This window comes from Bos mutus, chromosome 23 (genome assembly GCF_027580195.1).
Source record: "Bos mutus isolate GX-2022 chromosome 23, NWIPB_WYAK_1.1, whole genome shotgun sequence".
NCBI lineage: Eukaryota > Metazoa > Chordata > Mammalia > Artiodactyla > Bovidae > Bos > Bos mutus.
The window spans coordinates 12672374-12960731 of record NC_091639.1 but is presented as its reverse complement, the minus strand read 5'-3'; the positions used below and the strand labels follow the sequence as shown (position 1 = coordinate 12960731).

The 288358-nt window shown below is 42.5% G+C and overlaps 1 protein-coding gene and 3 non-coding genes across 4 annotated transcripts; 2 read left to right on the top strand and 2 right to left on the bottom strand.

Annotated features, from left to right (window-relative positions):
* Nucleotides 1-4148: 4148 nt before the first annotated feature.
* On the bottom strand, nucleotides 4149-4255 carry LOC138985139 (U6 spliceosomal RNA). Its single transcript, XR_011462398.1, has one exon. It is a non-coding gene; the product is annotated as a U6 spliceosomal RNA (small nuclear RNA).
* Nucleotides 4256-58419: 54164 nt separating this feature from the next.
* On the top strand, nucleotides 58420-262170 carry KIF13A (kinesin family member 13A). The gene is given in 41 exon segments (XM_070361021.1): nucleotides 58420-59201; nucleotides 59495-59585; nucleotides 143769-143781; nucleotides 159924-159984; nucleotides 176392-176484; nucleotides 177507-177687; nucleotides 180275-180362; nucleotides 182289-182423; nucleotides 183310-183422; nucleotides 196822-196933; nucleotides 197316-197528; nucleotides 199983-200093; nucleotides 202483-202617; nucleotides 204252-204382; nucleotides 208356-208442; nucleotides 208542-208708; nucleotides 214999-215212; nucleotides 217736-217898; nucleotides 219106-219246; nucleotides 220301-220450; nucleotides 223146-223159; nucleotides 223161-223305; nucleotides 224221-224394; nucleotides 227649-227800; nucleotides 229273-229405; nucleotides 229589-229735; nucleotides 233775-233813; nucleotides 235398-235497; nucleotides 237064-237190; nucleotides 238507-238562; nucleotides 240152-240276; nucleotides 240539-240715; nucleotides 242656-242748; nucleotides 242894-243046; nucleotides 244358-244435; nucleotides 246638-246685; nucleotides 247688-247793; nucleotides 249190-249341; nucleotides 249854-249958; nucleotides 256464-257255; nucleotides 259969-262170. Coding segments are annotated over 41 exon segments (5391 nt in total). The 5' UTR covers nucleotides 58420-59146; the 3' UTR covers nucleotides 259990-262170.
* Nucleotides 78531-78637, top strand: LOC138985132 (U6 spliceosomal RNA). Its single transcript, XR_011462391.1, has one exon. It is a non-coding gene; the product is annotated as a U6 spliceosomal RNA (small nuclear RNA).
* TRNAW-CCA (transfer RNA tryptophan (anticodon CCA)) lies at nucleotides 253660-253731 on the bottom strand. The gene has a single exon. It is a non-coding gene; the product is annotated as a tRNA-Trp (tRNA).
* Nucleotides 262171-288358: the final 26188 nt, after the last annotated feature.

Below are 288358 nucleotides of genomic sequence, written 5' to 3'. Positions count from 1 at the left end.
AGAAGGCAATGGCACCCCACTCCAGTACTCTTGCCTGGAAAATCCCATGGACTGAGGAGCCTGGTGGGCTGCAGTCCATGGGGTTGCTAAGAGTCGGACATGACCGAGCGACTTCACTTTTCAGTTTCATGCATTGGAGAAGGAAATGGCAACCCACTCCAGTGTTCTTGCCTGGGGAATCCCAGGGACAGGGAGGGCTGCCATCTATGGGGTGGCACAGAGTCGGACACAACTGAAACGACTTAGCAGGAGCAGCAGCAGCCCACCAATAGGAAGAGCAACCTGTCTATCAGTGTCCCGCCAAATATATTCAATTAGATCAGGAAGCTAGCCTGTGACTTGGCCTCAGATGAACAGCTTTTCTCAAAAGGGACAAGGAGATCCAGTTAGATTCTTTTAGATCCAGTTAGAGGTGGCAGGATTGCCTTTTTTTTTTAATTGAAGTGTAGTTAGTTTTATGGGCTTCCCTCTTGGCTCAGTCGGTAAAGAATCTACCTGCAATGCAGGAGACCAGGGTTCAATTCCTGGGTCAGGAAGATCCCCTGGAGAAGGAAATGGCAACCCAATCCAGTATTCTTGCATGGAGAATCCTGTGGACACAGGAGCCTGCCGGGCTACAGTCCATGGGGTCACAAGAATCAGACACAACTTAGTGACTAAACCACCACCAGAGTTGGTTTACACTATTGTTTTTGTTTCAGATATACACCAAAGTGATTCAGTTATACACACATCTTTTTTAGATTCTTTTCCCTTATAGGTTATTATCAAATATTGAGTGTGGTTCCCTGTGCTGTGTAATCTATTTCCATTTTCAAGCCGCTGATGGATAAATCTGGATGGACTAAAAGTGATGATACAGGAAGGCCAATTCCATTACATTTTGGAGTTAATTTCCACAAAATTATACCAGTCCCCTCTGGTGGACACTAAAATGTAAATCTCAAACTTAGTAACTTTTCTTCTCTGACCAGTCAGTACGAAATACATTATATGAATTTGTTAAATTTGCTAGCAGCACTATCTGTACAAGTTGAACACAGGATATTCAAATGCATTATGATTATAGACAAAATCTATTAATTCATAAGGGTTTTGGGGAAGAGGGGAGAGTTATGTCTTTGTCAGGTTTTACTGTTAGGGTGGTGCTGGCCTCATAAAATGAGTTGGGAAATGTTCCTTCCAGCTTTATTTCCTGAAAGAACTTGTATGACAGTGTTGCCATTTCTTCTTAAATGTTTGATAGAGTTCACCAGTGAAACCTAGTGGCCCAAGAAATTTCTTGATGTGTGTACATTCAGAGTTTATGGTTGTTTTCTGTAGAAAGATGGGCCAGTTGGAGCTTACTCAATCATACTGGAACAGGAATTTTAAAAACCTTTTAAATTTCTTTGAAAAAATTTTTTTTTTTGGCAAGCATTTTATCACTATTTCTTGTGTGCTCATTTTGTGTTGAGCAAGGTGCAAAGCTGTGAGGATGTGAAGGTTCCCAGGCGCGGATGGTTGGGGGTCAGGTGTGGAGATGGACAAGCTAATCAGAAGAATACGGCATAGGATGGTGAGTGCTCTGGAAAGCACATGCTGGGGGGATGGGGCAGGGTGGGGAGAAGGGCCCAGTAGCCAGAACCGAACAGATATTGGAAGAGATGACATCACCCTAGAATTCCAGACTGATTGATGTCATCAATGCTGGACACTTCATCCAAAACAAACTAAAAAACTAAAAGTAAACATTTGTCTTTAAGTATTGATTCTTTGTGGTCCCGACGTTAGGATCTATTTTTCTGTCGCTGTAGCCTGTCAGCAGGATGACAGCTGATGGTCAGTGATGCTCAGCTGAGTTTTTGAGCATCTCGGGGTATTTTTTGATATTTTTACATTTAGCTAAACACCACAGTAGTAAGTGTATTCTAAAAAGGTCAAAAGTGCCCTCTTTGGACAAAGCTCATTTGTTGTTACAATGAAATCCTCCCCACAGTGAAACATTTTATAATCCTCTCCCACATTTAGTCCTTTCCCATCATTGCGGCGGTGACAGATTTTATGGGAGGAGGAGTCACGTGGACATAACACGTACTTCCCTGATACAGAGACGCTTGCTGCTAGAAGACTCTTCCTGTTTCCTGTGGTCTTGACACCTCTCGATGCTTGGCACCTGCTTTGTTGCTAAATCAGGATCTTGCTGGGCTCTTGGCACTGATTACTCAAGTCCTCCCCTCCCCCAGCTTCAGCCACTCAGGGGACATCCCTCCTGTGCAGTAACGGTCAGAGGCAAAATATTCAAGAGAAAGACACTGCAGCTTTTCACCTGCAGCTATTTTTCATGAATTGTAAACTGTACGTCAAAAGAGGCCAGAAACAGGGACTGCTTTCAAAGAACCATGATGGAGGAACGTGAAACATTAGAAGAGTTTTGGCTCCAGGCACCCAGCACTTGGTCAGAATATGAGAAAAGCTTCTCCAGTTATTGAGGGTTGATTTGATGGGATATTTCACAACTGAGTTCGAAAGTATTTTAGGGGGCCAGCGGTGCCTGGCACCCCATTCCAGTACTCTTGGCTGGAAAATCCCATGGACGGAGGAGCCTGGAAGGCTGCAGTCCATGGGGTGGCTGAGGGTCAGACACGACTGAGCAACTTCACTTTCCCTTTTCCCTTTTATGCATTGGAGAAGGAAATGGCAAGCCACTCCAGAGTTCTTGCCTGGAGAATCCCAGGGATGGGGGAGCCTCATGGGCTGCCATCTATGGGGTCGCACAGAGTCGGACACGACTGAAGCGACTTAGCAGCAGCAGCAGGGGGTGCCAGAGCGTGTGTCTATAAGATCTTGTCTTTGTTATGAAACATGCCAAATAATTTATGAATACTGCCTAGCACCATGTCTTCATGTGCACACCATCAATGAAAGGCTTCCCGTCAGGATCTGACCTTTGCTTGGGTTCCATGCTCTCTCTCCCAGCCAAGTCAACTCATTACCGTCTCCCTTGTGGGGAGAAGGGCTCCTGCCTGCAGCTCTCCTGTGGACACACTCTGAAGTTGGCCCCTGGCCCCCCAGGAGCAGTATGAGAGGCTTCCAGTTAAAGGTTTTCCTGTCTGGTGCCTGGGGTCTGCCATCCAGGGCATAGGCCTCACTACTGGCTCCCATCTAGGCTCCAAGGGCAGCCTGGACTTGGCTCTTACCCTCAGCACCGTGGTACCAACCCAGGTACGACATCTGGGCCCCAGCTTTGCTCTCACTCAGCTGCTGTAGGCATCCTTGCCTCCATCCTTAGCTGTGACCCACGGTGACACTTTCTGTCTTACCTAATGCTGTTAGAGACCAGGGAGTGTATGAGGTTGAGTATTTTTGGACCATTACTGGGACAGAGGCAGAGGATAAGAGAGTAGCAAGTGGAAATGGTACCAAGAATGAATGGCTTCTCATTGGATGAAGAGACTTTACACTGGGTACCAGCCTTCAGTTCTTACACAGACTCATCTTGTCCTCATCATAGCCTAGGAAATATTGGGTTGGCCAAAAGGCTGATTCGGGTTTTTCTGTGAGATGTTATGTATGTCCGTAAGATGCTTCATCTTACGATCTAAAGGAGCCTCAAGAGTGTCCAAGGTCAGACTCCTAGAAGACATCATGTATTCATATTATAAGGACTTTGCTTTACACCTTATGTCAAGGCAGCACAAAGCTGGCTTTCAGTCTATACTCAGAGATCCACAATAGAAGAAAATGATTGGCTCCTTTGAGTTTTGAGTGAGATGTCAAACTACTAATATGTTGTTGGACTCTCTTGTTTGTTTGGCCACACCACGTGGCATGTGGGATCCTAGTTCCCCAACCACTTCATTTTGAAGTGCAGACTCTTAGCCCCTGGACCACCAGGGAAGTCCTTACGCTGTCTAATTTTTTTTTGAGGAGTGGGAGGAGAATCACCTGCTACCCATTGAAAGGATTTTTTTTGGATTATCAGAGCTCCTGTGATACAAAAGGTTTTCAAGTTTGGTAGGATCATAGAAAGGGCTTCCCAGGTGATGCCATTGTAAAGAATCCACCTACCAGTGCAGAAGATGCAAAAGATACAGGTTTAATCCCTGGGTCGGAAAGATCACCTGGAGTAGGCAGTGGCCACCCACTCCAGTATTATTATTTTAAAAAAAGATATGGAATGCTTCAGGAATTTGCATGTCATCCTTGGTCAGGGGCCATGCTAATCTTCTCTGTATTGTTCCAGTTTTAGTGTATGTGCTGCCAGAGCGAGCACCCGCCCCAGTATTCTTGCCTGGGAAACCCCATGGACAGAGGAGCTTGGCAGGCTACAGTCCTTGGGGTTGCAAAGAGTCAGACACCACTGAGCTGGCGCACTCACACACACCCACACACACACCCCCCCACACAGCCACACACACAGGATAACAGAAATCTTGACGTGTAAGTCCCTCACTTTCTAAATAAGTAAATTGAAGCCTGAAGAGGTTAAGTAACTTGGACAAGTGATTAATCTTCTTAGGAGAAAAACCAGAATTCTAAACCTTGCTGCCGTTGGAATTCTCTCTGATTTTGGATTTTCAGCAACATAAACTGCACACGGTGTATTTTCTACGTAGATATGCAGAATCGGAGAGTCAGCAGCTGATGTCAGCTCTGCTGACTCCTAACCAAGTTTGGTTTTCCCATTGTTATCCTGCTTTTTCCTATAAGTAGACACTTTTCTTATAACCACGGTATTTACTTATCTTACTGTAATGTGTATAAGCATGTGATAAACATATAATGTATAATTCTAACCCTACAGGATGTTACTAGGTGGTATTGTGGAAAAAGAGGTTCTGTATTTAATTAAATTTATGAGTTAAATGGGTTTCTTTATTGCAATTGATCTCAAAGCCATCAATAAGCTATTTTGCATTATAAATTGCAAAATAAATGGAATGGTTAGATACAGAGTACCGTGTTTTCCAAACTTACCCGACCCCAGGTCTGCTGCTAGAAATACTGTTTTGGCAGCCTGAATTTTCACATTTTTTCCTTTCTCCCCATGCTTCCATTCTGCCCTTTTCTTTGGTATTTTTGTTTCTGGGTCTTCATTTTTTAATTCTTACCTTCAATTCTCATCCTCCCCGTCTTCTGTCACTCCAAGTTCCTACATTTGGGTGCTTTTCTGGTGATAGTTCTCCTTCTCTCAGTCTTTGTGTGTGGCTTATTTTTTTTTTTTTTTTTTGTGGGGAGGGAGGGTGAAGGAGGGTAACGAGCTCCAATGAGCCAGTGTCTCTTGCAGGTTTAGGGAAGAATGACCAATCTGGGCTCACTCAGATCAGCTTTGACTTAATTGTATCTCAATATATCTGCGCCCTGAGGTGGGCTTGTGGGAAAGAGCAGCTCGTACCGATGCCTTCCAGTGCTTGCCCAGAAGTGCCATGAAAGCCGCTGGCCCCCTTTGTTGAAGTCTCCTCACCTTTCCAGGAACAGCCCAGCAGTGAAACTTCTCTGCACGTTATCCAGTCATTGAAGGCTCCCTCTAGACATCAGGTGTCTCACCCGCAAGCCAGTTCCAGCCCCACATTCAACCTTTTGTCTCCAGACAAGGTGGCTCTCTGTCCAGGGTGGCGTTTACACTTCCCCTTGTACTCTGCTTTGCTCCTGCTGTTGCTTGGGCACTGCTTGCGGGATCTTAGTGCCCTGACCAGGGATTGAACCCACGCCCCCTGCAGTGGAAGCCTGGAGTCCCTACCACTGGACCACCAGGGAAGTCTCAACATTTACACTTTGACTGGGAGAATCAGCCTCCCTGATCACGAGCGCCGGCAGTTATCTCTGAGTGTTGCTGTCTTTCACCTTTCTCAAGTGTTCTGTTTCCTACATTTGCCTTATTGTATCCACAAAATTCCTGCAGTGATTCTGAACTGATTTTATACACGGGTATGATTTCTCTTCATTTAGAGTTGTAAGATTTAAAATTCCCTAATTTTCAAGGTTCTTTACAGACTTCATGGTACAGTTTTGAGTAGTACCATGCTTCTTCCATAGGATAAATGGTATCAGGACCTACATTCATGCTGATCCAATTGGATGAACACCTCATGGACTTTTCTACTTCTCACAATTTGTCCCTCGGAATTGTTCCCATTCATTCTGAAACTGAGATGCATCCTACACAAATCACTTTTTTTGAGGAGTTTCAGGCCTGTGTCCTCATTGTGGAGACCACAAAGCCGAACAAGCCATTTCCAAGGCCAGGTGTGAATCATTGACAGGTAGCTCTTTGGATGGGCTTCCAAGGTGGTGCTTGTGATAAGGAATCCTCTGCCAATACAAGAGATGTGGGTTCAATTCCTGGGTTGGGAAGATCCCCTGGAGTAGGAAATGGCAACCCACTCTAGTTTTCTTGCCTGGGAGATCCCAAGGACAGAAGATCCTGGCGGGCAACAATCCATGGGGGTCCCAAAGAATCAGACATGACTGAGCACACACAGCAGTGTGGATAAACTTTGTACTCATCCATGTTCATTTCAAAGTTTGATACTATCTGTAAGAGTAAATCAGAAAGCAAATTCTGAAATGTTGATGGTAAGTAGATTTTTTGTGTTTTCTATTTTAATGGCTTTCCTAGAGACATACATACTCTTCTTACTATTTTATATTGAATCAGACCTTCCTATGGCTGGTTCTTGTCACACAGGGCTGTCAACTAGCAGCTGACCCTGTGTCATCTTTAAGCATTTTGGTATGCATTGGGATTTGTCCATAAGGAGCATAGACTAATTGGAAATAGGTAGAGAACTACAACCAGCCACAGACTATCCTGTGTACCCCTCATCCAGCCATCCAGCCATGCCTCTGGGACTCACTAAGTGGTGATAGCCAGTGCATACCCGGAAGGCCCTCTCCAGGTACAACTGAAGGAACCGTAGCAGAAATGATGCCTGATCTGATAACACCCAGATCCAGGAAAGAAGAAGCTAAAGAAGGTTACTTCTGCTATATACCTGAGCCTCAGGTAATCTGATCGGTACTACCTGGCTGGCCATTAGTTTAACTAAGTTACTCGTTTGGGCTCAGGTATCACATCAAGGTGTTAAATTTAATCTCTAAAGACTTACGTGGTTTGGACTCAGAATGGTCTGTGAACTCAACTTCTTTCCTTTCTAGTGTTGCATCTATACTCTGTAACTGACCCAGATTTCAGGACTTGGCTGGGAACCACAGGGAAGGTCTGAGGCAGATGCAGGATTAAGTTCAGGAGGCTTTCAGTTCTGGTCTGGCTCTTTATTTATTTACTTTCTGGTTGCACCAGATCTTCATTGCTGCCTTCTCTAGTTGTGGCACGCGATGGCGGCTTCTCTTGTGGAACACAGCTCAAGGGCTTCAGTAGTTGCGGCACATGCGCGCACTCGTTGTGGCTCACAGGCTGAGTTGCTCCATGGCATGCGGGATCTTCCCGGACCAGGGATCGAACGGATGTCCCCTGCATTGCAAGGTGGACTCTTAACCACTGGGTCACCAGGGAAGCATTGGTCTAGCTCTTGATACCCCAGCTTGTCCAAGGTTTCCAGTTTTCTGTTTCTCCTGTGATCTGAATGAAACTTAAAACCCTTGGACAGTAGAGTAGCAGACTTTCATCATGAGAGTCCAGGGTTCAAGTCTGTTCAAAACCATGGCTCCGCTCCTTTCTTCTATCATCATAGATAAACATGGCCACAGTGGCAAATTCAGATGGCCAGTTATTAGCTCACACTCTTCTTATGGTATTATTAATCACTTTGTAAGCATTCAAGTAACTTTTTGTTTGTTTTCTTTTCCTTCCTTGGACTGGAGTGTTCTCTTTCATGCATAGAATAATTCAAGCAATTTCTACCTCTTTTCTACATAGAAATTTTGGCCTTGGACACACCACTAACAATCATAAATCCAGAGGTTTCCAGGGCAGCATTCAGGTAACACCGTGGGTTAGCCAGGATAGAGAACCACTGACTTAGATGAATCAGGACTTATCCCCGAACCTCATCAGGGAGAAGTGAAATCAGAGGTCAGCCAGAGGACAAGGGGAAATAGCCGTTAGATAGGCAACTTGCAGATGACAAAGAAACGTTTGTTGAATTTCTCCAAAGAAGATGCACAAATGACCAGCAAGCACATGAAAAGAAGCTCATCAGCATTGCTAACCATTAGGAAAATGCCAGTGAAAATCACAATGTACCCATTAGGATGGCTACTATTAAAAAATCAGAAAAAAGCAAGTGTTGTTGGAGTGGGGAGAAATTGGAACCCTTGTGCACCACTGGTTAGAGTGTACAATGGTGCAGCCACTGTGGAAGACAATATTGTAGTTTCTAACAAAATTAAACATAGAGTTACTGTGAAATGTGAAAAAAGTTGAAGTGTAAGTCGTTCAGTTGTGTCTGACTCTTTGCAACCCCCTAGACTATAGCCAGTCAGTCTCCTCTGTCCCTGGGATTTCCCAGGCAAGAATACTGGAGTGGGTAGCCATTCCCTTCTCCAGGGGATCTTCCTGACCCAGGGATTGAACGTGTGTCACCTGTATTGCAGGCAGATTCTTTACCATCTGAGCCACCAGCAATTCCACTTCTGGCAAGGGCCCCGAAAGAATTGCAAGCAGGATCTGAAGAGAGATTTGTCCACCATGTTCATAGCAGCATTATTCACAATAGCCCAAAGGTGGAAGCAACTTAAGTGTCCACTGACAGATGAATGGATCAACAAAACATGGTCTCTACATACAATGAAATATGATTCTGCCTTAACAAGGAAGGAAATTCTGACACATGTGGCAGCGTGAGCAAACCTGGAGAATATTATGCCGAGTGAAATGAGCCAGTCACAGAAGAACAAATACTGTATGTCTCAGTCAGATCCCTAGAGACAGAATATAGAAAGTGAGTACTCAGGGACTGGGAGAAGAGGGGAACAGGGAGTTGTTTAATGGGTGTAAAGTCTCAGTTTCGTAAGATGCAAAGAGTTCTGGAGATGGACTGCACAACAATGAATATACTTGCCACTTCTGAACTGTACACTTAAAGATGCTTCAGATAGTAAATTTGGTATCATGAGTATTTTGCCACAACTGAAAAATAAAATGTTGACTGAATAGACGCAGAGCTGAGAGAACCACCTGGCTTCTGTAGTGGAGACTTGTTGGAGAACACAGGTGAAGAAGCTGCATGGGATGGGAGAACCCTGAAAGCAGCATACTGCACTTCCCCAAAGAGCAGTGAACTTCAGATGCCCATGGTGTTCAGAAAGAGGAGGGAGGGTGAGAAATAAGAATCGAGAGAGAAATTCCAGCAAGAGGCGGCACCTAAATAGTGATCAGCCTATAGGGGAACCCCTGCCAGGTGTTCTTTGCAAAATGGCCTGAGGACCTGGCGAGATGAGGCAGCCCAAGACCCCATGGATTTTCTAAGTCTCAGAGGGGATTTTGCAAGGGCCAGGCTGAGCAGATGTCTACTCACCCCTCCTTTTCCCATTCTAATGAAGCCACAGGGACTGGGCAACCCTAAACCTCTGGTGATAGCAAAGCCTCTTCTATTTGGCTTAGGGCTGTGTATGAGTACTGATGTTTACATCTGAATGGATGTGCTGGAGAGGGAATTTTATAGCTCGTAAAGGAAGAAAATGAAGTCGTACTTTTAAGCTCCAGGTGGCGATGCAGGAGACATAAGAGACATGGGTTCGATCCCAGGGTCTGGAAGATCCCCTGGAGAAGGGTATGGCAACCCACTTAAGTATTCTTGCCTGAAAAATTCCATGGACAGAGGAGCCTGGCAGGCTACAGTCCATGGAGGTCACAAAGAGTCAGACACAACTGAAGCGACTTAGCACACAGGCTAAGTCTTGGTGATGTAAGCTGGAAGCTCTCCCATCAGTCTCACCTCTTGTGTCTCCAGGTCCAGCAGAAGCCATCTGCTAAATCCAAGGAGTGTGGACAGCATTCTGTAAGCCAAAGAAAACCACCAGCTTTCCCCACCCTCTTCCACCACTTCCACACCTCCTCAGCTTACTGTCTTTTTTTTTTTTTTTTTAACCTCAGCACTTCCTCAACAGGGCGGAGCATCTAATTAAATACTTTGGTATAAAGGGACTTTTCTTCAGGCTGTTGCCGATGAAAAGGGAAGTCGTCTTATTGCTAAGACAAAGAAAGACTGAAGTTTTCAAACTGTGCTTCCTGAAGTGTGGACAGCTAGCCACCTGACTCGGAATCACCTGAGAGAGCTGTTTAAAATGTCACTTCGGCCCACTGTTCCATGGTCTTTGGAGGTGGAGCCCGGGAACTGCCTTTTAGCAAGGTGATTCTTAAGCCTCTGATAATTGAGACAAGTCTTCAAAGGGCAGTTACCATAGAGAGGCTGCTGAGTGAGTGACCTTGAGGCAAACAGGTGCAGAGACAAAGGAAGAAACATTGATTGATTATCTCCTTTCAAGTATTTTGTATAGAAATTATGCCATTTAAAGTTATCAATGGAAGATTGCAAACAAGGGTCCGTCTAGTCAAAGCTGCGGTTTTTCCAGTGGTCATGTACGGATGTGAGAGTTGGACTATAAAGAAATCCAAGCGCCAAAGAATTGATACTTTTGAACTGTGGTGTTAGAGAAGACTCTTGAGAGTCCCTTGGACTGCAAGGAGATCCAACCAGTCCATCCTAAAGGAAATCAGTCCTGAATATTCATTGGAAGGACTGATGCTGAAGCTGAAACTCCAATACTTTGGCCACCTGATATGAAGAACTGACTCATTGGAAAAGACCCTGATGCTGGAAAAGATTGAAGGCAGGAGAAGGGGACGACAGAGGATGAGATGGTTGGGTGGCATCACTGACTCGATGGACATGAGTTTGAGTGAACTCTGGGAGTTGGTGATGGACAGGGAGGCCTGGTGTGCTGCAGTCCATGGGGTTGCAAAGAATCAGACACAACTGAGTGACTGAACTGGACTGAACTGAAGTGACTTGCCTAAAAGCTGAGAAAACCAGAACTGAATCTAGTTTGTTGTTTGTTTGTTTTAGACTGAAACACATGACTTAGCAGGATCTGAGTTTCCAACCAGGGACTGAGCCTGGGCCCCCGGCAGTGAAAGCACAGAGCCCTAACCCCCGGACCAGGGAATTCCTTGAATCCGTTCTAACGGAAAGCCCGTGGCTCTGCCAGCTCCCAGAATCTGTCCACTTTTGCATTTGTCAGGAAAGCCTAGAGAGTGATGAACTGAGTGGCTGTGTCCTATTTACCTTCAGACCCTGTATTCATTTACGCCCACTGTACCCAGAGACCATTGTATCTGTAATGCAAGCCCTGCACCCAATAGGAGGCTCAGGGACCTTCCAGGCACCTACTTTGTTAAAATTAGAATTATAAACAAAACATTAAAAATAGAAACAAACAGCTCCTCCTCATGGGGTGAGTGTGACATCTGACAAAAGGAAGCGACACACCCTCAAATAAGGAAGAACTAGCCAAGTCCACGGGTGTGGTCTGATAGCAGATGTTCCCCTTCAGATCACATTTGAGCTTTGACCAGCTGCCGTTTTCATTCACCAGGAAGAGTTCACTTTTTAAGGTCTTGTGTAGTCAGTGCCTCTTCCTTTACATCCTTGTCCTTGGGAAGGCTCTGGTGGTCATGGTGGTCACAGTTCTTGGGAAGGAGATCAGGCAGTGAAGCCAATCACATGGTCATCCCACCAAGGTTTAGTAAGAAGCTGCAGCTGTGTGCAAAAGTTAAAGATAAATAAGGCATCATGCCTGCTCCCAAAGAGCTTACAGTGCAGTGGGGGGAGTCACAGTAGACAGCCTGTTTGAGCAAAGATCCACGCACAGTGAGTTTGGGGAGCACCGTGGAGCAGTGCTGAATCACTGTGGCCCAACCCAGGACCGGGCAGCAGGAGAGGGCAGGGAAGGCTTCCGGGAGGAAATTACATCAAGAGAAAGGCTTAGAGGGATGAGGGGGAGTGACTAGCTGAAGGGGGCTGGTAGAAGAGCCACCATGAGCAAAGCCAAGAAGGAAAGAAAACAAGGTTGAGGCTAAGGGTAAATCTGCGTCTACTGCAGATTCCCATCAACCATTTCCATGTGGCTATGTCAGCATGTCGTTTTCTAGCAGATTTTCCCAAAGCCTTTACTTCCCCAAAGGCCTTTTGGCTGTTGCCCTGTGTAGTTTCCCTGACCAGTTTATTAGCTCTGAAATTAGCAGAAGTTCATCTGGTCTACCTTTCCCTCCATGCACAAATCTGTTTTTTCCATTTGAAGTTTAGAACATTGGTATTCTGCTTTCCACCTACACTCAATAATTCTTTAATGTTTAGACCTTCTGTTGGGAGACTGTTTTTAGTTGAAAAGGCTGAAACTATCTTATTTGATTATTGTGGGATGAGAGGGAAGAGTAAGGTATGTATCTGATGATGTTAAATCTGGAAAGTAGAAAGCTTTCTTGAAGAGGTGTGATGACTCTGAGGGAGAGGATTGCCCAGCCATTTGAAACACAGCCCGCTTGAAGTGTGAAGTGCTTTGGTCTGGCCAACCAACAAATGAGAAGAGTTCCCTCTTTTGGCCGAAGTCTTGAATTTTAATCAATGTATTTCATCATTCAGAGCAGGTCCAGCTCCACATAAACAGTCTCCCATGTTTCTTTTAATTACTTCCCCATGAGAACAGATTTTTACGGATTGAAAGTCTATATTAATACAAATAGGATGAGAAACAGAGGAATCTGAGCCACTGACTATTCCCATGGGAAATGCCACCACACATTCAGAAATTGATTGGAAGGGCCCAAAGACGTGGAAATCTTTGGAAATTTTTCTGCAGGAAAATAAAAGTTTGTGTAATTGCAATAATGAGCACCAGGCCAATGGAGCATCAGTGACGAAACATTACAAATATAATAAGCTTTCTTTTGACCTTAAAGGAATAATCCCAACCCAAGCTATGTGATCACCAATGAAAGTCTTACAGCACAAAATGTGACTCCTGACAGAAGAGTGAAACTCAGTTGTTCTCTTAAGTTCTCAATCACGCCTTTGTAATAGAATGATGAATCATAATTTCAGAGCCCAGGAATAACACAGTTATTAAGGACCCCAATCCTAAATAGAATGCTAGACCACTGTCTTAAGCTGCGTTCAAGACTGACTATGTAATTTGCAGGACCCAGTGTGAAATAAAAACTTGGGGCTCCTTGTTTATGAATTATTAATAATTTCAAGATGGCAACAGTGGAGTTAAATCAGTTAGACACAAGGTCTTTCAGAGGTCACACACACATGAAGCTAGCCCTACTTGAGTTCTTTCTTTGCAGACCCCGAGACTCTAGTTTATTTGGGAGGTAAGTCCATGAAGCATCAGTAGGAGGAGTGGGGAAGCGCCAAGGAACTGAAAACGTACCTTGTCCCTGGAGAAAAAGAAGAAAAAAATTAAAAGGTTTTAATATCTTTGTTATTGATTTTTTTAAAATTTTTATTGTTTATTTGGTTGTACTGGGTCTTAGGTGCGGCACTCAAGACCTTTGATTTTCACTGTGGCATGCAGGATCTTCACTGTAGCATGCAGCATGTGGGATCTAGTTCCCCCACCAGGGACCAAACCCAGGCCCCATGGATGGGGCACACGGAGTCTTAACCACTGAACTGTGAGGGAAATCCCTACCCTGCCTATTCTTGCTCGATGTCTATTTTTTCCATTAGACCCCTTAGCATATTAATCATAGTTATTTAAAATTCCTGGCCTGATAATTTTAACATCTCTGTGATATCTCAGCCTAATCTCATGCTTGCTCCATCTCTTCTGTGTTTTTTGCCTTTTAGTCTGCCTTGTAATCTTTCATTCAATGCTGGATGTGGTGTGCTGAGTTTTAAAAAAGAAACAACTCCTATAAACAGTTCTTCAGTGATGTGGTGATAAGGGGTGACAGAAAGGGGAGCATTAGTTTATTTTTATCATCCTATGATTAGGAATCAGTCTTTTTTCTTTTCTTTTAAAAAAATTTTTTGGCCGTACCATACGTGTGGGATCTTAGTTCCCTGACCAGGGGTCGAACCCACACCCAGTGCAGTGGAAACACAGAGTCTTAACCATTGGACTGCCAGGGAAGTCCTGGGACTTGGTCTTTTAGTGCACCTATGCCTCTGGACTGTGAACGTCACACATAATTCTCAGTTTCCCGCCTACTCTTCAAGTAGGGCAGGATGACTGGCGTGGGCTCTGGAATTGGGTATTTCTCTTCTCTCACATGGAAGGCTCGAGCCAGCTAGGTAAGTATTTTCCTCTCCCAAGATCAGTTAGTCTTTGATAGGACCCTAGAAGATTAGCTCTGGTTAAATAGTTTCTCCCAAGAACAGAGCTTGTTAAGAGCAGAATGTATTTCAGGTGTATTTCAAAATGACTCCTTTTCCTCTTCTGCTGGAATCACAGGGGGATTTTTGTCTGAAACTCACTGTGAGGACCTGCTAGAGATTCTGAAGGCAAAGCTCACAGAAATGTGGAGTGGCTCCCAATTACTGGGTCCCTCTGGAGTTTTTATCTCTTAGTCTTATCCACATGAAGCCTCCAGCAATTTGTCAACTACAGCTCAAGTTCCTTACTCCAGCCCTGGTTCCCGAAAGGTTTCTGCTCCAGTAAGTTGTGATTCTTCGTATTTGCCTGTCAGTCTGTCTAATTCTGGGGGCAGCGGTTTGTCCTGTGACCTCCCTTCTCTTACAGATTTAAAAAGAGTTGATTCTCAAGTTTGTTCAGTTTTTCACTTGTTGTTAGGACAGAGAGGTGACTTTTAGCCTCTTATATGCTGGACCAGAAACCAGAAGTCTTATCAGAGTCTATCTTTGTTTTTATTGTTAAATAACAGATTACCACAAATTTAGCTACTTAAAATAATACTGATTTATTATATCACAGTTCTGCCAGTGTGAAAACCAGGCACAACTTGGCCAAGTTCTCAGCTCAGGTTCTCACAAGGCTGAAATTATGGTGTCAGCTGGGCTTGATTTGGAGACTTGGCTGATGAAGAATCTGCTCTGAGGCTCGCTCAGGTTGTTGACATAATTCAATTCCTTGTGGTTGTAGAATTGAGGTCTCTTGTCTTCTTGGTAGATGTTAATCCCAAGTCACTCTCGATTTTTCAGAAGCCATTCCCCTGTGTCCCCCTCCATCTTCAAAACCAGCAGCAGAGAACCTTCCTGGTATTGAGTCCCTTTCCTGCTTTCAATCTTTTCTTCAGGGTGAGCGTACATGATTCAGTCAAACTCAGCAGGTAACCTCCCTTTCTTAGCTCTGCCATACAACATGACGCGATCAAAGGAGTGATTCTCACACCATAGTCACTATGATATGTGACTAATCCTCACTCAAGTCTTGAGGATTATGCTGGGTGTGTGCACCAGGGCAGGAATGTTAGAGGCCACCATAGAATTTTGCCCACTACAGACTAAGTCCTTGAGGGCAGAGATTGTATAGAAAATGCTTCAGAACTTAGCGCAGAGCCTGCCCATAGAGTTGTTGTTGAGTCGCTAAGTCGGGTCCGACTCTCTTCGACCTCATGGACTGCAACACACCAGGCTTCTGTGTCCTTCCCTATCTCCCCGAGTTTGCTCAAACTCGTGTCCATTGATTCCGTGAGAACTGAACAACTATTGATGAGCTAAAGAAGTACATCACTGACCATTGTGTTTAAAATGGCCCGCCCTCAGTAACCTTTTACGTACTTTATCTTGGCACTTGTTACCACCTGGCATTATATGTGTATTTGTTTATTTATATATTATTTGTTTGTTTTCTGCCCTCCCATCACTCCAGTGAAAGCCCCTCTGAGGCATGGACTTTTTCTAGCTTATTCACTCACCATTGAGTCCTCAGTGTTTAAAATGACAGTGCCTGGCTCCTTGTGGCACCTGTTAATAAAAATTTGGTAAACGAATGAATGGCTGAACAATTGCAAACCATCCACACGTTAATGAAGGTGCTACTTTCGGACTATAGAGTTATATGAGTAAATGTTCCAAATTTCAATCAAGGATAACTTGCGTGTATTTGGAAGACACCAAAACATGGACATTTATGGAATGCACACTGTGTGCCCAGGAGGATGCCAAGTATCTTAACCAGTGCAGTCAATAGAGCAACCAGGAACGAAAAACTCAAGACCTAAATCAGACCACGTCCCTCTTCTGCTCAAAAGCTTCCGATGGCTCCCATCCCACTCTGGGAAAAAGCGAAAGTCATCCTAATGGCCTGCAAGGCCCCTTTCCCATTGTCCTCTGCCTCATCTCCCAGTTTCCCTCTCTGTCTCCCCTCCGGTCCTCCTGGCTCCTGGATGTTGCTTATACCAGGCTCGCTCCCAGATCAAGGCCTTCGCGCCTTCTGCCGGCGCTGCTTGTTCCCCAGATGCTTGCATGAGTGGTTCCCTCAGCTCTTTCAGTCTTCACTCAATTTCCACGTTCTAAGTGGAGCCTTCCATGGCCACTGTATTTACAATCATAGGTATTGATGATCCCTCCGCACCTAGAACTCTCTCTCTCCCCTGTTCTAGTTTTCTCCTTAGTACCATGTACCACATATATTTCCTTCATTTGTTTTGTTTATCGTGTTGTCTTCTCCCACCGGAATGAAAGAAAAGCAGGGATTTTTGCCCATGTTGTTCATTGCTGTATCCCCAGCACCTAGTACAGTGCCTGGCACATAGTAGGTCCTTGATAAATATTTGTCATATCCTTGAGAGCTGACAAGGATACAACAGCAGCTCCAGTGAATTCTGATTCAATATTTACCTGGTTAATTTCAAACTCCCAGGTTCTCAGGCCCTCATCCCAAGGGAAAATACAGCCCCATCTCCCACCCTTTAAACAATTCATAAACCCCTCAGGAGGAGAGATTTTAATGTCTTCTAAGAAACCTGGTCGTCTTATTCTTTTCAATAGCAAAGTGCTTCTTAGCAACTCCTAGTAACATCTGAGTCTCCTGTTGCCTTTGTAGTTGGCAGGAAGAAGTAGGTTAAAGTAACTGAGCCTTTTATCTGAGCTAATGAAAGCACTTTGAGTCATTGTTTGCAATGGCTCGACCCTCCTTAGGAGAACTGTTGAACAAAAACATAAATGTGAGGTCTTGGGAATTCAAAGGGAAGATCAACAAAGGCTCAGGGGAAGGGGAGTGTAGAAAACCCTGTAGTTATTACGATGCCCGGGCATCGTCCAGAGGATTTAGGCTTGGACGGTGGAGCTGTGTTTGAATCCAGTATTGGCAGTCCGTGATTGGCTCTCCTCCTCTGCCAGCCCCTGTTTTCATTTCATTCACTTTTTAATGATGCCACCTCACATTTCACACAATTGCAGCTCTTGAACCTCACTCCCAGCATGACTTTATTCTAGTAAGCTAACCACACACAGCAGTTTCTAATGGATTCTAAATGGTGCCTGGACAACGCCTGTAATTTGGGGTTTTGAAGGAAGTGAAAGAACCGTAACGGTCCTCTCTCCTTCTGAGTCTCTCTCTGCGGTAGATTTGTCCAATAGAAACTCAGTGCATGCTTGCAAGCCTTAGATATCTGGAAGAACAGACACATCCCTTGGTGTTTTCTCAAGAACTAACCCCCGCAGAGCCTGCTCTGGTTAGCCTGACTATTGATATCTTCCTCAGACATAAGCGGGACTTCCCTAATAGCTCAGTTGGTAAAGAATCTGCCTGCAATGTAGGAGACCCAGGAATCCCTGGGTTGGGAAGGTCCCCTGGAGAAGGGAATGGCAACCACTCCAGTATTCTTGCCTAGAGAATTCCATGGACAGAGGACCTGGTGGGCTACAGTCCATGGGGTCACAAAGAGTCAGACACAACTGTGTGACTAACTTTCCTTTCTTTTCCTTTCAGACAGAAGGATGAACCAAGATCTCATTTAACTAGTTGATACCATAAGAGATGAGGTCATTTGGACTGGTCAGGACGTGTGTTGTTTTTGAGTCCTAAGATGGATGTTGCGTTGTCTATATCAATAATTGTTTTTTATATAAATATAAGCACCTGCTTATATGTGCAGAACAGAAAAAAATGTGGAGAAAGAGAACAGTTCAGAGGTTGCCTGGAATAAAGAGGTGAGAGCAAGGATTGACTGCAGTACACACAGGGAACTTTTTGGGGGTGATGGAAGTATTCTAAAACTAGATCTTGATGAGTCTTGCACAATAGTATAAGTTTACTAAAACTCATCAAACAGTACATTCAAAAATTCCAAATTTTTAAAATTCAATTTACACTAGCATCAAAAAGAATAAAATGCTTAGTAATAAATTTAATCCAGAAGATGTAAGACTTGTGCTCTGAAAACTACAAAACATTGCTCAAAGAAGGGAAAGAACACCTAAATAAATGGAGAGACATGCTGTGTTCATAGACTGGAGGACTTATATTGTTAAGATGTCAATACTTCCCAAATCGACAGAGTCCGTGCAACCCCGATCAAAATGTCAATGGCCTTTTTTGCAAATGTCCTCAAATTCGCATGGAAGTTAGAAGGATCTCAAATAGCCAAAACAGTATTGAAAAAGAAGATATGTAAGTGACTAATGAGCACGTGAAAATATGTTCAACTTCACCAGGTGTTAAGGAAATGCAAATCAAAACCACAATGAGATATTGTTTCACACTCACTAGGATGGAAATGGTACCACCACCCCAATAACAACAGAAAATAACAAGGATTGGCAAGGATGTGGAGAAACTGGGACCCTTGTACCTTGCTGATGAGAATATAAAATGGAATAACTTCTATGGAAAACAGTTTGGTGGTTTCTCAAAAGCAAAACATAAAATTACCTTCAGTTCAGTTCAGTTCAGTTCAGTAGCTCAGTTGTGTCCGACTCTTTGCGACCCCATGAATCGCAGCACGCCAGGCCTCCCTGTCCATCACCAACTCCTGGAGTTCACTCAGACTCACGTCCATCGAGTCAGTGATGCCATCCAGCCATCTCATCCTCTGTCGTCTCCTTCTCCTCCTGCCCCCAATCCCTCCCAGCATCAGAGTCTTTTCCAATGAGTCAACTCTTCACATGAGGTGGCCAAAGTACTGGAGTTTCAGCTTTAACATCATTCCTTCTAAAGAACACCCAGGGCTGATCTCCTTTAGAATGGACTGGTTGGATATCCTTGCAGTCCAAGGGACTTGCAAGAGTCTTCTCCAACACCACAGTTCAAAAGCATCAATTCTTCAGTACTCAGCTTTCTTCACAGTCCAACTCTCACATCCATACATGACCACTGGAAAAACCATAGCCTTGACTAGAAGGACCTTTGTTGGCAAAGTAATGTCTCTGCTTTTCAATATGCTATCTAGGTTGGTCATAATTTTTCTTCCAAGGAGTAAGTGTCTTTTAATTTCATGGCTGCAGTCACCATCTGCAGTGATTTTGGAGCCCAAAAAGATAAAGTCTGACACTGTTTCCACTGTTTCCCCATCTATTTCCCATAAGACCAAACAATTCCACTCCTAGGAATATACCCAAAAGAACTGAAAGAAGAGAGTCAGGTGGACACTTGTATGGCAGTGTTCACCGCAGCATCATTCAAAATAGTCAAAAGATGTAAGCAAACCAAATACCTATCAACACACGAATGAAGAAACAAAATATGGCATATACATACAATAGAATATTATTCAGCCTTATGCTGAAGTCCTGACCCACGATCCAGCATGTACTATAAATGTGTGAACCTTGAAAACATGTTCCCAAGTGAAATAAGCCAGACACAAAAGGACAAATATTGTAGGATTCCATTTATATGTTTAGATGAGGCAGATTCACAGAAGCAGAAAATAGAATGGTGGCTGCCTGGAAAATGGGAGAGTATTGTTTAATGATTACAGAGTTTCTGCTTGGGGTGATGAAAAGTTTTTGGAATAGATGGCAGTGATAATTACACAACACTGTCAGTGTACTTAATGCTTCTGTACACTTAAAATGGTTAAAATGGCAAGTTTTATGTTGTATGTATGTTACCACAATAAAAAATAAATAGAAGTAACTAGGTCACTCTGGAGAAGTTAATTTAAAAATTCTGATTTCAAAAAATAATAATAATGTGTACTGTGCGCAACGACTCCATCTGTTTCTTATCACCCCTGAGTAAACCCATCCTGTGTCATATAGAATTTGAGATACAGGAGCACTCATTCACTGGTAACTAACCCTTTAAAATGGGATGATAGAAAAATCAGTTATGAGGAGGATAGCTCTAATCTATAAAATTGGATTAAGATATACTGGGTAACATTCATGGAGAGCAATCTTCCAAGCAATAAAACATTTTCCTGAGTAAGAGAAGAAACTGCTCTCTGTTGAAACAGTTGCTAGTCTGGTATGCTGCCGATGACGGAGTGTGGAAGACGCTAGAATTTTCCATGTACATGAATGACAAAAATGATAAATAAAGGGCACCAATTAAAACATCTTCCCTACTTGTTAAAGCAAAATACGCCCTAAAACACTGCCAACGATTTTCAGATGTCAGCCAGCAAATGACACCATCATCAAAACTTTGCTAGAATTTATTTTTCACTCACGTTCTTGCCAACCCAAGCTTTGTAAACTTTGCCTCTGTCATATAGGCTGATGAGGACTGTTCCCATGCTGGCGATGGAATTTAGTGCAAGGCTTAGAGGGATGCTGGCTTCCACAGTGGCTCAGATGGTAAGGAATCCGCTTGCAATGCAGGAGACCCAGGTTCAATCCCTGGGTCAGGAAGATCCCCTGCAGAAGGAAATGGCAACCCACTCTAGTATTCTTGCCTGGAGAATCCCATGGACAGAGGAGCCTAGTGGGCTACAGTCCATTGAGTTGGACTTGGCTACACAACTAACACTTTAAGTTTTCTTTAAGGGGGTTGGTCTGAAGCTTCCTTGTATCAGCCACATGTGAAGTACTACTGACCCACGGGATCATCCACACTGGTTAGAGGGGCCACTGATGGGAAAAATCTTATTTTTTTTCTTGTCACATACTGCTTTCCATGTTACCATATCCCTCTTATTTTTTTTTAATTGAAGTATAGTTGATTACAATGTTGTGTTAGTTTCTGCTCTACAGCAAAGTGACTCAGTTATATACATATATGAGGCTTCCCTGGTAGCTCAGCTGGTAAAGAATCTGCCTGCAATGCAAGAGACCTGGGTTCAATCCCTGGGTTGTGAAGATCCCCTGGAGGAGGGTATGGCAATCCACTCCAGTATTCTTGGCTGGAGAATCCCCACGGACAGAGGAGCCTGGGGGGCTATAGTCCATGGAATTGAAAAGAGTTGGACACGACTGAGTGGATAAGCACAGCATGTACATATATACGTTCTTTTCTATGTCCTTTTCTATTATTGTTTATCCCAGGACATTAGATATAGGACCTTGTTGTTATCTACTCTATCTATGATGGTTTGTATCTGCTAGTCCATTCTAAAGGAGATCGGTCCTGGGTGTTCTTTGGAAGGAATGATGCTAAAGCTGAAACTTCAGTACTTTGGCCACCTGATGCGAAGAGTTGACTCATTGGAAAAGACGCTGATGCTGGGAGGGATTGGGGGCAGGAGGAGAAGGGGACGACAGAGGATGAGATGGCTGGATGGCATCACCGACTCGATGGACGTGAGTCTGAGTGAACTCCGGGAGTTGGTGATGGACAGGGAGGCCTGGTGTGCTGCGGTTCATGGGGTTGCAAAGAGTCAGACACAACTGAGCGACTGAACTGAACTGAACTGAACCCTAAACTCCCAGTCCATCCCTCCGCCTGAACTGAACTGAACTGAACCCTAAACTCCCAGTCCATCCCTCCGCCTTGGCAACCACGTATCTGTTCTCAGTCTGTTTTTGCTTCATAGGTAGGTCCATTTACGTCATGTTTTAGATTTCACATATAAATGACATCATGTGGTACTTGTATTTCTCTTTGTTACTTCACTTAGTATGATAACCTCTAGATCCCTCCGTGTTGCTGCAAATGTTATGATTTCTTTATTACAGCTGAGTAGAGTATTTCATTGTATATATGCACCTTATCTTCTTTATCCATTCATCTGTTGATGGACATTTAGGTTCTTTCCATGTCTTGACTATTGTGAATAGCGCTGCTATGAACACAGGGGTGCGTGTATCTTTTTGAATTATAGTTTTGTCTGGGTACATGCACAGGAGTAGGATTACTTCTTCATTGCTTGCACTGCAGCCGGATTCTTTACCACTGCAGGGGATCTGGGTTCAAAACCTGGTCAGGGAAGTAGATCCCACGTGCCGCAACTAAGATTTCATAGGCTGCAACTAACAATCCTGCTTGCTGCAACTGAGAGCTGGTGCAGCCAAATGAATACATATGATACATAAGTAAATATTTTAAGAAAAGGTGGTGAAGCAGACATCAGAGTTCTCCCTAAAGAGCACCCTGGGCCACACTGAGGACCAGGTTGGCTCCTATAACTTTAACAGTGGCACCTCCTCTCCTTCAGTCAGGCTGGGGTTGGCCTTGCCCCCTGTGACCTCTTTGTCAAGGTCATTTCTTGGTATGGCGATGACTTTGCCTACAACAACAGTGTGGTTGGGCTTAGAGCCCATGTGCCTCTCAGGAGTAAGAGCCCCTTGGCCCACCAGCCTCAGAGCCTCTGAGAGGATGAGAGAGGCCCTTGGCTGCTGGGGAGACCTTGGCCCACCCCGGTTCCCCAACATACTGAGCATCTCCCGTCCTCAACACGGTTTCCATCCCAGACCCCTGAAGATGAGGAGGGACTAAGGAGCTCTACCTTGTCATGTGCCATCCATGGAGTATCCTGTACCCCGCCCCCAAATTAGAGAGGCAATGTTAAGTATTAAAGCAAATATGCTGAAATGGTAATAGTAGCATCGAGAGGGCAGGTATATGGAGGTTAACTGCACAGTCTTTCCATTTGCCCATACTTTTGAAACTTTTCCACAATTACATGTTGGGAGGGGGCTTACTACAAGGTTGAGACTCATAATAGAATACAGGTAACAAGTTATCAGGAATCGTGTTACCATGGTGTTGAAGCAACCTGACGATAGCATGAGAATTAATTACACATACAGACTAATAAGTCTGTTCACACAGCACCATCATCTAAAGACTTAATTGAGTGCTTATCCAACATGACCTTTGCTTTTAATCTCGATGGGAAATGATTAAAGGGTGTGCCAGCAGAAAAACAGCAATCAGTTGCTACCGTGTACAGGTTAAGTCCTGTGTAATGAAGACAAAGAAGAGCTTGTATTGCAATTCCCTGTCCCCCTCCCCAAGCCCAGGATAGTGGTTGCAGGAAAAAGATTTGGGTTATAAACAATTAAAAAGTATTTAGTAACCTTGTACTTCAAATGCTTTCTGTGGTCACTCGGTCATTCTTATTTTATTTAGTTTTGGTTGTACTGGGTCTTTTGTTGTGCTCAGGCTTTTTCTAGTTGGGGCAAGGAGGGCTGTTCTCTAGCTGTGGCATGCCGGTTTCTCATTGCAGTAGCTTCTCTTGTGGAGCACGGGCTCCAGGCTGCATGGGCTCAGTAGTTGCAGTGTGCAGGCTTAACTGCTCGGAGGCATATGGGATCTTCCCAGACCAGAAATCCAACCCATGTTCCCTGCATTGGCAGGCAGATTCCTATCCACGGTACCACCAGGGAAATCCCATCCAATCATTTAATTCATTGGACAACTATTTATTGGAAGCTCATGATATGTTGGCACTGTTCAAGGTGCTGAGGATTTTTTAGAAAGCAGTAACTAAAAGAGTTAAATAATACTAGCCCTTATGGTGCTGACATTGCAGTGAAGAGAAAAAGACCAAAGAAATAAATGCAGTAGATGTCACCTGGTAGTAAGTGTGATGGGAGAGAGGAACGTAAATAAAAATAAAGATGGGAGGGAGTTAGGGGGTGCTGGGTTGGAGATGGACTGGGTTGCAGTTCCCAGGATGGATGGAAAGGGCATTTCCAGAAGGGAGCTTGTGATCAAAGACCCGAAGTCGGTAAGGTGGTGAGCCAGGTGGGAACCTCGGAGAGGAACATTCCAGGAAGAGAATAAAGACCTTTGTAAAGGCACTAAAGGGAGAACGTGCCCAGTGGGTCAGGGAACAAGAAGGAAACCACTCTGGGCTGGAGTAACTGAGGGGGTTTGTGAAGGGAGGTGAGGGCAGAGAAGTGGGGTGCAGGCTGGGAAAACGATGCCAGTCCTTTGAAGCCCTCATAAAAGTGACTGTGGCCACTGGAGGATTCTCGACAGAAGAGTGACATGATTTGCCCGACATTAAACATTTGTTGACTACCGGTGCTGTTCTAAAGAGTTTGGACCTTCCAGGCATGGAAAACTATAAGCGTACGGCTTGGTTATTAGTTAAGGTTAATCTGGACAGTGAGGTTTCATTTAGATTTTTCCTTTCTTTGGAAATAAATTTTTTAATTATGTTAAAAACACATTAACATAAATTTTTACCATCATCACCATTTTTAAGTATGCAGCTCAGTAGAGTTAAGCCTGTTCAGACTGTTGATCAAAATATCTCCACAACATTTTCATTTTGCAAAACTAAAACTCAGTGCCCATTAAACAACACCTTTCCATTACTTCCTCCTCCCAGTTGTGCCAACCACCATTCTGCTTTCTCTGTCTGTGAATATGACGGCTCTAGGTACTGCATGTAAGTGGAATCATACAGTATTTGTCTTTTTGTGACTGGCATATTTCATTTAACACACTATTTCTCAAGGTTCATCCATGTTGTGACATGTGACAGGATTCCCTTCCTTCTCAAGGCTGAATTATATTCCATTGTATAGCTCTAGCATATATTTTTGGAGAAGGCAATGGCACCCCACTCCAGTACTCTTGCCTGGAAAATCCCATGGGCGGAGGAGCCTGGTGGGCTGCAGTCCATGGGGTTGCAAAGAGTCGGACATGACTGAACAACTTCACTTTCACTTTTCACTTTCCTGCATTGGAGAAGGAAATGGCAGCCCACTCCAGTGTTCTTGCCTGGAGAATCCCAGGGGCAGGGGAGCCTGGTGGGCTGCCTCCTATGGGGTCGCACAGAGTCAGACACGACTGAAGCGACTTAGCAGCAGCAGCATATATTTTGTTTATTTATTCATCCATCGATGGATACCTGGACATTGCTTCTATCTCTTGGCTATTATCAATAATGCCACTATGAACATAGGTGTGCAATCATTACTTTGAGTTCCTGTTTTCAATTCTTTGGATATAGGCCCAGAAGTGGAATTGCTGGATCATATGATAATTCTGTTTTAAAATACTTGAGGAATCACCATACTGTTTCCAAAGGGCTGGCATCATTTTACATTCCTGCCAGCAGCACACAGTGGTCCTAGTCTCTCCACATCCTCGCCAACACTCGCTATTTTTCTAGTTTTTTGATAGTAGCCATTCTAATAGATCTGAGATTTCTCTCTTTCTTTTTTTTGTAAATACCACAAATACATGGATTCTTTATTTTTTTAAAGATACATATTTTTTAACGTGGACTTTTTTTTAAGTCTTTATTGAATTTGTTACAATATTGCCTCTATTTTATGTCTTGGTTTTTTTGGCCACAAGGCACGTGGAATCTTGGCTGCCTGGCCAGGGTTCCAACCCACAGCCCTGCTTTGGAAGGCAAAGTCTTAACCACTGGACCACCAGGGAAGTCCCCTTTTCTTTGTTTTTAATTGAAGCAGTCACTGTTCTCCAGTTCTCATTTTCTCTCTTAAACCAAGCAAATTTCCACTAACCCCTCTATTTCTATTTTTCTGGAACAGGTTGTCTGGATATGGAGGCCAGGCTGGAAAAATCTGGACTGGCTGCAGTCCTTCCTTCCCCCGCCCTCCCCATTTCGTATCAGAGGAGCTGTGCATAAACTTTGCTAGGTTCTGGGGACAAAAGGTCATGTTTAGCACTGTGTGTTAGGCAGATTTCACCACAAAACACTTCAGAAATCTAGGAGAGAGGAGTTTGATTTGTATTAATAGTTCTCTTAAAGCGAAAGTGGCGTCCTCTGGGCACGATGATAGCCACCCGACTGGAATGTGTTTTGGCCGCTGTCATGATCCATACTCAGACCGCATCCCATGTTTATCGTCTGACCGTTAAGACGTGTGTCTCCAGCTGATTAGATAAGGAATTCTGAGCACGGGTGGAGGAGGAAGATGATAACATTAAAGACTTTTCTCTGGCAGTCCTGCTCAGTGAAGCCGGTCTTCACGCTCTGAATTTCCCTCAAGGAGAGCCACTTAGTAACCATGTCCTTGGCAAGTGTTGACACTTGTTTGAAAGTTTTCTGCTTTGAATACAAAGTCTTTGATTTTTTTTCCCCCTTCTGCCCTTAAAATAAAAAATGCTGTAGTTAAGTGCCCTGGGCCAAATTCTGCTCTTAGTTACTATTTCTATGGTATTTGTATTGTACACACAAGCAAACCCTGAAGTTGATTCCATTGCAGAGTTTTAATAACAGTTTACATCGTTGTATCATTTTATGTTGTAGAAAAGGATTACATGTACATTGGCTCATCTGATACACACACACACAACTATGCAATAGGTAAGGTAGAAATATTTAGTTCTATTTGATAGGCAAAGTAACCGAGACTCAGAGAGGTTAAGTGGCTGGTCTGAGGTCACACAGGCAGAGATGGGGCTCAAACCCAGACATTTCAACTCTTAAATCTGTGCTATGGAGGGTTTTGTTTTTGATGATTATGGAATTATCAGTTTACATAGATAATTATATTATTCCCACATCATGTATGGTGCGTCCAAAAGATGTAAAAAGTGAGGAAGAGAACATAATTGAATGAAAGTAACCACATTTTTCACCACGCAGCTGGCTCGGGGGTTAAGAATCTGCCGGGCCATGCTAAGAGACACAAAGGACATAGGTTTGATCCCTGGGTCAGGAAGATCCCCTGGAGGAGGAAATGGCAACCCGCCCCAGTATTCTTGTCTGGGAAATCCCACGGACAGAAGAGCCTGACAGGCTACAGTCCATGGGGTTGCTAAGAATCAGACACAACTGAGCATACTTGCATGCAACCAAATTTGTGAAATGCAGGATACAAGTAAGAACTTTGTGGGAACCGTTTGAAAAGATTCTGATAGACTGCAAGCTACTAAAGGACAATGACTGAGGCTTATTTATTTTTGCATTTTGTATAATCCCCAGCACAGCATATCTTGCACCTAGTGAGCACTGAATGTAGGAAAGAATGAATGAGAACAATTACCTTAAGTCCTAGAGGAAGCTCGCCAAGGATTCAAAGTGGTTGGCAGAACTTCATGGAAGTTTAATGAAAAAAAAAAAATTTAATAAAGAGTTTAATGAAAATTTCATGAAGCCCTTCAGGAAATAAGGCCCAACTAGCTAACCGGAGATTCTGCTTCCGTGCACCCAGAGAACAGGAAGAGGGGAGGAAATAGATGAAGAGCTGGCATTGATTTACTGTGACTTTTATTCCGTCTACCTAAGGATCGTATCGGAAAAGGCAATGGCACCCCACTCCAGTACTCTTGCCTGGAAAATCCCATGGACTGAGGAGCCTGGTGGGCTGCAGTCCATGGAGTTGCTGCGAGTTGGACACGACTGAGTGACTTCACTTTCACTTTTCACTTTCATGCATTGGAGAAGGAAATGGCAACCCACTCCAGTGTTCTTGCCTGGAGAATCCCAGGGATGGCGGAGCCTGGTGGGCTGCTGTCTATGGGGTCGCACAGAGTCGGACACAACTGAAGAGACTAAGCAGCAGCAGTAGCAGCAAGGATCATATGGGTGATAACAGATGCAAAACTGAGCGAACAACTTGTGCTGAGAATTTCCATTTTTTTCTAGCCTGTCATTATTGCTTTGACCTATATAGTAATGTTAATGATCCACCAGCTGACCTGAGGGTCTGGGGTCAATTGGGGCAGCACCTGACCCACAGCAGGTGCTCAGTAAATGTTACTGAAAGAACAAATGAAGGTCAAGCATTAACCAGACAAAAGCAGCCTGCAGGGATGCCCTGGTGAAGGATGAGCCTCAACACTCTCTCCCCTAATAGCCACTAAAGAGTGGACTCCCCAGATTGGAAGAACAGCACCCCCTCTGTCACTCTCTCCTTCAGACTTAGGAAGGGAAAAGCCCATAATCACCAGGTAAGCCCTTTGGCAAGAGCTCCTTAAGAGGTTGTATGTATGCTGGTCACATCGCCAGTGACATCCACTGATGCTCTGAGGTCCACTTTTCATATCTAGAGGGGATGATGATGGTTTATTTTAAAAGATACAGGAAGTTTCTAAATGGATTCGTAATTTAAAGGTTTGGGTGTGCTCGGCTGCTCAGTCGTGTCCGACTCTTGGCAGCCCCATGGACTGTAACCCACCAGGCTCCTCTGTATATGGGATTTTCCAGACAAGAATGCTGGAGTGGATTGCCATTTCCTACCCCAAAGGATCTTCCCAACCCAGGGATAGAACCCTGTCCCTTGTGTCTCCTGCACTGGCAGGTGGATTCTTTACCACTGAGCCATCTGGGAATCTTTAAATGTTTAAAGGGAAAATTTAAATGTTTAAAGGGAAGCTATCAAAATTATTAGGTGCAATAAAGAATAGACACACTTCAGCAAATTGAAGAATTCTTTTGTATATTATTGCACCTAAAGTTACTGTTTTCCTAAGTGTGTTTTTCATATTTCCAATTTTGTTTAAAGTCAGGTAGCCTATGTTTTGTAAATGTCAATTAGGTCCAGTTGATTGACAGTACAGTTCAGCTCAGCGATGTCCTTTCTGATTTTCTGCCTGCCAGGTCTGTTAATTACTGATGGAAGAGTGTTGATGCCTCCAGCTATACTAGTGGCTTCATCTCTTTCTCCTGGCAGTTTTTGCCTCCTGTATTTTGATTCTCTGTTGTCAGACACATATACATTAAGGACTGTTATGCTTTCTTAAAGAAGTGACCCCTTTATCATTATGTAATACTTCTTTTTATCCATGATAATTTTCCTTATTCTACAGTGTGAAATTCACATGCTACCCTAGCTTTCTTTTAATGAGTGTTGGCATGGATTTATCTTTCTCCAGCTCTTTACTTTTCACCTGTCTCTGTTTTTATACTTAAAGTGTGTTTCTTGGATCTTGTTTTTAAATTCTGACAGTCTATATCTTTTAATTGGTGTTATTTAGACTATTCACATGTAAGGTGATTACTGATATATTTGGATCAATATCTACCATGTTTATCACCATTTTTTTGTTTGTTGCACTTGTTATTTTTTGAAAATTTTATCCTGTTTTTTTGCCTTTTAATTGAGCATTTTAAGTGAATCCATTTCCTCTCCTTTCAGAGTATCAATTATACATCTTTCAAAAAAATTTTTCTTGGTGTATGCTCTAGAATTTGCAGTACATATTTGCAATTAACTTAAGTCTGTTGCTGCTGCTGCTGCTAAGTCGCTTCAGTTGTGTCCGACTCTGTGCGACCCCATAGACAGCAGCCCACCAGGCTCCCCTGTCCCTGAGATTCTCCAGGCAAGAACACTGGAGTGGGTTGCCATTTCCTTCCCCAATGCATGAAAGTGAAAAGTGAAAGTCAAGTCGATCAGTCGTGTCCGAAGTCTAGTTTAAAATAATGCTGTACAAATTCATGGAAAATGCAGACAGCTTTTCATAGAGTGTTTCTGATTTCTTCCTCCCATCCCTTATAACATTGCTGTCATGGATTTCACTGACCTATATGCTATAATCATCTAATACATTGTTATTACTATTACTTTGCTCAGCTGTCTAGTAGATAAATTAAGAATAAGAAAAATAGGGACTTCCCTGGAGGTCTAGGGGTTAAGACTCCAAGCTCCCACTACAGGGGACACGGGTTCAACCCCGGTCAGGAAACAAAGATCGTACATGCCATGTGGAACAGCCAAAAATAATAAATAAAATAAAAATAAAAACAACCCTGTAAAAAAGAATAGGAAAATAAAAGATCTTATTCTATTTTCATTTATTCCTCTCCAACATTCTTCATTTCTTCATGTAGATCTGAGTTTCTGACCTATATCATTTTCATTCTCTCTGAAGAACTACTTTTAATGTCTTTCATAGGCAAGTCTACTGTGATGAATTTTTTGTTTGAATAAGTTGTTTGTCTCTGTCACTTTTGAAGGATAATTCCACTGGCTATGGAACTGTATGTAGGTTGGTGGGGTTTTTTCCTTTAAATGCTTTACATATTTTGCTCCACTCTTTCCTTGCTTGCATGGTTTCTAATGAAGTCAGATAAAATTCCTATCTTTGCTCCTTTATAAGTAAGACTATTTTTTTTCCATGCTGGCTTCATTGTTTTCTTATTGTAAGAACAGGAGGGATGACTTCCAAGCATTTTACATGTTGTCACTGAAACTGGACCTCTAGACTTAGAAAGATGCCTACTCTCTATTCACCCTTCCTTCTGGTAGACAGCTGAGAACACTAAAGCAGAAAGTTAGCAAGGAAGGGAGGCAAAATGATGATATTCAAGCCACATCATTCTTAGTTCCTGACCCTTGATGCTATAAATTGTGTGCTTATCAGATACACTCCTCCTTCCTCTTGACTGGGTTATGATAGAAGAAAATACTACCAGGAGAAGAGATTTGAACAAGCTTTTCTACTCTGCCAAGGGTTTCATTTAAGCATGCACAAATAGGTCACATAAATCAAGGGCTTCAAAGTCTAGAGGAGGGAGTTGTAGTTGCCTTGTTGAAAGAAAGCCATTCATGGAATATATGTGAGTGAAGACAAGGGAGGGGGAGTCACTTGGCTAGATCTCAAGATCTGACTAAATCCACTTCAGATGACGAGGTTCCATTGTTTTCAGGCAGAAAAAGTGAAACTCAACAATTGCCATGATGACCAAGTTAGCTTTGAGCCCAAGACATGGGGTTTGAAGGGAAAAAAAATGGTAGAAGGATCTGGAGGGTTTATGTTTGGAATCCTCACACTTTTCTGACCTAGGCTGCCTTTCTCTAGTTCTTATGGCACAATCCTCTCTTTTGTCTTTCTGAAAATATCCAGTACCCAATTTTTGAAAGTCTGATTCTCAGGTAGTCATCAGCTACAGTAATGATCTTCTTGCTTGCATGACCACATCCTAGAACATGCAAAGTTATGACCTTCCCAAAGAGCAGTAAATCTTGACAAGGGTCCCTTAGCAAGAAGAAACTCCTCAGATAGTCACCAAGGATATATAGACTATGCTTCTCAGGCAGAGGATCCTACCTGACCTCTGACCCCATATCCTCTCAATGGTTATAGATCCTCTCTTTTCATAGAAATGATTTACCCTTGCTGCTGCTGCTGCTAAGTCGCTTCAGTCATGTCCGACTCTGTGCAACCCCATAGACGGCAGCCCACCAGGCTCCCACATCCCTGGGATTCTCCAGGCAAGAACACTGGAGTGGGTTGCCATTTCCTTCTCCAATGCATGAAAGTGAAAAGTGAAAGTGAAGCTGCTCAGTCGTGTCCGACTCCCAGTGACCCCATGGACTGCAGCCCACCAGGCTCCTCCATCCATGGGATTTTCCAGGCAAGAGTACTGGAGTGGGGTGCCATTGCCTTCTCCAATCCCTTTCATTAGTGGGCAGAGGAAAAGTTTAATATTAATCTCTTTAGAAGAAAAAAGTAATTTTAGAACCACAGGAAAAGTGCCAAAGGAAGAGACACTGGAATGCAGCCCATGGGTACCCTACTTCTCCTTGAAAGGATAGCCAAATGCTATTATTCAGAGCATACAATTTTCATTTTGAAACTGGTGGAGAAGTTTTTCAGAGAAACGAGAAACTTGTGAAAGAGCTATTTAAAATCCAGTGTAGAGTAACTTCCTGGTTTTCACCTTTTTCTTTTGCCCCTGCTTCATTTTTTCAAAGCAAATATCTCCTACATTTTGGGGAAAGATGTTAGAATCCAGATTACTTTTCTCTATCATGACTTTATTCTTGTCCACCTCCAGTATGACTTTGAAGTGGAACTTAAGAATGTCAGTCCTGGACAAAAGCTCATATTGTAAAAGAAGAAAGAAATCTTTATTTTTAACTAGAGAAAAAAATTCCAAGAATTTTTCATCACTGAGTGGGGAAGAGCACCCATACATCTACAAGCCCAAACCTGTAATAATGCATTTAATCTTAGGCAGTTCTTTTCTAGAAAGATAGATGGAAAACAAAGAGTAATTCAAAGAGGGGTAATATCTAACAGTATTTTAGTGATTGAGTTAAAGGGAAATAAAAAGACATTTTGGATACCATGTACTTATTTTTAGTTATTTAGTTGCTATTTAAGTTAGTTGCTATAATGGCATTGCAGTGAAATTTTAAAATACCCACAAATTCTGAGATATATTCTAAAGTATATAGGGGTGAAAAAACATGATATTTGGAATTTGCTTTAAAGCATTTCAGAAGAGAGAGAGTGTTAAAGAAAGGAAAAAGAATAGGTAAAGCAAACATGGCAAAATTGTGGTTTTGAATCTGCATGATGGGAATATGGGGTGGACTTGTTTCCTGAGGCTGTCATAAAAAAGTCACTCTAACCTTGGGGGCTTGAAACAGTAGAAACTTATTCTATTGCAACTCTGGAGACCTGAAGTTTGAAACCTAGGTGTCAGCAGGCCCGTATTCCCTTTGTATGCTCAAGGGAAATGTCCTTCCTCACCTCTTCCAGCTTCCACTGGAGGCATTCCTTGGCTTGTGGCTGCCTCACCCTGATCTCTGTTTCCATGGTTACATGGTATCCTTCCTGTATCTGTGTCTTCTCTTCTGTCTCTTATGAGAATACTTGTCATTTGATATAAGACCTGCTGGATAATCCAGGATGATCTCATCTCAAGATCCTTAATTATATCTGCAAAGATCTATTTTCTGAACAAGATCACATTCATAGATATCTGGGGTTACAGCATAGCCTTTGGTGGGGGCTTCCCAGGTGGCACTGGTGGTAAAGAACCTGCCTGCCTATGCAGAAGACGTAAGAGCTGCATGTTCAATTCCTGGGTCAGGAAGAGGCCCTGTGGGAGGGCATGGCAACCCACTCCAGTATTCTTGCCTGGAGAATCCCCATGGACAGAGGAGCCTGGCGGGCTAAAGTCCATGGGATTGCACTGAGTCGGACATGACTGAAGCGACTTAGCACGCATGCACACATACTTTTGGGGAGGTGGGGGCACCCCAAATGGAACCAGGCAGCCATATTTTCCACTGGCCTCCCCTGAACATGGCTGGTTGGACCAGGAAGAAGTGCCTGAGCCAAACGGGGGTGGGCTATTCCCGAGCTGCCTATGACTTGCAGCCTGAACATGGCCAGGCAGCTACTCTCTGTCCCCGATTTGAACGGAAAAGCAGCCAGAAGAGGAGTTGGCAGCTGGAAGGACAGAAGCCAAAAAGATGCAGAGAGTGATGCCCAAGGTACTTGCTTTGTGGCCATGAGGCCAAGCCAAACTCAAGGAGTAGAAATGACGATGAAGCAGAAGAAACTCCCAGAGGGGAGAAGAGAAGTGACAGAGAGAGAAACAGGGGGACCCCATGTCCCCTGAGAGACGACAAGGAGGCTCAGGTCCCTGGAGCGGCCCCATTCCTGGCTCCTTTCCAGGTTGAGGGCCAGTGCCTATGAATTGTTATCATAAATCCCACTTTTCTCAAGATAATTTTTTTCTCTTTTTAAAAAATTTTTCTTTTTTCTCTCAAGATAATTTTATTGGACCTTTCTTACATCCAAAGTATCCAAGTCACATCACTTCCCAACTCTGTTCTGTTACTTGGAATCAGTCGTGATGGTGAGAGTGTTTACACCATGCATACAGGCAAATGGTGCCAATCAGGACTTTCTCCCACCCAGCCTCCTTTGGAATGAGAGGGAAGGGGTTGGAGAGAGAGGAGTCAAAGCGGACTCCCAGGGATGTGTATAATTTTGGTTTATCCCAGTTACTCTTACTCCTGTTAACATCCCTAACTCATAGAAACATAAATGTTAAGAATGGATTGGCTGTAATTTTCTTGCCCGGAAAATCCCATGGACAGAGGAGCCTGGTGGGCTGTAGTCCATGGGGTCATAAAGAGTTGAACATGACTGAGCAACTGAGCACAAGCAAGCACCTTTATAGTTATTAGGCTGTTGGTAGCCAGCACTGAATACAATTACTTAAATGTTAAAAACAATCTAGAGATGTACTCCTATTTGAAGAAAGAGTATATTTTCACTTGTTTTAGAAACTGCTTCCTTATTCCTTTAAAAATATTATGTTACAAGCACGGTGTTCTTTATTTTGTTTGACTTGCGAGTCTACAGAACATTCTGATTCTAACACTGGCCCCGTAGGCAGGCTATGGCCAGAGTTTCCTTTAGTTAAAAGTTTGGGAGAGGCTATAAGGAATGTTGAGGGGATTGAGAATAAATAGAATTGTAGAGAACAACTAGGCTTCAAATGACCCCAGAACTCAGGGCCCCAGATTCCTAAACCCTCTCCAGTTGCTAATGAAACAGCTGTCCTCCCATATGAGTTTTTCAAGAGACATATGTGCATAGGCTCAGGAACACTAGATGAAAATGACTTTGGATCCCAAACCTCAGTATTGTTCTCTAGTGAGCTAGGCTGGGTCTTATTGGTTGCATCACCTTAACTTGCTCCTTGGGCTAAGGCTTACATTATAAGTCCTTTGTGCTTCTTCCCTAGGTCAGAACAACCAATATCTCACACATACACGGCCACTCCCACATCTGCAGCTGTAGTGGATACTATCGTATGCTACGCAGACCTCCCTTCAGGACCCACACATGCATTCCCCCAAGTGCTAGGAATGTTGGCCACTGATGGCTTACAGTTGCATCCTTCTCCAAGGTTACAGCCTTCCAGGGTCAGTGTTGGGGAGAGTTGGGGAAAGGGGTTACTGTTCAGGCCTGGCACTTTGGCTGGTTTGGGACAACCCAGTTCCAGATTCCCCCATGAAATTGGCTAAGGCCTTCATTGCCACTACAATGTCTCCTATTACTTTCCTCGTTTCCTTACAAGTGTTGTTCTTAGGGATACTTCCTGCAATCAAGTCTCTAAACCTCAGAGTCAGTTTTTGTGGAATCCACGTAAAACAATAGCCATTTTGGAATATATTGCTAATTAATCATGTTGCTTGCTTTCTCTTGCTGAGCAAGATTAAATCTTAAGGGTCCTCAAAATAGCCTTCTATATAATTAAAAAAAAAAACAAAAAACTGCAGTGATAAACAAGTTCAAACCCATTTATCATCCCTGCTCCAAGCCCTCACTTTAATATCACTTCTTCTTTTTTTTTAAATATCAGTTCTCCACATCTTAGTGTTCTAGTGGCAGGAAGAGACAAGGAGAGATAAGCCTAAGGAACGTGCATCAAGGAAAGAAGGGGGCTGCTTGAATTTAGCTTGAGTAAAGCCAATCTAAAACATTTTCCTCCAATTATCCATGGGTCCCCTACGTGGGAAACAGCCCTGAGCCAGTCAGCTATTTAGGGGAAGCCAATCCAAGTGGATCAGTCCAACAAGAGGAACTGTCCCTTATTTTCAACAGCTCTACTGGCTGTCACATCAAATTTCCACCACTCCCTCACACCAGAGCCATACAATATCCGTGGCCTTGACCATTCATGCAAAGATCCAAGAATTATCCCTTGAGGTCAACATGGACTAAAAATCCGGTGACCTGTGGTCTGTTCCCAACGCTTCCAAGAAAATCTGCTTATATTAGAGTCAGACACTGGGCGCTAGCTTGCTCAGTTATGAAATATCTTGGTCAAACAATAAGAACCTAAATACTGGCTTCATTACGAGACCTTAATAAAAATCCTTTGGTGTCTCTGAACATTGTTTCTGAATCTATCAAATGGACTGTATTTGTCAGAGATTTTGGTTGTGATGTCAGAAACACAACAGAAAATATCTTATACAGTCACTCCAAGCTCACATCTTTCTAGTTCAACAACTCCAGAGGAAAACAAGCTTCTGTCTTCAGGAGCGACTCTGAGTAGTAAAGCTGGGGTCACAAGTCACAAATCATCCCTGAGATGATCGCTGTGGCTGGCTGGAGTCCATATACCCTTAGAGTCAGGGAAGAGGGGACACCTCCATTGGCATCCCCACATAGAAGAGTAAGATGGCTTTCTTCAAGGAAAGATACTGGTAAGAAACTTGCTTTCTAAAACAATGAAGATGATGAGAGTGATGATAATAATAAGGCCTACACCAAGGCACTTAATTATAAGTTTTCTGAAAACTGGGGATAAAGGAAGGATTTAGTTAATGTTGGATGCTTACATGCTGTCGCTTCAATTGTGTCTGACTCTTTATGATTCTATGGACCATAGCCCACCAGGCTCCTCTGTCCATGGGGTTCCCCAGGCAAGAATACTGGAATGGGTTGCCACGCCCTCCTCCAGGGGATCTTCTGGATTGAGGGATGGAGCCCAATGTCTTCTGCATTGGGAAGCGGGTTCTTTACCACTAGCACCACCTGGGAAGCCCAGTTTTGGATCATTATCATCAAAAATACTCCTTGCTGAGGACTGAGATGATTGTGTGCATGTTTCCTGCAAATGCTGTTTTCTGCAAATGTTCTCTTCTTTTATTGAAAGCCACTATTATTTTCCTTCCTTCTGCCCTTTGAATTCTGCCCACCATAAAATAATAAGCCAAATCTCTTTTCTTTTGCCAGCAGAAAATTGTCAAATATTCAGGGGACTCATTCACAGAGTAGAATTCTCAAAGGAAAGGTCTGGAGTCCTGTTGCATATTAGGGTTGGCTAAATCAGGTAACGAACCTCAGCCAAGTGATGCTTTTAAATTCATAACTCAATTGGAACATAAAGGTGTCCTTCTCTTGAAAGGCTGTTTTTCAAACCCTCTAATGAAAAAGCTAGGGAATATTGCTATCAATTCTTCCTTTCCTGCCCAAGCAAATAGCATTCCTCTACCTTGAACAGATGGGGCTCTGTGTGATAAATGGCCCAGTGTTCCAGTCCAGCAGCGGATGGCACTGACATCTTGTCCCCAGTGTTTATAAGCTGGGCTGTCCCTCTGCCTTCATTTCCTTAAGAACTCATAAGCAGCAGGGGTTCGTTCCAGCCCCCTTACATTCCAGCCATTCTTTAGGATAATAATGAGCAGGGTGAGTGCCTTCTAGGAAGGATTCTGGAGGGAATGGAGGTGCGGAGGAGGAAAGAGCACAGCCTCTCACGCCTGCACTGCTTTAGTGCTCGCTATATTAATAGCTTGGGCACTGACTGCTGCCCTGAATTGCTATTCCCAGAGGGTTCAGCTGGGTTTCCATTTACAGAGGCAGTTCTAACAAAGAGGGTACACACACACACACACACACAGACACACAGACACACAGACACACAGACACACACACACACAATACACACATGCCACTATTCCTGTTCTTCCAACTGTCTCCTGATGGTCTTCACTGGAGGCCCCCAGACTCACCATCATTACTAAAAAGAATGTCAATCTCCACCGAGTGAGAAAATCCCCCATCTCTTAAGGAACATCAGACAGAGTGTTCACTGTTCTAATGATTTCACCTGCATTGGATGGGCTTAGAATATGATTAACGTGGCATCAAACTCCCCACTGTCATGCTCTTGCAAATAAGGGCAGACTGCAGCAGCTACCTTCCAAAGGAGAAGGGATAGGCTATGTGACAGTCAGCGATGGAAAGAGCCAATTGGTTCTGGAGCAAAAGGATCAGTGTACATTTCCAAGCCTGTGATTTGTTCCCTGTGATGTTGAATATTCTTCATAAATATTGTGGGTTGGTTCAAAACCAATGACATTTGCATAGTTCTGCATATAAATACCTTTGGATACAGTTTTCCTTTCTGCCTCTGTTTGACACTCATTAAACAAACAAAAAACATGTAATGAGGACCAGTTGCCAAGAGCATAATGTACATGATCTCTAAACAGTGAACCTCAACAAATCTTTCTTGATAGGCTCTGAATGCTAGGTGCAGGGGATTCTAGCCCTCATGGAACTTCCAGTTGGATCGTTTAACATGTCTCATGAGTGTGGAATCCAGGTTGCCTGGGGTCAGAAGTGGGAGGAGCAGCTCTTTAAGAAAGACAGTACTGGGGAATTCTCTGGTGGCCCAGGGGTTAGGACTGGGTGCTTTCACGGCTGTGGCCTGGGTTCAATGCCTGATCCGGGAAACTAAGATTCCAAAAGCTGGACAAACTATCCCAACTAGTGTGGCCAAGAAAGAAAGAAAATATAAATTTACTATGCCCACTATTTATTTGAATGAATATAGAAATTAACAAAATTTGCAAAAGAGGCCCATCTGAGTGAAAGACCCATCTAATAAGCCTTAAGGCGCAAATGTTTCATGGTAAATCCTCTGGTGGGAAGTTAGGTATATCTTATCTCGGTTTGGGGCTTCCCTGGTGGCTCAGTGGTAAGGAATCCACTTGCAACTCAGGAGATGCAGTTTCGAGCCCTGGGTAGGGAAGATACTTGGAGAAGGACCTGAACCCACTCCAGTATTCTTGCCTGGGAAATCCCATGGACAGAGGAGCCTGGTAGGCTACAGTTCATGGAATCGCCAAGAGTCAGACACAACGGAGCACTAAGCAACAACAATATCTCAGGTTTACAGATGTGAAAAACTAACACTCTGTGAATCGATGTCTGATTTGCGTTCAGTAAGACAAAGCATTCCACTACTTGTCAATCGGGGAAGTATAATCAAGGACCAGAGGGTATCCAAGTGGAAACTGCTCTTCCTTAGCCAAGGCACAGCTCAGATCCTGCTGGCAGGGAAAACAAGAGGCTACCTAGACATCTCTGCTTCCATCCAAACCAGGGGACAGTTTGCCCCTCAAAACATTTATCACAGTCTTCGGTCTTATTTTCCATGCGGTTCTGGTCCTTGCAATTTGGATACTTCTGACTTTCATTGTGGTTGAATGTGCTCAGTTGCTTCAGTCATGTCCAACTCTTTGCAACCCCATGGCCTGTAGGCTGGGGCTCCTCTGTCCATGGGTTTCTCTGGACCAGAATACTGGAGTGGCTTGCCATGCCCTCCTCCAGGGAATCTTCCTGACCCAGGGACTGAACATTCATCTCCTGAGTCTCCTGCATTGCAGGCAGATTCTTTACCACTGGTGACTCAGATGATAAAGAATCCACCTGCAATGCAGGAGACTCAGGTTCTATCCCTGGGTTGGGAAGATCCCCTGGAGAAGGGAATGGCAACCCACTCCAGTCTTCTTGCCTGAAGAATCCCATGGACAGAGGAGCCTGGCAGGCTACAGGCCATTAGTTCCCAGAGAGTCGGACACGACTGAGCAACACTTCTTTACCACTAAGCCACTGGGGAAGCCCCTCACTCTATTTGGGCCTAGTTTAAAATTCCATATCTGGCCTTCTGTGACTGGTGTGTAGAATAAAGAAGATGGACTAGGTTACCATTTCCCAAACTTTTCCTCAGAGCATTAGACCTGCAGGATGTGTACAAACACACGTAGCCTTTTGTGTGCTTTACGACCTTATAGCCGAAAGTGGTGACAATCTCTGGGTTGCTCCATCGTCTGCCACTAATAAGGTTGGACTGCTCTTGATGATGATGGTGACAGTTATCATATGTTTCTCTTCACATGCACCGTCTGTCATCCTTACAAAGGCTCTCTGTGAGCCTGAGAAAAGATTTGTATCTTGCCCAAGGCCATACAATTCAAAAAATGGATCTGGGATTTCAACCCATGCCTATCTGGATCTAAAATCCATCCCTGTTACATTTCACTGCTCTAATTCCCCTGGTAGGAGTCTCTTTGCTACTGCTACCATCGTCTTCTCCTAATTCCAATGGAACTCCGAACTTTTTCAAAAAGAAACTGCCAGGGAGCTTCACACGTGACATTCTTACCCTCAGAGCCTCCTCAGTCAACGCAGGGCAGCCCCTCGAAGCCTTTTCCTGTTCTTTGTGTAGCTCCTTCTTCAGTCTTGCTAATCTGAACTGCTCGTTGGCACTTGATAATATTCGTCTTTATATCTGATAGCAACACATACTGATTTATCTTTTAAAATATGTGTCATATGCTATTTACACCAGTAGACTGGTAAACCTATTGTATTTTTTGGAGGACTGCTTGGCTACCTTTCAAGAGTCACTAAGATATTCATATTCTTTGACTCACTAGTACTATTCCTGGGACTTGATCACAAGGAAAATACATTTTGAAAAAGTGACAGGTCATGATGTTATAGTGGCATTTATAGGATAGTTTAAAAATCAAAGACCCCCTCAAACCCTAGGTGTTTAACAGTTCGGAATGATGATGTAAATTACATATGAATGCTGAGATATATAGCTACTGAAAAGGATAAATGTGATAGCTGTCCTAACATTGAAACCAGTGAAAGAAGCTATGATCTAACTATGTGAAAGCAACATGCATATATCAATACAGGTTGGAATGAGTTTCATAATTAGAAAGTAGATGTATAGTTAAAGTGGTGTGAGAACGGGTGGAGATTTTTTCTTTTTTATTAGAATTTCTTCTTTGTAACGTTTTAAAATTGATGGAATGGTGGATTGTTAAAATTCTAGGACAGTTTGAGGAAGTGGGGGGGGGGTCTCTTCATTAATACTCAAGTTCATCTATAGGTGGCAATGGCTCTTCATGCCAGTGAGCGGTGCCAGTCCCAGGCATGAGAGCTTCTGGCTCTCAACAGGTCTCATATCAAGAGTAACCTGCTAGAGAATTTAATTTGGGAGGAATGCATCCCATTGACATTGGAGTGTGAAGGGCCAGGAAACAAGAAAATGGGGTTGATTTGCACATCATTTTTAGCTAGAATACCAAACCAGGCTGGTCTGTAAACAGATAGGAACCTCTGAGGCAAGCTCAGTAAAAATGAATAAGGTAACCTAGTAAAAATTCAGGCTTTCCCCCAAATCAGAGATTGTTTAATTTTCTCCTCCCTAAATTCTTTCTTAGATGAACCCCACCTCCTATGTTGCTCAAACACATTCTTCTTTGCACAGTAAAAAAAGCGGAATTTTTAATGGTGATAAATTAAATGTCTATCACGGACCCACTAGGATCCAGATAGTAAAATGTTAATCAGAGAAGTTAAGTAAACCATTTAAAAAATCCTCTGTCATACCAGTACTTCATCAGCAATGAAACAGACATGACTGATCTAGCCCCAGAGACAGAGGGCAGACTCACCTGCAGAAGTCATCTCAGAGACATTCCACAATGATGGTGCATCGTACAGGCCACGACGTGAAAGGGTTTGGTCGGGTTGGGACTCAGCAGCTCTCCTGGGAAGCACCTCATGCTTAAAAACTAATAACATTATCCCAGAACTTGGAGAAATAATGAACAGTTGAGCTTCAACCTTCAGATCACACTTGGTTTCCCCAGAATATCCGAATCCTTGAGGCTGGAAAAATAGAAAGGTTGTTTGCAATCACATCATAAGCTCTGGAAACACTGAACTTTCTTCAAAAAGGCAGGATGGGTGGATGTTGAACTAAATTCAAGGGTGTGTCTGTTCATCATGGGGTGGATCAGGATGATGCATTAATGCTGCTTCACCTACAGACAACAGGGTGATCTCAGCCCTGAGGAACAGCTCTGTTTTCCAGGTCCAGCCCCCATGAAGCCCAGGTTGAAATAGCTTCTTTGTATTATTAGTCAGGCACCAGTTGTTTTTAAGATGAATACTCCATTCATCCTTGCTGTGTGACCACTGAAATCTGAAGGCCCTGACTCACGGCCCTACAGATTGAACGTTCTCTGACTGTATCTCTATAGTTCAGAGGCAAGATGCTGTGCTCAGCTGAGAAAAGGAGTGAGTCCTATTGCATGACCAGAGACGAGCCAAGGATCCAATACACAACTCGAGTTATGATGGGTATGGAGGGAAAGTACCAATACATGCATTTAATGGCTACAAGAACAAGAAGCTCGTGTTAGCGCAGGTCCTCCAAGGGGCTTCTCTGGTGGCTCAGAGGATAAAGCGTCTGCCTGCAATGCAGGAGACCCGAGTTTGATCCCTGGGTTGGGAAAATCCCCTGGAGAAGGAAATGGCAACCCACTCCAGTATTCTTACCTGGAGAATCCCATGGACAGAGGAGCCTGGTGGGCTACAGTCCACGGGGTCGCAAAGAATCAGACATGACTGAGCAATCAGTCAGTCAGTCAGTCTAAGAGTCAGATGTCAAATTGTGATTAAAGTGAGATAAATTTAGCAGGAAAACCCCCTGTGTGAGAGAAAATGAAGAGAAAGCCATCTGAGGCTAGGAGGACTATCAGACCATCATGCCAATCTGGTTCTAAGTGAAGGTGAAAAGGAAGGAAGATTGGGTAGAAGTGTCCTCAACTGCCATGCAGTCAAAGAAGGCTCAGCAAACCATTGTGTAGCCCCCAAACCACAGTTGTCAGCTGGAGAGGCATCCCCTGTCTTGCTGAATGGCCCACCTTAGCATCTTTGCTTCCCGTAATCCCCAGCAGCCCGTGGAGGGGATCGCCTTAACCCTACACACTTTAATGGGTTTCAGAGCACAGGACTGGGGTCCTTGGTCAGTTACACTCTCCAGAATTGAAGGTCTGTAAAGCATAGTCTCAGGGCTGTCTTCAAGTTGCCTACAAACCAAAATCCCACTAGTATTGGCAAAAAGAGTGGTTTGGGTTAGGATATAGATCATTTTTTTCCCTTTAAAAAAAATTAATTTATGTATTTGGCTGTGCCAGATCTTAGCTGTGGCACATGGGATCTTTAGTTGTGGCATCTGGGATCTAGTTCCCTGTTGTTCAATTGCTAAGTTCTGTCTGACTCTTTGAGATCCCATGAACTGCAGCACACCAGGCTTCCCTGTCATTTACTATCTCCTGGAATTTGCTCAGATTCATGACTCAGTGATGCAATATAATCATCTCATCCTCTACTGCTGCCTTATCTCACCCTCAATCTTTCCCAGCATCAGGGTCTTTTCTAATGAGTTGGCTCTTCACATCAGGTGGCCAAATTACTGGAGCTTCAGCTTCAGCATCAGTCCTTCCCATGAATATTCATGGTCGATTTCCTTTAGGATTGACTGGTTTAACCTCCTTGCAGTCTGAGTCCCCTGTGTTGGGAGCACAGAGTCTTAGCCACTGGACCACCAGGAAAGTCCCTAGATTAAGTTAATATAGGCAACTGATGGAAAACAAAACAGGAAAACCAAGAACCAAGCTTTGGGAGAAAGTAAGAAAGTGAAAGGAAGAAGGAAGAAGGTGAAGGAGAAAGTAAGAAGCTACTGGGGCTTCCCTAGTAGCTCAGTTGGTAAAGAATCTGCTTGCAATGCAGGAGACCCGGGTTTGATTGCTGGGTCAGGAAGATCCCCTGGAGAAGGGAATGGCAACCCACTCTAGTACTCTTACCTGGAGAATTCCATGGACAGAGGACCTGCCAGGCTACAGTCCATGGGATTGCAAACAGTCAGACACAACTGTGTGGCTAACTTTCCTTTTCCTTTCCAAGAAGGTGAACAGAGAAACGGCAGGATCAGTTTCTTAACTTTGAGTATAGCCACTAACCTGCAAAATTAATCCACAAAAACAAACGAACGGACACTAGCCAGCTATTTTGCTGTAGAAAAGTCCCCATTCAGTGACTACTGATTGTTGTGGTTTGAACTTCAGTCTCAAAAGATGAAGAAGATTGGATTTAAGCAAATGGAAGATTTTAGTATATTTTCCCTGAAGAACAACTGACCTGTTGGATATATTGCTCTGGATGGAGTTGGAATAAATTTCTACCAGAATCTTGGCTATCTGCCTGTTTATTTTGAATAATACCAGACCAATAACATACAGGCCAAAGCATCACTCTGAGACAGATCAGTCGAATCAAATGAAACATATGGAAAAAGACCCACGTGCAAATGAAAATGTAAATGAAAATATGATAAAGTTGGCATTTCTAATTAATAGGCAAAAGGTAATATGATTGTACTGTGTTGAAACAATTGGTAGCCAATCTGAAAAAAATTTTTGGATACTTAACTAATATGTTATACCAGAATAAATTAAAGAAGGATTAAAGATTTAAATATTAAAAATAAAATAAAAGTACGGATGGTAGAATTTTAAAATCCTCTCTCTCTTGTTTCAAAATGTGAAACAAGACCCAGATGCCATGAAAAAAATAGAAATATTAATTTGATAACAAGTAGTTTTTATATGGGGAAAAATCCTTAAAAACAGAAGATATAAGCTATAAAAATATTTTTTGCAGTTTGTATTTCAAAGGCCCAAATTCCCTAAAATATAGAGATCTCATAAGTCAGTAAGAAAGACCATCAACCCAATAAAAAAGATGGGCAAAGGAGATGAAGAGCTATCTTATGAAAAATATATATATATAAATGGTTCTTCAATATAAACATGCAGCTTCACTCATAAGAAAAATACAAGTTAAAATTATGCTAAAAAGTGGAAAAGCAGAATTTTTTGAGATGCTAGATTTTTACCTATCATACTGGCAGAGATGACCAACATGCTGTTGTAACTCTGGTGTCCTGAGAAGCAGGGATCAAGATGGGATTAGATATGCAAGAGCTGGATTAGAGGAACTCCAGTGTTCTTGCCTGGAGAATCCAAGGGACGGTGGAGCCTGGTGGGCTGCCGTCTATGGGGTCGCACAGAGTCGGAGACGACTGAAGCGACTTAGCAGCAGCAGCAGCAGCAGTGAAGGTAGAAAAGAGCCTTTTAGCCTATGAGGCTAACCTGACCCTTGGGAAGGCAAGACGGAAAGAGGAAGGAAGATGGAATGGGGGAGTCTCAGGCTTTAGCACTTCTAAGAGAGTTTGGCCAGAGGATGGAGAGTCCTTGAGCTGAAGTCACCTGCAGAACAATCCCACATCTTTCGAGACTGAGCCTTCCTTAGGGTCCTGGCTGCACTGAGCCCCTGACTGGGAGGAGCCTCTAGGAAGCCTGGCCTCCGTGCGTGGGCACTGGTGGATTCTGACCCTTCGGAGATTACATTTTCTGCAGCACAAAGTCTGAGTGGTGCATTTTCAAGGCCATATCACGCATGCTTTGGTAGCAAAGGTAGAGGAAAACAGGCATTCTGCACTGTTGAAGGGACTGTAATTTGGTATCAGTTCTCTAGATGGCAATGAGCAACACCTCTTAAAATTTTAAATGTACAATTTGAACCAGCAATCCCACTTCTATGAATTTTTCCTAGATAACTTTGTATGTTTGAGAACATTCACAATAGCAAAAGACTGGTAAGAACCTAAATTGAGCCCTAATGCACAGGTATAGGCTCTGATGATGGAGAAGGCAATGGCACCCTACTCCAGTACTCTTGCCTGGAAAATCCCATGGACGGAGGAGCCCGGTAGGCTGCAGTCCATGGGGTCACGAAAAGTCAGACACGACTGAGCAGCTTCACTTTCACTTTTCACTTTCATGCATTGGAGAAGGAAATGGCAAGCCACTCCAGTGTTCTTGCCTGGAGAATCCCAGGGACGGGGGAGCCTGGTGGCCTGCCATCTATGGGGTCGCACAGAGTTGGACACGACTGAAGTGACTTAGCAAAAAAAAGGCTCTGATGAACATATACCCTTGGCCCTGCAGACTTCTTGCCCCATGAGAAGGGGTCTGGCTGGAGCAGGGCAGTCCTCTAAAGCAGAGCGCCCAGGTCAGGGTTCTCAGGTGCCCAGGAATAAGAAAACAGCCCAGGGTAAAAGGACAGAAGGTGCCTGGAGAAAGGCAGGTATTTAAGACAGATGGTCAGGGAGATTGTGAGACATTTTCTATTACTTTAACCTTCCGATTTCTTTATCACGGTCATGCTCCTGTGTTCAATATTGTCATTGTGTCTGATCATGAGTTATTGATGAAGTTCATGGAAAAACCTAATTTGCTTTGCACTAGGTTTGCAAATGACCTATTTTTGGTTCATCATTATCTCTATTTGCAAAATGCATCTACTTGTTTTGTGAGTAATAATCTGTTTCTAGTATTAGAGTCTTTCTTTAGAAATTTTTAATTTGTATTTTTATTTTAAGAACACTTTATTATGAAATCTTCTTAAACATTATAAATCAAGAGAATATTATAATAAACCTCAGCATAAAGTCACCTATATTAACTGGCATTAAGTCACATTTGCATCATCTGTGATACATATTTGATAAAGAATTTAAAGCAAATCCCAGACTTATTTGCCTTTAACTATTTCAGTATATATCTTTTTAAAAAATGACATAATTTACATAATCAAAATATTATTATTACTTCACAAAAGTAACAATTTTAAAAACATTTTACTTAATTATCTTGTAATATCCAATCCATATTGAGATTTGTCTGATTGGCTCCAGAATACCTGTTCATAGCCAATTTGTTTGAACTGGGACCAAATGCTCCATACTCTGGATTTGGTTAAGTTTTGTATGAAAGACTTTTATAGGGAAATTTATTGTCACTCCTTTCTCCCTTTGTCAAATATATGAAGATATTTGACCTTTTGTGACAATGAGTTCATAGACTATGGAGTCGATACATACAAATGCAGCTAGAGCCTTTTCAAGGTCAATAGATGCTTGAACTTCGAGGAGCTCTGTGGAGAAAGCATTCAGATAAACAGCCAGGGTCTCAACAGCCTCACAAGTGTTGCCTTACAATCTATTTTTGGAAACACATCTGTCCGAGGCCACCACAGTGCATTACTCCCTCCTCAAAAATGCGGGGTTTTTTAATTCAAAAGGGAACAGTCATTTTTAGAGCTGTATTTCTTTCATTTGTCTCAGAATTTTGTCAAAGTCTTTAGGAAATGCTTTCTGAAATTACAAATCTGTACCAGCAGCGCTACCTGGAAAGCAGAGCAAGTGAGAAGGGAAATTAACCATCCCTGAGCAAATGCTTCATATGGAAACCTGAACTCCTCAAAGATCTTACAGGTTATTCTTTTCCTTCCATCTTAAACACCTTCTGGAGACAACCACAGTCCCTACCAGCAAAGATGTGTAGAAGTGTTTAAGGAGGCCCTCGGAGGTTAGGAATCCTACTTCAAGGAACCGGCACACATCCTGAATCTTTGTGAAGGAAAAAGGGATTTTTCACTCCCATGGGGAGGGAAATATTATTTCATTTTGGTGTTCAGTTGCTAAGTCGTGTCTGACTTTTTGCGACCCCGTGGACTACAGCATGCCAGGCTTCCCTGTCCTTCACCATCTCCCAGAATTTGCTCAAACCTATGTCCATTGAGTCGGTGATGCCATCCAACCGTCTCATTTAGAGCTGCCTTTCATTGACTCCAAACATGGTAAGTATGTGACTTTCCCATGAAATTTTCACTAGTCTGTCTTAAAGTTTTTTTATTTTTATTTGTTTTAAGATTTTTTTCCGATGTGGACCATTTTTAAAAAGTCTTTATTGAGTTTGTTACAGTACTGCTTCTGTTTTATGTTTTGTTTTTTTTGGCCCTGAGGCATGTGGGATCATAGCTCCCTGACCAGGGATCAAACCTGAACCCCCTGCGTTGAAAGGTGAAGTCTTAGCCAGTGGACCACCAGGGAAATCCCTGTCTTTTTTTCTTTTAATATGAAAAACTTTTAGTAATTTACTCAAGTATCAAATTGTCAAAGTTCTAGTAACAATTACTTTATTGATCTATAAAACCCCTTATTATACATATTATATTTTAGTTTGTATTTTACTCTTTATTGCATTTCTGTTCTGATCTGTTTTTCGTATTCTACTCGTTTCAAAGTACATTATTTATTGAATTTATAATACATATTTTAAGTAATTACTACTATAGTAAATCTTTTTTTATTATTTTAAATCACTATCCATACTTTATGTTTTAATATTTACTATGTGTTTCACTTTTCACCTTCATGCATTGGAGAAGCAAATGGCAACCCACTCCAGTGTTCTTGCCTGGAGAATCCCAGGGACAGGGGAGCCTGGTGGGCTGCCGTCCATGGGGTCACACAGAGTCGGACACGACTGAAGTGACTTAGCAGCAGCAGCAGCAGGCACAATGCTAAGTGCTTTAAATGGATTATAACATTTAATACTCAGACTGCTACAAAGGGCATATTATATCTATCTTAATCAACTGAAGTAACAATGGTTCAGAGAATGTAACTAAATTATCCACAGTTACATAGCTAACAACTAGTTATCTGTCTTGTTAGTAACATGACTAAAAGAAAGCTGTTCTTTTTAAACAAATGTGTCAGTGCTTGTTCATTACCAAGAGCATGGTCTTTACTGAACATCCCAAGTAGGCAGGGGTGTGTGGGAGCTGGGGGCAGGGGCAAGGTAAATTTGTATCTTTAGTTGTATCAGATCTCAGAATCTGACAGATTAGTAATTACAGGGAAAGCCAACAGGAACCTTTCTTCACTGGGTTATGCAAGAGAATTAAGCTCCAATGCTCCAAAGTATCCATTGTGGGTACTGAGTTAACTTTTCTCCCAGGCATCTAGAATGGGGCTGCTGCTGCTGCTGCTGCTAAGTCGCTTCAGTTGTGTCCGACTGTGCAACCCCATAGATGGCAGCCCACCAGGCTCCCCCATCCCTGGGATTCTCCAGGCAAGAACACTGGAGTGGGTTGCCATTTCCTTCTCCAATGCATGAAAGTGAAAAAGGAAAGTGAAGTCGCTCAATCGTGACTGACTCCTAGCGACCCCATGGACTGCAGCCCACCAGGCTCCTCCATCCATGGGATTTTCCAGGCAAGAGTACTGGAGTGGGGTGCCATTGCCTTTTAGGTGTTAACCTTGGGAGAAATGGTTGAAGTGTCACTGGAATCATTTTCTTAGTCTTGTAGCTCAGAGGAGGAACTTGGGTTGATGCAAGTCTACAAAACATCAAGTTAGAAGGTAAAGTAAGATGCTGAGGCTCTCCAGGCCTGCAACTTCACAGAAAAGGAGTTTTAGATGAAAAACCTGTGACCTGGCCAAGGGTTAACATCCTGAAAGATGTTAGGCATTGTGGGGGGGCTGGTGTGGACAGCCCTCTTCAAAGCCAGTTCACAAGTTCCACTGATGACATCTTAGCACTTTGGGGACTCCTCTTCTGGAATTGCCATAACTCTTATGAGAGCAAGACAGACTATTTTCACTTTTCACAGTTTATTTTCACTTATATCTTGGTTTTGAACCAACCAATATTACCTAGAGGATTCACCCATTTTATCTCCAGACATAACTACAAATAACTTTAGGCTGTTTATGAGAAAAGTGAGAAACAGTCCATGGAATGCGGGAAAAAATTTGCAAATCATATTTGGTAAGAGGTTAAATATCTAAAACATAAAGAACTCATATAACTCAATAGCAAAAAGCCAAATAACACAATTTAAAAATGGGCCAAGAACCTAAAGAAATATTTCTCCAAAGAAGATATAAGAAAGGCCAACAGGTACATGAAAAGCTGCTCAATGTCACTAGTCATTAAAGAAATGCAAATTTAAACCACAATGGATATCACTTCACATCTGTTGGAATGGCTATCACCGAAACCAGGCAAGAGATAACAAATTCTAGTGTGGATGTGGAAAAAAAGAGAACCCTTGTGCACTGTTGTTAGGATTGTAAATTGATGCAACCATCATGGGAAACAGTATGGAGAATCCTCAAAAAATGGAAAATTGGGCTACTGTGTGATCCAGCTGGGAATATAACCAAAGGAAACTAAAACACGCACTCAAAAAGATACCTGCACCCCTATGTTCATAGCAGCATTATTTATACTAGCCAAGCAAGCCATGGAAACCGCACCTAAGTTATCTCCATTCATCAAGGGATGAATGGAGAAATTGTATGTGTATGTGTGTGTGTGTGTGTGTGTATGATGGAATATTATTTAGTCATAAAAATGAGGAAATCCTTCCATTTGTGATAACATGCATGGACCTTGAAAGCACTATGCTACGTGAAATAACTCAGAGAAAAACAAATACTATATGATCCCACTTATATGTGGCATTTAAAAACCTAAACCAAAAAACAAAACAACAACAAACTCATAGTAAAAGAGATCAGACTTGTGGTTACCAGAGGCAGGGGGTGAGGTGGAGGGGGGCGGAAATGGAGGAAGGTGGTTGGAACGTCCAGATTTTCACTTATAAGCTAAATCAGTACCAGGAATGCAAAATGATATACTATAGTGAACACTGCCAGATGATACACAGGAGAAGATGGATGTTTGCTGAACCTATTTTGGTAATCATTTCACAATATTTGTAAATCAAACCATCATGCTGTGCGTCTTAAACTTACAGTGATGTAGGTCAATTATTTCTCTACAGAACTGGAAAAAATTCACACCCATCTTGCTGGCCTTGTTCTGACTGGCTGTTTAACTTCAGTCTCACCACCCAATGTCTCAGGGGCCACTTTTTCTGAGGCAGTGACTGGATTAAATGATCTCTAAGATTCCTTCCCACTGGAAAATCCCAGGACCAGGTAACCAGTGAAGATCTGACAATGCTGAGAATGTTCAAAAGAAGGTATCACAGACTCTGAAGGGAAAAGAATTTGAAAACATCACAATAACCTGTGCGTTTACTTCCATTTTGCAAAAGACTTGCAAATAACAACTTTGCTATTTTGCAAAAGACAGAGACCCTACTACTCCATTCATTATGGACTGGCCACATTCAGACGAGCAGGGCAAGTTTCTCCCATACTCAACAACAGTAAGGATAAAAATACCTGTCTTTGCTGGGGTCCTTCAAAGTGCCTGTCACTTTGTAGATTCTAATTCTTTAAGGAGTTCACAGTCTAAGAGGCAGACAATCAAACCAATGGATTACAGCTGCCTTTAACTAACTCCAAAGTTTACTAATTTCCCGTGGAATTCTCAATGCCTTGAGTCTGTCTTGATACTAATTTGACTAAAAGAAAACTGTTGCTTAAAAAAAAAAAGTATCAGTCCTTGTTCACTGACAGAAGCATCATCCAGACTGAACATCATTACTAATGATGTTGCTAATAATGCCCCGTCATCACCCATTTTTCTCATCTGTCTCCCACAGTGTTTTATGACCCTTTTATTGGAGCTACATACTGCATTAAACTGTAAATCATAATAGTAACAGACTCTTATTTATATTGCCTATTTCATTTTTTTTTGGTGCCAGAAAAATATAGGTGAGTCAGGGGAACTCTATTATCCTTCTTATGAAAATCACTCACATGCATGTTTCAATTTGTATGTGCATGGAAATCCCAAGGCTGCCACTTCCCTTCCTTGAACAGCTTACCTAAATTTTCTCTTTTATTTGTTAACCTATCATACAATGAAGGATAATAATAGTGTGTGTCTCAGAGGGTACTGTGAGAATAAATAATGAACCTGTGCTTGGGAGGTAGTCAATGTTGAATAAATATTTGCTACCGTGAACCATTGTGAGATATAAATATTATTGTGGTAGATGGTTTAGAGCCCTTCTCTAAAGGAAAAAACCTACTTTGTTGTCCATCTACTTACTGAATACGTCTGTACTCCAAACAGGTAGGGTTTTCTCCCGTACTAAGCAGTTCTCCAGTTTTCAGGAGATTCCAACTGGTGCCCTACAGAAGTGTTAGTCACTCAGTCATGCCTGTCTCTTTGTGACCCCATAGTCTGTAGCCCACCAGGCTCTTCTGTCCATGGAATTCTCCAGGCAAGAATACTGGGTTGCCATTCCCTTCTCCAGGGGATCTTCCCAACCCAGGGATTGAACCTGGGTCTCCTGCATTGCCGTCAGATTCTTTACTGTCTGAGCCACCAAGGAAGCCCAATTTAATTCATTTCTGACAGCATCCGCCTGGACATAGCATCAGATCCCACAGGTTAAGGGCTCCGTCCCTCAAGACTGTTCTCCCTTCCCACTTCAGACATCAATAGCAAGTCCAGGTCATCCTATACATTCCCACGATCCTCTCCTCTGTTCAGTAATTTGCTAGAGCAGCTCGCAGAACTCACGAAAAAAGCTTATTTACTAGATCACTGGTTGATCGTAAAAGGATACAACTCTGAAACAGCCAGATGAAAGAGACACAAGGGCAAGGCGTGTGGGAAGTGGCATGGACCTTCCGTGTTCTCCACAGCGAGCAACCCTCCCAGCACCTCCACATGCTCACAAGCCTAGAAGATTCCCAACCACCATCATTTTTTTTTTTTTAAATGGAGGCTTCCTTGTATATGACTCATTTGAAAAGACTCTGATGCTGGGAAAGATTGAAGGTGGGAGGAGAAGGGGATGACAGAAGATGAGATGGTTGGATGGCATCACCGACTCAATGGACAGGAGTTTGAGTAAACTCTGGGAGTTGGTGATGGACAGAGAGGCCTGGGCATGCTGCAGTCCATGGGGTTGCAAAGAGTCGGACATGACTGAGCAACTGAACTGAACTGAACTCTTTGTATATAGATGGTTGATTCAATCACTGACCATTGGTGTTTGATTCAACCTCCCTGCCTCTGAGATAGAGGTAGAGAGTGTAGGTGAGCTTTTAATTTCCAGCCTTGTAATCACATGGTCGGTTTCCCTTGCAACCAGCCCTCATCCTGTGGTTATCTTTCCAAAAATCACCTCATTTCCCATTTAGTGCTCTGGAGCTATTTCAGGAATGAAGGATTAAAACCAAATATTATAATGAAAGATGCGCCTATGCTCTAATCACCTAGTTAATTACAAGAGTTATAGGAGTCGTGAGCCAGGACCCATGATGAACCCCCAAATATATATTTCTTTAAAAAACATTTTGCATCTTTGATAGAAAATGACAACACAAAAGATGCACTAGAATGGCCACACTTTTATTTTGATGGCAGTAATTTTTCCTATCCATTTCTCTTGGGAAGCAATTTGTCACCAGGTGTAAATACATTCCTATCTGGTTCTCAGCATTCTGGGAATTGTTCCTGGCTTTAATAATCCAAAATGCAGAAGGTGCATGAATTGAGATGCTTCTTGGTCCAGTGGAAATTGAGAAATGATATGCATAATTTCTGAGCAAAATCTTGAGCCATTGTGTGGTCTGCCATCTTTTTCTTTCCTTCTGCCACAAAACTGACATTGTCCCAGGTGGAGGCTGTTTCATTGGCCTGGGACTTGAAAATGACAGGAGCAGAGCCACAACCAAGCTTTGGGGGACAAGTCACCTGAGTTGGGCATAAAGCCTCGTTTACATAAGCCACTGAGATTCAAAGGTTGTGGGGTTACCATGGCATGACTTAGCCTAGGCTGATGGACACCGTTGTTAAAGTAGATTTATGGAAAGCCTCTTATTTAAGTATTTGCCTATGCCATCATTACTCTTTGATCCTCTGTAGACTTAAGCCATTAGCAGTTTTGACATCAGCCTGGCAGCCCCGTTCTGGCTGAAATAGCTTGAAATCGGATGATTCCGGAGTCCTTGGGATGTTTGTGATCAGGCGTCTGTCAGGTTCTTCAGATCCCAGGGCATTTCTGGTTTCTAAAGTAAAGCTCTACTAACAAGCTCTTCCTAACAAAGAGCATATGTGTAAACTACATAGACTGGGTAGATGGGGGTGTGTCTAGAGGATGCAGTAACTGTATTCATTGGTTATGCTGGACTTTGGGGATTGTAGAGATGCTTGAAAAGAAAGTCTGGGCCAGGCTATGCTATCAGCAAAGCCCCCTCAAAGCCTGTGCATAGCTCAGACCCACAACCAGGATCTTCTCAGTCTAGACTAGCTCTCTGATGAACCTTTAATTCTGTACGCCAGTCTCGTGACTGCAGAAATCCCAGAGGTTACCCATCTAAGAAGGATGCTGTCTTGCTGTTCCCTGAGCTGCTTTTTCCTTAGACCAGCTCCAGAGTGTGACAGTCTGTCTGGTCCCAGAACTCCCCTTGCTGCCACTAGAGAAAAGCACACCCATTCTTTTATCAGCTTTTTTTTTTTTTTTGCTGCTTACTTCAATTAAACAAAGATAAGAATAAACAACAGCAAAATCAACAAAGCCTTATGCAACAGAAGAGTCCAGATTTTTTTTTTAATAAGCCCATCCAGTTAAAATCCCTGGTCTACAGCCTCTGACACCTTCTTAGATGGATAACCACTGGGATTTCCGCTTGCCAAATGTCTGAGGTTGGGGTTCCCATAAGCGCCCCTCACACCCTTTGGGAACTTCTAAGAGCCCTGGGAATGGCCCCCACCTCATCCCCTCATAGCAAACTGGCCTGAAGAGCCAATTGTGGCAGGACAACAGGCTCCTTTGTGGCCTTGAGTGGGCAGTGTGCACGTTTGAGGTGTTGCCACTTGTACATGTCAGAGCTGGAATCAGAACCCCAGCTGCATGACCCCAGGGAGAATGCCTTCACTGCCTTCCCCATGCTGCCTTTCATTCTTCATCAAGTTTATCATCTGTGTCTTTCCTCCACATACTCCCCTTCTCTGGACGCAGGTCAATGCCAACAATATTTTGCATCACTTATCAACATTCTCCAAGGGGACAAAATACCATTGCTACTGCTCATGAGCATCTTCTGTCTTCTCAGGCCCGTTGCACTTTTCCCCAGGTTAATTCTATTCTCGGTGTAGATTTTAGGAGTGGGAATAGAGCTCAGCTTAACAGAGCCTAGAAGAAGAACCTAGAAGGGTTTTAGAAACCTGGAAACCCAAACAGTTCTCACTTCCCTAAATGTCCTGCACAACAGCTTCTTTTGCGGTTGGGCCTCCCTGTGATCATGAAGAACAGTCTCTCCACAGCCCTCAGGTTGACTACAGGGAGGTGCCAACTTCCACTTACAATGCTGGGGTGAGGTTGACACAGATATGAACTCCTTTTATCCTCATAACAACCCTATGTAGTAGGGACTTTTTCCATCATCAATTACCATCATCCAAATTTTTTCTCCATGAATGCATCTAATTTTTATAAGTAAACACTGGGTTTTATGGGCTTCCCTGGTGGCACTGTGGGAAAGAATCCACCTGCAATGCAGGAGATGTGGAGACACGGGTCAGGAAGATCCCCTGGAGAAGGAAATGGCAACCCATTCTAGAAACCTTGCCCAGAAAATGCCATGGAAAGAGGAGCTTGGCAGGCTATAGTCCATGGGATCGCAAAAGAGTTGGACACAACTAAGAGACTAAACAACCACAACATCATCCAAATAAGGGAACTGAGGCCCAGATTTTCTTGCTCAGAAAAGGAAGTTTCAGGATTCAAACCGGACAATTTGATTCCAAGAGTCGTACTCTCAGTCACAACTCTCTGAATCCCAAGCCTAGATTTCCAGGGGGGAAGAAACTGATAGATTGTGGCAGGAATGGCCCTTGGGGTCCACTGAATTTTACCAGGAATGTGGGGTTATACAGTACAAACACGGTAGCTGAGGTCCAGAAGTCAAGGGGTGATGGAGGGAGGGGGAACAGCTGTTCTCAGAAAAAGTGAACATTGTATGCCGGGCGTTTACTCAAAAAGGTGTTTAGTACATCTTGTGGGAGAGGAGTTCATAGTTCTTACTTACTCATGAACCAGTTGAAAATTCCTTGTGGGGAGTTCAAAATTTGTTCCAGGCTACATGTGAGACAAGATTCAAATACAGTTTGTCTCATTCCTCTAAGCCTTATCTTTCTTTTTTTTCTTTTTTTTTTTTTTGCCGCATGGAGTGGCATGTGGGATCAAACCCATGCCCCCTGCTTTGGGACTGAGAAGTCTTAACCATTAGACCACCAGGGAAGTCCCCTCACTTTGTTATAATCTAGTTCCAGAGAAGGATGCCCACCACTGTTGAGAGAATGCAATATGTGGCAAACTGCATTTTCCAAAAAGGGCTACAACAAATGTCTCCCACATCACACGATCTTGAAAGATTAACTCTGACATTTCCCCCACTGAGAGAAGGGGACTGTAGTTCTCTCCTGGGACTGGGGAGGGCTTGTGAGACTACAGGAGTGGCTCTACAGAACTTCTAAGGTAAGGTCATAAAAGCTGGAAGAGCTTACACTGTGACTCTTAAAATGCTCACACTTAGATCCTAGCCACCATGCTGTGAGGAAGCGCAAGCCGCCCATGCAGAAAGACCATATGGAGAAAGCTTGAAAGTACCTAGAGAAAGCGGAATGCCTGTCCTGCTCCAGCTGCTCCAACTCCCACATTCCAGCCCCAGCTACCACCTGACTGCCATCTCTGCAATCTCATGATTGAACCAGATGAGCCCTTCTCAAATGGTTTTAAGCTGCTAATCTGCCAGGAGGATGTGTTATATAACCACAGTAACTAGAACAGCATATTCTTTTTTTAAAAAATTTGTTTTTATTTATTTATTTGGCTGTGCCAGCTCTTGGTTGTGGCATGTAGGATCTTCTATCTTTATTGCAACATGTGGGATCTTTAGTCGTGACCTGCAAACTCTTAGTTTTGGCATGTGGACTCTAGTTCCCTGACCTAGGATGGAACCCGGCCTTCTGCGTTGGGAGCATGGAGTCTTAGCCGTCGGACCACCAGGGAAGTCCCTAGTATAGCATATTCTGAAGAACAGAGGTCTTCAGAAGAGCATGAGAGCCATTTTCAAGTGTCTGAAGGGCTGTTGGTGTAGAAGAGGAGTTTAATTTGCAGTGGGGGAAGCTCCAGGAGGCAGCGCTGAAATCAACAGTTGCAATTTACAAGGAGGCAAATTTGATTCTTCATGGTGGTTTAGTTGCTCAGTCGAGTTCGACTCGTGCAACCCTGTGCACTGTAGCCTGCCAGGCTCCTCTGTCCATGGGATTCTCCAGGCAAGAATACTGGAGTGGATTGCCATTTCCTTCTCCAGAGGACCTTCCTGACCCAGGAATCGAACTCTGGTCCCCTGCATTGCAGGCAGATTCTTTACCAACTGAACTAGGAGGGAAGCCCTTCGCTATCAGTAGAATGTTAAGAGTCACCCATGAGAGAGCACTCCGCCAGCAAACAAACTCAAGCAGCAGGATGACCATTTGGGAGGAGAGTTGTAGGGACAGCTAAGTCATGGCCAACTTTTGTGACCCCATGCACTACAGTGCACTAGGCTCCACTGTCCATGGGATTTTCCAGGCAAGAATACTGGAGTGGGTTGCCATTCCCTTCTCCGGGGGATCTTTCCAACCCAAGGATCGAAACTGCATTGCAGGTGGACTCCTTGTGGATGGAGCCACCAGGGAAGCCCAATCTCACATGAGTTAGGGTTAAAACTGTTTTGAAGAAGAAACATTTGGTAAACTCTTCTCAGAGGAGGTGAGGGACTTTCAAGCTGGAGAGAGTTGGGAAAGATGGAAAAACAGAAGGACTACCTGGCAAAAACAAACAAACAAAACCCCAACCAATCAACCAACTGAAAAAACAAGAGGAAACTATTTAACCAGCAATAGCAAATTAACCATGCCCCTCTCACCTTAAGACCGCTTATCTATTTATGGTGTGTTATGGGCCAGCATGGGCTTCCCTGGTGGCTCAGAGGATAAAGAATCTGCCACCAATGCAAGAGACCCAAGTTCAATTGCTGGGTGGGCAAGATCCCCTGGAAGAAGGCATGGCAACCCACTCCAGTATTCTTGCCTGGAGAATCCCATGGATAGTGGAGCCTGGTGGGCGGGCTACAGTCCATAGGTACACAGAGACATGATCGAACGACACACACACTCACACGTGCACCAGCATCCTCCCAGACCCTCAATTCTCACATCCCAGTGCTGCTGAGTTATTTCACTCTTATCTCCACAGTAAGTCCTGCTTCCTGCATCTTTACCACCGCTGGCTTTGCTCTAGCCATCATCACCTCTTATCTTCATGAAATAGTCTTATTGGTCCCCGGCTCCAAACCCAAAGTCTCCATTCAGTTTCCCCTTGCCTTTAGAATAAAGTTGAAATTTCTTAGGTATTCCAGGCTTTCATGATATGACAGAGGATAGGGGGTCGGGTGGGGAGAGAGTCAAGCCCCTACTTGGCACCTGTTGGAGACAGAACTGAACATCTCAGGGCATCTGCCAACAGACTAGCGTCACACCTGACTCGGTGCTGTTTTTCCCGCCAGAGTGTGCGTCTGCAGTACCGGATGCATGACTTTATTCACGTTTTTGTGTGTCTTTCACAGTACTTGGCACACAGTTGGCCCCCAAGACAACTTCGAATGACCTTATGAAAGACTGAATTTCTACATTTAAGCGAGCTGGAAAGATTTCCCCTGATCTCAGCTCGGGATTATAGACTCTGTGTTCGCTTCAACAGGCCTACGCGGCACCTAGAAGTGCACGCCCAAGAAGCACTTGTTGAACCGCACAGAATAAATCAGATCCCCCCCTAGTTCCGCCCTGGCAGCGAGGTCGGTCTTTGGCAAGCGCCACCAAAATCCATGGCTCTTAAATTCTTATGTAACAGTTAATGACCCTCCCAGCCCACACTGGACATCTCTCCCGTCGGAGAAGCGCAAGGGCCGGGAAGGAAGCGAGAGCAATCTTTGCAAGCACGCTCATTTGGTGGCGGAGGCACGGATTGACTTCCAGCCTCGGTTCACTATCGGAAAACGCCGCTGCGCGCTGGGCGCGTTGCAGTGAGGGGCGGGCGGAGGGGGCGGCCGGCCGGCCGGTGGAGGCGCATTTCAGCCGGTGGGTAAGGCCTGCCCACCCGGCACGCCCAGGGGCTCCCGGGGGCTGCTGTGACAGCGGCCCCAGAAGGTGACTCGAGTTCAAGGCGGTGCCCGTGGGGCCCCCGCCGGCGCCGGGCCCCGGGGGAAAAGCGAGCGCCCCGCTCCGGATCGCAGCGCCCCTCTCCCCCGCCCAGCCCCGCGCGCCGCCCGCCGGCCCCCGCTCCCTCCTCGGGTGCCGGCCGGGCCTCCGGGCGCCGCGAGCCGGGGAAGATGGCGGCGCTGCCCGGCCCGGGGCGGCCGCGAGGGGCGGCGGCGCTGTGCGCTCGGCTGGGCCGGCGCGGCTAGAGCGGCGCCTGGGCCCGGCGGCGCGGCCTCCTCCCCGCCCGCCGCCGCCGCGGCCGCCGCGCCCCGCCCGCGCGCCCGCCCGCCCGCCCGCGCCCCGCCCCCCGGGCCCGGCCGTGCCCGCGTCGCGCTCCCCCGGGATGGCCCGCGCGCCTCGGCGCTGCCTCGCGGAGCTCACGGCGGAGCGGCGGCGGCCGCGCTCGGGGGGCGCGCGTGAAGGGGCCGCCTGGGGGCCGAGCGGGCGCCGCCAACATGTCGGATACCAAGGTAAAAGTTGCCGTCCGGGTCCGGCCCCTGAACCGACGAGGTGAGCAAGCTTTCCTCTCCTTTGCGCTTTGCGATCGGGGCTGAAGGCGGGGGGTGGGGGGCAACTTTGGAAAACTGCGGGGCCGCGGGGCTGGGGGCGGCGGGAGCGGGGAGGCGAGCCGGGGCCGGGGTCTCTCCGGGGAGGAGGCGGCGCCCGCCGCGGCCGCGGGACCCGGTGCGCCGGCTCCCGGCTCGGGCCGCCTCCCGGGGGAGAGCCCCGCGCGGGCGCGCAGAGGCGGGCTGCGGGCGCGGATGCTCGGCTCTGCAACGCTGTTCCTCCCCTTTTGCTTTCAGAACTGGAACTCAACACCAAGTGCGTGGTGGAGATGGAAGGGAATCAAACGGTCCTGCACCCTCCTCCTTCTAACACCAAACAGGGAGAAAGGTAAAAGCGGGTGCCGAGGGCGGGCGGGTGCAGCCCCGTCGCCTCCTGCAAGTTTGAGCCAGGAAAATGGGAGTGCTCTTTCCTATTGTTAGGAGGACGGCTTCAAGTTTGTCGCACGCTCCTGTCTAAAGCTGTTGCAAGTCCAAGTTCCTCTCTCTCCTCCCTCTGCCCCCCTCCTCCTTGTCCCCTCCCATCTAGAGGCAGGACACCCCGGGCCAGAGCCGGGACCAGTCCTGTGTCCCCGGCCTGCGGCGAGACACCCCGAGAGGGCCGGCTGAGACCCTCGAGATGATGGTCCCATGGCCACATTTTACAGATGAGAAAACTGAGGCCTGAGGCGAGGAATGACCACCCAAGGCCGGCACCGTGGAACCCGGTGCCCCTGGTTCTTTCCACCGCTGCACTGTTGGCTTTATTTGGCAGACTTGTTAAGGAACTTTGTGTAAAAGAGGGAGTGGGAGGGACCCCCCCCCCCCCCCCCAACCCCTGCAGTAAAGCAAAACAGTTTTGTACGATGCAGGCTTAGGCCTGGACCATTTAAGATCTATTATTTTGTTGGTGCTAGGTTGAGATAATGCCTGAATGTAATGCGCGAATTTTGATTTTCAGGAAAACAAAAGTAGTGCCCCGGAGCTGTGTAGACACTGGGGGGATGTTTAAGAGGGGCTGCATTTACTAGATGGCAACATATTTGCATTTGAAAAGTGGTAACTGTTGGATCCTTATTAATTCTGCTCTATTCCACGGAACAGTATGGGAAAATGCCCTAAAATAATTTGAATATTTGGCATTTTTCTGGTAAGCCCCTGAGAAGAAAACGGTTGGAATTCATTCAGTATAGCAGTGCAGTAGCTTGGAAAAATAGGAAAGAGAAACCAGGGAGATTTGAAAAATTAACTCCTCCGGAGTGAGTTTTTGTTTCTAAAAGTCACCTGTTACCTGTTGATTGATGTGATACAATTTAGTGACATTTTTACTCTTTGGAGATTTTTTTTTAACTGAACAGCAGCTCTGAAGTAGGGTTTGTTACTTTATTGCTAAAGGAAGCAACTGTCTTCATTCTATAATCATGCAGTATCCAGGCATAGTTTACTGAATTTGGGGGAAGAAATTATCAGGAGGTAAATTTGAGAATTTTTTGCTTTTTGTGCTGAGGCTAGAAATTTTTATCCAGTGTGCAAACATTCTGCTTCCTATAGCAGATTGTTATGGTGATAGTAAATAGCTAAGTTATATTTAAAATGTGTTAAATGCTTTTTAACAGTAATGGTTGTATCCTTGGATAATATTTTTAGATACATTTTAAATATTTATAGTATTTTAGATCCATTTATAGCAATATAGTTGTATTTTTCATGTTAATAGCAAGTAAACTTATTGAGTAAATGAAGATATTTACAGATTACATTGGCTGCCTAGATCACCAATACATTTCCCCATCCCTCCCCCACCCCCCACGCCCAAACTGAATATTTTCTCATGTTTCAGAAATAAATTCTGCTGGGTCAGATTCTTCAAAGCAATCTAGGAAACAGGTAGAATTGTCAACTCCTATGTTTTCTGTGGCTTCTATTTTCCTTGCTTGTTTGGCACCTGCTTCTTGCCACTCTTAACCATAAGGATTGTTACTATTAGCTACTATTTAATGTTATGAAGCTTTGGCCATTGTGGACAGACAGGGATTTAATTTTGTGGAATGTGGATAGACTTTACAACTGCAGACACTTGGCTGGAAAGGCTAAATAATCAGTTGATCATTTTTAGGGCCACCACCGTCGTTACTAATCAGGATCTTTTAAGTAATGATTTGAAGGGTGATTTGGGGATTTCTCCATATGCTTGCTTCTTGGAATAGCCCGTTATCCGGAGCTATAAGAATAGTGCTGAAACATGTTCTGACCTCCTGACAGGATTCTTTGAATGGTGGATGGGCTCTTTGTGTGGGTTTTGCCTAGGTACCTGTCATTCAGTTTATAGACAGACTGGGAGGGTTCAGCCCAGCAGTACTGCTTGCGCGTTAGGATTACTGTCTTTGCAAGGATGGAGACATCAAATGCATTTTGATTTTCATTATGCAGCTTGGTTTCATCTTTCTCCAGTGGGTTTTCCCTTAAAGCAACAGTGCATTTAAAAATAGAAGCAGTTTCTCCCTTGGGTTCTAGGTTGATTAATTGCAACAGTGCTTCATGTTCTGTTTGCAATTCATTTCTTTCATTTGTTTTGGAATCAGAGCAAGGTGAGACTAGTGTTTTTCTTACCTAGAAGTCCAAGGCTTGAAGTGTAAGAAGTTTTGAAATGAATCTTGGTAAACCTTATCGTTGAAATAGCTGTTTTTCCAAATATTGCAGGAAATTACTAATGTATTAATGGTGATTGGGATTTTAAGTTACTAGGTCCAAGTTTTCAGTCCTACTAGTAAAAACAAGCAAGAGTACATTGGTTTCCAGGAAAAGAAACAGGCTTAGCTTTCATAATTTCCCCCTTTATGGAATCAAAGCCAAGCCTACATGTTAAGGTCTAAAAGATCACAGGGCTTCTGAGGTTAAAGATGTTTGTTTTGGTCCTAAAATTCTAAGATTATAATGTACCACAGACGTCTAGATTAATAGTTGATAGTTAATAAACCATTCTGAAACATTAAGAGCTATATATATGGGTTTCTTAACATACCATTGCATTACAATCCAAGGACCACTGTGGACCCAGAGCCTATGACAGAGGCTTACACCTTTGAGAGATGAGAGAAGTACAAATAGTTAAAATATAGTACGGTAGATTATTTAAATTATACTTTTGCCATTGTCTATACCATATCACTTGAAAATTGCCTGTTTCCCCTTCTGTCTCCCCTCCTTTCGGTTGTGAGCTCTGGGAAGGCAGGAACCTGGTCCTACTGACTTTTGTCTTCCATACCTCCAAAGAGCACCTGGCACATAGCAGACCCTCAGCAAATGTCTGCATGGTGATGGTTTGCACTGTGATGGGAACGCTGAGGAGGGGCTGTGGATGTGACCCGGGGTCTTGGCATCCTGTAAAGACGGGTGGCATTTGTGCTGGTCATGGGGGATGCTAAGAGTGCAGGTTCACTTTTTCAAGATCGGCAGAAAGTCCTTTGTCAAAGAAACTGAACGCATACCTGCCACAGATTACTTCTGGCTGAGTGTGTGTGTGTGCGTGCAGAATGTGAAGCCGGGTGCAGAAGCCAGGCAATCCAGGAAGGAGGACAGAATGAGAACCCCTAACTTGCCAAAATACATAATAGTTTAAAAATCAAAGTATAACCAGGTGTCCATTGCAAAGTCTTCCTCTCATTCTTGCTGTCATCCTTACGCTTAATATCCTCTCACCTCTCCCCAAACAAAAAAGGTGACCTCAGTTATTGATTTCCCATACATATTCTCAAATACACACACAAATGTATATATATATTTTCCACAAGTATCTTTTCTATCCTTTAATAACAGTATGTTGACTCCTTAAAAAAAATCCAGTATGGGTGGTAGTTGCAGTTTTAAAAATATACATGTTCATCTGTGCTCAGTCATGTCCAACTCTTTGCAACCCTATGAACTGTAGCCCATCAGGCGCCTCTGCCCCCCATTTTCCTGGCAAGAAATACTGGAGTGGGTTGCCATGCCCTCCTCCAGGGGATCTTCCCAACCCAGGGATCTAAAGCATCTCCTGCCTTGCAGGTGGATTCTTTACTGCTGAGCCACTGTGGAAGCCCATTAAAAAATATATATACCCATGTATATATCAATCTGATCTTTGTAGCTTTTAGGAAGTGAAGCTTTATCATCAGAATGTAATGGAACTGGCTTTGTACAGAAATTTTTGTTCTTGATTGTTTTAAACCATTTTAAAGTAAGTAAATTGTAGGGTAAGCAACTGAAGCAATGTGCAGATATAACCTAGCTAAGTTAAAAGAAAAACCGGATAAATTTAGGCTCTTAGTAAAAGAGCATCAAAGTTTTAACCTCTTGCCCAGTTTTTCCATACTGTAAGGTGGGCGGTGTAGCTTACAAGGTACACAAAGGTCGGTCAGTGGAAGAAAGCTACAGCTTGGTCGATTCGACTGCATCTATATTTTCTAGTTTATGAATTATATGTTGCAAGTTTTTGATTGTTTATTCCCCCAGACTGGTTTCCCCTGCTATTACAGTGGTTTCTAGGATGGTTTCTTCTCCTCAAGTAAAACTGTAGAGTGAAACTTGAAAAATTAGTTGAAATCATATCAAGTGAAAAAGATCCATTACCAAAGAAGCAGTAATATTCTACATTATCTAGGTGACTTTGAGTTTTATTGTGTTTTCTGTGTTGTTACTCTTCTCTCTGGCTCAGTATTACAAAGTTGATTGTAAGAAAGCAGAGTATTTAGATTTCACTAATATAGGAGTGAGCATTCTTCATGCATGATATCAGTGGTATTTTGATGAATGTTATAATGGAATATTTTCATTAGATGTCCACGTTTTCCATTTTTGTTTTAAAATAGCTTGTCATCTCTCACTTTAAAAGACAAGCCTAAAAGTAATTATAATGTACTAAAGATTAGTGACTTAAAATTATTTTGTTCACAGTTAAAAATGTATTTACATTATGCACTGTTGTGTGTACCTATATAAAGGTTCATGAAGAAATTTACTATGTGCAATATCTCTGTTATTTTTCTACCCCTTTCTGTTCTCATTCATTTTAGAAACGTTGGTTGTGACTTACCAAATTAACTTCAAAACCTGCTAAAGGGTCACAAGTTTAAATTTGAAAAATACAAGTTTAGTGGGTAAGAAGTTGGGTTCTGCATACATACATATGTATAAATATTTTAAATCAGTGTAAATACTTTGAAGTGTGGAGTAGTTTTATAATTTATAAAGGCTATGCCTGATGTAGCTGTCATCCTGGGGGTTCCTGCCACATCATTCTGAGAATTCCTTTTACAGACTCTTTTCTGTGTGGACTCTCTTGTTTTTCTGGTTCTCTTTTCTTTCTTTCTTTGCTGCCTCAATTTTGTAGAGCATATCCTGTGGTTGCTTCCCCAGAAAGAATTTTGGGAGGTGAAGTTTTTCATTTAAAAAATGAAAATATCTTCATTCCACCCACTTACCTTGTTAATAGTTTGGATGGGTAACAAATTCTATTTTAAAGATGTTGGTTGCTTTAATGTCCTCTTGCTTCCAGTGTTTCTGTTGAGAAGTCTGAAGCTATTTGGATTTCCAGCCCTTAAGACATGACCTAGATTTTCTTTTCTGGAATCCTATAGAATATTCTTTCTTCTCCTTTTTTGTGAAATCACAGTGGTGGGCCTTTTGGACTTGGAAACTTGTATCCTTCAGTTCTGAAAAAATTGATTGAATTAATTCATTAGCAAATGCTCTCTTTTTATTTATTCTTTTCTGGAGCACTTATTTAGACATGGGGTTTCCTGAACTGGTCATCTGATTATTTTATTTTTCCTTTCTGCTTTTCATCTATTGTTTTTGTTCTGCCTTCTGGGAGATTTCATCCACTTTATCTTCCAAACTTTATGTTTAATTTTTTCCCCCTGATATCATATTTTTAATTTCCAAGAACTCTTCTAGACTTAAAAAAAAAACATAGCATCCTGTGCTTATTTTCTAGTTGTGGCATTTGCTGTCTTTCTGAGGACACTAATGATATTTTTCTCTGTATAGTAGGCCTTTTCTTTCTTCTTCTTTTTCAAGTGCATAGTTTTGTTAGTGTTGGTGTCTGTCTTTTATGTTAAAGGCTTTTCTCAAATACATAGATTTCGGGCTTTCTCTAGGACAAGGACTATATATGATTTATCTTTGTATTCTCAGGGCCTAGATTCAACAGTGCCCAGTGGACAGAAAGAATTTTTGTAAATTCTTTGTTGTTTTTTAAAAAATTATTAAATGTTCTGTCAAATCCCTTTTCAACTTTCAACAACTGAAATAAAATTGTTTTTTTCTTAAGAGCAAGTATAAATGCTATAATTAAAGGTGGTAGTTGCCTTATGCAACTCTTACTTACTAACATTCATGAAGATAATTAGTTGTAATCAGTACAAAAGTTGAAAAAAATTAGAAAATCCTAATTTTGTATTACTATTGCAAAAATGTTAGTTGAATTTTTTTCTTTTTTTGGTTATTGTTAAGTTTAAAATATATATGCTTGTTGGACTGGGGAGATTTTTCAAAATGATACCAAACTAGCCAGTTTATCATTCTACCACTTGGATTCTTCTGGCAAAATCTAATCAGAGACAAGTGGATACCTTGAATTGTTTCCAGTTTTCAATAAAATTGAAACATATGCTATGCACTCATATTTTAAAAACATTTATAAGAAAACATCTTCCCCAAATAGTAGGCTTTCTGAAGACATCAAGGTTTCTCAGTTTTCAATAAAATTGAAACATATGCTATGCACTCATATTTTAAAAACATTTATAAGAAAACATCTTCCCCAAATAGTAGGCTTTCTGAAGACATCAAGGTTTCTCAGTTATTCAGCCACAGTTACCCTTTCTCAAATCTTCCCTGGAGCTACAACGGAGAAGGTGTTTGTGCATTTAGAATTTAAAGGACTTTGGAGAACATTACTGGCAGAGGAAACAGAATGGCAGAGAAACCAACAAGATATATAGAAACACTCAAAGAGAATTTTGTACCTTAACAACAAAAATGAAATTTACTAACAACAGAGCTATCGGTAAAGGAAGTATACTAAAATTCACATGAAAACAAGAGTTGATTTATATGGAATTCAAGAGCTATCTTTTCAAGATCACTCTATAAAATATTATATCTCTGGGAATTTAGCTTTGCAAATATAAGAAGAAAATATCAGAAATTCTTCCTTGGAAATTAGTTTATTTGGTGTTTTATCCAACAATGATATGGAAACTAAGCATGGAAAAATGTCAGGTTTTCATATCTCTAAAATTTTATTGTAAAAATGAGTAATTTGTTTATTTGATTGTAAGATCTAAGGTTAAAAAAAAATGGAAAGTTTTTTTTTTTTTTTTTTATAGGCCCTCATAGACCCTCAGAATTAGGAGGATAAACAGTCCAAGCCTCATCATTTGTTGAATGCAGTCTTGATTTACTGTTTTACCAGCTGAGCCACCGGGGAAGCCCCCCGATTTTACTTTTTGCACTGCAGTGGAATTGCTTTACAGTGTTGTGTTAGTTTCTGCTGTTGATTTCATTTTACTATGAGATGAACAGTTCGGTGAGTCACTAATAAAGTACTAGAACTATTTTACCAAATTGTTCTTGAAATGAACTTTTCACATCAAAGCACAATTGTATCTTTTTAAAAGATTGCTTCCTTAGATAGTCTAAAATGTTTTATAAGAAGCATGGCAGAAATTTAAAAGCGGGGGCAGGGGGAAAGTGTCGTTATTCAAACAAACCCCTAACAAATCCATTATTCTTATTTTTCCCCTTCCTTCATTTTGTCCTTGTCCATAAATACAAATATTTGTAGTTAAAATTTTGTGTTTTGCTTTTGTCCCATTTATATTTTGTCATGCAACATGGTTTTCATAATTATAATTTTAATAGTTGAGTACTATAGTCTGTTGAGTTTCATAACTTTAAAACCATATTTCTATATTTCTGGACCTGAAAGTTGCTTCTCTGAACAATTATAAATAACTGAGAGCATAAAAATAACTGGAACTTTTAAAGACTCCTTTGCCAATTGCAAGGCATTTCTTCCCAAGTGAACTTACTCAACACAAAAATGCATCTCTGAAATTGTATGACAACATGAACCTTTCCCTTACATTACTATGGAGTTCAAGTTGATAGCTTTCATATGTAGGTGTGAGTTAGGCCATGGAAAAAATGATTTTGTGTGGACAGTAACAGCCCAGGGGTTCTCACACTTGAGAGTGCATTAGGCTCATTTGGAGAGCCTCACTCCAAAAAGTCCTGAGCCGTACCTCGGCCTGAGATCTTGCACTTGTAACAAGTCCCCAGGGGATGCTGATGCTCTTAGCTCAGGACCAAGCTTTGAGAATCACTGCTGTAGACCACGGAGAAGGCAATGGCACCTCACTCCAGTACTTTTGCTTGGAAAATCCCATGGATGGAGGAGCCTGGTAGGCTGTAGTCCATGGGGTCGCTAGAGTCGGACACGACTGAGCGACTTCACTTTCACGCATTGGAGAAGGAAATGACAACCCACTCCAGTGTTCTTGCCTGGAGAATCCCAGGGACGGGGGAGCCTGGTGGGCTGCCGTCTATGGGGTCCCACAGAGTTGGACATGACTGAAGTGACGCAGCAGCAGCAGCTCTAGACCGGGGCTGGTCCATTAGAATTTTCTGTGATGGTGGGGATATTCTACACATCTGCTGTCCACTGTGGTAATTGCTAACCATGTATGATTACTGAGCTCTTGAAATGCGGCTAGTGCAACCAAAGAACTGACTTTTAAATTTTATTTGATTTTCATTACATTTATTTTAGTTTTAGAATTTTGTTTATTTATTTATGGCTGCACTGGGTCTTCACTGCACTGGCTTTCTCTAGTTGCGGCAAGCAGGGGCCAGTCTCCAGTTGCAGTGCATGGGTTTCTCATTGGGGTGAGAAGCCCTCTTTTTGCAGAGCATGGGCTCTAGGGCTTGCAGGCTTCGGTAGTTGCAGCCCATGGGCTCAGTGCTTGTGGCTCCCGGGCTCCAGAGTGCAGGCTCAGTAGTTGTGGCGCAGGGGCCCAGTTGCTCCGGGGCACGTGGGATCTTCCTGGATCAGTGATCGAATCCGTCTCCTGCATTGGCAGGCGGATTCTTCACTACTGAGCCATCAGGGAAGCCCATTAGTTTAAACAGCAGGTGGCTACTGTTTTGGACAGTACACGCCTGGACATGGTTCTAAACCTTGCTTGCACGTCAGAATCATCTGGCATGCTTTAAAAATGGTTGCCTCACTCCTACCCCTAGCATTTCTGGCTTCATCGGACTGAAGTGCCTCTTTGGCATTGGGGTTTTTAAACACTTGCCAGGTGTCCCAGTTACTATTATTGTTTACAAATCAGCCCCAAAGTTAGTGGTCTGAAAACATTATTTTTTAATGCCCCTGAATTCTGTGAGTCAGGAAATCGGACAAAGTAGACATGACTTGTCTCTGCTCCATGGCGTAGGAGTCTCATCCTGAAGACTAGAAATCTGCAGGTGTAGTCATCAGAGGGCTTGAGCTGGTGGAATATCTGAGGTGGTTAACTCACACGGTTGGCAGTTGAGTCTCATGTGTAGCCAAGGTTGATAAACGCTGCTCTAGTTTAATAAATTAGGTTTTAAAGCCTGGTTTCACAAGTTGTCCTTTGGTTTATTTTCCTATTTTTGATTGTGATCATGTATGTACATTCTCAGAACCATTAATGTTCTCAAAACTAAAATCTGAAAGCCTCAGACAGTAAGCCTTATTTTACCTTATTTACCTAAGTGTTTTCCCTATTAAGGCAACTTACGGAAATTTACTAGAGTCTTCCTGTGCCAAGGGTATATTGTGAAAGTGAAGCCTCACAAAGTTAAATTCTGTCCCATTTTTTTAAAAAAGCCTCCTATTCTCAAGCCAGGTATATTTCATCAAAATGCCTCTTTTTATTTGTTTTTACTTGGAATTATGGCAGAGAGCGGAGAAGGCAATGGCATCCCACTCCAGTACTCTTGCCTGGAAAATCCCATGGATTTTACCAGGAGGAGCCTGGTAGGCTGCAGTCCATGGGGTTGTGAAGAGTCGGACACGACTGAGCAACTTCCCTTTCACTTTTCACTTTCACGCATTGGAGAAGGAAATGGCAACCCACTCCAGTGTTCTTGCCTGGAGAGTCCCAGGGACGGGGGAGCCTGGTAGGCTGCCGTCTCTGGGGTCGCACAGAGTCGGACACGACTGAAGTGACTTAGCATGGCAGAGAAGGAAGGAATTACCTCAGTTATCTAGATGCAGGGTACTTGCTTATTCTTCAATCAACCGCTTCACCTGTGCTTGGGAGGCACAGGTTTTTCATCTTTCTAAGAGCCTCTTAGTGAAAGTGAAAGAGGAGAGTGAAAAAGTTGCCTTAAAGCTCAACATTCAGAAAACTAAGATCATGGCATCCAGTCCCATCACTTCATGGCAAATAGATGGGGAAACAATGGAAACAGTGGCTGACTATTTTTGGAGCTCCAAAATCTCTGCAGATGGTGATTGCAGCCATGAAATTAAAAGACGCTTACTTCTTGGAAGAAAAGTTACGACCAACCTAGACAGCATATTAAAAAGCAGAGACATTACTTTGTCAACAAAGGTCCGTCTAGTCAAGGCTATGGTTTTTCCAGTGGTCATGTATGGATATGAGAAAGCTGAGCACCGAAGAATTGATGCTTTTTGTTGGAGAAGACTCTTGAGAGTTCCTTGGACTGCAAGGAGATCCAACCAGTCCATCCTAAAGGAGATCAGTCCTGGTTGTTCATTGGAAGGACTGATGCTGAAGCTGAAACTCCAATACTTTGGCCACCTGATGCGAAGAGCTGACTCATTTGAAAAGACCCTGAAGCTGGGAAAGATTGAGGGCAGGAGGAGAAGGGGATGACAAAGGATGAGATGGTTGGATGGCATCCCCAACTCAATGGACACTAGTTTGGGTGAACTCCGGGAGTTGGTGATGGACAGGGAGACCTGGTGTGCTGCAGTTCATGGGATTGCAAAGAGTCAGACATGACTGAGCAACTGAACTGAACTGAATGGCCTGTGGACCACGGTTCCCTGCTTCAGGCCCTGGAACTGTATGGCATTCCTAGCCTTAGCTCCTGTATCACTGCAGGATCCCAGGCACCCCTTCTATGTGGAGGATCAGGATGGCGTCAGAGCTGGATGGGAAGTCTGGATACTGCCTGGTCCTGCCGCTAACATGGTCTGTATCCATTGGGCTAGTAATTAATCCTTTCCATTTGAGTCTTCATCTGTCAAACTGCAGGCTAAACTAGGTGATCTGTAAGGGGTTTTTTTTTTTGGTTGGGCTGGGTCTTCGTTGCTACACGTGGGCTTTCTCGTAGCGGAGAGCGGGGGGCTACTCTTTAGTTGTGGTGTGTGGGCTTCTCATCACAGTAGCTCTTCTTGTTGCCTAGCATAGGCTTTAGACACACGGGATTCTGTCGTTACAGCACATGGGCTCAGTATTTGCAGCTTGCTGGTTCTAGGGTGTTCGGGCTCAGTGGTTGTGGCACCTGGGCTTAGTTGCTCCGTAAGCATGTGAGATCTTCCGGGACTAGGGTCCCCTGCAATGGCAGGCGGATTCTTATCCCCTGTACCACCAGGGAAGTCCTGTAAGGTTTTTTTAGCTTTAAAATTCAGATTTATCTCAACTGTACTCAAATGTAGGTGGTGGTGGTGGTGGTTTAGTCGCTAAGTCGCATCTGACTCTTGCAATCCATGGGCTGTATCCTGCCAGGCTCCTCTGTCCATGGGATTCTCCAGGTAAGAATACTGGAGTGGGTTGCCATTTCCTTCTCTAGGGGATCTTCCCAATCCCAAGTCTCCTGCATTGCAGGCAGATGATTTACCAACTTACATGTAGACTTGAGTCAAATAGAGTCATAGGTAACATTTACAGCAGCTGAAATGGTTGGGTTGTAATTTACTTCTTATCAGAGTGTTAGGAAAACCAGGGAGAAAAGGTCACTGTTCTTGGGAGGCTGAGTTAGCCTGCAGTAGCTGATGGGAGAGAGGAAGGTGTCAAGTGAAAGAAGGCAGCCACAAGCTCCAGATAGTGGAAGCCGGTATTAGCCAGCCAGGGAGCGTGGGCTCCTTGCACACATTCTACGAGTCTCTTGTCTCAGCTCAGACAGCAGCTTTTTCGTGTGCCTACAGGGCGTTATAAATCTTCTGACTTGGACCTTTCAGTTTTCTTCTGGTACACTTGTGTTCTGTTGGGAGAAACCAGTGATTTTAAAGCTATTCTTGCAGGCATACAGCTGTTTTATGTGATAAGTATGTATATGGGGGTGGAGAAATGACATTTCCAAAGCTTGTTAGCCTACCACTTCCTTGGGCAGCTTGTTTTGTTTCTTAGGGTTCTGTTGTCACCCTACTAAAAGTATGGTTGCTGCTGCTGCTACTGTTGCTAAGTCACTTCAGTCGTGTCCGACTCTGTGCGACCCCATAGACAGCAGCCCACCAGGCTTCCCCACCCCGGGGATTCTCCAGGCAAGAACACTGGAGTGGGTTGCCATTTACCTTCCTTTGTGAGATGAATTCCGATCAACAGGCGAGAGAGAGAGAGAGAGATGGGGTGAGAGAGAGAGAGGAAGGGAGAGTGGGTGTGTGTTTCCCTTCTGGTCTGTGTCCTCTCAGCCATTCTTCTGAAAGCAGAGTGGAGTTATTGATTCTGTCTGGCCCTTTAGAGTCGGATCTGTAGGTGTGATGAGCTCTGCTGCTGTTAGAAGAGGCCGAGGAAAGCAGCTGGGCAGGTCCCTTGAGGGAAGAAGTTCTTTTTTTTAAAAAAAAACAGACAAGGATCAGGAAGGAAGGCTTTGAGGAAAGGGAAGCTTTGCTGTGGGCTCTTTGTGCTGTCTTGAAGAAAAAAAAAAAACACTCCCTAGGTTGTCTACCCACCAGGAATGACCACAACCATTCGTGTGGGGAAAATCAGAAAGGGCAAACCATGCTGAGCTGCTCAGGCATTCCGCTACAAGTCCTGAGTCGATTCAGCCCCAGTTTTGGAAGGGCCATGCTGTAAACCCTCATGTGGTTCGTTGAGCAGATTAACAAGCCTTTAGTACTTAACGTTTTGTAGTTTAATGAAACAGGTCCTCAGAATCAATGCTTTGTGTGCCCACCAGTCTCTAATCCCAGCTCGGTAGAGAATGTGTCATGGAGCTAAACTTGTAACTGCCCTTTTTTTAAATTGGATAACAAACTGTTAAGGGTTTTTGTTTTGTTTTGTCTTTTGTTCTCTATCCTTAACGACTTCTATTTATATAGTTAATTAAAGTTTAGTAGTCACTATCCAAATTGTAGTGGGGATGGTTACTTTATTGCCTCGAGAAAGATCCTTAAAATTACTTGTTTCAAGAGCAATGTTTTGAGTAAGGAGGGAGGAGAGTGGTGGGGAAAGCTTATCAAGAGAATGGTGTTAAATTTGAGCAGCCTTATCCAGTTTTAAGCATCTGCTTTTTTTGATCTAGAGTTACTGTAACAAATAGGTAACATTAGCATGGTAAGGTAACTAAGTTTTTTTTTTCTTTTTTTAAGCCTTTAAGTATTACTGGCTTTGAGAGAATAGTATTTCCTTCTCTACAGTGACAGCTTAGTATGCATTTTTGTGTGTGTGACGAATTAGACAGTGGAAATAATTTCCCCCATTTTCCTTTTAAATATTGAACAAAGACTCTTTCCTATTTGTGTTAAACTTTTTGAATGGCAGGGTACATCTTTGCTTTTGTAGTTTGATACCTTGAACTAACCTCACCTAGCTATTTAAAAATTAGCCTAAAGTTGAATCATTCATAAGCATGTGAATTACTTTGTGTTTGAGCCAGAGGTTTTACTCAGTGAGAGGAAATCTTGTGTTTGCCTTTTGTGTGTTTCTGTGGCCGTCCACTGGGTGTAAATAACTAGTTTTGTAAAACACTGTCAAGTACTGTGACAGAGTGATGTGGTGGTCAAGAGCCACTCAGAGGACTTGGGGGGACACACTGCTTATATTTGAAACTGACTGTGCAACTTACTAGCTGCGAAATGTTTGGCAAGTGCTTTAACCCTATACGCTTGAGTTTCCTCACCAGTAAAATGGGAATAATAAAATTACAGACCCATAGGGATTCTGAAAATTAGTTACCCAAAAGACTGGGTTCACCTGTTGGTGGGTGTTAAACCAAAAGACACAATCAAGAGAGAGCAGGAGAAGGAGGATTTATTACTTGTTAGCCAGTTAAGGAGAACATCAGGGATCTTTCCCAAAACTGTGGCTCCCCCATAGCAGAATTGGGGAATTTTTAAGCCCAGGGTGAGGGGGCTTGGGTAGTGTATGCATATTCATAAAGGGGCTTGAGCCAGGAGAATTCAGCATAGAATTGGGGCAAAGGTCAACATCATTTCCATCCTCCACCTGGGTGGGTGGACTCAAAAATATGTCTGCAAGCTCCAATACTTTGGCCACTTGATGCTAAGAGCCAGCTCATTGGAAAAGACCTTGATGCTGGGAAGGATTGACGGCAAAAGGAGAAGGGAGTGGCAGAGGATGAAACAGATAGCATCACCGACTCAATGGACGTGAATTGGTGCAAACTCCAGGAGAGGGTGGAGGACAGAAGAGCCTGGCGTGCTACAGTCCATGGGTCGCAGTCGAACACTTGATTTAAATGTGGACACTCCATGCAGTGTATGTTTGAAAGACCACCTTTGTGGTATCAAATCAGCCATTTGCCATGTCTCAGCTGACAGACCTGCTCTGTGGGGATGGGTGTGTTGAATTTTCTTGAAAGGGAAATTCCCTCTATAACAGGTGTTCACCAGTCTGGTCATTTGGCAGTCATTCATTTGGGTAAAGAGTATTATGTCCAGAAATCATATGTGAATACATTGAGAAGTAAAATGTTCTGGACACAAGTGTGTGTGTGTGTGTGTGTGCGCGCGTGCGTGTGTGCGTGTGTACGCTCAGTTGTGTCCGACTCTTTGCGACTCCATTTACTGTAGCCCACCAGGCTCCTCTGTCCACGGAATTTTCCAGGCAAGAGTACTGGAATGGGTTTCCATTTCCTTCTCCAGGGGATCTTCTGCACCCAGGGATCAAATGTGTCTCTTGTGTTTCCTGCACTGGAAGGTGGATTCTTTACCATTGAACCACCTGTGAAGCCTGACAGTTTTGACACTTTTGTAAAAGTGTGTTTGGGAAGAATGAAGGGCTGGTGATGGGAGGGCCCCCGGAGCCCTGGAATGAGATCTGAAGGGGAAACCTCATGGCAAAGAGCCTGCCCTGGAATTTGACCCATCACCAAACTATCTGAGTAAAAGGAGAGCCTGTTTGGAGACCTGCCCTGGGCCCTAGGGATGGGACTGTGGCTCTAATCCTGCAGCTTCAGCTCTGTGTTCTAGGTATTTCATTGTTCCCTTAGACATAATGCGTTCTCAGTAAATATCTGTTGTATTTAATCATACCTATTAATTGGATATTTGTTACCAGGCTGTGCTTAGTATAGGAGATTTGTAGATGGTTAGTACTACCTAGTAATAAATTGACTTCTGAGGAAATGAACATCTGAAACTAACAAAACGTTGTGTTCAATAATTTTGGGTTTCTATACTTTTTAATTTTTTTTTCCTGAGGAAACTGACTTTATTGTCCCAGTCCGTAGGCTGCTGACTCTCATTCCAGTGTTTACCATACGGAGACATAGACTCACGGCCTCTCTATTAAAAATTCAAAGTGGAGAAATAGTTTTACTTGTATATCTGGTTCTCTGGCATGCCTTAAGTGAGTATATTTTATCGTGAACTCTCTTATTTATCTGTTTGTTGTGATCTTTTGATTTTTAATAGCCTTTTAGTGGCACTCTAAAATTCAGAAAATTAAAAAAAATAAATAAAATTCAGAAAATATATTTAGGGATATTTCATAGAAACATTCGAGTTTCCTATGAACTTGCTAGTCATTGTCTTCAACGTTTTTCCAAAAAGATGTACAAATATGGAAATCTGAATACATGCAGATGTTTGGTGTTTCTCTTCTTTTTTTTTTTTAATAAGGGAGAGATGTAAGCAGTCTCAGAAATTTTGATCCAATTATCTTAATTTCCTGTGTGCAGAAATACAGAAAACTAAAGAGGAAGATGAAGAAAAGTTTTGATGTCGTAAATACTTTGTGCATTTACATGAATGAGCATCAAGTGTGTGCTTTGCTCTTCTCCTTTCTCCCTGTTGTGTAAAACATCTCAGCCGACATCCCTGGCCCGTCTCTTTGTTAAGTGGGGAAAACATAGGCGTGTAGCTCCCATGTGCCTCGCCCTGCTCTCAGCTGTGCTGTCTGATGTCTTCCAGGCTCTCCTAACTTCAGGGCTGCTGCCCTTGTTCCACCCCTGGAAGCAGAGAGTGTGATGGGGGCGGTGGGGAGGAATTAAAGAATTTGATTGGCCTGGCCCCAAGCCTTGCAGGCCCTTCCCAAAGCCTTCTTGGTGATCTGGGGTCAGCATTAGGCCAAGATTAGGGGGGACAGGCTCAGACTTTGTGTGTTCCATTCCACAGCCGGAATGATTTTTAAATTATCAGAGGTATGTATTAGATATCTTGAGTTTTCAGTTGGGAAGATAAAGCCCTTTACTTGATTAGCCCTTCGTGATTAAATGGCTGTTGATCCGCATGAGTCAGAGCCAGGTATTCCAGATATTCCCTCTGGATGTAGAGGAACATTTTAGTTTTCAGGATTCTGAAACAGGAGATCTAATGAAAACACGGAAAGTGAATAGATTTCAGATCAGTTCCATGCTTACAGCAGTTGGCCTGCTTCAGTTGCCAGTGTGGTTTGATTTTGATCAGTTTCAACGCAGCCTTTGAAAGATCTGGATCCTGGGTAGACCTGGCTCTGAGTGTTAGTGAGGAAACTCCTCCTTAAGCCTCTTATTTAGTGAATTCTTTCTAGGGATGTCATTGATCGGCCCTTGTAGGAGTGCTGAGCGGAAATAGAGTACAGTCCTTTAAAAGCCTTGAATCACTCTGCCCTTCCTCCATCCATGTGGTCAAAACCCGTGGCCCTGAGTGAAGACAGAAATAAGCATTTCAGAAGGCCAGCTTGTTCACAGTGCTCGGCTCTGTGGGCTGCTGTGAACATGCAAGCAGATTGGTCCTTGATGTGTTTCAAGGTTTGGTTAAGTAGGAGTCAGGTAGCATTCGTGAGGGGACTGAAAACTCCTGTTAGTATTTGGACATGTACAAACTTAACCAGACCAAAGCTACCTCTTTCTGGCATCTCCTCCTCTATTTGACCCGGCCCCTGGGTAGAATGAGGTGAGGTTATCCTACGTGTAATGTGTGCACTGCAGGTGCTTACTGGCGGGAGCCCCTCATCCCCACGCTTGGAGCCTCCCTCAGCCCTGCTCGTCGCACAGGTGTCCCACGTCATTAGGACATCGAAGGCTGTCCTTTCTCTGAGTAGCGTGGAGTTGAGAGAAGCTGTAGTTCAGGAATTGATGTACATTTTGAGGCCTGTACATTGCGGGGAAAAATGCCATTCATGTTTCTGTGTGTTTGTGCTCGGTTCAGTTCAGTCGTATCCGACTCTGCGACCTCGTGGACTACAGCACGCCAGGCCTCCCTGTCCATCACCAACTCCCAGAGTTTACTCTGATTCATGTCCATTGAGTTGGTGATGCCATCCAACCATCTCATCCTCTGTCTTCCCATTCTCCTCCTGCCTTTAATCTTTCCCAGCATCAGGGTCTTTTCAGATGAGTTAGTTCTTCTCATCAGGTGGCCAAAGTATTGGTGTTTCAGCTTCAGCATCAGGCCTTCCAATGAACATTCAGGACTGATTTCCTTTAGGATGGACTGGTTGGATCTCCTTGCTGTCCAAGGGACTCTCAGGAGTCTTCTCCAACACCACAGTTCAAAAGCATCAATTCTTCGGTGGTCAGCTTTCTTTATAGTCCAACTCTCACATCCATACATGACTACTGGAAAAACCATAGCTTTGACTAGATGGACCTTTGTTGGCAAAGTAATGTCTCTGCTTTTTAATATGTTGTCTACGTTGGTCATATCTTTTCTTCCAAGGAGTAAGCATCTTTTAATTTCATGGCTGCAATCACCATCTGCAGTGATTTTGGAGCCCCCAAAAATAAAGTCTGTCACTGTTTCCACTGTTCCCCCATCTGTTTACCATGAAATGATAGGACTGGATGCCATGATCTTTACTTTTCTGAATGTTGAGCTTTAAGCCAACTTTTTCACTCTCCTCTTTCACTTTCATCAAGAGGCTCTTTAGTTTTTCTTCACTTTCTGCTATAAGTGTGGTGTCATCTGCATATCTGAGGTTATTGATATTTCTCCGGGCAATCTTGATTCCAGCTTGTGATTCATCCAGCCCAGCATTTCTCATGATGTACTCTACATATAAGTTAAATAAGCAGGGTGACAATATACAGCCTTGATGTACTCCTTTCCCAATTTTGAATGAGTCTGTTGTTCCATGTCCAGTTCTAACTGTTGCTTCCTGACCTGCATACAGATTTCTCAAGAGGCAGGTCAGATGGTCTGGTATTCCCATCTCTTTCAGAATTTTCCACAGTTTATTGTGATCCACACAGTCAAAGGCTTTATCATAGTCAATAAAGCAGAAGTAGATGTTTTTCTGGAACTCTCTTGCTTTTTTGATGATCCAATGGATGTTGGCAATTTCATCTCTGGTTCCTCTGCCTTTTCTAAATCCAGCTTGAACATCTGGAAGTTCACAGTTCATGTACTGTTGAAGCCTGGCTTGGAGAATATTGAGCATTACTTTGCTAGTGTGTGAGATGCGTGCAATTGTGCGGTAGTTTGAACATTCTTTGGCTTTGCCTTTCTTAGGGATTGGAATGAAAACTGACCTTTTCCAGTCCTGTACATTTTGAGACCTGTACATGGGGGAAAAAAAGGTGCCGTTTATGTTTCTCTGTGTGTGTGCACGCGCGCGCAAGCTCAGTTGTGTCCAACTCATTGGGACCCCATGGACTGTAGGCCACCAGGCTCCTCTGTCCATGGGATCTCCCTGGCAAGAATACTAGAGTGGGGTGCCATTTCCTCCTCCTGGGGATCTTCCTGACCCAGGGGTCAAGCCCAAGTCTCTTGTGTCACCAGCATCGGCAGGCAGATTCTTTACCACTGACCACCTGGGAAGCTCTTATTCATGTTTCTAGTTTTCTGAAAAGCTGTCTTTCGTGAGAGGTCTTCAGTTGCGTGTGGCTTCTCACTTGCAGAATGTAGCCCTTTAAAGAAGACTTCTGGGTGCTCGCTTTGGCAGCACATATACTAAAATTGGAACTATACAGAGAAGATTAGCATGGCCCCTGCGCAAGGATGACACACAAATTCATGAAGCGTTGCATATTTTTAGAGCACTTTCTAACACCATACACAAAAATAAACTCAAAATGGATTAAAGATCTAAACGTAAGACCAGAAACTATAAAACTCCTAGAGGAGAACATAGGCAAAACACTGTGACATACATCACAGCAGGATCCTCTATGACCCACCTCCCAGAATATTGGAAATAAAAGCAAAAATAAACAAATGGGACCTAATTAACCTTAAAAGCTTCTGCACAACAAAGGAAACTATAAGCAAGGTGAAAAGACAGCCTTCAGAATGGGAGAAAATAATAGCAAATGAAGCAACAAACAACTAATCTCAAAAATATACAAGCAACTCCTACAGATCAATTCCAGAAAAATAAATGACCCAATCAAAAAATGGGCCAAAGAACTAAATAGACACTTCTCCAAAGAAGACATATAGATGGCTAACAAACACATGAAAAGATGTTCAACATCACTCATAATCAGAGAAATACAAATCAAAACCACTATGAGGACCATATCACGCCAGTCAGAATGGCTCGATCCAAAAGTCTACAAGCAATAAATGCTGGAGAGGGTGTGGAGAAAAGGGAACCCTCTTACATTGTTGGTGGGAATGCAAACTAGTACAGCCACTATGGAGAACAGTGTGGAGATTCCTTAAAAAACTGGAAATAGAACTGCCTTATGATCCAGCAATCCCACTGCTGGGCATACACACTGAGGAAACCAGAAGGGAAAGAGACATGTGTACCCCAATGTTCATCGCAGCACTGTTTATAATAGCCAGGACATGGAAGCAACCTAGATGTCCATCAGCAGATGAATGGATAAGAAAGCTGTGGTACATATACACAATGGAGTATTACTCAGCCATTAAAAAGAATACATTTGACTCAGTTCTAATGAGGTGGATGAAACTGGAGCCTATTATACAGAGTGAAGTAAGCCAGAAAGAAAAACACCAATACAGTATACTAACGCATATATATGGAATTTAGAAAGATGGTAACAATAACCCTGTATATAAGACAGCAAAAGAGACACTGATGTATGGAACAGTTTTTTGGACTCTGTGGGAGAGGGAGAGGGTGGGATGATTTGGGAGAATGGCATTGAAATATGTATAATATATGAAACGAGTCGCCAGTCCAGGTTCCATGCACGATCCTGGATGCTTGGGGCTGGTGCACTGGGACGACCCAGAGGGATGGTATGGGGAGGGAGGAGGGTTCAGGATGGGGAACACATGTATACCTGTGACAGATTCATTTTGATATATGGCAAAACCAATACAATATTGTAAAGTTAAATAAAACTAAAAAAAAAAAAAAAACACAAACAAAGAAGACTTCTGGGACTTCCCTGCTGGTCTAGTGGTTAAGAATCTGCCAGCCAATGCTGGGGACATGGGTTCTATCCCTAGTCTGGGGAGATTCCAGACTAAGCCCCTGGACCACAGCTACTGAGCCCACGTTTTAGAGCCCAAGAGCTGCAACTCTTGAGCCCTCGTGCCTGGAGCCTGGGCTCTAGAGAAGCCACTGCAATGAGAAGCCCTCGCGTGTCAACTAGAGAGCAGTCCCTGCTCGTCACAACTAGAGAAAGCCCGCACGCAGCACGGAAGATGCAGCGTAGCCAACAGGAAATAAATACATAGAAAATTAATTTTTGAAAAAAGACTTGTGCACTGAAAGCAGGTTGTTCCATCAGTACACAGAGCCACGTGGCACTGGCGTCCTGACTGTGAATGTCCCTGCGTGAAAACTGTCAGTGGGGCCAGAAGCCCCGGCCAGGGTCTGGTGCTACCTGCTCTGGGGGCTGTAGCATGGAGGCCAGTCAGGTGGAAGCTGCCTAGAATCTTCTATACTCCCTCTGACGGGGGTGGCAGATAGATGCTAATGGGGTACCTTGCTGTCTTGCATGGCTTAGTGAATGATCTTTGGGGTGTGGAATCTTCTGAACTTGAGGCACCTGTTTCTCATCTTGGCAGGCTGCATCCCCTTGACATTGGGCTGGACTTCTGGGAGGGAGCATGGCATTTTTACATTGAATAGACCATCCAGTCTTCTTTGCTGGCAGTTAGGAAGCTCTGTGGGTGGTAGAGAAGAGACAGAGCACATCTAGGAATCACGTGGGTACCCTGGTCAAAGTACACTGACCACTTGCCACCTCCTTCCCTTGGGAGGGTGGGTGCATCTGGACAGACTTGATCTGAAGAGGGCACCCAGGGGGTTCGGGTTACATGGCTCAGGAACCGTAGGTCTGTGAAGAGTTATTCCAGGCTTCCGGGCCTTCCCCACTAGTTTCTAGAGTGTTCTACAGATTTGAGACCTGGCTTACTGTGAACATCCTGTTAGCTCACGCGTGCATGCGTCTGTACTTGCTGATTATTTGTTTGTTTAGCTTATTTACAAGCCGAATGATACTTGTCTAGCGCCTGGTGTTCACTTGCCGGCAGTTCACTGTAGCTCTGTGAGCTCTGTCATGGAGTCCTGAGTCAATATTTTGAAATACTTGAGTGTAAGAGACTAATAACCAATTCCATGGCCCTGGAGAATTTGTGCAAACAGTTCACTGCCCCTGCTAGATGTAAGCGTGGGGAAGAACGCCTGGTCTTAATTATCATCGATGTTTCCTATGTACCTTCCCCTTAGCAGCCAGCACATGCCGTGTGCATGGTAGGTGCTCTCTAGATGTTTATGACTGGACATGTGAAAGGTATGGCTGTGCATTTACAGGAAGAGCTGGGCCTGGTGCGTGAGTCTATGGCTGGAGTGATTGTATTTGATCCTCAGGCTGTGTCTGTCATGTCACTAGCGGTTCTGCTGCTTCTAGTCGGGCCCTACGAGATCTTTAATTTTTGCCTTCTATTGTTACATAATAATAGGCTCTGCACTGTTTTGTGATTTGTTTGTTTGTTTCTGATAATAGTAGTACAAATACGTCTCCTGAGTCTTACAACTTTGACTAACACTGCCTGGGGCTGACAGGCAGAGACATAGCTGCTTAAGTAAGTAAGTAAGTGTTAGTCGCTCAGTCGTGCCTGACTCTTTGTGACCCCATGGACTGCAGCCCACCAGGCTCCTCTCTGTCCATGACATTTTCCAGGCAAGGATCCTGGAGTGGGTTGCTATTTCCTTCTGCAGGGGATCTTCCCAACCCAGGGATCTTCCCAACCCAGGGTCTCCTGCACTGCAGGCAGATTCTTTACCGACTGAGCTGCAAGGGAAGCCCATAGCTGCTTAGTGTCACTTAAGTAAAGATTGATCCAGCCAAGGTGTCACCCAGACTTTGACAGAGTTTGCATATTTTATGTCAGCAGCACAACATACGTGGCAGCCTCAGCAGCGAGCTTTGTACCGGTAACTAGCAGAAGAGAACCCTGTTCTGGGCAAAGTCATGAGGCTAGGTACGTTTCACTTCCTGTAGCGCTAGAGCTGTTATCTGCCCCAGAGGCAGTATGTGGTCCCAGACTTGGGTGGGTCCCACAGCAGGCTGACTTGGCACTGATGTGAGTCAATATGGGAAGAGAGGAAGTGTCATGGGGAGAGAGGGGTGGGGAGACAGAACGAGAGGAAGGAAAGATACTGGGGTGGGGGCGTTGCCCGTGCATCTGCTTCCAGCTTTACCTGGAGTCCAGTGCCGGGTAACCTGGGTCAGCTCCCTGGGTGGCAGGGGCTGCTGGCCCACGTCCTCTACTTTCTCCTGGTGGATTAGGGGCACCCCTCATCCTCTGGTTCCTAGGCAGTTGGCTTGATACCACATCTTCTGCTTGTCCTCAAGGCAGTGTTTCTGTTGTTAACTCTGAAGCACACACACCAAAGGACGCTCCTAAGATTATCACTGCCCCAGGGGTTCTTTGAGGGTGGTAGTCAATTTGTACCAATTTGTCCAAGAATGCACACGGGAGTGGAAGTCATGTGAGAATGGCCCTCTGTAGGAATAGCCAGTCTGTTTTTTTTTTTTGTATTTTAAGTAAGCTCTTACAGACTTTATTGCCTCTCTGAAGTCTATACAGACTTTATTACATAAGCACTTTATTAACAAGTTACTTTTGATACATCTCACAGTGATTACCAAACAGTCACTAGTAATAGTCCCATGGATGAGCCTTGTTGCTTCAGAAATCAGAGCAGGAAGGCAGAAGGCTCAGAGGCGAGCTAGCTGAGAGCAGCAGAGAACCCTGGCTGCAGGTCTTACCAGTGAGAAAGGCAGGGCAGTTACTGGGCGTTGTTGCCAATAGCAGTCTGTATGGTCAGGTATTTCTTGACTCTGGAGAGAACCAGGCATCCAGGCCCTCAGAACATACAGGCTTCTGGAAAGCTTTGGAATTCAGATAATTTTCTCTGCTTTAGGCAAGTTTTTCCAATCCTTGAGCAATCAAGTGTAAGATGGGCTTCTGCTGTCTTTCCTTCTTCACAGCACTTTTGAAATGACAGAGTAACAAATAAATCTGTTCTACTTTTATTATTAGTTTTTTTAACCCAAGGGGATGTGTGGCTGACCTCTTGGGAGCTCACAGCTGACTTTTGCATGGCTTAGGGCTTCCAAATGCAGGGAAGTAGAAGGCGTATATCCTTCCTTCTCCTTTTGGAATCTCCAGTAACTTTTTTAATACCACTTTTCTTCTAATTATAAAAGTGATGCACATTCACTGTTAAAAAACTTAGAAAAGATAACCTATTAGAGAGATGTAAATAAAATTTGCTCATCATCCTGTTAATATTTTGATGCAATTCCCTTTTCCCGTAGGTGGTATTTTACACCGCTGAATGAAGAACTTACTTCGTGGGGTTATGAAAACATAGTGGTTGCACACTGCCTCTAGGCTGTGACGCTGTCTAAAATTTCAGAACACTAACTTCAGCTCAGAATTAGTCTAAATGAGTTCTCACTGACATTTTACCTGTGTGTTGCTTCAATATCTCCCTTCACCAAAGCCTTCAACTCCTCAGACTACTTTTTCCTCGAGAAAATGCCCAGCACCACAGGGAATAGAACCTCTACTGAGTCAGCCAAGCATGATCTGTGGAATATTTGGAATGTTCCCTCCCTCATAGATGAAACAGCATTAGTGCTCTTCTGGAACCCGGGCTCCCTGGGTGTCAATCTCAGCACCTGCTTAACCTCACCGAGCTTCAATTCCCAACTTTGTTTAAAATAGATAAAGCACTTAAAACAATTTCTAGCACCTGGAAAATACAGTGTTAGCTATTTTTATTGGTGCATTGTCCCTAATGCAGTATAGTAAGAACTGTGAGAGGATGGTGCTGATGTATGATGAGTAATGATGAGAAGAACAAAAGTACTGTGAGATAATTTCTCAGTTATTTGATGGGAGGATGCAGTTGTCTGTGCCTGATCTATGTTGAAACAAACAAACAGTGTACTGTATTTGGATTAGATCTGATTTTATTCATACTCTCCTTTTTGTAAATGCTCAGATGGTCACCAGTAAGGATCTTCTGAATTGTGTTCTTTCAGCTATGCTTCAGAACTTTTGAAAGTGTACTTTGCTTACTGGCAAAAGTATGTTCCAGAATCTTGAATACTAACTGTGTCAAGCTATAAACTCATTTAGTGAAAAGAATATTAGAGACAAATTCCAGTGATGTACCACGTTATTTCTTGTATCAAACTTGCTATGTTAAGTCACTTTAGAGATAGAATTAAAAATCTACACGTGTAGATTGTTTAACTTTTTTGAGTTGACATTGATAATTTTAATTTTAACCTTTCCATGATCATCTTTGCGTGAAAGAACTCTGGACAGAAGTTCGCTTGCTCCTTGGATGAAAAGCTATGACCAACCTAGACAACATATTAAAAAGCAGAGACATTACTTTGCCAACAAAGGTCCATCTAGTCAAAACTATGGTTTTTCCAGTAGTCATGTATGGATGTGAGAGTTGGACTATAAAGAAAGCTGAGCACTGAAGAATTGTTGCTTTTGAACTGTGGTGTTGGAGAACACTCTTGAGAGTCCCTTGGACAGCTAGGAGATCCAACTAGTCCATCCTAAAGAGAATCAGTTCTGAATATTCATTGGAAGGACTGATACTAAAGCTGAAACTCCAATACTTTGGCCACCTGATGAGAACTGACTCATTGGAAAAGACCCTGATGCTGGGAAGATTGAAGGTTGGAGGAGAAGGGGACGACAGGAGATGGTTGGATGGCATAGCTGACCTGATGGACGTGAGTTTGAGTAAACTCCAGGAGTCGGTGATGGACAGGAAGCCCTGGCATGCTGTAGTCCATGGGGTCACAAAGAGTTGGGGACAACTGAGTGACTGAACTGAACTGATCTATGGATGTGAAAGTTTGACTATAAAGAAAGCTGAGAGCCCAAGAATTGATGCTTTTGAACTGTGGTGTTGGAGAAGACTCTTGAGAGTCCCTTGGACTGCAAGGAGATCCAACCAGTCAATCCTAAAGGAAATCAGTCCTGAATATTCATTGGAAGAACTGATGCCGAAGCTGAAACTCTAGTACTTTGGCCACCTGATGAGAATAACTGACTCAGTGGAAAAGACCCTGATGCTGGGAAGATTGAAGGTTGGAGGAGAAGGGGATGACAGGAGATGGTTGGATGGCACAGCTGACTTGCTGGACGTGAGTTTGAGTAAGCTCCAGGAGTTGGTGATGGACAGGGAAGCCTGGCGTGCTGCAGTCCATGGGGTCGCAAAGAGTCGGACACGACTGAGCGACTGAACTGACCTGAAGCACCACGATCACACTACTTCCCTATCTGCAGGGTTTTAGCCCCACTGCTGTATTTCTTTTTTATTTGATGAGCTTGTGATTATTCCTTAATCTAAAACTGTGACAAAGGCTAACGTGTGCTTTATCCTCACAAAGGTAAATTTAAAATAAAGCAGTAAGGTCAACATCAACCCTGATAATAAAACTACTGAATAAGTTATAAGATTTAGCATCACAGATGTCTTCGATGGTTGTGCTTGGAAAACATTTCCCTAATGAAGCAAAGTTAAATTACTTTGTTTTGAGTCACTTGTAATAATTTCTTTCCCTTCCTGCTTCTAAAAAAAGAATGGAACTTTTGACTTAGTAAAAGCTATGTGAAATTTTGTAAGGGCCAGGGAAAGAGTTTTTCTGTCTGAACAGAGTTTCTCTCAATAATTGTTGAAATACTGGCCAATAAAATGGCCTTTAGGAGATTCGAATCAAATAGAACAAAAGCCTTATTCTTCCCCACCTATGATTTTTAATATATGAATATTGTTCTCAGATAGTCAAGTTTTAATATGTTTAGCATTATTGGAAGCATTTCTTTATGACCAAATTAAATATGTGGACAGACCGTATCTAGAGATTGACCAAAACTAAGAACTAGCAGAGGATACTAATCCAGCATTTTCAGTTAGGGTGCTTTAGTTTCCTTTGATTTTTTTTTTTTTTTTTAATATACCTTTCAAAATTCTAAAAACATTTATCTGGAGCAAAATCAAGTAAGCTTTGAAGATCTTCAGATGGTAATCACCTTAGCCTGTGAAAAATTTGTCAGATTAGTATCATTTTTATCCAATTAATACCAGAAACAAAAATAGAAAACAAACAAAAACCCAAACCAAAAAATAAATGAACAAACAAACTTTAAACTTCTGTGTTTCTTTTCGTGAAAGTCGCATCAATGTACACTCAGTTTGACAGCGTTCTACTTTTATTTTCTTTCTCTGTGTTAATTCAGTAACTATTTTGATGAATTTTATTTACTTCCACTTTATTAGTGATGGGGTTCAATACTTATTATCTTTGCTTTTTCTACAGTTGAGGGCAATAGGGAATAAGGTACAGTTTCCTGATGTTAATTTATGAGAACCACAGACAGACTTATTAAAACATCCTTTTAGGCCAATGAATGATCATAGCTTCTGAGAAGTAGGTGAATGGACTTACTTGAATATTATTTGCATTTTGCCTATTTTTCAAATGTGTTTGATTTGATTTGATGTATTGATTTGATACATTTGCATATTGCAAAATGATCACCACCTTAACTTAGCTCACAGCTCCATCGTGACACATAATTCTGTTTTGTGTTGAGAGCATTTAAGATGTGGTCTCTTAGCAACTTTCAAGTATGTGATAGAGTATTATTAGCTATCATTGCCATGCGGTAGATCCCAAACTTTAAATATAGTCTCTTTGGACTGTTTTTGTCTGTTTCATGTGTAATAGTCGATAATAAGTGCCGTTTGCCTCTCTTGGTTTGGCCTAATTAAAGGATAATATAAAGGGCTTAAAATACGTTTGGTGCTTTTTGGGCCAATTTTGTGGTGATTTTGAGTCTCTGACTTGCTTGCTGGGATTTGGTTTAGCTTATATCTTAATAACTTGTTTGGTTATCTCCACACCAGTTGCTGCTTCCCAGCTTGGTCATCTCAACTCCTTGCTGGGCTTCCAACTCTCTCCTCCAGCCAAGACTCTCCCCTTACCATGCCCACATCTGATGAAGTTACACATTCAAGCTCTTCCGTTCTTATTCTCTCCAGTCTGAAATGCCCTTTTAGCCTCCTGTCCATTCATGTTCATTAATTCCTTCTAGATCGTCGTCTAGATCATTGATTCAAAATTCATCTCATTCAAAATCCAGCCTCTTTTCTATGACCCTTGTTTTAACTTCAAATCCTCTTAATGGTGTTTAGTTTTAGCCATGTTATCATGAATTCGTTCACTTACCTTTTTATAATTAAAAAGCCCCCCAAATTATAAGCTTGTTGAAAGAAAGCTTATCAGCTGCCTTTACTTTGATGCATCAAAGGTGTCTAGTGTGACAGAGGGCCCTCAACAGCATAGTGGGGGAGCTGGTGATTTGCGGTGCTTGGAACTTTCTTTTTAGTGGTGGAGTCAGTAGGGCCTTCTTTCCAGCTCCCTTCACTTTTGCTTTGCTGTTTCTCATGCACAGCTCTATGATGGACAGTACATCATGAGTCTACTTACCTGAATTCGCCAGGGAATTCTTACCCGTATTTTCTGTGGATAACATTTTTCTCCTGAGCAATGACATAAAAAAGTATTTCTCAAACATTTAAAACCAAGGCCCTTTTTGGATCAACCTGAGAACCTCACATCCCCCCGAGAGACAATATTCTCATGTATCCTCTGAGAAAAGGAAGGGAGAATCCTTTTATTTTCTCCCAATTATAATTGATAACGACTCTCCTCTTACTTACTGATGTTGAAGGTTATTACTCTAAAATAATGGCGCTTTTTAGGCCAACCTGATTACATTCATAAATGTATATTTAGGGTATGGAAGGAAAAATTGTATTTGTGGAGAAAGTCTCGCTAAACAAAGAGGTCTTGGTTTTGAAGTTCATCATGGTTATTTTTAGTTATATTCATTTGTTAAGTTCACAGCAAACTGGGAAATTCTTAAAGAGATAAGAATACTAGGTCACCTTACCTGTCTCCTGAGAAACCTGTGTGCATATCAAGAAGGAACAGATAGAACTGGACATGGAACAACCGACTGGTTCAAAACTGGGAAAGGAGTACAACAAGGCTGTATATTGTCACCCTGCTTATTTAACTTATATGTACATTGTGTGAGATGCTGGGCTGGATGAATCAAAAGCTAGAATCAAGATTACCGGGAGAAACATCAATAACCTCAGATATGCAGATGATACCACTCTTAATGGCAGAAAGTGAAGAGGCACTAAAGAGCCTCTTGATGAAGGTGAAAGAGAAGAGTGAAAAAGCTTGCTTAAAACTCAACGTTCAGAAAACTCAGATCATGGCACCCGGTCCCATCACTTAATGGCAAATAAACGGGGACAAAATGGAAAGAGTGACAGACCTTATTTTCTTGGGCTCCAAAATCACTGCAGATTGTAACTGCAGCCGTGAAATTAAAAGACGCTGACTCCTTGGAAGAAAAGCTATGACAAACATAGATCGCGTTTTAAAAAGTAGAAACGTCACTTCGCCGACGAGGTCCATATAGTCAAAGCTATGGTTTTCGTTAGTCATGTATGGATGTGAGAGTTGGACCATAGAAAGACTGAGCGCTGAAGAATTGATGCTTTTGAACTGTGGTGCTGGAGAAGACGTGAGAGTCCCTTGGACTGCAAGGAGATCAAACCAGTTAATCCTAAAGGAAATCAACCCTGATTATTCATTGGAAGGACTGATGCTGAAGCTCCAATACTTTGGCCACCTAATGTGAAGAGCTGACTCATTGGAAAAGACTCTGATGCTAGGAAAGTATTTCCAGTCAAAGTAAAATCCAAAATTATTTCTCATGACCCTCTGTCCCCAAAAAGTTTTCAAACTGAAATATATTTGTCATATAACATTGTGTGAGTTTAAAGTGTACGACATATTGATTTGATAGCTTTATGTATTACAACATGACTGACACTGTAGTGTTAGCCACTGTCTCTATCATACCACATAATTATCATTGTTTTTTTTGTGGAGGAAAAATTAAGATCTAGTCTCAGCAAGTTTGATGTTTATTACTTAGTGTTATCTATAATTGCTGCACTGTGCATTAGATCACCAGGATTTATTTATCTACTAGTTGCAAGTTTGTATCCTGAAACAACATCCTTCCCCACCCCTGATAACTACCATTTTATTCTTTTTGAATTTGGCTTTTCTTAGATTCCGCATGTATGATAGCATACACTATTTGTCTGTCTGCGTATTGCATTTAACATAATGTCTTCAAGGCCACCCACATTGTTGCAGATGGGAGCATTTCCTTCTTTCTCATGGCTGACTAATATTACACACACACACACACACACACAGTATTGTCTTGATCCATTCATCCATTGACTGGCACTTAGGTTGCTTCCATTTCCGTATCTTTGCTGCTGTGAACAGTGTTACAGTAATCATGGGAGTGCGTATGTCTCTTTGCTATCTTGTTTTTATTTCCTTTGGGTGTATACTCCGAAGTGGAATTGCCTGATCACATGGTCGTTATGTTTTTAAGTTTTTTGCGAAACCTGCGTGTTGTTTTCCTTAGTGGCTGAAGCAGTTTACATTCCCACCAACAGCGTACAAGGGTTCCTCTTTCTCCACATTCTTGGCAATGCTTGTTATCTCTTTTCTTCTTGATGATAGCCATTCTAACAGATGTGAGATGATAGTTCATTGTAGTTTTGACTTGCATTTCCCTAATGGTTAGTGATGTTGGTACCTATTTGTGTACCTGTTGGCCACTGGGACAATGTCTCTTTCGTTCCTTAGCTAGCTTTTAAATCAGATGTTTGGTTTTTATTATTGAGTTATATGAGTTCTTTATGTATTTTGGGTATTAACTCCTTATCCCATATATGGTTTGCAGATATTTTCTCCCACTCTATTTTCATCCTTTTCATTTTGTTGAATGTTTCCTTTGCTCTGAAGAATTTTTTTATTTTTGATTTCCATTGACTCATACTCTTTTCTTATGATTCTACCGTTGGCAACTTTTAACTCCTAACATTTCTCTGCTGGTTGTGGAATCACAAATGCCATCCAAAATGAATGCACAATGCAACTTTTCCCAGACTGTGCCCATAAGTGCCCTTGAAAGGGTCATGCTGATTGGTGGAAACGGAGAACTTTTAATTGCATGAAGAAACCTACCATTCAGTGTCTCCAACATTCATTTTCATTTTGGGGGTGAATGCAGTGGTTTAATAAGCGTACATTGAAAATACCTATCTTGCCTACAGAGGAGTACTCTTTACTTCAGGCAGAATGGTGTCTCAGCAGTAAAGAATCTGCCTGCAATGCAGGAGATGTGGGTTTGATCTCTGTGTTGGGAAGATCCCCTGGAAGAAGAAATGGCAACACACCCCAGTGTTCTGGCCGGGAAAACCCCATGGACAGAGGAGCCTGGCAGCCTACCGTCCATGGGGTCACAAAGAGTCAGACACAAGTGAAGAGACTGAGCAGGCACACACAGGATGTATCTCTACTTGTTGGGGAGAAAACTCCTAATACAAAGGGGTTGGGATCATCTTATTTGGGGATTGTTTAGTGACTGGCTGTTTCCAGCTGGTTTATTTTTCTAAGAATACATTCTTTCCTCTCCTGCTTTCCAGCTCTTGACTTGTATGTGTCCATACAGAGAAACATCTGGTATTCTGAGAATTTTATTTTTGGTGGCAACTGAATATTTTTATAACACTCTTGTTTGTATTCTAGCTCCCAAACATAATGGAGCACGATTAATAAAGAGCAATTTGCAAATGTACGTAACATACATGATTTTGTATGAGTATGATTGAATGTTCCATGAGGCTCTGTGAGCATAGACGAGACTTTCTGTCTGGAAGCACTCATGAGCTTCTGGCATCATGTCACCTTCACTTGTCATTGTGTACTTAGCACAAAGACTTACAGTAAACCTTGAATGAATGGTAAGATGTGTATAGTTCCTAAACATGACTTACCAACCTATTCATTTTTTACTTAGAAATAAATACATGAAATGTTCGCATTGCCAAAGTAAGTTCATAGTTGGATTTTTATACATTCAAGAAAATAAATAGGGGATGAAAATCAGTTTAGTGTTGGGGTGATTGAAACTATGACGATGGGTTAGATGGAGTAAATGAAATGAAAATACAAGAATAAGTCATACATCAAGAATTAATTTGAAGTATCATGTTATACATTCAAGGTGATGATGAAGCAATAGAATAGAAGTTTGAAATATGAAATGCTATGAGGATAGTAGATTGGAAAAAGTAAGTTGTTGTTAGAATATCCAATTGTTGTGGTCTTTGCCTCTCAAAATTCAAACAACAGCTGTACTACATTTATAGAGAATAGTCTTCACTATTTATAGCTTGAGAACCAATGTTATAAGCAAGAAACTATGTATTAAGATATTTATAGTGATTTTACTTGACAATTTTAGTGCTTGGAAGTCTGATATATCTAGTTTTAGAGTTAGACGTGTGCTGTGCAGAACCCTGTATGCAAAAAAAATTTTCTAAAAGAACAGTTGGAAGAAATTTTTCTGCTAAGAGGGGCCAGAGGTCACATTTTCCAGGGAAGAGTTTTTGCAAGCCACTTTGGTGGGTTTTGAGGAGTTTAGGTTGACGTGAGGGGTCATCTAGACATAGTAGATGAAATCAGTTTCACGAAGACAAATTACAGTTGATTAGAACGGATGGTGACTGTGCTTTGGTTAAACCCCTCATTGTGCAATAAGGTATAATTGTAACTAGATGAAAATGCAGCGGCTTGTAGAGGCGGGTGTCTGTTATATAAAGAGTTTTCTATTTCTGTGTCAGGTTTCGGACAGAAGGCTGCTTCAATAGCAGGGCTTGGGGATAGTTTTTAGAGACTTTTCATGGTTGAAATGTCTCTCTGTGATTGTTTCCTATAATAAGACCGGTGCCAAGACTTTAGAGTGCTCCTTTAAAGCTTTTTGAAAAGCCGTGGGAGCCATTGTGGTAGCCAGTTTCATGACAGTTGTGAATGGGAAGGAACAAACCTCTATCAGGCTGTTAGGTGCTCCATACATATCATGTCTTCAAATGTGAGAACCCCAGCACCGCTTTCACTAATTGTTTCATTTAGGCATAACTTGTCTCCTTAAATTAGATGACTAATTTCATGTATATTGAGATCCTGTCTTGGATTCCATGTTTCTATGTTGGTTGTTCTTACAGTGCTAGGCAAGAAGTAGGTGATCAATAAGACTGTGCTAATTCATTTGGAAAGGTTGGACCATAAGCAGGTGGCACTCATAGCTGCATGATTGATAGTCTTTAAAAGAGTGTGTACACAACTGGATTTCTATGGACCTTCTTCACAGTGGACCCATAGAGCAGTGGTTATAAGCACAGACTCTGGAGCCAGGCTATCTGAGTTCAAATCCCAGCTCTTTTCAAATATTGCTGTGTGACCCTGGACAAGTTCCCCGACCTCTGCATGCAACGTTTCCTCATGTCAGTGAGGATGACACGACCTACTTGGGGTGGACGTGAGGATTACAAGAGTCAACACTTGAAGAGTGTTTAGAATGGTGCCTGTTGGGACTTCCCTGCTGGTGCAGTGGATAAGAATCTGCCTGCCAATGCGGGGACATGGGTTTGATCCCTAGTCTGGGAAGATTCCACGTGCCACAGAACAACTAAGCCCGTGCAGCACAACTACTGAGCCAGCGAGCTGCAGCCACTGAAGCCCGCCTACCTAGAGCCTGTGCGCCGCAGCAAGAGAAGCCATTGCCGTGAGGAGCAAAGAGGAGCCCCTGATTTCTGCAACGAGAGAAAGCCGGCACAAAGCAGTGAAGACCCAGAGCAGTTAGAAGAAAAAAAAAAACAGCACCTGGCACTGAATCTGTATATCAGCTTGCTCTGCTTTCTGTTCACCCTCAACTTGTTAGCCAATAAGATTTAAAGTAATATTTACTTTTAAAAATTGTATTTATATCTGAAACAGATGGAGGTCATTTCAGAGAAACCTGTGCACAGGGATAACAGTCAGTATCAATGGCATCATCTTAAATATAAAAGACAATGGTTGACTGGTGTGATGAATAAATTTGCATGTATTTAAGCAATTATATGGATGTGTGAACACCAAGTTGGCATAAATTAACTCACAGGTTAATGCATGGAAATAAACCATATTGATTTGGTGCAACCTCTTCCTGGGACTTGACAAGGAGTCGCAGTAAATGGGGGATTGCTCCCTTAAACATAGCCCACACCTTCTTTGGTGTAATAAACCATGCCGTTCCTTTTAGCTGTTATCACATCCAAATGGCCAAATCATTAAACGTTAGTTCCGTTGGTGTATTGAAGTAAGATAAATTTTGACCCAGAAATGGATACTTCTTGTATTTCAAACACTGAGTAAATGCATATTGTTGTGTTTGTTTAAGAAAGGCACTTGTTCAAGAATATTCTGAAATTACAAGGGAGATTTTACTTAGTGTCTATGTGATTTGTTAGCCAGATACCCAGATTGGTGTGCAGGGAGAGAAATTCACATGAAACTTTGTCTAATCAGTTTTTTACCTGAGTGGTTCAGAGATGAAAGAAAGCAGAATGGCCATTCAATGAATTGGTAGAATAGATTTATTATTGTTGTTTTGTTATGTTTAAATAAAAACAGATGGAAACCCAGGTTCTAGTTCTGGCTCGGCTGCTGACTGCCTGATCCTAGACAAGTAAAAATAGTCCCAGTTTGTGAATTGAGGAGGTTGTACCAGATTGAGGTGGTTAGACCTAAGGCCTCATCTGACTGTCATGTTCAGCGATTCTGAATTTAAAGAATTGTTTGAAAGTCCTTGTAAAGGGGCATGTACTATAACCAGTTGAACTCGGGTTATAGAATCAGTAAAATTCTATTGTGAAAATGTCTTCAATGTAAGATCAGATCAGATCAGATCAGTCTCTCAGTCGTGTCCAACTCTTTGCGACCCCATGAATTGCAGCACGCCAGGCCTCCCTGTCCATCACCAACTCCCGGAGTTCAATGAGACTCACGTCCATCGAGTCAATGATGCCATCCAGCCATCTCATCCTCTGTCATCCCCTTCTCCTCCTGCCCCCAATCCCTCCCAGCATCAGAGTCTTTTCCAGTGAGTCAACTCTTCGCATGAGCTGGCCAAAGTACTGGAGTTTCAGCTTTAGCATCATTCCTTCCAAAGAAATCCCAGGGCTGATCTCCTTCAGAATGGACTGGTTGGATCTCCTTGCAGTCCAACAGACTCTCAAGAGTCTTCTCCAACACCACAGTTCAAAAGCATCAATTCTTCAGCGCTCAGCCTTCTTCACAGTCCAACTCTCACATCCATACATGACCACTGGAAAAACCATAGCCTTGAGACGGACCTTTGTTGGCAAAGTAATGTCTCTGCTTTTGAATATGCTATCTAGGTTGGTCATAACTTTTCTTCCAAGGAGTAAGCGTCTTTTAATTTCATGGCTGCAGTCACCATCTGTAGTGATTTTGGAGCCCAGAAAAATAAAGTCTGACACTGTTTCCACTGTTTCCCCATCTATTTCCTATGAAGTGGTGGGACCGGATGCCATGATCTTCGTTTTCTGAATGTTGAGCTTTAAGCCAACTTTTTCACTCTCCACTTTCACTTTCATCAAGAGGCTTTTTAGTTCCTCTTCACTTTCTGCCATAAGGGTGGTGTCATCTGCATATCTGAGGTTATTGATATTTCTCCCGGCAATCTTGATTCCAGTTTGTGTTTCTTCCAGTCTAGCGTTTCTCATGATGTACTCTGCATATAAGTTAAACAAACAGGGTGACAATATACAGCCTTGACGAACTCCTTTTCCTATTTGCAACCAGTCTGTTGTTCCATGTCCAGTTCTAACTGTTGCTTCCTGACCTGCATACAGATTTCTCAAGAGGCAGATCAGGTGGTCTGGTACTCCCATGTCTTTCAGAATTTTCCACAGTTTATTGTGATCAAGGAAGATACAATGTTGAAAACCAGGCAAAATCAGGTAATTGCAATGAAAACTAAGAAAAGGTTTTCTGAACAAACCTAATACTGTGTTTTTCTTTCTTTGCTTTTGGCTGTCCTGGGTCTCTGGTGCTGCGAGGGCTCTCTCTTGCTGTGGAGCAGGGGTGTAGTTGCTCTATGGCATGTGGAACCTTCCCCAAGCAGGGATCAAACCTGTGTTTCCTGCATTAGCAGGAGGATACTGTACCACTGGAACCCCAGGAAAGCCCTTAATACTGTATTTTGGTGGTGGTGGTGGTTTGGTCGCTCAGTTGTGTCTGACCCTTGCGACCCCGTGGACTGTAGCCCTCCAGGCTCCTCTGTCCACGGGGATTCTCCAGGCAAGGATACTGGAGTGGGTTGCCATTCCCTTCTCCCATTCTGTGTTTTAAATTATGCTGTATGTTATACTTTAAAATGTAACACTGGGGGCATGTTTAGTAAGCTGCATTTATTGAGCAGCTGTTCCAAACCCAAGGAAGGATGAAGTTTGTGAAGACCTTAGTGCTCCTCCCCTCAAAAAGCAGGGCAAGATGTTGTCTTTGAACCATAGGAGTTTATTATCTGTTCAGAGTTGCTGATATAATTATCTAGTTTCCAAAGAATTTTTGCAATTTCAGTTAAGTGATACCTCGCACAAAGGCTTAAACTTTTTTTTTTTTTCCCTTGCCTTTCCTTCTGGTTATTAAGAGAATAAATGATAAACAAGAAACCTCCGCTCTCCCTTTTATTCCCTAAAGGCAATCGTTTTTAAAAGTTTGTATCCTTTGAGAAAGAGAGGGACTATGGATGTGTATTCAGGCACGTGTGTTTACATGTATTTGTGTGTGTGCTCAGTCACTGAGACGTGTCCGACTCTTTGCAGCCATCCAGACTCCTCTGTCCATGGGATTTTCCAGGCAAAAATACTGGAGTGGGTTGCCATTCCCTTCTCCAGGGCATCTTCCCAACCCAGGGATCGAACCTGCATCTCTTGCACCTCCTCCATTGGCAAGTGGATTCTTTACTGTGCCACCTGGGAAGCCCTTTTGCCTAAATAAGATCATCTGTATGAATTGTTCTCTAAGTTGCTTTTTAACTTAACAGAATAATGCCTTCCTTTCTCTGTGAATGCATATGCAGCTACCTCAATCTGTTTAGCTGTTTCATTTTATGGAAGAATTATCATTTATTTATTCATTCTCCTATTGATGGAAACACATGGATAACTTTCACTATAAACAGTACTTTAATGAGCATCATTTTTCCTTTAGAAGCCAAAGAATGAGTTTATTTGGGGTGTGTTAGGACTGCAGCCCAGGAGACACAAACCCAAGAAGCACTTGAGTTGTGTTCCACCAAAGTACAAAACGGGGCAAGTTTATTCCAATGAACATCATCGTATATTTATCTTTACCTTCTTAATTATTTCCTTAGAACAAGTTTTTTGATGTAGAAACCTGAGTAAAAGGTTATGAGCATTTACAACTTAAATACAAGCCATCAAACTGCTTGCAGAAAAGTTGTATATAAAATATTTTTTAAAGTTTAAAGTTTGTTCAAAAAGTTCATTTTTAATTTTTAAATTAAAGTATATGTAAATAAGTTCAGAAAATTTTAAGCACAGGGAATATAGCCAGTATTTTAAAATAACTGAATGAAGTAGGGTCTATAAAAATTTTGAATCACTGTGCTTTATACTGGAAACTAATATATTATAAATCAACTATATTTCTCTATATATGTGTGTACATATATATATATATGTATATATACATATATATGTAACTGAATCTCTTTGCTGTACACCTGAACTAACACATTATAAATCAACTGTTTCAATAAAAATTTTTTTTAAATTTTTCAACAGAAAAAGATTTGATGAATATGAGGCCCTGAATGTCTTACAGCTGATGACTAGATAAATAAAACATGATCTGTCCCTACAATGGAATATTACTTGGCAATGAAAAGGAATGAAGAACTGATGTGTGCTACAACACTCACGAGCCTTTAAAACATTATGCTAGTGAAAAAAGCCAGTCGTAGAGGACCACATAGCATATGATTCCATTTATATGAAGTGTCCAGACAGGCAAATTCATAGAGACAAAGTGTGCTTGGTGATTGTCTAAGCCTGGTGGAGGGAGGGAGTTCAGAGGGAATGAGACTGCAAACAGGAGTAGAATTTTCTTTGAGGGTGTTGAGAATGTTCTACAGTTAATTGAGGTGATGACTATGCAACTCTGTGACTATACCAAAACCCAGGGCTTTTCTGGGGGCTCAGACGGTAAAGAATCTGCCAGCCATGCGGGAGAACTGGGTTTGATCCCTGGGTCGGGAAGATGCCTAGGAAAAGGGAATGGCCACACGCTCCAGGTTTCTTGCCTGGAGAATTCCATGGGTGGGGGACCTGGTGGGCTACAGTCAACCGGATAGCAAAGAGTCAGACACGACTGAGTGACTAACACTTTTCAAAGAATTGTATACTTTAAATTGGTGAATTGTATGGTATATGGATTATATCTCAATAAAGCTGTTATTTAAAAAATGAAGTGTATGGAGAATTGCATCAGAACAGATATGGAAAGTGGATGTTGGCAGCATGGAGCTCCTTAGGCATGAGTTAATAGAAGGCAATGGCACCCCACTACAGCAGTCTTGCCTGGGAAATCCCATGGAGAGAGGAGCCTGGTAGGCTACAGTCCATGGGGTCACTAAGAGTCAGACACGACTGAGTGACTTCACTTTCACTTTTCACTTTCATGCATTGGAGAAGGAAATGGCAACCCACTCCAGTGTTCTTGCCTGGAGAATCCCAGGGACGGGGGAGCCTGGTGAGCTGCCGTCTATGGGATCGCACAGAGTCGGACACGACTGATGTGACTTAGCAGCAGCAGCAGCAGCAGCAGCAGCAGTAATAGCCCACATATTTACTCATTCACAGCCAATAGTATTCTTTTAAGATATTTAAAATCAAGGAAAAAAAAAAAGTCCTTTAGAGGCTTTTCTAGGTGGATGGTTAAGGGATATTTCTAATCTTTATAAGTATTTTTAAAAATGTTTTATTTGGATTTGGTTAGGTATGGTTAAAGTATACTTGAGGATTATTAGAGGAATAAGGGTAAATTCCTAAGGTTGAGAGATAGTTATTGCTTTGTGGTTTTGCAGATGCTCAACTGTTGAATAAATAATGCTTTTGTTAAAATTCCATGGGGCACTCATCCGGAAAATAGGGTATAAGAAAGGAATGTGTGTTTGTGTGCATGTCTTGTACTATCTGTTGGTCCTAAAGAATGTAAGAAAGTAAGTTTGACCAGTGAAACTCACAATTACAGTGCTTTATTTGGTAGTCCATTAATGAATTATTTTGTTACATCACATGTATTTGAATAATTATATTTTAAATTTTCTGTTTCTCTAATCAGAAATAAAGTTTGCAGTCAGATTTGTTCAAATCCCTTCTGGTTTGTTAGAATTGAATCGGTTTGCTCATAGCTCCTCTCTTCCTTATACTTTAGGAAGCAGAGATTTGTAATTTTGTATTTACAGAGATCAACAGAAAAGATCATTTGCCCCACACTCTGAGACTCTGCCAGATGTAATTTACATTTGAACAAGGATTTACAAAAGGACAAGGATTAAGTTAAACAATTAGAGCAGTATGCTACAGACTATATCCTAGGAAAACTATTTGGGTCAATAGTTTTTGTTTTCAACAGGCTCTTGCATTGTGAGTGCCCAGTAAATTGGTTGTAATTAATAATGGTCTTAGTACTATTCTTTGTTTAGGAAGAAGGGAGCTAACTAAAAGAAGTTTGTGACTGCATTTTGTATCATCCTGGTTAATCAGAGAATTTTATTAATCTGACAACCATAATTATGCTTACTTTTAAAGTCCACCAGTAGTGTATTTGTCATCTCTTAACTGTGCTTAGGGCTTCCCTGGTGGCTCCATGGTAAAGAACCCAAATGCTATAATAATACAAGAGATGCAGGTTCGATCTCTGGGTCAGGAAGATCCCCTGGAGAAGGAAATGGCCCACTCCAGTATTCTTGCCTAGGAAATTCCCATGGACTGAGGAGCCTGGTGGGCTACAGTCGTGGCGCGCGTACACACACACACACACACACACAGATGTGTCTGTGGATGCATGTGTAATTTCTAAGGGTGAAAGTCCATATCTTTCATCAAAATATCAACGATCTCCACAACTCCAGAAAATTAAGAACACTGGTGTCAGGTGTATTTTATGATTGTGCTTAGAAGCATGTTTTTCTTTTCCTGTCCTAACTGGTTTCTTATTCCAGCTTCACTAACAACAGAATACATTTAGAGAGCCAAGGTCTCTAGACTTTAGTTACATTGTTGTTTTTACCAAAGTGCTGAAATATAACAGCAGCTGCCTGTTATTTCTCTAATCACTCAGTAGCCAGAATTAAAATGTTGTGGCTGGCTTTCATTCATTGCAGAAAGGCCTTTGTGGTCACTATAATAAATATTAATCAGAACTTCCCCAAAAGCCATTGGTCACGTGCTTTGTCTCACTAGTAATTAACCTATCAGTGAGCTATGGCACACTCTGGTGACGTTTCCCTAAAAGATTTATATATAAGGCAAACCAGGGCATGATAAATTTTTCTATGCAAAATGCCTTTTTGACCCAGAGGAGGCTAATGTAAATTTCTAATGAGCTATGATGTATCACGGTAGGTGAGTTTCAGCACTTCCTTTGAGATGGTATACACCCCCATCTCATCTGGTCCTGTTTTTCCTTAGGCCGTGTTGTATAGTGTACATTTGACTTGTGTATTCATAGTGAATGTAATATTCTAAAGCAAGAAGCTATTTGTCATTAGCTTTTGCTTTCACAGAGCTGGTAATCTCCTGCATAGCCCTTCTGTGCTGTGAAAGTGGACCTGTGATCCACTTTGTGTCAAGTTGGGGAACAAAAACATTTCCCTTCAGTGTTTAGGCAGTATAACTTATTTTGCTCTAAAAAACCCACAGTGCTGGAGAGAGTGAATTGATTCCTTCACTGTTTTCAGAAGTTGACAGGCATCTTTTTGTATTTCTTAGTCTGCAAAGAAAGCAGTGCTCTTTGTAAACAGGCGTTTGTGAATCCACAGTGTCCTTATCCAAAGCACCAGCACTTGTAATGTCATAAGAAAGAGCTTCACTGTTGGATGACAGTTTTAGGCCAGGACCCCTTAATAGCATCCTGTCGGGTGCTTTAGTCTGGTCATTCCAGAGTCTCTTCATCCGAGACCAGGGAGGAGCAGGTAACGCAGTTCTGCAATTCTTTACAATCCAGCATGATCAGAATAGGATCGAGGCATAAAAAAAGCATCCTCAGTCTCCAGTGACATTTCCTATGCTGAGTTTTTAGTCTCTCCTTTTTTTTTCCCCTACTCAGTCATGTCCAACTCTTTGTGACCCCATGGACTGTCTATGGAATTCTCCAGGCCAAAATACTGGAGTGGGTAGCCTTTCCCTGCTTCAGGGGATTTTCCCAACCCAGGGATCGAACCCAGGTCTCCTGCATTGCAGACGGATGTTTTACTAGCTGAGCCACAAGGGAAACCCAGTCTCTCCTTGGGCATCAATTTAAAAATTTTTTTGCAGCTTCCACCTTTTAAGCCTTTGTTGCTTTTGCTTCTGTGTATATGAGATATATATATATATCAAACATATATATAATTTATTTTTTAAACTGTTTGAGAATAGGTTACATACATCTTAGCCCTTTAGCCCTGAATATTTCAGGGTGTATTTTCTAAGAATATAACCAAAATTAGAAAATTTAACAATCAAATTTTGACATTAAGGGGGAATGTGGAAATAAAATAGGGATCAAGCCCAGGTCTCGCGCATTGCAGGCAGATTCTTTAATAGCTGAGTTACCAGAGAAGCCTGGAAACAAAGTAGCTAGCCTTAATTATTTGTTATCACATTTTGCTAAGATAAATTTATTCTTTTACAGTCGAGCTCTCTAAAACAGAACTATGTAAATTACCTTTATTAAAAAGTTTTTAAAGCATTGCCTGTGTAGTAAAGGAGTACATCATTTATATATGTTGGGTTTTAACAGCAAAGAAAAATGTTGAAGTACCCAGTATCACTACCGAGTTTGTACTTGTGAAGTCCCTTGTAATGACTTTTCCTCACTCCATTCCTCTCCATGGCCCCAAAAGGAAACTACTCTCTGACTTTCATGTACTTCTTTCTCTTTATTTTCTTTATGATGTAACTAGACTTAATTTTCTGTTTGCCTGATAATCATGTAATTAAATATTTTTCTAAATGGACTGATATTCTTTGTACTTTCCTCCCCACTTCATTTGCTTAACTTTTGTGGGGGAGAGCTTTATTAAGGCATAATTTGCACGTGGTAAGACTTACCCACATAATGTACAGTTTTTGGTGAGTGTTGGTAAATGTATACCATTGTGCAGCCATCTCCACAGTCAGCTTTGTTTTGATTCATTTGTTTATGTTGACGCAAGTAGGTGTGGTTTCTTCACTTCTGCTGTTGTGTGGTATTCCATTGTACGAATATACTACAGTTTATCCTTTTGTTGTTGATGGACATTTGGGTCGTTGCCAGGTTTGGGCTTTTATTAACAATGCTGCTATGCACATTATTGCTGGATTGTGGGATATGTGCATGCTTGTGTGTGTGTGTGTGTGTGTAACATTTTTTCCAAAGTGGTTATATCACCATCAGTAGTATAGGATAATGATACTACTTGTGCCAAGGATAGTACTTGATATTATGCAACTTTAAAATTTTTATCAATTTGGAGCATGTGAAATACTGTCTCAGTTGTGGTTTTAATTTGCATGTCCTTTATGACTAATGGCTTCCCTGGTGGCTCAGACGGTTAAGAATCTGCCTGCAATGCAGGAGACCCGGGTTCCTCCCCTGGCTTGAGAAGATCCCCTGGGGAAGGAAATGGCAACCCACTCCAGTATTCTTGCCTGGAAAAGCCCATGGAAAAAGCCTGGCAGGCTACAGTCCATGGGGTCGCAGAGAGTCAGACACAGTCCGTGGGGTCACAAAGAGTCAGACTGAGCAACTAACACTTTCGCTTTCGCTTTCTTTCATGACTGATGAACATCTTTTCAAGTATTTATTGGCTATTAATTTGCTTTTTTTTAAAGTGCTTGCTCACTGTTTTGCCCACTTTCCTTATTTTTTGCCTTTTTTCTAATCAAGTCCTAGAAGTTATTTCAGACTGTTCATATTACTCTTCTGTCATATACAAATATCTTTTCCCCAGCTTGTGGTTTCTCTTTTCACTTGGTTTTAATTGCTTTTGATCATCAGAAGCTCTAGTTTTAAAAATACTCAAATCTACTCTTTATCTTTATTTAAGATTAATATCTTGTGTGTCTTGTTTTAAAAGGTTCTTTACTGCCTGAGGGCTATAAAATATCCTTGAATTTTCTTCCATAAATTTTGAAATTTCACATTTAAATCCTTGAAATTGATTTTTAAAAATATGGTTTGAGGTAAGGATTAATTATCCCTCTATATAGATAACCTGTTGCCCAGCACTGTTTATTGAATAGCCCAGCTTTCCCCACTTATCTGTTCTACTAATTCTGTCATATCAAGTTTCCAGATAACCAAGGATCATTTTCTGAGTTCTTGATTCTGTTTCAGAGCCCTCTGTATCTTTCCCTGGATACTCCATCCTCTGCAATTACTGATAGCCATAGGGCCAGCTTCCCCTCTTTGTTCTGCTTCATGGGTAGATTGGTCCTTATAGATTTCCATTAAGAAATTATGTTGTAGGTCTGTCTCCCAAGGCAATAGAAATAAAAGCAAAAATTAACAAATGGGACCTAACCACACTTACAAGCTTTTGTACAACAAAGGAAACCATAAAGAAAACAAAAAGGCAGCCTAGGGACCGGGAGAAGATATTTGCAGATGGTGAGACCAAGGTCTTAATTCCCAAAATACACAAAAAGAAATTATGTCGTGATGGCTTTGGGTGTATAGCTCAAGGTGGAAAGAACTGACATCTTTATAGTATGGGATTTTCTAACCCGAGAATTTGATGTCTTTCTCAATTTCTTCTTTAACAATAGATTTTAAATTACAAAAGTCTTCATAAAGTTCCTACACAGATTTTCTTAGATTTGCACATGGGTCCTTAAATTTGTTATTTTGCTATTATTAAATGGTATCTTTTAAAAACTTTTATTGCAGTATGTAATATGATGTGCAGTTTTTTTTCTGTATGTATAAATGCACAGTTTGCTGAGTCAAATCACCAGCACCCTGATCAAGAACCAGCAGTTTCTGCAGCAGCTCTGCTCATATTCCTTTAACTGCCAGCCCCCCAAGGGCTGCCCACTGTCCTGACTTCCGAGAGCATGGGTCAGTTTGGCCTGTTTGTAGACTTGAGATGTAGATGAATTAGAGGGTTTGTGTTCTTCTCTAACTGGCTTCTTTTGCTCAGAGTTTTATTTGTGTTCATCTAGTTATAAATGTACAATAGATTCTCAGTGTGTAGTATTCAGCTGTGTGCCTATACCACAAGTGGTCATTTTAAGTTGCATTTTCTGAGTCTTTTTGTTATGCTAATGACTATAGCATATACTGATTTTTATAGGCTGTAAGCTTGCTAAATTCTCGTCAGTTCTCCTATCTCTTGGTAGACGGTTTGAGGCTTTCTTTACAGCTGCTCATATAGTTTGTTAATAATGACTGATTTGCTATTTTGGGTTTCCCCCCCCTTAGTCCTTATAGCTTTCATTTCTTTTGATTAAGGTAAGAAACCAGCATAAGAGAAGCCAGAAGTGAAAATCATGGGATATGTACTTTCTGAATAAATTAGACAGGTTTTCCTTAGACCTTGGAACAGAAAGTGGGCTGGAATTTCTAGTTTTGTTTTTTTTTTTTTTCCGGCCCTGAGTTCTGCTCCCTTCCAGTGCCTGTTCAGTTTGGACAGGGGAGTCTTGAAGTCGGTGAGACCAAGGGCAGTAGCTCCTTTGCCTCTAGCCTCTGGTTCACATGTGTGTGACCGGAAATGAGTCTTTTTCCTGGGGATCTTGCCAGGCTGTCATAATTGGTTACTCTGTTCTTGGTTTACCAGTACAGTTGGAGAGCCAAAGGATGTGGAGGTCATCTGTGTTCTAGCATATGTTTGTTGTTTAATTGAATGAAAATAGATTTGGGATGCACTGAACTCAGAAAGGCACAAGGAAGTTCCAGTCTCCTGGATCTGCATCTGAGGCACTCCAGTTAATATGAATTAGTCAAAACTCCTAGAAAACAAGGTGAAGTTTTAAAAGAAACTTAAAGTCACACAAAGTCTTGAATCACAAGTTACCATGTGATTTCTCAGGTGATGACAATGATAAAGACAGTAAGGCTCACCTGTGAAGTCTCAACAGGGAATTTTTTTACCTACAAATGAAAGCTGAATCGATCACCTGTATAGTAATGTAATTATGCCTCGAGATGCTGAGTAGTGAAAAAAGTCTCAAATAAGCATGTGATGATTAGAAAAGCACATTTCTAAGTCATGATTCTTTCCCCCTATGTGTTGAGAGTGGATGTGGGAGAGCGTTAGGCATCATCTTAGTACAATTGAAGCTTTCTTAACTGATCTCCATTTGCCCAATTTGCAGCATTGACTGGTGTTTCCTGCTCTCTCTGTACCACAAATCAACTGATGTCCATGGTAGGTATAATGTTAATGGACATTCCACTTGGACCCCCAAGCATTTCCACCCCTCCCAGTGGAAGCTACCAAGCATTTGTCCTCAAGTTGTGGAATTTAAGAAAATATTACGTAGGTCAATAAAATATGAATGCAGAAAGATTCCCATTCTGTGAATGATGGAAATCTCAAATTGGCAGCGTCAGCATCTTCTGGGAATTGTTAAAAATGTAGATTCTTGGGCCTCATCACAGACCTAATGAATCAGAAACTCTGAGAGAAGGGCCCAGAAATCTCTGTTTTACCAAACCCTCCAGCTGATTGTGAAGCATGCTGTTTGAGAACCACTGTGCTGAGAAATACTGCAGTTGGGGGATTCCCTGGGGGGTCCAGTGGTTAAGACTCTGGGCTTTCACTGTCAAGGGCAGAGGTTCAGTCCCTGATTGGGGAACTGAGATCCTGCAGACTGCATGGCATGGCCAAATATATTGCCGTTGAACTAAGTACAGGAAGGAAGAGGGATTATAAAAATATAGGAAGCTTCTGCACTCAGATTGTGTTTCAAAGGTCTTTTAGTTCTTGAGTGTCTTTAAAGAAACACAAGCCAAAAGTTGATTATGAATCATGGTGTAGTTTACATAGAAAAAACAACCAGAACTTCATTCAGCAGACCATTTTCAAAGAAATGGCCTTCGCCTCACAACTTAAGGTTGAGGAATGAATGAGCATATGACATCAATTGACATAAACGTGTTTAGAAGTGCTAGTATGAGTTTTTATGATTCTCCGCTTTAATCTCTTTTTTCCACTGACTGTCCGGCTGCTGAAGTGAGTCTGTAAGTGAGGAAAGCTTTGACTCTGTTTGATAAATCTAATAACCAGGGCTGATAGACATCTAATACATATTGGAAGAGTTGATCAGCCAACGTCTGTTCTGAAATCTGTTGTGTCGTTTAATCCATATCATACCTTTATGAAGTAGGTACCCGTTTTAGAGGTGGATGGGGCTCAAATTTGAAGACTGTACAGCTAATCAAATGGCAGCACCAAAATTTAAATCTAGGTGAGCTGCAGGTTGTTCTGCTGGTGGCTTTGTGTAAATGTCGGTGAACAGACGTATATACTGATATAGAATACCTAGCATCATTAGGTAGAAAGAGAGCAAATAATTTGGTATCTGTGACAAGGCCTTCTAACTCTCACTAGGGGCTCCCTGTGCCCCAGGGTTATGTTCACATGCTGTGCAAAATCGCTTCATCCGTGTCTGACTCTGTGTGATCCTATGGACTGTAAATTGCCAGATCCCTCGGTCCATGGGATTCTCCAGGTAAGAGTATTGGAGTGGGTTGCCATTCCTTCTCCAGGGCCTCTTCCTGACCCAGGGATCGAACCTGTGTCTCTTATGTCTCCTTCATTGGCAGGCAGATTCCTTACCACTAGCGCCACTTGGAAAGCCCTAAATCTTAACATGGTTAACTTAAAAGATTTCATAATAAGAAAGTGAATAGTATTCTCTGAATCATACATGTAGGAGTATAGTGAGTTTCTGCTGTGTTTCACTCTGATTTGAGAATGAAAGCAAAAAGCAAATGTATTAGTTTGCCAGGGCTACTGTAATGAAGTGCCATAGACTGGGTGGCTTAAATAACAGAACTTTATTTTCTTGTAGTCCTGGAGGCTAGAACTCTAAAATTAAGGTGTGGGTAAAGTCGGTTTCCTCTGAAACGGCTCTCCTTGGCTTATATCTGGCTGCAGTCCGCTCCCTGTCTTCACGTGGTCGTCCCTCTGTGTGCGCCTGTATCCTCATCTCCTTTTCTTATGAGGACAGCAGCCATATTGGATTAGGGCCCAACGATTTCCTTTAACTTAAAGACCTCCCCACCTCCAAATCTAGTCATGTTCTGAGGTACTGGAGATTAGAACTTCAACTTAAGAATTTTGCGGAGACCCAGTTAAGCCATAACAACAACTAAGATGCTTTTGGTACATTAGAATTTTTCCAGAAGGTCAAGATCCTTTATTTGAGGTTTGAATGTCCTTACCCCTTTTTTTCCAACACAATTAGAACAGAGTTCATGGAACCAGGCTAATTCGAAATCCAGGTAAGAGCAAACCAGCTTCTTAATGGCTTTTAGGAGAGTCATATATTTGGGTAGCAGAATGGATTCCATCCTTCAAAAACCAATTAAAGACTCTGATGATTTAGAAACACATGCATTAATCCTAACCAATTAAAATTTCATTATAAAAACTGCCAACTACAAGAATTCGTATTATAGAGGGAACAAACTTGTAGGATTTGAAATGTAAATAATCCTGTTTTATGTCAGGTTAATTATTCAGTCATTACTCCAAGTCATGCCTTCAGCTGTATTTTACATATGTCCCTCCTATGAGAGCAGCTTCTGAAAACACTCTGCTGGTGATTCTTGAAAGAGGGGAAACAGTCATTGGCAGGACAAAGTATACGCTGTGTATGATTGACTTTTGACTACTAGTTAGGTTGAATCTTAGGTTCACTCACAATGTTTTCTTCCCATGTGTAAAATCCATTAACAGTAAAGCTTTCTTCTTGGCAAATAACTCCTGTGCCCTCGTCTCTCATTACTCACTGTGACACGTGTGAGAAGTGTAGAATCTCAGCCCCCAGTCCCAGGTTTCATGAGCCGAAACCTGTGTTTTTACACGATTCACAGGTAATCTGTTGCATAGTCTTGTGTAAGAAGCCCCGCTTTGAGTGATGATAGCAGCAGGACTTTATGGAATTTTTGAAAAATAAAAAAAGTCCTGCGGTGTGCTTCATCTCTGCTTTCTGTTCCCGTGTTATATCCAGTGCGTCTCAGCAGAATTCTGGGGGACTCTGTGGCTTGTAAGTTGTAGCTTGTTGGTAAGGATTCACTTAGCAACTATATAACTTTGTTTTCCTTTCCATTTTTCCCTCACTTAGAAGATAAGATCTTAGGAAAGATTACAGGAGTAAATGTACCTAGGGTTCTTAGAACAGGCAGGGCACAGTGAGTTCAGTCATGTTGACTTTGTTGTCATTATTATCCTCGTTAATTATTCCTACCAGTCACCACTACTGCTACCATAACCAAATCAAACAGCAACTACTTAGTCTAGTAAAATGCCTACTACAGAAGTGAGTGATAAATGTCACGATTACTTTATGAAGAGCAATCCCTACCATGAGTACAGATGTCATACCAACCTATCAGATAATTCACCCAGGATTGTAAACCCCTCTTTGAAAGAAACACCAAATTATAACAAAATATTTAAAAGCTTAGTGGAGAAAAAGTGTGCATGAAACCATCCATTTTTCCCTTGCCTGTCTCCCATGAAGAAACTCAAGCTCTGTGTTTGGTTGGGATTTCTTTAACAGAAACTGTTGTGTCCTTAACCAGAGAAGTTCTGGCTGCAACAGTACGATGCACATGTATTTGGTACAGCTGGCAGTCCAGAAACCTGGGCTCTGCTACTGTGTATCATTGACCAGCCATGCTGACCTGAGCGAATTTACACACACGTGAAATGAGCTTGGACGCCATCATCGCTATGGTTCTGATTCTGGGTGTCAGTAGCATTCTAGCCAGTACAACCTCCGTGAGCCTCATTTCCATTTCAGATGGTTAGACTCTCAGACATTGACAGCAGAAGAGTTGAATGATAAGCTTCTGTTCTAGGAGTAAATATAAGTCAAAACACATCAAATATAACTTCTATTTCTTTGTTATGTCACAGTGAGGTTTATCATCCCTGATTTGGATGATACTGGATTTCGGATGTACTAAAACATCTGTTACTAGGATATGCACCAGAATGCCTTATGTCTTCCTCACAGGAAATGTTGTTTATAGACATCTTCTGTTGTTTTAGTATTGTTAATATGTAGCAGATGCCTGGGGCAGCGAGGGGACGGGTAGGGGAGAAGGGGGACGCAGCCTTGAGCACCTTAGAATTGTTCCAAGATTTAAATTTGTTTCTCTTTGAATTTTTATTCTATAAGAACAAATAATGAGGTCTTAAAGAAGAAGAGATTTGTGCCAACTTGTTTGCATATCAGTTGTATATATATTAGGGTGAAATGACGCTTGTCTTTATCATCATAGGGTTTTTGACATGTAAAGACTATAAAATTGAGTGTGATTGGTTAACTAAATTGAACTGATTTTACAGAATGAGTAAATAAAAATTAACTGAGTACATCCTACATATTAAAACAGTGCTTTTACTGGTTAAAGACGTAGCTGCTTCGGGAGTTAGATTCTAAAGACTTTCAGTTCCCAGAGAACATTTTAAGGAAAACCTACATATGGCAAGGAGATAGAGGAAAGAGATTTTTCTTTAAGTACCATATTGAATCCATTATAGTTCAGAAAACTAAGGTACTAGTTTCTGACATTTCGGTGAGACTTAGTTGCCAGGTTTCGAGGGAAAGATATTTCAATTAGTGCTTCTTTATTCTTTGAATGAAATTAATTTTAGATCAAGTCATAAGTGTGTGTTTCAAGGCTGCCAGAATAGAATAAGCCCTATTCTTCATTAGGTGAAACAGTAGACTGACAAATTCCCTCATCTTCCAGGGCCAAGGTGTATAGTCCATCTTCCTAAAGACATTCCTGATTTCTTCTGCTGTCATCTATGCCTCCATCCCCCAAACCTCAGGAACATGTCATACCTTTCTTATCCCATTGTTCACATTTTATGTTATTCTACCTTTTTTTTTGGTATGTTTGTTTTATCTCCGTCTGTCCCTCAGCCCTTCCTTCTTCCTTCCACAGGTCTCTGTTGAGCACCTACTGTGTGTCAGGCATCCTGCTTCCTAATTGGACTGTCACCTGTTTAAAAGCAAGATAGGTTCTTGACCATTCTTACCTCACACAACTAATAATTAAGGAACACTGATGGGTCTATCTCTAGAATTCTTTAATTTCACTTGTCAAAGGCCTCAATAAATCACCCTAGTTCTGCACTTAGAAGTCACCTTTGTTTACTTCCCATAACTACATGAAGAGACCTTCTGCCACTTTTCCAAACGATGCAGTTAGACACACTATCTTCAGGGCTATGGAATAAGCTCTCGCGAGCTATGCTCAGGAGTTGCAAGAAACATCCACAAGGGCAACAGAGTAAAGCAGACACTGCTGCTGCCAAGTTGCTTCAGTCATGTCTGACTCTGTGTGACCCCAGAGACGGCAGCCCACCAGGCTCCCCCGTCCCTGGGATTCTCCAGGCAAGAACACTGGAGTGGGTTGCCATTTCCTTCTCCAGTGCATGAAAGTGAAAGTGAAGTCGCTCAGTCGTGTCCGACTCTCAGCGACCCCATGGACTGCAGCCCACCAGGCTCCTCTGTCCATGGGATTTTCCAGGCAAGAGTACTGGAGTGGGTTGCCATTGCCTTCTCTGAAAGCAGACACAGATCACTGCTATTAGTACGTCAGAATGTAATCCGCACTGAGGGTGTGCTTTCACTAGAGTGTAGGACCAGCCAGCAGCAACAACTCTTGGAATTACCAGAGACATCAAATTGCTCTTCTTGGCTTTGGGTTGTTGGTGGCCTCTCTGAAATCCTGACTCCCTTTTCTTTTCCCCTAACAAACTTTCCAGCTGTTGCTCTTCCTTTTGTTGTTGTTCTCCTTTTACCCCTAAGGAAATGAAAACACATTTAAATGTAATACATAAATCTGCTTCATAGAAGCCCTACTATGCATTTAAAGATGAGTGTTTTTAAAAATAGTATGTTAGTGTTATTGTTGTTCAGTTGCTATGTCATGTTGACTCTTTGTGACCCAATGGACAGCAGCGCACCAGGCTCCTCTGTCCTTCACTCTCTCCTGGAGTTTGCTCAACTCTTTGTGACCCCATGGACTGCAGCGCACCAGGCTCCTCTGTCCTTCACTCTCTCCTGGAGTTTGCTCAAACTCATGTCCATTGAGTCAGTGATGCTATCCAACCATCTCATCTTCTGCTATCCCCTTCTCCTTTTGCCTTCAGTCTTTCCCAGTATAAAGGTCTTTTCCAATGAGTGGGCTCTTTGCATCAGGTGGCCAAAGTATTAGAGCTTCAGCATCAATCCTTCCAATGAATATTCAGGGTTGATTTCCTTTAGGGTTGACTGGTTTGATCTCCTTGCTCTCCAAGGGACTCTCAAAAGTCTTCTCCAACACCACAATTGGAAAGCATCAGTTTTTTGACACTGCCTTCTTTATGGTCCAACTCTCACATCCGTCCATGACTACTGGAGAAACCATAGCTTTGACTACATGGACCTTTGTCAGCAAGTGATGTCTCTGCTTTTTAATATGCTAGTTAGTGTTGCTCATTAATTTTACTTGTGAATATAGTTGAGACTGTTGCCTTGCTGATTTTCAGGAGGTTTGTCAATTTTCATGAACCTCCTCTGTGAACTGGGGTAATAGTAGTGACATCATGGTATTATGGTGCTCAAATGAGACGATACTTGGCACCAGGCCTGGCACGTGGTATTGGGTTGGCCAAAAAATTTGTTCAGGGTTTTCTGTACCATCTTCAATTTTTTAAATCCCCTTTCTCTTCTTACAACATTGCTCATGACTGTGAAGCCTAGGACAGTGCTTACATTTAAGCCTCTCAAACTTGTGAGGCTTGTGTTTGGGGAGTGGGTGAGGTACAGAGACATCTTACTGGCTTACTGAAAAGGTAGGGCAATGTGAAATAAGAACTGTGTAAATAGCCTTTGCCTATGTTCCTGATACAGAGCTCCTTAAATCCACTGGAGCTTTCTGGGTGATGAGGACATGTTTTGTTCTAATGAAGGAACTCTTGGTGGGCTCCTGGTTGAGGACTGTTCACAAGAAAGACCAAACCATAGAATAGAAACTTGATCCTTCAGCACCTTTCCCCACTTCTGAAAGGTGATTGGAAATGTAGTTAATAATCTATCATGCCTAGGCAATGGAGCCTCCATTAAAAACCCAAAAGTTTGGGATTCAGAGGGCTCCTAGGTTGGTGAACAAACATCCATGTGCCAGGAGAGTGGCCCGTCCCCACTCTACAGGGAATAGAAGCTCCCATACTTGGGACCTTTGTGGATCTCTGTCTATGTACCTCTTCATCTGCTTGTCATCCATATCTTTTCAGTTCAGTTCAGTTGCTCATTTGTGTCCAACTCTTCGCGACCCGTGGACTGCAGCACGCCAGGCCTCCCTGTCCATCACCAACTCCCGAAGTTCACTCAAACTCATGTCTATTGAGTTGGTGATGCCATCCAACCATCTCATCCGCTGTCGTCCCCTTCTCCTCCCGCCCTCAATCTTTCCCAGCATCAGGGCTTTTCAAATGAGTCAGCTCTTCTCATCAGGTGGCCAAAGTATTGGAGTTTCAGCTTAAAAATCAGTCCTACCAATGAACACCCAGGACTGATCTCCTTTAGGATGGACTGGTTGGATCTCCTTGCAGTCCAAGGAACTCTCAAGAGTCTTCTCCAATACCACAGTTCAAAAGTATCAATTCTTTGGTGCTCAGCTTTCTTTATAGTCCAGCTCTAACATCCATCTATGACAACTGTAAAAACCATAGCTTTGACTAGATGGACCTTTGTTGGCAAAGTAATGTCTCTGCTTTTTAATATGCAGTCTAGGTTGGTCTTAACTTTTCTTCCAAGGAGCAAGCGTCTTTTAATTTCATGGCTGCAGTCACCATCTGCAGTGGTTTTTTATAATACCTTTTATTACCCAATGAACCAGTGTGTGTGTATTTCCCTGAGCTCTGTGAGCTGTTCTGGCAAATGACTGAGCCTGAGGAGGAGGGTTGGAAACCCCTGGTTTAGAGCTGGTTGTTCAGAAGAACAGGCGATAACCTGGACTTGCATCTGGAGGCTGAAGCAGTGGCGGGGGGGGGGCAGTCATGGGGACCTGAGCCCTTAACCTCAGGGTTCTGATGCTCACTCCAGGCAGACTGTGTCAGAATGGTGTGGTAGGGAAACCCACAGACCTAGTGTCGGAAGTGCTGCGAGTGTGAGAGTAAAGGGTGAACAGTGGTGTTTTTCTAGACAGGACATGAACAGGCGGCCCAGCTCTCTCCTGTGATGTCTGATCAACTGTTCTAATAGTGTCGATTTATTGTTGACTTTTACATAAGTGATAAGGAGTCACGATTAGTTGTTCGTCTTCGTTTGTGTTGGTCGTGTAGGGGCTTCTGTGTTATTCTCATTGGAGGAAATTTCTGTTTTCATTTAAGAACGACCTCCACACAGTCAGTGCACTAAGATGAAAGGAGATGAGGTTTAAAAAGTAGAGGTCATGTGGTCTTAAGATCTCTTTAAAGCCAAGCAAACCACCAGATTCTGTCTTAACTCAGAAATTGGGTTGGAAACCAATAATTTCTCTTTTTAAAAGCCTCATTTATACTAACTGGTATAGTAGAAGTTAACTTCTGAATTTCTAAATGAGCCAGTATTTGTTATACCTGTATAAATTGAAGAAGATAACAAAATTTTATTTACAAGATAATCTTATAAAACTGTCAAGGGTAGTCTTCCTCCGTCCTCCCTTCTCTTCTTCTGTAGATTAGGGCAAGAGTCCTGGATTTTGAAAGAACTGCAATTTCTTCTCCCTTGGGGACTTGGTGCTTGGAGCTTCATGGACCTACTAAAGGTATTAATTCTCCATACCTGGCTACATGTTAAAATCACTTGGGTGCTTTTAAAAACATATTCTGCATAGCCCATCCTCACAGCTTCTGAGCTTCTGATCACTTCATGAGGACAGAAAGATAACAAGATGAATTGCTTTTGTCGGGTGGTTTGGGAGGATTGTATGCCCAGGTATTCCCCACCCTCTTCCTCAGGCAAAGCTGCAACTGAGCCAGAGTTCAGGGGCACTGAATTTCCTCCCTGAGCCCCTGGGGACTCAGGGATTTTCTGCTTCCTCCTGCCTTGGGTCTCAAACTGGCTATGCTAATGCTAAGTCACTTCAGTCGTGTCCGACTCTGTGTGACCCCATAGACGGCAGCCCACCAGGCTCCCCCGTCCCTGGAATTCTCCAGGCAAGAACACTGGAGTGGGTTGCCATTTCCTTCTCCAATGCATGAAAATGAAAAGTGAAAGTGAAGTCGCTCAGTCGTGTCCGACTCTCAGCGACCCCATGGACTGCATGCAGCCTACCAGGCTCCTCTGCCATGGGATTTTCCAGGCAAGAGTGCTGGAGTGGGGTGCCATTGCCTTCTCTCCAAACTGGCTATACTTAGCAGGAATTATCTGCTAAGGACAGGAGGTGGTTAAGCAGGAATTTTTTTTCCTGAAGAGTATAAATGTTTCTTTAGCATCTGCTTGTGAAATTTAATCAGGAGAGTACCTGTCTTAAAAGAATACTAAGGCATTAAAATGCTCATTGTAGAGAATTTAAGAACTGTGGAAAAGCAGAGACAAGAAAAGGAAAAAGTATCTGCAGTCCCTCCTCCATGAAGGAGAACCACCATTAGCATTTTGGCCTTTTAATGGCCCTTCATCTTGCCCAGGTAAATGAGGAAAATGACACAAACAGGCAAAACTCACCTCTCATTTATTGAGTACTCATTTGGGGCCAACAAGTGAAGGGGCTGTTACCCTTAGAGTGGTGAAAAGCCTCAAGTTCAAGGTGTAAAGGAACTTGCCCCAGGTGTTGCAGCTGAGAAGCCAACACAGGATCTACCTGGTTGCAAGGTGAGGGGTTCTGATCCCTGGGAGATGGATATATTTATATTTATGTATTGCTTAAAAAAAAACAAACTGGGTCACATTCTACATTGGACATTGGCCATAGTTATGACGTGCAACAGTTAGCACAGGAGTATTGTTTTTAGATGTTGTCTTTCTATTATGACATTATAGGGGAGTCTGTGTTTATAATATTAGAATATTGCCAGAATATCTCATTTGACATTCTAGCTGTGGAAGCATGTATCATGGGGAGAGTTCAGAGTTCCTAAATTAGGAATGGGGTGGTATTCAGCCTGGTTGTCTTTAGTAAGCAGCTGGCTGAGGTTTCTCACATGACCACCTGCCAGAGAGTAGGAACTGCAGTCTAGACTATGCTCTGACCCCACTGGGGTCACTTAAGGATTTGAAGAAGGGCAGCACCCTCTGGCTATGAGGCAGTAGTGACCAAGATATTGCCTCCTTTGTACTTAACAATGAAAATCTGCCCTAGATTTTATTTAAAATTTTTTCCTTAAAAAATTTTTTTTTTCCATCTAAATGTTTATTGCCTCCATCTTTTAAAAAAATGAAATTGACCCTAAATGACACAATATACATGGAACTCAGTGATAAAAAAGCAGCTCTTTTTGTTTGTAAGAGAAAATACAACTCTTAAGTCCTGTGTTTCCATAGTTACACTGTATTGTAATAAGATAAAAGTCAGGCTGAAAGATTGGAAAGGCACTCCACGAGCTGACGGAGATCAATGTGGTTAGAAAGCAGCAGTGCCAGGATTTTCGTCAGGCATTCGGCGGGCAGGCTGAACTGGTTGAAATTTCGCATTGGAAGAAAGGCGTTTCTGATGCTTTGTGTTTAAGGTAAAAATGGATCAAGAAAACTTGGACCATTACTTCTGTGTTGGGAATTTGTATTTTACCAATACTTAGAAACACAATTTGCTAATGTTGTTCATTTTGGAAATGTACCCAGTGTTCTTCCCCCGTGCGGGAAATAAATAAAATGAAAATCTTAAGTGCCAGCTTGATCATTCTAATTTCTACCCCTTTTCAGCTCCCATCCATTTCATTATTTTCTTTATTCCGTGAGTCCTGAGACTTTAGGCTAAGTGTATCTTTTGTATGCACGCGTGTGCTCAGTCACTCAGTCGTGTCCGACTCTTTTCGACCCCATGGACTATTGCCCACCAGGCTCCTCTGTCCACGGAATAGTCCAGGCAAGAATATTGGCGTGGGTTGCCATCTCCTACTTTACTGGACCCAAATTTTTTGTTTGTTTTATTCTGCTTATTCAAATAGCATTACCAACAAGGACCTACTCTATAGAACAGGGAACTATACTCAATATCTTGTAATAACCTATAATGGAAAAGAATCTAAAAAAAGAATATAATGTATGTACATACATATATATATATAAGTAAACACTGTGCCATACACCTGAAACTAATACAATATTGTAAATAAACACTATTTCAATAAAGATTAAAAAATAAATGGCATTAATTTTAAAAAGTTATTTGATGTGCTTTTGTGATTAGATTTCTTGATGAGACCTGGAGTGGGAGAGTGAGGAGGAAATGGCATGTGATCAAAAAATTCAACAATAATATTTTCTATTTGAAGCATTTATTATTGTTTTTCATAGTAAAACTAGTGTGAAGTCATCCAAGTTGTTTGATTTTTGTTTCATTTTCTAAGCTTAATAGGAACTCAAAAAGGATAGATTCGAGATTTGGTATAAAGATTTCAATAGTGATTAATAGTCTCCACTATAGAGTTGTAATAAAAGTGTTCATCACTCAGTTGTGTCTGACTGTTTGTGACCCCATGGACTGTAGCCTGCCAGGCTTCTCTGTTCATGGGGTTTTCCAGGCAAGAATTCTGGAGTGGGTTGCCATTGCCTTCTCCAGGGGATCTTCCTGACCCACGGATTGAACCTGGGTCTTCTGCATTGCAGGCAGATTCTTTACCATCTGAGCCACCAGGGAAGCCCTCATAAATTACCTCTAACTCAGTCTTTTTTTTTAATAGTTTAATTTTGGTTGTGCTGGGTCTCTGTTGCTGTGAGGGTTACTCTCCAGTTGTGGTGCTCGGGCTTCTCATTGCCGTGGCTTCTCTTGCTGCAGAGCATGGGCTCTAGGGTGCAAGGGCTTCAGTAATTGCAGCCTGTGGGCCCAGCAGTTGGGTTCCCGGACTCGAGAGCACAGGCTCAATAGATGTGGTGCATCGGCTTAGTTGCTCCGTGGCATGAGGGATCGTCTGCACTGGAAGGCGGATTCCTTACCATTGAGCCACCAGGGAAGCGCCTACCTACCTTTAACCCCTCCCGTACTGGACCAGGGCAAATACGCTGCTCTGAGGGTTGGTAATGGTGCTTGTTTGCACAGCTGTCCATAGTTTATAGATTAATTTATGCTGTTTTCGGAGATTCATAGCTGCTCTTTCTGTTTGACATATCACAAGTCAGCCTGATGTATTTTGTGTATGAGAATATAAACAACTAACTCTGAAGATGTTTTTGGAACTTGAAGCAGGAACTTTAAACAGGCCATGAGTGGGATTTTATCCTTTACGAAGTTACTAATCTCATGGATGATCATTCCTTAAAAATCTGCTTTGTAGGATAATAGTTATTCTAATTTACAAGAAAATGGAAGGTATTCCCTATTTTTTTTAAAGCATCCCTCTCCCCTAAGCAGGGGAAGTATACCATTTATTATCCATGGCATCAAGTTAAAAGGACATTTTAATAGCATAAAATGTCTGAGGGTAAAAAATGAGGTTGGAAAACCTGATTGAATTACTCTCTTAAGAAGAAAAGTATAAAATTCCTTCCATTTCCCCCCCTCTGCTTTTTTTTCCTGTGATTAATTTCAGGAAGTAGCTGCTCAGAACTTTTCCTATTTTTCACATAAAATGTTTTATAAGCATGGGTTTATTTCCAGGGCAAGAGCCTAATTATTTTTATGGTTCCAATTTATTTAGTATTGGTTTCAGTTATTTATTGCGGTTCCTTCTTTTAACTTTCTGTCCCTCTTTCCAAGCGATTCTCCCTGTGGCCAACATCACTCATTTCCTACCCTTATATTGTGCTTGTATTACCAGGGGTTGCTGCTGGAAGTCGTTTTCAGGAGCCTTCATCTAATAAACTGTGTATGACATTTGCCTACTGCCTGAAAAATAGCCATTAATAAAATGATTTTATTGCAGAATCAAATAAGATGGCTTTCCATGAATGAAATTCTTCATCATGTCATATCACTGCCTGATAAGAAGAGCCAACCACATTATGGATGGGGCAGACATTCATGGGGGAAGTTGTGTTTTGTCTTTTGTTTCTTAGTTACTTGATATGGAGAGTGGTGGCTCCAATCATTTTGGCCCTGGCCTATAGATTGTGATACTACTGGACGGGCCAAAATGTTGGTTCAGGTTTTCCATAACATCCTTTGGCCAACCCAATACAAATTGCCATTATTATTAATACAGGTGACATGGTTAATTTTTAAAGACACAAAGTGTGCAATGAAAGCAAAATAAAACGTTTAAAACAGAAGAAGCATAGCTATTTTTGTAACCCAAAGACAAAAAAAATATTTCGGTGCTCAGTTTTGGTTTTCAAGAAGGGTGACCTCTGAGCGAATCCGTGGATTCTGTGGTTTGACCTGGGTCTGGTCAGTACCGCTGCGCTCCCTTTGGGTCATCTCTGCCTAATCACCTTCCTGGTACAGGCCATAACTCTCAGTTTAAGCAACTTGTTGGAAGCCACACAGCTCAGAACTGGAGGTGCCGGGTTTTGAACTCAGTTTCTCTTCTGACCTGCAGCCTTGAGTCTTTTCAGTGAGCTACTTTGTCTTTGTTTTTTAACTTTTTGTTTTGTATTGGAGAATGGCTGATTAGCAATGTTGTGATAGTTTCAGGCAGACAACAAGAGGACTAAGCCATACATACACATGCATCCATTCTCCCCCAGACCTCGGAGCCATCTCTAGATGCGGGTGGGCAAGTTGCCCTTTGAAAACCAGTGCTGTCGTAAACGGAGTAGGCAGTCTCCGGTAGGATTTAAGACTAACTGACCTAATCCATCATCCTTGTTGGTGGTCCCAGGTCATCTGAGTACATATTATATGGTTTCTGGCACAAGCTTCATTTTAGTGGTGCTTGCAGGGCATAGCTGCTTCGTAGTTTCTACCTCTTAAAACATAGTAGTATTACTAACAATATTGTTGATCATTCTTATAGCTAAGACATATAGATAAGAAGTCATCTTATGTACTTTTCACAATCCCTTAATCCTCACAAAACTCTGTCAATCCCATTTTCTAAGGGAGAGAACCAAGGTTCAGTGATGGGTGACTTGGGCAGTTCACCCAGTTGGTAAGGGGTAAATCCCGCTCTCCCGTCTGGGCATTCTGGCTCCAGTCTGCATGTTAGCTGCTCTCCACCATGCCTTTCATCCTATGCCTGCAATACCTTGTTGAGCTCTACTTGTGAAGTTTCTCACAAAGAAGAATGTACTCGGAATGGATTCTTTTCTTTGTTGTTGAAGGAGAGAGCGCGAGCCAGTAAGTCTTTTACAGATGGCTGCAAGTCTCGCTCTACTCGTAGCCCTGTCTTGGGTTTCCTTTGTGGCCATCACTTGTCAGCTCTTCAGGTCACCTCCTCCAATCATATGACTCTTACAGAAGAGGAAACTGAGGCCCAGAGAGATTTAACAACGTGCCCAAGGTCACCGAGCTTATGTGTTTCATAAAGTAATAAGGACAGAGTGACTTCCCTGGTGGCTCGGACAGTAAAGCGGGAGACCTGGGTTCGATCCCTGGGTAGGGGAGATCCTCTGGAGAAGGAAATGGCAACCCACTCCAGTACTCTTGCCTGGAAAATCCCATGGATGGAAGAGCCTGGTAGGCTACAGTCCATGGGGTCGCAAAGAGTTGGACACGACTGAGCGACTTCACCTAATCTCATCTCAAGGACAGAGTACAGATATTCTTATCTTACCATGCAATCTTTTTTTTTTTTTCCCAGTTAGGCTTTTTGGATAACCTTGAGCAAATAAAAAGCTTGCCTTTTTCCTCTGCTTTCCTCTATTGTGGTTTCCCGGGGGCTGGCAGAGATTTTCAAAAGTTATGTGTTCCGGGACTTGAGAAATAACTTGGCGAAATTGAGCAAAATCCTCATTGGATATTGGTGCCGCTCGCTCTGGTTTTCTTTTCTTCCTGTTCTCACAGACTTCCTTCTTGCTTTGACCCTTGCCTGGTTATCTCACTCAAGGACCCTGGCCTGAACACAGGCTTCCAGAGCTTGTGGTGCTTTTCTGGAATTTGTGCTGCAGTGGTCTGCTCTGGTGGGCGGAGGCGACACCAGCAATATTTGGGTGACAGTTCCGGTGTGTGCAGACTGGCGGGTCACGGAGCTGCTTCTCACCCTGGAATGTTGGAAAACATAAGTAAGTTTCTAAGTAACCCCAAAATAGAGTCATGGACAGGATAGAGAAGCTGTTACAGATGTTACTTATTTCGTTTAAAAAAGAAAAGATCTAAAAACCTTATGAAACTGTTTAGGGATTTTTTAAAAAGTGGAGTTTGTTAGGTCCCCACGTTGCTAACTGACTTGTTTATCATTCAGCCATCAGTGTGTTAGGCTGGCTGACTCTGATGTTTAATTGCATTTGTTACATGAACCATTTTGTGATATTTTTCACTGAGGCAGAAGACATTCAGGCATAGAGAGTGTGCAGTATTTAGGTAGCTTACGAAGTAGAAGTTTAATATGGGTTTAAAATTTTAAATAATGTGTATATCATAACCCCATTTTGGGGAGAGAAAGGTGTCTGTGTGGTGTGTGTGTCTGTGTCCTATGTTAGAGATTCTCAAACCTTGGCACACATCAGAATTATCTATTCATAGGATTTCTTATTCTGTAGGTCTGGGTTGGGAGAATTTGCTTTTCTAATAGGTTTTCACATACTGACGCTCTTAGTTGGGGACCACGTTTTGAGAACTATTGTGGGAAAGAGAAGCATAGAAAAAAGTCTTCAAGGATGCCGTACCATAATGTTGACAGTAGTTAACCTCATTTCTGGGTAATGGGATTACAAGGGCTTTTTATTTTTATCATTATGCTTTTCTGTATTTACCACCCCACCCCCCATGACTATTACTGTTATCATCAGAAGAAACAGCATTTACAGTTTTCTTTAAAGTTCTAGTATTTCTATGCTGATGAGCACACATGGAGTCTATTCTCCATTATACCTCTGCCATTAAAAGTTTCGAGAAGTCAGTGTTTCGTGTCCCTTGTCTTTATTTTGTGTTCCCAAGATGTGATTGTTTAGCGGGGCATTTTTGTCACATGGAGTTTTTCTTCCCAGTCGTGGTGCCAAACATGACCTGCTCAGTAGGTCCTCAGTGGCTCAGTTAGCTAGAATATCAGATTCTTTTATGCCACATCAATTCTCCCGAGACCCCATGGGATCCTATTTCGTGAATCCAAATTGTATTTGACATGCCTTTGGAAGAGGAAAGTCTCCTCAGTATCTGAAAAGAGAGTAAGAAATTTGTCTAAGACAACCAAAATAAGTCGAGACCGAAATGATCATGTTAACTCTCTTGACCTCAGAATAAATCAACCAGCCACCAACCAAAAAAACCCCGGAACTGAACTATCACTTCATTATGTAAAAGGCTCTCCCTAGTTCACCCCTTAACAGTTTTAAAAATAATATGTGCATAACAGTAGACATGAAAAGCAAAGCCTCAAGAATGCAGTGCTTTGCCACACAAGAATAGCAAGGGTATGATGCATATATATGAGTTCCATTGATGTTTCAGAAAGGACCTCTCTTAATTGAAAATGTTTAGATGTTGACTCACTGAGAAAGCACAGTACTTAGAATCTAGAGAACAAGTTTCTGTGTCCAACTCTATCAAACTGTAGGCACATTAGTGAGCCCCTTGGATTAAACCCTAGTGGGTCAGTGGGTATATCGGCCCTGTGAACACCCTGGCCAGTTACCATGATCAGGTGAGTCAGCTGTCGGGAAAGCTGGTTGAAAATGTTTGACAAGCTAAGGCAGTGGTGTGGTCTGAGCAGAGAGACCAGCACTGCCCTTTCTCTTCCCCAGCCCGGGGGTCTCTTGTGGGAGTTGACGTAGCTCGTGGTCTTTGTGCCCAGGAGAAGGTTGTGGCTCAGCTTGGCAGATCCAGGTACTTGTCCACCTTCCATCCTGCCCAGCCCTTCTGGCAGTAACACTGATTGACCTCTGGATGACCTCTGAAGTCAGACAGCTTTAGAACAAGCAAGATCTTTTCTGAAGGGTGTTTTTCCTGATAACACTGTTAAGTTCCTTTCCAATTATGATGTCTCCAGGAAGTTAAAGTAGTTACAGTCTCTATGGAAATCCATAAATCTGTTATATAAAAAAAAATGATCTCTCACCTGAGGAATTTGTCACTTCATTGTTCACTCCCTGTCTTAGGAAGCTAGGGAACTAGGCCTCTGTGAACCCTCCCTTATAAGTTCGTACTGTTCGTCAGTGTTCCGGCTGGGCTGACACTTCATCCGTCCACTTCCTAAGTATTAATAAATGTTCCAGAATGATTTGATGTGCGTTGATGAAAATGTCAAAATGGTGAATTGTTAAGAAGGGGGTGGTTTTGCTCTGCTTTCTGGTTCCCATAGTTCCTGGCCAAGGTTGGTGGTACCTCTTAATTCATTCTGCCCAATTCATTCTATCCTTCAGAGTAGAAGGGTAATGCACTTCAAGAGTGGTGCCATCTTTTTAAGCATTGCCAGCAGACTGAGCACCGTGTGCAGCTCCTTTTCTTTGTCTTAAGGGCTAGAGAGTCTTGTGTAACTGTCTTCCTGCTCATCGGCTGTCCTTCAGTTGTAGTCTGTTCACTGCTGTGGTCTGTAGTCCTGGGGTTGTTGCTGTCAGGAGGGTTGGTTAAGACATGCACGTGCCAGTACTTCATTCCTGCTGGAAAAGGAGGACAAACAGGTAAAACCAGGCGACTGGAGTATGCTTTTTAGTCTAAAACGTACATTATTCTGAACTCTACAAAGCAGTTGATGATTTAGAACGTTAATTATGGGAGTCTTACACCTTTTTCTTGAAGAGCTCCTCTACTTTTTGGAGAAATTCCTGTTGGCGTTGTTGCTTACGACATGAGCTTGTTCTGGAATGCTCCCGCAGTGTTTGTCATCTTGTTTAGCTTTTGTGTTATTTATAGAGTCAGTGATCTTACCTTAAATTCTTCCTCAGCATTTCCATTGCATACTGGTCTTTCTATTAATAAGTTCACCTTTAAAATATTAGCGTGACTCAAATTGTTCTGAAGTTGAAGTTTAGGATTTGATGTGACCTCTATTAGGTGTTTTTGCTAATGTCTTTTAAAATATTATCACTTTTTTGGTTATTTTATGATGATATTTAACACTGTAGGAAAGGAAAGATCATTTTCCCTCTATCCTTTTGTGTTCATGGTTGAAACCCCCTGTAATGAAAGATTAACAAGAGAAAAACACACAAGTTTATGAACATGTATATGGAGAAGGCAATAGCAACCCATTTCAGTACTCTTGCCTGGAAAATCCCATGGATGGAGGAGCCTGGTGGGCTGCAGTGCATGGGGTCGCTAAGAGTTGGACTCGACTAAGTGACTTCACTTTCACTTTTCACTTTCATGCACTGGAGAAGGAAATGGCAACCCACTCCGGTGTTCTTGCCTGGAGAATCCCAGGGAGGGGGAGCCTGGTGGGCTGCTGGCTATGGGGTCGCACAGACGGACATGACTAAAGTGACTTAGCAGCAGCAGCATACGTGAGAAGGGGCTTCCCCAGGTGGCTTGGTGGGAATCCACCTGCAATGCAGAAGCACAGGAGGCGTGGGTTTGATCCCTGGGTTAGAAAGATCCCCTGGCGGAGAGTATGGCAACCCACTCCAGTATTCTTGACTGGGAAATCCCATGAACGGAGGAGTCTGGTGGGCTATAGTCAATGGGGTCACAAAGAGTCAGACACGACTGAAGTGACTTAGCACACACGCACGCATACATGAGAAGACCCAAGGGAAAAATGAGTAACTCCCTGAGTTACATACCTTAAATATCATCTTCCGCTAAAGACAAAAGAAAAGGGTGTGTGTGTATGTGTGTGTGTGTGTGTGTGGTGGGGCGGTTACGTGAAGTTACCAGGAAAAGAACAGTATAAACAAGAAAGAGGAAGGTTTGTTAGGCTGAAGACCATGCCATCTCCATTGAGTTTCTTGTGATTTAAAGTCGTCCTCCTCTTCCTGGTACAGTGAAAGAGGTAATCTTAAACAATGGTTATTTCCTTTATAAACGTAGATATCCCTGAAAAAAGAGGAACGTCTCTGTTTTCTGAGCTTTCCCTACATCTGCTATTTCTCAAAATAATCCTTATGCCAAAGAAACATGTTTTGGGGTGGTACGATCTGCCGCCCTTCAGCATGCATGGCCTTACTTGGAGCAGGGAAGCAGTTCTTGCTTCATACTGTTGTAATAGTAAGATGTCTTGGACTGCATGATACAGAGCAGCAAAGAGAAGGTATTTATAGTGAGGCTCTTGTTGCTTTGCCATCTACTTGAAGCATGCAGATGTGGAGGCCCAAATGTACTTGGCCATTTTATATAAGGGATGGACTTGAGCACCTGCAGATTTTGGTATTTGGAGGGTGTCCTGGAACCAATCCCCTGCAGAAACCAAGGGATGACTGTCTATAGCGGAATAAAATGAACTCTGGACTCTCTCTTCCTTTGCTCCCTGAGTAGCACTCTGGTCAGTGAAGTAGAACTCATTGTAGCTTGTTTCCCAAAGTGTCCTTTGGTGGTGGCCTCTGATGTAGCAAGCAAACTGGTTTTGCCAGCTAATAATTTGTTTCACCCAATCCCCAGCTTTTTAGCTCCCTGGCCCTACTGCCACCACCATCCCAGGCTTCCTGAGACCATCCTGATTCTTGTTATCTGTGCTAACTGGTGTGAAAAGATTCCTTTGAGCTCCATCCAAGACTGGTTTGGAGCACTTCAAACATTTTGAAGAATAAGAGACGTGAAGACAGCAAGGGCAGTATAGGGTAGGGGATTAAGAGTACAAACTGTTGTGTATAAAATAACCTACACGGATGTATTGTACCACACAGGGAATACAGCCAGTATTTCGTAATAACTGTAAATGTACTATGGGCTTCCCAGGTGGCTCAGTGGTGAAGAATCTGCCTGCCAGTGCAGGAAATGCGGGTTTGATCCCTGGGTTGGGAAGAGCCCCTGGAGTAGGGAATGGCAACCCACTCCAGTATTCTTGCCTAGAAAATTCCACAGACAGAGGAGCCTAGCAGGCTGCAGTCCAGGGGGTCGCAAAGAGTCGGACATGACTTAGTGACCGAGGACACAATAGCACATATTGTATACCTGTAACTTACATTAATATTTTACATCAACTCTACTTCATTTCAAATAAAAATGAAGCTCCAAGAATACGTTTACACAAAATACCCAAGCTGTAGGGAAGCATATACATACACAAGTGTTGTTCATTTTGGTTCATCAAACCGTATTTGGCAAAATCTGAAGGTGAGATGTGTTGGTTCAGCTTACTATCAACAGCTCCCTGACTCTGACTTATTTTCATGCTTAAACCAGCCTGGGAAGTAGAAGCCTCAAATTCTGCGGAAGATTTATCGCTTTCATGTATGGTGTTTTCTTACAGCTTGCACTTGTACCCAGTGTACCTAATAGGACGATTCGGAGTGGCTTTTCTCTTCTAAGTCTGTCCTCACTTATCACCTGGCTGCTGATGGTGAACAGTTCAAATGTTGTCACTGCTCGCCAGCATCTGTCCCCGGGGTGTTTGGAGGTTGGGGCGCCAGTGCTTCAGGGGTGCACGTGACTTGTTTATACCAGGAGTCTTCTTGCCTGGGCCAGATTCCTCTGGATCGACACCTTCCTGTTCCTTCTAGGAGAAATCTTGCTCTCTTATCTGTCTCTGAACTCAGTGACTATGAAAGTAAGGAATTATCTATTACTCTGGTTAGATTGCTTATTGTGGTGAAATATTCACGACATGTGGTTTGTCATTTGAACTGTTTCAGTGTGGAATTTGGTGCTTTTCAGTTCATTCACACTGCTGTGCAGCCATCACCATTTTCAGAACGTTTTCATCATCTCAAACAGAAGCTTTCAGTTCAGTTCAGTCGCTCAGTCGTGTCCGACTCTTTGCGACCCCATGAACTGCAGCATGCCAGGCCTCCCTGTCCATCACCAACTCCCGGGGTTCACCCAAACCCATGTTAGTCCCCGTTAAACAATAACTTCCCATTCCTCCTCTCCTAGGCTCTAGTAACCACTAGTCTGCTTTCTGTCCATGTGAACCTGAGTATTGCAAGTATTGCAAGTATTGAAGTGGAGTCATTTCAGTATTTGTCTGTTTCTGGTTTATTTCGCTTAGCATAAGGCCTTCAATGGTTCATCCATGTTGTGGCATGTATCAGAATTTCCTTTTTTTGGCTGAATAATCTTTCCTTATGTGTAGACATCTCATTTGGTTTATCCATTCTTTTGCTGATGGTCATTTGGGTTGCTTCCATGTTTTGGCTGTTGCCAATAACACTTCTATGCACACGGGCATGAAAATATCTCTTTGGGTCCTTACTTTCAGTTCTTTGGGGTTCGTACCCAGAAGTGGGATTGTTGGATTCTGAATACATTTTAAGACACCATTTTCAGATCTGACCACAAGGTAGTCTTCATCTGAATATTCCCTAGTTTACTTAAGCATTCTCTAGTTATTATGCATTTAAATTATAGGTAATTTTTACATCACAGAAACTATCAGCTTCCTTCTTATTAGTCCTCCGCTTTCTCAGTGAGTGTGGAATTAGGAATATGGTCTAGTCAAGAAGCAGCTAGCTAAACTTTCTTTTGAATACCGGAAAAAATGTCTAACTGTGTTCTCAGAAATGCACCAGGAGATAGATAAGTTTTAGGAGCTCACGGAACTATTTAAGAACTGAATTTCTTGGCAGGCTTATAGTTTAACAAAAGATAACGTCTTTCTTTTCTTTAACAGAAACTTGGACATAATGACCACTTCCATTCCACGTTTGCCTGACGTCTTCATTCTAAGATGAGTGGGTTACTCAAGGATGAAGTAAACAGGCCTGCGTCTTCTGGTGTGATGGGCACAGCAGATTCTCATAAGAGTTGGATTAGGGGCAGGTAGAAGTAACTGACAACTTTAGTAAATGTCACTGTTTGTACTAGCAAACAGGTTTCCTTCTGATTTGCCTCTCTCCTAGCCAAATAGTCACTTTAAGTAAGTCATTTCCAGAGCAAACTGACATCTAAGTATCTCTTTAATAAGTGTCCCCTGCCCTTCTAAGACGTAGCATTGTTTGCTTTTGTCTTTCTATGTCTACCCTCCATGAATGACTGCAGTCAGTTGAACCTGTTTCCTAATGGCGCTGAGATGATGAACTCTGCTTGAATGCCATGGGCACATATGCACACACTATCTGAGACTTGCCCCTGCCGCCAGGGATGTGTTGTTTAGGTGTTCTTCTAAGTTCAGTGTCTGGGACGTTCTTCTGTTTTCTGATGTGAAACACCCGCTAGACTGTCTCTCTGTAGTGATGGAGAAACCATCTACACAAGATAGAATATAATGTCATCCAAGTACGAAGCTTGGAGGATCGTCTTTATTCTGACCTCTTGTATATCTAGACTGCCCACCTGCCTTCTCCACTTAGATGTCTAACTGGCATTTCAGACTCCTGCTTTTCTTCTCACAGTCTTCCCATTTTAGTAAAAGATGACCCTGGGCTTCCTCTTGCCCAGGTCTAACGCGTGGAGGCACAAGTCTCATCAGTTCCTCTCTTCCCAGACATTGCACGTTGGTTCATCAGCACATCCCTCTGCTCTAACTTCAGAACATGTCCTGAAGGTGACACTTAACATCTTGGTCCCCAAATGTGGACTTGCCTCTGTTTTTGCTTTTGTCGGTCCCTCCAGCTGGAATCTCCTCCTCCCTGGTTTCTGGTCAGTGGATTTGAAGCATTTGTTGATTTTTTTTTTTCTTTTGAAAGGCATGTTTGGGGAGGGGTGAATTTAATTTGATTCTTATATGGAGATCCTGTGTAGAGATAATACATTTTCTTAAGACTATTAGACTATCTGTCCCTTTTCTTCTTAGATATTGCCCATCATAAGGTGTAGGGGAGGTCAGTTAACCCAGGTTTTATGCATTTGTTGCTGTCGCTTCTGTTTTTATTTATTTTTTTGTCCATGCCACATGGCATGTGGGATCTTAGTTCCCTGACTAGGGATCGAACCCACACCCTTTGCCTTAGAAGCTTACAGTCCTGACCACTGGACTACCAGGGAAGTCTCCTGTTGCTATCACTTCTGAACCAACTAAATGTTGCTAAATGTTCATATCATACCCACCTACAATCAATAATATGAGAAAAAATTGTACACAAAATATAATAATAATTACGCTATGTATATTTCCACCTACACAGGGAAACTTTGCTGTTTAATAGTCTTCTTTGAAGGGTCTTTTTCTCCGTCTCGCCCTTTCTAATCCATGTCTTCTCAGATCACAGTGCTGACCTTTCTATAACTCTTTGTCCTTGTTCTGTTGTCTCTAACAGAGACAAATTTTTTCTTTGGGCAAAGAAAGAATATTTAGTCCCCTGAAATGCAAGCTTTATTTAAGAGATGCTGTCCTCAGTAGAAATGTGTTTATTGCTTATAGACTTTTCATTTTACCTGCCAAATCCTATTACTTGAGGGACTAAAAAAATCTTATAAAAGCACTTTTATTGAATAACACAAGGAGAAAATTAAGCTTTTAAATTAGACAAAAGGAGAACGAGGCACACTTATACACTGAACTGTAAATTAGCAGCATGAAGTTCATCCTATGGACCCATAGCATAATTTACTTCAAGTCCAAGACTGGAAGTCATGCAGAAAATCCCCAAAATGTCTATTGTAAGCAGCTCTAACAAGTGTTGTAATTAATGGCAGGAAAATATTCCTGCCATTAATTACAACACTTGTTCCTGTATTTGGTCTGAAAATATTCCAGACCAAATACAGGTCCTGCTGGAACCTATGGGTGTGACTTTTCTAAAATGTTAGTATTATATAACTAGAAATATAATCTCTGCTCACGATAACATCTTTTAGTTTTAACATTTATTCAATAATCCTGAGTTTTAAAAAAAGTTTTAAATAGAATGAATTTAAAAATCCTAGAATCTTATTGTAACGTAAAAGTTTTGAGCACCTCCACGCATCAGCTGCTGAAGAAGCTGCTGAAGATGCTGTAGGACCGAGGTGTGGCCGACCTGACCTGCTGACTGTGTGTAAAGTGCTTACGTGTATATGTGCACACCAGTTAGTGTCTTCCTGGGGCTGCTACGCTGGATGAATCTCAGGGAAACAGTCTTGAGAGTTTTGCCCTCCCCGCCCATCTGAGATCAGACACCAAGACGGCTGGCATGTTCCCAGCTGAGATGCTGGTGAAAGGTGACTGGAGAACTGGGGTATGTTGGGAAAGAGTTAAAGAGCTTTTATGTGAACCTTCAAGTGCAACCGGAGGAGGGTTTTGGTCCTCTGCCTTTTTGCTGCCCCTTGCCATTTGTCTGTGTGGTTCACCTGAAATATTGTCTGTTCATGCAGTAATTATGTGAGGACGCTCCTAATCACCGTATATTGTCTTTCCACAAGCATGAAAAAAATCTAGACTGCCAACTACCAAAAAAACCACAGGGACTTGCATCTGGCAGCCTCCAAGTCTCGGTACAGGGAAGATGTCATGGAATTTCCTGTTTTAATTGCAAAGACCGATTGAATTCCTGGGGCGTTTTTGACCTCACCTTGGTTGATGAGTCTCCTGACTCATCCACTTTATTTAAAAAAAAAAAACAAAACTTTTTTTTTTTTTTGAAAAAAACTTAAGGAAAGTCAGTTATTTTAAGTTTTGAAATATATCACATCTGTGTATGAGTTAGTTGCTCAGTCCTGTCGACCGTTTGCAGCCCCATGGACCGTAGCCTACCAGGCTTCTCTGTCCGTGAAATTCTCCGGGGAAGAATACTGGAGGGGGTAGCCATTTCTTCCTCCAGGGGATCTTCTCAACCCAGGGATCAAACCTGGGTCTCCTGCATTATAGGCAAATTCTTTACTGCCTGATCCACCAAGCATATAAAACACACATGATGACTAATAATAATAAAAATGAACACCCATATGCTCTATTCATCTGAAGAAACAGATTACCCGTGCTTAAGAAAAGGCGAGTAGACAGAAAGCAGTATTGCTTTCAAAATAACCACATTCCTGATTTTTGTGTTCATTATTCCTTAGCTCTTTTCTTTCATTTTTTAAAAACAGTTTTACTTTTAGCTCTGTATCCCCTGGATAATACTTTGTTTACTCTTGCCCTTCTTGGAGAACTTTATAGAAATGGAATCATGCTGGATATTTTGGGGGACTTTTTTCTTTCTCTCAGCGTTTGTTTTTGAGATTCCTTCAGATTGATGTGTAGTGACTGTATCACGTTCTTGCACTGCTGCAAAGGATCACACAGTGGATCACCGCTGTGTATTTTTCCATTCTCCAGTTTCTTTCTTTACTGGCGTTTGGAAAGCAATGTGCTGTGCTGAGCTAAGTCGCTTCAGTCATGTCCAAGTCTGTGCAACCCTGTCGACTGTAGCTCACCAGGGTCCTCTGTCCATGGGGATTCTCCCAGCAAGAATACTGGAGTGGGTTGCTGTGCCCTCCTCCAGGGGATCTTCCCCACCCAGGGGTCGAACCTGGGTCTCTAAACTCTCCTGCATTGACAGGCAGGCTCTTTTCCACTGGCATCACTGGGGAAGTCCCCTGGAAAGCAGTATGGACCCCAAATTCAGCAAGTCAGCTAGCTATTGAAAGCTTCAAAGATTGACCCCTTTCTAGCCAAATTCCCAAGTGGTTTGCTTTCATTTGTGGGAATGGTGAAGGCCCTCATTTCTGGAGACTTTCCAGAGAATGGACTTGCTTTGCCTTCTCCAGGGGCTGTTAGCTCTTGACCTGATTCTACTCGGTCCGGAATCACAGCCCTGTTTTCTGCAGGATCTTCCCGAGGCTTTCTTCCCTGTGTCTGAGTCCTTCCCCGTGTTCACCACACTCCTTTTAAGGGCTGATCTGTTTTGGGGGTGGGGAACAGCTAGGAAACCAGATGCTCCAGCTAGAAGAAGGCTAGTCTTCAGAGCACAGGAAGGTACTGAGGCTTTCTTCTTCCTGCGCTTGGCTTCCTAAGGGCCTTCTCCTTCCTTCCGCTCCGTGCCCTCCTTGTTTCTCATCAGAAATTGGCAGATGTTCTGCTCCACCCCTGTCTTAGTGTATCTCGCAGTAGTAACCCTCCCCTGAATACTCTTTGGGAAAGGCATCGTTAATATATTTTCCGTTTGTTTACATTGGCTCCTTTTACCTAGATCTCAGGATTGCGGTGGAATCTTCTAGTACCTTAAGATAAGTCCATTTATCTTGAGGGAGAATGTGAACCATTAAGGGCAAACTAATTTTCAGTTTACATTTGATTTAGAGTGTATAGGCCAAACGATTGTGTGTGTGTGTGTGTGTCTGTGTGTGTGTGTGTGTCTGTGTGAATGACAGCAGGGCAAAGAAGGAATTTGGGAAGTTGACAAGAAGAATAAAGTCTCAGGTTTTAAAGGATATTCATTGCCCTTGGAATTATATTCTATGAAAGTAGGAGAGTAACAGAAAGGGCCCACACCAAAATTATCTTTTTGTAAATGTCTCCAGGCAGAGAAAGATTTTGTACGTAAAAATACTATGAAATGATTGATCTTCCTAATGATGGTAAATCAAAAATTCTACTCTCTTTCCACTCCTTCCCTCCCACCATCCCTCCCTCTCTCCCTTCCTTTTTGGTAAGGGGGCAGAAGTGAAGGTGAAGAAGTCGAGGACACTGATTTATCCTTTGTTAAAAGACTTTGTTTTATGACAGGTACACGCTCTGCTGATTGGGGTATATTAGATTTTATTTGGGGCTTTGTCCAGAGTATGTTTTCTTCTGTTGGTTACTTTTCTATATCCCCTTGACTTTGAATGTATTATGGAGACTGGAATGAAAACTGCATCTAGTTATACCTTTTCCACCAAAATTTTAAACCTCAAAGCAGAGAAGCTCAATTCTGAATAACTGAAAATTGGGTCTAATCCTTATTTAAAATATTTATCCTGATTAAAAAAAAATTTTTTTTCAGTTCTTCCTGCTGCTCAGATTTTCTTACCCATAAGTATTTTAACGTGAGTAAAATTTCCAGCCAACTGGCTCTTCTTCCTTCAAACACCAGATCTTAACCATTTTGTCCTGTTTTCTGCTCTGTCCTAAGCAGAGGCCAGAGGTGGCTGGACGTGATCACGAGCAGCTGTTACTGTCCGTGCGGTGAAGCGAGCTTGGCTTGCTCTCAACCTCCCATCTCTTTTCACAGTGATGGACTGTCAGGAGACCCATCCCGCTGTCTCCTCCCTTTCGCCCTGTGTAGTGGCTGTCGCGTCTGCTGCGTGCAGGAAAGCCAGATAACAGATGGGAGTGAGTACTGCAGCCTCAGAATGGATGAGTTAGGAGTAGGGGCGTGGCTGACCCCTTGGGGCTGTCAAACATCTATTTCTGGGGCTCTTACGCTTTCCTCTGGACACAGGAGGACTGAGGTCCCTGGGAATGGAGTACCTGCTGTTCTCAGTTCCCTGTAAAACCTTTGGAAATTTGTAATCTACTTGTTTGTTTCTCCAATCTGCGTGTGCATCCTCCTTGACTCAGACGTTAACAGAACTTTAAAAATTCTCTAATAGCCTTATCTCAGGAGCATCAGCTATTCCTTATATACACAAGACTGGCTGTGTGTGCATACTTCTTAAGGATGGGTTTGTTATGCTCTGTTGTTATATGGTGGGTGTGGTGTGATGTTCCCTGATGCTATATTACACTTATTCCCTTTCCATTTGTGCGTGTTTGAAATTTCCCCCAGTAAAGCTTTTGTGAAAATGCAACACTGCATATATATTTGATTGGTCTTCAGACAAACCTGAAAGAATGGAGTTACTCAGGGAAACATTGCCATTGTCTCAAATGGTACTATTAATAGTGACCTGGTGATGTGTCTTCATATATTCGTTCATTCACTTATATTTATGGTGCCTGACAATGTTCTGGGCACTGGGGACAAGCTAGAGGGAAGCCCCTATTTCTATGAATCTTATAACCATCAGGTCCAGGGGAGAAGGTCTGTAGATAGGTAAGTAGGTAAATAAACACGGTGGTTTAAGGTGGTGCAAGGTGCTGAGGAAAACAGAACCAAGTACTGTGGGACGGTGGAGCTGATTTGGTGCAGACAGCTAACATGAAAGTGAAAGAAGGCTTCCCCAGGAAGGGGAGCAGGGTCGTGGGGAGGGGGGGTTCCAGGCAGGGGGAGCTTCTGAGCAGGTGTCCTGGATGCCAGTTCTCTGCAGGGGGGGTTGCCTCTCACTTTTAGGAAGGCGGCCCCAGAGAACGTGCAGTCCAGCCAATTCATCTGACATACGTACCTCCCGACACCCAGAGTCCGAAATTAGCCTCCTGCCCGGTACCTGCTGCTTTAAGAGCTACCGAGTGGGCCAGTAAATAAGCCAGTAAACATATCCATATTAAAAGGGCTTTCAAATTAGTGGTTAACCAAAAACAGTCACTTTTCTGCAGTAGTAAAATAAATGAATCCAGTTATTTGCATAAAAATAGGCTTCCTTTCAAGTATGACCATCATAAATGGCCTTGTGGGACACCAGCCTACTTTCTGAACGTGGTTCTGAGGTTATTTTTTAATGCCTGTGTGTGTATCTTTGGTAAACACATGTTCCGTCCTGTGCAGCAGGCGCCGTGGAGACTGGAAGGACGGAGCCAGGACGATCGTGACCCAGCCTCTGCCTGGGGGGCACCCAGAGCGGGAAGAGGCAGGGGTCTGTGACCAGCCCAGATGCTTACCATGTGCCAAGTGCAGAGTCAGTGGTCGTGAGCAGAGCAGACCTGGGCACAGCCCTAGTGCAGCTCAGCTTCAAGTGGATGAGACAGACAATAAATCACGACGCTGACAAAGTACAATGGATGCTTAAAGAAAACTGATGGGGAATTCCAGATGGGATGGTCAGGGAAGGGCTCTCTGGGGAGGTGACGGTCACACCTAGTGTGAAAAAAGAATCAGGGGAAAGGACGTTCCTGGCAGAGAGAGGGGCGTGGGTGATGGCTCTGAGTCAGAGAAGAGTTTTATGAGTTCACGGCGGGTAGAAAAGAGGAGACGAAAGATGGAAACATGAACAGAGGCCAGATCCTATCGATGACATTAAAGAACTCATTGACATTATTCCAAGTGCAACTGGAAGTTATTGCGGGTGTTAAACAAGGAGAATGGTAGGAAATTTGTTTTCAACATATCATTTTAGTCACAAGGTTAGATGTAGGGTTTAAGGGATTCACCAAAAGATCCTAATCCTAGTTTTTGCCGGGTCTTTATCCCAGCCATGCCGTTTACTTAGCTGGGTAGGCTGTTTGTTCATCTGAGAAATGAGGGTAATACAGTCCACCTCCTATTGTGGTGAGGATTGAGTGAATAAGATAAGGTGTCAAGACCATGTGCGATGACCAGGATATGCTCAATAACATCAGTGCCCTCCTTGTTCTCCCTCCTTCCCATGGAGTAAAATCCAGGAGCAAAGTGTTCTGGGGTCCGTCTCTGCTGGCCTTGGGGCCAGCTTCACTGAACCCAGTGGCAGCTCCATGAGGTGATGGCCACCATGTCCCGCTGTGGGGCTGAGCACTGAAGAACGGATGCTTCTGAGCTGTGGTGCTGGAGAAGACTCTTGAGAGTCCCTTGGACTTCAAGGAGATCAAACCAGTCCATCCTAAAGGAGATCAGTCCTGAATATTCATTGGAAGGACTGATACTGAAGCGCCAGTACTTTGGCCACCTGATGCGAACAGCTGACTCATTTGAAAAGACCCTGATGCTGGGAAAAATTGAAGGCAGGTGGAAAAGGGGGTGACAGAGAATAAGATGGTTGGATAGCATCAGTGATTCAATGGACATGAGTTTGAGCAAACTTTGGGAGACAGTGAAGAACAGGGAAGCCTGGCATGCTGCAGTCCATGGGGTCACAAAGAGTCAGACATGACTTAGTGATTGAACAACAAGTTCAGGGTTGATCTGGCCCATTCAAGAACTGGACTAATAATGGAGGCTTTATCAATGGCTTGTTCCAATTGAGATGATTAATTTAGTTTCACCGAGTTTCTCCTTTTTTCTCGATGCCCTTTGAAGGAAAGAACCAAGTTGCAAATGGAGCACCACTGTTACCCTTTCACTGATAATTCTGGGCTCTCTTAGGAGGATCTACAAACCTTCCTGCTTCTTGTTCATATCTGAGACTCTGACTTAGACAAAAGACATGTTCTTCACTTGATTTGCTTGGACGTTCTTGTTGTTTTGAATCTCTAAATATCTTCTGTAAATGATCAGTTTCTTATACACTCTTGAGGGTTCATGTTACAAGTTTGCCTCGTGGGTGCAAGGTTTATTTGTTTTTAATGATGTAAATAAAACATGTGAAGAAAATGCTGTTCAGTGGTGTGGGGGTAATAAATATGACCCAGGAGAGTAGCAGCTGCCCTTGAGATGCCTGTAGTATTAGGAATCCTGAACCTTCATGAATTGGCATTAGACTTAACCCGTAGTCAGTTCTGCCCTGGGATGGATAGGCATTGTAAGGAGGTTTACACATGCAGTGCTGGTTAGATGGTGTTATTTTTGTTGTTGTTATTTTGTTTTTGTTATGGTTTTGAGGGGGTTTATTTGTTTTTTTCCGGCTTAGCTTAAAAAAATCTTGAGTAAAAACTTTTATTAGAGCCATTTGAGGTTCACAGCAAAATTCAGAGGAAGGTAGAGATTTCCCGTGTGGCCCTGCCTCCACTCGTACATAGCCTTTTCCATCATCAACGTTGTGCGCTACAGTGGTACATTTGTTACAGCCGAAGAACCTACACTGACACGTCATAGTCGCCCAAAGGCTGTAGTTTCCATCGGGAAGGGTCCACTGTTGGTGCTGTACGTTCTATGGGTTTGGACGAATGTATACAAATGTATAATGAGATGTATCCATCATTAGATCACACAGAACGTTTTCATTGCCCTAAAAATCCTCTGTGCTCTGCCTGTCCATCTCTTCCTCCCAAACCCAGGCAGCCACCCATCTTTTTACCGTGTCCATAGTTTTGCCTTTTCCAGTTGAAGTTACACAGTATGTAGCCTTTTCAGATTGGCGTCTTTCACTTAGTAATATGCGTGTAAGTTTCCTCCATGTCTCTTCCTGGCTTGATAGATCATTTCTTTTTAGTGCTGAGATTAGGTGTAATTTAATATCGACCCATGCATCCTGCCCTGACTGTTTTTAGATACACCTGGGCTCTGGAATCAAACTGTTCCTAGTGGGCTGTCTACAGTGGAGGTTGAATTGTCATTTTCCTGCCATCATGATTCAACTCAGGGTGACCTTGAAACTTAATGGTTCTGCACAGACATCTTTCAGCACATGTGGGCTGCTGAGTCAGGGATGTCTTGGTCCCACAGCCCTCAAGGAGGTGGGTCCTACAGGCTCTCAAAGTCCACAAGCATCTGGCGTCAGCAGTGCAGCTGTTGCTATGGCAGATGGAAGGAAGGAGATTATGTAAAATAAATGGCTAAATAGGTAAAATAAATGGCTGGAGGTGGGAGAATTCCATCACTGGAAAGTGGTAGTGACAAGAATAGAACCGTGGCATCTGGTTTCTGCATCCCTGCTCTTAGCTACCATGCTCGACTGGCTCTCAGAAAAGGCTGTTACTTGTCTCTACTACTCAGCTAATGGCTCTGCTTTCATGAGGCTGTCGCATGGAGCGTGATGTTTGGTTCTGACTCCCTAATGTAGGAAATGTAAATATTGTTCATGCAGTTATAAGCTTGATATCATAAGTATATGCTGTGCTATGCTTAGTCGCTCAGTCGTGTCCGATTCTTTGCGACCCCATGGCTGTAGCCCGCCAGGCTCTTCTGTCCATGGGGATTCTCCAGGCAAGAATCCTGGAGTGGGTTGTCATGCCCTCCTCCAGGAAGTATATGCTATCTAGGTACAAATTCTCACATAAGTGGAAAATTAATCCTGGAAGGACAAGTAAAACTGATAAGATGTATGCTTCTTCCAGACAGCATGTTAATTGAGATCCTGTCTAGGAGTAGCCGCTGAGAACTAGCCCAAGAATGGCCTCACAGAGGGGCCTGATTCTTGATTTAAAATCAAGAATTGGTGCTTACTGCTGCCTTTTTTTTTTTTTTTTTTAAGCTTCGCTGCATGGTCCTTTTGAAGACACAGCAAGAAAATTGCACAAGAGCCATGTTTTCTCTGCTCAACTTTGTTTTGGTTAATCTAGTGTGAGTTCTTGCCAGGCTCCCCCCACTGGGAGTTGCATCCATGGTGATGAGAAGCTGGAGCTCTGTGCAGTGGCTTGGAGAACTCTCCACAGAGGCGGCCAGGGGCTTCTCAGAGGCCTGTCGCCCACAGCAGTAGCTGGCTGTGTTTCGTTAGTCAGGGGGACTAATTCAGGCATTTTCCTTGACAAATATCAGGAGAAAAAAGGCAGGAAGGCTATTATCAGTGGATAGTAATTCCACCAAATAATGCCCTGTAACTTGCTAAACTTTCCATTTGCTTTGTGTATCCATTTTAATTTTGGAAACACACACACACATATATTGAATGAACATCATTAGGTTGAGTTAATAGTTCCTGTGGATATGCTCGTGTAGTCCCCTCAAGTTTTGCATTTTATTGTAGCAATCTATTTGAATTAACCAGTTCATTAACGTTTTTGCCATTTGCCGCCTTCTTGTGGTGGGTGTCAAGGGCTATTCAAAATGTATATGTAACCCCATCTGCATTTTGGGCTTCCCTGGTAGCTCAGACGGTAAAGCTTCTGCCTGCAGTGCGGGAGACCTGGGTTCAATCCCTGGGTCGGGAAGATCCCCTGGAGAAGGAAATGGCAACCCACTTCAGTACTCTTGCCTGGAAAATTCCATGGATGGAGGAGCCTGGTAGGCTACAGTCCATGGGATCGCAAAGAGTCAGAAACGACTGAGCAACTTCACTGGATCTGTTTTTTTATAACTCATAGAAGTGCTTGCTATATAGTTTTGTATATATGAATGTGTTCATTTGTTGGTTTACAAGTATATGAACTTATCTTCAAACTACACTTAATAAATCATAGTGGAAGATGAACCTTTATAGTCACTTATCAAACACAGTCCCAACCCTGGGTCCAGTCTCTTTCTGTGGACAAACTACTGAGCTCACACGATGCTGTGGTCCTCGAGCAGGCTGTGTGCTCCAGTACTTTTTTCACTCACAGTTCTCCCTATTGAAGGGCCACTTCTTTTTTTTTTTTTTTTAATTGAAGGGCCACTTCTTTACCCTGTCAGCTGGGTGACTCTCTTCACCTCCTAGATATGGTGCAGGGGTTTCCTTCTCTGAGAAACTTCCCTTCTTCCCCAGGTGATCTTTCCCTCTGGGGCTGCTGTGCACATCGCATTGTATCATAATTGTGTGTATAAGTTGCATTTATTGATGTCTGCAAGGCAGCATGTCTAAGTTGTTTCTCAACAAAGTGCACAGTATGTGTTAAATATTTGTGGACTTGAATATAGCTCTTTGCTTCTGTCTGTGCTCCATCCCAGGCATCCCAGTCTACTGGATATTAGTTCTTCATGAATGTATCTGTCTCTCTCACAAGGTGTTGAGGTCAGAGGCTATGCCTCATTCCTCTCTTATCCCTCAAAGCACCTATGATGTTCAGTGTAGTGATCGGTATGCAGTAAATGCTTGCTGGTTTAACAGGGTTGCTTGGACTCTGATGTTTAGTTCTCCAAGTGGAAGGTGAAAATCAAGGGCTTCATAAAGTATACGTCGTTAGAGTAGTCTCTAAGAGTCAAATATCATTTAATTCTGTATCTTTCCGATGTAAGTTGGCAATTTCCAACAATTAATCAAAACATTTTTTAGCACATGGAAGAGAATTTTCTGTTTCTGAAGAAAGCACTCATCATTCATGTCTCTTGCAGCACTGACTGGGGTAGTTGATGGGCTGTAAATACTGGACAAAAGACTCCTTGCCCGAGCATCATCTTTTGGTGTAAGGTGTGAAAAGAGAATGATAGCTACATAGGATTGTTGTCATTGTAATATGCTATTTATACTGCCTTATTTATTTCACTGTCTTGTTAAACTCTTATATAGCTTACTAAATTCAGTACCTACTCCTCATTTCAAGACCTGGCCACATACAGGTCCAGCTTATCTTTACAGTCCCATATCCGTGTGTGTGTGTGTGTGTGTGTGTGTGTGTCTTGTGTCATCAAACTGAACCTGCATTTCTGAGTCTAGTTGACTTCTGAAGCTCTTGAGGACTTGACCCTAGCTAACATCCCTTTGAATTTCTCTGTGTGAAATGCTGCTCTAGAGAAATAATTATATTTAAATAAGACATAGGAAATGGTCTCCATTTTCTGACAGTCCTTGACACCTTCCCCAAACTTTGGAATTGTGAGATTGTGGTGGTGATGAAAGAAAGGCTTCACACCTAGATTATGTTTAAGCCACAAGTGTACAAACTTCCTTCTGAGTTCTTCCTGTGATTTCAGTACTGCATAACTGGGTGGGGATGGGGACTGAGGTATCATGCAAGTAGCACTTGGTGTGGCCTCTGCTTTCAAGGGTTTAAGTCTTAAGGATACACAAGACTCGAATTCAGACAGGATCACTGAAGGTTATAGGACTTTATGTGTGGCCGTGATGTTAGGCTGTTTTGTTGACCGTAGGAATCCTCAGCTATCAGCTGGTGAAGGCCAATGTGGTCTCAAACAATTGGTGAGGAATTGAGACTGGAGCCTGGAGCTGGGTTTTGGAGAGGGGCGATTTGCTCAGGCAGAAGCGAGAGACCGAGTCGGTGAAAGGCATGGAAGTTATAAGAGTTGTGTGGGGAGTGCATGAAGTGTGGGTGACCTTGAAGAGACCCATTAACTTTTTTGTCCTGAGAGAGGAAAGAACCTTCGGTGTTTACAAAGTAGAGTTAGCGTCAATCAGCATAGAACCACACGTTCTTATTTTCTCTCTAAGCCTGTGTCTGCAGGTCAGTGAGTTCTCTTTGATGGGGTGTTCTTTATAGTTCATTGGATGTTTGCTTAGCTAGGAATATTGCGTCTTTCTCTAAAGGAACCACCTAGGTATCAGCAATAGCCTGGACCTAGTTGAGAGTTAGACGGAACTCTTTGTTAAGACTTCATTGATATAACCAACAAAGGCTGTAACTTAAAAATATATACTTTTAATATTGATTATGTTCATGATAGATGTTTATATTCATCTTTTTTCATAGATACATAGATACATGAAAGAAAACTTTTATCTACATTGCAATATCACATTAGTTTTTCCTTTTTTCCCCTCAAAGGATAACGTGCTGCATTTGGTTATAGTATCAGTATTACTCATGTTGGAAAACTTTCTCTTCACAATTACCAGAAAATGATACAGAGCCTCTGGAGATGGGGCAGTAAACTATGGTTCTGGATTAGGATGCTTAGTTTCTTATCAGCTAATTCAAACCTCAAGAAATGTTTATCAGTGAATGAAGTACAGTTGTAATAATCCAAATGACTTACTTTTCCTTCTGCAGCCAGGATCCTTGATCTAAACTAAATGATGAGTAATTTGAGTAGTGGCAGTTTTCACTTAGTGACCTGCCTTTTCCCCATGCATCCTGGTCTCCCATTTTTTATTATTAATATTTGATATTTATTTATTTGTTTTGGCTGCGCCAGGTCTCGGCTGTGGCATGTGGGGTCTAGTTCCCTGACCTGGGATCAAACCCAGGCCACCTGCATTGGGAGTGCAGAGTGTTAGCCACTGGGCCACCCGGGAAGTCCCTCCATTTACTCTTAACAAACCATCCTTAGAAACATAAAGGAAGGTAGCTGAATTATCCTGGCATTCCCATATTATGTGGTTTCTTTCTAAGACAAAGAGATACACTTACAAAGTACTTAAAATGCTGAAATAGGATTGGTTTCCTAATAGGAATAAAGAAAACTGTGTTGAAATGTCAATAAGGAAAGGATCGCTCTATTATTGGGTGCCAAAGGAGGCCAGCGCACTACTGGCTAAAAGCCAGCACTTACTCTGTGCTGCTGGTGATGATGATTATACAGTCATGAAGCACAGGAGAACCCTGGGGAAATCCCTGGGATTCCTGTGAGCATGTTCCACCCCCATTAGATTCCTTGGTTCATTGTAGCCTTAATGTGAAACATACATTTTACTAATTTGTCCCATGCTGTTTCATATGGTTGCTTTATTGTAGGCCAAGTCAAGTGGCTTTTCTTTCCCCCGTTAAATAAAGCCGTGATTTAAATGGCTTTTATGCACGATACTGGATGCTTGGGGCTAGTGCACTGGGACGACCCAGAGGGAGGGTATGGGGAGGGAGGAGGGAGGAGGGTTCAGGATGGGGAGCACATGTATACCTGTGATGGATTCATTTTGATATTTGGCAAAACTAATACAATTATGTAAAGTTTAAAAATAAAATAAAAAAAAAAAAGATCAGGCTTCCCACTATTATCGTATTGTAAGGGAAGCTTTGGAGGGTCCCCTTGCTGAGATATCAATTTCCCGTGTTTATGGCTGATTCTACTGAAGTTATACCCCCTGGAAACTGTTTTTGTTTTTATTTCTGTTGTCAGAAGGAGCCAAAAAAGGCTATACCTGTGTTTCATAGCATAAATAGAGCTCTTCAAAAAGGTGGTTCTTGTTCAAAAAAAAATAATATGAAGATTAAAAATCATTTCAGATGTCAAAAAAAAAATAAAGCAGGCAGTATAAGAGAGGGCTTTATCAAAAGTACTGTGAGTGAGGTTTTATTATTATGATTAATTATTGTTCTACCTGTTCAGAATAGATGCCTTTTAGAGCCGTTGTTCCACTTAAAGAAATTTTCTTGGAAGAAACCTCAAGCTTTATGTACAGAGCAAAGACCCATGGCTCTCTTATATTTGAAACCATGCGTGCATTGTTATAACCACATCCATAAATGTTTGTCTTGTTTAAAAGGATAGATGCACAGAATGTTGAAACTTCTTAATAGCAGCTTGAGATACCAGTTTTTCTAGGTAGTTTCCCTCTGAAACCTGAAGACAAAAATCACATTCCTCTTGTCCCTGCCTGCGGTCATGACATAAGGATTCATTTCTTTTTAGCTAATTCATGGAATTTCAAGAAGATAATTCTTTATCATTATAAGAAAGGTTATGATTTTCTTTCCATAGATTTAAAGGTTAGGGTTATCTACCTAATTGTGGAATCCATGGAGTTTCTTTTCTTGATATTGAACTCTGGGTTTTATTTGGGGGCCTCATAGTTCTGGGAGGGATACTGAACACAGTTCAGTTCAGTTGCTCACTTGTTCGACTCTTTGCAACCCCATGGACTGCAGCACGCCAGGCCTCCCTGTCCATTGCCAACTTCCAGAGTTTACTCAAACTCGCGTCCATTGAGTCGGGGATGCCGTCCAACCATCTCATCCTCTGTCATTGCCTTCTCCTCCTGCCCTCAATCTGTCCCAGCATCAGGGTCTTTTCTCATGAGTCAACTCTTCTCATCAGGTGGCCAAAGTATTAGAATTTCAGCTTCAGCATCAGTCCTTTCAATGAATATTTAGGACTGATTTCCTTTAGGATGGACTGGTTGGATCTCCTTGCAGTCCAAGGGAGTCTCAAGAGTCTTCTCCAACACCACAGTTCTAAAGCATCAATTCTTCGGCACTTAGACTTTATCTATAGTCCAACTCTCACATCCATACACAACTACTGGAAAAACCATAGCTTTGACTAGACCGACCTTTGTTGGCAAAGTAATGTCTCAGCTTTTTAATATGCTGTCTAGGTTTGTTATAACTTTTCTTCCAATGGGGCAAGTGTCTTTTAATTTTGTGGCTGCAGTCACTATCTGCAGTGATTTTGGAGCCCCCCAAAATAAAGGCTGTCACTGTTTCCACTGTTGCCCCATCTATTTGTCATGAAGTGACGGGACCAGATGCCATGATCTTAGTTTTCTGAATGTTGAGTTTTAGGCCAACTTTTTCACTCTCCTGTTTCACTTTCATCAAGAGGCTCTTTAGTTCTTCTCTGCTTTCTGCCTTAAGGGTGGTGTCATCTGCATTTCTGAGGTTATTTATGTTTCTGCCGGCAATCTTGATCGCAGTTGAACACAGTGATGGAGAGAGGGCACCGAGCTGTTCGTGCCTATACCTTGAGTTCCCATGCCCTCTGCCCAGGAAAATCCTTTTTTTAAAAAAAAAATTCTCATGGTTCTGTTCCCTATGAAGAAAGATTAAAGCCACAGGAAAAACCCCCCATTTCTTTTTAACAATCATTTTGGAGTTTCTGAATCGGTATTAGAGACTGGTTAAGAATAACCACATCCAGAAGGCCAAACCCCTGTGATAGGATTACATACCATATAAATCATAGTTCAGCTCCTTAACTTTGTACACAATCAAAACATTTACCGAGGAAGTTAGTCTAATGGTTTGTTACTTTGAAGACTATTTCCTTTTCAGAGATGTTACTGGATGCAGAGTTTTTTTAATGCAAAATTGAATGATAAAAAAATTCATGTGTGGTTGATGATAAGGATGCAATTTCCTTTTAAATTTATACTCAGGGTTGAAATATGTGAAAATTGTCATCTAAACAATGCTTTCTAAGTGGGGGAGAAATCCCATATTATTTTTCAAAGGAAATATATATATATGTGTCAATTAAAAAAATTCAAATATGAAAATTGATTTTGAAGTATTTAACCACAAGCAATATGATTGCAGCATGTTTCTTTCTTTCTTTTTCTTTTTTTCTGATGCTCTTTTTGTTGGCTACTTTATAATCATTAAAAATACCTCTGAATGACTGGATAGATTCTATTAAGCCAAGGAAGAAACTTCTTATGCCCACACTGTGTTTTTGAGCAACTATAAGAGTTTATTGCTTCAGGCAGTGGAGTAAATTTTGCTTCTGATCTTTGTGAAGTAGAGCATATATTAGATCATGTAATCAAGATACTGAGTTTGCCTTGTTTTTTTTTTTTCTTTCATTGCTTCCTCCTGATATATCACTGCTGTGTGGACAACGCTCTACTTCTGCTGCTGAAATTTTTTGTTTCCATCATTCAGGAAACCTCCCAAGGTAAGCACCTACACAGAATTTGGTGTGCATGCTGGCCAAGTGTGCCAAAATTTCGAATTTCATCTATCACAGTGACCCCTCTGAAACACCTCTGCTTTTGAGAAGACGGTTCAGCATTCTAATGTAAAACGTAAACCATGAACAGTTAATGTTGGTAATGTTGGGCCTCTACATCTTATAAAGCACTTTAATACATTATTTCATCTTTGGAACTAATGCGTGGGTTTTCAGAACAAACCCATCTGGCTGTTGTTTATATTTTGTTGATGATGATATGAGGCCCAGAGAGAGGAAATAACATGATAATAACAATAATTCACGGATAGGGTAATGGAGAGTGAAAGTGAAAGTTGCTCAGTTGTGTCCGACTCTTTGCCACCCCATGGACTACAGTCCATGGACTTCTCCAGGCCAGAATACTGGAGTGGGTAGCCTTTCCCTTCTCCAAGGGAAATCTTCCTAACCCAGGGATTGAACCCAGGTCTCCTGCGTTGCAGGTGAATTCTTTACCAGCTGAGCCACAAGGGAAACTCAAAAATACTGGAGTGGGTAACCTATCCCTTCTCCAGCGGATCTTCCCAACCCAGGAATCGAACCGGAATCTCCTGCATTGCAGGCAGATTCTTTACCAACTGAGCTATGAAGGAAGCCTTCATAGAGTACTGCAGAACTATATAATATCACCACCTAGAACATGGGAAGACAAAAATGGTAACATCATGGTAGATTGGTAACTGGGTTATTGACTGGACAAACTATCTTTTCTGTGTCCTACTAAGAATCATTGATATCATCAGAAAAATTCTCCAAACTTTTGGAGTTTCAGATGTCTGCCAACTTTATGTGGCCCTTTGGAGTTTCTAGCCAATTGCAAAGTCTGCTAATTAGAGCTAGCCCCCATGCTCTGGCCAGCCTTCATTGGCATGTGTGCCAGTGAGAAGCCTAAGAATTAAAGAGTAGGTAGAAAAAGAAGACAATGAGAAGCACAACATCATCTGAGTGATCAACTCTTGAATGAGTGAAGGCTGATTTTTATTACTGGTGAGTATTTTATTGGTTATCAAAAGGAAGGAGAAATGCAACCAGCCTCTGATCAGTGATGCTGGTTTGGTTTTTGAGATGGGATCAAGTCAGGCTACACCCACATATATTATATAGTCAGAATCTAAGACACAGGTAAGGGGAAGAAATCCAGGATAGATTAGACTTACTTATCTCTGGGATTATGAAGGAAAATCTAACTTGGTTTTTGGAGTATTGAGACCTCCCTAAAATGCTAAATGTTATCCTTTATGTTTATTGATAGCAGTATAGCAATTGTCCTTGGCATTAAGAGTTCCATCTCCAGTAAGGAAGCCATGCATTGAACAAATAATATGAAATCTTTTAAGAAAGAGGCAGTGTATGATGTTTAGAAATATAAGCACTCGCATCCTGGCCAAATCTGAGGGATTAGAAGGTTATTCCTGAGCAATCATTGACGTGGTATGTGCTCAGTCATTTCTGAGTCTTTTGCGACCCCTTGGACTGTAGCCCTCCAGGCTTCTCTGTCATGGGATTTCCCAGGCAAGAATGCTGAAGGATTGCCATTTCCTACTCTAGGGGATTTTTCCAACCCAGGGATTGAACCCTCATCTCTTGCATTAACAGGCGGGTGCTTTACCACTAGAGCCACCAAGGAAGCCCCTATTGATGTGGAAAAGTATAACCAAAAATGTCTCTGCTACTCAGAAAGATGTGAGCTCCCCTTAAGTAGCTCTTTCTTCCCTTGCTGTTGGTTCCTAAAGGTTTCAGAACAGACAGCCAACCTTGTGATGTATTTAATTCTCTCCTTACAGAAAAAGGCACTAAAATCCTGAGCAGTTCCACATAGGGTTACTTAATGCAGGAGAAGCAGTGAAATGAAAAAGAGGCACAAAACCACATTTAAAAAAAATCACTAATTGCTTTATATACAGAAATGTACTGGTTACTTTCTGCTGCTGCTGCTGAGTCACTTCAGTCGTGTCCAACTCCTGTGCGACCCCAGAGATGGCAGCCCACCAGGCTCCCCCGTCCCTGGGATTCTCCAGGCAAGAACACTGGAGTGGGTTGCCATTTCCTTCTCCAATGCATGAAAGTGAAAAGTGAAAGTGAAGTCGCTCTGTTGTGTCCGACTCTTCGTGACCCCATGGACTGCAGCCTACCAGGCTCCTCCATCCATGGGATTTTCCAGGCAAGAGCACTAGAGTGGGTTGGCATTACCTTCTACCTGGTATATAAAAGTTTCGTGCGTTCACTAGGTATTCTATTAATAGTTCCTATGAAGTGTCATGAAATTTCCAAGATAAAATGAATGACATTAAATGTAAATATATATATACACGCATGTGCGCACACACACACACATGCACATATGTGCGTGTGTGTGTGTGTGTGCGGGCATGCCATAAGGCACATCTAGAAAGTATGAAGATCATCTTAAATTCAAATAAATGACATAACAAACTGAAAGTTTTTAAAAAGATGCTAAGATAAGGTCTTTTCATGCAGAAACTTTGAATATTGAAAGCAAATGGGAAACATATTTTTAATGATGACTATATAAGCATGAACTTTTATTTATTCAGACAATGAGATTTTGACATGCATAATTAGTAAAAGCATCAAAGAAGACATTTTGGTTTCATTTAACAAATATTCTGGGCAGGGGCCAAGTGCTGCATGAATCAGACCAGATCCTAGCATTCTAATGGGGTTGGAGTACAGAACATGTGCATAGTGTAATATAAAATCAAGAGGAAACTATCTGTCAGACCCAGGATGGAAAGTCCTGTTCTGACTTCTGCAGAACTGACAGCTAAGACCAGGCAAGATATTAAAAACCTATACTTGAACCTTTACATAGCATCTACACAATGACTGTTGAATGAATGAAGAAAAAAAAGAAAAACCTGTTGTACCAGAAGGACACTTCACCAGTTTAGCAGAAAGAAGGTTCCAGTTTAGCTAAATTATGTGTTCCCTTCACTGGTGGACAGAACCACTTTGCTAAAGACTAAGCCAGAGAATAGGTGGGGAAACAATGGAAACAGTGACAGATTTTATTTTGAGGGGCTCCAAAATCACTGCAGATGGTGGCTGCAGCCATGAAATTAAAAGACGCTTGCTCCTTGGAAAAAAGGTATGACCAACTTAGACATCATATTGAAAAGCAGAGACATTACTTTGCCAACAAAGGTCCATCTAGTCAAAGCTATGGTTTTTTCCCATAGTCATGTATGGGTGTGAGAGTTAGACTATAAAGAAAGCTGAGTGCCAAAGAATTGATGCTTTTGAACTGTGGTGTTGGAGAAGGCTCTTGAGAGTCCCTTGGACTGCAAGGAGATCCCACCAGTCCATCCTGAAGATCAGTCCTGAATATTTGTTGGAAGAACTGATGTGGAAGCTGAAACTCCTGTACTTTGGCCACCTGATGTGAAGAACTGACTCTTAGTAAAGACCCTGATGCTGGGAAAGATTGAGGGCAGGAGGAGAAGCGGGTGACAGGATGAGATGGTTGGATGACATCACCAACTCAATGGACTTGAGTTTGAGTGAACTCTGGGAGTTGGCAATGGACAGGGAGGCCTGGCGTGCTGCAGTCCATAGGGTCTCACAGAGTCGGACACGACTGAGTGACTGAACTGAACTGAACTGAGCCAGAGGAAACACTCTGTCCTAGTTCCATTCTCAAGGAGACCCAAATGCCCGGCTGGGTCGTAATCCTGATCCTCTTCTGTGGCCTGTCCCCAGAGGGAAAGTGCCCATTGGACCTTACAAATCTCACCAGCAATTTGGATTTTCTTGTCATGACATTAATTTGTGTTTTCCTGAGGAATATCTGCCTTTTCCTGTAGTCTGCGTTCGGACGATTATTGAAATTATGCCTAATGATGATGGTAAATAATAATCACCTCCCTATTGTATTTTCTGTTTGTATTATGTGTGAGGATTTTGCGCATTTTACTTAAAAATATTCTAAGGTAGAGGTGTGATTAGGAGAAAGGAGGGGGTGTCTCTTGGAATATTTGGTTGAGTTATCATTGTTCCTACCCAACTGTTATACCGGAAAGAAGTCTTGCAGTCTTTTTATCTATCTTTGGAACTGTACTCTTAGAATGCTATGCTATTTTCATTGTTTCTATTAATAATAGCTGTCTTTAATTCAGCACTTACAATATGCCAGATCCACTTTAAATCCAAATTAAAGTTTAATGCAAACTTGGATGCCTTCAGAGAAATAGGGGCAAAATCAGTGGTTGCCAGGAGGAGTGAGAGGAGAGGAGAGATGAATAAATAGGTGAAGTACAGGATTTTTAGAGCAGTGAAATTGTTCTGTATGCTACTATAAAGGTAGATATATGACATTATGCAATTATCAAAACTCATAGGACTGTATAGCTCAAAAGAGTGAACCTTGATGTATGGAATTTAGTTCTTAATAATGTATTGATATTGGTTTATTGATTATAATAAATATAGCATAACTAATACAAGTTATTAGTAATGACAGAAACTGCTGAGGGGATGTTTGTGAAGAGGGGGTATATGGCAACTCTTTGCACTAGCTGATCAGTTTTTCTGTAAACCTAAAACTGCTTTAAAAAATAAACTATTAATTATGAAAAAAAAGATGTACTTCATATTCACAGAATAAAATAGAAAAAGCTATGTGGAAAGCATTTGACAAAGTTCAACACTTGTTTATGTCATAAACTTGCAGCAGATTGTAGTAGACAGAAACCTCCTCAAGATGGTAATGGGCATGCATTAAACATACACAGGTGTCCTCATATTTACAGTAAAAGACTGGACACTTTCCATCCAAGATGCGAAATAGGTGAGGATTAGCCACTTCTCTTCAGCATAGACTGGGCTTCTTAGCCAGTGTAATTAAGCAAGAAAAAGAAATTCAGATCAGAATGGAGGAAGCAAAAGCATATTTTTTTGTAGACAGTAAGGTCATATATTTGATAAACATTAATGAATCTCTGAATAAGCTTCTAGAACTTACCGGTGGCAGGGTGGCAGGAAAAAGGTCAAAATACAAATTGTACCTCTTTAAAATAGCATGAGCAATTAGAAAATAAAAATCAACAGGAACCCAATCATTTACAGTAGCTTCAAAAACATTAGATATTTAGGGATATACTTAGTTGAAAATGCACAATACTTTTTTATTAGCATCTCAGATATAGTTGACCATTGGGTTGTAGGCAGATGTGCCAAGAGATGGAGAAAATATCAACTGTATTCAGAGACTGACATAGCATAGAGTTGGACTGCTGGTCCATGGAAGGGAATCCTGGGGGACACATCTAGGAGGTTGAGGAACTTCTCTGACGGTCCACTGGTTAGGACTCTGAGCTTTCACTGCCAAGGGCATGATTTCGATCCCTGGTCAGGGAACTAAGATCCCACAAGCTGTGTGACATGGCCAAAAAAAAAAAAAAAGGAGGAGGTTGAAACCAAATCCCGCTGTGGAGGACCTTGATACCAGGATTGCATCTCGATACATTCCATGTCTCTGTTTTGAACAAAGCAGTGGCCTGATTCAAACTCCCTTTCAGGTTAATCTGAAAGCAGAGCATAAAATAAATTGGGTTTGGTCAGTGGGTGGGAAAAGGATGATATTCAATAAAATGAGCCAGGAATGAAGAAAATTCATTACCTCTTTTTCAATAAAATGAGAGATAATGAGGGCCTGCATTGGTGTGGTGCCATGAGAAAAGAGGAAGGGAAGAATGATCAAAACATTGCAGAACTGAAGTATCCAGGACTTGGATGCTGATAGCATGTGGGAGAAGACGGTGCCACAAGAGGAGGCAGAGATGGATCTGGAATTTGAAGCCGAGTAACTGAAAATTCAGCAGGAACTGAAGAAAGACCTGTTTGGTGCAAGGCAAAGTGAAAGAGTACAGTTTTAGAGTGAATTGAATTAGAAATGATGGCAAAGCATCTGAGAGACGCCTAGCAGGTAACTCACAGTTTGTAGTCTGCCCTAGAAAGGTCGGGTACATCCTGATGGGAAGGAGGTAGGAGGTAAAGGAAGAGCTATTGATTATGTGGTCAAGGAAAAAAGGATTAAGTAGGATAGAAGACGTGAGAAAATAGGGGTGAGCAGGGACCCATCCTGTTTTCGGGACTGGAAGGGGAAGAGCCAGTGAAAACTCAGAAGAGAAACCAAGTACCTTGTGGTGCTGCTGCTCATGGCAACACCGCGGACACTTAAACTAGTTCTCGTCGAATTGTGTTTCTTCTGTTCTTAAAAGTTATTTTTCTAGTGTTGTATTAGGACAAGGAAAAAATATTCTTCTGGTTGAACTTGAGAGTAAGATTGAACATTTTTTTCATATTGCACGTGCGTGTAGAATAAAGAAATTTCCACAAATGTATCCTTGTGTAAATTGTTTTGTACTATTTATTTGGATTTTCTTTTTGGTGTTACATTTTGTAAATTTGTCCTCCAGAGTAGAGAAACATTTATTTCAGCATGGGCCTAGCGCATACCATTTAATCCTTTCCCCCGTAGCATATCATGCAATGTTTATTAGAGCATGTTCTACTTCCCTTAAAAAGAAAAATAAGCTTTTAGACAAACATAGAGACACCTGCTTTATGCCTCCTCATTGGTTTAAAATAAAGAGCCTTTGTTTCAGAATTTTCAGATAGGTGTGTTTTTCCTTAGTGTGTGTGTGTGAAGATCTCTGTCTAGATATGTGTTATGCACGCTCTGTTGATGGAAACCAGGAAAATGTCCCGGTCACGGGAGCTTTGCCTTTAGAAGCCCAGTTCCAGTCTCCCTGACGGCCCTCAGAACGTCAGGCATGTTCTCGGACACTTCCTTTTCATGCCTCTGTCATCTCTGGCGCAAGTATCTTACTTTCCCAGGGAGCTACACTGAAACACATGCAGAGGAAAACAAATGAATTCTTCCTCCCTTTTCTGTTTTCTTCTTCACCCTTCAGTATTTGTTGAGAACTGTCCATGTGCCAAGTGAGCACTTTGGAGCTGGAAGAAATGTCTGAACTGAGCCCATTCAGAGTCTGAGATTAAGGAGATGGAGGCTTAAGGAGTGATCGGCCCAGGCCATCCAGTGAGAGAGCTTTGGGCTGCAATTCTAGGCCTTCTGGTTGCTGCTGCTGTCTGTTACACCATGTGCTTGTAAAGCGGTTTTTCTGTTTTTTGGGTTTTATGGAAGTGAAAAAAGCAGGAAAGAGTAAGAAGGAAGAGTCTGAAGCAAAAGTAAATATCTGCAAGATCACTTTGTTTACAATCACATTCTTCTTTACACCGTTTGCTCATTTTTAAAGCCATGATCATCATTTTAAGATCTCCATAAGTTAGTGTAAGAGTCATTGAACAATTTGATCTTACTAATTAAACTCACTTTAAAGTGAAAGTCTTAGTAGCTCAGTTGTGTCTGACTCTGTGTGACCCCATGGGCTATATCCCGTCAGACTTCTCTATCCGTGGGATTCTCCAGGCAAGAATACTGGAGTGGGTTGCCATGCCCTTCTCCAGGGGATCTTCCTGTTTTTTATTTACAAGCCCTGTTAAGAACTATTGAATTTAAGGGTGTTTAATCCCTCTTCTAATTACATAAGTTTGTTGGCAAAGTCTTGAACAGGAGAAAATGACAGCATAACAAAATAAAATTGTTACTTTTTGGAGGCAGTATCCTTTAATGAGTCATACTGCCATGCCAAAAAACCTGACTTTACTGAAAAAGGCTCGGAAATAAGGAGGGAGAAATCACTCTATACAGCTTATGCCATCTGAAGTGCAGTTTCATTCAGACTCATTTTACAGTCTGTGACCTCCATCATTTTCATCATTCACTTTGTGCATTTCTGAAAACTGAGTGGTGGCCTGAAATGAGGTGAGTTGTAGACCTGTTCTGTCCAATACAGCAGCCACTTAGCCACACGCAGCATTTGAACATGTGCTATGTGGCTGGTCAAAACTGAGATTTTTGTGAGTGTAAAAATACACAGCAGACATCAAAGACTTAGTATGAGGAAAAAAGTAAATATTTTAACAAGTGTATTAGGTTAAATAAAAACATTATTTAAATTGTTTTATCTCTTGACTTTTGAGTGTGCCTACAGACGCAATTTAAATTACATTTGTAGCTTGGATCATATTTCTGTTTCAGACCAAACATATAGCTGAATGTGGAACTTCTTTTTAGCATCCATCCTGAGGTTTTTGCTGTTTCTCTTACCCTGTTAAATGCAGCCACTCTGCTGTCACCCCTTACATTTCTGCCTTTATATCTGAGCCCATGAGTGTTGCAGCTGCATGAATTGAATGGCAGCAGAGCCCTACCCCACTGCGTTTTTTCCTAGGAGGCATTTTTACTGTATTCATTCAAATATCATTTATTAGATGCCTATAATTGAGAACATTTGTGGAAGGTACAGTGTGAAGAATTTGTGGGGCTCAAGAGGCAATTTAACTAGTGGTTCCTGCTCTCTGGAACTCACAGTATGGTGAGGAAGATTAAACATGTACAGCATTGTAAGTGGTGGAAAACAGATCACGCTAAACATCTTCATTTCGACATGGCATGAATGCAGGGCTTTAATTCTTTTTGGTCTGCTTCAGTTCTCCACCAGTTCACGTGCTGACACGTGAACACATTTGGCACACCACGTCTCTCGTAGTCATTGTACTCTTTCAAATGAACAGAGTTGAAGTAACCACCAACAGGACATGGGCTCGCCGATATTTATAAAACCGGAGAAATGGGGTTTGTGGAGAGATCTCAGGTGCAGTTCCAGAGTCAGAACAAGCTGTGAGTAGCAAGCAGCTCAGTCTGCAGATGTGAACAGTGGGTGAATTGTACCCAGAGAGGAGGATGGCAGGATCGTGTGAGCACAGGGAGACACACTCCTTCGTGCAAAGCCCAGCCAGCCCACATAGAGTGGACTTTTTTCCCTCTGTGGGAAGCCCTTTTCATTCTGGACTTGGGGGCTAGGAAGTACACAGTGAGGCTTGTGTTGATCCTTTTGACGAGGAACTTGGTGAACTATAGCAGCTCTCTTCTCATGGTCGTACGAACCTTCTTTGCCTTTTCATTTTTCTTTCTTTATTTGACTCAGCAAATACAGAGCACCTATCTACTGTGTCTGTGCCTGTAAGGATTAAAGAAATGAATTAGCACAGTCCCTGGCTGAGGAAACCTCCAAGCTTGATGAGAAAGTAACACGCTTAGGATGGTGCCTGCTACATAATAAACACTCTGTAAATGGAAACTGTGCTGTTCTGTTAACTGGGAGAGGAGTCCGTCTGTAGAGACTGTCAAAACGGATAGCAGTAGCTGCCATAGACTGAGTTTTACTGTGCACCATGCATTGTATTGGTAGACACTTTGCTTAAATGCCCACAGCCGTCATTTAGTATAAAATGTGTGCTTACTTCGGTGGACTGTGTATTTGAGAGGTGAAGCTATTGAGTGAAAGAGCGCAGAGGAGGGAAGTTGAGGACGCACTGGAGGAGGTGACCTTTGGGCAGGTCTTGAAGAATGGCCAGAGGGTGAAGAGAGCCAAGGGGTTATCAGAGGGGAGATTTTCTTAGACTTCCATGTTTTCTCTTCTCCTTTTTCCCCCTGGACTTCCCACTGTGCTCATCCACCCGGAAGATTTCTTGGTCATTGGTGGAACATCTCAGAGCTGGAGAGATGCCTGACTCTTGACATAATCTGTAAGTGAATAGGGGAACTTGCTCCTGTCTTTTGGGAAATGAGTGGGAATCCAGTAAACACACAGATCATGTCTGTAGGGTGACATTGGTCTTGTCACTTTCACAGTCGAGTGGGAACAGCCTTCAACCAAGTACTGTTGGGTAATCTACTACCCTACTCACTGGTGTGGCCTGTTTTATTTAAGCAGCTGTCATGTGTGACAACACAGATTTACGAGATCATTTTTAAGTGAATGGTCATTCACTGTGAAGTTGCTTTAAAAAGTAAATTCTCAGAGTATTTTTGTTTGGTGGAATTGTGGGCAATAAAATCATTAGGAAAACCAAGGTCTTGACCTCTCAGAATTAGTAATGTAGAAGAAAAAAGGAACTCTCTTATACATGTTAACCCATACAATCTGGCCAGAGAGGTATGAAATTCAGAGTAAGAAGAAGTAGTGTCCTTAAGAAAGGTTCATAAGGGAGTGACATTTGAGATGATGCTGAAATAATTTAATAAGGAGAAATTAGAAAGGGAGTATGCTTTGATGCATTTTGCAAAAAATTGATGTGTATGTTTGGAGGTGTTTCTTTCCCTAAAATTAAATTATCTTGAGAAAAGTATTGGGTTAATCACTTTCTGCCTAGAGAGGAGTTGAAAAGTACAAAAATTATTTTGGGAAAAAAACATGCTTTTTAATTTTCAAGAATTCTTTTGTTTTGTCTCTATAACTAGACCAAAAGCGACTAAAGGACAGAAACACATGCCTAATGTGTCTCTGAGTTCCCCGTAGTACCTCAAACCGCGAGCAGTGGCAATTAGCCAGAATGCTTTCTGGATCAACTGTTTTATAATTGGAGAAAGTGTGCAATTAGTGAAAGTGTGCAAGTAGAAAGAGGTATGCAGTTGAAAGTACCTTTACATTTGGTATTTATGGATCAGAAAAATGATTACAGGTCACATTTCTTAGAACCCTGATGCTCTTTCTTCAAGGAACATAAAAGATGCTTTTTTTCTTTTTTTTAAAATGGCAACTTGAATTTTGCTGACCTGCCAGTGAAATGAGACTTTTCAATAAGAGTGGAGTTTCTCTGCGGTGCATCCTGCCTCTGCGTCCTAAGGCACGTTTGCCTCAGAGTGTGTATCACCCAACACATCTGCCTTATTGAAAACAGCTTGTGATCCCTTTACAGGATGATCAGTGGTTCACAGAGATGCAAAGTGAACATTTTTAGGAGTGTGCTGAAGGTGGGACCAATGTGTCCATCAAGCTTCAGGGAATTAAATGCTGGTCTGAGTTTTACAAGCTGGAAACTAAGAGGAGGGAGTGGGATTCCAAGCAGGTGGAGTTGCATTTCATTGAAAACAGTGAAGACAGTGGTTTTCAGATTTTAAAAACAACTGGGGAGCATCTGTACCTTTGGTTCTTTTTCTAGTTGAAGGCTCTTGGAAAATGTGGGTTGCTTTACAAAAAAGTTAACAATATTGATTGGCATTGGTGAAATATGAAAATTATACTTGGTTTATACAGATTTGATTTTTTTGGGGGGGTCAGTTGTATGCCTTAAAAAGTCCCCCATCTCCTATACTCAAGATACCAGTGACTTCATAATGAATAGGTAAAATAAAGATTTAGGAATTCTAGTGAAATTAGTTAGAAGTCTTGAATAAATATTTTTCTCTAGTATAATGTGCTGGCTTCAGAAAAAATGATGTATTTCCTTTTTATTTGAAGTGGTTAGTTTCCAAAGAGTAGCTCTCAGGAAAATAGTTTAGTTATCTCTTTTGAAATGTCAATGATTTTGTTTTGAACTTTTTATTTTGTTTTGGGGTATAGTCGATTAACCACCTTGTGATAGTTTCGGGTGAACAGTGAAGGGACTCAGCCATATGTGCGTATCTGTCCATTCTCCTCTAGACCCCTCTCGCATCCAGGCTGCCACATAACATTGAGCAGAGTTCCTTGTGCTATACAGTAGAACCTTGTTGGTTATCTCTTTTAAATATAGCAGTTGTACATGACCATCCCAAACTCCCTAACTCTCCCTTCCCATTGGCAACTGGAAATGTCAATGATTTCTGTATGAGAAAATCAAAATTTCTTTAAGACCTAAGAAAACCATGTCCTCTTTTGTTACAAACCTTTGTGATTAAGTTAAATAATTTTTTTAAGCCAGGAAAAGAAAGATAATTGTTTGTGAACACTAGTTTATTTATAGTACTAACGGCACCCCACTCCAGTACTCTTGCCTGGAAAATCCCATGGATGGAGGAGCCTGGTGGGCTGCAGTCCATGGGGTTGCGAAGAGTCGGACCCGACTCAGCGACTTCACTTTCACTTTTCACTTTCATGCATTGGAGAAGGAAATGGTAACCCACTCCAGTGTTCTTGCCTGGAGAATCCCGGGGACGGGGGAGCCTGGTGGGCTGCCGTCTATGGGGTCGCACAGAATCGGACACGACTGAAGTGACTTAGCAGCAACAAGATTGCAGGGGAAATGATCATGCTACCTTAGATAAATTATTTTAAACTTTTACACACTATTTTTGTAAGTCATACCAAATAGTTATTCTCACAATAAATAATTATACTTGATGTGGTCATACTAGTTTATGCTCGTGAACCCTGGAATGATGATGCCGGAGAGGACTCATCTAGTGACCGAATCTCTATTTGACCATTAAAGGCCACAAGTTCCCTGAAAAACTGCATCTGAAAGTAATGAAACATTTAAAAATCTGTCTTGCAGTTTGAACTTCTACTTTTTCCTAAGAGTTCCTCATGTCCATTCCATGTTCTTGTCTGCATTTCAACTTCTTCTCCTGGTATTATGTTTATTTATTGAGAAAGTATTACGTACAGTGACTGCTCTGTATGAGATATGACCCAGACACCAGCCTAAGACAAAGCCCCTGCCCCCGCCAGGTTTGCCTTTAAGTGGAGCTGAGACCCACACAAGAAGAACTAAGCCATGGAACAGGACCGCATGTGAACTAGTGCCGTGGGCGATGAAGAGTGCTCTGAAATTTCAAAGAAGGATTGGTGGGGAAATCACTGGCAGCCTTTCTTAAAGAAAAAAATGACAGCAAAAATCTTTCCAGTTGCTTTGAGTTTTTAGGAAAATCCTTCAGATTTCTGGGCTTAACTTTCTTATGATAAATGTTGAGTAAAATCATAACCCATACTCCGTGACTGGCTTGAGGCGTGCCTATTCTAAAATGCTTGTGATCACAGGTTTTGAAATTTGAGACATAATTCAGTTCAGGGAGAGGCCAGTATTTGGCAGGCAAAGAACAAGTGTGTCTGCCAGTACTATCAGAGCCCTTTGAGAAAACGCTTTTAACATTTGTCTGAATTTGGGAGTGGGGGCAAGTGCCTAAAATGAAAATTTCATCTTCCTTTTTATGATCAAAACCAACTTTAGACTATTAACTAGTTTGTTAGAAATGAAAGTTGGCACAGAATTTGGAATGATTGTTGTTAAGGGTAGACCCCCAGTTTTGGAGTGGATTTCATTTTATTTCAAGTGACATTACTGTGAATATAGATCTTAGCTTTCTAATCTTATATGCACAATAGCAAACTGTTACCCGTAAGTTTCTGGAAGGTATGAAAAATTAACATACAGGAGATAAATTATGATTGCACTGTATGTAGCAGCTACTAAGAGGAATTCATTGGAGTCTAGAGGGAAACAGTACCTAAAAATTGGACAGGAGCCTCTGTTGGCTGTTTAAAGCCAGGAGAGTTGACTTAAGTCAAAAGGAAAGGAAAATACCCTGGAATTGAAAGTTAAGTGTTATAAAGATGCCATCAAAGGGAGGTTGTGGAATCTCCTTTTCTGGAAATGTTTAAAAACAAGACAGATCTTCATCTCTCAGGAGAAGTGTTGAAATTCTGTCCTGCCTTGAGGCAGGAAGATTAACTGGATTATGCCTGTGTGGTCTCTCAAGTCTTTGGAAGAGCCCTAGAATGCAGTAAATATTTCACACTCTGTTGGCTGGAACTGTTGTTTCATAGCTGTTCATTTTAACCTTGGTTATTCTGAGACCAGAGTGAATGTTTGTATACATAACAAAATTGAATTTGGATTTGAGGTTGATGATATAAGTTGTGTGTGGACCTGAATCCATTTAAAAGCACTGAAGTACAGGTGGTGCTGAAAATATTCAGAGTGTAACATTGTCTTTTGGTGATGTGGAAGGTACCTGCTTTCTTCCAAGGTCTCAATGCCAGTAATCATTTAATAAATAATTATAAAGCAACTACTGTGGACACTGCATGATACAAATAAGAATTAGGTACGGTTCCTATGCTACCTTTGTCTAGCAGTAGAGGTAAAACCTATGCACAGATCATATACAGGGTAAGTGAAAAAATAATTGTGATAGGAGTCACAAAAATAGGATTTAACAGTATTTTGAGAGTTCAGAGAAGAGAAAGCTGATCCCTTTGGGTTTAACCAAAGAATGCTTCCTGGACAAAAAATATATTGGCACGGGCCTTAAGGAGTGTGGAGCATTTTGAAGGGTGGAAACGAAGCAAATGACGGGTGGAATTGTACTAGTAACTCCGAGGTATGGACAAGTTCAGCTGAAGCATGTGGCTGTTGGGAGACTTAGGCTGGAAAGTTCCCTTAGGGCCAGTTTCTAGGGCCAGGTCAGAGTGTTTGTTTCTGACTGCCCAGTGCTTACAATCCCTTGGAAATGGTTAAATGTTCAAGAGTCTCTGTCCACAGGAGGATTGCATTTTACTATTGGCGTTGCATGGGGGAGCAGGGAAGGCTGGAGCCAAGGAGCCAAGAAAACAGATGCTGAGTCCCCTGAGTCAGTTAGCTTGAGGAATAGGATGGTGATGCTGAGAAACAGTAGCTTCAGGGCATGGTACTGGGTGTTACTCCAGAAAGGGTCGCTGGGCTTCCCAGGTGGCTCAGTGGTAAAGAATCTGCCTGCCAAGCAGGAGACACAGGTTCAATCCCTGGGTCAGAAAGATCCCCTGGACAAGGAAATGGCAACCCACTCCAGTATTCTTGCCTGGGAAATCCCATGGACAGAGGAGCCTGGCAGGCTATAGGCCACGGGTCGCAAACAGTCGGACATGACTTAGTGACTAAACAACAAGAAAGGTCTCCTCATCAAAAGAAATTGGAGAAATAAAGTTACACAACCAAATGGGTTTATGTATGGATACCAAGGGGGAAAGGGGAGGTGGGAAGAATTGGGAGGTCAGGATTGATATTTAATACATATACACTGTCGATACTATCTGAAAAATAGATAACTAATGAGAACATACCGTATAGAACAGGAAATTCTACCTAATGTGCTGTGGTGACCTGAATGGGAAGGACAGTCCAGAAGGGAGGGGATATATGTCCCCATATAAATCCCCATATATGTCTCCATATATGTATGGCTGATTCGTTTTGCTGTACAGTAGAAACACAACATGGTAAAGCAACTATATTCCAATAAAAATGAATTTTTAAAAAATGGGTGTATTTGCTGAAGACTTTTCAGCACCTTTAATGTTGAGAATTGCATAGAAAACCTTAAACAGGGTAAAATATGCACCATTTCCAACGTGGTATAATCCTTATTTCACGGACTGTCTCAGGAAACTGCCGTCCCTTGGTGCGTACTTTGGGGAGCATGGCCCTGTGCATGTGGTAAAGTTGGCTGGAACATGAGTGGTGGTCGTATGCATGGAAAACAGTGGTTAGAGGTGTGTCCTTATGGAGCAGGGAAGCCTGGAGTGCTGCAGTCCATAGGGTCACAAAGAGTTGGACACGACTGATCGACTGGACTGAACTGATAGAGCAGCATTAACCATTCCTAGTACATAGTAGGCATTCCATAACTATACAAAAAGCTAAAGCATGCAAGAGCGAATTGATATATTAACAATACCTGGCCCAGAATTGGGAGTCTTAAGATTTCTGGGAATGTGGAAAGTTTTGACAAACCTTTAGCTATGCTAGAAATGATAAGGTCATGGAAAGTTAGGTGGGACTGATTTCAGTGAAAGTTGATCACTTTAGTATTGTGAAACCATGGAAGGTCTACCTGGGCCACCATTTCAGCATCTGCTGAAACTGCAGACTTGGGAGAGAAGCCATTGTCTTTTCTCACTAAAAGTATAATTTAAAATATTTTGGCTAAGAGGTCTGCTTGTTTGAATGTGGAGTAAGTAGCAATTTTCATATATAATTTACTCTAATATAAGAAAATAACCTTGTATTTATAATACAAGAAAATAGCCAATTTAGTCTGAAAGAAACTTCAGAGTTAATAAAGAGTCATACTTCTGGTTTTTGTTTTTTCTTTTAAATCAGACAGAAGCAGGCATCCTCATCAGTGAATTGTTTTTCAGTCTGATTTACTCATGGAAGTTAATACGTTTTTAAGTTTAATATTCTGTTCTTTCATCCAGGTATTTGCATTTGATTATTGCTTTTGGTCCATGGATGAATCCAACACTACAAAATATGCTGGTAAGTTGATTGTCTCTCTCTACTTGATGTTGGGCCTCTGGCCTCTTCTTGCATTACGTCTGTTTTCTTTAATTATTCCAGAGTTCTGTTTTTTTCCATAAAATTTGCACTCATTCTTTCCAATTCTAGCATGTGGGCTTTGAAGCCAGTAAGATTTGGTTTCAGGATCTGGCTCAGCCACGTACTTGCTAAGAAACTGCAGACAGGTTCCCCCTCTCTGCCCCCAAGCTCCTTAAGCTTCAGGTTCTTCACCTGTGAAGGGGGTATGACGTATCTTTAGAGGTGTTCCAAGGATTGGAGATGACGGGGAACCACCTTAAGCTGTGTTGCGGTTATCACACGAAAAGGAGGTTAATGTGTCCTGTCTTCCCTCACCTCTGACTTGTAGAGGATGCTCTGCTCATGTAAACAAGCAACGACAGATGCTGTTGGTTTTCAGGACCCTCTCATGTCCTGAGTGTTCTAGGGTAGTCAGTGGTGATGTGAACTAAAGCTCTTCTTTCTTCAGGGAAACATGGCCTCCTGGCCCCACATTTTGCTACTGTTCCTTCCTTTTGAGGCATTTTATCCCTACTTCATTAAATACAAATGACTGCTATTAATAATTTTATTATTTGTGATCACAGGTGAATCTTCACTTTTCCTAGGAGTTTAAGTAAGCTCAAGAGGGAAGCGCTTGTTTTAGTGGAGGAGGTCTTCATTCCTCTCCTTCTGACTGTGACCCCTTTTCTTAAATATATCGTCTTAATGAGTATTTTCTCCTTACTTATGAGACTCTCAGCTGGGACTTCCCTGGTGGTCCAGTGGCTAAGACTCCAAGCTCCCAGTGCAGGGGGCCCAGGTTCCATCCCTGGTCAGGAAACTAGATCCCACATGCCGTAACTAAGAGTCCACATGACTAAGACCTGTGCAGCTAAATACATACATACATGCATAAATATTCAAAAAAAAGAATCTCAGTTGAATTATTTTTCCATTTACTGAACGAAAGGGCAAGAGGATGATGGAGAGGCTGTAGATCTTAAAAGATTAGAAGGCAAAGGAAGTCATCTGCTTGTAGGAAATTTTGTTTCTTGATAACCTTTTCCTTGCCGCATAAAGAAAATCTGCTGAGAAATTATTTGATATATAGCTTTTGCAAAAGTTAATCTTGAAGTTGGAAAATTCCTTCTGGGGCTCTCATTGAGTAAATAAGCCTTCTTTCCAAACATCATTCCTACAACTTCAGCAGTGTATTTTGTTAATGTGAATAGATAATTTTTAATGTTGGCTGTAATTAATTTGTCTTTTTATTAGTCCTTCGGGATGCTAGATAATATATTCTACAGAGTCTGCCTTGACTGTTAGCACTGTGTGTATTTTCATTCTGCTGCTAAGTCACTTCAGTCGTTTGCAACTCTGTGCGACCCCATAGACGGCAGCCCACCAGGCTCCCCCGTCCCTGGGATTCTCCAGGCAAGAACACTGGAGTGGGTTGCCATTGCCTTCTCCAATGCATGAAAGTGAAAAGTGAAAGTGAAGTGGCTCAGTCGTGTCCGACTCTTCGTGACCCCATGAACTGCAGCCTAACAGGCTCCTCCATCCATGGGATTTTCCAGGCAAGAGTATTCTGGATGTGTGCTTTTGGATTTTAAAAAAACACTTCATACTGTGACAGAAACAAATGAGGACAAATGCTATGGCTATACAAAGCACAGTCTCTCATTCTGTTCAATTGATATTATTCCGGATGTAGTCAGATATAGCTCCCTGGATTAAAAATCTTATGAAATTCTCAAATACTTTAGAGGACTCCTCATCACTTATAGATAAAATCTATACTCCTTGGATGACTTTTAAGGTCCTTTATTATTAATATATAACCCCATCTACCTTCCCTACCCGCTGCTCCCTGTCTCCCTACCATCCATTCTGTGCTCCATCCCGGTGTGATTGTTCTTCTTATTTAACCCAGGAAGCCAGAAAGAATCAGAATAGTTCCTTAAATATTCATTAAACCTCTACTGTGTGTGCAGCCAAGGAAGCCCTTGAGAAATTAAAACCTAAGTTGGAAAGCAAAAGAACGCAAACAAACAACAGTAAACATTTGGAGATAGTATTTAAGCTCAAATTTTTACAGGTTTATAAGTACTATAGAAAACCCAAGGAGAGGCAAAAATCTGGAAAGACTGAAGTTGCCTGGGAAGAAATCATAAAGGAAATGGGACTGTAACTGGACATAAAAGTTTAGCATAGATTTAACCAAAGGGCAGTATGGAAGGCAGGCTTCCCAGGTGGCTCAGTAGTAAAGAATCCACCTGCCAGTGCAGGAGATGCAGGAGATGTAAGTTCGATCCCTGGGTGGGGAAGAGCCCCTGGAGGAGGAAATGGCCACCCACTCCAGCATTCTTGCCTGGAGAATTCCATGGACAGAGGAGGCTGGCAGGCTGCAGTCCATGGGGTCACAAAGAGTTGGGCAGGACTGAGCACATGCACAGTGTGGAGGGCATCCAGACGAGAGGAAGCGTATGGTGTCAGGGACAGCATGTGGACTCTGAAGTCCACTCTGGTCTAAGTCTCAGGACGCTTGCTTTGATTCTCTTAGACAATTTAATCTCTCTGAGCTATAGTTTCTTTTCTGTAAAATGGGAAGCATGTCAATGATAGTACTTAGATGTTGTTATAAGGCTTCAGTAGGTAACTGCATGAGCTGACCAGTGGAAGGTGCCCATAAATACTTCATTTGGCTTTTTCATAAGTGAGGGTGCAGAAGTGGAAGTGAGCATGGTGTGTAACACTGGTCCAAGCGGAAGATGCATCTTATGGGGAATCAGTGAGAGACTTCCTTGTACATGTTGAGTGAAGCCAGATAACAGGAAATTTTAAAAAGCTAGGCTAAGAACCATTAAAAAAAAAAAAAGAGGCTGTTGGAGTGATGTGGTTAATAGAATGTTTTAGGAAGATTGTTTTTCTCTTCCTTTTCTACATCTCTACAATCATATCCTCCATTAACTGCCCATAGAGACCATCCTGGTGTTCTGCAATGTATCACTTATGCCTCTGAATGTAAACCTTTTTCCTACTGGAAATAACTTTATTAAGTACAGATGATAAAATTCAAATGTGAAAGTCAAGATTTCTGTAGCTTTTCACTACATATAGTATGTTGATGAATATATAAAGAGATAAAAATGCTTTCTAAACATACTGATAGCCTAAACTTTACTAAATCTTTGCATGATCACCGTAAATTCCATGTTCCAATTAGCCTGAAACAAGATTTTCTTGATTGATAGAGTAGCATCTATTTACAAAGTGTGGGGAGAAAGTTTCTTATTCTTTAGACACTCCTGAACAGTACAAATGCTGTGACCACCTCGGCAGTAAAATTCTTGCTCACCACTCCCTCAGGTTTTTTGGCACTTATTGCAAATAATCTGCCTAGTAAATATATTGCTAGTAGATTAGTTGAGTGGTTTCTGTACTAATTTGATTTACTTTTTTTAAATTCAATATTTATTTTTTAAATTTATTTATTTTTAATTGGAAGATCTTGCTTTACAATATCGTATTGGTTTCCGCCATATAGTCGTTTTATTTTATATTGAATTATAGTTTGATTTCTTTTCTCTTTAGTTTAAAAAAAAAAAAAAAAACGTGATTCCATCTTAATTGTGAATGGAAACATTAAGATAGAAGCATTCATTCTCTGATCAGGCATAGAGGAAACGGAGAAAGGGAAGCACATAGTTCCTGAAACCGACCTATTTGTCAGGCTCAATAAAGAATGGCATCATTGATACTGAATCGGAGCTCTTGAGGCAGCTCTCAAAACTCAGAGGGCAGAGAGGAGGTGGGAGGGAGCGAGATGAGTGCCTGGACTGAAAGAGCAAAGGGAGGCTCTTGATTTCACGGGGTGTGTCAATGTTCAATTCTAAGTTATGTTTTATGTTACTCTATTTATTAAAGGCTACTACCGCAAGCAAGAGCTTCCACTCTCAGGCTGATGTAGAAATCCGTAATTCTGTAGTAGGTTTAAGGGCACAGCGCTGGGTTGGGTGGAGTGGTGGAAACATGTGGGCTTTTAAATCAAACTGCCTGGGTTCCAATCCCGCCTCCAGCACCTTTTTATCTGTGTCAGGTCAGGCAAGTTCTGTTTCCTCTTAGGTTACATAATTATATTAATCCTGCTCGCATAGGTTGATTTGAGAACTGAATGACCTGTTCATGTAAAGTACCTTAAACCATAGGAAAAGCTCACTTAATACTTATCATCATCGCCATCACTGTCTCGCTGTAGCAGTAGTAAGGATAGTAGCATCAGTCCTTTGGAGAAAAAATGCATTGTACGTGCTGGTATCTATGAGACCTGGTTTTGCCACAAACTGCTGAACTTCGGGAGTGTCTGTTTCTTCATCTGTAGAGGGAGGATCTATGGCCTGGAATGGTCTCAGATCTCCTCCAGCTCTCGGATTAAACATGAATCAGACATTTTATGCTGGCCGCACAGCTGTTGCAGTGGACTTTTCAGAGGCAAATCAAAGGCTTGTTTGTTAAGCCGTTTGAATGGCATTGAATCATGCTTTGAGACATTGCACATTTTAATTATATTATCGCTTATTACTACCTTTTGGTTAGTGAGTCATAATAATACTTGTCTGTGCATTGTTCTGAATCTTTCAGCAAAAACCTTTGTGACAGGGCTTAAAAAAAAACAAGTAACCTGCAGAATTAGTCTTTCAAAACATGGCATTTCTACATAAACCCATTTCTCCTCCCCTTCCCAAGCCCATAAATATATATACATAAACATAGATCCACACTCGGGATTAAAAAGTCGGTATAAGTCAAGTGATCCTGCTGAAGGCCCATTATTAAGAAAACCATTACTTCTCCATTATTTTCAGTAATAAGAAAAAGGTTATTATAGTGAAACTTTAGAGCACCATAACAGATAATAGGTCTTTGTAAATGTTTAAATCACTGCTAATTTCATTTAAGGACTTCTTGGCCATAAACCAACACATTTTTTATCATGTGCCTAAAATGTGTCAGGTTGGTAAATATCAATGACTTCCAGTAACCTTGGTTTTACTTTTCTTCCTATTAGGAGAGTATTTTTCATAAACCTGTTTTTCTATAAATCTTCATACCAAATAGAAATTGGTCTGTGATGGCATTTCTGGGCAATCTATGTGGACATGAACGTTTCCTGACCTGAGAGTCTAAACTGTTGACTTAGAAATTGTATAACAGTTCTCACCATATGGTATGTTGCTCAGATTTGCTGAAGCCTGTGTTTTCAGTTTTTGTAATACCCTGCAATTCAGGACAAATGTTTTTCATCTGATTCTTGTTCTGCTAATGTTTCTTTGTACCATGAGGGGCCGGCTGAGCGCCCCCTAGCCATGGGCAATCTCTGTGGGGAGAGTAGCCATGTCTGAGTCTGTTCTCTTGATGGGAAAGTTTATGTGCTCAGAGGTAGAAACGATTTCTGTTTTATATTATTTAACTGTGCATCAAAATTTACATTCTAAAAAGTGACAGTAGCCGAAATAAAACCGATTTTTTTTTTCACTTTCCTTTTAAGAGTTTTTTTTTTTTTAATTTTTTTAAATTTTATTTTATTTTTAAACTTTACATAATTGTATTAGTTTTGCCAAATTTAAGCAGAGTTCCAAAATATTCATTTTAGCATATGGTATTCTTTTTAAAAAAATCTTCACGTGTATGTAAACCCTCAGCAAGTACCTTGCATAGAATTAATACTCAATAATTGTTAGCTGTTCAGTTTGTCAAAACTGTGGAAGTTTTCCCTGTGATTATGAGAAGCAATAGTACTTGACGATGTGAAAAGTTAGAGATTCACTGGAAGTGGAGCATGCCATCTTAAAAAGATGTTTATAAAACAATCTGTAGAATCCTTCTAGATTTTTCTTTGTCTTTTCCAAATTCTCACCCATTCCCGATTTGACAGTTCTTTTAGTGACTCACCTTTATCAAGTTGTCCCTAAACATCCAACTTTGTTTTCTTAAAACTAGCAACTCCCTTTTGGCATGTGTTAATTGTGTAATTGTGGAGAAGTGCAACTGATATAAGCCAGTCTAGGAGCAAACACAACTGACCCTTTGTAAGAACATAACTCATCTGCTGGGAGTCTAGAGAGTCGTCTTCCAGCTGGATGATTTAGTATGCAGCGGGCATGCCCCAGTGTATTTTACTGGGGAAGAGAGAATGTTTGTTAATTCAGAAAATTGGGTAGGTGAAAGTCAGTTAAGAAAAATTTTTTGGAGTAGGCGAGGCTGATACTGTTAAATTTTTTAAAAGAGTATATGTGTATTCTTTTTTCTCATCTCTACTCCCAGATTTTTTAATCCCACCCAGCCCTACCTTCTTCCACTTTCCTTTCTTTGTCCACATCTATTCCTTGGGGCTTCCCTGGTGGCTCAGAGGTAAAGAATCCACCTGCAATGCAGGAGATGTGGGTTCGATCCCTGGGTGGGGAAGATCCCTTGGAGGAGAAAATGGCAACCCACTCCAGTTTTCCTGCCTGGATAATTCCATGGACAGAGGAGCCTGGTGGGCAATAGTTCATGGAGTCGCAAAGAGTCAGACATGACTGAGCAACTGAGCACGCATACACATTCCTTAGGGCCGCGGTCCCCAAGCTTTTTGACACTAGGGATTGGTTTCGTGGAAGACAATTTCTCCATGGACTGGGCGGGGAGTTCGGGATGATTCAAGCACACTACGTTTATTGTGTGCTTTATTTCTATTATTGTTACATCAGCTCCACTTCACATCATTAGGCATTAGATCCTGGAGGTTGGGGAACCCTGCCCTAGAGTTATTTCTTGGCACACAGAGACATTGCTTAACTTAGTTGAGTACGTTCATGGGGTGGATAATAATAACAACAATAGACAATAGAATCCTGAGCACTAGGTTCCCAGCACTGCGCTCATTCCTTTACCTGCAGGAGATCATTTAATTGTCAAAATGCCCAATCAGTAGAATCTGATATTGGCCCCATTTTACAAAAGAGAAAACTGAGGTTCAGAGAGGCCCTGCCACTGGTAGGAGAGCTGAAAGCAGTGGTAAAGGTGGATTTGGGTCCATGACAAGTAGGCGTGAGGACTTTATGGATTCTGCCGCAGTCCTGGGCCCTCCTCTCTTTTCTCTCATCCCAGCAGGAGGCTGTGCTTAGGAAATCATACTGTTGAAGTGCTCTGGCTTGGCATCTAGCCAGGAATAATACTGTTCGCCTTCTCCCTCCTGTCGGAAGTTCTCTGGAATCCTGATTGCCTGTGTTTGGTTTGGCTTTCTTCTCCCCTCCCCTCAAGTGTTGTCAGTTCCGTGCACCCCACAGTCCAGAAGAGATACTGAGTCAGGCCTGCCTCTGTGTCAGAGACTGTGGCAAACCATCGGACAGGTGGAGCTGAAACACAGTGACTTTTTCAGCAGCTGTTGAATGTGAAAGCACCCTCCTGAAAATGACTCCAAATGCGTTTTCTGCGCGGGCCTCACAGGTCTTTCCTCTGAGGCCCTGACGCCTGACCCTCCTCCCCCCATGACTCAGCCACTTTATCAGGCGACAGAAAAAGGCGCTGAAGTTCACTGCCAGCTGGTGACGGGCCCCAGTGCTGTCGCTGGGCTGGGCACGTCTGTCTGGGTGAGTCACCCAGGCCGTGCTGTGAGGAAGGCTGCTGCGGACTGCGGGGCTGGCCGCTCCCAGAGGCCACTGTGGAAAACGGCCCGCGTCGAGCTTTACGCTCCAGGCCTAGGTTCTCGGGGGCCTGGTTCTTACCCAGCCCCTCGAGGGCAACCCTCTATAGTTGACTAAAACTTAAATCTCGTGTCACCGAGTCAAGCCTTGAAAGCCCTAGCTCTTCTGTCTAAAGTCTGTAGTTTGGGGTCATTTAATGTAAACCAGGTTTAAGGCCTCTACCCGTGACCGTTTCTGAGAGTTGTGCTAATTGAGGGAGAGATTTACTGAAACGTAACCCTCGCTCCTTCGGGTTTGTGTGTGGAGTCTGACGGCTCTCGCCCTGTCCAGGTGCTTGGCTTGGGAGCCGTGCCACCTGCCAAGTCCAGACTCGTCACAGTCGCTAGGGCTGTCAGCCTCGGTTAGGAGTGGAAAAACACCGTCCCAAACGCACAAGCCCAGGAATTCCAGGTCATAAATATATGTATTTTATTTTTTCACTCTAACTCCAGTGAGAAAAGAGATGGGAGAAAGAAGAAAGACTGGAGGTTCTGTTTAAAGTGATAAAATGGTGTTAAAACTCTGACTGCTCTTCCAGGTCACTACTTTAGAAATATTCTGTGTTTATGTCGTGTCCAGCCCTGGATCTCCAGACTGAGTGCTTTGGTCAGCCCTGATGTGTGTGAGGCTGGCTTGATTCATGCAGATTGTGAATGAGACAAGATTGTGCCCTCTTCGGGGCTTTCCCGGTAGCTCAGTGGTAAAGAATCCACCTGCAATGCGGGAGACTCAGGAGATGCGGGTTCAATCCCTGAGTGGGGAAGATCCCCTGGAAAAGGAAAGGGCAACCCATTCTGATATTCTTGCCTGGAGAACCCCACGGACAGAGGAGCCTCGTGGGTTACAGTCTATGAGGTTGCAAAAGAGTTAGACACGACTGAAGTGACTAAGCACGCATGCACATGCCCTTTTTGAGTTTCGGGGGGTTTTTTTGGCCACGCCGCCTGGCCTGTGAAACCTTAGCTCCCTGACCAGGGATCGAACACATGTCCCTTGCATTGGAAGTTCAGAGTCTTACCCACTGGACCACCAGGAAGTCCCAAGGTTATGCCCTCTTATTTTGTTCTCACCTTTCCTAGAGCATAGCCACTGTGAAGAGTTGGCATATGTATGGTATGCACTTTCCCTCCCACCCCTGGCTTCTCTTCCTCTGTACTTCAGTATCAGGGCCCTGTTATAGAGAGAATTCCCTTGTTTCCTCAGCTCCCAGTGCACATGCCTGGTAGCTCTGAGGCCATTGCTGCTGTTCCCAGGAGGGACAGGCTATGTACAAGTGTGGAGACTCAGGGTGTTAGCATTGCAGAGGTCTGTACCATGTGTGACTCAGGGCTGGGTGGGTCAGGTCTTCTGTGGCTTGGCTTGCAGAAATTCCAATCAGGAACCCTCTCTACCGTTCTGACATCGTGTTGTGGGTTGCTGCGGGCATGCCTGTGTTTTAAGACTTGTCCACACGGTTATAGGCGTCTAATCATAAGCCCCACAGAGGAAATTGGCATCTTGGTCATGGTTCTGAACAAGTGAGATCACGTTTGCCCTGTGGACTCCCCGCACCTGGCACGTGGAGCTGGCATCAGTAGAGTGGCTGTCTCCTGTTGGGCAGGGATCCTGCGGAAAAGCCACAGGCTCTTGGGTTGGACCAGGTTGTGCCTAGGTGTGGTTTGTCTGGGACAGAAAGAAATTCTCATAGATCCTTCTGCTTCCATCAGGACTTCTGGCTTTTCCCTTCTGGGCTGACATTCATTCTCCTAGACAAGGGCACTTCATTCCATTTGTGAACTGGAGTCAGCAAACATTAAGGGTGGGAGTAGAGCATCTTTTATGGATTCCCCGATTCCCACCATCCAGCATAATGAGCTCCTTTTTTTTTTTTTTTTTTTTTGTTCGTTAACTAAGCTTCTAAAAGCAGTGGACAAGTTACTTTTTCCTGCACTGAAAAAAAAGGGATTCCTGTGTTTAAAAAGGAACAAAGTAAAAACAAACACCTTCGGTCTTTTGGATAAAGCAGACTGTCCTTACTCGACTGTGTAATGGTCTTTGATGGTTAATATTCTCTGTCCATCACAGAGTGAAGTGTAGCCATTGTTCCTGTATCACGGAAAACTGATTATGCTGGGGAGGGCAGAAGAGCGTGTGGCACCTACATGGAATTTTTAGGCTTTGGGAGACAGTCTTGGCTTTTTTTAAATGATTGTTTATTGTACCAGTGGTGATTGAAGGTCACCAAACCAAAGAATTGATTAAGTATAACTCCAGCCAGGGATTCATAGAGCTACAAAGGCACCAGAATAAAAAAAAAAAAAAAAAAAGAGGCTCTGTAGAGAATATTTCTGTTTAGTTTATTGATATGATTTATTAAGTTGCTTTTTCCCCTGAACCTTTCTGAGAAATCTTAATGTTATTAAAAAATGGTAAATATCTTTCCTCCACTGGACAACCTGAGTTGGCATATACAGCTCCGAATAATTAATGATACTGTTTCTTCTTCCTCTTCTCATTATGACCCGGAACACACACACACTTGTTCACATGCTCCTTTTTTTCTCTCACATGTGAGTACACCATCATAAAACTTTGAAAGTGGGACCCCTAGAGGCGCTAGAGAAATAGCAACAAATGATTCCTTTAATTTTTTTTTCTAAGAATAAGTGTCTTTTATCTTTAAAATGGGATTGGATTGTCTCACAGATTTGTTGCAAAGATGGAGGAGCTATTTAAGGAAAAATAATTAGATGAGTACCTCCATCTTTATACCAAAATTAGTTTTAGTTGGTTAAAAATTTAAGAGATGATATTAATTATGGATATTAGCTAAAATATATTCTAGACTTACAATGGCCAGACACTCTGCTAAGTGCTTTACTGTACTGCCTTATTAAATCACACCAGCAATTCAGTAAGAGAACAAGTATTATTCCTGTTTTATTAATAAAGGAGATCTTGCCCAAGGTTACACAGCTAATAAGCAGCATTCAAGTTTGGAAATAAAACTGGAAAAACCAAAATAAGACTAGAAGAAGAGATGCGTGAATAGCTATGTAATTTGGGGTAATGATAATCCAGAAGGATTTTGAAAGTGTAATGTATACCATAAACGAAAATCATAAAGCAAAAGATAAGAGATTTGAATGTGAAAGACCAAAAGCTTTTGTATGACAAAGAACAGCATAAGACCGAAAGGTAAATGACAGCCTGGGAGAAATATGTACAGCATGTGACAGACCAAAGGCTAGCATCCTTAATATATGATGGGCATTTTTGAATGAATGCTTAACCAGTTACTAAACCAATTGATTTATACAAGTAAACCTAGGACTCAGTCATTTTACTGAAGAGCAAATATAAATGGACAATAAACTAAGGAAAGGAAGATTTTAATGTAACAAAGCAAGGAGCTTGCTTTTTCTGTTAATCAAAATCAGGAAGAATGATAATAGAATTGTTGAAGTTGTAGAAAGAAAGACTCTTGCATTGCTAGAGGAGTTAGTAATTCAATGTTTTTGGAGTTTTGCCTAGTAGAGTTAATAGAAAAGTGTACATAGATAAATATGTAAGGATAAATATTGCAGAAAAAAAGAAAAAGAAGACAATCTGAGTATCTCTAATAGGAAACTGCATCAGTAATGCATACAGCGGAAACTAAGCGGGGCTATTAAAAAATGTAATGTTGATGTATTTTTGTAGAACAGGGAAAGTGTTCATTATTTCTTGTCTTAAGAGTAAATTTCCCTTGAGACATGAAGCCATGGTGATAAAATGAATTCTAGTCTCGCTAGAATCCAGCCTTGCTTAGATTTGTAAAAATCCATGGACTTTACAATATGGTTCTTTGTATTTACCCTTTTATAAATTGTGCTTTGGGGTAGCTATTTAAAGACAGAAAGAAGAAAGATTCTTTTCAGAAACAGAGTATAATTGTTTTCCACTTTTTCATATTCCATTTTGTGTTTCCAGTTTTTTTTCCTTTCCTAGTTATAACCAAAACTTTATTAAATACAGTAAGTCTGAATTGCATTGTGTCTGTCAAATGTAACTAAGTACTTAACTAAAAGACCTTGACTTCTTGGAAAACTTACGTATACATTTAGTGAACATCAAAAAGACTTATTTTTTTTCAGTCACATAGATTTTGTTTTAATGACTAGGAGGTAATGTGGGTGTCAGTAGTATCTGTAATTTTTATCAAAATTATTCAATTAGTAGTTACAGATGATGTTAACATGTGTGTTCACACCCTAGCACCTTGTTCAACAAAGACTATTGTGGTCTTTGGGGCTCATTGGAATTTCAGAAACAGCTGTATTTTGACCAAAGTGTAACTCCTACAATTAACGTTTTTAAGTTCAACAAACAGTATTTTGAAACCTTTGCCATCACTAACAAGGAAAGGGGCCCCCATTTAAATACACATTAGACAGACGATGAAGGATCTGGGTAGCACTGAAAGCTTTTCAGCTTCCATATACGATCTACTCATGCTATGTTTATAATGTATTTAAATAAAAGTTTTCTCTGAAAAAAAAAATGCACATTAATCTGAGAACAGCAATGTCACCAGGGACAATTCCATAATTAAGAGTGCATACGTGTGCCAGGTACTCTGCTAAGATGCCACAGCTCTTGTTTTCAAAGGAACTCACAATTCAGTGGTCTAAAAAGATGTGGGGAAAAAGGTACTGGAGTGTAATGGGTTTTGAGAGTTTGTTTAAAAAAAAAATTACCATGGAAACCAGAGATGGGAGTAACTGATTTCCAGTGTCGTGCAGCCTGAGTCACTGATGATGGATGGGCCTCAGTCCACTGGGAGTCACCACCCATAGACCCAGGTCTGCCTCTCTCTGGTGGCCATGTCTGGGGCAAATGACTTACACTTTCTTAGTGGCCCCCTTATCTCCTTATTGATCACGGTCCATACCTACCTCATCTGGGTATTGCACAGATTCAGCGATATAGATAGAATATGTAAATTGTACTGCAAACAGAGCAGTTGACAAAAAGATTAATTTTTCTTAACATAAATAATAAAGGTATGTAGGTTTAGTGGGTTTCCCTGGTGGCTCAGTGGTAAAGAATCCACCTGCTAAGCAGGAGACGAATTCAATCCCTTGGTGGGGAAGACCTCTTCCCCCTGGAGAAGAAAATGGCAACCCACTCCAGTATTCTCGCCTGTGAAATCCCATGGACAGAGGAGCCTGGCTGACAGACAACTTAGCAACTAAATAGCAACAATAATACAGGTTAAATAGGTTAATTCATATACTGTTTAATATTTGCAATAATTTAGAAATAGGTCAAGCTGAAATTTATTCTTGTATTTTTACCTGGAACATTCTTTTATCATTTGTTATTTTTACTGCAACTTGAGTTTACATACCCTGAGTTGTTGTTATCAATTGATTCATCATAAACCTATTTCATATAGCTCTATATATAGCATTCATTCTTGAGTGGGTTTTTTTTTTCTTTCTTTCTGTTAATGATCTTTGGTTTAAAAAGGCTTTTCCTACCAAGGTAAATGAAACCTTGTGACCTGGCCTTGAAAAAAAACATTGAGAAAATAATCCCTCATAATTCCAGCCTACTCAGCATCAGAGCAGAAACCAGAAAGTATTCCATCTCACTCCCTGATAAAAGAACAGATATAAATCCTTGATAAGTTAATGACTTCAAACTCCATGAAACCAGAGTAAAAGCTCTTTGACCACAGTGCTTCTCTGCAGTTAAGTCCTTTTCATCGAGTCAAGTTCTTGCTTTTTTTTTTTCAAGTTACTAAATATGAGTCAAAATCGTGAATTATGGTCAGGATGTTTGATCCAGCCAAGTCTTAAAGCATCTTGTCCCCACCCTCACCCCACTCCCTTCCTGGGGGCTGGTTAACCAGTGTGGAAGATCAAACGAGATTGCTCCATTCATCTGTTTGTGCCAAGAAAGCGGTGCTTTTTGAAGGCTTTCGATGGCACTTGGGTCCTGGCTAGGAACCACCATCAGGTCGCACAGGCCTGAGAAGAAGCTGTGTTTCGTTCCCCTACACAACAGGGGTGTATGTAATTCTGCACTACAGGGCTCAGGTCCAGATTTAAGCCTGTTTTGGCATGGGCCTTGGGAATACACGTGGAATAGGGAAAGTCCTTTGAGGAAATATATGAGAAAAAAATATCAATGGATATGAAAGATTGGCAACAGGGTGGGTAAGATATTTTCTTTTTTAAAAAATTAATTTATTTTAATTGGAGGCTAATTATGTTACAATATTGTAGTGGTTTTTGGCATACATTGACATGAATCAGCCATGGGTATACATGTGTCCCCCATCCTGAACCCCCCTCCCACCTCCCTCCCATCCCATCCCTCAGCATTGTTCCAGTGCACCAGCTTTGAGCGCCGTTTCATGCGTCAAACTTGGACTGGTGATCTATTTCACATATGGTAATATACATGTTTCAATGCTATTCTCTCAAATCATCCCACCCTCCCAGAGTCCAAAAGTCTGTTCTTTATATCTGTGTCTCTTTTGCTGTCTCGCATATAGGATCATCATTACCATCTTTCTAAATTCCATATATATGCATTAATATACTGTATTGGTGTTTTTCTTTCTGACTTACTTCACTCTGTATAATAGGCTCCAGTTTCCGGATATTTTCTTAATGAGCACAAGACTCTTATACTTAACTATAACATAAAGGCAGTTTTGGAAATGTGTCTTTAGTGGATAAGAATTTTGACAGTCCTTTATTCTTCTCCATGTATTTGTGTATGTGCGCAGACACATAGTCTTCGGGTAGTCTTCCTAACCCTTATTTTTAGGAAGCCCCTTACAGTTATAGGCTTCTAAAAAAAAAAAAATCCACATATTCTACCAACATGTTTTAAATGCCTCTTTGGTAGAAGTCAGAAGTTGAGAAATAAGTTTATATAAATTTGGTATATTTTCTTCTGATCCAATTTTTTCTTTAACTTTAGCACACATAGAGAACACATATACATTCTATTGGACATAAATTTTTACATTATATGTACAGTCTGAACACAACTTTTTAAAAAACTCAACAATGTTTTTGAATTCTGCTGCTGCTGCTGCTGCTGCTTTTAAGTCACTTCAGTCGTGTCCGACTCTTTGCAACCCCATGGACTGCAGCCCACCAGGCTCCTCTGTCCATGGGATTTTCCAGGCAAGAGTACTGGAGTGGGGTGCCATAGCATTGCTTAAACACATAGATTTGTTTTGCTTGTTTTTTTAAGATGGTGTATTTAAATATTCCATCATATAAAATACATTTTATGCATCTACTACTCCCTTACTAATTGGCGTTTAACTTGATTCCAACTTCCAGTATTATAAATAATGCTGTGTGAACATCCTTTTACTGGGGTCTCTTGGGGATTGGGTCTCTAGGGCAGATGCCCCATAGTGGGCCAGAGAGCGAGGACATATTCCTTTTTCTTGGTACTGTGAGGTTTTCCTTAGAATGGCTGCATTCATTCATTCTCCCATCAACAGTTTATGAAAATACCTATTTCTTCAGTTCAGCTATATTGGATATTGTCATGTGTTTTTTTTTTTTTTTTTTTTTTTGCCAGCATGATGATTGAAAATATTGTTTCATGTTTACACTTTTAATTTGAGTCCCATTCTGCAGCTGTGATATGTCATAACACAATGAGACTGCTAAAATCAGATGCATGAAAGAAAAACATACACTCAAGAGCTTATGTTATATTGCATTATTTCCAAATGTAAAAGGAATTGTCATTTGGATAAAAAGATTAAACTGACTAATTCTCTGGACAAACATTTATTAAGCATTTCATACTAGGCACTAGGATTACAGAGATAAACAGATTATGGACTGACATCAGTCAGGGGCTCCAGTAGAGGAAAGAGGTACTTCAACCAGTAATTTCTGCATAGAGGAAGGAGAAAATCACTTTAATTCTCTTGATGGTGGGGATTGCATGTTAGAAAGACATCAATTTTAAAAGGCGGTAAATGCCTCATTAAATGTTTTAAAAAGATTTTCACACCTTTACTCTTTACCTGGGCACTACGTGACATAAATAGTCCATGACAGAACACCCCTAGGAGTCGCAGTTAGCTGTAGAAAGACTCACAGATGAGAACTTGTTCCCTAACCCCCATGGGAACACATGTGGGTTATCTGTGCTCAGCACACCCCCTCTACCAGCGATGAACGGTTTCTCAGCACGTGGCATGTACTTAGCACCACTCTAGGTGCAGAGGGGCACACACATACCGAGATGTGGGCGACATGGTTCCTGCTCATCAGAAGCTCAGAATCCAGGTGGGGAGACAAGGCAGTTTATATTGAATGACACTTTCATACTAACTCAGGAAAAGGAACTAAACCAAATTCAAATGATGCTTCCATATGACCCACAGACAATGGATAGGAAACTTAAGAGAAATGTCTTAGAGGGAAGCGGCGGGTAGAATGATAAATTGTCCCAGGTACTGGGTTATGGTGTAGAAGAATAAATAATAAAATTGCATTCATTATGCTCTCAATCCACAGCCCTGCACATAGTAGGTATGCAATACACTCAACATCTTTTTTGGATTGAGAGCGTGTTATTAGTGACGGGGGCTCAGTTACTAACACAAATATGTCAAGAAAAATCAGTCTTTTTATTTTTGTTTTTTTAGGTCAAGAAGTGGTTTTCAAGTGCCTTGGGGAAGGAATTCTTGAAAAAGCCTTTCAGGGGTATAATGCTTGCATTTTTGCATATGGACAGACAGGTAAGTAGCTGCTTTTCTTTATAGTCAGTGATATTAAATGTGCATTTCTTAAAACATAGAAATAGAAAACACTTTGGGAAGCTGTAGAAAAATGCTTCTGACTTCACAGGTTTAGCTGAATTAAATGATCAAAAGTAATCTTTTTGAAGGTTCAACAGTTGTGGAATGAAGTAATTTAAGTGTTAGTGAGCATGCTAGTTTCAAACTATTAAGTGTCATTTTCCTAAATTATAGTTTTAACCTGTATTTGAGCTAGGAAAATAATTACCAGTTTCTTAGTACAAATGTTATAGTGAAAAACTGTAGAAAAACTCTTAGTATCTATCATCCTATACGGAGGACTTCACCAGGATATAGAAGTGATGATAGGTTATTAAACAAAACTAGACTAGTAGTTCAGAAATTAACACTGTGAGCCACCCATTATTTCAACTATAAAGTTGGAATAAGTTAATTAAATGATAACAATACTGTGTATTGTCATGTCATGGGACATCAAGGAGAATATATAGCGAAGCACTTTCAAAAGTGTGAAATATTTTGTGGGTCAAATATGTTAATGTTACTTGATGTATAGTTGACTATTTACGCACTTTTTAAAAACTTTGTGTCATATGTTGGAGTATAGTTGATTAACAGTGTTAGTTTCAGGTGTCCAGCCAAATGATTGTTATACATGTTTAGGCTGTTACCTAATCTCAAACAGAGTTCCCTCTACTATACTGTAGTTCCTTTTTACTAAATAGACTTTTAAAGATTATGTATTGGTAGTGCTTCCGTTAGTACGCATCCATCTGTAAAGGAGGTACCCTCCGGGTCTCACAGTAAAAGTCACACTGGTGGTCAGGAGCGTAATAGAAGGAATAGTAACTCTGGTGTCCGAGGGCCTGGCTCTGGGGGCCAGACTGTCTGTCTGCTTCTGCTGCGTGACCTTGGCCAATGTTTGGACACACTTGTATGTTTGAAGTGTGACACGTCGCCTCCTCTTCCATCCTCCTCTCTTTCTGCTCACCTTTCTTCAGGCTCAGGAAAATCCTTCTCCATGATGGGCAATGCTGAGCAGCGAGGCCTCATCCCAAGGCTCTGCTGTGCTTTATTTCAAAGGATCTCTCTGGAGCAGAATGAGTCACAGACCTTTAAAGTGGAAGTATCCTATATGGAAATTTATAATGAGAAAGTCCGGGACCTGTTAGACCCCAAAGGGTAAGTTAGTGGTTGACATGAACCTTGTAACGGGGGTAGTAGTTCTAAATGATCCTGAAGTTAAAGTTGCAAGTGAGTTTATGTGTTTGAAGCCCTTGGTCACCACTCCCATTTCAGTTCGTTTACTGAGAGATCATCAGCTTCTTAAAGCCTGTCGGTATACCCAGGATTCATAGTTTATCCTACACTCATGTATAAAGTTGCTTACCTATGCCATTTAGACGACTGTTTTTACTGTTTTGGTATTTTTGCCACTATGGTTTAGTCATATTTATTTGTTGAGTTAAGAATGACACAGTGGTCTTTCCATCTGCTCTAATTGGAGGTAAAGCGGTCGAAGGTTTTGAGCGACCTGGCCTAGACAAGCCATTCTCTTCTGGGAATGTACATTGGAATCACTCGGAGGCTTTTTAATGCAACACTGGCCTGAGCCCCTCCCTTAGGGCTGATGATTCAGTAGACCCAGGAGGAAACCCAGGCATCTGTATTTTTTAAAAGCTAGGTGAGTTTGATTCATAGAGGCAGGAAAGGGCCATTTACCTTTTAATTAAAATCTTTATTGATTTAAGAATAACATATATAAAAATTTAGAAAGTAGGTAAAGTGTAAGAAGAAATAAAAATGGCCTATAATCCCATCACTCAAAAATAACTGCTGTTAACACTTTATGATACATTTTGGTGTCTCAGATCTATGGAGTAGGTATGTAGTGTGTGTGTTGAGGTTCTTCTCTGAATACAATTCAGTAGCCTGAATTTTTTATGTAATATGGTAAATACTTTCTCATGTTATTAAAAGTATTTTAAAAATGCATTCAGCAGCTGTATAATCAAGGGTATAATCAGAGGTATAAGATAAAAACTATGGATGGCAAGGAAGTGACCCAGTCATCAGAAATGTTTTTACTTTTAGCTAATAACTGTGTAGTGCATATGAAAGAACATTTATAATACATGTAAGATATAAAGAATAATAAAAATCAATGACTGTTCTGCTCACCATTTGGCTTAATAAATGGAATGTTTTTATGTTGCTCATTATCTTCCTTCTCTTTAAGAGTCTATGCATAATTTTGCACAGTTTTTACCTGTACATGGCTTCATAATACATGTGTCCTTTGATGACTTGCTACTTTCCCCCTCAATGATTTGTTTGTTCTGATGTATGAAGTGGTAATTCATTAATTTTTACTGCTCTTTGATATTCCATTGTATGAGATACCATAATTTATTTATTCTATCTCCTTTTGTTCCTGCGGTTTCCATTTTTTACCACGACTGTCCTTCTCTGCGCATTCCTGTACATTCCTCCTGGTGTGCAAATGCAGGAGTTTCTAGGGAATGCATCCAGGAGTGGAATTGTGGGTCACAAGCTGTGGAACCTTCAGCCTTGGTTTTGCAAAACTGTTCCCCAAAATAGTTGTACCAATTTACACTCCCCCTAGTGGTGTACAAGAATCCCAAATGTTAGACACCATCAGAAGGATTTAATATTGTGCTTGATTTACTTTTTCTTGCCCACGAATAGCGATAATCTCTGATTATGCAAACAGAGTGAGCCAGGTTCTGGAGGCATGGGCAGCTAGGCGGCTCTCTTGAAATTGTGCACTTGGTCTGCCCTTGTTTTGAGTACAACAGAATTGCTCATTGTCATATTGCATTCTTCAAGCTTAAAATAAAGTTAGTAAAACCTGCTTTATGGAGTTGTGAGATTAAGATTGAGAAATTTTTAGGGAGCAAGGTCTAGATTTAGGGATGTGCTCATTGTTAGTTTCTTCTTTCCACACTTGAGTGACACTAGGCATTGACTCTTGATTTGAAAAAGTGATCAGTGTCTGATGCCATGAAATATGTGACATAATGCAATATGGCCATAAAATATATTATATAGTCTTACTTTTCATCTCAGTTGTCTATTGATAAGCTCTTCAAGTGGGTCCCAAACCAGGTTTGCCATTTAAAAATTCAAGAGTCCTAAATCTTGACCAGCAGAGCCAGTTCTCAATATAGGATAAATATCAGTAACTACAAACAACTGCTATCCTGTAACATCATTTTTTGATTAAAATGGTCAGCACAGATCAGCATAAATCAATGCTCCTAATATGAAAGGGTAACTTAAAAGTAAAACATTTTAATATTGTTCAATTCTTGCTTAAAACTGTGAGACATTACTTATTGAGAATATGCTTACTTATAAAACAGCCTGAAGGTTAAATTCATTTCCGTTTGTTCTTTGCTTCGCTCCCCTATCCCCACTCCATGTGCAATTAAAGTTCATCTACTAAAACAAGTTAGCCTAACCTAGTATTCTGTGTGCTGGTTGTTTAGTTTGGGAGTAGAGAGAGAATTTTTAAAATAGTATGTTACTTTAAATAGAAATCAGAGTATAAAAGACACTCCTCATAAGGCATGCTGTTTTGCTAATCCAAGTAAAGTAGCTTTTAGAATAGTTTTTGATCATTAAAAGAAAAATTCTTTTGAAATTGCAATCTTAATTTCTGAGTACTTTTGCAAGTACTTTTTTTTAGAGAGAAAAGCTCCAGGTTGGGTATGATTCATTCATTCCTTTTTCCTTTCTCTTGAAGGAGTAGACAGTCTCTTAAAGTTCGAGAGCATAAAGTTTTGGGACCATATGTAGATGGTTTATCCCAACTGGCTGTCACTAGTTTTGAGGTAAGTGTCATTAAAAAAAAAAAAAGACATTAAAAGCTGACAGTAAATTGAAGTGTATAGATCATGTTCAATATATTTTTATGTGAATGCTTTATAGCATATTATTACAATTCATGGTCTCAGAAACCCAGTATCAACCACCCCAAACAGAAAATAAAGGCTTTTAATCACAGTCTCTTCAAGCCGCTTGGTTTTGAAGGGTTTGCAGCGTTGTCAGGAGGCCCAGCATCCTGAGGTTGCTGAATATTTTCATGAATAACACTCTATTGAAACTCTTCTCCGTGAGGTTGCCAGTGATGTCCTTCTGGACAGATGTAAACACTATTTGGTAGTTATTTCAACCCTTTCTCTTTGACAGTGTCTCCAATCGTAGTTTGCATTACTTTTCACTCTTCTGATTCTTCTGTTTTTCTGATTTGATCTCCCTCTGTTGACTGATCTGTTTCTTTTTCCTACTTCTTGACTTCTGTGCTTTCTCACATACTGGCTTGATATTTTGTCTGTATTTTTATTGTCATTGCTTTGGGAATCCCATAAAAGAAAGCACTATCTGTTACCAAAGAATGCCGATAAATAAATGAGTAAACACATCCATCTACTTAGAAGCGCCATCTCTGTGTTATTTGTCCCTACATCACTTCAGACTCAGTAGAACTAAAATTAATCTACGAGGTAACTCTCTTCAGCCATTTAAATGTAGATAGTTTTAGTACTGCTTAAATCAGAAATAAAGGGCAGTTATCACTCCGTCATCAGTGAGATCCAGAAATCAACAAAGACGCCTCTGGCGGGAAAGTGCGAAGTCAGCCCTTTGCTTAGGTGCCTGGCTCAGCGTCACTGGGGGCAGTGACCGTTTCCTCCTGTCACTTATTAGTAAGAGCTGGAACATCCGTGATTTGTATCCAGTTCTGCCACTTATTGGGCTCTCCAAGTGGCTCAGTGGTAAAGGATTCGCCTGCCAAGCAGAAGATGTGGGTTCCATCCCTGGGTCAGGAAGATCCCCTGGAGAAGGAAATGGCAACCCACTCCAGTATTCTTACCTGGGAAATCGTATGGACTGAGGAGCCTGGTGGGCTACAGTCCATAGGATCGCAAAAGAGTCAGGCATGACTTAGCAACTAAAAAGCAAACAACCGCCTCTTATTAGATGTGGGAAGAGTTATTTGACTTCCATGAACTTCAGTGTCCTGTGTGTATAATCAGGTAGATACTTCTTTTGTAATATTCGAAACATTGTTTAAGAGTCCTAGGTTCCGGGTGTTCTCAAGCAAGTTGTATAGAGTTGAATAAGGAAAATTCCCTGTCCCGGGAGAGCCATGGCATTGGAAATTCACTGAGTGAAAATGTTAGTCATGCAGTCATGTCCAGCTGTTTGCAGCCCCATGGACTGTAGCCCGCCAGCCTCCTCTGATCATGAGATTCTCCAGGCAAGAATACTGGAGTGGGTTGCCATTCCCTTCTCTAAGGGATCTTCCCAACCCAGGGACTGAACCCAAGACTCCTGCATTGCAGGCAGATTCTTTACCATCTGAACCACCAGGGAAGCCCCTTGTTGGAGAAGGGAGGTTACTAATCATACAGGAGAGAGCTGTGCGAGAGAGTCAGAATAAAATAAAGTCATCATTGCTATTGAGTATCTGAGCACAGTAAATGTTAGCTCTTTTCTCCTTAGGAACTTGCAGAGGGAAAAATAGGTACTCAACAGAGAAGAAGACAGTTGCAGTTTGGAAGGAATGGGTGAAACATTTCATCCACTAGAAAGCGCTGAGGGAGTGGGAGTTTGAGCTGGGCTCTGTGGAAGAGAGGTAGGAGGTTTACATGCAAGGGTCGTGATGGAATGCATCATAATGAGTACATCCACGGGTGGGCAGGACGCTGTTCTGAGGGGCTTTTCGTTCATAATATTTTTCTTGTGCCTGCCTCTAGGACATTGAGTCATTGATGTCTGAGGGAAACAAGTCTCGGACGGTAGCTGCGACCAACATGAATGAAGAAAGCAGCCGCTCCCATGCAGTGTTCAACATCGTCATCACGCAGACGCTGTACGACCTGCAGTCTGGGGTGAGCCATCGGGTAGAACTTTGGGTGACGGTGAAGGGACTCACAGTATCTGCCTGGGTGAACTGCTCCGTGGCTGGATTCGGTTCCCAAGAACGTTAAGCCAGCTCTTCTGGTTACTAGAGCAGCTACTCTGCTTACATCATGTAATTTGTTAGGTCTTACTTTATATATGTAGGGCTTCCCTGATGGCTGTTTGGTAAGGAACCCACCTGCCAATGCAGGAGATGTGGGTTTGATCCCTGGGTCGAGGAGGTCCTGGAGAAAGAAATGGCAACCCACTCGAGTATTCTTGCCTGGGAAATCCCATGGACAGAGGAGCCTGGTGGGCTGTAGTCCATGGGGTCGCAAAAGGGTCAGACTCAGCGACTAAACAAAGCAACAACTTTATATATAAGGTTAAAAATCTGGAATCCTTGAAGACATGATGCTTTCACCATACCACTTTAATATGTATCTTTCCATAGTGAAATTCCCCTAGAAACAGCTGGGTTTACCTCACAGTCATTAAAGAATATGAAAGAGGAAACCACGACATTCAGCCTAAAGATAGCCTTTAAAAAAAAAGTGAGATATTTGACCTGAATGTGCAGGAATCCTCACGTCTTGGAATGTACTCATAGACGCATAAAAGCTTTCTGAATATATTCTGAAAAGGCCAATGCACTTGCTATCCAGCTACAGAACAGAATCCCAGGCTGCCACACCAACTTTAATTTTTACCCTAAAGCTGCTAGTCCAAAGAACTCTTCTTACCATTTAAGATCTTCTCAAGTTTGCCTCCTTAAAGCAAGATGGCTTCAGTGGTGGTGCTGACATCTACGCAGATGTCTGTGTGGTTTCTGCACTCACGTGTGTCTGTTGTTTCTCTCTCGTCTCCCACAACTAGAACTCAGGGGAGAAGGTGAGCAAGGTGAGCTTGGTGGACCTGGCGGGCAGCGAGAGAGTGTCTAAAACTGGAGCTGCGGGAGAGCGCCTGAAAGAAGGCAGCAACATTAACAAGTAAGGGGCCTGTGCGATTCCCACGGTAAACCCCAACGTCCCACCAGCTTCCTGTGTGTCTGGGCAACTGGTCCCCTTATCAGGGGTCAGATGGCTCTGATCACAGGTGATTCAGAGTGTGTAGCTTTACTGAACTGGGTTAAAGAAAAACATCAGCCTGCCTCTGTTGAGATGCATGAGGTTTATTTAAGTGAAACAGCACGAGGCAGCCGGGCTCCAACATTGTCCATACAAACGCTCAGAATATCATTGTATAATGTAATTTCTCTTAGGTCAATGCAAGTCACAGTTTTATAAATCAAATCATATCTTAGATCTAACTCTAGGAGCTTATTCTAAAGAGAAAATCTACTTCAAATCCCTTCATAAGGCTAATACTTGTCTTCTCTTGGTGGCTCAGTGGTAAAAGAATCCACCTGCCAATGCAGGAGATGCAGGTTCAATCCCTGGATTGGGAAAATCCCCTGAAGAAGGAAATGGCAACCCACTCCAGTATTCTTGCCTGGGAAATCCCATGGACAGAGGAACCTGGTGGGCTACAGTCCGTGGGATTCCAAAAGAGTTGGACACGACTTAGCAACTAAACAACAAAAACAATAACTTCCCCCCAAAAGTAACAGTTACAGAGTAACTGCCATCCTGAAATCTCATTAGTTGGCTTGAGTGCCTGTAGCGTGCCCAGGGATGTGGTGAAGGCTGAAGGAGAGCGGAGGGGTACAAGGTGTGTAGGAGCTGGCCCAGTGGACAAGGAGGTGAAGGTTTTCCACCTGGAAGATACAGCAAAGGCGCAGATGAAGGATTTGCTTTTTATTTTTTTTTAATTATTTATTTGTTTGCATTGGTCTTAGTTGTAGCATGTAGCATCTTAGTTCCCCCGGCCAGGGATCGAACCCACGTCCCCTGCATTGGAAGGTGGACTGGTTCTTTGGGACGTGCTACCCAAGGATGCCCCTGATAAGCCAGAGACGTCTGTCTTCCCCAGCATGAGAGGGAGTGGAGTTTGCCCTTTTAGGGGTGTGTACTTGAGCAGGACTGCCTGGGTTCATTCCTGCCTCTCCTCCACTTACTAGACACATATGTATCCTGGGCGAGTGAATGTACCTCTGTGTGCTTCATTTTTCTCATCTGTATAATGAGGACAATAACAGTATCTGCTTCATTGAGTTGTTGGGGATTAAATGCCCGGAATGTGCTTAGAACAAGCCTGACACATAGTATGCACTGAAGAAATATTAATGGCTCTAGCTATTATTTTTATAGCTTGTGTAAACAGCATAATCATTATTTCAGGTTCAGGAGAAAGAAACATGGTTTGTACTTGTATGTTTCTTTTGAGACATAATAAGTTGGGGTTTATATGTATACCGTATAGCTGATTCACTTTGCCGTACAGCAGATACTGGCACGACATTGTAAAGCAGCTGTACTCCAAGAAAAAAATTAATGAAAAAGAAATAACTTGAGGTTTTGTTTAGGACAGAAGGCGACAAGAGGTAATAGATTCAGGAACATCTTTGTGCAGCTTGCATTGCAAAATGGCACTAACACATTATAATCTCACAGAAGTTTGCAAAAGTAGTGGTGAAATATCACTCCCTCTATCAAATGGACGTAGCTGTGCTCACTGCACAGGCCGCTGCTTGAGGGGGCCAACTCCCAGTCATTCTGTCTCTTGCTCTGATAACAAAGGATTTTGCTCTGCTGCATGACAAAGCATTGTAGGAGCCCAGACCGGCATACAGCTCTGCATTCTAAAAAAGGTGCAAGACAGGGAACTCTGCTCAGTGTTCTGTGCCAGCCTGGATGGGAGGGGAGCTTAGGGAAGAATGGATACGGGTGTAGGTGTGGCTGAGTCCCTTTGCTCTCCACCTGAAACTCTCACAGCATTGTTCATCGGCTATACTCCAATATAAAATTAAAAGTTTTAAAAATACAGAAAAAAATAAAGAAATGAGAGCAAGCACCAGGATGGAGAAACAGAGATGGGGGTGTGAGGAAGCAGGCACCAAAGAAAAGATTGTCACCCCGCCTGGAGGTTTGTTTACTGGCGCTCAGCCACGCCAGCTGTTTGCCCGTGGCTGCGCCTGGGGAAACACGCTGAGAGTTCTCTGCATTCGTGGAAACTTAGAGTACGGCTGGCCTTGACGAGTAAGGATCACCAACTCCATTGACCTCTTACTGGATCCTAGGCACTGTACTGTGTACTCTGTATGTAATAATTCACCTGAGCCTCATGTCACCATTTTACAGACGAGGAAACCAAGACAGAGAGCTGTTAAGTAATACATCCAAGGTCACAGGGCTCCAAGCGTGGATCTTAGACTTGGTTGTAGCTAATTTGGCTCCAGAGCCAAGGCTCACACACTCAGCTGCCCAAGTGTTGTGTTGGCCTGGAGGAGTCCTGATTGATATATTTGTCCCAGAGGAAATATTAATAGTGCCCCCCCACCCCCAATTTGGACACTAAATTGTATAGTGTCTCAAACTGGACTACCTCAAGGCCACACATAACATGATTTAGATATTCCAGCTACTAGCTCTTTTCCATTATGACTTAATAAATTGAATGGATTTCTCTTAGCATCCTGCTGTCTTTCTTTATGTGGCTCTTTCACAAATGGATGTATGTATTCCTTACTACTAGTCTGTGAGATACCTACATTTTTAGGGTTCTTTTTAGTTTGTGGACACTTTCATATGCATTATTTCATGTGAGGTTCATTATATGTATTTATATCTCTGTTTAAAGATGAGGAAACTGATGGTTGGAAATATACATTTATATAATATGAATAAAAGCTGAGTAGGCCTCTACTATGTGTCTGGAACATTAGATGTTGGGATGCAAGAGGAACTTTGCTGTTGACAGAATATTGCCTCCTTGCCCCCCAAATACATCCAAGTCCTAATTCCCAAAACGTGCATACATTACCTCACAAAGGGATTTTGCAGGTGTCATTAAGTTAAAGATGTTGTGATGAGAAGATTATTTGGGTCAGTTCAGTGCAGTTCAGTTCAGTTGCTCAGTTCTGTCCGACTCTTTGTGACCCCATGGACTGCAGCACACCAGGCCTCCCTGTCCATCACCTACTCCCAGAGCTTGCTCAAAATCAGGTCCATCGAGTCATTGATTCCATCCAACCATCTCATCCTCTGTCATCCCCTTTTCCCCGCTTCAATCTTTCCCAGCATCAGGGTCTTTTCCAATGAGTCTATTCTTCGCAGCAGGTGGCCAGAGTACTAGAGCTTCAGCTTCAGCATCAGTCCTTCCAATGAATATTCAGGGTTTATTTCCTTTAGGATTGACTGGTGGGATCTCCTTGCAGTCCAAGGGACTCTCAAGAGTCTTCTCCAACACCACAGTTCAAAAGCACCTTTTCAGTGCTCAGCTTTCTTTATGGTCCAGCTCTCACATTCATACATGACTACTGAAAAATGCATGGCTTTGACTAGACGGACCTATGTTGGCAAAGTAATGTCTCTGCTTTTGAATATGCTATCTAGGTTGGTCATAGCTGTTCTTCCAAGGAGCAAGTGTCTTTTAATTTCATGGCTGCAGTCATCATCTGCAGTGATTTTGAAGCCCAAGAAAATAAATCTCTCACTGTTTCCATTGCTTCCCCACCTATTTGCCATGAAGTGATGGGACCAGATGCCATGATCTTAGTTTTTTTAATGTTGAGTTTTAAGCCAGCCATTTCACTCTTCTCTTTCACTTTCATCAAGAGGCTCTTTAGTTCTTCTTCCCTTTCTGCCATAAGGGTGGTGTTATCTGCATATCTGAGGTTATTGATATTTCTCCCAGAAATCTTGATTCCAGCTTGTGCTTCATCCAGCCCAGCATTTCACATGATGTACTCTGCATGTAAGTTAAATAAGCAGGGTGACAATGTACAGCCTTGACATACTGCTTTTCCCAATTTGGAACCAGTCCGTTGTTCCATATCTGGTTCTAACTGTTGCTTCTTGACCTGCATACAGATTTCCCAGGAGGCAAGTAAGGTGGTCTGGTATTCCCATGTCTTTAAGAATTTTCCACAATTTGTTATGATCCACACAGTCAAAGGCTTTAGCATAGTCAATGAAGAAGAAGTATATGTTTTTCTGTAACTCTCTTGCTTTTTCGATGAACCAACAGATGTTGGCAATTTGATCTCTGGTTCCCCTGCCTTTTCTAAGTCCAGCTTGAACATCTGGAAGTTCTCCGTACACATACTGTTGAAGCCTGGCTTGGAGAATTTTCAGCATTACTTTGCTAGCATGTGAGATGAGTGGATCTGTTGTAATCACAGAGCTCCTTACAAGTGAAAGGAGGTCAGAGAGCCAGTGTCAGAGTGACATGGGGTGAGAAAAACCTCATAGCTCACTGCTCACATGCGGATGGAGAGAGGGGCCATGAGCCAAGAGATGGGGGCACCCATGGAAGCTGGAAAAGGCAAGGAAACCTTTAGCCCAGAGAAACCCATTCTGGACTTCCAGCCTTCAGAACTATAAGACGATTTGTGTGGTTTTGAGCCACTACCCCTGTGATTATTTGTTATAGCATCATCACTGCTCTCAAAGAGGAACACATAGGTTGAGATAACAGTAAGTTATTAATACTTTATCTGAAAAACCAAAAGGCACATTAGAAGTGCTACATCCCCCAGCACTGAAGCATGAAACTGTTTTTTTTTAAGACACATTTACCAGCCCGTGGGTGTCTGCCAAGTTGGTCTTGTGCTTTTCCTAAAATAACTGGCTCGAAGGGAGTGGAGCTGCGTCTGAACCCTTTCCCTTGAAGCTCAGTCCAGGGCTGTTTTCACCCCCCACCTGTCTCTCTCGGGTCCCTGAGTGGGTCCGTGTATGCCAGGCGCCCACCACGGATCCAGGTCTCCACCAGGTGTCCTCCAGCTCTCCACATGGTCACCGGTTTAATGGGACATCTCACAGTATGACCTTGCCATGAGGTCTGCACAGCTGTCTTAGAGATCTTCATAGAAAGAGGGGCCCACAGGCCTTTACCTGCAGTTCCAAAATCCATAGTGAAGTCACTCAGTCGTGTCTGACTGTTTGTGACCCCGTGGACTGTAGCCCTCCAGGCTCCTCTGTCCATGGAATTCTCCAGGGAAGAATACTGCAGTAGATTGCCATGTCCTTCTCCAGGGATCTTCCTGACCCAGGGATCGAACCCCAGTCTCCCCCACTGCAGGCAGACTACCATCTGCGCCACCAGGGAAGCCAAAGTGCTCTGAAAACCAAATGCTTTTCCTGTTTCCTTCGTAGTTCACTTGTTGGTGAACCCTCATCTGAATTCGGATGAGGTCTTTATCTTCACATATGGTCTTTATTTACTTATTTAATGTGGCCATTCATATGTTTAGCTGTAGAAATGTTCATGGATTTTACTGTGGGCTGCTGTCCCAGATCCCCCTGGTGGTCATATGTAAAAGTGTATGCACTGAACTTCCTAAAATCCAAAAACATTCTGAATTTCGAAACAAACGTGGCCCTAAGGCTATCAGATAAGAGATAAATGGACCTGTACTGTTTTGCTCCGTCTAGCAAATAAGTGTCAAACACTGTTTGAGGATAAGAAGAAAGGGGTGACTAAGATGAGACCCTGGCCTCGGGAAGTTCAAGGTCCGGTGGGGAAGGAGATCTTTGGTGGCGGAGTGGAGGAGGAGGAGGGAGTGATATTAATACATTAAGTGCATAAAACTTACACACAAGGTGTGGTGGGGTCATGAATGACAACACAGCTGGAAGATTTGGGAGGCTTCCCAGAGGAGACACGGGAGTTTCTTAGTTACAGAAACTAAGGGTGTGACCCTTTTGTGCCTCAGTTTCCTCACCTGTAAAATGTGGATGAGGAAACACTCTGAGTAGGGCTGTTGTGGGGATTCAATTAGTGACGACTTGTCGCCCACTTAGAACAGGCCTACCCATAGGACTCTGTAAGTGTGTCCTAGTAACGAAAAGAAATCATTTATCAAAACTGCTGCCCATTAGTTCCACAAATGGCTTTCTAAGCCTTAACGTCAGTGCCCAGTGGAGGGCTAAAATGAAGGCACTCTGACATGTTTCCTGAGATTTCTCTCGGCCGCCTATTGGGGTTTCTTTGGATGAAACACAAATAATCCTCTGAAGCAGACCTGGCGGGGACTTCACACAGACATTAGTGTCTGCTTAATGGGCTGTGGATTTAAGAGCTCCATCTCTCCTTAAGCTCTTAAGAGCTTAACAGCGCACGTTATTCCTTCACGTGGAGCGCCAAGGCACTGTGTGGCTGCTCCACCGTGGCCTGTTCAGGGCTGGGGAGGAGGGGTCGTCTGGAGACCGTCTTCGCAGAGGACACACCTGGGACTCCGTCTGCTGTTCGCCCTTCTACTGAGGGTGGAAGGACGACGTCTTTCCCTGCTGCTGGAGCCTGGCTGGTTCAGCTTCTCTGAGAATTCACTTATATCATGGGACACTCTCATACCCCAAGGGATGTCACCAAAGACGGTTCTGTTTTATCCCCAGCAACAGCCAACCTTTAAATGCCAATAGTATTCATCTAATGAGTATCTTTCCCAGCCTTTTTTCTATTTCAGTTACTGCGGTTAATAGAGTATATACCAGACATTTCTAAAAAATGGGTTCTACTGAATACTTGTTCGAGGGATATTAATATATGTTATCCCTAGGATTCTGTCTTATAATTTATATTGTCATAAATTTTAAGTACAGTATTTCTAATGTTTCATGTGACCCCGTCCTCCTTTTTTTCTTCTTGAGTACCCTCCACGACGCTTGTTGATTTCTTCTCGGAAGCCTCATGTCAGTGGGTTTTGTCTGCATAACTCGACATGAGCTTGTATCTCGGAAGAGTAAAAGTGGCCTGCCTTCTGTCCATTATTCAAGGGCAGGTGGTGGTACTTGTTAATTTACCACTTGTACCTTGAATGGTCCCCGTATGTGAAGAAAGATATCCACATATCTTAACACAAAGAGACCCATAAACGACACAGCAAAAATCTGCTCCTGGGAAGGTAGCAGCCACATCTTTGGGGCAATGTGCCATTGTCCCTTTAGGCTCTCTCAAAGAATTCTTGTGAAATACTAGTTCCTCAGGTGGCTCTAGGGAGAAAATGACCCCTAGATAAATAATTTGGAGAAAGATTACTCATAAAACCTTCCTTCAGAGGGACTTCCCTGGTGGTCCAGTGGCTAATACTCTATGTTCCCAATGCGGGGGGCACGGGTTCGACCCCTGGTCAGGGAACTAGATCCCACATGCTGCAACTGAAGATCCCACATGCCACAGTTAAGACTCAGCATGGCCAAATAAATTAAAAAATATTTCAGGGCTTCCCTGGTGGCTCTGTGGTAAAGAATCTGCCTGCCGATGCAGGAGACATGAGTTTGCTCCTTTGTCTTAGAAGATCCCATATGCTGTGGGGCAACTAAGCTCTTGAGTGAGCCACAGCTACTGAGCCCACCCTCCCTGGAGCCCGTACTCCACAACAGGAGAAGCCGCGGTAATGAGAAGCCCACATGCCACAGTTAGAGGGTAGCTCCCACTCTCCGAAACTAGAGAAGAGCCCGACCAGCAGTGAAGACTCAGCACAGCCAAAAGTAAATAAATAAATAAATAATTTTTTAAATATTTAAAAAACAACAACAAATCTTCCTTTGGAGATTCCCAGTGCTAAACGCTCTGAGAACCTGCAATGAATCTCATATAACTCTCTCATTCTTGATTTTACTTGATGTCAGAATTCTAGGTATAACATTTTAATGTGTCCAGAACAGATGTACAAAAGAACCTGTTTTTGGAAATGTTAGGACAGGCTTTTGAATTATAGCACAATCATTGGAATGGAAATGAGACTGGGAATGACACTCATTGGGTGAACATTGGATTTAATGATTTAATCAGTCACTGGATAACAGCGGTGAGTGGAAGTGAGGCCTATACTGTAGATATCACTGTTTTCTTTCCTGTCCTGTCATATGGCGGTGCTGTCCTTTCCCTATAATTTGCCACATTTTGCATTTCTCCTTTCCCGTAAGGAGGGGGTACTTTTTGGGGAGGAGTGCTAAACTCAGTGCCACTAACTTGATCACCTTTCAACTGATTCTGTAAAAGCCAAGGATTGCCTTCTGCTGTCAGCAACAGAAGGAGAAGGAAATGGCACCCCACTCCAGTACTCTTGCCTGGAGAATCCCAGGGACAGAGGAGCCTGGTGGGCTACAGTCCATGGGGTCGCTAAGAGTTGGAGATGACTGAGTGACTTCATTTTTCACGCATTGGAGAAGGAAATGGCAACCCACTCCAGTATTCTTGCCTGGAGAATCCCAGGGACAGAGGAGCCTGGTAGGCTGCCATCTATGGGGTTGCACAGAATCGGACATGACTGAAGCGACTTAGCAGCAGCAGGCAACTGAAACCACTCCAGTGACAACCAAGTGACAAGTTCATCCTTCTTACTTAAAAAGAAGTCCAGAGGTTGGTCCAGCACCTGAGAAATGCCATCAGGCACACAGCTGTACTAACCTTAGTGTGTGTTCATGTGGTTCTCCTGACCCCAAGGCAGCTCTACTATTTTAGGCATCGTATCCACATCTTTGTTCCAAACAAGATGGGGAAGGACCTCTAGCTTCTATAAGCTGAATATGTGCTTTTTTATCCAGAGAACCATAACTTGCTTAGAAGCCCCTCCCACAAATGTCTCCCTCTCTGCATCTCATTGGCCAGAACTGTGTTTCATGGCTTCTCCAAGCTGAGAGGACTCTGTAGAGTTCTTAGCTTGACGTGTGCTTCCCAGCATATTCAAGTGTCCATTAGCAAGTGAGAAAAGGGAAAATGAGTATTGGGCCAATAGCCACAGTGTGTACCAAAACCATCGTTGAATTAGTCCTTTGTAGAAAGAGGTTCATGTTCTGTTCTTCTGTGTATTCTAGATTCCCTGTAATTTGGCAAATATTGAATGCGTGCATGTTTTAAGCAAGGCACAGTCATCTCTGCTCCTGAGGTGGTCACAATCTATAGAAAGAGAAATACACACCTGGCTCTGATAAACTTTCATAAGTACTACACTTAGGATCTTAGAAAAAAGTAACTGGAAACATGGTAAAATAAATTTGAAATCCATCCTAGACAATACAGGTAACTCACGTCACATCATATCTACTCCTATGGGAAGGAATCTGATGGTTAGAGTTTCAAGGGAACTAGGTTTAAGGAAGGTATCAGTTCAGTTCGGTCGCTCAGTCGTGCCCAACTCTTTGCGACCCCATGGACTGCAGCATGCCAGGCTTCCCTGTCCATCACCAGCTTCCGGAGCTTGCTCAAACTCTTGTCCGTTGAGTCGGTGATGCCATTCAACCATCTCGTCCTCTGTCATCCCCTTCTTCTCCCGCCTTCAGTCTTTCCCAGCATCAGGGTCTTTTCCAATGAGTCAGTTCTTCGCATCAGGTGGCTAAAGTACTGGAGTTTCAGCTTCAGCATCAGTCCTTCCAATGAATATTCAGGACTGATTTCCTTTAGGATGGACTGGTTGGATCTCCTTGCAGTCCAAGGGACTCTCAAAACTCTTCTCCAACACCACAGTTCAAGAGCATCAGTTCTTCAGCACTTGGCTTTCTTTATAGTCCAACTCTCACATCCATACATGACTACTGGAAAAACCATAGCTTTGACTAGACAAAAGAAAAGCAAAAAAAAAAAGTTGGAATATGACAATTTTTTTTCAATGAGTTACTTTATTTTGCTTTTGATCCACCTAAGTTTTATTTACTTTCTTTTTGGTCCCGAATTCTCCCTTGTTATAGATAGTTGTTTATAGATGTCATCTCCTGGCTTAAGTCTTCCTTGTTCTCAGCCAGCCCCTCTCCCTTCTCCTCCCCAGCACCATGGCCAAGAATTTATGGTGAGAGATTTACCGATTAGGAGCTTCCTCACTATCTCCAGGCTTCCCAGGTGGCACTAGTGGTAAAGAATCCGCCACTCAATGCAGGAGACATAAGAGATGCCGGTTCAGTCCCTGGGTCAGGATGATCCCCTGCGGGAGGGAATGGGAACCCACTCCAGTATTCTTGCCTGGAGAATCCCATGGACAGAGGAGCCTGGCGGACTGTAGTCCATGGGGTAGCACAGGATCAGATATGACTGAAGCAATTAAGCACACACACACACACACCATCTGTACCTCCAGCAAGTTCAGAAAAGGAACAGTGATCTGCTAGAATTAGAAAGATTCCTTTTCAGCCCCTAAAATTGACCAAGGAACTCCCACCCATTCTGATATCTGTGAGCTGTTCATTTGCCTCCAGGTTAAGACGACAGGACTACCAGGATCCATAATTAGTGATTTTGTTATATTTTAAGATCCCTGGAAGTAAAATTCCCATTAAAATATATAAGCCTGGTGTCCAACTTTCAGACATTGGACTTTCAAATGGTGTTTAGGATTCTAGAAGCCCCTAGATCACTGCTTCTAGGTGAGACTTGGTAGGGAGTGTTGGCACGGACCCCTTGTCACTGGTGATCTGGTGACCTCTCAGTCATCACTGAGTCCCACTCACTCTGCAGCTTATTTCTTTTTGTTCCAAGGAGAGCATAATAGGTTTAGATGAAGTTCTTGTTTTGAGGATGTCCACACTATTAGGTAAAGAGTGTGGCCTCTGTGAGTGATAAGCTTCTCTAACTGAGCAAGTTATATAGAGCTGTCAGTTCAGTTGCTCAGTTGTGTCCGACTCTTTGCGACCTCATGGATTGTAGCACGCCAGGCTTCCCTGTCCATCATCAACTGCCAAAGTTTGCTCAAACTCACGTCCATTGAGTCGGTGATCCCATCCAATTATCTCATCCTCTGTCATCCCCTTTGCCTCCTGCCTTCCTTTCTCTCACATCCATACATGACTACTGGAAAAAATCACAACTTTAACTAGATGGACCTTTGTTGGCTTGTATAGTTATATAGAGCTTATATATAAACTTGTTCAGTTATATAGAGCTGTAGGACCACTGTTAACCTCAGAGTTGCTGATATTGACTCTTGAGTCACTGAGCTCTTTATGGATGGTATGAATTAAAGTAATTTCTGCTGCATTTGGGTATTAAAAATCAGGATAGTCCAAAGGATTGCTTCCAAATGAGAATTCCATTTCAATAGTTGCAAAATGTGAAAAATGCCCTATATTCTTTATCTAGCCAGAAACATGTTTTTGCCTTATATTGAACTCTTTTTTCCTCTATTTCATATAGGTCATGCACATTTTTCTTTCTTAAAATTGTTAGCCATTGGTTGGGGACCTCCCTTCCTGGACCAGGGATTGAACCCATGTCCCCTGCATTGGCAGGCAGATTCTCATCCACTGTACTACTAGGGAAGTTCCTCATTCAGCTTTAAGAAAAGTAAAAGACATTTTCACCAAGAACTTTATTTAACAACGTAGTCACTAATTGAATGAACTTTCTGGCTAACCCAATAACTATGCAAGGACCTTATTTTCAAAAGAGGACACACCTGAGGCTCTGCTGGACATGAATTGGATGGTGGGGAGCACTGTATAACCCAGGACAGTGGCTTTTTTTGTTTGGCTTCTTTCTCTTACATTTTCAAGGTTCTTCATGTTATCGCACGTGTCAGAACGTCATTCCTCTCATACGGCTGAATACTGCTCCACTGCAAGGACATATTGCATTTTATTCTTCCCTTCATTATTCAGTGGACATTTGAGCTGGTTCCACACTTTTGGCTGTTGTGACTATCACTGCTATGAAATTCTTATGCAAGTTTTTGTATGGACATATGTTTTTGTTTCTCTTGGGGTGGATTTGTTTAACTTTTAAATTTGTCAATTATGATGTACATCTTTATGTCACTTAGCAGTAACGGCTGTTAGTTATTAAATTTCTGGCTCATTTTCTGCATTGCTTTGTATTTCAGTGACTTCTCCAGTGACTCACCTTTGGGGAATGTTATTTTGTGGGAAATACAGTTTTACTCCCTTCAGCTTATTTAATGGAAATCTACTGTTAACGTTAGGAAGAAAGCTGTGTTGTCGTTCACTTGCTAACCTCTAGTCGCCTGCTGATCTTCCTGGTTTTTATAAATAAGTAATAGCATTTAATTTTTTCATCATTTACAAAACCTTTTGTCTTTGTGGTATCATGTTACCTTCCTAGCAGTCCCAAGAGATGTCCTGAGACTGATCTTTTCTGGCTGCTAAACTTGGAGTCCAGTTGATTTCTTTTAAAAGAACAGTTAATACTTAACTATGATATGAGGCTGTCCTTCATTCTTCAACACCACAATCTGTTGTTTCCATGGTAATCTTTTTTCGAAGTACAGAGAATATGTATTAACCACCAGTGGAGGTTCCCAGGTGGCGCAGGTGGTAGAGAACCTGCCTGCCAATGCAGGAGACATAAGAGAGGTGGGTTTGAGCCCTGGGTCAGGAAGATCCCCTGGAGGAGGGCACAGCAACCCGATCCAGTATTCTTGCCTGGAGAAGCCCATGGATAGAGGAGCATGGTGGGCTGCAGTCCATGGGGTCACAGAGTTGGACACAACTGAGTGACTAACACTTTCACTTCCACCAAGGGAAGTTCATTAGCCTACACCAGTGGTTCTCAGACTCTACTTGCATTAGAATCTTCTGGAAGGCTTGTTGAAGCTCAGTTTCCTGACTCAGTCTGCATGGGTCTGGAGATAGTGTGTTTCTAACAAGGTCTCAGGTCATGTTATGCTGCTGGTCCCAGCACCATTTTGAGACTCATAGGTCTGGCAGCTGAATGTATGTATCACTTTGGGTATTGTTCAGCCAGCGCTTCTCAAATTTTAATGTGCACGTGAATCGCCTGGAGATACCTTTAACTGGTTGTGACTCAGTAGGCCTGGGAAGGCTTCCAGGATTCTGTTTGGGTGGTTCTTTGTTTTTGTTAAACTGTGGTAACTCCACATTGAAAAAAGCTTGCCAGCTTTAAGCAGATGAACAGGATATACCTTGTAACCTGTGATGGAAGTATGCTTTACAAGTTACGTGGTTACTCCTAGAAAATCAGAGGCCAGAGTAGTCCTGGTTAGACTCAAAGAGCAGATGGTTGAGACTTTAAACATAATATTCAGAGTAAATTATAATTCTCTTGAGGAATCTTTTAAATGTATGTTTCCAGGTTCTGAAATGTTTCACAGCTCCTGTCTCTTGAACAAAATAGATTCTACAGGGATTCTAAATTCATTCTTTTAAACTAAAGGAGTTACTTTTTGTTTTTCATTTTCTCAGCTTCTCCACGAATGAAGACTTGATGAGATCAACTTTAAGGACTTACTGTTTTGCATAATTTTATACTTAGTACCTGGAAGGATTATTATATAAACAAAATAAATTCTCCATAAAACTAATTTTTTTCTTTTTCTCTTGGCAGATCACTTACAACCTTGGGGTTGGTTATCTCATCGCTGGCTGACCAGGCAGCTGGCAAGGGTAAAAACAAATTTGTGCCTTATCGCGACTCAGTCCTCACTTGGCTGCTTAAGGTAATTTATTGCTCTCGTGTTCTTTTCCAACTAGAAATTGGCTGTTTCAGTGGTGACAGCTGAGAGATGTGTGCAAAGCTAACCAAAGACAACACAGCGAACTTCTGACAGTAGTGTTACTATGATCCCTAAACACGCAAGGACGAAGGCTCGTTCCCGTTGCCATTTTTCCATTGTAAGGCTGTTTGACAGGCATTGTGCTTTGATGTGAATAGAGAGAGATCACCGTTCTCTTGTCACAAAATTTTTTGTGAAATACAAGCCCGTTTCCACATCAGGTTCTCTTCACAGAGAAGGTCATCTGCACACATTTGCCGCTTCCCTCTTGTGTTGTGCCTGGAACAGGCCCTGTTTCTAAGATGCTATTTGAAATATGTTGCAGGACAATCTGGGGGGCAACAGCCAGACCTCCATGATCGCCACCATTAGCCCAGCAGCAGACAACTACGAAGAGACCCTCTCCACGCTGAGATACGCAGATCGGGCCAAAAGGATCGTTAACCATGCCGTCGTGAATGAGGATCCCAACGCGAAGGTCATCCGGGAACTGCGGGAAGAGGTGGAGAAACTGAGGGAGCAGCTCTCACAGGCTGAGGTATGGTGAGCCCAGCACTCCCTGTGATCCGGCTCCCTGGCTCCTGGTATCTGAGTGTTGAAGATGAGCTCGCTCGCAGTTCAGCTCCCCTCATGTCCTTCAGCAGTGCTGAGCCGATGAGCATCTTCTCCGTGCTAAGCATGGGGAGGACAACGAACATGAAATGCAAGGCTGCATCCTAGGCACTGACAGTCGAGGAAGCAGACAGTTAAGAGACTTGCTGCCACTGCCTGACTGTTTCAGGCAGTCAGTTGGCCCTTCACACTCTTCCAGTGTGAAATCCTAAGACCCAAAGATGCTGCTTTGATTAACATTGTAGATGACAACTTCCACGTGGCCTTGCCATTTTCAGAGAGGTTAGCTCTGTATCATCTCGTTATTAAGTCGGGCAGACAAGGTAGTCAAGAATAATTAGCATTAGGAGTAATTCATTTTGTATTTGGTTCATTTGTATCAGCTCCTGACAGGGAACCAAATCACATTTACATTGTTACCATCTTTCCTTGGCTTTACCCAGACTTCATAATCATACCCACTTCCCAATAGCTGTTGCCAGGGGAGGCACTGTCTCACTGCACTAGATGGGGGCCAAGTGCCTCAACTTCGGTTACATGCTTCTGCCTGCCAGGACTCGGGTGTGTACCCCAGGCTTCTGAGTTCACCTTCCTTCCTACTGCTGTCTTCTGACCCCACAAACAAAGGGAGGTCAGAGCTAGGGACCTGAAGATTCTACCTACTGCTGATCATGGAGCTGCATTGTAACTGTTTGCTTACATGTCTTTCTCCTCTTCTGGGCCACCGGTTCCTCAAGTGCAGGAAGCATGTTTTATTAATTGTGTTTATCCCTAGTACAACAGCGATACTGGAAAGCACTTAGCACAATGGGTTGCCCATGGGAAGTGCTCAATAAATGGTGCTCTTTTTTATTATCATTCTAATCATCACTGAGAGCCTCAAGCTTAATTTGTTTTTCATTGATGCCAAGCAGGGTGGTAGAACACTTGGAAAATTAAAATGCTGATAAACTGTGATGAGAGTCGTTCCTCGGAGGAGCGTGATGACTCTGGAGTTTGTCTGTAGGTGGATCATCTCTGTCCTCCCTACTGTCTCTGAATCTGCATTTCTGCTGTGACCCTGTAATCCAGGCCTGGTAGCCAGAACAGTGCCTGGCCAAAGGGGTAGACCAGAGGAACCACAGCAGGTTCACGTCATAGCTCAGTCGTGTTTGACTCTTTGCAACTCCATGGACTGTGGCATGCCAGGCTTCCCTGTCCTTCACTATCTCCTGGAGTTTGCTTAAACTCACATCCATTGAGTCAGTGATGCCATCCAACCATCTCATCCTTTGTTGTCCCTGGCTCCTCCTGCCTTCAATCTTTCCCCAGCATCAGGATCTTTTCTAATGAGTTGGCTCTTTGCATCAAGTGGCCAAAGTACTGGAGCTTCAGCTTCAGCATGAGTCCTTCCAGTGAATATTCGGGTTGATTTGCTTTAGGATTGACTGATTTGATCTCCCTGCTGTCCAAGGGACTCTCAAGAGTCTTCTCCAGCACCACAGTTCAAAAGCATCAATTCTTTGATGCTTAGACTTCACATAGAATTTTCATGTGTGTCCCCTTGGACCCAGCACTGAATATCACTCTCAGGTTCTGTTAACACAGTGAGACACAGTTAACAACATCCTCAGCCAGACCCACATCATTGCCACTTCAGCTTCCAGTCCGAGTTCTGCCATCTTTCTTGTTTGTAGGGTTATCCTTTGCAGAGCCTCATGTTTCATGTTACTACAGAGTGTCATAAAAACATATGGGGGCCAAGGAAAGGCCCCCTGAGATTTCTTAAGCTGCATGTCTATATTTAGACCTCTTAATTATTCTCACTGAGCAAACTCAGAGGGAAATTACTGCCTTTTTAACCAGATGTCCTATTTCCAAGTGAGTAATAAGCATGCTAAGTTTATTACCATCAGTAAGAAAAGTAGTTCAAATGGCCCAGACTCAAATTTTAAAATGGTTGAGAAGAGTCTCTACCTTTGCTGGTAGGTTAATATAACTGGGATGTGTTTATTAGTGATGTGTGTTGGTCTTTGTTTTATTGAAAAACAAATCTAGTCAAGTAATTTGTTCTCATACTTTGCTATTTTGAAGGTGAACTTTAGCATCTTTGAGGTCTTTAAATGTGAAATTTAAGTATGATGGATAAAATTACTCTGGGACGATTTATATCACTTTAATTCAGGGCACTGGAATTCCTTTTTTCTGGCTTTAAGAAGAGCAGCCATTTATTCTTTCACATCATTTGATTAATAAAGATCTAAAACCCCCCCTGACAGTGTGTGGCTTAATTGCTTCCAACAGACAGTTGATAACCTCTTAAGAAGGAAAATAAGGGATTGTCTTGTACATAATGCTGGAACAAATGAGAAAATCAGATATCTCTGCTTTCATTTTAAAGGCTATGAAGGCCCCTGAACTGAAAGAGAAGCTGGAAGAGTCTGAAAAGCTGATAAAAGAGCTAACAGTGACTTGGGAAGAGAAGCTCAGGAAAACAGAAGAAATTGCACAGGTAGCTTAATAACCCAGGCCTAAAATACCGTGATTTTTTTTTTTTTGGAAGTACAGTTGACATAGAGTGTTGTGCCATATAGCAAAGTGACTCAGTTATACACATATAGACATTCTTTAAAAAAATTTTTTTTTCCATTATGGCTTATCACACAGGATATCGAGTATCGTTCCCTGTGCTACAGTGATTCTTCTTCATTTGCCATCTTTTCTGTAAAACGACTTGTCATCCTCAAAGAATCCTAAGGGGATTTCACTAGTGGTCCGTTGAGTAAGACTCTGTGCTCCCAATGCAGGAACACGGATTCAATTCCTGGTCAGGGAACTAGACCCTGCGTGCTGCAATTGAAAATCCTGCACGCTGTAACTAAGACCCGAGACAGCCAGAAAAAAAAAAAGACAGCCAGGAAAAAAAAAAAAAAAAAAAGCCTTAAGGAGCTTTTTCTACTGAACTAGAGCCTACAAAAATCCATTTTTAGACACTGACTTCATTGTCTTGTATCAATTACTACTTGGTCCCTGTGTTTGCTAGAAGAGAGTTCAAAATTTGTGCAGGCATGGTATAGGAATCATCTTTAATGTGTCCTGCTTTTCACATTTTAAACAAAAATCTGTGATTTCAGATCACCTGGCAAAGCATTGGCAGAGAATTTATAATAGTACTCTTGCCTGGAAAATCCCATGGATGGAGGAGCCTGGTGGGCTGCAGTCCATGGGGTTGTGAAGAGTCGGACACGACTGAGCGACTTCACTTTCACTTTTCACTTTCATGCGTTGGAGAGGGAAATGGCAACCCACTCCAGTGTTCTTGCCTGGAGAATCCCAGGGACGGGGGAGCCTGGTGGGCTGCCGTCTATGGGGTCACACAGAGTCGGACACAACTGAAGTGACTTAGCAGCAGCAGCACATCATAGGCTTTTCAATGTGTTTGATTCTTTGGCTCATTAGAAAATGCTGTTATGAAATTTATTTGAGATAAAAAGCAAGGACTGAGCATGCACACATGTGTGAGTGTCTGTATGCGTGAGATGTGAATTCTACACTGTGCATTTCATGACATTTTCATCTCACTGACCACTTGTAAGTATTGAACCATCCCAATCAGGTAGCTGGAAATCAGTAACTGGAACCTGGGCCAGCCTTCTGCTTATATGTTTTTTTAGATATCACAAGCACACACCTAACTTTCTGTAACTCCTACTTGGCTTTATTTTTCTTCATAGCACATATCACCTTAGGAAATTCTGTATTTTACCTGTCTATTTTGTTATGGTCTGTGTCCTTCCACTAGAATATAATTTTTGGTGAAAGAAGTAACTATGTTTTGTTTGCTCTTGTATTCCCAGCCCTAGGTTAGTACCTAACACAAAAAACATTTCATGAATAACTTGAATGAATTCAAAGTGAAAGTGAAAGTTAAGTCGTTCAGTGGTGTCCGACTCTTTGTGACCCCATGGATTGTAGCCCACCAGGCTCCTCCGTCCATGGGATTCTCCAGGCAAGAATACTGGGGTGGGTTGCCATTGCCTTCTCCAGGGGATCTTCCTGACCCAGGGATCGAACCCAGGTCTCCCGGATTAGAGGCAGACGCTTTAACCTCTGAGCCACCAGGGAAGCCCGAATGAATTCAAGGCCCTCTGCAAAAAGGAGAGGCCTGCTCTTCCAGCCCCATCTCCCACTACTTTCCCACATTGACTAGGGATTCTTTTCTTTTTTTAACTTTTTATTTTACATTGAAGTCTAGCCGATTAACAATGTTGTGACAGTTTCGGGTGCACAGCAGAGCAACTCAGCCATACTTATACACGTATCCATTTTCCCCCAACTCCCCTCCTCTCCAGACTGCCCATAACATTGAGCAGCGCTCCCTGTGTTATACGTGGGGTCCTTGGACTAGGGGTTCTTGACACCTGCGTTCATCCACCGCATCCTGAGTCCTCACCGTACTTCCCTCTGCCCTTACCTTGCAACTCCCCCGTTTCTTCCTCTTGAAATTCTTCTTGTGCCTCAAGAACCATCTCAAATGTATTCTCTTCCTGAAGCCTTTCCTGGACTCTTAACCCATCACAATCTCCGTCCTTTGAAGTCCCGCAGCACAGTGTTCCTCTTCAGAGGCTCGGGGCTCTCCTCTTTCATCTCTAGCCCTGTGGTCTCATCCCCTCCACTGGACTGGAAGCCCCTTAAGGGCAGGCCGGTACCTGGTTTACCCTTGGTGCTCCTATGACACTGACACAAGATGTCACATGTCTTAGACGCTCAGAAACTTGGTTGAGCTGAGTAGAATGTGTCGTTTCACTGGCGTTGTCCCCAGAAATAGTGACTTTCCATTGGTACATCTCCTGACTCGAGCAACACACAGAGCTTTCCTGCTTTTGTGTGTCTCTGCACAGGAGAGGCAGCGGCAACTTGAAAGCATGGGGATCTCCCTGGAGACTTCTGGTATCAAAGTGGGAGATGACAAGTGCTACTTGGTCAACCTAAACGCAGACCCTGCTCTCAACGAACTTCTGGTTTATTATTTAAAGGTAAGAAGTATATGAGCAGATAGCTGCCATCCTGATTCCTTCGTGTACGATCCCACTTGGGTCTGGGTACCTGTCCCCATGATCTTGCTTTTTGTATCCAGCTTAGCTCTCATTAAAAGTAAGAGGAATGGTAGTTCAGTCGAGTTACCACTGAGCGAGAACTAGCTGTTTTGTATTGTGTCAGCCAAAAAGTTTGGGTTGGCTAAACATCTTTTCCATAAGATGTTATGGAAAGACCCCCGACAAACTTCTGGACCAACCAATATTATACTGGGGCTGCCTAGCTGGGCTGATTTCAGAGGGGCAGGGGGAGCCACCAGGGGTGTCAGGGTGATCTCTGGCTATGGCGACAGGATTCTGAGAAGCTCTGGAGAGTCACCATTATGCGTCTGAGTAATCCTAAGGGGATCTTGAGGTCAGCACAAGCCTAAAGCGGACTATGATGGGAAATTACACAGCTAGGGTTTTTCCCTAGGATTCTTCCATATCCATCCCTTCTAAACCTGCGTCCTTAGGAAGTAACTCTTGGTCCCATGATCACCCTCAGGTGTGGAGATGGGTGTGTGCTTTGGGGTTTGGCCCTGTGGCCTCAAGGTCATGTCACTGACCATACTACAGCAGTCACTGCAGCGGTTGTCAAACTCCTTCGTTAGGGATTCTGAGCTGCCTCGTGAATATGCAGAATGCAGTGGAGAATAAACTTGAAGTGAAGAAAGGAGCCTCAGTCTTCTAGAATCCTTGTTATTCTACTTTTTCCAGAAACAAATATGACATAAATAGCCCCTGACTTACTGAGAGTCCGCTCACAGACTTAAGATCTGTTCATTTAGGAAAGGATGAAGCGGTAAGGGATTGTTTCTGAATTCTTGATTTTGAAAGACCATGCACTGCGCTTTCTCTGTTGAACAGGGAAGTCTTTTTATTGTCACAGAGACTGCATGACTTTTAGAGCAACAGAACAGGCAAAGGGGCTGCACACTGGGCTCAACCAGCAGGAATCACAGTCCTCACATGTCTGAGTTTTGAAGTACTTAAGAATCATGCTAACATGTACACTGTATAACCCACAGGCATGAATACTCTGTAATTTAGTATTAGCAACTCAACTTTTGTTTATCATTTTAAAAGTTGAAAATATTCTCCATGAAACTATTTTCAGTGTTTCTTGAATTTATATAGCTTTTCTCAAAGACTTTCACTGTTAATTCAAGTGATTCTTGAGAAAGAATCCTATTCATTAGATCATAATAATACTGTTTTGGTTTTGCGGGAGGAGGGGGGGACAGGCTTCGAATGAAATGGCTTGGCCATGGTCACATAAACAGTCATCAAGTTAAAATTGGAGCTCAAGGTTTTCTATTGTCAAATCTGACTTCTTTATGTTCCAAAATATTAGCTAATCACTGTTGATTAGGGTTTTGTTTTGTATTTTTTTCTATAGTGTTTAAACATGTTTTAAATTTAGAGTGTTAAGGTAAGCTTTTGACCTACAATGCACCAGATCTCACATCTCCTGTCTGGTTCACCTAATGTTGTTATCCGTGGTCTGTTGGGTTATTCAAATTGACTGTGATAAACTTTTACTGAGTTACCTGCAAGTGTAGGTGTTTCTGTCTTGAACAATCTGTTACCAGGACCACACCAGGGTGGGTGCCGACACCTCTCAGGACATCCAGCTCTTTGGGATAGGAATTCAGCCTGAGCACTGTGAGATCGACATTGGCTCTGATGGAGAGGTCAGCCTCACTCCAAAAGAAAATGCACGGTAAGAAAAGTACCGTATAGATAACTAATGAGAGCCTACCGCGTAGCTCAGGGAGCTCTACTTAAATGCTCTGTGAGGACCTACATGGGAAGGCAGTCCAAGGAAGAGGGGATATATGTATCCACATGGCTGATTTACCTTGCCATACAGCAGAAACTAACAGAACATTGTAAAGCAACTATTGTCGTCGTTGAGTAGCTAAGTCCTGTCCAGCTCCTTAAACCCCATAGACTGTAGCCCACCAGGCGCCTCTGTCCATGGAGTTTTCCAGGCAAGAATACTGGAGTATTCGGTTGCCACTTCCTTCTCCAGGGGATCTTCCAGACTCAGGGATTAAACTTGTGTCTCCTGCATTGGCAGGCAGGTTCTTTACTGCTGAGCCACCTGGGAAGCCCTAGACTCCAATAAAAATTAATTTTAAAATAATAAAAATAAAGAGATGGTAGAGAAGAACAAAAAAATAAAAGTACCTTAACATAGCTTAAGTGCCTCATTTTCAGGAGTAGACTGCCCCTTTCTGTTTGTTCAGTTATCAAAGTTAAGGCCACACTAGCTTTTGCTTTCTGCTTATAGAGAGCTGTGTAAGCAAAATTTAGAGCACCAGCTTCGGCGTGGCTGATTCTGCCTTTACTAGCTGGGTGATCTTAGATAAGATACCTCTTTTATCTAATCTTCAATTCCCTCATGTGATAAATAAGGCTGCTACTGCTGCTAAGTCACTTCAGTCGTGTCCGACTGTGTGACCCCATAGACAGCAGCCCGCCAGGCACCCCCGTCCCTGGGATTCTCCAGGCAAGAACACTGGAGTGGGTTGCCATTTCCTTCTCCAATGCATGAAAGTGAAAAGTGAAAGTGAAGTTGTTCAGTCATGTCTGACTCTTAGTGACTCCATGGACTGCAGCCCACCAGGCTCCTCCGTCCATGGGATTTTCCAGGCAAGAGTACTGGAGTGGGTTGCCATTTCCCTCTCCAGTGCATGAAAGTGAAAAGTGAAAGTGAAGTCGCTCAGTCGTGTCCGACTCCTAGGCTAATGGTAGACAAAACATACAAATCACTTCCCTCAGTGCCTGACACACATAAATATTGAATAAAGTTAGTTGTTACCCATATAATGCATTATATGAAAAGCAGTTAAAATCAGATAACCCCATTATATGAATTCCTAAGCTAAGCTATAATATGTAAAAATTTGAGATTCGACAGGGTAATATATTTACTTTTTATTTTCTACTAAATGATGTCTTCCATTATTTTATAAGCACGTATAAAATGAAGGCTTAAAACAATATTCATTAACGCACAGCATTATAATTCAGAACATACGTTTTTATGAAGAAAACGACATTCTTGTCAAATTACTCTGTTAATATCAGCCGTATACATTTCCAAGTGATGAAAACCTGAGACTGAAACCATCAACATGCGTGATTCATGAAATCTGTAGGTCTTATGTTAAAGTGATATATTGTTAACATATTTAATGATAAGGTGATACTAGTCCTTAATTTTTATTTATTCCAAGTTCAAATAAAATTGAACTTTGTGCTATACCCCTCCATTAGAAGCTCTGGAGTTTTTTTCCTACTTTTTTAATTGACAAAATTACGTGTGTATATACACATGCACGCACACACACACACACACACAACGTGACAGTTTAATCACTTTCTCTTTCAACTCTATATCTGAAAATGATCTTATTCAGGAGATTTCCTCGTACCTGATTTTACCTCCAAGTCTTTTTACCCTACTTTTCTTCCGTTCCCACCATGCTCAGTCTCCTCCTTTCCTATGACCTGAGGCCAGTGGTTCGTTCATTCAGTATACTTGCTCTAGGCTCTGTGCTGGGAATGTCCAAGAATAGTGACTCAAAGCCTAGTGGGGGAGGATGTATAGAAACAACAGTTATTTTACAGGAAGCTAAGCGCTCCTTCTAAAGTGATCTTTATAACCTGCAAATATGATCACTATAAAAGTATGTGGGGTTTGCAGGACTTAGAATATGCTCTTGTCATGGGAATGCACAGTAGCAAAAGAAGTGAAGAACAAAATATATTTTAGAATTATGTAAGAGTTGGCGCGATTTAGTGATATGCTCAGAGACAGCATAGGAACTCAGTAAAGGAAAAGAAGTCAGCACTATTAAGTTTCTGTCTTAGAAATGAGGTAAACAGTGGTGCTACTGAATCAAGATAAGGTATATTAGAGGAGGAACAGGCTTGCAGGATGATAGGTAATGAGTAGTAATGAGTTCAGTTTGGGATATGTTGAGTTTGAGCTGTCCTTGGGATATCGGTGTGAAGATTTCCAGGTGCACGTTGGATTTAGCACTGTAGACCCTACACTAAAGTTACACAGCTGGGCGTTATGTGTTGCCTGTTTTGAAAGTGGATCTAGAATGAATAGTGGAAGCGTTAAACCAATGTCTGTGGGATGATCTGAAGGTAATCCAGGAAGGGGGCTGAGACAGGGAGTCAGGCAAGGTACGATGATGGGATCCAAGAAGAGAGAACATTTAAAGAAGAGGTCAGTATAGAAGCTAAAGAGCTTCTGTGGGACATAGCAGTTAGGAAGACATTAACAGCCAGTGGATGTTTGGGTACCAGGCAGTTGTGGGTATGGAAGGAAAGTAAACAAAGAAGGAAGACTAGGAGGTGAGGAAGTGGGTGGAGAATCTTGATTGTGAAGATGGGAATGGGATTGGAGACATAGCAAGAGAAGGAGGTGGGGTGAAGGGATAGTCATTATTTCCTTGAATCTTCCGCAGGTCTCTCTTCGCATGTCTTACCTGCTGCTTAACTACAGTCTATTGAGTGTTAATCTGTGTCTCTGTTTTTCACTTGTAGAAGTCTAAGAAGTCTTTTTTAAGATATGCCTGGTCTCTATTGGTAGAATTTTGTTTTTACTCCATTATATGCTTTAGTAATTTTATTTTTACTTATTTCATTGCCTTTATTTGGAAATGCTTTTCTTTGATGTTGTTGGGGCTTCAGTCCAACTGTTTGTTGTATCTGCTGATAACTTTGCTTCCTAAAGCAGTTCATGATTTTTTAGATTTGTTCCTCTTCAGTGGTTTGTAGGAGTCTTGTGGCCTGGATGAGGCTACATAATTTCCTGCGAAGAGATTTTATATTTGCTTCCTCCATGTACCCCTGGCATGTGTCCAAGTGGAAATTACTTCTATGCTAATTTCTTGGCTTTGGTACATTGCCAAAAGTTTCCATAACTTTTTCTTTTTTATGTTATTGTAGTGAGAGCATGATATGTTTGTGTGTATGTTTGTGTATGTGTGTGTATAAGCGAGCACCTAGAATAGTGTATCTAAAGATGCAGATGATCACAGAAGTAATAAGTAAAAGAAGTAAATATTATTATATTTCTCTCTGATTTACTCTGGAACTGTTTTTAGTTTTATTCTAGAATAACACTGCTCAGTAGAACTCTCTGAGACCATGGAAAGGTTCTCTGTCTCCTGAGACCATTTTGGTAGCCACTATCGAGGTGGTGTGGGCTTTCCTGGTGGCTCAGCTGTAAAGAATCCACCCGCCAATGCAGGAGACATAGATTCAGTCCCTGAGTCAGGAAGATCCCCTGGAGTAGGAATTGGCAACCCACTCCATTATCCTCGCCTGGGAAATCCCACGGACAGAGGAGCCTGGCAGGGCTACAGGCCATGGGGTCACAAATAGTTGAACATGACTTAGCAACTGAGCAGGCGCGCACACACTGAGGTGGGGCTCTTGAGAATTGACATATGGCTAGTGAGAATGAGAAACTGAGTTTTTAGAAGGATCATTCAGTAGTGATCCTTTAAAATTATTTAAAATAATAATTATTTTAGATAATAAAGGACACTGCATGACCCATTATGTCTATTAGAGAGAGCTCCCCCGCTTACCTCTTGAGCCCCTGGGTCGGAGTTTTCTGCTCTTTACTGTTGAGCTGACACATCCCCCCACGTCGTGTCCCCCAGGTCCTGTGTCAATGGCACCCTCGTGTGCAGCACCACCCAGCTGTGGCATGGGGACCGAATCCTGTGGGGAAACAACCACTTCTTCAGGTAAGCACCTTGTGCTCACGATTATGTTCACTGACATGTCTTTTCTGTTACCTGAGTGTGAAACACACTGATTTTCTCTAATGGTCCAAAACCCCACAGGATTAATTTGCCCAAGAGGAAACGGCGAGATTGGTTGAAAGACTTTGAGAAAGAGACAGGCCCGCCGGAGCACGACCTGGACGCGGCCAGTGAAGCCTCCTCAGAACCAGACTATAACTACGAATTTGCGCAGATGGAGGTTATCATGAAAACGCTGAATAGCAATGGTGAGACCCTACACAGTTACTTTCTCTCTCTCCTCTTTAAATGACTCCAAGAGGAATTTGAGCATGACTAGAGAATTGTCAGATTTCTGGCATATCAAATTGGGTATTCTGTTGCAGGAATAAAGCTTTTGACCTTTTTTGTTTATTTCTGGATTTTTCGCTTCAAGGACCTCTCTTTTTAATTATAAAAATGAAGTATCAAGAAAAGGCCAGATGAAAAAACAAGTGTGATGTATTACTATGTAGAGTATAGAACAACAGAAAAGAGCATCATTAAGATTAGGGATTAAGGGATTTCCATGACAATGGTTAAGACTCTTCCTTCTGGTGCAGAGGGCACAGGTTCAATCCCTGGCTGGGGAACTAAGATCCCACGTGCCATGCTGTGGCCAAACATTTTAAAAAGAAAAAAAGATTAGAGATTAAGATTAACTACGGGGGCTCCTGACAGCGCAGCACAGGGAGGACCACAGCCGGGACCCAAGCTCCAGCCCATTCTGCCACTTGCTCGCCAAGTTGGGAGGAGTCCCGACAGACATTTCATGCTCAGACAGGATCACGTTAGTGGGTCGGTTAACAACATGCCTGAGCAGCAAGTCTCCTCTGAGCGGTTGTTTGGAAGCCCCAGTAGGTGCAGGGTGTGACAGGAGAGTGCAGTTCCAAACTCCAGGTGAAGGAACGCTCATTAGAAGAGAGCTTCTTGCTTTCGATGCAGTTACAGGCTTCTGGATGTCTCTGTTCTCCAACTCTGCGAAGCATCTAAGTGGTATCCATTTAATCATCTACCATCCCATGGCACACATTTCTAATTTCTCCAATCACTACCTGCTTATCATATATTTATTTATATATTTATACACACACACACACACACACACACACGGTCCCCCTGGATAACCAGTGAGTGTGTAGTATTTGTTAATCCCTCCAGTCTTCTTAGGCAGAGCAGTTGGTCATCAGTGGCCTGGCTCGTGGTGTTAATGTAAGTATCCATTTGTATTCTAGATCAGACTTTGATCTCTAGTGTTGATTTCATTCATTTAAAAGCAATATTTCCCCGTCACTCTGCTTTACCCACTCCCCTTGCTAAGTGAAGCTCCCCTGTAGGGCACATCGACGTGCTCTGATACGATGCTGAAATGCTGGCGGCCGGGCAGAATTCATACTCTTCACCTCTACTGCTTAGGTGGCTTCCCGATCATAAGCCTGTCTGCCTGGTGGTCGTCCCCTTGGTGGTCCTATTTGAAGATTCTCTTCCCTCTCATGTGGTTTCAGACGAAGCTCCTCCACAAACACTGGGATAAAGGTTTTAACTGATTGGCTTTAGCTTGAAGGAGCTTGACTGGTTTTTAGCAGGGCTGCTGGTTGGTGCTTGTGCTTCATGCTTTGGCCAGATCTAACATGACGGGGAAGACACCGCAGTCTTCTGCCTGGCAGAGGTGCTCTGAATTCTTGTTGGAGCAATGTTCCCTTTTCAGTTATGACCGCTTCCTCCCCGTTTCCAAATTCCATGGCCTTCCCAATGGTTAGAACCTGGTGGCTGTTCTTTTCTTCATGTATCCGACAGCAAGAAGTGTCTCTAGTATTTTTATTTCTGTTGACAGCACAGGAGTTCAGGATATGGTACTCCTGGGTAAATAGTCACCTGCATTATCTCAGTGATAAACCAAAATAGCGTATCTTCAAATCTCTAGAATAATTAATGGTCTAAAACCCAGTTCATTTGAATTAAGAGTAAAAGCAAACCTAGTATTTTTAGACCATAATATGTTTTTCTCGACAACAACTGTTTTCACAGAGTCAGTGGCAGCTCTAAAGTAAAGAAGAACTGAGGGTCTGCTGAATGGTCCCAGAGCTTATTCCATCTGGAATTCAAAGGTTCCTTTTTCCCTCAAAGGATCTATTCTGCCCTTTGATTCAGTGCCTTAGGCATCTTGATACGAATTAATTCTAATTCTCTGGGTCACTTTTTTTTCTTTTTTTTAATTTTCTGGATCCTGAGGCTTCCCTTATGGCTCAGCTGGTAAAGAATCCGCCTGCAATGTGGGAGACCTGGGTTCGATCTCTGGGTTGGGAAGATCCCCTGGAGAAGGAAAAGGCTACCCACTCCAGTCTTCTGACCTGGAGAATTCCATGGGCTGTATAGACCATGGGGTCGCAAAGGGTCGGACACAGCTGAGTGACTTTCACTTTCACTTTCCTCTGGGTCACGTAAATGCCCTTCAACCTTTACACCATCACCCTCTCTCTTTCCCATACACGGGACAAACAAGTTTGCACTCATTGCATAGTTATGTACCAGGCAGAGAATAAAGTAAGGAAGAAGGGAGCATGCTATGCCCAAAGGAAAAGAGGTCCTTTCTCTCCTAAAACACTTACCCCTTTGGTTTCTTGGCCTGAGGCTCCAGGCTCACTGAGTTTTAAAACAGTTCATTCAAGAGGAACAAAGTGATAAGGAAATGAAGGAAACTGTTAACACTCTTGATAGTGGACTGGTGATTTGAGAACAGGCCAGAGCATCTTTGGTTTCTGTCCTTGCCCATATCACAGAGTCAGACTGACATGCTGATTGGAATGATCTTTTTACGAGTATGCGATATAGGGAGAACAGATACATGTACAGACATGGCTGAGTCCCTTCGCTGTTTACCTGAAACTGTCACAACATTGTTAATTGACTATACCCCAATACAAAATAAAAAGTTTGAATTTAAAAACAAGCAAACAAAAAAGAATATGCTGTACAGGAAATTCCCAGCAGTTAGGGTTCTATGCTTTTACCTCCAAGGACCTGGGTTCAATCCCTGGTCGGGCAACTGAGACCCCACAAGCCGTGATGTGTGGCCAAAATAAAAAGAATATGCTGTATACTGAGAAAGGCTTAAAACAGGTCAATTAATTCGGAAAGAAAATGTTATCCAGAGAAAAGTGTTTCCAGACTTGTGTTGGGATCAGAGGGAAAAAGAAACCTCAGCCTCTGTACATCTCCTGGGTTCTATGTATGCCGGCTACATCTGGAGTCCCCGAGCAGGGCTTTCCGGGCTGGTCCATGGCAGGCGAGGGGAAGGATGCTTGGAGTTGCTCTCTGGCACATCTGTGTGTTGTTCTGTGGCTTCTGAGAAGGCCTGGTGAGCAGTAGGGGTGCTGTGTCATGGCCAGTCGCATCACCTGTGCGTTGGCGTGGAACTCCCTCCTCAGCCACTTGGGATATGTGTGTTTCCACACACCATTGACCAGCAAGTAGAAATAAGAATTAAACATCTTATTCAGTGTCTTTTAGCCAAAGCCCTAGACTATGATTTTATAAAAAAAAAAATCGTGTGTTTTCCAGTTTTCTTTCTCTGAAAAAAGGTTCATACACACCAAGTTCAGTTCAGTCGCTCAGTCGTGTCCGATTCTTTGCGACCCCATGAATCGCAGCACGCCAGGCCTCCCTGTCCATCACCAACTCCCAGAGTTCACTCAGACTCACGTCCATCGAGTCAGTGATGCCATCCAGCCATCTCATCCTCTGTCGTCCCCTTCTCGTCCTGCCCCCAATCCCTCCCAGCATCAGAGTCTTTTCCAGTGAGTCAACTCTTCACATGAGGTGGCCAAAGTACTGGAGTTTCAGCTTCAGCATCATTCCTTCCAAAGAAATCCCAGCGCTGATCTCCTTCAGAATGGACTGGTTGGATCTCCTTGCAGTCCAAGGGACTCTCAAGAGTCTTCTCCAACACCACAGTTCAAAAACATCAATTCTTTGGCGCTCAGCCTTCTTCACAGTCCAACTCTCACATCTGTACATGACCACAGGAAAAACCATAGCCTTGACTAGACGGACCTTTGTTGGCAAAGTAATGTCTCTGCTTTTGAATATGCTATCTAGGTTGGTCATAACTTTCCTTCCAAGGAGTAAGCGTCTTTTAATTTCATGGCTGCAGTCACCATCTGCAGTGATTTTGGAGCCCCAAAAAATAAAGTCTGACACTGTTTCCCCATCTATTTGCCATGAAGTGATGGGACCGGATGCCATGATCTTTGTTTTCTGAACGTTGAGCTTTAAGCCAACTTTTTCACTCTCCACTTTCACTTTCATCAAGAGGCTTTTGAGTTCCTCTTCACTTTCTGCCATAAGGGTGGTGTCATCTGCATATCTGAGGTTATTTTAGGGCCCTGTAAATGGATGGTGAGGACCCTGTCCTTTCTTTTTGACACCTAGAGCCTAAATAGAAAATATATATATATATCACTGTTTGAGAAATATATATATATAAAATTCTGAGAGAACTTCTCTAGCCCTTAAATGTAAAATTTTTTAAAACTTTCTCAAAAAACATTACTATATTATTTACAATTTTTCTTCCAGAGGCTCTAAGGCTGTATCAGAAGTTCTCATCCTTTGGAGTTTATCAGTTTTCACTGTGGGAGAGGTCTTGCCCAGCCATGGTCTGTCTTTGTGTAAGAAGGGTTTTTTTTTGGAGTCCATTTTCCACTGGCCTTTCAGGTGATGCATTTCAGGGACTCTTATGTCAGGACTCTATGAAGAAAAGTATTCTTCTTTGAAAAAAGAAATGAATTTTAGAATTTTACATCAGCAAAGAACAGTCTTTTTTAAACATCTGTTCTTTAGCAGAGTACTAATTCTGAGGAAAACATTGGAGGTAAGAGTATAATTTATTACTAAGTTTGTTTCCTACCCCAGATAATTAACTCTGGTCTGAGTTCAAAACCCGGCTCTTTTGCTTTGCTTATTAGCTGTGCCATCTTGGGTTGGCCACTTAACTTTTCTGAGCTCCAGTTGTCTCCTCTTTAAAATGGGAATGCTGCCCACCCCTAGCTTTGTTGCAAGGCTTTCATGAGATGATGCATGAAAAGCATATAGTGCCTCTACCCTGAGACATAAGCCAACAGATAGTAGAATTATTATTGCTGTTGTGGTCATCATTTTTATTAAAACAGCTCACCTATACTGTGTATATCTAGTGATTTTTAAAATTACTTTTACTCTGTTTTGTATTCTTTCATTCTTTTTTAAGCTAAAGTACTGTTTCCCCACCCCCCCCTTCTCATATAGAAAACTAGTAAAATATGAATGCTTATTTCACAAATTGATAGGGTCTTCTGGTCTAGTCAGTCAGTATCCATCATCAGGTGATGTGAAGATTCCTCTTAATTTCCTTCTCTTAGTCCAGAAATTAAAATGAGAGTCAATTTGTAGAAATAGGACACTGCGCTGAGTAATAGGCAAGTGTGTAAATCGCAGGCTAGTCTGAGAATACAAGTAAATCTCCTAGGTCTTATGTACTTCAAGGAAATATTTACCGTTATGGTAAATTTCTTTGTTTACCATCCAGATTGTCTAACATACTGTTTCCCCATTATGGCCTCCTCACTTACATGTGTCATAGTTTTCTCTTTTGTATGCGCATGGTCTGTGCTTTCCTTAAACTTTGTGCACTGCATCCAGGTCATTGGCCGTTACCAAGCTAATGTCCCGGGACAGCCAATTAGCTCTTTAGGATTGAGTCCTACCTACACCATAACCACCGCTAGTCATAGTCAGGGCCCCTTTAAACAAGATCTATTAGTATTTCTAATACTTGTTCACCCACATGTATGTTGGTCATCTCTCAATCTGCAAAAGCAAAAAAGCAGTAGACTTTTGTTTTTGTAAGTGAATTGCTTTCTTGGCTATTAACACCTGAGAAATTGGCAGACCATATACTCAATTCATATTTTCAAACAGATGCTGTAATCTGTAAGTTTCCTCCCACATTAGAGAAATTCAGGAGAAACAAATTTTTAGCCAAATCGGAACTATAAAGCCTTTGTCAATGGGTTTGTCAATGGGAACTATAAACCCTTTGTCAACTAAAACCAATGCTAAATGCACCTAAAAAGTGACGACATAAAATCAAAATCTTGTGTGGCTCTGTCTTTGAAATCACCTTAGATTTCATTGAGTCTTTCTTCTCGGTGGATAGAATACCATCCCTTTTTCCTCTACCCTCTTCTTTTTGTAGTTGAGCCACCTTTCTACACATCAGGGCGAGCTCATCAAATTGAAGAACGTAATAGTAGATGTGAGGAATGTTTCCATACAACGTGTTTAATCTGAAATGTTAAGAAAAAGGAAATGGAGAGAATTCCACCTGACTGGGCCCGGCCGGCCGCTCCCAGACAAGAGCACTGAAAGGCTCCATCTGGGGGAGGAGACGGTCCTCGTTAGAAGCCTCGCTGGGGGTGGGGGGCGCTGCCGGTCCGAGCCACCGCTGAAGGGCCCCTTGCCTTCTCTCTTGGCTTGCCAGACCCAGTTCAGAACGTGGTGCAGGTCTTGGAGAAACAGTACCTGGAAGAAAAGCGAAGCGCCCTCGAGGAGCAGCGACTCATGTACGAGCGGGAGCTGGAGCAGCTCCGCCAGCAGCTGTCCCCGGAGAGGCAGCCCCAGATCAGCGGCCCCGACCGCCTGGCCTACAGCAGCCAGACGGCGCAGCAGAAGGTGACCCAGTGGGCCGAGGAGAGGTAGGAAGGGGACCCAGGGGCCCGGGGCAAGGCCTCGGGGCCTCAGGGAGGCTGTTGTAAGGCACGTCAAAGGGGGACAAACCTAGCAAAGAGGGAAATCTTACTTCCATGTCTGAATTGTTAGTGGTTGCCTTGTCTTTCAAGGAAGGTTCCCCTGGAGAAGGAAATGGCACCCCACTCCAGTCTTCTTGCCTGGAAAATCCCATGGATGGAGGAGCCCGGCAGGCTACAGTCCATGGGGTCCGAAAGAGTCGGACATGACTGAGAGACTTCACTTTTTCACTTTCAAGTATGTTTACTGTGACGTCAGTTGTTAAAGATTACACCTGCCCTCTTACCCTTCAGTGAAAATGGTGCCAAGTTAGAATATCACTGTTTGGTTTTGAAGTAAAGAACAATTGAATAGTTCTAAAGCATAAAAGCAGGCTTCCCTGGTGTCTTTGACGGTAAAGAATCCGCCTGCAATGCAGAAGACGCGGGTTTGATCCCTGGGTCCAGAAGATCCTCTGGAGAAGGAAATGGCAACCCACTCCAGTATTCTTGCCTGAGAAATCCATGGACAGAGGAGCCTGGCGGGCTACAGTCCATGGGGTCCCAAAGAATTGGACATGACTGAGCGACTTTCACTCACTCAAAGCATAAAAAGCGTTTCTTGTTCTTTTATTTCTCTTACTTTGGAGTCAATTTAAATGCAGTTTTAATGTTAAGAAATCTGTGAATTTTTTAAATTTACAACTTTAAAATATTTGTATCAGAACTGAGGCAGTAGTGGAGGAAATGGTAACAACAGTAAAGATAGTAAATTGTTACAAAGCTCTGTTGTGTTCTTGCCACAGTCTAGGAATGGTGCTTTTTTATGATCCCAACAGCACCAAGTCATGGGAAATATTATTTCAATCAATCGAAATACCCTCTCAGTCATGCATTCAGTAAATGTAAAGGCCAGGCTTTGTTGACAGTCCATTAATAACTCCTCTGTTGTAATAATAATAGCACTGGACATTTCTTAAGCATTTATTGCGTGTCGACACTCCATACCCCAGAAAATCCGAGTGTAACTTTGCAGTTGGTCCTTGATATCTACATTCCACATCCACAGATTCAACCAACCGTGGATCATAAAGAAAAAATTCCACATCTAAGCAGACCTGTGCAGTTCAAACCCATGTTGTTCAAGGGTCAGCTCTACTCTTTCTTTCATTCAGTGGGTAATTTTTGCATATTCTATGATGGGCCATGTACTTGGCCAGGAATTAGGTGTAGTGACAAGCAAAAAAAAAAGACATGGTCCCTGCCCTAGGGGCGCTTACAGCTTCATAGGGGAGATGGATGTTATTAGTCAAATAATTATACAAATAAGTGAAAAACTGAAACTATGACGAAGACTGAAAGTGAAAGTCACTCAGTCGTGTCCAGCTCTTTGTGACCCCATGGAATAGACCGTGGAATTCTCCAGGCCAGAATACTGAAGTGGGTAGCTGTTCCCTTCTCCAGGGGATCTTCCCAACCCAGGGATCAAATCCAGGTATCCCGCATTGCAGGTAGATTCTTTACCAGCTGAGCCACCAGGGAAGCCCAAGAATACTGGAGTGGGTAGCCTATCCCATCTCCAGTGGATCTTCCCGTCCCAGGAATCGAACCGAGGTCTCCCGCATTGCAGGCGGATTCTTTACCAGCTGAGCTACATGACAAAGACTACTGAGGCAAAAGATGTGGCTCTGGGAAAACATGGAATAGGGTTTGGATCTAGTCAGGATGTTGCTGCTGCTGTGTCACTTCAGTCGTGTCCGACTCTGTGACTCCATAGACGGCAGCCCTCCAGGCTCCGCCATCCCTGGGATTCTCCAGGTAAGAACACTGGAGTGGGTTGCCATTTCCTTCTCCAATGCATGAAAGTGAAAAGGGAAAGTGAAGTCGCTCAGTCGTGTCCGACTCTTAGTGACCCCACAGACTGCAGCCTACCAGGCTCCTCCATCCATGGGATTTTCCAGGCAAGAGTACTGGAGTGGGGTGCCATTGCCTCCTCAGTCAGGATGTTAGAGACATATTTATCAAGAAGCACTCATTTAGAGTTGAAAAGCAAACTGCTGCTGCCCGGAAAGTACCTACTTCTCACATCTACCAAATGAAGAAATCACATAAAACACTTCTCCTTATGCTAGAGCTCCTCTACTACAAAGCTTACAAAAGTCATAATGATTTCTTTTTCCTAAAGGAATGCTTTATTGGGCTTTTATTTTGCATTTTCGTATCAAAATCTATTCTTTTTCAAATATTATATGATTTAAAACATGGTTGGAAGTTAAGTTACCCACACCTTTGCTCCTCATCCCTGGTTACCAGTGGATAGCCCATGGAACCCTGGTGGGAAGAGGGGAGGATAAGAGGTGAGTTGCCAAAAATAGGTTGACAGATAATTGTCTGAGAGGAGATTCTTACTACTTTCTAATAATATGACTCACTTGGAAAACGGGATTGCAGTTTTCCTCCAGATGCTCTCATTTCCTTCTCTGTTGCTCACAGGGACGAACTCTTTCGCCAAAGTCTGGCAAAACTGCGGGAGCAGCTGGTGAAAGCCAACACCCTGGTGAGAGAGGCAAACTTCTTAGCCGAGGAGATGAGCAAGCTCACCGACTACCAGGTGACTCTGCAGATCCCTGCTGCGAACCTCAGTGCCAACAGGAAGGTAAGAATGCTCTCAAAGAGGAGGAGGGCAAGAGGCACAGCAGTAGCTTCTGAGAGGTAGAACATCACCCTGACATCCGCAGAACATCTGTGAAGAGACCCTGACGTGAGCCGGAGGGTTTGTTCTTTTAAAGACCCCCTCTAGAAACCTCTTTGGGTATATATGATCAGAATATGAGAATCTGGAGGGCTGAAAGAGTTGCTAGTTTAAATGCTTTCTTTAACACATTGCAACTTGGGAATTCCCTGGTGGTCCAGTGGTTAGGACTCTGCACTTGCACTGCTGTGGTCCAGGGTCCACTCCCTAGTTGGGAAACTAAGATCCCACAAGCTACGCGCTGCAGCCAGAAATAAATAAGAAAACACTGAAACCAGAAATGGATATAACTAACTCCTCTTGCTTTTCTCTCTCATATAAATGCCTCCTGAAAATGGGGGATGTGTAAATATCTTATAATAGTACAATTCTGAGAGAGTGACAAGAAAGGAAAACTCCTATGATCCTTGTTTTATATACACAGAAGGATTCTTTGCAGCCACTTGGAAGTTTCCATCAGTAAACTTCAAGATTTTTTTCTTTAGGGAGAAACCTTGAAAAGTAATTTTTTCTCCATTCATTTTTCCCTCCGACAAGTGAGTGAGAAATGAGTCAGAGGGTATCTCATCGGCCTTCTTGCATTTCAGTCTTTTGACCAAGTAGTTCTCCTTTGCGAAATTTACTGTAAATCCATACTTACAGAAGTGTTTGTAAAGGTTTATGTGCTTTTGTACAAGGATGCTTATCATAGTTACCTTTGTAACAGCAAACATTTGAAACAGCCATGATGTTGGGCAGTAGACTAATTAGTCAAATGAGTGATACATCCCCATAACAGATCACTTTGTTGCTATTAAACATTATGTTTCTGAAGAATATTTAACCACACAAAAAGGTTAACTGTGGAGAAAGAATTGGGATGGGAAATTTGTATTTTTGCTTGGTTCTAAGTGTGATTAAAAATAAAACGTGCATGCACGGCCCTACAAAGAAGATTGAAAATAAACTAGAATATTCCGTATATGGTAGATTTCATCTTTCTTTGTATACATTATGTGTCTTTTTTAAACTTTCTACTTGGTGATAACGCACATTGCTTCAGCAGTCCAAAAACGTTATAACAAGATTTGCTGTGTTTGTTTTTTTGTTTTTGTTTTCCTATATTCTACAGAGAGGAGCCATAGTGAGTGAGCCAGCTATTCAAGTGAGGAGGAAAGGAAAGAGCACCCAAGTGTGGACCATTGAGAAGCTGGAGAATAAATTAATTGATATGAGAGACCTTTATCAAGAATGGAAGGAAAAGATTCCTGAGGTAAAAGGGACAAAATGTCAAGGCGTTTGGTTGCATTAAAAGGACAGAATATGAGTAACTTAACCATCAGAACTGGAGAAGGCAATGGCACCCCACTCCAGTACTCTTGCCTGGAAAATCCCATGGACGGAGGAGCCTTTAGGCTGCAGTCCATGGGGTCGCTAAGAGTCAGGCACGACTAAGCGACTTTACTTTCACCTTTCACTTTCATGCATTGGAGAAGGAAATGGCAACCCACTCCAGTGTTCTTGCCTGGAGAATCCCAGGGATGGGGGAACCTGGGGGGCTATAGTCCACGGGGTCACAGAGAGTCAGACACAACTGAGTGACTAACACACAGTTGTCAGAACACACACATGTGCATCACTGAATATCTGCAGTGATGCTGGGGACATTTATATTAGAAATGTAAAGTGAAAGTCAGTTGGATGCATCATAAAATATGTGATCCTCACACAGATAGGAACTACGTGAAGAGAACACCTAGCACCTTCTGCATCTTTAGTACATTTCAAGTGAAATGAAGTGGAACAAAGTGAATTTGTGCTGTTTTGTCGGTGGTGTTAAAAATCAGCTTAGATGGGCCAGCATGGGTTTTGTGTTCATCAGCATATGCTCATGCTGTCCTAGCGGTATTCATGGCTGGGTACATGCTAAGAATAATTTTAGAGAGCGTGGTCCATTGTTCGTACACTAGTAATGGAAAAAACGACTCAACGAAGGAAATGAAGAAGAGCTCAGGGAGTAGAACCATGCAGGGTAGGGTGTGCCAGGGAAGACGGGGAGGGTTGGGGTGGGGTGTGTGGTAGGTGGGGCTATAACTGATAGAAGGGCTTTCCAGCCTTTTCATCAGTTATCGCCCTAACAAGCCCCTCCCGTGTGCTAGTTTTGATTTATTTGTATGACATGATTCTGATTTTACTTTTAATCAATGTGGATAAATGCTTTCTTTTTGAAACATTTCAAAATAGCTAGTTTTAAATAGTATTAGATTGATGTTTTCTTTTCCTACTCACCCCCTACCCCCAATCCCCCAACCTGTCCTGCCACTCAGGCGAAGCGACTCTGCGGGAAACGAGGTGACCCTTTCTATGAAGCCCAAGAGAATCACAACCTGATTGGCGTGGCGAATGTGTTCCTGGAGTGTCTCTTCTGTGATGTGAAGCTTCAGTATGCAGTTCCTATCATCAGCCAGCAGGGGGAGGTAAGGACAAGCCAGGCTGGGAGAAAATGACTATGGCCCAAGTGAGGATTTTGTTGTTTTAACTCGATTTAAGTTATGTTCTTGATTTACATCCAGAAACTAGGGTGAAGCCTCAGGATCACGTTCTTTTTTCCCTACTAATATGAATAGGAACTATCAACATTAATTCATGGCTTTAAAAGATTATTAGAACATGTTTTTTGTTTGTGGTTCACAGGATTTTCTTTGTTTTAATCAAGTTAGAAATCTTTTGGAAACCAGATTCGGCTCTGTGCCCCCCATTGATTTCTCTTTTAATCTCTTACCTCCATAATACCCTTTAGCTCCTTCCTGGCCCCTAAGTGGTCTTTACAAAATATAAAAGTGAAAGTGAAAGTCACTCAGTCATGTCCAGCTCTTTGCGACCCCATGGACTGTATAGACTGCCAGGCTTCTCTGTCCATGGAATTCTCCAGACTAGAATACTGGAGTGGGTAGCTGTTCCCTTCTCCAGGGCATCTTCCCAACCCAGGGACTGAACCCAGGTCTCCTGCGTTGCAGGCAGATTCTTTACCATCTGAGCCACAAGGGAAGCCCTTATAAGATGTAACTTGAGGGGATTATTTTGAAATCTGAAATATTCAAAGCAAACAAGCTTAACCATCCCATTGTTACCACCTCTTAAAAAAAATGCCTCTTGTATATCAGTTATTTCATTATATTGGCCTTATGTCAGCCTGAAACATTTCAGAAAATGTTCAAGTTCAAACATTTTTTTTTATTACCCAGTTCATCAACGAATGTCTTCATTTTAAATTTAGTAGCATCAATATTTCATGATGCTACTAAATTTAAAAGTAATTTGTTCTTAAATAACATGCAAATTTGGAAATACTAAGTTGTTTTTCATGATTCTTTTTTTTAAGTTACATTTTTATTTTACTTTTAAAATTTATTTTTAATTGGAGGATAATTGTACAATATTGTATTGGTTTCTACCATACATCGACATGAATCAGCTTTAGGTAAACATATGTCCCCTCCCTCTTGAACCTTCCTCCCACCCCATCCCACCCCTCTAAGTTGTCACAGAGCACCAGTTTGAGCTCTCTGCATCATATAGCAAATTCCCTCTGACTATGTAGTTTACATATGGTTCATGGTGGTTCTTAGAGCAGGCTGAGTATAGGGCTCCACTCTGCCTGAAGTGAACCCAGAAAATAAACCCTAGGTTCCCAGCTGTGATGTGTAAATACATGTCTCATATTCCCACATGTGTAACCCCCTCTGTGAACACTATGGTGTGGGAGACTAGTGAGCTAACTTACTTTTTCCCATGTTAAAAATGGGCACAACTCCAATTTCAAAGAGACCTAGTAGCTGAGTCCCTAGTCAGGGTTACTTAAGCTAGCTAGGGTCCATGGTGGGCTTTGAGTGTTCCATTGATACCCCTAAAATTTTACTAAAAATGTATTAGGTTCTCAAAAAACATTAGGAGTAAAAAGCTTAAGAAGTACCATCTTCTAACTGATTTCTCATATTTCCTTTATTCCCTTTCTCGTATTCCTTCCTCCACATTTGTCTCACATGTCAAATGCCATCAACTAATTTCTCACAGGGCCTGGGTGCCAGGGCCGGTGGCTCTGCAGAAGGTGCTCTGAGCTATCTTTGAGAATGAGCCTCACTGTTTAAGATGACAGCAGCACCCCCAGCGCGTGTATCCCTTTCACAACTTGTCGTTACAGCCTTAAAGTGCGGTATCCAAGATAAACCTGATTGATTACCACCCTCCAAGTCTGCGAAGGTCGGGGTCATTCCTCCTGTTAATTTCAGTTCTGTGCTACAAGTTACAGGAGAGACGCTGCTAAACTCTCAATGATGCAGAGAACCACTAAGATATTCTGGAGACTTCAAACCCCACCCACCCACCCTTTTGTTTAGAAAAACCATCTTAAAGGAACTGTTTCCTTATAACTTAGTGGCTTTGTAATTGTCCTCCCTCCTGGAGTAGGTCTCACCCCTGACCCTGCTTCTGGCCACCGTGTGAGGTCTGTTCACATTCTCTGCTCCCAAGAGAATAGAGGCTGTATGAGCCCAGTGGCCTGACTGTTTGGTTTGCTGTTGTAAACGCAGTGCTTAGTCCTTCCCTGGCATCCTAGTCACTTCTCCGTAAATATTTGTCGAGTGGATACATTCATCTTGTGACAACCCACACATATCTCTGTTAGAGCAGTTAATCTATACTGTTGTTCCTGGGTTTTTAATTTGCTGTCTCCTCTTTTGACTGTGAACATCCAGATAGCAGAGCCTGTGTCTTTATCTTGGTGTTCCCCACGATGCCAGGTGTTTGATCAGATGAGTATGTGAATGAATATGAATGATATGAATAAATAATAATATGAATGAATATGAATAAGGGAAATAGATGACACCAAGTAGCATGTGTTGGCTGCCTTTGTGCTGTTCATGAACTGTCCTGTAGAAGAAGGGTAAGAATGAAGATGATTCCAGGAGGCAGATTTCGCTCCAAGAAAGCCCGGTGATTACAGAGCAGGTGATGGAGTGGACTAGCTCTGGAAGTTTCCTGTTGCTGGAGGCGGCCTGGTAGTCCCAGTGGAGCTGCTCACTTGGGTTATGGTTGCACGCTTTCCGTCTCAGGTTGGTTTTGTCCACAGGCTGCCTTTTAACCCCACGGTGCTCTGGCTCCTTGGCCCAGGTTGCAGGGCGTCTCCGTGGAAGTGATGCGAGTGACAGGCGCTGTCCCGGAGCGCATGGCGGAGGACGACTCCTCGGAGAACTCCAGTGAAAGCGGGAGTCTTGAAGTCGTAGACAGCACCGGGGAAATCATTCACCGAGTTAAGAAGCTGACATGCCGGGTAAGAGGGCGGGGCTGCGGAGGCTCGGATGAGTGACCTTTTCCATTCAAAACAATTTGATGGAACATCTTGGGCATTTTTCATATAACGTGAGTGAGTGAGTGAATGAAAATCGCTCGGTCGTGTCCGACTCTTTGCGACCCATGGACTATACAGCCCATGGCATTCTCTAGGCCAGAATCCTGGAATGGGTAGCCTTTCCCTTCTTCAGGGGATCTTCCCAACCTAGGAATTGAACCCAGGTCTCCCACATTGCAGGCGGATTCTTTACCAGCTGAGCCACCAGGGAAGCCTGGAAATACTGGAGTGGGTAGCCTATCCCTTCTCCAGCGGATCTTCCTGACCCAGGAATCGAACCGGGGCCTCCTGCATTGCAGGCAGATTCTTTCCCAACTGAGCTATGAGGGAAGCCCCTGCATAAAACATGGCACAAGTTAAACTTTCTGACAGCAAACATGGTGATGGATAGTACTTTTTCCAGAAGTACAGCACACTTTATGATGGCAGTTGTGTGAAGTTTTGAAAGTTTCTATGTATGTGAGCTGCAAGGAGTGTATATTGTTTAGTGAATCATGCTTTTCTAGTAAAGGTTGCAGCTGTATCTGAAACTCGGTCATTAGGAAAGTTTGAGAACGATGTGTGCATTTGTCGCTGTGCTCATATACTGTAGTTACAAAACTGTGGTACAGATTTCATTACAGATGCTCTTGTATGCATGTGTACTCAGTCATGTCCGACTCTTTTCGACCCCATGGACTGTGGCCCATCAGGCTCCTCTGTCCATGGAATCTCCCAGGCAAGAATATTTCAGATGTCAAATGGATGCCTGATTTATTTCATCCCTGTGAAAAGCATGCATAGTTTGTTCTCTTTATGTGAGTTATATTTGTGGTTGGTTTGTTTTTTCCTCTTCAGGTAAAAATTAAAGAAGCAACTGGGCTGCCCTTAAACCTCTCAAATTTCGTCTTCTGTCAATACACGTTCTGGGACCAGTGTGAGCCCACGGTGGCCGCCCCTGTCGTGGATCCTGAGGTGCCTTCCCCACAGTCCAAGGACGCCCAGTACACCGTGACCTTCTCCCACTGTCAGGTACAAATGCCATTCCAAAATGAACTACTTGGGAGGCTGCCGGCTGGGACTCAGTTCAGAAGTCTACTTGTAACTTAGAGGTTTTCCCCATTATGAAACATAACACATTTATTAGGCTTTTTAACCTCCAAGTGTACTTTATTTTTTACATACAGTTCCACTATATATATTACAATTATATTCCATGGGCAATTTGTAATAGATTCTCGAGATTACTTTTTTTTCAAATTTGTGTCCGTTTTTTCTGGTTCTACACTTAGAAAACACATCCATATCACCACTTGTAAAATTTCTCATATGTAAAGTCTATTAAGTCATTATTTTTCGTGTGTGCCTTTTTTAGTATATTTATTTAATTGAAGGATAATTGCTTTACAGAATTTTGTAGTTTTCTGTCACACCTCAGCAGGAATCAACCACAGGTGTACATATGTCCCCTCCCTCTTGAACTTCGCTCCCATCTCCCTCCCCATCCCACCCCTCTAGGTTGATACAGAGCCCCTGTTTGAGTACCCTGAGACCTACAGCAATTCCTACTCTCTATTTTACATATGGTAGTGTAAGTTTCCATGTTACTCTACCCATATGTTTCACCCTCTTCTCCCCTCTCCCGTGTCCATAAGTCTGTTCTCTATGTCTGTTTCTCCATTGCTGCCCTGTAAATAAATTCATCAGTTGTCAAGTCATTATTTTTATGAAAACAAGTAGCCCACTTTTTTTAAGCTGTGTTTACCAAGTCTATTTGTTAATTCTTTATTAATCTTTTGTTGTTGTTTTCTGAATATTCTTTTAAATATTCCTCATATTTCTTTACAGGCAAAAAGTTGCTCCTTTAGAAGGGTGAAACCTGGATTTAAGATACATCCTAGTTAAAAACTGGCTTAATAAGTACTAGTATCAGAGGCCTTGGACTCACTATGTGACCTGGAGTTTTTTTTCACCCCTAAAATGTGCAGTTTGTCCTAATTGGTCATTAAATTTATTTTCATTTTAAAATTCTGGCTCTATCTTCAAATATTCCAATCCCAAAGAAAGGCAAATGCCAAAGAATGTTCAAACTACCACACAATTGCACTCATCTCATATTCTAGCAAAGTAATGCTCAAAATTCTCCAAGCTAGGCTTCAACAGTACCTGAACAGAGAACTTCCAGATGTTCAAGCTGGCTTTAGAAAAGGCAGAGGAGCCAGAGATCAAATTGCCAACATCCGCTGGATCATAGAAAAAGCAAGAGAATTCCAGAAAAACATCTGTTTTATTGACTATGCCAAAGCCTTGACTGTGTGGATCACAACAAATTGTGGAAAATTCCTCCAGAGACGGGAATACCAGACCACCTGACCTGCCTCCTGAGAAATCTGTATGCAGGTCAAGAAATAACAGTTAGAACCAGAAATGAAACAACGGACTGGTTCCAAATTGGGAAAGGAGTACCTCAAGGCTGTATATTGTCACCCTGCTTATTTAACTTATATGGAGAGTACATCATGTGAAATGCTGGGCTGGATGAAACACAAGCTAGAATCAAGATTGCTGGGAGAAATACAATAATCTCAGACATGCAAATGACACCACCCTTATGGCAGAAAGCAAAGAGGAACTCCTCTTGAAAGTGAAAGAGGAGAGTGAAAAAGCTGGCTTAAAACTCAACAATCAAAAAACGAAGATCATGGCTTCTGGTCCCATCACTTCATGGCAAATAGATGCGGAAACAATGGAAACAGTGACAGACTTTATTTTCTTGGGCTCCAAAATCACTGCAGATGGTGACTGCAGCCTTGAAATTAAAAGATATTTGCTCCTTGGGAGAAAAGCTATGACCAACCTAGATAGGATATTAAAAATCAGAGACATTACTTTGCTGACAAAGGCCCATCTAGTTAAGCTATGGTTTTTCCAGTAGTCATGTATGAATGTGAGAGTTGGACCATAAAGCTGAGTGACGAAAAATTGATACTTTTGAACTGTGGTGTTGGAGAAGACTCTTGAGAGTCCCTTGGACTGTAGGGAGATCAAACCAGTCAATCCTGAAGGAAATCAGTCCTGAATATTCATTGGAAGGACTGATGCTGAAGCTCCAATACTTTGGCTAACTGATGGGAAGATCTGACTCATTAGAAAAGACCTTGATGCTGGGAAGATTGAAGGCAGGAGGAGAAGGGGACAACAGAGGATGAGATGGTTGGATGGCATCAGCAACTTGATGGACATGAGTTTGAGTCAGCTCTGGGAGTTGGTGGACAGGGAAGCCTGGCATGCTGCAGTCCATGGGGTTGCAAAGAGTCATACAAGACTGAGCGACTGAACTGAACTGGTCTCCAAATAAAATAAAAAGTTAGGTAGTATAATGTTAAACCAATTCAGCACAGCACAGCCCTTCCGTTTCCTTCCCTTTCCTGCTAATGGGAAGGAAATGAAAGTGGTTCCTTGCCTGCTGCTTTGTTCTGGGTGATTTGCTCTACTGCTCCGTCCATTCAGTGTCTATCTCTTCACTCATCTCTTTGTGAAAAATTGGAGTGGGTGGGGCCTCCCTGGTGGCTCAGTGGTAAAGAACCCACCTGCCAGTGTAGGAGACATGGGTTCAATCCCTGAGCCAGGAAGATCCCACATGCCGAGGAGCAACTAAGCCAGTGCGCCAGAACTACTGAGCCTGTGTTCCGGAATGTGGGAGCCACAACTACAGAAGCTTGTGCACTCTAGAACCTGTGCTCTACAGCAAGAAAAGCCACCACAGTGAGAAGCCCGAGCGCTGACATAAATAAACAAACATTTCTTGAAAAGTTGGAGTGGGAGCGTTTAAGAGCAAGAGTGCAGATTGGTGGAGATAATCATATAAGATTTAATTCTGTTTTTAGTCTCCTAAGCCATAGCAAGGAACAATCATAAATTCCTCTTTTTTTTTTGCTGTGCTGATTGGTCTGTTCCAGCTGAAAGTCGGAGTGGTCTGGGGAAAAGAGACCGAACCACAAGGAAGGGAGGATAGGTTCAGCTCTGCAACAGCAAGCCGTGTAATATGGGGCGGCTACTTTCCTCAGTGTCCTCTTGTATTAAAGAAAGGAACTCAATTCAGTTATCTCGGGTATCCCTTCCCATCTAATATGCTGGTTTCTTTGCCATTTTCTGTCCAGCAGCAGCAGTGATGGGTTTAAGGTTGGGATCAAGCTTACATACTCTAAAGTGAAAGGTAACAAGGAAATTTCACAGATTCCTTTCTGCATAATTCCTGTCCTGTTCCCTTTCCCTACTTATCCCAGGATTACGTGGTCAACGTAACGGAAGAATTCCTGGAGTTCATTTCAGATGGAGCACTGGCCATCGAAGTGTGGGGCCACCGGTGTACCGGGAACGGCAGCTCCATCTGGGAAGTCGATTCCCTTCATGCTAAGACGAGAACGCTGCATGACAGGTGTGTGCTTGGCTGAGGGCTTCAGGCGCGGGGTCAAGGCTTGCGCTTGGACAGCGGTTGAGAATTAGGACTCTGTGAGCCTATTTCCTGCTTTGTGAAATGGGAATAATGAAAGGAACTACCAGGTTTTGGGAAAATTCAACAGGCAAAGGAACATCATTTCAACGAGGCTGAAACATCTGGGTACCTACTTGGGAAAAAACAACCTTGATCTTAATTCACATGATTCCACAAAACTTAATTGGAGATGGAGCACGACTTTAAATGTAAAAGATAAAACTATATAGCTTATAGAAGAAAACAGGAGGGTATCTTCTTTTAAAGTTGATTCTTTGCCTCTCCCATGACCCAGCAATCTTCCTTCTAGGTATTTACCCAAGAAAAATGAAAATGTAAGTCCATAAGCAGCCTGGTACATAAATGTTTATGGCAGTTCTGTTCATAATGTCCCCCAAACTGTAAACAACCTAGATGTCCTTCAGTGTGAGAATGATGAACTGTGTTAGTAGTTGCACAATAGAATATTACTCAACAAAAAAAAGGAAAAGGACTGTGTCCCACTCTTACCCATTTGGACGAATTTCACAAACATTGTACTGAATCAGAGAAGCCAGAGCTAGAGGAGCACACTACTGCATGATTCCATTTATATGAAGTTCTTGAGCAGATAAAACGAATCTGAGGTTATACAGCTACTGCGAATGGTGTGGGAATTGAGTGGGAAGGGGCCTGAGCAAGCCTGCCGTGGTCATGGCCAGACAAGGGGCACAGATGCGTGCATTTGTCACGACTCATCCAGCTCTACACTTGAGAGCTAGACAGTTCACTGTGTCATACCTCAATCAAATAAAAAGAACCTATACCATACGAGGTTGTTCTGAGAGCTAAATAGGAAAATAACCTGTGATACACATAGCTCAGTGCCTTACACATAATAAATGCTCAGTGACTAGGGGCTTCTTCCTATTGCTAATAATGTCTTTGGTTAATAATGTCATGGATGTGACTTTCCTGAGGCTCCGGTGGTTAAGAATCCATCTTCCAGTGCAGAGGATATGGATTCAATCCAGAGTCGGGGAAGTAAGACTCCACCATGTTGAGAGGCAACTAAGCCCATGAGCCACAAGTAGAGACTCTGTGCAACTACTGAGCCCAGGTGCTGCAACTAAGGAGCTTCCCAGGTGGTGCCCTGCTAAAGAATTCAGCTGCCAATGCAGCAGGTGCAGGTTTGATCCCTGGGTCAGGAAGATCCCCTGGAAGAGGAAATGGCAACATACTCCAGTATTCTTGCCAGGATCATCCCATGGGCAGAGGAGACTGGCAGCCAATACAATCCACGGGGTTGCAAAGAGTTGGACGCAACTGAGCACACACGCATGCTGCAGCTAAGACCCAACAAAGTCAAATAAATAAGAATAAATAAATGTTAAAAGAATAATGACTTGGTTGTTTGCTGGGACGTGTTTCTGCAGGTGGAATGAAGTTACTCGCAGAATAGAGATGTGGATCTCCATCCTGGAGCTGAACGAGCTGGGGGAGTACGCCGCCGTGGAGCTTCACCAGGCCAAGGACGTCAACACAGGCGGCGTCCTTCAGCTCAGACAGGTACTCGGTCTGCCTCAGCTTGCTTCATGCTTTCTCCCTGTCCCCTTCTCACAGTTTCTGGAGCGCTCTAGTTCTTTGCCTGTCTGTTCCCTCATTCTTCCCCCTTTCCTTTATCCTCTTCGCCTGTCCCTCCCGGTTCCCATTCCTGGCACCCATTTCCACATCCTACCCCCGCCTCTGCAGGGTCATTCCCGGAGAGTCCAAGTCACAGTGAAGCCTGTCCAGCATTCCGGGACACTGCCGCTCATGGTTGAAGCCATCTTGTCCATCTCCATCGGCTGCATCACTGCCAGGTCAACCAAGCTCCAGAGAGGGCTGGACAGTTACCAGGTGAGACCAACAGGTTTGAAGCAGAGTTTAACAAAGATTGGTTAATACAGAACTAAGGTAGTCTTCTTTAGGAATATAACCAAGCTCTTTGTATCTGTAACCATGTATCTGTCCCACCCCCACCCCATTCATATGTCCATCCGTTGCCTTTTTACTAGGTTTAAAATACCATATTGGCTTAGTGCTGCGTAGTAATAATTTTATTTATAAAAACACATTGACGCTATTGTGCTTGTTTATTTTAGGCAGGTTTTATTTTACATCAGGCCCAAATTATGTTGGGTATGTGACATTGCTGGCTTTGGCCTGATTCCACTTTTATTAATATAAAATTGCCCCCAGATGCTGTCATAATTAACAAGCTCTCTGAAAGCTTTCCTTTTTTTTAAATTGAAAGTTGTCCTCATGATCGTTTATGTTCATTAAATCTCCTTTTGCTAAATCTTGTTTTTTTTTTTTTAATTAAAAGGTGGAACCATCTAAGAGTTCATCACATTTGCCAATCACAATAAACTTTGAGATCAGGGACTTGTCCCCAGGGGCCTGAAAGAACTCACGTGCTTCACTGAGTCCCTGGCTTGCTATCAATTATAATTAGAGAAAAGCTTCCCCGATGGCTCAGTGGTAAAGAATCCACCTGCCAATGCAGAAGACCCAGGTTCCATCCCTGGTTGGGGAAGATCCCCTGGAGAAGGAAATGGCAATCCACTCCAGTATTCTTGCCTAGAGAATTCCACGGACAGAGGAGCCTGGCAGGCTGCAGTCCATGGGGTCGTAAAGTCAGACACGACTTAGCAACTCAACAACAGCAACTTAGAGACTTGGAAGAATCAGATCGTTGAATCCTGGTTCCCTCACTGCCACAGGTGAAGGCAACATGCTCCGTGTCATGATGGGGAGAAAAAGTTTCTCTATAGAGTCTGGGCAGAAGCCCAGACTATCCTGAGAATGATTCATCTTCCTGCAGTTTCCTTTTGGCTTCTTCCTGAAAGCTAAAAAGGACACTGACTTGGACTGTTCGGCCAAAAGGAAGGCACAACTTTGTGAGTTGTGAGTTTCACCCCAGGCCAAAACTGCCTCAGACTCAAAGCCTGGGAAGAGTGTAAATGGAGCTGTGAGGCTGGAGTCTATTGTTTCTGGGAGGCTTCTCAACCAGACTTTTCCCTGTGTGTGGAGTAGATGTTATTAATAGGCTCTCCCTCACTTGGCCATTAACTTTGAGGGCAGCTACAGGGCCTGGTAGAAAGAGCTCAGACTTGGAGTGAGGATACCTAGTTTTGTTTGATTTAACTGAGTCATTTAAACTTTGAGTTCTGGGACTTCCCTGGTGGTTGACTGGTTAAGAATCTGCCTTACAACGCAGGGGACACGGGTTTTGGTCCCTGGTCGGTGAACCAAGATCCCACATGCCTTCGTTCTGCAACGGAAGATCCCATATGATGCAACCAAGATCCCACGTACTACAACTAAGACCCAATGCGGCCGAATAGATAAATATTAAAAATATATATATATATTTTTTTTTTTTTTGAGTTCCCTTTTCTTTTCCTCCAAAACTATGATAATTCTCTGAGGTCCCTTTCTGCCATAAGATTTTGTGGCTTAATGAATCTCTGATCGTAGATAAAACCTTGAATCTGTGTGTCCTGAACCATGACTCCAGACATGGATCATTAACTGATGGATATCGTTAACTGATTGATTATTCTCATTTGAGGAACACTGTGAGAGTGAGAGTCGCTCGGTCGTGTCTGACTCTGCGACCCCATGGACTATACGGTCCATGGAATTCTCCAGGCCAGAATACTGGAGTGGGTAGCCTTCCCCTTCTCCAGGGGATCTTCCCAACCCAGGGATCAAACCCAGGTCTCCCGAATTGCAGGCGGATTCTTTACTAGCTGAGCCACAAGGGGAGCCCAAAGGGACACTATAAGGGTTGATTATTTGCACTTTTTAGAGCAGCTATACCCCTTGAGTTAAAACCTCAAAGAATATAGTACCTGCCATGCAAATTTAAGCCGTGACAGTTTTAAAGCTTTTGTTTTTCTTTGCACCATGCTTCAAGTCATGTCCAGTACTGTTTTTGTTGGTGGAATAAGACATTAGAATTATTTTGATGTGATAGCTGGAGCCAGTCCAGAAAAAGCTGATTTCACAATAGTTCTACATCATGAAAGCTCAAGCTGGTTTTCAGCGAATAAAAGTATCTCCTTGGTCTAAGAAATAATGATAAATTAGGGCTGTTTGTACTTTATTCATTAGTATGGGGAATTAATTCGAGGAAAATTATTTCAGTATTGGCTTGCATTTAATAAGTTAGTTATCCAAATGAAAATGATGGTTACTAAACTAAAGCTGAAGTTTATTTTAAAGTCTACACAGAGAATAATTTTAACAGTATTTTTTAAAGCACTTTTGAAAAGCAGTATATTTTGAAGTATACTTCAATATGAAAACAGTGTAATCATATTTTTTAAAGTGCTTGGAAAAAATAGTCTTTTATATGACCAGGCCACTCCACTTCCTTTTTAACATTAACCCTCTAATAACCCCAGAAAAATGAAAGAAGGATGTTTCATTTTAAGTAGAACCTGCTTCCATAGAGATGGATATTCTCTACAAATGGGGATTTCTTTATTTTTGTTTCTTTCTCTATTTTTTGGCCTCGTAGCTTCTGGGATGTTAGTTCCCTGACCCAAGATCAAACCCAGGCCCTCAGCAGTGAGAGCCCAAGAGTCCCAACCACTGAACCACCAGCGAATTCCTTTTCTCTCCTTATTCTTGTTTCTAAGGAAAATCGTCTCAACTAAAACCCTTTTATTTTCAACACAATCATTTTGTTTGGCAAATGTTTTTGCCAAAAATGCTTATTTTATGTAGTTATTGTAAAGTGTTGTCATGGGTCTAGACAGTTTTGGTTTTTCTCACCTGACTGATACATGAATACTGGTCTGTCCTACAGTGGTGGATGATAGAGCTGTGTATCCAAAATCGTGGGCTGTGCTCTTACCATGAGTGAGTAACAGTTGCTCACTCCTGTCCAACTCTTTGCGACCCCGTGGACTGTAGCCTGCCAGGCTCCTCTGTCCATGGAATTCTCCAGACAAGAACACTGGAGTGGGTTGCCATTTCCTTCTCCAGGGGATCTTCCCCACCTGGGATCCAACCTGGGTCTCCTGCATTGCAGGCAGATTCTTTATACCATCTGAGCCACCAGGGTAGCCCCACGTAGTCATAAACTCTTACTGTAGCAGTTTAGTATACAGAATCTCTCCAGTCTTCCCTTGGTATCCAGGGGCATTGATTCCAGAACCCTGCTTTGGATATGAGAGTCCGAGAATGCTCAAGTCTCTTACATAAAATGGCCCGGTACATTCCGCCCTCTGTATGAGGAAACTTCTGTGGTTGGTTGAATCTACGGATGGGGGACTTGTGGATACAGAGCACTGACTGTACGTGGAGTCTTAGCTTCCCAGTGGTTTTTCCCCTGGGATCATGTCACAGTAACTGAGGTGTGGTGCCAGGTCAAGGGCACAGACCTGGCCTCAGTCCTGACCCCTGCCACTCTCCGTGTGAGCCTTGGGTTCAATCATTTCATCCTTCAGGCCTCAGCTGCCTCATAGCTAAAACCAAGAGACTGAGCAAGAAACTCTCCAAAGTCCTTTCTAACTTTGCCCACTCTAAATCTCAATTGACAGCTCACCCAGAAACTAATAGCAACTTTGCATAACAGTGGGGTAAGTCTTGACCCAGTGGGGTTGGTTCCTCTCCCCAGCTAAGAGAATCTAAGACAGTTCCTATTTTTAAATGACTGCTTTCTCGATGAAAGAAAAAAAAGTAGAATCTTAAATTCGCTAAGTTAACTATAGGCAAGTGAATGAAATCCAGTTTTTGAGATTCAGTTCAATGTTTATTATGCCGATGCTGTTCGTGTGTGCTGTCCTTTGTAATGTGTGTGTTAACCTTAGAGACCTGTTTTCCTTGTGTGCTGTTTGAGAACCAAAATGCATGTCCTTTGTGTTTATTTTTTTCCTACCAGAGAGATGATGAGGATGGTGATGATATGGATAGTTATCAGGTATTACTGTTGCTGTCAATCCTGTGGCATGGGGCACAGCTGCTGCTAATTGCCAGCATCCGCAAAGCCGAGGGCAGGGAGGAGGAAGGGCCGTAGAGCAAGAATATGCCATTTTTACTCGCTTTTGATTTGCTTTCAGCGTAATCAGGGACACAATCCTGTTTCTACAGATTTCCCCATCAGTTCAAAATGTATCTGCAGATAGTTCGTTTTGCCATGCCATCTCGAACTGCTAGCTTGTAAAGCCTTTCTAAACAAGACCACAATCGCTGTATTAAATTGATCTTAAGAACTGTAGTTATCCATCCATAATCTTTAAATAGACCTGTTTCCTATGTGAACCTGCAGTTAGCATCTTACATCCGAGCGAGTTACACTGTTCTAACATGCGATTTGATTTTTAAAGATTTTTGCCAGACAGAAAAACTGGAGACATTTTAAGCACATGGTTTTGTTTAGCCAGTTTTCTTCTTTCTGTAAAGCCAAACTTAGTTATTCATAACCTGGAGAACTTAACTCTCAGCCTTAACTCTTTCTGGAAATCTAGAGGAAAAAGTGCACAGGTGAAGTAGCGCTGACCATCCTGCAGTCAGTGGAATGTGGGATTACAGTAATGGTCAAGGTGACGAACCAAGATGAAGCTTTCTGGGTTGGTTCCCAGTCTCTGTACTGATTCTCTACATAAATGTCAAGAGCATGTTTTCTGGTGTGCCTTCCTCTAAGTAAAGTGTGGATCCGTCATAGGGGACACCTCAGAAGTCCTCAGGTGTCTGCTCTTAATGGACCATCTTATGGGTTAGACTGGAATTAGGCAGTCAAAGCCTTCTGAATAGGGTTGGTAGGTGTCTTTCCTGCCTCGTAGCTTTACTGAGAAAGAAAACAAACAAGTAAAAACAAATCTTAGGGTAAATACCAGTCTCCCCTTGAATCTAGCAACGCCATTAACTAACGTCCCGTGGCTGGCTGTGCACTTCCTGCCCTGTGGTTCACAGTCAGGTCCAGCATCCGCTTCCGGGATTTCTCAGCATGGCTGACTGCATGTTGGCTTTTTGCATGGGGCGTTTTTGGTTAGCCTCATGGTAGCAGGTAGAGGTAAGATCTTTGCAGCAAGTGCGAGAGGTTCTCCGCTGATCTATTCTCTGCCTTTCAGAAAATACATGTTACCCAAGCCATTGAGCTATGAATGGTGAAAATGTGATTCTCCATTTGCTGTTTTGAAACTGGGGGTCTGTTTCTGGTGCCCTTCCTCTTAGAATCACAAACCTCTTCAAACAAACAGCTACAACTTAAATACATAGATGCACATATTGTATAACAGCTGGTATAGTTGGAGCTTCTCTTGCTTTTAAGTATAATTATCCTTTCGGAAGTCCAGGGGCTCTGATTTTCTGAAAATCAGGATCCTCAATCAGCATGCAGGGTTCCTAAGGCTTCTGTGCTTTCTTGCATATTAATCACACGGCAACGTTTAATGGCCTTTCCTAATGAAAAGATTCCTAATCAATTGAAACACCTTTTGTTAAAAAAAAAAGAAAGAGTTATCTGTGCACTTTACAGGAAAATGTTTTCCCTTCCTGATGCCAGGAAGAAGACTTAAACTGCGTGAGAGAGAGGTGGTCGGATGCCCTCATTAAACGGCGAGAATACCTAGACGAACAGATTAAAAAAGTCAGCAACAAAAAAGGTACATGAGATGTAACTCTTGGCTGGGAGTTGCCTTTCCATTGGATAGTGGGGGTAGGCTGTTTTCCTCCCTTAGCTACACAACAGTATCTCAGATTTTTGACCCTGTTACAATTATAGATATTAGTGAATTGTTGTTGTGCAAGGTTGGTTTAAACAGGCCTTAAATTTGAAAGTAGTAAGTTTCATTACTTGAGTGGACTATGACATTAAATGTTAAATTCAGTTTTCATTTTGATGAATGCAAATGCCATCAATATCAACATGTCCATATGAGATATTCCAGGCCCAGATCCTAGAACTGCAGTGAAAGGGTCACTTTTGAACCCACGACACATGGCAGGTGGGCCTCGGCTACCACTGGTCGGAAACCATGTGCTCAGCTTGTTGAGGGTAGCCAGAAGTCAGCTCTGCAGCTCTGCTTACCACTACCCAACCTCCAGGATTCCATTTGCTTCCAACGGCAACAGCCATTCGGATTCTAGAGCAGAAATGTGCTCTTAAAACGCCAGTTTCTCATCCAGATTGTGTGCTTCACTCAGTGTGGTTGATTCTCCACCAAAGGACATGTCCTTGAATGTGAGTCCACTTCACACAGAAGGCAGCGAAAATCCTCTCCCGTAAAACAGCTTGGTGTCAGTTTTTGTATGCGCTCAGCCTGCTAATGAAAGCCCACTTTGGATTTCCCTGGTGGTCCAGTGGTTAAGAGTCTGCCTACCAATGCAGGGGATGCCAGTTCAGTCCCTGGCCTGGGAAGATCCCACATACCATGGAGCAGCTAAGCCTGTGCACCACAGCTACTGAGTCTGTGCCCTAAAGCCCAGGAGCTGCAAGGACTGAAACCCGAGCTCCCTAGAGCGCATGCTCCGCACCAAGAGAAGCCACTGCATGAGAAGCCTGCGCACTGCAACTAGAGAAAGCCCGAGCACAGCAATGAAGGCGCATCACAGCCAAATATAGATAAATTAATTTTTTCAAAAAATGATAAAGTGCTGGGAGTTAGAACTTCAACATATCTTTAAAAAACAAACTCACTCCAGAGTTAAATTAGGCTAAGAGGATTGCAAAATAGATCAAATAAAATCCCTTGCATTACAAGTCTGAAGGAGAATAAGTTCATTTTGCAGAGTGCAAGAGACCATGTTTAATCCTCTGTAAAATGATGTGTGGTTTCGTAAAGCAGTGCCCTCTCCATTATTGCACTGGATCCTTCTGACAGGTGCATGATATCTACATGACTTGTAGGATCCCTATTTGACAAAGTAGGAAATGAAGACCCATCTGTGGAATAACTTTCCCAAATGACAGAACTCTTAAAAAAACCCGAGTCTTCTCATTCCTGTTCCACTGCTCTTTCCATTCTTCCTAGCTTAGGCTCTGCTAGTCCGGTGTTCTAGCCCCCATGAGCTGCTCAGGCTTAAACTTCAGAGCCTCAGATCCTTTTTTTTGCGGGGGAGGACATCACGGATGGTTAAGCCACTCCTGGATACCACCCAGTGCAAACCGATTTAAATTTAGAAATCGTCTCTCCTCCCCCTTGGTGCTCATGCCCCTGTTTTGCCCGCAGAGAAGACGGAGGATGACGTGGAGCGGGAAGCCCGGCTGGTGGAGCAGTGGGTGGGGCTGACGGAGGAGAGGAACGCCGTGCTGGTGCCTGCGCCGGGCAGCGGGATCCCCGGGGCGCCTGCCGACTGGTGAGACCCCTCTCCTGTGGTGGCCTGGGGCGGGTCAGGCGAGTGACCTGCTGAGATTGTCACAGAAAATGTTAAGTACTACAAGCTGCCCAGGGAAGGGCCGCCCAGCCCCAGTGCTCCCATCCCTCTTGTCCTTGCCTGCTGCAACCACTGTCCTCTCTCAGGAAGCCAGAGATCAGTTATCACTGGCCAGGAATCAGATACCACGCTCCTCGGTTCCCCGGAATGAGCACCTCGGACACAACTTCCTGATCTCCAGAAATTCTCATTGTTGTTCAGTCGCTCAGTCATGTCCGACTCTTTGTGACCCTATGGACTGCAGCACACCAGGCTTCCCTGTCCTTCACCATCTCCTGGAGCTTGCTCAAACTCATGTCCATTGAGTCGGTGATGCTATCCAATCTCAGCCTCTGTCATCCCCTTCTCCTCCTCCTTCAATCTTTCCCAGCAGCAGGGTCTTTTCCAATGAGTCAGTTCTTCACATTAGGTGGCCAAAGTATTGGAGCTTCAGCTTAAGCATCAGTCCTTCCAATGAATATTCAGGACTGATTTCCTTTAGAATAGACTGGTTGGATCTCCTTGTAGTCCAAGGGACTCTCAAGAGTCTTCTCCAACACCACAGTTCAAAAGCATCAATTCTTCGGCGCTCAGCCTTCTTTATGGTCCAGCTCTCATATCCGTACATGATTACTAGAACAACCATAGCTTTGATTAGATGGCCTTTGTCAACAAAGTAGTGTCTCTGCTTTTTAATACACTGTCTAGGTTTGTCTTAGCTTTTCTTCCAAGGAGCAAGTGCCTTGTAATTTCACGACTGCAGTCAAGAAATTCTCATATCTTGACTTAAAAGAAGGGTGCTTCTTGAGCATATTTGAAAAGGGCAGAAATGTCTTCTTTTTTGTCTTCATGCCTATTTAGTTTGGTCACTAGCATAGAGTCAACACTTAAGCACTGATTTTCTATCAGTCCTGATGCTCAAAAGAAGCTAGGCAAATCAATCCAGCTTTCTGTACCACCTCTAAAATAGTGACTTCTCTTCTTCCCATCACTAGAATTATTCTCAGAAAGACAAAATAATCTTTGTTTCAATTAATTACATGTAATTCATATAACTGGTAGTTCTCTATAGAAATCACACAAATCCCATGATTTGTGTTAAATAAGGATGATAAGAATTGTGAGAAGGTTTCATTTGTAAGAGCTGTATCTGTCTCCACAATGATTCTCTTCTGCTTCCCTGCCTCTGTGATGTTTAGTTATTTAACAAGGGGCAAAACCCATATTTTGTTATGATGAAATATTGTTATTAAATTTAGGATCCCACCACCTGGAATGGAAACCCACATACCGGTTCTCTTCCTTGATTTGAACGGTAAGTAGACACCTGTTGTTCCGAGGCTTGTCACCCTAAATGAGGTTTGCAATCTAGTCAAACCCACAGCACTTTAGCCCTTAAATGACTTGTCTGATCACTCACATGCCTTATCGAGGTAACAACCAAATGTATAAAACCATGACATATAGAATCACTGAAAGACAGATGTAGAAATTTATTCTTCAAAAAAGAACACTCGAGAGATTGAGAGCTGCATACAAAAACTGCAGTTGAGTTATTGCTGGGAAACAGTAACAGACATGGAAATTACATGAGAAAGTCATCACCCTTACAGTTCTGAATCCTTCTATGTTGCCGGTGCTCTGGAATCTGCATTTCTGACTGGTTCCCTTTGCTCCCCACCGCCAATGGTGGTGTTCCTAGACCGTGATGATTTGTAACCCTACATGAAGGGCTGTCCGTTATTATAGCATCTAGATTGAACCTGGGTGAACCTGGGGCAAGTGTTTTCAATGTGTTTTAGCTGCAAAATCTATTTTCAATATGAACTCGTGAATGGAACCCCACGTGTGGAATATGAGAGTGGAGCTGCTGAGTTTAGGGATAGGCAGGCCCTTCTGCAGGGCCCTTGGGATTCTCAAAGCACAGCCTAAGAACCTCTCTTCTGGAGGGAAGACCAGTAACCGATGAAGACGTGGGAGGTTGGCTTTGTCTCTTTTAAAAAAATGCAGGCAATTTTTTTAAAAGCCTAGAAGTAGACTGTTACTTCACGAAGCAGTGAGTTCCCCATTATTGGAGGTTCCCCATTATACAAGGAAAGGCTGAATAACTGTATCCAGAGATCTGTAAAGAGTGAATCCTACACTGGGTAGGGCATTGGAGAGGATGGCCGTCAAAGTTCTCCCAAATGCATAGAACTTTATTGCTAAGTTGGTAATTTAACCAAATAAATCTCTGCTGCTGATGCTGCTAAGTCGCTTCAGTCGTGTCTGACTCTGTGTGACCCCATAGACGGCAGCCCACCAGGCTCCCCCGTCCCTAGGATTCTCCAGGCAAGAACACTGGAGTGGGTTGCCATTTCCCTCTCCAATGCATGAAAGTGAAAAGTCAAAGTGAAGTTGCTCAGTCGTGTCCAACTCTTAGCAACCCCATGGACTGCAGCCTACCAGGCTCCTCCATCCATGGGATTTTCCAGGCAAGAGTACTGGAGTGGGTTGCCATTTCCTTCTCCAACAAATCTCTAATTTAGTGTAAATTACGTAAGTAGGACCATAAACTTAACACTAGGTTATGAGAGGAACTGACATCAGAAAGCAGTACAATTGTAAGGTATGTTTACGTAGTAAAAATGTTTGTTTCCGGGACTACATATGGTATATATTCAGTCCATTTTATAGAAGAGTCTCAAAGACACCCTTTTGGCTCCCACAGTTATTTCTGTAAAAGATAGAAACTGTTGTGGGCACTGGAATCACTGTTTTAACTGCAGAATAAGGGATGAAAAAAATAAATAGCATTACCTATAAACTTCATCAGTAAAAAGCATATTTAAAATTTTGGGGTGCTTGCTTAAAAGAAATCTGATCTTTCCCCCACTTTTGTATCTGTTCCCTGGACTTCGTCAGCGGATGACCTCAGTGCCAATGAGCAGCTCGTGGGCCCCCACGCATCAGGCGTGAACTCCATCCTCCCCAAGGAGCACGGCAGCCAGTTTTTCTACCTGCCCATCATAAAGCACAGTGACGAGGAGGTAATGGGCCTTAAAGAGTCTCTTAAAGGGCTTCAGATTAATGCACATGCCTGTGGGCCTGTCTGCCCATTAAGCTGCTGTGGTCTGGGCTTTTGGAGAAGTGGACTGGGAACTTTAAAAAATAGAATATATGTGTTATCCAAAAGGTGAGGGAAAGCATCTGTGATTCAATAGAGTTGTGTGTGGTTTTCTAGCTCATGATGTAAAACTGCTACAGCTGAGCTGTTTTATTTCCATGTCCCCCTCCTTCCTGGGTCCCTAGGTTTCAGCCACAGCCTCCTGGGACTCCTCGGTGCATGATTCCGTTCACTTGAACAGGGTCACCCCGCAGAATGAGAGGATCTACCTGATAGTGAAGACCACAGTCCAGCTCAGCCACCCGGCGGCTATGGAGCTGGTCTTACGAAAACGGATTGCAGCCAACATTTACAACAAACAGGTAGTGACAGGGCCTGATTCTGCCGTTGCGTGTTGTTGTTGTTTAGTCGCTCAATCGTGTCCAACTCTGCAAGCCCATGGACTGTAGCCCGCCAGGCTCCCCTGCCCATGGGATTCTCCAGGCAAGAACACTGGAGCGGGTTGCCATTTCCTTCTCCAATGCGTGAAAGTGAAGTCGCTCAGTTGTGTCTGACTCTTAGTGACCCTACAGACTGTAGCCTGCCAGGCTCCTCTGCCCATGGGATTTTCCAGGCAAGAATTACTGGAGGGGGTTGCCATTTCCTCTTCCAGGGGATCTTCCTGGCCCAGGGATGGAGCAGCATCTCTTACGTCTCCTGCATTGCAGGCAGATTCTTTACTGACAGCTCCCTGGTAGTTCAGCTGGTAAAGAATCCGCCTGCAGTGCAGGAGGCCCTGGTTCGATTCCTGGGTCGGGAAGATCTGCTGGAGAAGGGAAAGGCTACGCTCCAGTATTCTTGAGATTCCCTGTTGGCTCAGCTGGTAAAGAATCCGCCTGCAGTGCAGGAGGCCCTCGTTCGATTCCTGGGTCGGGAAGATCTGCTGGAGAAGGGAAAGGCTACGCTCCAGTATTCTTGAGATTCCCTGGTGGCTTAGCTGGTAAAGAATCCGCCTGCAATGTGGGAGACCTGGGTTTGATCCCTGGGTTGGGAAGATCCCCTGGAGAAGGGAAAGGCTACCCACTCCAGTATTCTGAGCTGGAGAATTCCATGGACTGTATAGTCCATGGGGTCACAAAGAGTCGGACACGACGGAGCGACTGTCACTTCACTTTACCACTAGCGCCACCTTTGTATGAGCACTAAGTTTCTTGCTCCTTGCTATCACAAAGTGGTGTTTGGGGTGTTAATTCAGTGGCTGTGCAAGTCGCTACCAGGTTATAATCTGATTCTCATTTATCTAAGATGACAGGGTCTGAGGATAGCAGAACTAAATGCCATCCAGCAAAGAACTCTTCCGCCTTGACCAGTTTGAGACCCATAATCCTAGGAGGCAGTGAACTTTTGATATTTCTCTGTTTGAAAAAGGTTAAGTGCCTGGCTTAAGCAGGTTAATGACAAAACCAGGACAAAGGCAGGCTGCATGCAAGTCCGTCTCCTAACGCCTCCCTGGATCTCATCTCAGAGGCACTGTCAGCAGAACAGGTGCTCTGAGCTGACTTCTGATGCTGCCAGGATGGACTGATTAAACCCTGACAGCATCAAGAAGAAAGATAGCAGATGGGATGGGAAAGAGAAGCAGTGAATCCCAGATTTCTCCTAAGAAACTTTTCCAAATGTACTTTTTCCCCTGGACTTTTTCCCCTGGAGTAAAAGCTAGGAATCTCTTTTCTTGAAGAAAATGTACAGCGTAAAAATCACTTTCAGGTTTTTTTTTAAACAGTGGTAAAATTTGTTGATAGGTAATGTTAATTATATATCATGATGATGTATAGTATGTTAATGTATAACCTGGGCTTCCCAGGTGGCTCAGTGGTAAAAAATTGGCCTGCCAGTGTAGGAGACACAAAAGACCTGGGGTCCATCCCTGGGTGGGGAAGATCCCTGGAGTAGGAATTGGTAACCCACTTCAGTATTCTTGCCTAGAGAATCCCATAGACAGAAGAGCCTGGCGGGCTAAAGTCCATGGGGTCGCAAAGAGTCGGACACAACTGAGCGACTAAATACACACACGGTAAAGAGAAGCAACCACAGAAAGCCCTGGCTGGACTGCAGATTCTGTCATCTAATCCCCAGATTTAATAGCTGGATGTTACTGTCCTTCAGGATTGAGGACAAAGATTTTTCCATTCAGTGTTCTGCTGTTTTATTGTGTAGTGTATATGTATCAAAAATATAGTCATTGGTTTTTTTATGTAATTTATATAATACTAAATAGCTTGTATTTTCCACATTGCTTAATTCAACTTTCCTTTTCTACCAGAGTTTCACCCAGAGTTTGAAGAGGAGAATATCACTGAAGAATATATTTTATTCCTGTGGTGTAACCTATGAAATAGTATCCAACATACCAAAGGTAAAAGCACATATTACTTTTTTGAAATGTCAGAATCTGAGTACTGGAAAAGGAGTTAGGTCTCAAAACTTTTAAACCATTTTCTCACCACAGTTTTGAGAGAAATATTGTTCACCTAACAGTAAGTGTCTGCTTGTCTCCTTAGGCAACAGAGGAGATTGAGGACCGGGAGACGCTGGCTCTCATGGCTGCAAGGAGTGAGAATGAAGGCACGTCGGATGGGGAGACGTACATCGAGAAGTACACGCGGGGCGTGCTGCAGGTGGAGAACATTCTGAGCCTGGAACGACTCCGGCAGGCAAGTAACTGCAGGGTCTGGACGGGAGGGTGAGATCACCAGCAAGTGAAAACTGATGGTGCTAGTTGCTCAGTCCTGTCCAACTCTTTGCAACCCCGTGGACTGTAGCCCACCAGGCTCCTCTGTCCGTGGGATTCTCCAGACAAGAATACTGGAGTGGGTTGCCATGCCCTCCTCCAGGGGACCTTCCCAACCCAGGGATCGAACCCTGGTCTCCTGTATTGCAGGCAGATTCTGTACCATCTGACAGATCACCAGCCTTCACCCCAAATGGATAAAGATGAACTTACTTACCAACACACCTTCTCTCTCAACCCATGAGAGAAGGAAGACTTGAGTAGCCATCTCATTAGACAAAATAGTTACTTTGACAAAAGAGTGACACAAATTCAGACGAGTGCATTTTACTGAACCCTCCTAGGGAAGCCCCATTATTTCATCTTCAAGATGGATGATGGGGGGAGTTGCACAGCAATGGGAATGTCCTTTGTGCCACTGAACTGTGCAGTTAAATATGGGTAAGATAGTATGTTGTATATTATGTGACTGTACCATAAAGAAATTCTAAAAATAAATAAGTAACCCTGCAAGGTAAATGCTGTCATCATTTCCATTTGTAAATGAGAAAATTGAGGCTGACAGCTGTGAGCCACCTCGCCCAAGGGCACCCAGCTAAGAATCGGTACAAAGTCAGATATAAACCCAGGAGGCTTGACTCTGAAGTCCACATCCTTAACCACATTCTCTCTCTCCCCCTAGTGTTTGGACCAAGGTTAACCTCTGTGGCAAGATATTGCCAGGTGAAAAGAATCCACTAGGTCATGAAACTCCAGAGGAGGTGTCACCCATAGAGGCAGTAGAAGTCATGAAAAGTGTGCTTTGAGCAAAAAGAGGATCCAGATGGGCATCTCTCAGAAAAATCTTCCTTTAGTGGAAGTCCCACCCAAACTGTGGCGGAGTGAAACACAAGCAGCATGAAAGTTGATTGTAGTTTCACAAGTAGCATATATAGTTAGTGGTATTTCATCCGTGTTTCCTCTACGCACCTATATGTAAAGCTACAACATAAAATACCTTTAGTTCATCAGTCTTCCTGGTTTTATTTATGAAAAATATTTTTCATAAATTAAGCAAAAAAAAAAAAATTAGTGAAAACAATAAGATTCCAGTTTTGTAAATACAGGGTGGGTAGGGCTGGTAATATAGGCTTGAAATGACATTTATTTCTATACTTTTGAAATCTTTCACAATAAACATATATTCCTTTTGTCATGGGAGGAAGAAAAATCAATGTCATTTTCAAATTTGCAGGCGGTGACGGTCAAAGAAGCGCTTTCCACCAAAGCTCGGCACCTACGGCGAAGCCTCAGCACGCCCAACGTTCACAATGTGAGCTCACCCGCGGCGGGGCTGTCGTCCCAGTGACTCATCTCAGGGTTTGGGGTGTGGCGTGTCAGGGGAACCAGGTCAGGGTGTGTCGGCAGGGAGATTTACATTTGGCTCAGGTGTGGGCCTCCCAGGGTGCCAAGCCTGTTCTTCTGTTCTGGAGATGCCCACCAGAGGGCCATTACAAGTAACAGGACTGAGCTTCATATGTGTGTATGTTGCCCACAAGCTATTACAGGTAACAGGACTGAGCTTTTAGAGTGTGGTGTGTATGTGTCTACGTTAGTTGCTCAGTCGTATCCGACTCTTCTGTGACCCCATGGACTGTAGCCCACCAGGCTCCTCTGTCCATGGGAATTCTCTAGGCAAGAATACTGGAGTGGATTGCCATTCCCTCCTGCAGGGGATCTTCCCAAGCCAGGGATCCAACCTGGCTTTTCCACATTTCAGGCAGATTCTTTACCATCTGAACCACCAGGGAAGCCCCAAGCTTTTAGTGGAATCTTGCAAATTTCTCCACATAGAGTGCATGTCCTTGGAAGAAGTTTCTTGGGATGTACACTAAATGTTGGTTTAAAGATGGTGGGGTCAGAGGTCCTGTGCCAGCGCTTCTGAGTACTGCTCTCCACTGTTTCTGTGCCTGCTTCTAGCTGCCCCAGGGATCTCACTGTCGGTGTGATAGGGCGCCAGGCATCTCCATGTAGACCCTCCTGTGGTGCCTGCTGTTCATGTTGATGACCTTCCTCAACAAATCATTTCAGCGAGGAAACCCAGTTGACAGACACTGTGTCTAGTGGAAGGTGGCACCGTCGTAGGAAGAAAGGACAGAGGAGTGCGTGGACCACTTCAAAGTAGCCTCCTTCTTGAAGCAGCAGAGAGTGAAAGACAGATCCTCTCAAGGAAAACTGATTTGCTTTCCCATTCTCAAGAATTGCCAGATAATGGTTACAAACACGATGAACATTTATTTAATATTTTTTGATCCTGCGTGACGTGTAGGATCTTAGTTTCTTGATGAGTGATTGAACCCGTGCCCTTGCATTGGCAGCGTGGAGTCTTAACCACTGGACCTCCAGGGAAGTCCCCTTGGTGAACATTCATGAAACTTGCCTTACAGTAGTCCGAAAAGCAAATCCCTATAGTCACTTTCAAACAGATCACTTTTTCTGACCACATTTCAGTTCTTTTAATGATGAGACTCATAAAGTTACAAATTGCAGGGGTGGGGGGGACACAGTTTCTAATTAATTTAGGCATCAAAGAAGAGATCATAATGGAAATTAGGATGTATTTAGAACTGAATGATAAAAAAAAAAACCAATGATACATATACCAGTACTTGAGGGATGCAGTTAAAGAGGGAGTTCCTTAGCCCTGCTGCTTCTGCTAAGTAGCTTCAGTCATGTCCTCTGTGCGACCCCATAGACAGCAGCCCACCTGACTCCTCTGTTCCTGGGGTTCTCCATGCAAGAATATTAGATTGGGTTGCCATTTCCTTCTCCAATGCATGCATGGATGCTAAGTCACTTCAGTCATGTCCGACTCTGTGCAACCCTATGGACAGCAGCCCACCAGGCTCCTCTGTCCATGGGATTCTCTAGGCAAGAACACTGGAGTGGGTTGCCATTTCCTTCTCCATCTTTAGCCCTAATTTTCCTGTTATTTCATTTGTATTGCAGAATGCTAGATGGTAGAAAAAATGAGAGCACTATAGCTATTATTAGGGGGTAAAAAAGGAAAACTCATAAATTAAAAAAGACTTATGATATATATCATCCAGTTGCAGTGGATGCTGTGCTTTGATCCTGACTCAGAATTAGCTCTGATAGTGTTTATAGACATTTAACCACTACTGGGATATCTGATACTATTTAGGAATTGCTGAGTCTTTTGAGATGCAATAATGGTATTATGGTTTCACAAAGAGAATAGGAATTCCTTATCTTCTAGAGAGTCATAGAGAAATATTTATGGATAAAAAATTTTAAGTTAGAAAAAGAAAATCTGAATACTTTTTAAAAGGTAATGATAAATATTACAGCACAATTATGATAAATTCAAATAAATAAGGAAATAATAAATATTAGGAGAAAGAATGAGGGGAAGGAGAAGGTCATACAACCTTCAACTGTATGTGTGATATTTTATCTAGTTAGTTATGTTAAATGTATAAACCACACTGATGAAACCATTCATCTCTTACAGGTCTCTTCCAGTCGACCAGACCTTTCTGGCTTTGACGATGATGATAAGGTATGTGCCTGTGGGCATGGCCAGGTTATTAATGGGATCTAAGTCTGGAAATTTAGGTTATCTTGGTGTTTTTAAAATCTCTGAACTTCCCACCTTAGCCTGATGCAGATCATTGTCTCCACGTGTCCATTTCCAAGTTCAAGTACTTGATGTGAAATTGCTATGCACTCTGAGGATTACAGTGTTACTTAGCATGATATGTTCCATATCAGGATCATTGCATACATAATCAAATAAATATGTGTTTATGGATCTAACTCTAAATGACTACATCCACCATAGCAAAATCAAAATTATTTCAAATGGGGAAAATTAGGAACTTGAAATTAAGGATATTGTACAGCATTATCTTATTCATATGTAAATTATTATTTTGGGGACTATAGATTCAGAAAATATCAAAACAGATTATGCCTTCAAGCATTTTAAAATCTAGTCCTTAGAGATGACATTTCCTGAGAAGCTGAAGTGAGATTAGCTAAGTGTATATGATAAAAAGGAGGTTTCCCCCTTTAGTATACCAATGTCTTTGCCAGCTTGGAAGTTTTACATATCAAGTATATACAGAGTAACCATACCACCTAATTTGCCTGGGGCAATCCAAGCTTATGCCTGCCACCTAGAAAAATTATCAGTGGAACTGTTTCACTCTCAAGTGTTGTAGGTTGATCTTTAAATTATCTGGTCATCTTGGGTACATAACAGATTTATAAAAGTGGAGCTTTAATGAGCCCTGTAGGGGTCCAAAAGAGGATTTCACTAAATCTGTAATGATTTTATTAAATCCTGAACAAATAGAATAAACTATCAACATTTCTTCACTTGGTTACGATAGCACTTGTCATATCGTTCAGTACTTTTCTACATGTTAGATCTATTTTATAATTTAAAAAAAGAAGAGCACATACTGCCATAAAAAGAAATAGGAAAAAACTCCAATCAGGCTTCTTTTCTCATTTTAGAGGAACGTAATTACAGTTAACCCGTGTTTATACCTTGTAGGGTTGGCCAGAGAACCAGTTAGACATGTCTGACTACAGCCCGAGTTACCAGGATGTATCGTGTTATGGAACTTTGCCTAGGGATTCACCTCGAAGGAGTAAAGAAGGTAGTGGTGAGATTTTTTTCTGTGTTACCTGTTTATAATTTCTTAGGAAAGGCGTGGGGCGGGGGGTAAGGTTCTTTTCTAGATGGCTTTAATAAGACAGAAAGCTGAAATTCTAGTTTGCTAGATGATCCAAAAGTGTCTTCTTGAATAGAACATATCCTGCTCACTTATTTGATTTTCTTTTCTTTGTATCCATTATATCATCCAATTAATAATAGGCTTCTTGTGTAGCACTTATAGTTTTCAAGTCACATTTCATGGATCATTTCCTGATTTTGAAATCAGTTTTGAGACACATACAAATCTTATTATTACATTATGGTTAGATTTCATTCTTTACCAAAAGCATATCCACTTCCATCATGGTTTTGTGCTCAAATCAAAGTACGTTTTTAAGAGAATATGTCTCTGACTCCTAAGGAAATTTAAAAAATGATACCAGAAATGAATTTGGTCAGTGACAACATTATTGCCTAAATATGTAATTTCCTAGTGCCCTGAAAGGAATAGCATTCTTAGAATTTGTCAATCCGCTGTTACCTTACCTACACCTTATATTTTACCTACTATGTTCCTTTGTACCAGTGAATTGAAGAGAAAAATATAGAAGGAGAAGTAGAGGCCCCAAAAAGTAAAAAATGAGTAAAAGCAAGAAACGAGGATTTGTCCTTCCTTAGTCATATGGGGCAAGGTGGCCTGAGGGAACAGTGGCTTGCGAGAGAACTTTAAAGTATTCAGTCACTGAGTTAAGATTGAGCCTCTCCTTGCCTTATGCAGGGACAGAAACCAAAAGATGCCAAGATCTTAAAATCCAGCTGTGAAAATGAGATATGTAGAAAATAAGCCAGTAAATCAGAAAGTGCCAAAATGCATTTACAGATAATACGGGCTCTGAGAATTCAGAGAAATAGAAAATCAGCGTGAGTTGAAATTGGTCTGTGAAGTGATGCTCAAGCTGGATCTTGACAAGAAGGTAGAAAATTTGGTTTCTGATTTTTTTGCTGCTGTCCAGGCCTATGACGATTCTTTTTAACTTTGTAGATACATCTCCATTCTTGCCGACCTGTTTTAATGCTCGACCAAATATAGCCATCACTCGGTATCTGAGGGCCACTGGTTCCCGGAGCCCCTGCATACAAGTCCCATAGTCAGTCCTCCGTAATCCTTGGAGGCAAAACCCTGAGGCTGTTGAGGGCCGACTGTACATTTAATGAAAAAAAATCCATGTGTGAGTGGACCCAAGCAGTTCAGACCCGCGATGTTCAAGGTCAACTGCATTCACACATTAATTCTTTTGTTCTGCCAGATATTCCTTCTGGCTCCATCCCTGCCTCGCTCCCTGTGGGTTGGTTAAAGTGCTCTGTGCCTGTAAACCCGTGCCTTTTGTCTTCCCCAGGTTGTACATCAGAGAATCCTCATGCCTTAACAGTCAGCCCTTTCAAAGCATTCTCTCCTCAGCCACCAAAGTTTTTCAAGCCCCTAATGCCTGTAAAAGAGGAGCATAAGAAAAGGATAGCGCTTGAAGCAAGGCCTCTTCTAAGCCAGGAGGTAAATGCTTGACTTGTCTGTACCGTGTACAATAGAATGGACACGCTGTGCCCTGCAGAAGTAACGCTTTGCATTAACACAGTCAGATGCCACAGGTTGGCATGTATGGGTTATCGCTCCATGGATCCTGTTCAGGAATAAATAACCTCTTTCTCAAGCACACAGGGTCATGGTAGAATTTCTTGTTTGTTGTTATTGCTATTATTTTCCTTGTGCTTATAGCTTTTTTCAGAGTATTTCAAATGAGAAAGAGGTGTTCCCTCGGTGTTTTGCCTATAGAAAAGGCTTTTTTTTTAATGTGATAAATCCAGTTACACTGTTTGCATAGAATCTGTGTAGTCTTGGGAGATTTCATCAGTAGCTGACCTCAAGCCTGCAGAGCTGTTGGCTGCACTACTCACACGTAATACAAGGGTTTGCGTTGCTTTTCTAACATGCACGTACATACTTAAGGTGTATCTCGGCCATCGCCGTCTCCTGTGTGATGCATCTGTGTGTCTTAACCTTTGCAGAGCATGTCTCCATCTCAGGCACATAATCCTGGCTGCATTGTGCCCTCGGGAAGCAATGGCAGCAGCATGCCAGTAGAACTCAATAGCAAACGTGAGAAGAAGATTGTAAGTCCTGGAACCATTTCTGTCCTATTGCCTGGTGGTGGGTTTAAGGCCCTTTCACAGACAATCATCCAAATACTTTAGAAGAAATTAAGAGATGTATTGAGTCTTGGCTTTTTTTTTTTTTCTTCTTCTTACACATGTGACCATCAGTAATGAAATTTTGCATGAATGTGGCCGTGACCTGTGATTTTTCTGTGTTCCATTTACTATTATTATTTTGCTTAGTATAAATTTGCTTAGAAAGAAAAAGGCACCTTTAATGATTCTAGTCTTTCAAATGTGTAACAATAACTTGAACTAATATTGAATCTTTCTAATGAGCCTGTACACGTTGCCCAGATTCTGAAGTTAATCTACCTTGAGGAATTGCACTTACTTGGAGTAAGTAATCGTGCATTTAGGTGTGGGTGTGTGGTAGCTTTTCTTGTGTTGCCTGATGCTGTTGCCAAGATTATCCTGTAGTTTGTAGCTGCTCCGCCATCCATCGCTGGCCATCCCCATCATCTGGACCTCTCAGGTAGCCTCTTTACCTTTGCTGGCAAAATAGATTCCAGCTCTGTTGGTGTCAGTCTTGCTTTCAGGATGGCGTCTCTGTTTTTACCACGGGTAGGTTGAAACTCTACCTGAAAAACCTCATTCCCTAGCGCTCGGTTTTCACATTTCAAATTTGAGAAATGTTTTTTTAAAACACTACATACTAGGCACTGGAGATCATAAATGCTACCTTAATTTAAAAACGGAAGTGTATGTTCTGGGGCCTGGGGAGAATTCTCAGATTCTGTGTCTCAGCTTTCATTCTCCTGTGGTTTCCCAGGCTTTGAAAACGGGAGGCAGCTTGGAGCAGGAGGGGTCTGCTTGCTGCTCTCATCTGCGTGTGATCGGCTCTGCAGGGTGGGCCCTGGCCTTCCCTGGCTATGCCATGTCAGATTCATTCCAGAGTGTCATCAGCGTGGGGTCTTTTGTTTGAACCTCTAGATTCTAGAAAATGCTGCTGATGCACATGGTGTGATGGTAACTAGAACCTCCCCCTGGATGTGCAGCAAGCCAGGCTCCTGCATGCTTGGAGCGCTCGGGGATCATGAGAAATGAGCTGCTCATTCCGCATGTCCATTGAGGAAAGAAGAAAAGGCACCATTGTCCCATTCCATCTCTCTCTCTCTTCCCCTCCCTAATCCCTGCTGGAGAAGAGCATGCACGCTGACAGCTGCTCCTTGTCTCCCCTGATGTTAGTGAGCTCTCCAGTCACGCACTTGACTTCCCCCTGCTTAATTGATAAGTGCTGCAGCATGGGCCAAGGAGAAGGCAATGGCACCCCACTCCAGCACTCTTGCCTGGAAAATCCCATGGGCGGAGGAGCCTGGTAGGCCGTAGTCCATGGGATCGCTAAGAGTCGGACACGACTGAATGACTTCACTTTGACTTTTCACTTTCATGCACTGGAGAAGGAAATGGCAACCCACTCCAGTGTTCTTGCCTGGAGAATCCCAGGGACGGGGGAGCCTGGTGGGCTGCTGTCTATGGGGTTGCACAGAGTCGGACACGACTGAAGCAACTTAGCAGCAGCAGTAGCAGCATGGGCCAAAGAGTGTGTGTGTGTGTGTGTGTGTGTGTGCTTAGTCACTCAGTTGTGTCTGACTCTTTGCAATGCCATAGACTGTAACCCAACAGGTTTCTCTGCCCATGGGATTCTCCAGGCAAGAATACTGGAGCAGGTTGCCATTTCCTTCTCCAGGGGATGTTCCCGACCGAGGGATCAAACCTGCATCTCCTGCATTGGCAGGTGGATTCTTTACCACTGTGCCACCTGGGAGGGCCCAGGTTAAAGGAACCAGGGTCTAATTTTGTTACTCCTTCAGTTCTCTGGCTGGCTGACTATCTGTTTGTTGACATGGCACCCATCTATATGGTGCATGGGTACTATGTTGTAACCTATTTGAACCATACGTTTTGGTAGAACACACCATCAAGAAATTGCTGGATGACCCTTCCGGGCTGCCCTGCAGATAGTCTCACAGTTCACAATTTGCTTCGTAGTTATTTTCTTCACTTTCCTTTTATTATTTTAAAATAAAACCCATCTCAGAACTGTTAGCTAACAGAGAGTAGGATAGAACCAGATTTTCTTGATCCAAGAAGTATCTGATCAGCAGATCAGATACACCATGAAACCCACTAATCAGGGTTCAATGGAGCCATTTTTCTTGCTGGGGTCTTACTTGAGAGACTTGCATGTACTTTCTTAGAAATCTGGCTCACCACACACTTTTCATCTCTGAAACTATTGAACCGTTTAATTTATTTCAGATAGCAGCTCTTCCGGGGTGTTTCAGTAGATTTTAAGGGTACTACTTGCTTTCTCTGGGAAGCTTTCATTTTGTTTCTCCTCTTATCAGTGGATATAAACTGCTTCCTTCCTGAGTTCCTATTTACTTTCTTTCCTTTTCCACTGTTGGAAAAGTAGAGAGCAAATCAGTGGTTCCTTCTGATCAAAGGAGTTTGAAATCGTGTTTGAGAAGCAACGTCAGGACATTGTTCCTTTTATTTTTCAGCCCATCCAATTACCAAAGTAACCTTTCCTTTCACATAAAATACAGTAAATATAGCTGTGCTTGATTCTTCAAGCAATGTTTTGTTGTCTCATCAGCCTGGGAAGATAGACACATGCACTCTGTGTCTTCCATGACTAAGATAAAGTAACAGTGGGCCTTGGCAGTCTCTGTTTTAAAGTCACGAAGCAGACAGAAGAGCACAAAGTCAACTCTCCCTCTCCTGGGTCCTGCACAGACAGTGTATGGCTTTGGTCTCTCCTCTTACAGAGGAAGAAACGCGAGACTTGTTGAGTGATTCGCCCAAGGTCTCACAGGAAACGAGAACATGTGAACAAAAGCCCCATCCATCATTAGAATGGGGCTGACCCCAGTGACTCCCGGGGCTCCCGTCACAGGGCAGTTTCATCGCCCTGCTGCTGCTGTTTCTTCAAAGGGTCCACCCTTCCTTTAGTACCATGGACAGAAGTACTAGGGCCCCTTGGTGGATGGAGTCTTTCTGAAAACAGAGACCATCTCTCTGATGGATATCCGATGAGAATGGGAGTGAAAATGACTTTAATCGGGGAAGGTCCTTACAGAAGGTCCCTGCTTTGATGTGAGTTTTGATCCCTCCTTAAAATCAAGGTGTTTTGTCTAGAGGTAAATATCAGCTGCACAAACTGAATCTCAAAAAATCAAATCACGAACATTGTAGCCATAGAGAAGTGTCCTACTTTTAGGATGAGTTTTCACTCTGTCCTCAGGACATAGTAGGGAGGTGCTTAGTTTAGTCTCCTTTAAGGCAAAATGATAAATAATATATCTGGCATAAAATGTTTCTAATATGTAAAATGGATAAGCAACAAGGTCCTACTATATAGCACAGGGAATATATTCAGTACCTTGTGATAACCTATCATAGAAAAGAATATAAAAAAGAATGTGTGTATATATATATATATATGTATGTATGTATGTATGTATAACCGATTCACTCTGTTGTACAACAGAAACTACAACATTGTAAATCAACTATGAAAGTGAAAGTGAGGTCGCTCAGTCGTGTCCGACTCTTTGCAACCCTGTGGATTGTAGCCTACCAGGCTTCTCTGTCCGTGGGATTCTCCAGGCAAGAATACTGGAGTGGGTTACCATTTTCTTCTCCAGGGGATCTTCCCGACCCAGGGATCGAACCCGGGCCTCCTGCATTGGAGGCAGATGCTTTAACCTCTGAGCCACCAGGGAAGCCCAAAATCAACTATGCTTCCATTTAAAATTTAATAAAATATACAGAGTGAAGAGATACTGCCAAAAAAAAGTCTGTCTAACCCAATTCCTTTAAAATGCAGTTTAAGCCACTTATGTCCTCTTTTCTCCTTGGAAGCCATAACTTCATAAACTTTCCGTCTCCTTTTACATGTTGAAAATTATTAATCTCTACTCACTTGTATTTTTTCTGGAACTAGGTGTTCCTATTCCTTTAGCCTTTCTCTTTAGGTCACTCCCCCACTCCCAACCCCAACCCCAGTGCCTAACTTTGTCCTGATCCCTGTTTGTTTTTGTAGACCCTTCAGTCTTACTAAGGTTGTTCTAAATCGTTTATCTTTCTGATTTTAATATATGTATACCTACTTCCACACATTAAATTTGTGATTGAATATTTCACTCAGCAAAGTTATATTTTAGGTTGACCTTTCCTCAGCGTTCAGAAGAAATAGCTTCAAGCATAAAAAGGGACCCAGATTATTTAATTCTCATCTTCAAATTTGGTTTTCATTGCAACAACTAACTTTTTAGTAATCAATTGCATCATGTACTCTTGGGCTTGGGGATTACACTTCTTTGCCAGCTTCAATTAGAAGGAATTATAAGAGAAACAAACACTTGAAATCCAATTTGGAATCTGAACAAGTTTAGTAGTGTGTGAGCTCAGTTGCTCAGTCATGTCCGACTCTTTGTGGCCCCATGGACTGTAGCCCTCCAGGCTCCTCTGTCCGTGGGATTTTCCAGGCAAGAATACTGGAGTGAGTTGCCATTTCCTACCCCAGAAGATCTTCCCAACACAGCGATAGAACCCTCATCCCTTGTGTCTCCTGCATTGACAGGCAGATTCTTTACCACTGAGCCATCTGGGAATCAAGTCAAGTAGAGAATCTAGAAAATAGAGCGAAAGGTACAGATTCAGACAGTTCTGTCCAATTTGTGCCCTTTTTTACAAACGTTTCCCCCTAGCCCCCGGGGACAGAACGCTCTACCCCACCCCCATTGAAACAGTGCTGTTAATACTCAATTAAAATGTAGTTAAAAATAAGATAGCAAGGTTAGTATTGCCAAAAATTTGGTTTGCTAATTTCTGGAATTTTATCACTGATATGTAATAGTCACCTCTGATTAACAGCCAAGGAATGAAGACTAGTGATACTTTTAAATCATTTATATTCAGGCTGTTTTAAAATCTAAGAAGCATTAAAACACAGTAAGCTATTTTTTAGGTATTTAGCATCTTGTGAGATAGGGAATGTTGCTGTGAAATTCAGTGGATGAAATTTATGTTCATTTGTGAATTCCATCTGCCGTATCTGTGGAGTGTGTTCTTCCTCCCCTCCCCATCCTTCTCTCTCCCCAACCTCTTCGCTCTCTTGAAATGAATAAGGGTAATGTTTTCAGGCCTTTACAGTCACCCTGTTGTTATACTGAGTGGAATGTCATCCACCCAGCAGCGTCCAGGGGCGTCCTAAGAGCAAGGGCCCACTGCTGTAACTCCCCGAGGGCAGGGCCATACCTGTCTTCACTCAGCATTGGTATTCCTGGTTCTTAGGACAACAACTGGCACAGAGAGGATGCTTAATGAATGTTTGTTGAACGAAAGTCACATTTTAGAAGAGAAAAGGAATACTTGCTGTGTCACCAGATGTTTATAAGGTTAGTTAGAAATGACTAAATAGTAATAGACAAAAGGAGAAGATGGCGACAGAGGAGGAGATGGTTAGATGGCATCACTGACTCAATGGATGTGAACTTGAGCAAACTCCGGGAGATAGTAGAGGAGAGGGAAGCCTGACATGCTGCATGCAGTCCATGGGGTCGCAAAGAGTTGGACACGACTTAGCGACTGAACAACAATGAGATAGGAATATTATTTTTTATTTGAAAAGTGTTCTACATTGTTCTCCACCTCATATAAAAGAATCGTTCACTTGGGAAGAGAGACTGGAAGTTGATAATACCTACTCTTGCGTATTTACCAACCTTTATGAACAGAATCCTAAAGCTGTTTGACAAAGGAGATTTTCATATAATTCTTACTGTCTTCCTCATCTTGTAGTCAAAGGCTCTATCCCTGCTTCTCAAAAACCCTGGAAAACAGTCATTGTCAGATTTAGTATTTTATAGACTTACAGTGTTTGGTGGTATACTGAGAATGGCTGTTGAAATTGTGTTCTTTGCCCTTTTGCTATCGTGGGGGTCTTTATTTCCTGCTTTTCCTTCTCATAATATAGCCTAGAAACCGTTTGCAAATCATCTTATTTTTCTGTATTTTGCTCCCCAAGGTGAGGATTGTAAGAATAAAATAGCAGCTCTTCCCTGCCTCTGGCAGTCCCTCTGCTCATTTAATTAGAAAAGGGAAAACCTCCAACTGGAAACTAATCATGAGAAACTAATCAGAAGTCCACTGCACTTCCTTCCATCCTTGCCCTTAAAGCAGGAAAGGTTTCTAATTATCAGCATTGAGTGAGCACCAAAGAAATAAATCTCCTTCATCCTGAATGGTAAGAGTTTCATGCTCATAGATCTCTGAGGATAAGGTACCTGTGTCCACAAATAGGTGATGGGATTTAACCAAACTCAGGAAGGAAAAAGAAAAAAATCCTAAACCTGTGAAGGCAAGTGTCTTTAACACTTAAGTATTTAAAACTTGTCTCAACCATCCAGTCGCTATAAGGAGCTCATGGCTGACTTTTGGTTTGTTTTTATAGGACTCTGAGGAGGAGGAAAATGATCTAGAAGGTCTCAGCCGGAAGCTGATAAGTTCACAGCCTTATGTACCTGTGGAGTTCGCTGACTTCAGCGTTTACAATGCCAGCTTGGAGAACAGAGAGTGGTTTTCGTCTAAAGGCGATCTGACGAACTCAAAGGTCCTAGAGAAGGAGGTGTCCCGCAGCCCCACCACCAGCAGCATCACCAGCGGCTACTTTTCCCACAGTGCCTCCAACGCCACCCTGTCTGACATGGTGGTCCCTTCCAGTGACAGCTCAGATCAGTTGGCCCTTCCAACGAAGGACACAGATTCCAGCGAGCATCCCGGACCGTCCCTTGGGCAGGATTTCAGACCATCTTCAAACAAAGAGTTGACAGAACTAGAAAGAGGCTTGGGAAAGGATAAGATGACCGTGGTGCCACTCAAGGAAAACAGTGCCTTAGCCAAAGGGAGCCCATTGTCCCCCAGTATCCCGGAGAAAAACTCCAGAACCCTCTGTAGGACCAGCTCGTGTTCAGAGCAGGATGCCTGCTCCAGCAAAAACGGCCAGCCGGCCAGGGAATTCTGCCCCAGGGAGGTGACCGTGGAACACACCACAAACATCCTCGAGGATCACTCTTTCACAGAGTTTATGGGTGTGTCAGATGGGAAAGATTTTGATGGTTTGACGGATTCTTCTGCTGGAGAACTTTCGAGTAGGAGGAACCTACCAAATACAGCGGACAGTAGGAGTTTCTCACATGGGCCACAGGACCCTGGCCAGCTGTGTTCCTCGGCAGAGAATGACCAGGTGATAAATTCCAGGGGTGGTCCTTTGGGTTTGGTGGTATCAGTGATGACCGCTAACTATGCCCCAACCCGCAGAGGCCCTTCCTCACAGTGACTTAGTAGGAGAGATTCATCCAGGTGTTTCTGACAGGGTAGATGAGCCCTCTTGGACCATGCTTACATGCTGCCCAGCTAGCTGGCTATGGGGGAACAAGTCTGTAAGTCTACTTTCTTAGTTTCAGAGAAGAACTATGACTTACATAGGACCCATGGCTTTTTTACCTGGCGTATAGGTTCCTGTTGAATTAAGCATTCACATGGATAAGGATTGATCTCATATCCATTCCCTGAGATGTTTAATTCCTGGCTATCTCAAAGGATTCTGATATGAAATATGGTAGATTTCATCAAATCAATGATTTCTTTTATTAGGTACACTTTTTTTTTTTTTGCTAAACCGTGAGACATGTGGTATCTTAGTTTCCCAACCAGGGATCGAACCCACGCCCCCTGCACTGGAAGTACAGAGTCTTAAACCACTGGACTGCCAGGGAAGTCCCAAGATACACCATTATTTTATGTATCATTAAGAAAAAAAATACTTCCAATTAAAATCATATCAGCAATTTCAGAGTTATAAAGCGCAGGCAGGGGGAAGGTATGCCTCACAGATTTGATAGAATATAGACATTTGGTGCCCATTGGATAAGAAATGCGTTGGAAAAACAGAGATGGGTTCCCTGAGAAATTAAAGTTTGGGCTTTGGAAGTTACCCAGGCTGGTTTTAATAGTGGAACAAAAAAAATGGGGTCTTGCTAATATTCCCAAGGAAACCAGTGAATTACGCAAATAAGAGGTGATGTGCTTCTGAGGACTATTGTTTTGGTCCCAGACCCCAGCCGCAGCTATGTAAAGGGTATGGGAGCACCAGGCTTAGCAAAGCAAAGAGCTGACAGAACTACAATGGCGCTGGTGAAGGCAAAGATGATCGGGATGCCCTTCAGTCTCTCTGTTTTGTGGAGGAAGCAAAACAACCCAGTTTGGTGCTATTCCCTGCCCCCCCACCAAGTTTTCCGAATTAGCCCTTAAAATTTCAGTATGTGGTCAAATATATAGCGTATTCATAAATAAACTGCAAATACCCAAGAGTGCTCTCTTTTACAACTCAAAAAAGACTTCTTTGCCCAACATAAGCATAAAGTCACTCATTACTTTTCTAACAAGGTAAACATTCATTTGTTTCAAAGTCTTCAGCTTCCTTTTACACTGAAAGCAGAATCTGCTTTGCTGGTACATCAGCTTTTCAGTCCTTTTTCCAAGAAGTCCAGGAAGAATGTGGTCCGGGGGTTAATTCTTCAGTCTGGAACAGTGCTTCTCAAACCTAAATGCACAATAGACCCACTGGGGGTTGTAGGGAACTTCTTAAAAATACAGATTCCCAGGGTCTTCCCTGGTGGCTCCATTGGTAAAGAATCTGCCTGCAATGCAGGAGACCCAGGTTCAATCCCTGGGTCGGGAAGATCCTCCGGAGAAAAGAATGGCAACCCACTCTAGTATCCTTGCCTGGAGAGTTCCATGGACAGAGGAGCCAGGCAGGCTACCGTCCACGGGATTACAGAGAGTTGGACATGACTGTGCGACTAAGTATTCCCTGGTGACTTAGTGGTAGAGAGTCCACCTGCCAGTGCAGGGGTCACGGGTTTGATTCCTGGCCCTGAAAGACGCCACATGCCGCGGGGCAGCTAAGCTCATGTGTCGCAACTATTGAGCCTGTGCTCTAGAGCCCAGGAGCCAAGAGCGCTGCAGCCCGAGTGTGCTAGAGCCTGTTCTCTGCAAGGAGAGAAGCCACCACCACGGGAAGCCCAGACACCACGACTGGAGAGTGACTCTCACCTGCGGCAACTCGGGAAAAGCCCACACAGCAACGGAGACCCAGCACAGCCAAAAATAAACGCGTGAATAAAATTATAACAGCAGCAAAAAAAACAAATACAGATTCCCATTTGTGGCTGCCCCGCACACCTCAGATTGTGCTTCAGTACCAGGTTGGGGGAGGGATAAGCTTTTCACAAACCCTCTGCTGGAGGAAAATGGGGTAGGCTGTCTGAGGGCCGCACTGTTTGAGGCATGGCCCAGAGAAGACGGAAGGGGACTGCACCCCTCTCACCCCCCATTTCTTGTTTTGTTGCCTCGATTATTTAGAAGCCAGTAATGGGAGCAGTGCCTGAATTCTGCTCCAGAATAGCATGTCCCTGTCAAAGGTCCCCTGTCAAAGGTCTTGGTTTAAAAGTGAAATTTACAAAAATAGTTATTGCATCAGGGTACTGTTGGAACTATGGTGAGTTTTATCTTTTTTTTTTAATTGCTTTAGTATTTTCATTATTTTGGTTTTAATCAGTTGTTTCTCATTAAAACACAGTTTTAACTGTGTTAAAACCTGAGGACTGTTGAAGTCCTCAGGTTGACTTTTGTGCTCACCCTGGTCTGACTTCAAGTGTGGACCCAGGAGTGACGTGTTTTTCACTCTCACTTTGGGTCTTCCGGTCATTACTTTTCCTAGAAGTTTCACCTTGGAGCTTGAGTCTTCCGGTACAGTGTAAGCTCCAGAACTGGATTCCACAGTAAACTGGATCCTGTGGTTTCCTCTAGGAAGAGCCCCTCATGGGGGGTGGTCCCCGTGGGTGGGGAGGGCAGGTGGGGACGGGAGCTTGCACTCACCCGCCTTTGCGTTCCAGGGGAGCGGCACTGCTCGGTGAGAGGCAGTGAGCACTTCCTCCGAAGGCCACAGCATCTCTGCTCCGGTCGCCTCCCAGAGCACCAGCCCATCTATCAAACACGCTGCAGCTCAGCCGGACCTCACACCAGCACAGAGAAGCCGCGGCTTCCGGGGCCACCTCCACCCCTCTCCCCTCCCGAGCCCGGAGAAGCGGCACGTTGTCACTCGGGCGACTCGGCAGCCTCTGCTTCCTTCCAGAGAACCGAAAATCCTGGCTTCACAAAGTGACAGTATTTTTGTTTGCACTCACTACACACCCCCACGGTGTAGAAACCTCCACAGAGTCAACCAGACTTTATTCTTGTACAATTTTAATCAGTTCTTACTATAGAATCTGGAGTCAATGCTCTAATTTTTTTTTAAATAATATATATTATGTATATGAAATGTATATCTATAGTATGTCTGGAGAGACAGGACTACACACTGAAATGGATAAAAGTAGTTTGTAGAAAATCGTAAGGTACTGGACTTTCTTACAAAGCAGCTCGGGCGATCTCTCAGAACACAAGCAGATGAAAGAGATGGTCTTGCCTGAGAATGAGGTTGCAAATCCCTCTCTGCAGCAGGGGTTACAGAATGCCGTTCTTTATAACCAAAGAACTTAGCTAAGACTGAATGTTTTTGCTGTCCACTCTTGTTTTATGTGTACATACGTGTTTGACTGCAAGTTCGGTGCCATATGCCCTGTGGCTCCCAGGCCACGTGCTGCCGTTCTCTGTCGTGTTTCCTAAGCACACTGAAAAATCTCACGGCTCCGTTCTTTGGTCTTCCACCTGGTCCGCCGCCTGCTGACTTGATGTGGTCCGGGAACCGTTGACAGTGACTGGGGCTCTGATCCCAGTCTTCCCTGTCCCTCAGCCCAGCCAGGCAGGTGGGATGCAGACAGCAGTATTACAGAAAACACAGGGACAAACCAAGAGTGGGGTTGGGGGGATTTTCGTCTCTGTGGTTTTGTTTGGGGTTGGTAGGTTTTTGTTGTGGTGTGGTTCTGCCGTACTTTTATTTCATTTCTGGAAGACGCTAAAGGGATGACAGGAGCTGTGAAGTCCACATGTGCCCGCTTCACAGTGTTCGCAGGAGATGGTTGAAGACAGATGGCCCTGCTGCGTGTCTTCATCGGTAAAATTCTTTTACCGGTGGAGACTCTGAAGAATTATGTGTGTGGAAGTTTTTACAAAAGTACTCTCTGTACCTATTGTGTAGATGCTTGTACAGTTGGTCCAGATGTACAGCAATAAATGTGTCGTGGGAGCGAGCGAGGGCGTACAGCCTGCTGTACCTTTTCCCTTGAAGTTCGTAGCATCCGTGAATGAGTAAGATATTGGAGATTTTAATGCGAAGCTGCTGTTCATGATTTTTGTGTATAGTGAGCTGACTGTAGTATTTTCCTATTGACTGTTTAAAAAGAGAAAGACTGTAATTTATATCCCCTTTCAACTTTATTGTATTTAATTGGTACAGATTGTGTGTGCGTGTGTGTGTTTTAGAATACAGACTGTCTAATTCTGATTTTAAAACATCCATTGTTTGTCTTTAATAACATTGCCACTAGCTTCAGATCAATTTTCCAAATTTGTTTGTATGCAAGTCCCTGTGGCTTAAATAATAGTAACAGCAAACATTCATTGAGGGTTTACTATGTACTAGGCACTATTCCCACCTTTTGATGTTTATCTTGCTTAATCCTCACAGCAGCGGATGCCATGGGTTCTGCTGTTATTAAGTGTTGGACGAAAGGAAAACAGAAGTACAACGATTGGTGACAGGGGCAAGTGGCAAAGCCAGGAATCAACCCACGCTTCCAGCAGCATCTCCTGGTGCTCTGTCTGATGATGTGGCGTTGAGGGACAAGCCTCCGAAGGGAGGAGAGAGCAGGAGGGCTGTGGCGAGAGTCCCAGGTTGGAACTGACCAACATTAGTAAGGAGCCACTGCGGCAGACAGGCCGAGGTGGGTTACACAAGGTCCCGACACTCCAGCACTTCTTTAGAGAAAGGAGCAGGGCCTGCCACCCTGGAAAGCAGTTATCTAAAAATGGTTTTCCAGAATCCTTTCAGAAAAACTTCCATTCACAAGAGCCTTTCTGATGTGATCAGGAACTAGTTCTAGCCTGTTCTGGACAGAGCATGACTTTTGTAGATTTCCAGAAGAAAGTAGATGGGGAAGAAAATTCAAATTATTTTCATTTTATAGAATGGGAGTTGGGGGAGGGAAGCAGCTGTTTAATGTTTAAATCATGACAACCACAAATACAGTTTAAGACAAAATAAGCAAATTGTCACAACTGCCTTTACTAGTATGAGATAAGTGGTATTTGGTCATGGGCATTGTCATTTCTCATTGGCTATGGGATGGCACACTGGTTTTAAGATGTACTGGATAGTTAAATGTAGGCCTGTGTTTACCAGTTCATTTCCAAAGTACACTGCTGTCATTGCATATGTTTATCATTGTTTGGACACACATATCATAGCAAAAATTTAGCTTTGTGTTTCTAAGGCACCAACTTGTGGGAAGAAAACCTGTTCATAAAGAAAAAAGTACCTTTAGGGTAGCTAAGGGCTAGATACGGTCTTCTAAAAATTACCTTTTCTAGCCAATACTTATTTTGAAAATTATAATATTCAGCTTTAGAACTGTGTGTGGCGGAGGGGGAAGGCGACTAATTACATGGTTACTCTTTATTTTTTAAAAGTAAAGCTTCCTGGTCACGTACATTTGAAAAGTCTTAAAAGAAGACGTAATGGAGTAAGAGTTCTTGCTTCTTTTTCTAGACCAAGAGATAAAAGTAGAAAAGGATGCTACCAGTACACAGCCACACAGAGATTTCTGTATTAAGCCTTGAACTTACTGCCCTAGCACAAATGTCTTTCTGTAATATTGAGCCTACTTCCTGAATTAAAAAGCAAACAGGAAGTCAGTCTGTAATGTATAGCAGTTTGTCTCAGGGTTTCTCCTAACCTGGAGGAAAGGCAGTCTATTCTCATGCCCAGACAGCTGGGGGTGGACAGCATCCTGCTGGCGGGGGAACCTGGAATGTGGAAGATACCATGAAAATGCCAGGAGGCAACTTCTGCCCTTTAATACAGTATGAACTGGAGCTAACAGGAGTGGAAAAATCCTAAAATCTTCTAATCAACCTGCTCATCCTTTGTTTCTAATCCCCTGAGCTGAGGGGAAATATAATTAATTGTAGGCTTGAGTGCCACATAATAGTCTTTTTTTTTTTTTTTTTTTTTGCAGACACTGAGTTAATTTAGGTTGAAATAAAACTTAGTCTTCATCTTCCTGATGTTCTCAGGCACACACTCACCTCTGTGTATTTTTTGGAAAGACAAGTTATTCTCCCTTTTGTGAGGGGTGCCTGGATCATTGTGTTCAGTTCTAAGACTGGAGCTCAAGAAGATGCTTGGGATGGCTCAGTCTCGAATCTGAACCCAGCTGGTCACAGCCACCATCTTGGAGCTTATTACTGTGGGTATCTCGTCGCCAGGTGGCCTTTCCGAGAAAGGAACTCTCAAATCGTGGAACCCTATTTGTGAAGAAGACATTGAGATGCTGATTAATAGAACAATAAATGTTTCACACACAACAAAAGGTAAGTTAGAACTGGAGTCTGGGGAAGAAGATCAACTTTAAGGGCGGTTGGGTGGGGAGTCCAGTTTGGTTTAGAATTAGAGTCGCACAGACCAACTTGACCCTTGCATGATACCTAAAACACTTGTAACTGTTTACGTTTTAAACCCAGAGAACGTTGGTGTTTATAAGAGATGTTCTTAGGTTTGTTATTGTTTGTCTTGTCTTAATCTAGCATGTGTTTGGGGAACTGTCCCAGCAGAGTAGATGTAATTTTCTTTGACTGAAGGTCCTTGGAGAATGAATCTGAGCCAAAAGCCCCACCTTCATGTGACTGATTAGTTACACTTGTTGAATCAGCATCATCTTTACCAAGTGTATGGTTAACCACAAGTAATCCAAGCTACTTAGAAACACTGGAGTTAAAGTACTTAGCCACAGCAACACCCAAGAAGAGAGCAGTTCACCGAGAATGATTTCAGATCTAACCTCAGTAGCACTTGTATCCAAGGCCATCTTAATAACGGTATGAGAATCCCAAATTACCAATATTTTTTCCAGTTCTTCTATATGTATTGGTGTATATTTGTGAGAAAGCCAGTGCATTAACGTCTAGTGCAAAATGAATTACCCTTAAACTCAGCAGCTTAAAACAATAAAAATTTATTATCTCACGATTTCTGCAGGTCTAGAATTCAGGCGTGGCACTTGTAAGTGGTTCTGCCTCTGCCTGCTCGTGAGGTTGCCGTCAACATGTCAGCCAGAGCCACAGTTATCCGAAGGCTCGACTGGAGCTGGCAGGACCCACTTTTCTGGTGATCCAGTCACGCAGCCTGTGAGCTGGTCTTCCTCACCGCACAGGGCTCTCTGGGCTGTTTGAGTGTCCTGATCACATGGTGCAATGGTGGCTTCCCCACCAACACAAGCCACAGAGCCTCAGACGTCATCTTTTGTCAATCATACCATGTTCTATTCGTTTTAAATGAGTCAGGAATCCAGGGTAGGGAGGTGGGCTGTTTCATGTCTTTTCATCTTTTTTTTTTGGCTGCACCGTGTAGCTTATGGGATCTTAGTTCCCCGACCAGAGATAGAACCCGTGTCCCACTGCGGTGAAAGCATGGAGTCCTAACCACTGGACTACCAGAGAATTCCCAGACTCCCTTTTGAAAAGAGAACATCTAAGAATTTGTAGGCATATTTTAAAATGGCCATAATTTGTTTGGAGTTATATGGCTGAGACCATGGGGCCAAAGCGAAGCTAACTAGAACCTATAAATGAATGTGGGAATCCAGCTCATTTATAAACAGTGAGGTCACATGGAATAAAAAGGGAAAATACTAGAATTATCTGAATATATCTGTTATAGCCAGTAATCATACTGCACCAATGTTTCTGGTAGATAGTTCCTGGCAAATGATCAGGAACTATTAATTATGCTTAATTAATATTAATTTATAGTTATATTAATTATAATATTAATATATAGTTTATATATAAATTAATATAACTATTAATTTATAGTTATATTTTCACCTTTGATTCTTTTCAGATTTGCTTCATTAGAGGAACAATGAATACATTTGATGGCTTTGCTCAAAATAGAAAATGAATCTTGGGAAATTCAAATACATTACTTATGAAAGCAAGCAATATTAGTGATTAGCTTTAGAACGGAGAAGGCAATGGCACCCCACTCCAGCACTCCTGCCTGGGAAATCCCATGGACGGAGGAGCCTGGTAGGCTACAGTCCATGAGGTCGCTAAGAGTGGGACACGACTGAGCGACTTCACTTTCACTTTTCACTTTTCACTTTCATGCACTGGAGAAGGAAATGGCAACCCACTTGTTGCCATTTCCTTGTTGTTCTTGCCTGGAGAATCCCAGGGACAGAGGAGCCTGGTGGGCTGCAGTCTATGGGGTTGCACAGAGTCGGACACGACTGATGCGACTTAGCAGTAGCAGCAGCAGCAACAGCAGCTTTAGAAATCAAACTGCCAGCAAAAGAATCTAGGAATGAATCTAGGATTTTTTTTTTTTTTCAGTGAAGATACTGAGAAAGGTAACATTATTTTACTATGAAAATGTCACACATATCCAAATGTTTGGAAATATGCAAAGGGGTTGGTTCAAGGCTCTTGAAGCTTATAAAATAAAACTTTAAGTCCAAAAGAGGATGACAGGGGGGTGGGGGGGAAACAACTTTTAAATAAAGGGACTTTTAAAAATCATTTAAAGAAAAAACAGTTTAGAAAAGTAAAAGAAGGTGAACAAAAAGTGGTCCAGATGTGTAGAAAAGGAATGCTGCGTGGTTTCTTCCTGTTTAAAATCGTGTGCTAAGTTGTGTCCGACTCTGTGACCCCATGAACTGTATGTAGCCCACCAGCTCCTCTGTCCGTGGGGTTTTTTCAGGCAAGAAAACAAGTGGTTTGCCATGTCCCTCTCCAGTTTAAAATTAGAGTAGGGTCAAACACTGCTTTAGGGCTGTTTCTCCCTCTCTCTGTCCCCAGACCCTGCCTTCCAGTCCCCAGAAGGGTCTGCTGCTGCTGCTAAGTCGCTTCAGTTGTGCCCGGGTGCCAGGAGAGGCGCCTGTAATCTGCTGCCCTCTGCTGCCTCCTGCTGGCCCCAGGTGTGTGTGTGTGTGTGTGTGTATACACACGCACGTGTGCTGCTCAGTAGTGTCTGATTCTGTGATCTGCCAGGCTTCTCTGCCCATGGAATTCTCCAGGCAAAAATACTGGAGTGGGTATGCCATGCCCTCCTCCAGGGAATCTTCCCAACCCAGGGATCAAACCCAGGTCTCCCGCGTTGCAGGAAGATTCTTTACCATCTGGGCCACCATACCCCAGCTGAAGAGTAGCTTTTATTTTAATTTTGGGGCACAGATTTCTGTCTTCATCCACCGCTGTTGTCAGCGATGGTCTGTCCTCTAAGAGACTTTCTGCAGGATGGTTGTTCGCAGGAAGCCTGGCAAATGTTCTCTACTGGCCTGCTTCCCTCGCTGGCCTAGCCCTGGAACATGTGAGGCTCAGCTCTCCCTGCTCCAGGGGCTGGGCTGTCCACCACACAGCCCCTGCCCTGGCACTCCTGTGCCATGCCCATGCATGGCAGGTGAGCCCTGGATGCTCACAGCGACTTAATGCTTCTGCATTACTCGTGGTGTCTTTCAGAAACCACCTGTGCCGCAAGAAGGACCAGCGGGGTGCTTTCTGGAGCCCATCACTTCCCTCCATCCAAGGCAAGGCTGGGAGGGCACCAACGGGGAGAAGCAGACGTCAGCCTCACCAGTCTCAAACTCCCTCTCATGCTGTCCTAACGTCTACTGGTTTTCCTAATGTCTTATCCCGAAGGCTTGGCGGACTGGGTTTCTTCTCACAGACCAAGAGGCATCCCCACAGTGCTCTCAACATTTAATTGTCTCTGTCTCTTCTCACGTCCCCTTTCTTAATTCCTCCTTTCTCCTTCCCTTCCGGTCTCACAGGAACCGCCTTTATACCACAGAGCCATTCTCTCTACACTCTAACTCATAACAAAATGCTCAGACCACCTAGGTTTGAATATGTAAAGGAAGGCTCTTGGAATTAAAACAACTCTTTCCTCATTCAGTGAAACTCGGCTCTCAAGGTTACTTATATACCTGGGTGAGGTCTGAAAGCCAAGCTGTGTTCAGGATACCACCCACCACTCTGTGAAGGAAGGCATGGCACTGACAGACAGTGGAGAACCAGAGGGCACCATGATTTGTAGGCAAAATGATACCTCTGTTTAATATTAACAAACATCCCCATTGCATCATTACTGAGCATAAAGAACTATGCATGTAGTGTCTCCTGAAATCATGTCAACAACCCTGTGAGGTAGATACTGTCATCACTCCCTATTTTGTAGATGAAAAACATAATCTTAGGTTAAGGATTTGTCAAGATCATAAGGGCCAGAAAATGATGGAGCTGTGTGAGCTTCAGATCCAGCTAGATGGTCATAATCAGGCTGTCAGTCCCCAAATCCTGGTATAGTGGTTGCCCTGATATATTTGACTCCCAGTTTTCTGACTTTCCAGCGGAAAATGGAAACCTACAGGTGGTGTGGCATTCCTCCTTTCTCCTAGTCAGAGACTTTGCCGTCTGTACCACCATCATTGGTGATCTCCAGTCTCCAAGGAAATGAAACAGAGCTCTTAACTAAAGGTTGGGACATCCTGATGATTCTGTAAAGGGATAGGTTGGATCATTCATCAAGAAATAAAAAACCAACAAATTACAAAACTTGACATAATCAAGCTTATTCTAGTTTAAAATCACTCAAGGTCAGACAGCAGGTGAATGGCAGCTCCAGACCTGATGTCTGTTTGATGTCAAAGCCCAGCTCTGGACTTCCCTGGTGGCTCAGATGGTAAAGAATCTGCTTGCAGTGCAGGAGACCTGGGTTCGATCTCTGGGTTGGGAAGATCCCCTGAAGGAGGGCATGGCTAACCACTCCAGTATTCTTGTCTGGAGAATTCCATGGGCAGAGGAGCCTGGTGGGCTACAGTCCATGGGGTTGCAAAAAATCAGACACGACTGAATGACTAATACTTCACTTCAAGAGGTGAGTTATATTCTCAGTGGGGGACAACTGCCCCCCCCCAAAAAAAAAGCCCAGATCTTTCTGTGGATTTAGGTTAATCTTGTCTGACCTGACCCCAAACACATTTTCAGGTCTACTGCTCACTGGTCATACCCTTGCTCCGGGCCCCTGTGCTGTGTTTAACTATCTGAACCATGCTTAACTAGATCTCCAAGACTCATGCTCTTTCATGAAGAGAGCAGTGGAATAGCTTCAAAATTCTGAGAGAAAGTCAATCTGTGCTTCAGTTTCTGGTTTGTTAATAATTCAAGAACAAGGGCAAATAATAACATTTTAGGCCAAGACATAGAATTTACCACCTGTAGACAATCCCACTGAAAGTCGATTAAAGGAAGTACTTCAAGAAGAAAATTAAACCGGAAGGAAGGAATAAAAGCTAAGAAAGTGATGAGCAAAGAAACTGGCTGATACATGGTTAAATCTAAAGAAGCATCAGCCAGGACTTCCCTGGTCGTCTAGTGTTAGGATTCCGGCTTCCCCTGTAGGAGGCCCAGGTGTGATCCCTGGTCAGGAAACAAAGATCCCACAAGCTGCGTGGTATGGCTAGAAAACAAAAGGAAAAACAAAGCATCAACAGAACAAAACTTGTGTGGAAGTGTGAAAATGATGTGGGATAAAGATATGGTCAACATTTGAGAGGAGTGATTAGAGTGAAAGCATTCTATAATGCTTATATGTCCTGGAAAGGAAAGACTGATCGATTTCATATGATCTGTGTTAAAATGGAAGGAAGGAAATGTTACAGCTTTCCAACCAACAGATGGGAGGATAGGCAGAAACAACAAAGCCATTAATCCATTAATAGGCAAGAAAGGAAGGGAAAAGCAACATAGAAAAAAACAGGGTAGATAATTAACAAAACAAGATGGTAAGAGTAAATCTAAATAAATCCATAATCACAATATTTGTTCGTTCTTTCAGTTGCCCAGTCATGTCTGACTCTTTGCAACCCTATGGACTGCACAAGTGTTAAACTTACCAGTTCTGTTAATCCTCTGTTGCACTGATGAGAAATAAGAGACGAATGTTAAGAAGAAACAGCAATGTATATATTTCAGTGCTATTCTCTCAAATCATATTGGTGTATGGCAAAAACCATCACAATACTGTAAAGTATTCCCCAATTAAATTTTATAAAAAAGGAATAGTAAGATTTTTTTAATTACTCAATGAAAACAAAGTAAGAACATATCCCAAATAGTGTAAAACTCACTGGAATTTGAGTCAGGAGATATCCATCCTGTTGCTGCTGCTGCTACTGCTGCTGCTAAGTCGCTTCAGTCCTGTCCGACTCTGCCCGACCCCATAGACGGCAGCCCACCAGGCTCCCCCGTCCCTGGGATTCTCCAGGCAAGAACACCGGAGTGGGTTGCCATTTCCTTCTCCAATGCATGAAAGTGAAAGTGAAAGGGAAGTCGCTCAGTCGTGTCCGACTCTTAGCGACCCCATGGACTATGGCCCACCAGGCTCCTCCGTCCATGGGATTTTCCAGGCAAGAGTGCTGGAGTGGGGTGCCATTGCCTTCTCCATCCATCCTGTTACTAAGTCACAAAGTTGTGACCTCAAGTATATAGCCTAACCAGTGTGGATCTCAGTTTCCTATAATGAAACACAATTAAAAAAAAAACATATGAATAAATAACAGAGTGGAAAAAATGCTTCAAAATCTGGCAAGCCATCACAGAGAGCGAAGTTTATATATCTAAAGTGTAAATACATAAAACAACGCAAGTATTGAGAGAAAGAGTGCACTTGTTGGCAAGACTTGCTGATGAAGTCTCCCTGGAGATTAGGTCCATCCAGGCCAAGTCCCCAGAGCAGGTCCAGAGCTCATCAAGGAGCAGCAAGTGGCCCTCTTCCTCCCAACTCCCACTGGAGATAACAGCTGTCACCAGCCAGGGCCACTCTCCACCCCTCAGGAAGCACGGATCTTCATTTCTGTAAACAATAAAGCCCCAGTACAACGGACACTTACAAAGTTGAAGAAAGTCCACTCGTGCGACTGGCTTAAGCAAAACTTGATGGTTGGTTTCAACCTGTGAGGTCTGATTTCTTTCGTTCCTAATTCCATGTCTGTGTCGACCTTTTAGGAAAGAATTGGATACTCTGTGCAGGAAAGCTAGCTTCCTTTATTTACAGCATCTAGCAGTGTGCTCCGTAGACAGTATCTGTTATAATATTTCCTGATCAATCAGCTTTGAACAGATACTGCTGCTTAATTGACTTTTTTTCTTCCAATTTTATCAAGATGTGAGTGATACATGGCACTGTGTAAATTTAAAGTGTACACCATGATTTGACTAAAATCATGAAGGATATCACAGAAAGTTTAGTGAACATCCATCATCTCATACAGATACAAAAGTTAAGAAACAGAAAAAAGTGTGTGTGTGTGATGATAACTCTTAGGATTTATCCTCTTAACAACAGTCTTATATAACGTGTGTGCTAAGTCACTTCAGTTGTGTCCAACTCTGTTCGACCTCATGGACTGCAGCCCACCAGGCTCCTCTGTCCACGAGACTTTCCAGGCAAGAATTACTGGAGTGGGTTGCTGTGCCCTCCTCCAGGGGATCTTCCCGACCCAGGGATGCTAGAGCATCTCTTATGTCTAACCTGAAATGGCAGGGGGTGGTTCTTTACCACTAGTGCCACCTGCAGTGTTATCTATATATATCATGTTGTACATTATATCCCTAGGCCTTATGTATCTTATAACTGGAAGTTTGAGGTATCTTGACCACCTGCATCCAATTCCCCCTCTCTCCATACTCCTATCCCCACCTCTAGTAACCACATATCTGATCCCTTTGAGTTTGTATATGTATTTGTTTTTGAAGTATAATTGACCTACAACACTACGTTATTTCCTGTTACACAACACAGTGATTTTTTTTCTAGATATTTCAAAATGTTCACCACCATAACTCTGGTTACAGTATGTCACCATACAAAGATGTTGTTGTTCAATCACTAAGTCGTGTCTGACTCTTCACAACCCCATAGACTGTAGCATGCCAGGCTCCTCTGTCCTCCACTGTCTCCAGGAGTTTGCTCAAATTCATCTCCATTGAGTTGGTGATGCTATCTAGCCATCTCATCCTCTGGGGAATGACCGTATTCCACATACTGCACATTTCATACCAAGGACTCACTTATTTTGCAACTGGAAGTTTGTCCCTCTTCATCTCCTTGTCCTATTTTTCTATTCCCCTCTCCTCCCTCCCCTCCAGGGACTACTGACTGTTCTCTATTATACATAACTCTGTTTCTATTTTGTTAATTCATTTATTTTTTAGATTCCACTGATAATTGAAATCATACAATAGTTGTGTTTTTCTTTCATTTCTTAATCTCTTTTATTTATTTTAATTAATTTATTTGGCTGTGCCAGGTCTTAGATGTGACGTGTGGGGTCTTCAGTTGTGGTCTGTGGGATCTAGTTCCCAGATCAGTGTTTGAATCTGAGCCCTCTGCCTTGGGAGCGTGGGGTCTCAGCCACTGGACCACCAGGGAAGGCTCTGCTTAATCAACACTAAAGGGAAGGATACATTTCTCAATAATTTAAACCTGGGATGAGATATTCAGTGTAAACTTACTTTCCCAAGAAAAAGGAATCATGGGTATCTGCTTAGACTACATTCACTTCTCTGCTTCTGCTCAGTCTGCCCACCCTCCTCCTTTTTCAGAACCTTTGTCCTGTTATTTAATGTGGAGTGATATTCTGCTGTCATAGTAACAGTACATGACTTTTTGTTGAATCAAGTCAATAAGCATAGCTGACTTTTACAAATATTAACTACCATCCCAGGGAGTGAGTGCTTCCCATCATTACTTGTGAACGATTTTCAGTTAGTGTATCTATTATCACTCTCTAGGATGTAATCCTATAAGAGCCCCAACTTAGCTCAGTACTCCTAATCACACTGTAGAAAAAAATAGGCCAATGACATTGCCAACCTGACATGTCCTACCTAGCCATATTCACTTTTTAGAAAGGTGAACTGGTTTCTCCAAATAAATTAACAATGTTTAACAATAATTTAAACAAATCAATACAAGCAATTTTTTAAGAACCTTCCTTTGTAATTTACATGTGTTGGGAATACATCTTAATCGTATAAGCCTTTCTTCTGGAAGTATCCCCAAGCTGTGAAAAACTGGGATGCTTAGATCTGCTGATGATTCTTCCTAAGAACCAAGCAGCATCTAGGTCTCTGGGAAATAGTTTTGAAACCAGGCTCCAAAGAGCTCTGGTACCACAGTCCTTTATGTCTCAGCACAGAGAAGAATTCAGCAAGAGCAAAGCGGTAGATAAGAAGTGATTTATTAGAATAGGACGTTTGTGAGGCTGACAGGTGGGTGGGTGAGAAATGCTGTGTCCCAAGAACTTACCGGGCTACAGTTTTACAATAAAAAATGTGGGGAGGGGGAGAAGAACTTCCTTCTTTTTTTTTGAGTAGACATCATGCTTCCATCATCAGTTCCTCCTCCAGGTTGAGCAGGGGAGTTTTCTTGTCCCTTCAGGGGCAAGCTAGATCCACAAATTATTGCTTTTCATGTGTGCAGGCAGCATGTCCTGGGCTTCCCTGGTGGCTCAGTGGTAAAGAATCCGCCTGCCAATGTAGGAGACGTGGGTTCGATCCCCGTGTCAGGAAGATTCCCTGGAGAAGGAAATGGTAACCCACTCCAGTATTCTTGCCTGGGAAATCCCATGGACAGAGGAGTCTGTGACCCTATAAGACCAGGGGGTTGCAAGAGAGTCAGACACGACTTAGCAACTAAACAACAACACACAACATCCCTAGACAGTATATCCTAGGGGTCATTAACTTACTGAGCTCACTGGGGAGTTGTGGGTCTCATGTCACCAGGGTTTTATTGTTTGGGGGCAAGTCCTGTGCTTCTGTTGCATGGTTTTGTTGCTAGGCAAGCCTGCTTGGTTTTGTGGTTAAGCAAAACTGCTCTCTTGAGTAATTATTAGTTACAGGGGTCTCCCATGTTTTTTCTACCTACAATCCCCTAGTGGGATTAACTATTTAATCATCTACTTTTCCCCTTTATTCTGCCCCTATAAGTTTTGCATTTGAGATGGATGGAAGCATGTTGTTGGACAGTCCTATTTGGTGGGTTAGACTAAGATTCCCTTCTTGGAACATGGACAGGACACTGAAGGATGAGAAAACTGGGATAAGAGATAAATAAGAGGAGATAAGACTCTTGAACATCCTCTTGCCCTCTAGGTTATCTTCTCTATGAAAGATGGATACAGAACTCCACACTGGATCTTGGTTTTATGCAAGGAATCTTTAACTGGAAGTTGCCACACCAGGGATAAGAAACAAAGGGAAAGAAGGCAGATGTGGGGAAAAAAAGGGGAGTTGTTCCCAGAAGCAGGCCAGTGGACAAGAGTAACTGAGCATGTAAGAAAAATGTCCAGAGTTTTAAAAAATACACCTTCCTAGATTCAACCCTAGAGATGCTAGGTGTCTGGGTGGGATCCTGACAGTCCATGTTTTAAATGCTTCCCATCTGATACTGATGCCATATTTGGGGACTCCCGTGGAAAAGCAAAGTTTGTGTCCAAACAAATCAGGATCTAATTCTTAAGATCTGACTTAGGGGGAGGAAAAAGGAGGAATGGGGTCTGAGGATGTTTAAAGTCAATTGGTTAAAATACTTGCCTCTGTTCTAGCCTTATCCTCTCTCTCCCTTCCAAGCAAAATCTTTTGTATTCATTGTTGGCATGGTGGTGGTAATAAGTAAGGGTGAAAAGGAATAACCTTCCAATGTCTTCCAAAAACCTAAGATCCTTAGGGGAATCGAATACACAGGAAACATATTGAGAGCTAGAGGATGGGCCATGCCCAGAAAAAGATGGTCTAGGCAGAGGGTGTTCAGAGGGTGGAAGGGAAACAAGAGGACACGAATGCCTGGAGTCCTCCAGAGAAAAGATGTGCCCTTCCCTAGGGGAAGATCCCTGGGGAGAAGGCAAACCTGAGATAGTAGGATGTGATGGCAAAGAGCATCAGGCTTCACTCCCCAAAGCAGATGCCCTGAAGTGCAGGGAGACCCTGGAGAGGGATGGGTGACCCTGTGCATCTCAGCCCAGTAGGAAGGAGAGCAAAGAGGGCAGAAGGCCAGGAAGGCAAGGTGCCTTGGCAGCAATTTGCAGGCCCAGAGGACATCAAGAATCAGGTGCCCCACCCCTACAGCAGGACATGTACCCTAGGAGCAACTCTAGGAAACGGCAGTGTGTTGAGACCTGACTTGAGAGTTTATGTTTGTGCTACCTCTAAAAAAATGGGGTTTTGGAACAGAATCCTGTTGAGTTAAAGAAATAGGAATTTACATGTCTCGAATACCTGAGTCATGGACACGCTCATGTCAAGACATATCTGCTGCACCAGAAGCTAATCACATGAATAACAGCAGCATCCGTGATAAACCACTGAACATCCTGGGTAGGTATTGGGCAGGTATGATGTGTTGTAGAGTTTCCTACAATTCCGGTCCATAAACCGGAATTCTAAGCTGAAGATCGCCTATTGTAATCTTTAGAGTTGTAAGTAGAGTTGTAAGTCACTCCAGCATGCATGCAACTCTTTCTAACTCAAGACTTTCAAATAGGGTCAAAAACAGGGGGGCCAGATTTAGCAAAGAAGTTGTCCCATCCAATATTTGCACGACTGGGACATTCTTACACTAAAAAAAGTTATTCATTGCTGTTCTAAAATTCATATTTATCTGGGCATCTTCTAGGTTGTCTGGGAACCCTACAAAGAAGGGAACTCACAGGTGAGGGGGCGCGCTAAGACATCTGCCACTGTCCCCCTGACCTGGTTAGCCCAGCTCTCACTTCACTCCAGGAGCCCTGCCAAGGCCCTGGCTGAGAAGCAGCAGCTGGACAAACCCTGGTGAGAAGAGGCAGGAATGTCAGTGGGCTGAGCAGCTTCCGTAAACATCTCAGGCTTCAGTCCCTGCACCTGCCCATTGGCTGTGGGAAGTTCTAGAATGCTGCCTGGATTAAAGAAAGGAATGTAGGTTTTGAAATCAGTCAGACCTGAGTTCAGAACCCATCTTGTCAACTACCAAGTATATGACTTTTACTGAAGTACTTTAACCTGCCTCTTTTAGCCGACTCCCTACAGGACGCTTTAAGGATGAAAAAGAATCCACGTAGAGCACGCAGTGAGGTGCATGGCCCTGGATTCACCTCAGTGCTATGATTTCACGCACTTAGTTACTAAATAATGAGTGTGTTGCCGTTTAGTCGCTAAGTGGTGTCTGACTCTTTGCAACCCTATGGACGGTAGCCCGATAGGCTCTCTGTCCATGGGATTCCCCAGGCAAGAGTACTGGAGTGGGTTGCCATCTCCTTCTCCAGGGGCTCTTCCCTGACCCAGGGATTGAACTCATGTCTCCTGCATTGGCAGGTGGATTCTTTACCACTGAGCCACCAGGGAAGTCTAAGTAAGAGTGTAGGAAACTTTGAATCACATTCCTTGGTCTCTGCCTCCCCTCTGGAATATCCTACTTGGATATTGCAATTGTTCAGTCACGCAGTTTGTCCCATTGCAACCTCAGTATCTGTCTACAGTTTACACTTTATAGTATTTTCTTTTACCCTTGTCTGTTAAACTAAAGAATTTATCTATATCTAAGTAAAGGAATAGGGGAATTCCTTGGTTGCCTAATGGTTAGGATTTTGTGCTCCCACTGGAGCGGGGCTAGGTTCCATCCCTGGTATGGGAACTAAGATCCCAGAAGCTGAGCAGCCATAAATACATAAAATGGTTAATTTTAAAAATAAATAAATGGATAGCACTCAACACATTCCCTAGTTCAGCGCCCTGATCACAATTCCACCAAGCCCAGGGAGTGAGGACAATGTTGGTTTTGTTGTTCAGTTGCTCAGTCGTGTCTGATTCTTTGTGACTCCATGGACTGCAGCGCGCCAGGCCTCCCTGTCCATCAGCAACTCCTGGAGCTTGCTCAAACTCATGTCCATTGAGTCGATGATGCCATCCAATGCTGGTTTAAGTGTAGCTTTTTTTCTGACTAAAAATTGTTTAAAATAAAGAATGTGAACTTACAGCCATTTATGTAATACAAAGTTCCAAAGGGAAACTTGTCTGCCTAAGTATTTATTCAAAACACTTAAAAATAAAGTAAAAGTATAACCATTTCTACTTGTCCCTAAATGGCAGGACCTATATCACCATCACGGAGAAGGCAATGGCACCCCACTCCAGTACTCTTGCCTGGAAAATCCCATGGACGGAGGAGCCTGGTGGACTGCAGTCCTTGGGGTCGCACAGAGTCGAACACGACTGAAGTGACTTAGCAGCAGCATATCACCATCATGTTTCTATCTGCAGAACATATGGCTCAGAATATAGTAAATATTTGTCACATGGTATTCTGAAAGTCTGGTTTTAAAGGCTATTTACTCTTCTCTTGTCATTCACAGTCCCTATTTTGGTATAATCCCTGAGGGAGAGTACTATCTTCATCTGATACACAGAAGTGATTTTTTTTCTGTTTACCTCTGACACAGCAAGTAGTACATGGTCTGAGGTAAGCTGTGTTTAAAAAGAAAGGGAGGGGGTACTCCCTGTCGGTCCAGTGGTTGGGACTCTGCACTTCCCAGTTTGACCCCTGGGGGCCCCCACTTGGATCCCGGGTCAAGGAACTAAGATTCTACAAGCCAAAAAATTTGTGCTTACAGATATAAAGAACAGACTTTTGGACTCTGTGGGAGAAGGCGAGGGTGGGGTGATTTGAGAGAATAGCATTGAAACATATATATTACCATATGTGAAATAGATCACCAGCCCAAGTTCAACGCATGAAACAGGGCACTCAAAGCTGGTGCACTGGGACAACCCTGTGGGATGGGCTGGGGAGGGAGGTGGGAGGGGGGTTCAGGATGCAAGACACATGTACACCCATGGCTGATTCATGTCAGTGTATGGCAAAAACCACAAAACTGTAATTAGCCTCTAATTAAAATTAATTAACTTTTTAAAAAGAGAGAGGAAAAAAATGTGTGCTTACTTAGATGCTCGGTGTGTCTGACTCTCTGCAACCCCATGGACTGTAGCCCGCCAGGCTCCTCTGTCCATGGGATTCTCCAGGCAAGAACACTGGAGTGGGTGGCCATGCCCTCCTCCAGGGGAACTTCCTAACCCAGGGATGGAACCCAGGTCTCCTGCATTGCAGGTGGATTCTTTATTGTCTGAGCCACCAGGGACATAAACAGAAAGGGGAGATTAGAGGTGCTTTAATAATAATAAATTATTTTTACAGACTGTAAAGTATTTTTGAAATACACTGAAAAAAATTCCATCATATAAAAGTGGTTGAGGAAAATAACAAACTGCAAAAGCTCTGTGAATATGCATTCAGCCTTCTAGCAAACATGTAGCCAATTTGCACCGGGTACTCTGGATATGGAGCTCAGGACACCATGATGTGGCAATACGGAGGGTCTTTTCTTTCTAATGTATTATTTATCAGTCCTTCATTATTTACGACACTAGTAAGTGATCCTCCGCACATCCGAAGCACCATTCTTGCAAGGTACCCCTCATCTCTCCTTCATTTATTTTATAGCATTTGAATTTGGGTCAATGAGGAGTCAATGTAGATTCAGAAGACTGATTTGAAGAGGGTCAATCCACCAAAGGTGAGTTCAGGTCAGCCTCGGACCTAGCAGAACTTTTGACGGTGAGTTTTCAGAAATTGCTTGCCGTGACTATCAGAATTCACAATTTGCTCTCCCCTTTCTCTCCTCAGCCCTCCCTTCTGCTCTCTTACATCACCCCTTAAACATTCCCCCCCCCCTTTTTTTTCTATATTGCTGGAACAGGTAGAAAGTTGTCAGTGAAAGTTGCTGAAAAAAAATCTAAACAAAGGATCTGACTTGGCTTTCGACCTGGTATAGAACTGGCCACTGTAGTTTTCCTTAGCTTGAACTTAGAAAGCTTTTAAGAACTATTGTACCTGTTCTAAAAATGCTGTTTCAAAGTTAATGATAGAGCAAAGGAAGGGGGAAAGTCGGTTTGTTTGTAAACTCAAAGCAAACCTTGAGAAAAAGAAGCGGTTATCTGAGGAAGTGTAGCAAAGGTGAAGCCCCGATGATGAGAGAGAGGAGAGGCCGGTGCACCAGGGCTGGCAGGGAAAACAGAAAAAAAATGGTTTTTCTTTCCCAGCCGTCTGCTCCTAGTGGCTTTTTGTAGATTTGGGTCCTCTCTACCAGTTTACAGAGTGACTGCCATTCAGCACGGCACTACCTAGTCAGGAAGAAAAGGGGGTTATAGTCTCACATTAGCAGGCAGAAAGCTAAGACCACGTGATCCCAGCACCTCAGCGGAAAGCCATGAGCCGAAAAGCAGGTGCTTCCAATGCTAAGTGCTTAGGAGTTACGTGCTGACTCACAGAAAGGGTAAGATGTGAGGACCACACAAGTGAAAAAGCGCTAAAGTGTCAAGCTGTGGCTTGGATCTCATCATGGCTGGTAGAAGCTGTGTGTTGGCTTGGTGAGGGCCTCGGTGGAGACTGTGGGTGTCCTTTGATGTTCTAATTCTGAATCCAGACCTTCGTAGGCCTTACCTTTCCCAAACCAGGAGTGGGTCTGTTTAACCAGCTTTGCTCCATGGCTGCAGAGTTGCCTTCTGTTTGGCAATACTGCCGATTTAATATTGTATGTAGAATAGTCTAACTCCATTCATGTTTGCTTTGGAGAATGTTGGATGAGTTCTTTTTGATTTTTGGTTTTGAAGAACCACATTTGTGCTGACTCATGGTACCCTGTTGTCCCTATAATGAACCCAAACAAGGTGAGATAAGTTGAAGTAAGGCTGCAGATTATAGGTACTGGATTTAAAATCATCTCGTTAACCATTATGTTTGGTCAGTTGAACCAGCTCTGCTATTTATGGTAGTATTATAGACAGTAAGAATGTACTAAATCCAGAATTTCATTTCAGCTAACAGTCTAGCTTCCTTTGGAAAAAAAGCTGCTAATGAAAATTAAAAATGCTTAATTTCATTTCTTCCCACCTCGTGGTAAAGATGAAATGTACCAAATGTTAAATAAGAGGGGAAAAAAAAAAATCTACATGTGCTTCAAGCTGCTGGTTCATCAACTCTTACTTAAATAGCTGGCTGGAGACTAATGACGAGCAGGAATTCCTCAGCCTGCTCTTCACAGAAACTTTGGTTGTACTCCATTATCTTGATGTTTTGATGTATAAGTGTTCTTATGAACAAATGTATTTACGTTTGGCCTATAGGAGAGGAGGTGTGTGTGAGCCCTTTAAAAAATGATTTTTCGTTTCTTGTATTTCACAACTTTTTAGGCCTTCTCTGTTGTGAGAGTTAAGAGCTGTAGGTATGTTGTGCAAAGAATACTTTTGATGACTAATGTCAGGGAAGGAATATTTAGTCTAAAAATCCACTATTAGTTTTTTTTTTTCCCCAGAAGTAATTTTTAGAGAAAACACTACATCTGAGTTTTGTTTTGACTTCAGAGCACCTATGTAAGAGATCAGGCTATTAGTAGGTAATTATTTAATTGCTTTTATGATTTGTTAAGCAGAAAGCTGCCATCATTCCTGTCCCGACAGTTTAGGAAAGTGACATCTATAAAGATTTTACTCCACGTTGCTGGACTTTTTCGGAGAAGGCAAGGGCACCCCAGTACTCTTGCCTGGAAAATCCCATGGATGGAGGAGCCTGGTAGGCTGTAGTCCATGGGGTCACTGAGAGTCGGACATGACTGAGCGACTTCCTTTTCACTTTTCACTTTCATGCATTGGAGAAGGAAATGGCAACCCACTCCAGTGTTCTTGCCTGGAGAATCCCAGGGACGGGGGAGCCTGGTGGGCTGCCGTCTATGGGGTCGCACAGAGTCGGACACAACTGAAGCGACTTAGCAGCAGCAGCAGCAGCTGGACTTTTTATACAGCATTTTAGATATTAGACGCCCACCTAGTACCAAGAATATTCCCGCTTAGAATTTCTACCTTAAAATTAGTTTTGTGAGTGCTTGGAAAAGAGAAAAGCCACAGCAACTCTGAGGAAGTAGTCTGATATTTTTCAGAATTTCTCTTTGCTCACAGCTTCTTGAATTTTAAGATGGTTTACTCTGTCCATGTCTTTTGTTTTTCATGAATTAATTCTAAAAGAAAATTTGTACAAATGAAGAAGGAGAGTTGGGAATTAGCAAGGTGCCCTTTAAAGTGCCCAAGTATATTTTATATCTAATGTTTAGTCTCAGACTGCTAACATTTCAGATGGGCTTTATGACTTCTGCAGCATGGTTAATTCTTAAAACAGTGCCGCTTCTCAGATGTTCTGTGCGTACGAATCACCTGGTGACCTTGTTGAAAGGCAGAGTCTGATTAAGCAGGCCTGGGATGATCCTTTATTCTAACAAGCTCCCAAAGGAACGGTGTTGTTAGCCTCTGAGTAGCCAGAGACACTCTTACGATGGGGAGGTTGTGCCTTTCTGGTGAAGGGGGTGGGTGACGTCTATAGCAGGGTTGTTAACACAATGATTAATAGACTGTTCTTGAAAAGCGGTCTTAATAAATCTATCAAATTCCAGCATCCTCTACAAATGCTTTTTAAAAATAAAAAAGCTTGATCTCAGTGTGAGCAAACTGAATTTTGCGAACATTATAGTTTTACATGGATTGCAACTTTAATAATGAATCCAGTTTTCTAATGTAACTAAGGAATTATATTTAAAAAATTAAACTAAGCCATTAGATTTATTGTATTGGATGAATTTAGTAGCAGGTGTTTAGAATTTAGAATGTAGAATTTGGGGGTAAATTATTAGTGTTACGTACCAGCGGTTAAAAGAGCACAATACAGTAAATTTTAAGGGAATTCATTAAGATGATAAAGTATAATGTACTACATGGACAGAGGTTGTTTTGATGTTTTGTGCACGGACATAGATACTAAATGCTCAGATTCGAAATGAACACATAGTGTGTGCGTGCTTAGCTGTGTGCAACTCTTTGCAACTCCATGGACTGCAGTTGGCCAGGCTCCTCTGTCCCTGGGATTATCCAGGCAAGAATACTGGAGTGGGTTGTTACAGGTTCTTAGTAAGTGTTACTGTTTAGATTGTGCTCATAAATTGTTTATACATGTCTGTATCCTTCTTTAGCCTTGATCTCAGTTGTTTGTCCTAGTTCACTTTTGGCCTATGGGTCAATGTATGTTTCATCTTTGTTGATTCATCACCTGTCTTAAACATTAGGATGGGACTGGTCTTCCTGAATTTGGTTATTTCATTCAGTAAAACTGGATTTCCATTTAGTATTGATGAATTTAAAATGTGGCTTCAACTTTAATGGAAGATACATAAACACATATATGCCAAAGACTACTACACATTGACATATGCAGTCAGGAAGAATAAAATATCTTAATGGGCATGTTGGAATTAAGTGATATAGATAGTTAATCAAAATTTGATTGTATTAGTTAATTTGTTTAGTCTTAAGTATTACTTTATTCCCTAAAGCCAGAGAACACAGTAAGTTAATGAGAGTATAATAATGTACATCTTTAAATATCTTCCTGATGCTGTGACCTCTCTGTCCCTAAGATACAGACAGAAACTCCAATACCTTTGTAGAATTCCAACCCCTTTTTTGAGTTTCTCCCTCTGAGACTGAAGTTCATTATAATCATCATAATACATTTGGAAAAAATCCCCACTAGTTTAACCTTATTTTTCTATCTAATAAAATGCTTTGGTAATAATTATCACATAGAAATATCTGTGGAATATCATAGAGATAGATCTAAAATTACTCTCAATAAAATAAATTGCTTCAATACATGTCATAGCAAATACCACATTTTGTGTAGGTAGGCTAAATATATACCTTTCTAACTTCTTGTAATTGTCATTTCTAAATACTCCTTTGGCTAAAATTTTCTTGCCGTTTAAAGAAGATAGAAATGCTGTTTGTTTGTTTGTTTTTTAAATCCTCGTTGGGTGTAGACCAAATTGTATTTCATTTATAATTGATGGGTATTCCTTATCTCTAAAGAAAGGTCAGCAATCTATTTGCAAATTTATAATTGGCAGACAGATACCATATTCTATGAGGAAAACTAAAGACATTTCTTGGGGGAGAGGGACCCTCGTAGTAATAGGCTTGTCATAAATTAAGATTTCTTCCAATACACCATCTGTTTTGGCTGAAAAAACCTGGATCCAGATTTAAGAAAAGTAAAGTTGTTCTAATTTTTGTTTTCAACCAATTGAGAAGGAATTCCTATCCTTCTGTATTTCATTTCAGTTTCTGCCACTTGATCTGAATATGAATAGCAGTTATTTTTTCCCCCTTTATCTTTCATAGAAACACACACATTGAATTCTACTATGTTCCTAACATGGCTTCTCTCTGTGATTTGGAGGTCTATTGTACAATGCCCTTCACAGGCAAATGCCCCTGTTGATGTACTCTTCACTCCCTTCCTTCAACATATCCTCATATCCCCATGCCATGATGGGAATCCTGTAATTTCCAGATGATCCTAAGCCAGCTATTTGAGTCTTGTCTTTCCAATGGCTATCATATCATACACTTGGGAAGTATCTATTCTCATTATGCAATAAGACAGTACTAGGAGCTAAACATTTTAGTCAATGTGAAGGCCATCAGAGATAGAAATTCCTAAAGTGTGGAATTCTCCACTGACCTGGAAAAAAAAAATCTTAAAAAAAAAAACAACCCCAAGCTTAAGTAGCAGGTAGTTTCCTAAATTGGCTACAAAAATTGGCTACAAAAATGAGAGTGCTGGCAAAGGTGAGAGGATAATAATTCCTGCATAACTTTTTCATAGGGATCTGTTCATAATGTTCATGAATGCTTTATCATGAGTAAATGAATGAATTTGAGAAATATTAACGTGTTATGGTGTACTGAAAAAGAATGTATGCAAGCTAAGGAAGGTTATAGAAAGTAGTTTAGCTGTATTCATCCTTGTATTTATTACAATAAGATGGAAACAGTTGGCATTGGTCGTAATCGGATTTTGGGCAAATGAGCCATAGTATATGTAGAGTTGCTGGTTTGTGTCAACACAGTTCTATGTGTTCGGATTATAGCAGTGAGGGAAAAAAACCTGAAGTCTAAAACCTAGTAGGGGAGAAATTAGTTTCTAATAAAATACACACAGTGAAACAACCCAAAACATAAGATCACTTCTCAGAGCCATTTCAGTTTTGTCTAGCCCAAAAGACTGATGAGAATAGAAGTTATGAATAAAGGATGATTAAAGAAGATAGCTACTTTAAAACAAAATCTACAAGTGATAGCTTCGAATTCTGTGAACTACAGAATATCATAGGTTTTATAGAGATTAAATTTTATCATTTCCAGAAATTGCTTAATTGAAAGTATGAAATAATAATTATTCCCTTCCCCCTAAACTTAAATCCTAATATAGCTAGAAGGAATTCAGGAATCCCTATTATTATTCCATGACATTTGATATTTTCCCCAATTTACATAGAGTATCTCTTAGAGATATGTTCAATAATTATTTGTATGTTTGAAGATGGGAAGTTTTTTGTTTCATAATCAGAATAATTTGTTATAACTCATTCTACTTCTAGTAATTCCTAATTGAACAATAAGTTCTGTACCAAAAATATGTGAAGAATTCTAGGTTTGTTGATTTGTGATTCCAAACTGAATTTCAGCACAGAAACAATGTTAGCTTAGAATCTCAACTTACGTGTAAGAAATTATTTCATCCCATAGTTGAGGCTAATACTATTTCTGAGTAAAATCAGGCAGTGGGAAGTTTAAAATGCAGATTTCTTTTTGTTTCTTATTCCTTCTCAATCTTGGAAAAGTTGCCAATAACTCAGTTACCTGAATCTGGGACTAATGCATTATTGTTCCCTCACATTTGCTTAACTTCAAAAACTTATCATTAACAATTATCATTAACAGTTATTAACAATTAAGATCAAGGCTAAAGAGGAATGTGGATTTATCTCCCTAAATCCTGCTAATCTTATATCCTGAAGTTTTATCTGAATCTATCCCCATTCTTTGCATGTCCTTTTCTTTCAGAGCTGGGATAGGAATGCTGTGTGCACATGTTTGTGTGTTTGCTCAGTCATGTCTGACTCTTTGGGATCTGGTGAACTGTAGCCTGCCAGGTTCCTCTGCCCATGGAATTTTCCAGGCAAGAATACTGGAGCAAGTTGCCATTTCCTACTACAGAGGATCTTCCCAACTCAGGGATCAAACCCATGTCACTCATGTCTCCTGCATTAGCAGGTGAATTCTCTACCACTTCACCATTTGGGAAAACCCAGAATGGGAAAGACTAGAGATCTCTTTAAGAAAATTAGAGATACCAAGGGAACATTTCATGCAAAGATGGGCTCGATAAAGGACAGAAATGGTATGGACCTAACAGAAGCACAAGATATTAAGAAGAGGTGACAAGAATACACAGAAGAACTGTACAAAAAAGATCTTCACAACCAAGATAATCACGATGGCATGATCACTCACCTAGAGCCAGACATCCTGGAATGTGAAGTCAAGTGGGCCTTAGAAAGCATCACTACGAACAAAGCTAGTGGAGGTGATGGAATTCCAGTTGAGCTATTTCAAATCCTGAAAGATGATGCTGTGAAAGTGCTGCATTCAATATGCCAGCAAATTTGGAAAACTCAGCAGTGGCCACAGGACTGGAAAAGGTCAGTTTTCATTCCAATCCCAAAGAAAGGCAATGCCAAAGAATGCTCAGACTACCGCACAATTGCACTCATCTCACACGCTAGTAGAATAATGCTCAAAATTCTCCAAGCCAGGCTTCAGCAATACATGAACCGTGAACTTCCAGATGTTCAAGCTGGTTTTAGAAAAGGCAGAGGAACCAGAGATCAAATTGCCAACATCCACTGGATCATGGAAAAAGCAAGAGAGTTCCAGAAAAACATCTATTTCTGCTTTATTGACTATGCCAAAGCCTTTGACTGTGTGGATCACAATAAACTATGGAAAATTCTTCAAGAGATGGGCATACCAGACCACCTGACCTGCCTCTTGAGAAATCTGTATGCAGGTCAGGAAGCAACAGTTAGAACTAGACATGGAACAATAGACTGGTTACAAATAGGAAAAGGAGTACATCAAGGCTGTATATTGTCACCCTGCTTATTTAACTTATATGCAGAGTACATCATGAGAAACGCTGGGCTGGAAGAAGCACAAGCTGGAATCAAGATTGCTGGCAGAAATATCAATAACCTCAGATATGCAGATGACACCACCCTTATGGCAGAGTGTGAAGAGGAACTGAAAAGCCTCTTGATGAAAGTGAAAGAGGAGAGTGAAAAAGTTGGCTTAAAGCTCAACATTCAGAAAACGAAGATCATGGCATCTGGTCCCATCACTTCATGGCAAATAGATGGGGAAACAGTGGAAACAGTGTCAGACGTTATCTTTTTGGGCTCCAAAATCACTGCAGATGGTGACTGCAGCCATGAAATTAAAAGACGCTTACTCCTTGGAAGAAAAGTTACGACCAACCTAGAGAGCATATTGAAAAGCAGAGACATTACTTTGCCAACAAAGGTCCGTCTAGTCAAGGCTATGGTTTTTCTAGTGGTCATGTATGGATATGAGAGTTGGACTGTGAAGAAAGCTCAGCGCCGAAGAATTGATGCTTTTGAACTGTGGTGTTGGAGAAGACTCTTGAGAGTCCCTTGGACTGCAAGGAGATCAACCAGTCCATTCTAAAAGAGATCAGCCCTGGGATTTCTTTGGAAGGAATGATGCTAAAGCTGAAACTCCAGTACTTTGGCCACCTCATGCGAAGAGTTGGCTCAGTGGAAAAGACTCTGATGCTGGGAGGGATTGGGGGCAGGAGGAGAAGGGGAAACAGAGGATGAGATGGCTGGATGGCATCACCGACTCGATGGATGTGAATTTGAGTGAACTCTGGGAGTTGGTGATGGACAGGGAGTCCTGGTGTGCTGTGATTCATGGGGTCGCAAAGAGTCGGACATGACTGAGCAACTGAACTGAACACATCTTTCCTGGAAGTTAGCTTACTATGAATTACTTTACTCTGCTTGTCACTGACTGATGAATGCTGTCCCATACACCAAATAACAAGCCCTGAACAAAGGAATGATTGTTGAGTCCCAGCCAATCTCCTGTGCTAGAAATCTTGAGTTTGGTAGGATGAAAAGGGTAAATGGGATGTGGCTACATTCAGTCTCTAATATATGTAGTGCAATTAAAGATTCAGGTACATATCTTTCATTGGAAGGACTGATGTTGAAGCTGAAACTCCAATACTTTGGCTACTTGATGCAAAGAACTGACTCATTTGTAAAGATCCTGATGCTGGGAAAGATTGAAGGCAGGAGGAGAAGGGGACGACAGGATGAAATGGTTGGATGGCATCATCAACTCAATGGACAAGAATTTGAGTAAACTCCGGGAGTTGGTGATAGACAGGGAGGCCTGGCATGCTGCAGTCCATGGGGTTGCAGAGTCGGACACGACTGAGCAACTGAACGGAACACATCTTTCCTGGAAGTTAGCTTTACTCTGCTTGTCACTGACTGATGAATGCTGTCCCATACACCAAATAACAAGCCCTGAACAAAGGAATGATTGTTGAGTCCCAGCCAATCTCCTGTGCTAGAAATCTTGAGTTTGGTAGGATGAAAAGGGTAAATGGGATGTGGCTACATTCAGTCTCTAATATATGTAGTGCAATTAAAGATTCAGGTACATATCTTTCATTGGAAGGACTGATCTGAAACTCCAATACTTTGGCTACTTGATGCAAAGAACTGACTCATTTGTAAAGATCCTGATGCTGGGAAAGATTGAAGGCAGGAGGAGAAGGGGACGACAGGATGAAATGGTTGGATGGCATCATCAACTCAATGGACAAGAATTTGAGTAAACTCCGGGAGTTGGTGATAGACAGGGAGGCCTGGCATGCTGCAGTCCATGGGGTTGCAGAGTCGGACACGACTGAGCAACTGAACGGAACACATCTTTCCTGGAAGTTAGCTTACTATGAATTACTTTACTCTGCTTGTCACATTCCTAGCTAAGAATCTTGAAGACAAACAATTGTATTGAAGAAAGATGAAGTGCTTTAGGAGGAAGAGATTCAGGGGGAAGAGAGTGCTTTAGGGGGAAGACACTGAAACACAAAAAGGAGGTAGATTAATTTTGTCCATCATGTTTGGGAAGTTTTTATAGTCTTGGTGGTTTTAGTCAGAGATGCCATTTGTTCTGTAAATCTATGCTTGATATGGCATGGTTCCTTAGGTGCTGGAAGGTACTACAAATTTCAAGGTACTGTAGGTTCGGCTTCACATTTTGACGTATATGATTTATATAGTGATTGGAGTCATGCAGTTTGATGGTAGTTTGGTTTAACAGTCTTACAGTTAATTATTTGTATCTGATAACTGGATGCTATTAGATGCTTTCTAAGCAGTTATTATGAACTATATATATTCATTCTATTTGCAGATGAGGAAACTGAAACTTAGGAGACTGATAACTTCCCAGAGGCTACATAGCTACTAAGCGATAGACTTAAAATTAAGTGTGTATCTGTCTGCATAGTCCTGTCTGGCTCTTGGAGACCCCTTGGACTGTAGCCCTCCCAGTTCCTGTCCATGAAATTCTTCAGGCAAGAATACTGAAGTGGGTAGCCACTTCCTTCTCCAGGGGATCTTCCCCACCCATGGACTGAACGCTGGTCATCTGCATTGCAGGCAGATGCTTTACCGTGTCAGCCACCAGGGAAGCCAAATGGTCCATTAAGCCTATGTTTTCACAGAAGTAGATTTTCTTGCTAATCATTTGGTTACTTTGTTTGAACTCTTACAGAAGAGTTGAGTTATAGTCTTGGCTTTGTCTGCCCAGCTAAGGGTCCTCCAGTATGCCACCTGAATTCTTTGGACCCCTGTCTTGTCCATTGAATGAGGTCTACACCACCTGATCACCAATATCTTTTTAACGGTCAACTCTTAAAATATCTATACTTTGTGGATTCAGTGTTTGAGCCTAGCTCACTTACTCACTTTCCTAAATACGTCTTCT